Source organism: Heterodontus francisci, chromosome 5 (genome assembly GCF_036365525.1).
Source record: "Heterodontus francisci isolate sHetFra1 chromosome 5, sHetFra1.hap1, whole genome shotgun sequence".
Classification (NCBI taxonomy): domain Eukaryota; kingdom Metazoa; phylum Chordata; class Chondrichthyes; order Heterodontiformes; family Heterodontidae; genus Heterodontus; species Heterodontus francisci.
The window spans coordinates 10,356,004-10,644,361 of NC_090375.1; the positions used below are offsets into that span (position 1 = coordinate 10,356,004).

At 46.1% G+C, this 288,358-nt stretch overlaps 1 protein-coding gene across 3 annotated transcripts; it reads left to right on the forward strand.

Annotated features, from left to right (window-relative positions):
- The first annotated feature begins 15,398 nt into the window (after window positions 1-15,398).
- Window positions 15,399-124,971, forward strand: impact (impact RWD domain protein). 3 transcript variants are annotated; one of them, XM_068030770.1, is made up of 12 exons: window positions 15,399-15,609; window positions 22,220-22,296; window positions 29,658-29,786; window positions 30,664-30,716; window positions 32,784-32,846; window positions 34,489-34,574; window positions 38,131-38,253; window positions 51,495-51,589; window positions 96,311-96,384; window positions 120,442-120,532; window positions 121,341-121,475; window positions 124,765-124,971. In XM_068030770.1, the coding sequence occupies exons 1-12, from the start codon at window positions 15,513-15,515 to the stop codon at window positions 124,822-124,824; spliced, it is 1,083 nt and encodes a 360-aa protein (XP_067886871.1). In that variant the 5' UTR covers window positions 15,399-15,512; the 3' UTR covers window positions 124,825-124,971. The 3 variants fall into 3 exon arrangements, with proteins under 3 accessions (XP_067886871.1, XP_067886873.1, XP_067886872.1); XM_068030772.1 differs by having other exon boundaries at window positions 15,399-15,560; XM_068030771.1 differs by lacking the exon at window positions 22,220-22,296 and having other exon boundaries at window positions 15,400-15,560.
- Window positions 124,972-288,358: the final 163,387 nt, after the last annotated feature.

Below are 288,358 nucleotides of genomic sequence, written 5' to 3' on the forward strand. Positions count from 1 at the left end.
TAGGGCCCAGGCAGCTGAAGGCACGGTCACCAATGGTGGAGCGATTAAAATTGAGGATGCACAAGAGGACAAAATTAGAGGAGCGCAGAGATCTCGGAAGAGATTACAGAGATAGGGAGGGGCCATGAGAGATTTGAAAACAAGGATGACACTTTTAAATTTGAACATAAGAAATATAAGCAGGAGCAGACCATAAAGCCCCTTGAGACTGCTCCGCCATTCAATACGATCATGGCTGATCTTGGGCTTCAATTCCACTTTCCCGCCTTCTCCCCATATCCCTTGATTCCCTGAGAGACCAAAAATCTGTCTGTCCCCGCCTTAAATATATTCAATGATGGAGCATCCACAACCCTCTGGAGTAGACAATGCCAAAGATTCACAAGAAGAAATTTCTCCTCATCTCAGTCCTAATGAATTGATCCCTTATCCTTAGACTGTGTCCCCCGTGTTCCAGATTCCCCAGTCAGGGGAAACAACCTCTCAGTGTCTACCCTGTCAAGCCCCTTCAAAATATTGTATGTTTCATGAGATCACCTCTCATTCTTCTAAACTCCAGAGTTATAGACCCAATTTACTCAGCCTCTCATCCTAGTGAACCTTCACTGTACTACCTTCAAGGCCTTCCTTAAATATGGAGACCAAAACTGCACACAGTACTCCAGGTGAGAGTATGGAGAATATATATTCACTATGGAGAAGGACGATGTAGGTGTAGCGATCAGGGAGGGGGATTGTGATATACTTGAACATATTAGCATTGAAAGGGAGGAGGTATTCGCGGTTTTAACGGGATTAAAAGTGGATAAATACCCACACCCACATGAGATGTATCTCAGGCAGTTAAGTGAGGCAAGGGAGGAGATAGCAGGGGCTCTGACACAAATTTTCAAATCCTCTCTGGCCACAGGAGAGGTGCCAGAGGACTGGAGGACAGTGAATGTGGTACCATTATTCAAGAAGGGTAGCAGGGACAAACCAGGTAATTACAGGCCAGTGAGTCTAACATCAGTGGTAGGAAACTATTGGAAAAAATTCTGAAGGACAGGATTAATTTTCACTTGGAGAGGCAGTGATTAATCAAGGATAGTCAGCATGGCTTTGTCAGGGGGAGATCATGTCAAACCAATTTGATTGAATTTTTCGAGGAGGTGACTTGGTGTGTTGATGAGGGTAAAGTGGTTGATGTAGTCTATATGGACTTCAGTAAAGCTTTTGATAAGGTCCCACATGGGAGATTGGTTAAGAAGGTAAGAGCCCATGGGATCCAGGGCAATTTGGCAAATTGGATCCAAAATTTGCATAGTGGCACAAGGCAGAGGGTGATGGTCGAGGGCTGTTGTTGCGATTGGAAGCCTGTGACCAGTGGTGTACCACAGGAATCAGTGCTGGTACCCTTGCTGTTTGTGCTGTACATTAATGATTTAGATGTGAATATAGGAGGTATGATCAGTAAGTTTGCAGATGACATGAAAATTGGTGATGTAGATAGTGAGGAGGAAAGCCTTGGATAACAGGATGATATAGATGGACTGGTAAGATGGGCGGAGCAGTGGCAAATGGAATTTAATCCTGCGAAATGTGAGGTGATGCAATTTGGGAGGACAAACAAGGCAAGGGAATATGCAATGGATGGTAGCACCCTAGGAAGTACAGAAGGTCAGAGGGACCTTGGTGTACTTGTCCATAGATCACTGAAGGCAGCAGCACAAGTAGATAAGGTGGTTAGGAAGGCATATGGGATACTTGCCTTTATCAGCTGAGGCATAGAATATAAGAGCAGGGAGGTTATGATGGAGCTGTATAAAACACTAGTTAGGCCACAGATGGAGTACTGTGTACAGTTCTGGGCACCACACTATAGGAAGGTTGTGATTGCACTGGAGAGGGTGCAGAGGAGATTCACCAGGACGTTCCCTGGGCTGGAGCATTTCAGCTATGAAGAGAGACTGAAAAGACTAGGGTTGTTTTACTTAGAGCAGAGAAGGCTGAGGAGGGACCTGATTGAGGTGTACAAAATTATGAGGGGCACAGATAGGGTAGATAGGAAGAAACTTTTTCCCTTAGCGGAGGTGTCAATAACCAGGGGGCATAGATTTAAGATAAGGGTCAGGAGGTTTAGAGGGGATTTCAGGAAAAAAAATGTCACCCAGAGGGTAGTTGGAATCTGGAATACACTACCTGAAGGGGTGGTAGAGGCAGGAACCCTCACAACATTTAAGAAGTATTTAGATGAGCACTTGAAACGCCATAGCATACAAGGCTATGGGCCAAGTGCTGGGATTAGAATAGATAGGCTTGATAGCCACCGCGGACACGGTGGGCTGAAGGGCCTGTTATGTGCTGTATAACTCTATGATTGTACTCATGTGGCCATTAGAGCTCCCTGGGACCAGTCTGGGTCTTTGTGAATTGCAAATTCGTCCACTCTTTAAACATGCAACTGGTTTGCGACCACAGGAGAAGAATCATGCATGTTTGCACACGTTTCCCAGGCAGCTGTCATGACTCCCACATTTTGAGGAACTCCCAGCTGCCAGCAGTTTTCGAGGAACCAGCTGAAGTGGACGGTTGGATCCTGGGTGACAAGGGTTACCCACTTTGAACATGGTTTTAGATTAGATTAGAATAGATTAGAACATTACAGCGCAGTACAGGCCCTTCGGCCCTCGATGTTGCGCCGACCTGTGAAACCATCTGACCTACACTATTCCATTTTCATCCATATGTCTATCCAATGACCATTTAAATGCCCTGCCCAAATGGTTGATGACACCAGTATGCTATCCCCAAAACGCTGCTGAAGAGAGGTACAATGCTGCTCACACATCCACCAGAGCCATCATTGAACACACCATTGGCATGCTGAAAATGTGAATCCGTTGCCTTGACTGGTCTGGAGGGGCTCTTCAGTACGTGTCACAGAGGGTGTCACAAATAATCATTGTCTGCTGTGCATTGCACAACATTGCAATTAGATGCAGGGGGAGGAACAGGAGGAATACCGGTCCGTCTCAGAGGAAGATAACAATGAAGAGGGTGAGGAGGACGATAACAATGACAATGATGCCATCATATTGATATGAGGCCATGAAGAGTCATGCAAGAGACATCAGCGAGAATCTCATCTACGCACATTTCAGCCAACAAGGAACATTGGGAAGACAAACATAACAATTCCCCACCGAAATTCCCTTTTGCCTGAGGTCTTATTCAGCTCTGCAATCTTAACAAAGTGTTGCTGCACTTTCACATGATTGGCATTTGAAATCATCCATGGGCTACAATGAATGCGACTACCCACCACTGCAAGGAGCATTCAGTTATGACCATAGAAAATAAAAGTAAGGCATGACATATTGGAAAAAGTTATTAATCATCAATAGGAAAACAACCATCATTGAAGAGGGAAGGCTCAAATTCAAATGAAATATGGACACTGGTCATTTCCAGAGATTTTTTTGCAAACATCATTACATTCCTGCCATAGGCCTCCAATGAAATTCATTGTATCCATCTGAAAACAAGCAAAACATTATTGAGTGAATCAAATTTTAAGTGAAATAAAAATGTATTGAAAAATCTTTTATATTATCACAATATGTACATCATCCCGTGCCACCTTCATGCTCAAAACTTCTCTTACTACGTCTAAGTGCTACCCCGACATTAGCAGCTGAGGTGGAGACAATTTGCTCAGTGCGCTGCCCAGGTGCTGTGTATGACTGTGGCAGGCGTCCTCTGGAGTAACAGGGCCTTGATGGCTCCACCATATTGGGGGTCTATAGCAATGGTGCTTGAGTATCCCCCATGTGCTCACTTGCTGGAAGTAAGGGGGAGGGGCGCCAATGGCCGGGGGGAAGATGAGGCGCTGCTTACCCTGGGGGTATCCTGAGAGGAAGGCCCCGGGGCAGCTCCTCGTCAACCTGTGTGGATGATGGCACCTACCTGTATCCCTGAGGTGAAGGAGCACCTAGAGGGAGGTCCAGGTTCCTCATCACCCACTTGCTTAGACTCTGCTACCTGGAGCCCACAGCAACAGCGATGGAGTGCAGGTCAGATCACCTATGGCTCAAGTGGTCAACCTGTGACATGGAAGGCTCCATGGCTTGCATGGACTCCTCCGTGGCACGCTCAAAGCCACGCATGACCTCAGGCACTCCGACATTTTCCACATGGCTTTGCTGCACATCCAGCAGGCTTCTCGTAGCAACAAACAGGATCATCATAAGCGTGGGACTGAACAGGGGCCTGGTCCCCAGCAGTCCTCTGATTGTCAGGGGACCTGGCTGATACATGCTCCCTCAGATGCTGAGTCATGTCTGTGCTGTGCACACCAGCCTGTGACCCAGATTCTAATCATAAACCACCCCCGCTGACTGTGTGGATGTATCTGTGCTGGCGGAGGTAGAAGAGGCAGGTGACAGTGCACCTTCTGAGGCATTGGCTTCATCTTCCTCCCCAGAGGAGGAATCTTGGGCCATGCGGTGTTCTGTGATTCGAGTGCGGGCACCTGGAATGGAGACACAAACAAAGGCACTTTAATCATTAACTTCACATGAGTTCACACAATTTCCTTCAGTTTCCACAGATGGCAAATGATGCATCACAACCATTGCATACATGCATCAACATCTCTCATTCTGCATTGGCTTTCGCACGGCACGTTCCAATCACATAAACAATGCCGATCTTCATCTTGGCATAACATCATTTAGTAAATGGCACCGAGGTTGCTCATGCATTCTACTGCATTTCTTGTGTACCCACTGCCTTAAAAACAGGGAGCCATGAAAGAAAACGATGGATCAGCCTTGCCACACTAATATAAATACAAAATCACGTGGGAAACAGAAAGTGTGGCGGAAGCGGAACTTGTGACAACTCCCGGTCCTGTGTCAGGAACGCCACGGCATTCATAAAATTCCACCCCGATTCATCCTTTCAGCCCCCAGACCCAGGACAGCCTCTTGAATATATCCAGATCAAAAGTCAATAGTTGTCTGCGTTTGACAATTGTCAGAGACCATAATTCTGACCCTAGCACAAGCACCTGGACCTTCCTTTGTTTCCAGGTGTTAAAAAGTGTTAAAAATCCTAAAATCTGCATTTTAGAGCCCTTTTTAAATTCGTTCATAGTTGTGGGCATCACTGGCTAAGCCAGCATTTATTGCCCATCCCTAATTGTCCTTGAGAAGGTGGTGGTGAGCTGCCTTCTTGAGCCACTGTGGTCCATCTCGTGTAGATACACCCACAGTGCTGTTAGGAAGGGAGTTCCAGGATTTTGACCCAGCGACAGTGAAGGAACGGCGATATAGTTCCAAGTCAGGATGGTGTGTGGCTTGGAGGGGAACTTGCAGGTGGTGGTGTTCCCATGTGTCTGCTTCCCTTGTCCTTCAAGTTGGAACAGGTTGTGGGTTAGGCTTCCTGTTTACAATCTGAGAGTCTGGGAGAGCGAAACCCATTGTCATTTCCAGTGTTACAACCTTGCACCTTGCTTTCAAAATGATCTCTGATCTGGATTCCTTGTTTTCATGGCAACTAGGATCCCTGGCTTGTCTCTGGGCAGATTTTGTATGGTTTCACATGTTTTCTCCAAATGTCCATTTTACTCTGCATTAAAGATCACTGTTTTTAAAACATAACCATACTACAAAATCCAGCATTCATAGCATGATATTAATTACCTTAATTTCCTTACTCTCATTAGCTCATAGGTTACCCACTATTTGTGGTATGGACCATATGTCTTCTACTGTGAAGACGGACACAAAATATTTGTTCAATGTCTCTGCCATTTCCTTATTCCCCACGATAATTGCTCCTGTCTCTCCTTTTAGGGGACTTTAGCTACTTTCCTTTTAAAGTTTACTTTAGTTACTCTCCTCCTTTTCATATACTTGTAAAAGCACTTACAAACTTTTTTTATATTCCTGGCTAGTTTGCTCTCATTCTGTTTTTCCCTTTTTATCAACCTTTAGCAGTTGCTGTATCCGGGGTAGGGAATGTAGGTTAGCGAGCACAGGGGAGATAGGCAAATGGGATGGGGGGCTGAATTTTCCTGATCCATTGGAGACAAGCTGGGGGACAGGAGGGCTGGCAATATGGCAGGGGGGAATGTGTCAGGAGAGGAGCCCAATGTCTTCCTGCCTCTATGGCACCAGTGGTGGACACCTACCGGCAGCCAATTGAGCCACTTAAGGTTCGAAGTAAGGTCCAATTCCAGCCGTGGACATTTTCCTGTATAGAGAGGACCTGCTCCTGTGTGGGGAAGCCACCAGGTAAAGCCTGGTGGTCTCCCAGTGGAGTCACGGAAAGGCCCTCCTTTATGGGCACTTCATGGTCCAAGGAGGAGCCCCTGGTGGCAATAGCTGCCCTCACAGCAAAAGCACCGCTGGTGTACCATGACTCCCATCCCGCCAATCACTGGGGCCTGTCTGCTTGACCCTGGCTTTCCCACCAAAACCTGCCTGCTCTTCAAGGATACCTCGACATTGAGGTGCCCTCATCCTGAAGCTGCAGCCTCAGCAATGGCCACTGTTAACGGAGGCGCTACTGAGAAGGCCGGCAGCTCTTGGGGGTGGGTTGAGGTCCTCATTTGGACGGTGGCCCCATTAGTGGCCTGTTACTTGGTCACTGCTGGCAAAATATCGACCCAGGTTCCCGCCACCCACTGGAGCGGGTTTGGCTCCTGCTTTCAACCCCGGCTGTGGCACTCCAGCCTCCCCTGCAAAATTCAGCCCTTAGTGTGAGTTAGGACACGGACAGTCTTGGCTGAGCTGAGGTTTACAACCAAAAAGGTGTCACTCATCTTATTGAAGAGGGTGTGTGCAGTATTTTTACATCCACAGTTCAAGTGGTTGTTCAACCCTTGATCCAGTGTATTCAAAATAGCAAAGATCAGAGATGCAGATTTTTAATCAGACTGTTTTATGCAGTGTCTGTTTGAAAACCAGAGTTTAGCAGTAGAAACAAAGAGGCTTAAAACCAGAAACACACATGGGCCAAATCTTCCATTCCTTGCACTCAAAGTTTCCAGGAACAGTGGAATCTAATGCAATACAATTTGCTTTAATCACATGTTTTTTTGTATTCGTTCATAGGATGTGGGCATCGCTGGCTAGGCCAGCATTTATTTCCTATCTCTAATTTCCCTTGACAAGGTGGTGGTAAGTCACCTTATTGAACCACTGCAACCCATGTGCTTTTTATCTGTAGCGGTTTGAAAAAACTGAATGGCTTGCTCAGCCATCTCAAAGGATAGTTAAGAGTTAACCACATTGCTGTGGATCTGGAGACACATGTAGGCCTGACCAGGTAAGGACAGCAGATGTCCAACCCTAAAGGACATTAGTGAACCAGATGAATTTTTACAACAATCTGGTTGTTTCATCATCATTATTAATGAGGCTAGCATTTTATTCTAGATTTATCAATTAATTGAATTTTTAAATTCCCCCAGCTGCCAAGATGGGATTTGAACCCATATCCCCGCAGCATTAGTCCAGGCCTCTGGATTACTCATCCAGTCACATTACCAGTATGCCACCCTCCCCTTGCGCACATATTGCAATCTTACATTTTACTTTGTGGGTAGAAATGTAAAAGATAAGTGATGGTTAAGAATGTGATATTGATATTCTCAGTTTAAACAGCCACATAACTCATAAATAGCAAAATATGTAATGGTCAATCTCATAGTTGCAAAAGCATCACATCACATATGACATGTGATATGAGAGATAACAGCTTGCAAAGCCATTAATACATATAAAATCATAGAAAGATAGAGCAGAGGAGGAGGCCATTCAGCCCATTGTGCATGTGCCAGCTCTTTGAAAGAGATATCCAATTAATCCCACACCCCCCTGCTCTTTATGCATAGCCCTGCAAATATTTTCCCTGTCATATATTTATCCAATTCCCTTTTGAAAGTTACTATTGAATCTGCTTCCACCACCCTTTCAGGTATCGCATTCCAGATCACAACAATTCGCCGCATTAAGTAATTTCCTCTCATCTTCCCCTCTGCTTCTTTTTGTCAATTACCTTAAATCTGTGTCCTCTGGTTACTGACCCACAAGCCAGTGGAAACAGTTTCTCCTTATTTACCCTATCAAAATTATTTATTTTGAATGCCGATGTAGCATCTATAATAAAGTAGGAATTCTCTTGCTGGTCTTGGACAACATCAAGTATCATGGTTTAAAATGAAAGCTGTTTCTTTTTACTAGGTAGCAAATGGTGGACTGGAGACACTCCATCTGTGCGAATCAGGAAGATTTATTATCAATGGATTAACTTTTATTGTATGTGAGAGTCACGTGAGTTGCCTTCTTGAACCGCTGCAGTCCATGTGGTGTACGTACACCCACAGTGCTGCCCTTGCCCTTCTAGGTGGTAGAGGTCATGAGTTTGGAACATGCTGTCGAAGGAGTTGCTGCAGTGCATCTTGTAGATGGTACGCACTGCTGCCACTGTGTGTCAGTGATGAAGAGAGTGAATGTTTCATGTAGTGCATGGAGTGCCAATCAAACAGGCTATTGAGCTTGAGTGTTGTTGGAGCTGCACTCATTCAGGCAAGTGGAGAGTATTCCATCACACTCCTGACTTGTGCCTTGTAAACAGTGGACAGACTTTATGGAGTCAGGAGGTGAGTTACTCACCTAGAATTCCCAGTCACAGTATTTATATGGCTGGTCTAGTTAAGTTTCTGGTCAATGGTAACCCCCTAGGATGTTGATAGTGGGGGACTCAGCGATTGCAATGTCGTAAAATGTTAAGGGGAGATGGTTAGATTCTCTCTTGTTGGAGGTGGTTATTGCCTGGCATTTGTGTGGCACAAATGTTACTTGCCATTTTTCAGCCCAAGCCTGAATGTTGTCCAGGTCTTGCTGCAACTGATAAAGGATTACCTTTGATGGGGGTGGGCCATGTAAGAAAGCCTTGCATTTCTATAGCGCCTTTAATGACCTCATGTCCCAAAGCACTTGACAGTCAATTAAGCACTTTTGAAATGTAGTCATTGTGTAATGTGCAAAATGCAGTAGCCAATTTGTGCACAGCAAGATCCCACAAACAGCAATGTAATAATGACCATATAATCTGTTTTTATTGATGGTGGTTGACTGATAAATATTGGCCAGGACACCACAGAGAACTCCCCTGCTCTTCTTCAAAGGAATGCCATGGGATATTTTACATTCACCTGAGAGGGCAGATGTCTCACTTGAAAGATGGCACCTCTGACAATGCTGCACTCCCTCAGTACTAGCAGTGGGAGTCAGTCTGGGATTACGTGCTCAAGTCTTTGTCCATTTGTAGTAATGGTATTTGATAATGATGATATAGTCAATGAAAATAAGGAAATGGGCAAGTACTGTAATTGGCAGGATGTGAATCGCGTATCCATTGTCTCTCGAGATAAGGAGGCCCAAAAGAAAAGAAAGAAAGAAGAATCGTGGTGCCCCACAAGGATCTGTGCCTCAACTATTCACCATAATTATTAATGACTTAGATGATGGGCTAGAAAGCCACATATACAAATTTGCTGATGACAAAAGGACAAGCAGCATCATAAGCCATGTAGATGGAAGTGTAATATCAAAAATAGATATTGATAGTTTTAGTGATTGGGCAAAACTGTGGCAAACAGATTTCAATGTGGCAAATGTGGGGTCATCCACTTTGGATCTAAAAAGGATCAGACAGGGTACCTTCTAAATGGTGCAAAGCTGGAAACAGTGGAGATCCAAAGGGACTTGGGGGTCCATGTACATAGATCATTAGAATGTTAAGAATAATCAAAAGAGGCTAATAGAATGGTGGCCTTTATATCTAGAGGACTGAATGTTACGACTGACTGCTCAAGTCAAAGCCCCCAATCAAAGTTTACGATTCTGATTATGGTGGGAGAAATGCACCATTGATTCAGTCCCATCCCTCCATAGATCGCCTAACATATCATTTTAAGCTTTCCAAATTAAAGAAAGAGCCAGCCAAATTGTACCATCTATTAACCCCCGAATGAGGCTAAGGTGTCTTTAGATCAACAAATTAACTGTTTAATTAGGAAAACTAAATTCTTAAACACTACTAAGATATAAACAATATTTAAAATGGAAAAAATTAGTGTCCTTGCAGATTTACGCTCCTGCCGAAGTGAAATCTTCCAAAGTGGAATAGTCCAAGGTTGCTTGAAGTCATCACAGCCGTCCGGTGGGGGAAAAGGTTCTTCAATAGTAGAACACTCTGTAGTCTAATTCAATAGTTGAATTAATGTTCTTCTTTTCCAGCGATTAATTTCAACAATTACAGTTCAGTTGTTAAAGGAATTTGTTATTTTCTTTTAAGAAATGAATCTAGCTTGACATTAGAATTCTGAGAGTATCATAAATAAGGTTTAAATAAACCAAGAGAGAGCTCTCATTTCCTTCAGTACATGCTGGTCCAGCTGTCTGTGTCTCAAAAGCCAGTTTCAAATAGTTTCAAATGTCAATCGGCAACAATGTATCTCGTGTCCTTGTTCTCTGAATGGCTGTATCCCGGCAACGAGAATGCATTCTTTGACTCAGTCTCTGGAGCTTGTTGCCTTAAAGCAGTACTGCTCCTTTTCTAGCTTTAAAGGCACACCACATTCTTCCCAGAAAAAAAAACTACAGGATCATAACATGAAATACAACGCGGTAGGAGTTATGCTTCAGCTATAAAATCCCTGGTTAGAGCACACCTCATCTAATCAGTCTGAAATGTTGCACTATTGTGATCTCAATTTAGAAAAATACAATTGGCATAAAGAAGTTATTTCCCCTTTAAATTTTTACTGAGGATAGAAAATGTTTGCTGCCCTCTAATGGATTAAATTGGTTCTGTTTTTAACCAAAAGATCATTTTGTTGCAACTGCCTGAGAATAGATGGTAACTTCAAAGGCCTTGGCAAACTTGATATACCACCACGAATCTGTCAAGAATCAGTTAGAATGTATACAGTGCATCCAGTGTTCATACAAAACAGTTTGTTCAAGAATTTAGTATACACTAACTGCAGTCTTGTGCTTCTGGCAATAATGCAATATTCATACTTTTTCAGATAAGCTCTATTTCTAAATAAGAATAATTTCAAAACCAATTGTACAAGTGGTGGTGTGCTTCATAAAATTAAAATATTAAAACAAAACTGGGAGTACAACTTTTATTTTCATTCTCAGGATGTGGGCATTGCTGTCAAGGTCAACATTTATTGCCCGTCCCTAATTGCCTTCTTGAAATATTGCAGCTCAAGTAGTGTAAATACACTCACAGTGACAGTGAAGGAATGGCAATATAGTTCCAAGTCAGGATGGTGAGGGGCTTGGAGGGGAACTTGCAGGTGGTGGTGTCCCCATGCATCTGCTGCCCTTGTTCTAGGTGGTAGAGCTCGCGGGTTTGGAAGGTGCTGTCGAAGGAGCCTTGGTGCGTTGCTACAGTGCAGCTTGTAGATGGTACACACTGCTGCCACTGTGAGTCGGTGGGGGATGGGCCCTATGGCAATCCCTTCTCAAAACATATTTTAATAGTGAATTGATGCTTAAAAATTCAATTTATAAAATGAAATCACTGAGGTTATTGAACGATGGACACAATGAAATAATAAACTGATTTGATTTCCAAATGTAGTGAAATTAACATCTGGCATTTTTGTCATCTTATCCTATTTTTAGCCCCATTTTTCCAAAGGAACAATTACTGTCAGAAGACTCTAATCTTTTCTAGTTGGTCTTTCGGGTGATTTAGGACCTGGAATGCAGGAGAGCGAGTTGACAACTCTCTTCCTAAGGTTTAACAAGAGGATTTTTCTGCTTATTCAAGACAAACAATCTGACAACACAGCAACAGTGAATGGCCCAGGTGAGGCAATGGAGAGGTAGAGCTGGGTGTCCTCAGTGTACAAAGGAAGCTGACCCCATAACTGCAAATGGTGTCACCAAGGGACAGCACCTAGATGAGGAAGAGGGTCAGGATAGATCCATGTGAGAATCGAGAGGTAACAGTATGGGATGGAAAGAGACGCCATTGCTGGAAATACTCTGGCTGCGATCAGTTATGTATGAGTAGAATCAAGTAAGAGCAGTCCCACTCTGCTGGAGAATGGACGGGAGATGTTGGAGGAGGAGGGCATGGTCGACAGTGTCGCATTTTTTAATTTGTCAATTCAAGGTGACCCCTTTGGAGCAGGATTCAGGGGAAGTCGTAGGAATTTGCTATAATGAAGTGTTTATTTACAGGCAATATTTTCACAATACCATATGGCACTAGTAATCTCATGGAATCATACAGCACAGAAGGAGGCCATTTGGCTCATTGGGTGGAATTTTGTGCTGGTGGCAGGGGAGACTGATGCCGAGATTCCCGTGTCAGCTCTTGTATGGAAGGTCTGCTGAATTTATCGCCGATCAGGCACTTAACTGGACAGCGGCGGGCCTTCTGTACGATTTAGGACCCTGTCATCTGAAGCCCCAGCCTTGCAGAGCTGCCAACCAATCAGAGGCTAGCAGCTGCAGCGACCAGATACCGAGGAGCAGCACTGGAACCAGGTTCAAGGTAGGTCAGGGCGGGGAGGAGTCTCTCCTAGGGTGGGTGTCATGGGGGGATTGGGAGGGGAGTCAGCAGCAAGGACAGAGGGTGGCTCGTCTCCCCCCTTCCCGATGCTGGGGCCCATGTTCAGGCACTAATTGCCTTTTAACGAAGAGACTCTTGCCCCCTGCCCCGCATCTGGGAAGCAGTATTCACAGTTTTTCACGCTGTGCTTCCCGTGCAGCAACAAGGCCACCTGATGTATGGGTAATTCTGGGAAGTGGGAAGAGGCCCTTAATTAGTGGTTAATTAGTGGTTAATTAAGGGCCTCAATTGGTGGCAGGGCGGGAAGGCCGTTCACAGGCCTTCTCGCCCCAGATTAAATTTCTGCAGAGGCAGTTTGGTGACAGAGTCCCCCTTCCTCCCCCCGCCACCATCCCACCTGATTTTATGCTCTCCCTGTCTCCAAACCCGCCACAGGGGAGAGCATAAAATTCCTCCCATTGCGCTGGATTTATAGATGCCTCAACGTCGAGATCCGTCGTGGGGGGATTTGAAAATTGCCCCAGATGAGGCCTGCCATGGACCTTGATGCCAGAAGGGCCCTTCCCAATGTTGCCGATGGCGAGGAGGCCTCAAGGCGGCGCCCCCCCCCCACCCCCCACACCGTCACTCGGCGATGGGACCTTAATTTAAATATTCAAATAAATTTACTTACTCACATTAATCACTTTCCTGTCGCCTCCTGAAGTACCACCGCACTATTCATTCTGGAGGTGGTCTCTGCCATGCCTTTGGATCCCCGTCCGGGAAAACAAGGTGCAACAATGGTGGGGGCGGGGGAGGAGTTAAGTTTCTCAGTGTGGGTGGGAGGAGGTTGGGGAAGTGGGGTCAAATGAACATCATGGGTGTAGGGAATGGTGGATAGGGTTATAGTTGAGAGTTTGTGCAGTTTGCGGGAGGAAGGTCAGATTGTGAAGCTAAGTGTTTTGGGGGGGGGAAGGGTAAATCATTAATTTAATTGATATGGGGGTGTGTGAGGGGCACAAGAAATGTATTAATTTTCTTTCATTTAATGTTTCTTTAAATATCTAAACTGACCGGTAGGTGTCAGCGCCTGCGCATAGGCAGCTGGTTCCATTGCTGAGACGGACAACCCGCCCCCTCTATGTGATCAGTGGGGGCTGCCCCAGCTATTTAAATGAGCCATCGTATTTGGAATCGCAGCGGCTCTTTGGCGTGCACCCGCACAATCGGGCCACCATTGTTTATGAAATTCAGCCCCTTGTGTCTGTGCTGGCTATTTGAAAGCGATCCAATTAGTTCCACTCCCTGCTTTTTCCCCATAGACTTGCAAAATTTTCCTTTTCAAGTATATATCCAATCCATTTTGGACCAAAAATGATAGAACTAATTATTTTTTCAATGGTGAAAAGCTACGAACAGTGATGGTCCAAAAAGATTTAGGGGTCCATGAACAAAGATTACTAAAATGTAGGAGTCCAGTACAAAACATAATCAAAAAGGCTAATGAAAGGTTAGGATTTATAACTAGAGTGCTAGAATATAAAGGGGAGGAAATTTTTCTACAACCATACTAAGTCCTGGTTAAAGATAAAAGAAAAGACTTACATTTCTATAGTGCCTTTCACAACCTCTGGTTGTCCCAACGTATTTTACAGCCAATTGGGTACTTTTGAAGTTTAGTTGTTGTTGTAATGTAGGTTAGATCACATCTGGAGCCCTGGGTACAGTTCTGTGCACCATACATTAGGAATGATATATTGGTCTTGGAAGGAATGCAGCACAGATTCACCAGAATAATACAAGCGTTCCAAGGGCTAGGTTATGAGGAGATATTACATAAGCCCAGCTTGTATTCCACGGAATATAGAAGGATAAAGGGTGATTTGATTGAGGTTTTTAGAATTTTGAAAGGATTGATAGAGCAAATTTTTTCAGTTGATGGGAGAGTCTAGGATAAACTTAAAATCAGCACCCGGCCATTCAGGAGAACTTCTTCACACAAAACATGGTAGAAGTTAAGAACTCTCTTCCACAAAAAAAACTGTAGGTGCTGGGCTCAATTAATAATTTTAAATCTGAGTTGGATAGATTTTTGCTCGACAAGGGTATAAAAGGATATCGAGACAAGGTGGGTGGATGGAGTTTGGTCACAGATCAGCCATGACCTCATTGAATGGCAGAACAGACTTGAAGGGCTGAATGGCCTCCTCCTGTTCCCATGTTCCTAATTCCTTTTGAAAGTTGATATTGAATCTGCTTCCGCCACCCTTTCAGGCAGCACATTCTAGATCATTCCAACACTCTGTGTCAAAAAATTCTCCTCCGCTCCATTCTGGTTTCTTCCAATTTCTCAAGTCGGTGTCCTCTGCTGTTAATTTTTCCCCTAAGGCTCAACCAACATTCAATCCCTAATGCAATAATTAGACAACCATTTGCCCTCAGATTCAAGCAGGAATTTTTTGTACAAACTTTTGCCGAACATCAGAAAACAAACTATTTCCGTTTTATAACATCTGAGCAATTTATACTAAACTGATTGATTTATATTGATACAATTTGTATTGATACGATTAATATTGTATAAGTCTTTGATTTTCTTCGACTGGCAGCTAAAAAAATCCATAGTCAATCGGAGAAATCATGGATCGGTAAGTAGTTTGGTGTTAGAATTGAAGTACATTTGCTGGTGAGAGCAGAAGGCGCTGTATCAGTTTGGTGAATTGGCGGAAGTGTTCAAACGGAAGCTGTCAGACGGTAGGGTTGTGACCTATGACGTATTGTGAATACGCTCTATTAACTGAGGGTGAAGGGGCGGGGCCTCCTCGCACATGTGCAGTAGCTGCGGAAGAGGCTCTGCTGTGCTGGCCCAGCTGAGCAGTTGTAACAGAAGTTGTTGCAAAACTACTTCAGTGAAGGCAGCAACAAATTCATGAATGAATGAATGGATGGCTGAGTCTGAGGAAGAAAACCTTCAGAAACAAGTGAGTAATTCACACCGCGACAGACACTGGGGAACAGGGATCTTAAAAGGTAAGACTTGCATTTCTGTAGCGCCTTTCGCAACCTCAGGACATCTCCAAGCGCGTTACAGCTAGTGAAGTACTTTTTGAAGTGCAGTCGCTGTTGTAATGCAGGAAATGTGCGCACAGCAAGCTCCCAGAAACAGCAATGCAAAAATACAAATTAAGAACAAGAGTAGAAGTAGGCCCTTCGGCCCTTCGAACCTGCCCCGCTATTTGCTGAGATCATGGCTGATCTGATTATGGCCTCAGCTGTACTTTCTTGTCTACCTGCTATAACTTTTGACTCCCCGATCAATCCAGAATCTATCTAACTCAGCCTTAACAATATTCAATGACCCTGCCTGCACTGCTTTCTGGGGAAGAGAATTCCACAGACTGACAACCCTCTGAAAGAAAACAATTCTCATTTCCATCTTAACTGGGAGACCCCTAATTTTTAAACTGTGTGCCCTGGTTCTAGTCTATCCTACAGAGGGAAACATCCTCTCAGCATCCACCCTGTCAAGTTTTTAAAAATTCTTTCATGGGATGTGGGTGTCCCTGGCAAGACCAGCATTTGTTGCCCTTTAAACTGAGTGGATTGCTAGGCCATTTCAGAGGGCAGTTAAGAGTCAACCACATTGTTGTGGGTCTGGAGTCACATGTAGGCCAGACCAGGTAAGGACAGCAGATTTCCTTCCCTAAAGGCCATTAGTGAACCAGATGGGTTTTTACAACAATTGACAATGGCTTCATGGTCATCATTAGCCAAGCTTTTAATTCCAGATTTATTAATTGAATTCAAATGTCACCATCTGGCATGGTGGGATTCAAACCCATGTCCCCAGAGCATTAGCCTAGGTTTTTGGATTACTAGTCCAGTGACTAGTCCATTACCACTATGCCACTGCCTCCCCCTGAGTTCCTTCAGGATGTTATATGTTTCAATAAGATCACTTCTCATTCTTCTAAACTCCAATGGATACAGGCCCAACCTGTTCAAACTTTCATCATACGATAGCGCCTTTATCCCAGGAAGTAGTCGAGTGAACCTTTTCTGAACTGCTTCTAATGCAGTGATAACCTTGTCATCTGATAACAACCAGATAATCTGTTGTTAGTGATGTTGGGGAGTAAATCTTGACCAGGACACTGGGGATATCACCGCTGCTCTTTTTCAAGATAGTGGCCATGGGATCTTCCACCTGAGAGGACAGACATGGCATTATCAAAGACACCCAAAGACAGCACCTTCAACAGTGCAGCACTCCTATAATGTACTGGAGTGTCAGCTGAGATTTTTGTGCTCACGTCTCTGAGTGCGACTTGACCACACAACCTTCTAACTCAGAGGCAAGAGTGCTACCCACTGAACCACATTATGTGGTGAGGAAGACATTCCCATGAATTACAATTTAAAAAAAAAATTCATTCATGGATGTGAGCATTGCTGACAAGGCCAGCATTTGTTGCCCATCCCTTATTGGTCTTGAGAAGGTGGTGGTGAGCTGCCTTCTTGAACCGCTGAAGTCCTTGCGGTGTAGGTACACTGTTAGGGAAGGAGTTCCAGGATTTTGACCTCAACAGTGGAGGAATCGCAATATAGTTCCAAGTCAGGATGGTGTGTGATTTGCAGGGGAACTTGCAGGTGGTGGTGGTCCCATGTATCTGCTGCCCTTGTCCTTCTAGATGGTAGAGGTTGCGGGTTTGGAAGGTGCTGTTGAAGGAGCCTTTGTGAGTTGCTGCAGTGCATCTTGTAGATGGTACTAATGCTGCCAATGTGTGCTGGTGGTGGAGGGAGTGAATGTTGAAGGTGGTGAATGAGGTGCCAATCAAGCGGGCTGCTTTGTCCTGGATAATGTTGAGCTTCTTGAATGTTGTTGGAACTGCACCCATCCAAGCAAGTGGAGAGTGTTCCATCACACTCCTGACTTGTGCCTTGTAGATGGTGGACAGGTTTTGGGGAGTCAGGAGGTGAGTTACTTGCCACAGAATTCCCAATGTTTGATCTGTTCTTTGTAGCCATAGTAATTTTATGGCTGGTCCAGTTCAGTTTCTGGTCAATGGTAAACCCCAGGATGTTGATGGTGGGAAGGTGGAAGGAAGAGAGGAAATTGGTGAAATTACAGTCACCAGGGAAGCGGTACTGATGGACTTCATCCTAGGGTCTTAAAAGAGGTAGATGTGTTGGTGTTAATGCTTCAAAATTTGCTAGATCCTGGAAAGGTTCCATCAGACTGGAGAGTAGCAAATATAACCCCTCTATTCAAGAAGTGGGGGAGGCAGAAAACAGGTAACTATAGGCCAGTTAGCTTGACGTCTGTTGTGGGGAAGGTGTTAGAATCGATCATTAAGGAGGCTATAGCAGGGCACTTAGAAAAGCTCAAGGTAATCGGGAATAGTCAGCATGGTATTGTGAAAGGAAAAATATGTTTAACCAATTTATTGGAGTTTTTTGAAGGATTAACATGCTCTGTGGATAAAAGGGAGCCCGTTGACGGACTGTACTTGGATTTCCAGAAGGCATTTGATAAGGTGCGACATAAAAGGTTATTGCACAAAGTAGGTGCTCATGGTGTAGGGAGTAACATCTGCCATGGTGGGATTTGAACCCATGTCCCCAGAGCATTAGCCTGGGCTCTGGATTACTAGTCCAGTGACATTACCACTACGCCACTGCCTCCCCACAAGTGTGCTGGGACCTCAACATTTTACAATTTATATCAATGATTTAGATGAGGGGAGCGATGGCATGGCAGCTAAATTTGCAGATGACACAAAGATAGGTTGGAAAGTATGTTGTGAAGAGGACATAAGGAGGTTGCAGACTGATATAGATAGGTTGAGTGAGTGGGCAAAAATCTGATAGATGGTCTATAATGTGGGAAAATGTGAAGTTGTTCACTTTGGCAGGAAGAATAAAAAAGCAGAGTATTACTTAAACGGAGAACGACTGCAGAATTTCGAGGTGCAGAGGGATCTAGATGTTCAAGTGCATGAGTCACAAAAAGTTAATATGCAGGTACAGCAAGTAATAAAGAAAGCTAATGGAATGCTATCTTTATTATGGAGAAGAATAGAAAATAAAAGTAAGGATGTTATGCTTCACTTATACAGGGCATTGGTGAGACCACATCTCAAATACTGTGTGCAGTTTTGGTTTCCTTATTTAAGGAAGGATGTAACTGTGTTGGAGGATTGAGGTTCAGAGGAGATTTACTAGACTGATAACTGGAATGAGTGGGTTGTCTTGTGAGGAAAGGTTGGACAGACTGGGCTTATTTTCACTGGAGTTTAGAAGAGTGAGGGGAGACTTGAGTGAAGTTTATAAGATCCTGAACGGTCTTGACAAGGTGGATGTGGAAAGGATGTTTCCTCTTGTGGGTGAGTCCAGAAGTAGGGGGCACTGATTTAAAATTAGGGGACGCCCTTTTAGGACAGAGCTGAGGAGAATTTTTTTCTCTGAGGGTTGTACGACTTTGGAACTCTTTGCCTCAGAAGGTGGTGGAGGCGGGGTCATTGAATATTTTTAAGGTGTGGATAGATAAATTCTAAAATAAAAGCAAATAAAGGGTTCCGAAGAAGGGTCACTGACCCAAAACATTAACTCTGCTTCTCTTTCCACAGATGCTGCCAGACCTGCTGAGTGGTTCCAGCATTTCTTGTAGATAGATTCTAGTTAGGCAAGGGAATCGAAGGTTATCTGGGGGTAGATGGGAGTGTGGAATTCGAGACACAAACAGATCAGCCATGATCTTATTGAATGATGGAGTAGGCTCGAGGGGATGAATGGCTACTTCTGCTCCTAATTCATATGTTTATAGGTATGTTCTTATGATTCAGCAATGGTAACACCATTGAACATCAAGGGAAAATGGTTGGATTCCCTTTTGTTTGAGATGGTCATTGCCTGGCACTTAGGTGGCAAGTAACATTCATGCCACACATCAGCCCAAGCCTGAATGTTGTCCAGGTTTTCTGCATGTGGGCAAAGATTGCTTGAGTAACTGAGGAGTCGCAAATGGTGCTGAACATTGTGCAATCATCAGTGAACGTCTCCAATTCTGACTTTATAATGAAGGGAAGGACATTAATGAAGCAGCTGAAGATGGTTGGGCCTAGGACACTACCCTGAGGAACTCCTGCAGCAATATTCTGGGGCTGAGATCATTGACTTCCAACAACGACAGCCATCTTCCTTTGTGCTAAGTATGACTCCAACCAGAGGAAAGTTATCTCCTGATTTCCATTGACTCCAGTTTTGTGAGGGCCCCTTGATGCCATACTCAGTTAAATGCTGCCTTGATGTCAAGGGCAGTCACTCTCACCTTACCGCTTGAGTTCAGCTCTTTTGTCCATGTTTGAACCAAGGCTATAATGAGGTCAGGAGCTGAGTGGCCCTGGCAGAACCCAAACTGATCGTCACTGAGCAGGTTATTGCTGAGCAAGTGCTGCTTGATAGCACTGTCGATGACCCCTTCCATCATTTTACTGAGGATCGAGAGTAGACTGATAGGATGGTAATTGTCTGGGTTGGATTTGTCCTGCTTTTTGTGTACAGGACATACAGGGGCAATTTTATTTATTGCCAGGTAGATGCCAGTTGTAGCTGTACTGGTACAGCTTGGTTAGGGACATGACAATTTCTAGAGCACAGTACTATTGCTGGGATGTTGTCACGGCCCGTAGCCTTTGCAGTTTCCAGTGCCTTCAGACGTTTCTTGATACCACGGGGAGTGAATTGGATTGGCTGAAGAATGGCATCTGTGATACTGGGACCTCCGGAGGAGGCCAAGATGGATCATCCACTCGGCATTTCTGGCTGAAGATTGTTGCAAATGCTTCAGCCTTGTCTTTTGCACCGATGTGCTGGGCTCCCCCATCGTTGAGGATGGGGATATTTGTGGAGTCTCCTTCTCCTGTCAGCTGTTTAATTGTCCACACCATTCACGACTGGATGTGGCAGGACTGCAGAGCTTAGATCTGATCTGTGGTTTGTGGGATTGCTTAGCTCTGCCTTTCGCATGCTGCTTACGTTGTTTGGTATGCAGATAGTCTTGTGTTATAGCTTCACCAGACTGACACCTCATTTTGAGGTATTCCTGGTACTGCTCCTGGTATGCTCTCCTGCACGCCTCATTGAACCAGGGTTGGTCCCCCGGCTTGATGATAATGGTAAAGTGAGAGATATGCTGGGCCATAAGGTTACAGGTTGTGGTTGAATACAATTCTGCTGCTGCTGATGGCCCAGAGTGCCTCATGGATGCCCAGTTTTCATCTGCTACATCTGTTCTGTATCTATCCCATTTAATATGGTATCCTTAGTGTGAAGATGGAACTTTATGTCCACAAGGACTTTGGCGGTAGATTAGTGAGGGTGAGGTCAAGTAGGTTTTTCCCCCTTGTTGGTTCCCTTACCACCTGCCGTAGATCCAGTCTGGCAGATACGTCCTTTAGGACTCGGCCAGTTTGGTCAGTAGTGGTGCTACCGAGCCACTGTTGGTGATGGATATTTAAGTGCCCCACCCAGAGTACATTCTGATTCCTTGCCACGCTCAGTGCTTTTCCAAGTGGTGTTCAACATGAAGGAGTACTGATTCATCAGCTGAGGGAGGGTGGTACGTAGTAATTAGGAGGTTTCCTTGCCCATGTTTGACCTGATGCTGGGAGACTTTGTGGGGTCTGGAGTCAATGTTAAGGAATCCCGGGGCCACTCCCTCCTGACTGTATATCACTGTGCCGCCACCTCTGATGGCGGTGTCTGGAGCATTGTCTGTAAGGTATGATTCAGTGAGAATGACTGTCAGGATGTCCTCGACTAGTCTGTGGGACAGCTCTCCCAAACTTTGCACAAATCCCCAGATGTTAATGAGGAGTACTTTGAGGGTCAACTGGGTAGTGTGTGCCCTTTTCACGTCCAATGCCTGGGTCAATGGTGAGTCGTCCATCCTTTTTTATTTAGAATTTTCTGCAGTGGTTTGTAACAGCTGAGTGGTTTGCTGGGCTATTTCAGAGGGCAGTTTAAGAGTTGACCACATTGCCAAAGCAATAAGTCAACCAAATCACTACAAGTTGCTGAGTATTTGCTTCGCTCCACTGTTATCTTCATGGAAACAGCAGCTCACACTCAAACTCCCTGTGAGTTTCATGACGTTCTTGGATTTTCGCATTAATTGCCCATTAAACTCATCACAGAAATTTAAGTCTAGTAATAAACAGTGTAAGTACCCATTTAATGGTGTGATAATTGTGAATGACTGTTAATCAACCTCTCTGGCCCAGAAAATTAATAAGAAGCTCATTCCTTCAGCTAGTGACTTGTTGGAGATTTTAAGAATATCAAATTTAAATTTAATGGCTTTTCTTACTTTTCCATTCTGTCTCTTCTCTCTCTCCCAATTTTTCCTTCTCTTTATTTCTCTTTCTGTGCCTGATTTGCTTCTAATTCATCTGATTTCCTCTCTGTTGTTCCTCTGTTTCTTTCTCAATCCTTAAATCTCATTGGTTAAAGGGATAGACTGTTAGCCTCCTTGTGGAACAATGAGACCATAAAGGGATATAGATGGGTTAAGTGAGTGAGCAAAGATCTGACAAATGGAATATAATGTGGGAAAATGTGCAATTGTCCATTTTGGCAGGAAGAACAAAAAATAAGTATCTAAATGGTGAGAGGATGCAGAGGGATCTGGGTGTCCAAGAGCATGAATTGCAAAAGGTTAGTATGCAGGTACAGCACGTAATTAGGAAAGCTAATAGAATGTTATCATTTATTGTGAGGGGAATTGAATACAAAAGTAGGGAGGTTATGCTTCAGTTATACAGGGCACTGGTGAGACCACATCTGGAGTTACTGTGTACAGTATTGGTCTCCTTATTTAAGGAAGGAAGTAAATGCGTTGGAAGCAGTTCAGAGAAGGTTTACTGGACTAATACCTGGAATTGGCGGGCTGTCTTACGAGGAAAGATTGGACAGGCTAGGTTTGTATCCGCTGGAATTTAGAAGAGTAAGAGGCGACTTGATTGAAACATATAAGATCCTGAAGGGTCTTGACAGGGTGGATGTGGAAAAGATGTTTCCCCTTCTGGGATCCCATTAAAACAAAAACACAAAGAATCCATTGTGGCTCTGCCCCGGAGCCCAGTGGGTTAATTTGTCCACTTATATCTGTTCTCAGCTGTGTCACTTTACGTAACCTTTTTTTTCTGATCGAAAAGAACTACTCCATTTAAAACTTTTTTCAATCCTTTTGGTATCCTTAGGGTTTGAAAACAACAAAATCATTAGTAACGTATCAACTTCAAAGGAAAGCATCTCCATCAGGAAAGACAGCATTTTAGATCAAACTGCAATTGTTTTCAATTTTTTAGCATCTTTTGTAAGAGGTTTCTAATGCCAGGATTTTTTTACAACAAAGATGCTTCCAAATTCCAATTCACTGCAATAAATATTTAAAAATCAAAACTGCCAATGTTATATGAACGAGTCTTGTGTCCGGAACTGAAGACTCCTCCAAAACATGACATAATAAACTTGAAAGTTCATTGTGGCCACAAATGAAATTTCCAGTTTTTCAACTTAACAGGTCAATTAACCTTAATAGTATACTTAACTCAGACTTATTAACTTATAATACTTAGAATTAGAATTAGAATATTACAGCGCAGTACAGGCCCTTCGGCCCTCGATGTTGCGCCGATCATCTGACCTACACTATTCCATTTACATCCATATGTCTATCCAATGACCACTTAAATGCCCTTAAAGTTGCGAGTCTACTACTGTTGCAGGCAGGGCGTTCCACGCCCCTACTACTCTCTGCGTAAAGAAACTACCTCTGACATCTGTCCTATATCTTTCACCCCTCAACTTAAAGCTATGTCCCCTCGTGTTTGCCATCCTCATCCGAGGAAAAAGACTCTCACTATCCACCCTATCTAACCCTCTGATTATCTTATATGTCTCTATTAAGTCACCTCTCCTCCTCCTTCTCTCTAACGAAAACAACCCCAAGTCCCTCAGCCTTTCCTCGTAAGACCTTCCTTCCATACCAGGCAACATCCTAGTAAATCTCCTCTGCACCCTTTCCAAAGCTTCGACATCCTTCCTATAATGCGGTGACCAGAACTGCACGCAATACTCCAGGTGCGGCCTCACCAGAGTTTTGTACAGCTGCATCATGACCCCGTGGCTCTGAAACTCGATCCCCCTACTAATAAAGGCTAACACACCATATGCCTTCTTAACAGCCCTATTAACCTGGGTAGCAACTTTCAGGGATTTATGTACCTGGATACCAAGATCTCTCTGCTCATCTACACTACCAAGAATCTTCCCATTAGCCCAGTACTCTGCATTGCTGTTACTCCTTCCAAAGTGAATCACCTCACACTTCTCCGCATTAAACTCCATTTGCCATCTCTCAGCCCAGCTCTGCAGCCTATCTATGTCCCTCTGTACCCTACAACACCCTTCGACACTATCCACAACTCCACCGACCTTCGTGTCATCCGCAAATTTACTAACCCACCCTTCTACACCCTCATCCAGGTCGTTTATAAAAATGACAAACAGCAGTGGCCCCAAAACAGAACCTTGCGGTACACCACTAGTAACTAAACTCCAGGATGAACGTTTGCCATCAACCACCACCCTCTGTCTTCTTTCAGCTAGCCAATTTCTGATCCAAAGCTCTAAATCACCTTCAACCCCATACTTCCGTATTTTCTGCAATAGCCTACCGTGGGGAACCTTATCAAACGCCTTACTGAAATCCATATACACCACATCCACGGCTTTACCCTCATCCACCTGTTTGGTCACCTTCTCGAAAAACTCAATAAGGTTTGTGAGGCACGACCTACCTTTCACAAAACCGTGCTGACTATCGCAAATGAACTTATTCTTTTCAAGATGATTATAAATCCTGTCTCTTATAACCTTTTCCAACATTTTACCCACAACCGAAGTAAGGCTCACAGGTTATAATTACCAGGGCTGTCTCTACTCCCCTTCTTGAACAAGGGGACAACATTTGCTATCCTCCAGTCCTCCGGCACTACTCCTGTCGACAATGACGACTTAAAGATCAACAACAACGGCTCTGCAATCTCCTCCCTGGCTTCCCAGAGAATCCTAGGATAAATCCCATCTGGCCCAGGGGACTTATCTATTTTCACTCTTTCCAAAATTGCTAACACCTCCTCCTTGTGAATCTCAATCCCCTCTAGCCTAGTAGGCTGTATCTCAGTAATCTCCTCGGCAACATTTTCTTTCTCTACTGTAAATACTGACGAAAAATATTCATTTAACGCTTCCCCTATCTCCTCTGATTCCGCACACAACTTCCCACTACTATCCTTGATTGGCCCTGTTCTAACTCTTATCATTCGTTTATTCCTGATATACCTATAGAAAGCCTTAGGGTTTTCTTTGATCCTATCCGCCAATGACTTCTCGTGTCCTCTCCTTGCTCTTCTTAGCCCTCCCTTTAGATCCTTCCTGGCTAGCTTGTAACTCTCGAGCGCCCTAACTGAGCCTTCACGTCTCATCCTAACATAAGCCGCCCTCTTCCTCTTGACAAGCGCTTCAACTTCTTGAGTAAACCACGGCTCCCTCGCTCGACAACTTCCTCCCTGCCTGACAGGTACATACTTATCAAGGACACGCATAGCTGCTCCTTGAATAAGCTCCACATTTCGTTTGTGCCCATCCCCTGCAGTTTCCTTCCCCATCCTACACATCCTAAATCTTGCCTAATCACGTCATAATTTCCTTTCCCCCAGCTATAATTCTTGCCCTGCGGTATATACCTGTCCCTGCCCATCGCTAAGGTAAACCTAACCGAATTGTGATCACTATCGCCAAAGTGCTCACCTACATCTAAATCGAACACCTGGCCGGGTTCATTACCCAGTACCAAATCCAATGTGGCATCGCCCCTGGTTGGCCTGTCCACATACTGTGTCAGAAAACCCTCCTGCACACACTGGACAAAAACAGACCCATCTAAAGTACTTGAACTATAGTATTTCCAGTCAATATTTGGAAAGTTAAAGTCCCCCATAACCACTACCCTGTTACTCTCGCTCCTGTCGAGAATCATCTTCGCTATCCTTTCCTCTACATCTCTGGAACTATTCGGAGGTCTATAGAAAACTCCCAACAGGGTGACCTCTCCTCTCCTGTTTCTAACCTCGGCCCATACTACCTCAGTAGACGAGTCCTCAAACGTCCTTTCTGCCGCTGTAATACTTTCCTTGATTAACAATGCCACACCCTCCCTCTTTTACCATCTTCTCTGTTCTTTCTGAAACATCTAAATCCCGGAACCTGCAACATCCATTCCTGCCCCTGCTCTACCCATGTCTCCGAAATGGCCACAACATCAGGATCCCAGGTACCAACCCATGCTGCAAGCTCACCCACCTTATTCCGGATGCTCCTGGCGTTGAAGTAGACACACTTTAAACCAAGTTCTTGCTTGCCAGTGCCCTCTTGCGTCCCTGTAACCTTATCCCCTACCTCACTACTCTCAACAGCCTGTACACTGGAACTACAATTTAGGTTCCCATTCCCCTGCTGATTTAGTTTAAACCCCCCCGAAGAGCACTAACAAATCTCCCCCCCAGGATATTGGTACCCCTCTGGTTCAGGTGAAGACCATCCTGTTTGTAGAGGTCCCACCTACCCCAGAAAGAGCCCCAATTATCCAGGAAACCAAAACCCTCCCTCCTACACCATCCCTGCAGCCACGTGTTCAACTCCTCTCTCTCCCTATTCCTCTCTTCGCTAGCACGTGGCACAGGCAACAAACCAGAGATAACAACTCTCGTTGTTCTCGCTCTAAGCTTCCACCCTAGCTCCCTGAATTTCTGCCTTAAATCCCCATCTCTCTTCCTACCTATGTCGTTGGTGCCTATGTGGACCACGACTTGGGGGTGCTCCCCCTCCCCCTTAAGGATCCCAAAAACACGATCGGAGACATCACGTACCCTGGCACCTGGGAGGCAACACACCAACCGTGAGTCTCTCTCGTTCCCACAGAACCTCCTATCTGTTCCCCTAACTATGGAGTCCCCAATGACTAATGCTCTGCTCCTCTTCCCTTTTCCCTTCTGAGCAACAGGGACAGACTCTGTGCCAGAGACCTGCACCCCATTGCTTACCCCTGGTAAGTCGTCCCCCCCAACAGTATCCAAAACGGTATACCTGTTGTTGAGGGAAACGGCCACAGGGGATTCCTGCACTGCCTGCTGGTTCCCTTTCCTTCCCCTGACGGTAACCCATCTACCTCCTTCTTTTACCTGAGGTGTGACTGCCTCCCTATAACTCCTGTCAATAATCCCCTCCGCCTCCCGAATGATCCGAAGTTCATCCAGCTCCAGTTCCCTAACGCGGTCTGCGAGGAGCTGGAGTTGGGTGCACTTCCCGCAGATGCAGTCAGCAGGGACACTCTTGGCGACCCCTACCTCCCACATTCTGCAGGAGGAACATACAACTGCCTTTACCTCCATTCCCACTATTCTAGATTCCCAATAAATCTACTGAAAAACCAAACGAAAAAAAAAAAAGTCAAAACTTGTTCGCTCAGCTGAAAGTCCGCTCCGCACCCCGTTCTATCAAGGCTGCTCCTCGCAAAAGACAAAGATTTTAAAACTGCCCAAATAAATAGTTTTCCCCTACCCAGCAGTCCCCGGTCCTCCGAAACAAAAAAGGGATTAACTTGTAACTTACTGAAATTGACCGCTCAGCTGAAAGTCCGCTCCGCACCCCGTTCTATCAAGGCTGCTCCTCGCAAAAGACAAAGATTTTAAAACTGCCCAAATAAATAGTTTTCCCCTGCCCAGCAGTCCCCGGTCCTCCGAAACAAAAAAGGGATTAACTTGTAACTTACTGAAATTGACCGCTCAGCTGAAAGTCCGCTCCGCACCCCGTTCTATCAAGGCTGCTCCTCGCAAAAGACTATTAACTACTTCTTCTTCTTTGGCCTCCTTATCTCGAGAGACAATGGATACGCGCCTGGAGGTGGTCAGTGGTGTGTGGAGCAGCGCCTGGAGTGGCTATAAAGGCCAATTCTAGAGTGACAGGCTCTTTCACAAGTGCTGCAGAAAAATTTGTTTGTCGGGGCTGTTACACAGTTGGTTCTCCCCTTGCGCTTCTGTCTTTTTTCCTGCCAACTGCTAAGTCTCTTCGACTCGCCACACTTTAGCCCCGCCTTTATGGCTGTCCGCCAGCTCTGGCGAACACTGGCAACTGACTCCCACGACTTGTGATCAATGTCACAGGACTTCATGTCGCGTTTTCAGACGTCTTTGAAGCGGAGACATGGACGGCCGGTGGGTCTGATACCAGTGACGAGCTCGCTGTACAATGTGTCTTTGGGGATCCTGCCATCTTCCATGCGGCTCACATTGCCAAGCCATCTCAAGTGCCGCTGACTCAGTAGTGTGTATAAGCTGGGGATGTTGGCCACCTCGAGGACTTCTGTGTTGGAGATACGGTCCTGCCACCTGATGCCAAGTATTCTCCGAAGGCAGCGAAGATGGAATGAATTGAGACATCGCTCTTGGCTGGCATACGTTGTCCAGGCCTCGCTGCCATAGAGCAAGGTACTGAGGACACAGGCCTGATACACTCGGACCTTTGTGTTCCGTGTCAGTGCGCCATTTTCCCACACTCTCTTGGCCAGTCTGGACATAGCAGTGGAAGCCTTACCCATGCGCTTGTTGATTTCTGCATCTAGAGACAGGTTACTGGTGATAGTTGAGCCTAGGTAGGTGAACTCTTGAACCACTTCCAGAGCGTGGTCGCCAATATTGATGGATGGAGCATTTCTGACATCCTGCCCCATGATGTTCGTTTTTTTGAGGCTGATGGTTAGGCCAAATTCATTGCAGGCAGCCGCAAACCTGTCGATGAGACTCTGCAGGCACTCTTCAGTGTGAGATGTTAAAGCAGCATCGTCAGCAAAGAGGAGTTCTCTGATGAGGACTTTCCGTACTTTGGACTTCGCTCTTAGACGGGCAAGGTTGAACAACCTGCCCCCTGATCTTGTGTGGAGGAAAATTCCTTCTTCAGAGGATTTGAACGCATGTGAAAGCAGCAGGGAGAAGAAAATCCCAAAAAGTGTGGGTGCGAGAACACAGCCCTGTTTCACGCCACTCAGGATAGGAACGGGCTCTGATGAGGAGCCACCATGTTGAATTGTGCCTTTCATATTGTCATGGAATGAGGTGATGATACTTAGTAGCTTTGGTGGACATCCGATCTTTTCTAGTAGTCTGAAGAGACCACGTCTGCTGACAAGGTCAAAGGCTTTGGTGAGATCAATGAAAGCAATGTAGAGGGGCATCTGTTGTTCACGGCATTTCTCCTGTATCTGGCGAAGGGAGAACAGCATGTCAACGGTCGATCTCTCTGCACGAAAGCCACACTGTGCCTCAGGGTAGACGCGCTCGGCCAGCTTCTGGAGCCTGTTCAGAGCGACTCGAGCAAAGACTTTCCCCACTATGCTGAGCAGGGAGATTCCACGGTAGTTGTTGCAGTCACCGCGGTCACCTTTGTTTTTATAGAGGGTGATGATATTGGCATCGCGCATGTCCTGGGGTACTGCTCCCTCGTCCCAGCCCAGGCATAGCAGTTCATGTAGATGGATAGATTTCTACATATTAAAAACATCAAGCGTTACAGGGATAGTGTAGGAAGCTGGTGTTGAACTAGATCGGTCATGATCTCATTGAATGGCGGAGTGGGCTCGAAGGGCTGAATGGCCTACTCCTGCTCCTATGTCTTATGTTCTGTTCACTGAGCTCCCCAATGCTCCTTGCCGCGCCAATACCAGCTCACACTGCAGACAAAATAATTTCAAATCTGAAATGTGCACAAGCATGTATAACTCCAGCAAAATCAGGGGCAATATTTCCTGCTCTGAATATTCCAGATTTGTATTCATAAGAAGAATGGTTAGAAATTTTAGCCTACGCTGTTCAGTGAATCCAGATGTACATTGCAGCAGAAAAAATTTGTGTTGAAGTCACATTGCAGTTGTTTATGATGCAATTCTTTTCCCACTTCAGATTGATGAGATCGAAGCACTGTCATCAATCTACCAAGATGAATGGTGTGTTATTGATGAGGCTTCAAGAATATTTTGTATTCGGATTGTGGATGAATTAGAAAACCCCAAATGGACTGTCTGCTTACAGGTACAATACTCATTCAGAATACTGCCTCCCCCTTCTCTGCCCCATAAAACAAAGGCAAAACTCTGAGGTGAACCAGATATCCCATTACTACCAAGAACAACAACTTACATTTATATAGCATCCTTAACATAATAAAGTACATCTCAAGGTGCTTCACAGGAGCGATTGCAAAGCAGAATTTGACACAGAGCTACATAAGATATTAGGGGCAGGTGACCAAAAGCTTGGTCAAAGAGGTAGGTTTTCAGGAGCATCTTAAAGGAGGAGAGGGAGGCAGTTCCAGAGCTTATGGCCCAGGCACATGAAGGTATGGCCACAAATGGTGGAGCAATTAAAATGAGGGATATACAAATTATGAGAGGCACAGATAGGGTAGATAGCCAGAGTCTCTTTCCCATGGTAGGGGTGACTAAAACTAGAGGGCATAGATTTAAGGTGAGAGAGGGGAAGTTTAAAGGGGATCAAAGGGGTACATTTTTCACAGAATAGTGGGTATCTGGAATGAGCTGCCTGAGGAGGTGGTGGAGGCAGGAACAGTAGCAACATTTAAGAGGCATCTGGACAGGTACTTGAATGAGCAAGGCATAGAGGGATATGGAATTGATGCAGGCAGGTGGGATTAGTATAGATAGGCATTATGGTCGGCATGGACATGGTGGGCCGAAGGGCCTGTTTCTATGCTGTATGACTCTATGACAAGAGGCTATAATTGGAGTGGTGCAGATATCTTGGAGTTGCTGGAGGAGATTAGAGAGATAGGGAGGGGCAAAGTCATGGAGGGATTTGGAAACTAAAGACGATTACTTCCATATGATGTGCTCTGTAACACAGTATACCCTCAAACATATCATCACCGTTTACATTCTTTGCTGTCTAGGTGATGCTTCCTCCTGAATACCCGACTGCTGCTCCACCTATCTATCAGTTAAAGTAAGCATTGAACTTTCCTTTGTGCATTTATAATCCCATTTTAACCCAAGTTATTGTATCTTTGCAACCTCGACTGAGGACAGTGACTCGTGCTGTTTGCGGGATTTAAGACATGTGATGTTTTCAAACGCGCACACGGTTCCAGCCTAGAAACAACAGCAAATGCTGGAATTGCACAGCACCTGAAAAGAGACAAGACCCTTTTCTAGAATTTGCAAATGGAAGATAATTGAGACTCTTTTAATAGGACTGAACACAACGAAAGGCCAGAATGGGAGAGAATAACTGGTTAGAACAGTTAGCAGAATTAATGAAGAAAAAATATTTACATTTCTGTAGCACCTTTCCTGTTTTCAGGGTGTCCCAATGTGCTTTACAGCCAATGAAGTCCTTTTTGAAGTGTACTCACTGTTATAATGCAGAATTCGCAGCCGCCAATTTGTGCAAAAATTGTGATCCCACAAAGAACGGTATGTTAATGACCAAATAATCTATTTTAATGATGTTGATTGAGAGATAAATATTGGCCAGGACACTGGGGAGAACTTCCCTGTTTTTCTTCTAAATAATGGCACGGGATCTTTTACATCCAGCTGGGAGGGCAGACTGGGCCACTGTTTAATGTCTCATACAAAGGACGGCACCTCCGACAGTGCAGCACTCCCTCGGTACTGACCCTCCGACAGTGCAGCGTTCCCTCGGTCCTGCCCCTCCGACAATGCAGCGCTCCCTCGGTACTGGCCTCCTCCGACAATGCAGCCCTCCCTCGGTACTGGCCCTCCTCCGACAGTGCAGCCCTCCCTCGGTACTGGCCCTCCTCCGACAGTGCAGCCCTCCCTCGGTACTGGCCCTCCTCCGACAGTGCAGCCCTCCCTCGGTACTGGCCCTCCTCCGACAGTGCAGCCCTCCCTCGGTACTGGCCCTCCTCCGACAGTGCAGCCCTCCCTCGGTACTGGCCCTCCTCCGACAGTGCAGCCCTCCCTCGGTACTGGCCCTCCTCCGACAGTGCAGCCCTCCCTCGGTACTGGCCCTCCGACAGTGCGACGCTCCCTCGGTACTGGCCCTCCTCCGACAGTGCAGCACTCCCTCGGTCCTGGCTCTCCGACAGTGCAGCACTCCCTCGGTCCTGGCTCTCCGACAGTGCGACGCTCCCTCGGTACTGAAAGAAGTTAGCTCAGGTCTGAAGTTACCAACGTTAATATTCAGATCAGCGGGATGCTGAGTGCCCAGGTGATAGGTGAGGGATTCTGGGCACATAGTGATCAACACATCTGAATGGGTGAAATTGGCAGCAATGCGCCATGAAAACGTTGGGGGTGTGGGGGGGACGGCAGTTTTGTGGGGAGGGCAGTTTTGTGGGCGGGGCTGCTTCTGGTGAATGGACTTTTCAACCAGTGTAAAAACTCATTGATACTCAGGCGTGAAGTGATTATGGGCGCAACTCACTTGTGTTAAAATATACACCATCCTTGAGCACTGTTTGATACAATTCTGCCCAGATTCCACTGGTACCTGGACGGAAATCACGTGGAAACTCCCCGCCTTGAAGCCTGTCTATTTAAAGTTGCCTCTGCTCAGGTTGCCAAATCCGTTTGGACGTTAGGAGGAGGAATATGTCCAGCCATTGGTCACTCATCATGTCCATCCTCGCAGTGTCCTGCCTTCCCACTGGTAAATGGAAAGCAAACAGACTTTTCATTACCTGATTGCATCATTCTTGACTGACTTGCTTTTTCCAACTCCAATTTTTTAAAAGATAAATAATGAGCTAAAGTCTTCAAAGAAGTGTGTGAGGTTAACCTTTAATTCCTGGAGAATACGGGACAATCCTGGAAGGTTGCTTTCCAGTAACGTTTGAAATACAGTGCCCCAACGTCAGACCGTCTTTATTTTAATGGATTAACGTAGAAATTAGAGCACAGAAACACGCCATTTGCTTTTCTAATTGCTTGCTCCACTTGCAAAGAGAGGATCCACCATTTTGAGAGCTTTGTTACATTGAATTTAAGAAAAAATTCTCATATTTTTGGCGCATTAAAATTTTGATTGATTTTTGTTTGGTTTTAGTGCTGCTTGGCTGGGAGGTCAGGAACGAATAGCTTTATCGAACAGCTTGGAGGAAATCTATCTGTAAGTTAATCTGATTATTTCAAGGCAAATATAAATGCAAATGAATGCTCTCATGCCTACAACTACAGGAACAAAGGAAGACTTGCATTTATGTCGAACCTTTCACAACCTCAGGATGTCCCAAAGCACTTTACAGTCAACAAAGTACTTTTTGAAGTGTAATCACTATTATAGGAAACATGGCAGTCAATCTGCGCACAGCAAGCTCTCACTAACGGCAATGACCAGATAATCTTTTTATTTCTTGATGTTGATTTGTTAAATTCCAGAAAGCTTGTTACAGAAGGATAATGCTGGAGCCTATATTTACTCAGTTTCGCATTTGTTGTGCAGAGTAAAAGGATTACAAACACGTAGCTCCTCACTCAAAACCTCTCCCAGTCCCAGTGAGTGTCTGCTTATAAGTGCTCAACTAAAACCCCTATGAACACCCTTCACCTGCATATAATCAAACCATTGATGCACAATTAACAGATTGAGGGATAAATATCGGCCAGGAAATGGGGGAGAAGTTCCCCTGCTTTTCTTTGAAATAGTTTCATGCGATCTTTTATGTCTACCTGAGAGGGTAGATGGGGCCTCGGTTTAAAGTGTGAAGCATAAGTACCATCATAGACTGGGAGTGTCAGCCTAGATTCTGTGCACTGATCTCTTGTGTGGGACTTGTACCCAGAGGTGAGAATAATACCCACTGAGCCATGGCTGCCACCTCTTGGAGCATTTGTACTAAAGGCCTGCTACCCGACCCGAACCCGATGGGACCTGACGACATGTGTCGGGGTCGGGTTGGGGACACACTGTAAGTATTGCATTTTGCTCTGCTGGTAAGTGTCAAAAGTTGAAAAACCTACCTGAGCTGGGAGTCCGGAATGTCAAGGAGGGAAACTCTTGAGTCTGCGTGGTGAGTGTCTCTATGACATCACCACGCTCATGCTGCAGCTTCCTGCACATTCGGAATGGGAAGGTAGGTGAAGTGAACATTCCAGTGGTCGGGTCAGGTCGGGCGTGGGGAAAAAATGGAGGGACTCGGGCCAGGTCGGGCTCGGGTCCGATGTGGTTCTGTCGGGTTTGGGTCGGGTTTTTTTTATAGTGATCTGAACAGGCCTTTAATTTGTACCCTTTTCTTTTATAAATTGAAACTTTTCAGCCAGTGGTACTGATGCCTAGTTTTATATTCTGATTCCCTAATGTCCTCAGGGAAGGAAATCGGCCTATATGTGACTCCAGACTCAGACCCTTAACTGCCCTCTGAAATGGCCTAGCAAGCCACTCAGTTGTCAAGGGCAATTAGGGATGGGCAATACATGCTGGCCTTGCAAGTGACACTCACATCCCATGAATGAATAATAAAGAAAAGAGCTGTTAGGATTTGGAATGCGCTGTCTGATAGGGTGACGGATATAAATTCAATAGTAGCTTTCAAAAGGGAATTGGAGCAAAAAATTGCAGGGGATTTGGGAGAGAGCAGAGGGAGTGGGACAAACTGGATTGCTGCATGAAAGTGCTGGTGCAGACTCAATGGGCCGAATGGCCGCCTCTGGTGCTGCACTGTTGTATGATTCTACTCTAGACTGCAGGTTTGATATTGTGCGATTGATGTCATGCCTGGGATGACTGTTTTGATTTGGTCAATCTGTTTCAGGCAGAATTCGGGAGATTGCATTCTGTTCCTTTGGGTGGTAACGATTCGAGATTTTCTCTTGGTGAAATCACAATCAGCTGATGCAGGTAATTCCGACATTCTATTCCATGTCGTTACTGATGTGTCGTGACTGTACTTGCACGTGTGCTTTAGAACGTCCAAGTCAACCATCTTTAGTTTTTATTAATCACCAGGCAGTAATCAAAGTGGTTTTAATCATCTTCCTCCTTCCCCGACCTACATGAGTTATTACTATACAATGAGAGGAGGCCGTGATAATATAAAGAAGTTGGGAGTCATAAGAAACCTCCTGGAACTCGGAGCAGTTGACCTGTTCCCATCACTGAGCTGCTAGAAAATTAGTCCTGACATGATATATATGTTCCGGTGTGTGAAAATATCCTTTAAGATATGTCTGATATTTTGATGAGTAATATATTTATATATGTCCCAAAAACATGCTAAGTCAAAGGATGACTTTTTAATCCACCGGCTGGAAACCTAAATATTAAACTGGTGGAGATAAACCACTTAAACCTTGCAAACTTCGAACTCTGTCTGCTGATCATGAGAACTGAAGCATATTCACTGCTGCAGACTGCAGCATTCAGTGCTTTAATTGATCTTTGTTTGATTGTGTTAGTCTTTTTTCATTCATGGTAAGTGGGCATCACTGGCCAGGCCAGCATTTATTGCCCATCCCTAATTGCCCTTGAGAAGGTGGTGGTGAGCTGCCTTCTTGAACTGCTGCAGTCCATGTGGGGTAGGTACACCCACAGTGCTGTTAGGAAGAGAGTTCCAGGATTTTGACCCAGGGACAGTGAAGGAACAGCGATCTAGTTCCAAGTCAGGATTGTGTGTGGCTTGGAGGGGAACTTGCAGGTGGTGGTGTTCCCATGTATTTGCTGCCCTTGTCCTTCTAGGTGGTAGAGGTCGTGGGTTTGGAAGGTGCTGTCGAAGGGGCATTGGTGAGTTGCTGCAGTGCATCTTGTAGATGTTACACACTGCTGCCACTGTGCTTTGGTGGTAAAGGGAGTGAATGTTTGTGGATGGGGTGCCAATCAAGCAGGTTGCTTTGTCCTGGTGTTGAGCTTCTTGAGTGTTGTTGGAGCTGCACCCATCCAGGCAAGTGGAGAGTATTCCATCACACTCCTGACTTGTGCCTTGTAGATGATGGACAGGCTTTGGGGAGTCAGGAGGTGAGTTACTCGCGGCAGAATTCCTAGTCTCTGACCTGCTTTTGGAGCCACAATATTTATGAGGCTACTCCAGTTCAATTTCAGCAAAGTGATGTTTTCTTCATTTCTCCATAGTTGCTGTTCTTTAAGGAGTCACCAGAATGTCTAAAAGGGTTAAATTATAAGGATAGATTGTATAGACTAGGCTTGTATTCCTTGTGTGTAAAAGATGAAGGGGCAATCTAATTGAGCAGTTGAAGATGATTAAAGGAATTGATAGTGTTAATTGTATATTAATTGTGTTTATTGTATGCAGGTGGTGGGCATTAACTGGGGATTCACTTGAGCCTCTATAAATAGACACAGACCAAATCTGTGGTTGGTGTAGGAGGTGCATGCTTATAAAGTGTAACTCTGTAAATAAATGCTTATGAAAGTGTGTAAAGATTGACTCCAATTCTTATCCTTCACCAACTGGCTTTCTAGAATATGACAGAGAGGGTCAATAGAGAAAACGTCCCTCTGGTGGGGGGAATCCAGTACAAGAGGACATAACCTTAAAATTCGAGCCAGGCTGTTCGGGGGTGATGCCAGGAAGCACTTTTCCACACTAAAGGTAGTGGAAATCTGGAACTCCCTCCTCCAAAAAGTTGAGGCTGGGGTCACTGAAAATGTCAAAACTGAGATTGCTAGATTTTTGTTGGGTAAGAGTGTTAAGGATCATGTAACCAAAACTGGTAGATGGAGTTAAGATACAGAACAGCCATGATCTAATTGAATGGTGAGACTCGAGGGGCTGAATGGCCTTCTCCTGTTTCTTTGATTGTATAATCCTCCAGCTGCACCTGAATTCTTATAGAAGGCTGTCCGATCATTCAGTCTTAAAATGCTACAACCTAACTGTAAATTAGACTTAACAACTCAGATTTAATAGAGGTGTTCAAAATTATGAAAGAGAAATTGTTTCCAGTGCAGGAGGGTCAGTCAGCAGAGGACACAGATTTAAGATAATTGACAAAAGAACCAGAGGGGGAGATGAGAATATTTTTTACACAGTGAGTTGCTGTGATCTGGAACGCGCTGCCTGAAAGGGCGGTGGAAGCAGATTCAATAATAACTTTCAGGAGGGAATTGGATAAATACTGTTATGAAAGTGCTTCTGTTTTTTGTTAAAAATATTTTTTGAGGAATTCATAGTCAAACTGAAGGAATGTTGGAACAGTTTTCTTTTTCAAGAGGGTCATTTAGAGGACACTGAAAGAACTGGTTTGGCAACAACGTTAACTAGTTGTCACATGACGCGCGTTAAAAATAGAACAGAAACCCTGGTAACTGAGGAATGTGTGCAGAAAAGTGACAGTTGTGCATCCTGTGACAGGAAAAGCCTGGGAGCAGCAGAACACGCCTGAGAGACCAGAAAATTCGCACGCTTTTGGTTGTAGTGTCAGTGTTTACCTTCTGAAATGAGATAAAGATAGAGCCTGCCGCTGAAGAAGTGTCAGGGAGGAAGAGACCGGATTCTTGCTGAATGTTTAAAGAAAAGCCTGCTAAATTAGTTCTCAATGCTGCCTGAAAAGAACTGTTCTAAAAGATCTCTGTGACCCGTCTAAATGTACTCATATTACAGACTCTGTGCCAGTTTTTGAATATATCTCATCATCTGTTTCCTTTAAAACTGAGCAAATATTCAGTCGTGTTTTTTTTTGTCTGTAACAGAGCTCTGAATAAAAATCGCTTGTGTGTGTAAGATAAAAAGAGAACTTTAATATTTCAATCTGTGTGTTTATGCTTTACTTCATTACTGGTTAAGACTTGTTTCATAATAAACTGATAACTTTGTTGTTTGCTAAAGAAAATAGTGTGTTTTATTCTGGGAAAAATAGAGTATATGTTTGACCGTTATTGGTAAATGGGGAAATTTAAATATATGTTGTCACCTGTGGACAAGTGGAACTAGGATAAACAATGCACTCCTTCAAACTCGGTCATAACAATACTTGTAGGGGAAACATTTGCAGAGCTATGGGAAAAAGAGCAGGGGCAGTGGAACTAATGGGATAGCTCTTTCATAGAGCCAGTACAGGCACATTGGGCCAAATGGCCTCCTCGTGTGCTGTAAGATGCTAGATGTTTTGATAAGTAGATTTACAGTACTAGACTTGTCCTATGATAAGAATGGCAAAGCATCATAGGAAATTTAAGGCATTTGGATAAAGCAGCAAAATGTGACTGGTATTGGATGATAAGAGCCCAAAAGGGGAAGATTGTCTGGTGGTGTAGGAATATGTGAACGTTTGCACAAAAATGTTTAGATTTAATTGGAAATAAAGGCCTACATTTTGTGCTTGAAATTAATGATGAGGTTATCAGCGCTTGCTGTTATTGAAGAATAAATCGGACAGAAACATTTTGAAGTGTAGATTTTGTTTCACTGATTCTGACATCTGTGTATTACATATGACAGTTCCAGAAATACAGAAGACAACAGAAGAGGTTGAAGTGAATTATCAAGATGATAATTTCATTGCCTGTCAGCCACCTGCTCAGCAAGTTACAGCGAAAGTAGTTTTTCCTGAAAGCTCCGAAGGTAAGCTATGCAGAGACCTCTTTTCTCTCCAACTGAGTGGAGATTGAATTCTGTACAATTTGCATTTATATTAGCACCTGTAATCTACAAAAATATCCCAAGGCGCTTCATAGGAGCATTATCAAACAAAATTTGACACCTGTAAGACTCTTAAAAAGGGGGTCTCATTTCCCTCTAAGGTCCTGACGCTGTACTCCGTCATAGAGTCATAGCGTTATACAGCACAGAAACAGGTTTTGGATACACTTTCCACTTTATGGGAACACCTTTTTTAACTCACTAAGCAATAGTATAGATTACAACCCCAGTTGCTCAGTAGGCCTCCATACAGAAGCTCATTCCCAGGTGGTCAGGTCCACTGAACGACTTTTTCCCCACGACTTCCTGTGATTGACCAAGTCACACTTCCTGGCTGCAGCAACAATGGTCCTTGTGAGCTGTGGCTTGATACCCCTTTTATACCCAGGTGTAATACCTACCCATTTACCTCCTCCTCACTATCCAAGGCCCCAAACACTCTTTTCAGGTGAAGCAGCGATTTACTTGTACTTCTTTCAATTTAGTATACAGTATTCGCTGCTCACAATGTGGTCTCCTCTACACTGGGGAGACCAAACGCAGATTGGGTGACTGCTTTGCTGAACACCTCTGCTCAGTCCGTAAGCATGACCCCGAGCTTCCGGTTGCTTGCCATTTCAACACACCCCTGTTCTCATGCCAACATCTCCGTCTTCGGCCTACTCCAGTGTTGCAGTAAAGGAGCAGCACCTGATCTTTTGATTAGGCACTCTGCAGCCTTGTGGACTGAACATTGAGTTCATTAATTTCAGAACATGACTGGCCTTTTTAAAAATTTATTTTTTAACCATGTGCCTGCTTTTCGTGTAGTCAGAACTGCTCATTAGTCCTGAGAGAGTGTTAATAGTGGAATAATGCTTTGTCTTTCACCACAAGCATTAGCACATGCTTTGCCTTTGTCCCAGGACAGCTTTGTTATTTAATCTCCCTCTGTCCCACTCCCCTCCCCTTCACTTGCTTAAAACCTAATTCTTTTCTAACCTTTGCCAGTTCTGATGAAAGGTCACGGACCTGAAATGTTTCTCTCTCCACAGATGCTGTCAGACCTGCTGAGTATTTCCAGCATTTTTAGTTTTGTTACCCCTTTCTGACCCTGGTCTCTCGACATATAAGGCAATGTTTTAAACTGGGTCATCAGATTGAGTTTCAGTGCCTTATCAATCCCACCCTGGCTAGGCAAGACCACCTGTATGTGGTCATATCCTGCTCTCAGCAAGGTGGGTGGAGGGGGGGGGGGGGGGGGGGGGGAGATCTTTGATGCATACCAACCGTGGATGTTAAAACTGCATCTTAATAAGGCAAGAAGGAAACCATTCACACATACTTCAAAAGGACATTGTCCATGAGAGTGGTTGTAGACAGGCTGTCTGCGGTGGGAACAGCCCAGGCTACCACATCAGTGGCGTGTCCTGACGTGCGTGCGCGCGTGTGCCTCTCCGTCTCTCCTTAGTGTGGTGTGAATGTTATTTGCCACTTATCAGCCCAAGCCTGGATATTGTCCAGGTCTCACAGAATTTCAAAATGGACTGCTTCCAGAGATGCTAGGTCCAAACTATACACCAGTGAGGTCCCAGTATTAAAGACGGTAGCTGTGTCATTGACCAGCTTTTGCCTCCTCCTTCGGCTTGCCCCCTTTGTTACACCTGTCTCCAGAGACCAGGCCCATCACTGCTGCTCCTTACTCCATGTACCAACATGTTGTCCAATAACTTGGCAGACAGGCTGTGCTTCGTTCTCCCACGTCACCTGGGCAACCCTATCTCTGTCAAATTCCACATCAACCTGTGCCACCTCATGGTGCACATCATGATATAACATTTTCCCAGTACGTATCAAAACCAAACCATTCTTTGGGCCTGGGGTCTGTTAGAGGCCCCTCACAGTACTATCTGTGCGTTTAAAGGTTGGGGCTTCCTCGGTAATGTCACCCGGATGCCCCTGCTACTTGAGTAGCGTATTCCTGATCTTTATTCTTGCTCACATGGATACCTACCCCTTGAGGTGGAAATTGCTCCCCACATGTCTTATTGTCTCCCCGGGTGTCACCAACCATACCCACCCTTTCATAGTCTAACAGTCTCCATATCCCTGACTCTATTACTCACAGCTTTATGGACATTTTCCCTCTTTTTTTTCTTTTCTGGAATTTGCATTACTTGGATTGATCCTTTCTGTTCAACACTAGTTCCTGCACCTGTCGATCACTTAACATTAAGATCAATTTATTTAATTCTCTTCAAATAAAACTGTAAATTTTTATTTATCCATAATGTTGGACACTGTTTTGAGTTTTGCAAGCATGGGCTGGTTGGGTACAGCCTGTATCTTGCCCTTTGCGAACAGCAGAAGGGACATGTTGTTTGATACAATCCTCCAGTCTTTGGGACGTACGGCCTATATACCTAGCATCACACTAGCATTGAAATTCATATCTTACATTACTCATATGTGTGTTAGTCAGGACGCCTTTTTGGCTTGATGGCAGCATCCTGTTAGTGGTGAATACGTGTGTTGCTCCTGCATAATAGCAGCGTGAAACAGCTAGCTTTACCTGTTGCTCAAATTTTTGGGATGCATTACCCTTCCAGTGTAGCTTGAGGTAGACTGGGCAATTTTCAGGGCTGCAAATGACGACCTTAGGCCCATTCATAAGTTTGCGCAATATACAGTGAGAAATGATGTGATCAGGGTAGCCATGGTCACGCAGGATGTCTTTGATTCACCCTATTGCAGCATCAAGCTTGCATGGTGAGCAAATGGCTCAGACCCTTTCTACGAGGTTGCTATTTGCCACATTTGCTAAATAACCCTCAGTGTGCTAAGAATTACGCCGACAACCAATTTCAGATTGTCAGTAGGGGACGCAGTGTGGTGCATTTGCGCGTACTGGAAGCTACATACATTAATACACAGGGCCTGTTCTTTACAGATAGAAAGAGCATGTACACAAACAAAGCTTGTTTCAGCTAAACAAAATAAGTAACAGCCATTTGCTGGTTCATTCCTCAGGGCAATGCCTTGACCAATCACAGTCAAGCTGCCTGGTTTCAGTTTCAAACAAATCTTGGCAGTTAACTGTCAGTCACCATAAACTGATGTATTCTCCATGGCAACGCTTCTACCAATCAGAGTTCACTTGTCAACCAATCAGCACTCCCTTCTCATACAGTATAAAGTTGTTGTTTTTCCTTACATTGGTATTCTTGCAGATTGTCCTGATGAGTGCAATATGAACATTTTCAACAACATCTCTCTATTTTCAGCAATACTCAAGTTCTCTACTACCAAATGACTGTGTGAATTCGTATCTGGATTAGAATCCCCACATGTTTCATAAACCCGATTCAAGTTGGGATCCTGGCCAGCAATCCAACCTTGAATCTCATAACTTAAAACAACTATTTCAGTTAACACTTCCCTTCCAATCCATCTCACAATTTTACTGTGAGTTTTCAAACTTAAAGTGCTGAAACTACTACCACAAAACCACAATTTCAGGAAGAAAAAACACTGAAGTTTGAAGCACACAAAACATCATCCACACAAAAAATTAATTTATTCCACACACAAGCAGAGAAAAATAGCATGTGCTTTTAAAAAAAAAACAAATTACATTAGTTATCGTCTTTCATTAAACTTCTGAAGTGCCTGTAATTAAAACTCCAAACCGGTTTAATTCCCAAGAAACACCTGAAACTGTTTAGTCCAAAATAAAAGGAAGCTTGTAAGTCTTACAGCCTTTGCAGCATATGCTCACGGTTTCTTAAAGGTACAAAAAAACTAGAGCTACTTACATTTCACTGCACCTCTTTTACCTGGGAGATATAATAACACAATAAACTCCCAACACTAATTGCTTCCCATAGATCCACAACTTAACTTCACAGAACATTAAGTTGACACAACGCACTCAATAATCACATGCACACTTTCATATCTCTATGCACCCAAATGAATTCCGATAATGAGTTATAAACTCAAAGTGCCACAGAACACATTAAAACTCTCACGCGTACATTATTATCGGAAGCTTCCTTTGCATTCTTCATTCTTACAACATTTGTCTTGACAACTTGAAACTTAAGTCAGAACTCAAACAGAAGCAAGCAAGATAAATAAATTACATTGTTGGTTTTGACTCCACTTTCCTCCAACTGCTTTTACTTTCTTTTTACAGCAACCCCTGACCCCCTTTTCCAGGGCTTCCCCGTCCTGTCTGGCTGCCCGTAGGGGTGCGACAGGTGGAGGATGACACTTATCCTATTCATCCTTATCGTCAGGGGGTTCTGGCTTTCTCTCTCCCTCCAGCTGCATTATTAACCCCTTCACAAACACTTCACAATCACTAAGCTTCTTGTCTCTCTTCTCAAGCTCTGGATTGAGTTTTACTACCTCGGCCTCATACCTCCTACTCTGCTGCTGAAGTGCCATTAGCCAAACTGCTGTTTCCAAGGCACGCCTACAAGTGGATCCCTGTGTCCTCTTTTCAGCTCCGTGTACTGATTCAGCCCCCTCCAGGATGACCTGTACCCACCCCTGCTTCAGAGGCAATTTCCCTGCCACGCATTTTGTCACAAGCCCATCCAAAGTACAAATTGCCATTTCTTTGCCTTTCGGGGTCCCTGATCATGGTCGCTAGAGTCTTAAAAAGGGGGTCTCACTTCCCTCTAAGGTCCTGACCCCATACTGAGTATCAATCACATGGAATAGACTTTGGATACAATTTCCACTTTATGTGGAACACCTTTATTAACTCTCCAAGCAATAGTATATACTTACAACACCAGTTGCTTAGTAGGCCGTGTACAGAAGCTCATTCCCAGGTGGTCAGGTCCACTGAATGACTTCTTTTGCATGACTTCATGTGCCTGACAAAGTCACACTTCCCAGCTGCAGCAACAATATCCTTGTGAGCTGTGGCTTTATACCCCTTTCTGACCCTGGCCCCTTAACAGACAAGGTAATGTTTTGAACTGGGTCATCCGATTGAGTTTCAGTGCCTTATCAATCCCACCCTGGCTATGCAAGACCACCTGTATGTGGTCATATCCTGCTCTCAGCAGCGAGGGGTCTTGGATGTATGCCACCCATGGATGTGATATCTGCATCTTGATAAGGCAAGAAGAAAACCATTCACACATATTTCAATAGGCCGTTGTCCATGAGAGTGGTTGTAGACAGACTGTCTGTAACAGTTCAGGCATGTCCTGACTTGTCTGTCTGCGAGTGTGTAGTGGAGGTCCTTGTTCGGTTACATTAGAACATTACAGCGCAGTACAGGCCCTTCGGCCCTTGATGTTGCGCCGACCTGTGAAACCATCTGACCTACACTATTCCACTTTCATCCATATGTCTATCCAATGACCACTTAAATGCCCTTAAAGTTGGCGAGTCTACTACTGTTGCAGGCAGGGCGTTCCACGCCCCTACTACTCTCTGAGTAAAGAAACTACCTCTAACATCTGTCCTATATCTATCACCCCTCAACTTAAAGCTATGTCCCCTCGTGTTTGCCATCACCATCCAAGGAAAAAGACTCTCACTATCCACCCTATCTAACCCTCTGATTATCTTATATGTCTCTATTAAGTCACCTCTCCTCCTCCTTATCTCCAACGAAAACAACCTCAAGTCCCTCAGCCTTTCCTCGTAAGACCTTCCCTCCATACCAGGCAACATCCTCGTAAATCTCCTCTGCACCCTTTCCAAAGCTTCCACATCCTTCCTATAATGCGGTGACCAGAACTGCACGCAATACTCCAGGTGCGGCCTCACCAGAGTTTTGTACAGCTGCATCATGACCTCGTGGCTCCGAAACTCGATCCCCCTACTAATAAAAGCTAACACACCATATGCCTTCTTAACAGCCCTATTAACCTGGGTAGCAACCTTCAGGGATTTATGTACCTGGACACCAAGATCTCTCTGTTCATCGACACTACCAAGAATCTTCCCATTAGCCCAGTACTCTGCATTCCTGTTACTCCTTCCAAAGTGAATCACCTCACACTTTTCCGCATTAAACTCCATTTGCCATCTCTCAGCCCAGCTCTGTAGCCTATCTATGTCCCTCTGTACCCCACAACATCCTTCGGCACTATCCACAACTCCACCGACCTTCGTGTCATCCGCAAATTTACTAACCCACCCTTCTACACCCTCTTCCAGGTCATTTATAAAAATGACAAACAGCAGTGGCCCCAAAACAGATCCTTGCGGTACACCACTAGTAACTAAACTCCAGGATGAACATTTGCCATCAACCACCACCCTCTGTCTTCTTTCAGCTAGCCAATTTCTGATCCAAAGCTCTAAATCACCTTCAACCCCATACTTCCGTATTTTCTGCAATAGCCTACCGTGGGGAACCTTATCAAACGCCTTACTGAAATCCATATACACCACATCCACTGCTTTACCCTCATCCACCTGTTTGGTCACCTTCTCGAAAAACTCAATAAGGTTTGTGAGGCACGACCTACCCTTCACAAAACCGTGCTGACTATCGCTAATGAACTTATTCTTTTCAAGATGATTATAAATCCTGTCTCTTCCCTGGCTTCCCAGAGAATCCTAGGATAAATCCCATCTGGCCCAGGGGACTTATCTATTTTCACACTTTCCAAAATTGCTAACACCTCCTCGTAAACCTCAATCCCATCTAGCCTAGTAGTCTGAATCTCAGTATTCTCCTCGACAACATTTTCTTTCTCTCCTGTAAATACTGACAAAAAATATTCATTTAACACTTCCCCTATCTCCTCTGATTCCACACACAACTTCCCACTACTATCCTTGATTGGCCCTAATCTAACTCTAGTCATTCTTTTATTCCTGATATACCTATAGAAAGCCTTAGGGTTTTCCTTGATCCTATCCGCCAATGACTTCTCGTGTCCTCTCCTTGCTCTTCTTAGCTCTCCCTTTAGATCCTTCCTGGCTAGCTTGTAACTCTCAAGCGCCCTAACTGAGCCTTCACGTCTCATCCTAACATAAGCCTTCTTCTTCCTCTTGACAAGCGCTTCAACTTCTTTAGTAAACCATGGCTCCCTCGCTCGACAACTTCCTCCCTGCCTGACAAGTACATACTTATCAAGGACACGCAGTAGCTGCTCCTTGAATAAGCTCCACATTTCGATTGTGCCCATCCCCTGCAGTTTCCTTCCCCATCCTACGCATCCTAAATCTTGCCTAATCGCATCATAATTCCCTTTCCCCCAGCTATAATTCTTGCCCTGTGGTATATACCTGTCCCTGCCCATCGCTAAGGTAAACCTAACCGAATTGTGATCACTATCACCAAAGTGCTCACCTACATCTAAATCTAACACCTGGCCGGGTTCATTACCCAGTACCAAATCCAATGTGGCATCGCCCCTGGTTGGCCTGTCTACATACTGTGTCAGAAAACCCTCCTGCACGCACTGGACAAAAACTGACCCATCTAAAGTACTCGAACTATAGTATTTCCAGTCAATATTTGGAAAGTTAAAGTCCCCCATAACAACTACCCTGTTACTCTCGCTCCTGTCGAGAATCATCTTCGCTATCCTTTCCTCTACATCTCTGGAACTATTCGGAGGTCTATAGAAAACTCCCAACAGGGTGACCTCTCCTCTCCTGTTTCTAACCTCGGCCCATACTACCTCAGTAGACGAGTCCTCAAACGTCCTTTCTGCCGCTGTAATACTCTCCTTGATTAACAATGCCACACACCCCCCTCTTTTACCATCTTCTCTGTTCTTACTGAAACATCTAAATCCCGGAACCCGCAACATCCATTCCTGCCCCTGCTCTACCCATGTCTCCGAAATGGCCACAACATCGAGATCCCAGGTACCAACCCATGCTGCAAGCTCACCCACCTTATTCCGGATGCTCCTGGCGTTGAAGTAGACACACTTTAAACCAAGTTCTTGCTTGCCAGTGCACTGTCTTTTATTTTTAATAAGTCCAATACGAACCTCAGTGATGTCTTCGGTCAGAAATCTTCTCCCTTTCTCCCAATGTCCTCCGCCTCCATATTTTTACCACCCAGTCAGTCCCACACACTGGTCCACACCACAACTGGTTACATTTTATTTATGAACAGAAATGCGAGGGATATTAACAAATGCCTCAAGCATAACAAAAATACAAGAGATATTCAAATGCCTTACACAACGAGCCACATAAGATATCAGGATAGATTGGTCAAAAGATGTTTTTAGGAGCATCTAAAAGGAGGAGAGACAGGCAGAGAGCCTCTGTCTCTGTTTATCTGCTGCTGAAACTCTCATCCATGCCTTTGTTCCCTCAGGACTTGACTATTCCAATACTCTCTTGGTCGGCCTCCCATCTTCAACTCCTCATAAACTTGAGCTCATCCAAAACTCCACTGTGTTTTTTTAAAATTCATTCATGGGATGTGGGCGTCGCTAGCCAGGCCAGCATTTATTGCTCATTCCCAATTGCCCTTGAGAAGGTGGTGGTGAGCTGCCTTCTTGAACTGCTGCAGTCCATGTGGGGTAGGTATACCCAGAGTGCTAGTAGGAAGGGAGTTTCAGAATTTTGACCCAGTGCCAGTGAAGGAACAGCGATATAGTTCCAAGTCAGGATGGTGTGTGACTTGGAGGGGAACTTGCAGGTGGTGGTGTTCCCATGCATTTGCTGCCCTTGTCCTTCTAGGTGGTAGAGGTCGTGGGTTTGGAAGTTGCTGTCCAAGGAGCCTTGGTGAGTTGCTGCAGTGCATCTTGTAGATGGTACACACTGCTGCCACTGTGCGTCGGTGGTGGAGGGAGTGAATGTTTGTAGATGGGGTGCCAATCAAGCGGGCTGCTTTGTCCTGGATGGTGTCGAGCTTCTTGAGTGCTGTTGGAGCTGCACCCATCCAGGCAAGTGGAGAGTGTTCCATCACACTCCTGACTTGTGCCTTGTAGATGGTGGACAGGCTTTGGGGAGTCAGGAGGTGAGTTACTTGTCGCAGGATTCCTAGCCTCTGACCTGCTCTTGTATCCATGGTATTTATATGGCTACTCCAGTTCAGTTTCTGGTCAATGTTAGCCCCTAGGATGTTGATCGTGGGGCATTCAGCGATGGTAATGCCATTGAATGTCATGGGGAGATGGTTAGATTCTCTCTTGTTGGAGATGGTCATTGCCTGGCACTTGAGTAACTCAAATGTTACTTGCCACTGATCAGCCCAAGTCTGGATATTGTCCAAGTCTTGCTGTATTTCTCCACGGACTGCTTCAGTATCTGAGGAGTCACGAATGGTGCTGAACATTGGTCAAATGCTGCCTTGATGTCAAGGGCAGTTACTCTCACCTCACCTTTTGAGTTCAGCCCTTTTGTCCATGTTTGAACCAAGGCTGTAATGAAGTCAGGAGCTGAGTGGTCCTGGCAGAACCCAAACTGAGCGTCAGTGAGCAGATTATTGCTGAGCAAGTGCCGCTTGGTAGCACTGTCTACGACACCTTCCATCCCTTTACTGATGATTGAGAGTAGACTGAAAGGGCGTTAATTGGCCGGGTTGAACTTGTCCTACTTTATGTGTGCAGGACATACCTGGGCAATTTTCCCCATTTCCGGATAGATGTCTGTGTTGTAGCTGTACTGGAACAGCGTAGCTGGAAACGCGGCAAGTATTGGAGCACAGGTCTTCGGTACAATTGCCGGAATGTTGTGGGGGCCCATGGCCTTTTCAGTATCCAGTGCCTTGATATCATGTGGATCGAATTGAATTGGCTGAAGTCTGGCATCTGTGATGCTGGGGACTTCAGGAGGAGGCCGAGATGGATCATCCACTCGGCACATCTGCCTGAAGATTGTTGCGAATGCTTCAGCCTTATTTTTTGCACTGATGTGCTGGGCTCCACCATCATTGAGGATGGGGATATTAGTGGAGCCACCTCCTCCTGTAAGCTGTTTAATTGTCCAATACCATTCTATATCCTAACTGTTACCAAGTCCCATTCATCCGTCATCATTGTGCTCACTGATCTACGTTGTCTCACGTCTCAATTTTAAAATTCTCATCCTTGTTTTTAAATCCCTCCCGTGCCTCGCCCCTCCCTATCTCTGTAATCTCCTCCAGCCCCACAACCCTGCGAAATCTCTGCGTTCCTTCAGTTCTGGCTGCTTGAGCATCCCCGATTTCCATTGCTCCTTCATTGTTGGCTGTGCCTTCAGCTGCCTCAGTCCTAAGTTCTGGAATTCCCTCCCAAAACCTCACTGCCTCTCTCTCGTTTAAAATGCTTCTTAAACTGAGCTCTTTGACCACACTTTTGGTCACCTGAGCGAATATCTCCTTATGTGGCTCCGGGTCAAATTTTGTTTGATAATGTTCCTGTGAAATGCCTTAAAGAAAGAAAGACTTGCATTTATATAGCACCTTTCACGATGACTGGACATCTCAAAGCACTTTACAAGTCACTGCTGTAATGCAGGAAACGCGACAGGCAGTATCTTCACAGCAAGCGCCCTCAAACAGCGATGTGATAATGACCAGATAATCTGTTTTAGTGATGTTGGTTGAGGGATAAATATTGGCCAGGACACCGGGGAGAACTCCCTTGTTCTACTTCGCAAAAGTGCCATGGGATCTTTAACTGCCACCTGAGCAAGCAGGTTACACGTCTCATGATGATTTACGACATTAGAGGAGCTATATAAATGCAGCCTGCTGCTGTGAGACCTATATTCCTGAGTGCTAAAACCACCATGAACTCTCAACAAATGCTTAGCTGATATTGCACAGCCGTGTAGTATTAATCATTTGCATGCCTTAAAATGGCACATATGTTTTAAACTAATAACCTGTTTTCATTTCAGTGCTCTGTACAGGGCTCTAATTGTTGTTAGCACCATTCATGTTGATGTGGGTAGCACCATAAAATCCATCATAGATACTTGCAAATGTACAGCACAGCAGGAGGCCATCGGCTTTTTAAAAAAAAAAATGCTTTCATGGGATATGGGCGCCGCTGGCAAAACCAGCATTTGTTGCTCATCTCAATTGCCCTTGACAACTGAGTGGCTTGCAAGGCCATTTCAGAGGGCAGTTAAGAATCGGCCACATTACTGTGGGTTTGGAGTCACATGTAGGCCAGACCAGGTAAGGACGGCAGATTTCCCTCCCTGAAGGTCATTAGTGAACCAGATGGGTTTTTATGACCATGAATGATTAGTTTCATGGCACTATTACTGACACAAGCTTTCAATTCCAGATTTTAAAACATAATTAATTTGATTTAATTGAATTTAAATTCCACCGGCTGCCGTAGTGAGATTTAAACCCGTGTCCCCGGGGCAATAGCCTGGGCCTCTGGATTAGTAGTTTAGTGACATTACCACCATGACACCGCTTTGTCCCCCCCCCCCCCCCACAATAAATAGAAACCAAGCAGGGCTCTTCCAGGATTTGAACCCGGGACCCCTCTCATTTCAATCAATGGCAAACCTGAAGCGAGAATACCCCGAGAGTTACGAGCCACTCATGCCATCTCTTGGAAAGCACAATCCAATTCGTACCACTTCCCTGCTCTTTCCCCATAGCCCTGTAAATTTCTCCTTTCCAAGTATTTATCCAATTCTCATCTGAAAGTTACGATTGAATCTGCTTCCACCGCCCTTTCAGGCAGCGCACCTTCCTCTGGCTTTTTGGCCAATTACCTTAAATCTGTAGGCACTACTTACTAACCCTCCTGCTAGAAGAAAGAGTTTCTCTTGTTTATCAAAACCCCTCATTATTTTAAAGTGAGCTTTAACTCTAAATGCATTTTAAAATATAATATCTAATTCATGGCATGGTTAGGAGCCAAGGAATCTTGAAATGTGAGTAGGGCCCAGTGCCAGATTATGACTCAATATTTAAAATAAGCAAATTCAGAATAATGAGGGGAGAAAACTTAGAGGGCTATTGGAAAAGAGCAGGGGAGTGGGGCTAAATGGATAGCTCTTTCTTTCAAAGAGATGGCATCGGCACGATGGGTGAATGGCCTCCTGCTGTGCTGTATAATGCCATGAAATTTCTGTAAGAACATAAGAAGCAGGAGCAGGGATAGGCCATATGTCCCCTTGAGCCTGCTCCACCATTCAGCAGGATTATAGCTGAACTTTTCTATCAACTCTACTTTCCCGTACTATCCCCATATCCATTCGAATCCAAAAACTTTTCATCTCAGTCTTGAATGTACTTAAACGACTGAGCATCCACAGCCCCCTGGGGTAGAGAATTCCAAAGATTCACAACCCTTTGAGTAAAGAAAATTCTCCTCATCTCAGCCCTGAATGGTCATCCCCTATCCCAAGACGATGGCCAAGATTTTCTTGACCTCTGGGTGGCAGGCTGGGAGCGGGGTGGGGGGAGGGGGCGGGGGGGGGAGTCGCCGGTAAAATATTGGAGTGCTGGGTTGGGAGGGCTCCCCAGCGCATCCCTGCCGCCGGTGCCATTTTACCAGCGGTGGGACCTGCAGCAGCTTGGCCGCCCAGCAACCAGAGGCGAGTGGCCAATGAAAGGCCATTTACCCAGTCTGCTGGTATTTTGCTGGCAGTGGGGAGGCCACCAGCTGCATAGAGGTGATTTCCTGGGGTTGTGGGGGGGTGCTGTGCCATCGCATCTGGAGGTTCCATGGCCCAAGGAGGAGGGCCCTCAGCAGCCCCGACACCGCTGCTGGAGGGGTAACCTCTCCGGTCACTGGGGCCTGGCCCCGGCAGAGACAAAAATTTCTAAACACCCTGCGAGGGCGTCTCAAAATTGAGACGCTCTCTGGTTCTCCTTACAGCCTCTGCAGCGGCCAACTCTCTCTCGGAGGTGGTGCCAAGGCAGCAGAGCTGTCGGCCCTCTGATTGGGTCAGTACAGTGGAGAGCCAGGCTGCTGTCCTTAGTTGATGGCGGGCCTAGCGGCGGCCAATTAAGGTGCCACCACCAGGAAGATTGCCGCTCGGGTCCCACTGCCCGCCCATGTGGGTTTGAGACCCGCATTTGGTCCTCACATCAGGACCTTTTCCCCTCTGAGAAAATCCCAGCCTGTGACTCTTTAGTTCTAGTCATTCCAGCCAGGTGGATCCTCCCAGCATCTACGCTGTCAAGCCCTCTAACAGTAACTGCAATAGCACGATGCAGGCAATGAAAATACTATTGTACAAGTGATTCAACCCGTGATTCTTCCATCAACTTCCAGATGAACAGCTTCCACCGATGACCCACGGGGAGCCAATCACAGATCGGAGGAGTACGTTTCAGGCACACCTTGCTCCTGTAGTGACTCCGAACCAGGTTTGTGCTGGTGGAAATTGGTGAGGTTTATTTCCATAAAAGGGAGAAGGAAGTTTTAGGAATTCAGAAAATCTATTTTGTTTAACTCGGCTCGTTGATTTACAAAAAAAAATTGCAAACAATGTTGGATATGCTCTTGAAAAGGAAAAATTTGCAGAGTCAGTAACCAGAGGGGACAGATTTAAGATAATTGGCAAAAGAAGCAGAGGGGAGAGGTGGTGAATTTTTTTACACAGTGAGTTGTTGTGATCTGGAATGCGGTGGAAGCCGATTCAATAGTAACTTTCTCAGAGGAATTTTAAAAGTTATTACTGAATCTGCTTTCACTGCCCTTTCAGGCAGTGCATTCCAGATCACAATAACTCGCTATGTTTAAAAAAAAACAAATTAGGCTGATGTTCCCTTTACATCCAGTGACATAATTTTAAAGTATAGTCGTCATTACGTAGACAAGTACAACAGCCTATTTTTTTGCACAGCAAGATCCCATGAGTAGCAAATGAATGAACAGTTTGAGGAAGAGAAATGTTTTGGTTTGGTGGTAGTTGCGGGGAGAATATTGGCCCGCACACCAGGAGAATTCTAAACGAGATTTTGTTATCACCCCTTAACCTCCAGCTGTCTCACCGTTATTGGAGAATATTTGAGCGTTTAACTTATTTCTCAGGCTGCAATGCAGAATTGCCATCGCAGCCTCAAAAGCATTACTCTCAGAAGGATTTTCACAGACAATCAGAATCTCGCAAGCAGCCACCAGAGACACGCACACCGCAGGTAACATGAAGCTTTCCTCTGCCACCTCCTCTGTATATCTCTAACCATCAGGGAAATCTAAAGCCCAGCATCTTTTTTGACACTCCAGATTTATTGAGATTTTCCTCCTCAGTCTTGTGGGAGACTGGGGAAGATTTTTTTTATATAGTTGTTTAAAGTTCATTGTTCCATTAGGCTGCTCTATGTGGTATATTAGTGCATTGTGTTTGTTTGAAAGTTAAGGCACTGTTTACAGAATCATCGAATCTTGCAGCAGAGAAGGAGACAATTCGGGCCATCAAGCCTGTGCTGGTTCTTTGCCGACTCATTAATTAGTGCCATTCTCCCCTGATTTTCCCACAGCCCTGCAAATTTCTCTGTTCATAGATCCAATTCCCTTTGAAAGTCACCATTGAATCTGCTTTCATCACCCTTTCGGACAGCACATTCTAGATCACAACAACTCACTGTGTAGAAAAAGTGTTCTCCTCATCTCTGCTTTGACTCTTTCCCCAATTACCTTAAATCTGTGTCCTCTGGTTACTGACCCACCTACCAGTGGAAACCGTTTCCCTTATTTACTCTATTAAAACCCTTCATATCACAGAATCACAGAATTTTTTTTTTCATGGGATGTGGGCGTCACTGGCCAGGCCAGCATTTATTGCCCTTGAGAAGGTGGTGGTGAGCTGCCTTCTTGAACTGCTGCAGTCCATTTGGGGTAGGTACACCCACAGTGCTGTTAGGAAGGGAGATCCAGGATTTTGACCCAGCGACAGTGAAGGAACGGCGATGTAGTTCCAAGTCAGGATGGTGTGTGACTTGGAGGGGACCTTGCAGTTGGTGGTGTTCCCATGCATTTGCTGCCCTTGTCCTTCTAGTTGGTAGAGGTCGTGGGTTTGGAAGGTGCAGTTTAAGGAGCCTTGGTGCATTGCTGCAGTGCATCTTGTAGATGGTACACACTGCTGCCACTGTGCTTTGGTGGTGGAGGGAGTGAATGTTTGTGGATGGGGTGCCAATCAAGAGGCTGCTTTGTCCTGGATGGTGTCGAGCTTCTTGAGTGTTGTTGGAGCTGCACCTATCCAGGCAAGTGGAGAGTATTCCATCACACTCCTGACTTGTGCCTTGTAGATGGTGGACAGGCTTTGGGGAGTCAGGAGGTAAGTTACTCGCCGCAGGATTCCTAGCCTCTGACCTGCTCTTGTAGCTACGGTATTTATATGGCTACTCCAGTTCAGTTTCTGGTCTCCCTTAGGATGTTGATAGTGGGGGATTCAGCGATGGTAATGCCATTGAATGTCAAGGGGAGATGGTTAGATTCTCTGTTGTTGGAGATGGTCATTGCCTGGCACTTGTGTGGCACGAATGTTACTTGCCACTTATCAGCCCAAGTCTGGATATTGTCCAAGTCTTGCTGCATTTCTACACGGACTGCTTCAGTATCTGAGGAGTCATGAATGGTGCTGAACATTGTGTAATCATCAGCGTACATCCGGTGAGGTGAGAGTGACTGTCCTTGACATCAAGGCAGCATTTGACCGAGTACGGCATCAAGGGGCCCTAGCAAAACTGGAGTCAATGGGAATCGGGGGAAAACTCTCTGCTGGTTGGAGTCGTACCTAGCGCAAAGGAAGATGGTTGTGGTTGATGGAGGTCAATCATCTGAGTTCCAGGATATCACTGCAGGAGTTCTTCAGGGTAATGTCCTAGGCCCAACCATCTTCAGCTGCTTCATCAATCACTGTCACCTCACCTCTTGAGTTCAGCTGTTTTGTCCATGTTTGAACCAAGGCTGTAATGAGGTCAGGAGCTGAGTGGCCCTGGCGGAACCCAAACTGAGCGTTACTGAGCAGGTTATTGTTAAGCAAGTGCTGCTTGATGGCACTGTTGATGACCCCTTCCATCACTTGACTGATGATTGAGAGTAGGTTGATGGGGCGGTAATTGGCTGGGTTGGGCTTGTCCTGCTTTTTGTGTACAGGACATACCTGGGCAATTTTCCACATTGCAGTGTAGATGCCAGTGTTGTAGCTGTACTGGAACAGCTTGGCTAGGGGTGTGGCAAGTTCTGGAGCACAGGTCTTCAGTACTATTGCCGGAATATTAGCCGGGCCCATAGCCTTTGCAGTGTCCAGTGCCTTCAGTCGTTTCTTGATATCACACGGAGTGAATCGAATTGGCTGAAGTCTGGCATCTGTGATGCTGGTGACTTCAGGAGGAGGCCCAGATGGATCATCAACTTGGCACATCTGGCTGAAGATAGTTGCAAATGTTTCAGCCTTATCTTTTGCACTGATGTGCTGGGTTCCCCCATCATTGAGGATGGCAGCATCTTTCCACAGATGCTGCCAGACCTGCTGAGTGGTTCCAGTATTTCTTGTTTTTATTTCAGATTTCCAGCATCCGCAGTATTTTGCTTTTATTGAGGATGGGGATATTTGTGGAGCCACCTGCTCCAGTTAGTTGTTTAATTGTCCACCACCATTCACGGCTGGATGTGGCAGGACTGTAGAGCTTAGATCTGATCCGTTGGTTATGGGATCGCTTAGCTCTGTCTATCGCATGCTGCTTACGCAGTTTGGCACGCAGATAGTCCTGTGTTGTAGCTTCACCAGGTTGACACCTCATTCATTGGTATGGCTGGTGCTGCTCCTGGCATGCCTTCCTACACTCTTCATTGAACCAGGATTGGTCTTCTGGCTTGATGGTAATGGTAGAGTGGGGGATATGCTGGGCCATGAGGTTACAGATTGTGGTTGAGTACAATTCTGCTGCTGCTGATGGCCCACAGCGCCTCGTGGATGCCCAGTTTTGCATTGCTAGATCTGTTTGAAATCAATCCCATTTAGCACGGTGGTAGTGCCACACAACACAATGAAGGGTATCCTCAATGTGAAGGTGGGACTTCTTCTCCACAACGACTGTGCGATGGTCACTCCTACCAATACTGTCATGGACAGATGCATCTGCAGCAGGCAGATTGGTGAGGATGAGTTCAAGTATGTTTTTCCCTCTTGTTGGTTCCTTCACCACCTGCCGCATACACAGTCTAGCAGCTATGTCCTTTAGGACTTGGCCAGCTCGGTCAGTAGTGGTGCTACCGAACCAATCTTGGTGATGGACATTGAAGCCGTTGTACATTCTGTGCCCTTGCCACCCTCAGTGCTTCCTCCAAGTGCTGTTCAACATGGACAAGTACTGACATCAGCTGAGGGAGGGCGGTAGGTGGTAATCAGCAGGAGGTTTCCTTGTCCATGTTTGACCTGATGTCATGAGACTTCATGGAGTCCAAAGTCGATGTTGAGGGCTCCCAGGGCAACTCCTTCCCTACTGCATACCACTGTGCCACCACCTCTGCTGGGTCTGTCCTACCGGTGGGACAGGACATACCCAGGGATGGTGATGGCAGTGTCTGGGACATTGTCTGTCAGGTATGATTCCGTGAGTATGACTATGTCAGGCTGTTGCTTGACTAGTCTGTGGGACTCTCCCAACTTTGGCACAAGCCCCCAGATGTTAGTAAGGAGGACTTTGCAGGGTCGACAGGGCTGGGTTTGCCATTGTCATTTCCGGTGCCTAGGTCGATGCCAGGTGGTCTGTCCGGTTTCATTCCTTTTTATTGACTTCGTAGCGGTTCGACACAACTGAGTGGCTTGCTAGGCCATTTCAGAGGGCATGTAAAAGTCAAGCACATTGCTGTGGGTCTGGAGTCACATGTAGGCCAGACCAGGTAAGGACAGCAGATTTCTTTCCCTAAAGGACATTAGTGAACCAGATGGGTTTTTACAACAATTAACAATGGTTCCATGGCCATCATTAAACTAGCTTTTTAAATCCAGATTTATTAATTGAATTCAAATTTCACGATCTGCTGTGGTGGGATTTGAACCCATGTCCCTAGTGCAATACCCTGGGTCTCTGGGCTACTCGTCCTGTGACAGTACCACTACGTCACCATCTCCCCTTGTTACAGCGCAGAAGGAGGCTATTCAACCCATCGTTACTGTACCGGCTCTCCGAACAAGCAATTCACTTAGTCCATTGCCCAGCCTTCTCCCCATAACTTTGCACATTCTTCCTTTTCAGCTAACTATCTAATTCTCTTTTGAAAGCCACAGTTGATCCTGCCTGTCAGGCAGCGAATGCCAGATCCTAACCACTCGCTGCGTGAAAAAGTTTTTCCTCATGTCACTTTTGCTTCTCTTACCAAATACTTTAAATCTGTGCCCTCTCGTTCTCAATCCTTTCACGAGTGGGAACAGTTTCTCTCTATCTACTCTGTCCAGACCTCTCATGATTATGAATACCTCTATCAAATCATCTCTCAGCCTTCTCTTTTCCAAGGAAAACAGTCCCAACTTCTCCAATCTGTCTTCATAACTGAAATTCCTCATCCTTGGAACCATTCCCGTGAGTTTTTTCTGCACTCTCTCTAATGGCTTCACATATTCCTTGAAGTGCAGCGCCCAGAACAGGACACAATACTCCAGCTGAGGCCGAACTAGTGTCTTATACAAGTTCAACATAACTTCCTTGTTCTTCTTTAAAAGCAAAATACTGCAGGTGCTGGAAATCTGAAATAAAAACAAAAAATGCTGGAAATACTCAGCGGGTCTGGCAGCATCTGTGGTGAGAGAAGCAAAGTTAACTTTTCAGGTCGATGAACCTTCATTAAAACTGACAAAGGTTAGAAATGTAATAAGTTTTAACCAAATAAAGTGGGGGTGGGGCAAGAGATAACAAAAGTGAAGGTGTTGATAGGATAGGGTCACAGAGAATAACTGACAGGAAGGTCATGGAGCAAAGGAAAACTGTATGTTAATGGTGTGTTGAAAGACAAAGCGTTAGTGCAGAAAGGGTGTTAATGGACAGAAAAATGAACAGCCCTGGCCCAAAGCACAAACATGAACAAAACAGTGGGCAGGCACATGTTAAGTAAAATGAAAGATGAAACAAACTAAAATAAAATAAAAAGAAAAAAGAGTTGTTGGGCTTATAATGAATATTCGTAGACAGCCTAACCCCAGAGAAGGAGACCGAGAAATTGAGGGAGGGAAGTGTCGGCGATGGATCGTGTAAAGGTTGAGAAAAGGGTGGAAATTGGAAGCAAATGTGATGACTTTTTCCAGTTCGGGGTGGGAGCAGGAAACTGCACCGATTATAGTCATCAATGTACTGGAAAAAGAGTTGGGGGAGAGGGCCTGAGCAGAACTGGAACAAGGCATGTTCGACATATCCTGTCTTTTTGTGGGATATGTAAGCCCACCGACTCCCACAGCTACCTCGGCTACACTTCTTCACACCCTGCCTCCTGTAAGGACTCCATTCCATTCTCCCAGTTTCTCCGTCTCCGGCTCTGATGATGCAACCTTCTACGACAGTGCTTCTGATACGTCTTCCTTTTTCCTTAACCGAGGATTCCCCCCACACTGTTGTTGACAGGGTCCTCAACCGTGTCTGGCCCATTTCCTGCACCTCTACCCTCATCCCTTCCCCTCCCTCCCTCCCTCCCAGAACTGTGACTGGGTTCCCCTTGTCCTCACTTTCCACCCCATCAACCTCCATATCCAAAGGATCATCCTCCGCCATTTCTGCCATGTCCAGCATGATGCCACTACCAAACACATCTTCCCCTCCCCTCCCCTCCCCTGTCAGCATTTCGAAGGGATTGTTCCCTCCATAACACCCTGGTCCACTCCTCCATTACCCACAGCACTTTCCCATGCAATCGCAGGAGGTGTAATACCTGCACTTTTACCTCATCTCTCCTCACTATCCAAGGCCCCAAACACTCCTTTCAGGTGAAGCAGCGATTTACTTGTACTTCTTTCAATGTAGTCTACAGTATTCGCTGCTCATAATGGTCTCCACAACGTAGAGGTGACAACAAACGCAGACTGGGTGACCGCTTTGTGGAACACCTCTGCTCTGTCCAGAAGCATGACCCTGAGCTTCCGGTTGCTTGCCATTTCAACACTTCCCCCCCTGCTCTCATGCCCACATCTCTGTCGTGGGCTTGTTGCAGTGTTCCAGTGAACATCAACGCAAGCTCGAGGAACAGCATCTCATTTACCGATTAGGCACACTACAGCCTGCCGGACTGAACATTGAGTTCAGTAATTTCAGAGCATGACAGGCCCCCCTTTTTATTTTCAGTTCTTTTTTTCTTATTATTTTATTTTAGTTTGCTTCATCATTCATTTTTCTTACCATGTGCCTGCCCACTGTTTTTTTTCATGTTTGTGCATTGACCAGGGCTGTTCATTTTTCTGTCCATTAACACCCTCTCTGCACTAACGCTTTGTCTTTCAACACACCATTATCATACCGTTTGCCTTTGCTCCATGACGTTCTGGTCAGTTATTCTCTGTGACCTTGTCCTATCAACACCTTCACTTTTGTTAACTCTTGCCCCACCCCCACTTTATTTGCTTAAAATCTATTTCTAACCTTTGTCAGTTCTGATGAAAGGTCAGTGACCTGAAACGTTAACTTTGCTTTCACTCCACAGATGCTGCCAGACCTGCTGAGTATTTCCAGCATTTCCTGTTTTTATTACTTGCTCTTGTACTTTATGCCTCGAGTAATGAAGGCCAGGATACTGTATGCTTTATTAACTGCTCTCTCCACGTGTCTTGCCACCTTCAATAACTTATGTACATATACACCCAGGTCCCTCTGTTCCTGCACCCCCTTTAGAGTTGTACCCTTTATTTTATATTGTCTCTCCATGTTCTTCCGACCAAAATGAATCACTTCACCTTTCTCTGCATTGAACCTCATCTGCCACTTGTCTGCCCATTCTGCCAACTTGTCCACATCCTTTGAAGTTCTGTACTATCATCAGTTCACAATGCATATCATCTGCAAATTTTGAAATTGTGCCCTGTACACCAAGGTCTAGATCATTAATATAGAACAGGAAGAGCAAGGGTCCCAACACTGAGCCCCAGGGAATTCCACTACAAACCTTCCTCCAGCCCGAAAACCATGCATTAATCACTACTCACTGGTTGATGTGCCAGTGGGGAAGCACTTTGGGACCAGTGACCTTATCTCTATTCGCTTCAAGATAGTTATGGAAAAGGATAGGACTGGTCCTCAAGTTGAAGTCCTAAATTGGGGGAAGGCTAATTTCGATGGCATCAGACAGGAACTCTCAAAAGTTGAATGGGAGAGGCTGTTTACAGGTAAAGGGACGTCTGGCAAGTGGGAGGCTTTTTAAAAGTGAGATAGGAAGAGTTCAGGGCCAGCATGTTCCTGTTAGATGGAAGGGCAAGGCTGGCGAGTTTAGGGAACCTTGGTTGACGAGGGATATTGAGGGTCTGGTCAGGATAAAGAAGGAGGCATATGTCAGGTATAGGCAGCTGGGATCAAGCGAGTCCCTCGAGGTGTGTAGGGGATGTAGGAGTACACTTAAGAAGGAAATTAGGAGGGTGCAAAGGGGCCATGAGATTTCCCTGGCAGATAAGATAAAGGAGAAACCTAAAAGATTCTATAAGTATATTAAGAGTAAAAGGGTAGCTAGGGAGAGTTTAGGTTCCCTTTAGGATCAGTGTGGCAATCTATGTGTGGAGTCACAGGAAATGGGCGAGGTCTTAAATGAATATTTCTCGTCCATATTTACCGTGGAGAAGGTCATGGAAGCTAATGAGTTCAAGGGAGGGAACACCGATATCCTGGAGCATTTCAACATGACAAAGGAGGAGGTGTTGGAGGTTTTGAAGCACATTAAGGACTTGACCAGGTGTATCCTAGGATGCTTTGGGAAGTAAGGGAGGAGATTGCTGGGGCCCTGGCAGAGACTTTTGTATCATCGTTAGCCACGGGTGAGGTACCGGAAGACTGGAGGATAGCTAATGTGCCTTTATTTAAGAAGGGCAGCAGGGATAAACCAGGGAACTACAGGCCGGTGAGCCTTGCATCAGTGGTGGGAAAGTTATTGGAAGGGATTCTGAGAGACAGGATTTATATGTATTTGGAAAGGCATGGTCTGATTAGGGATAGTCAGCATGGCTTTGTGCGTGGGAAATCATACCTCACGAATTTGATTGAGTTTTTTGAGGAGGTGACCAAGAGGATTGACGAGGGCAGGGCGATGGACGTTGTCTACATGGACTTTAGCAAGGCCTTTGACAAGGTCCCGCAGGGTAGGCTGGTCCAAAAGGTTCGAACACACGGGATCCAGGGTGAGCTAACCAATTGGATACAAAATTGACTTGGTGATAGGAGGCAGAGGGTGGTAGTGGAGGGTTGTTTTACAGATTGGAGGCCGGTGACCAGTGGTGTGCCGCAGGGATCGGTGCTGGGCCCTCTGTTGTTTGTCATATACATTAATGACTTGGATGTGAATGTAGGGGGCATGATTAGTAATTTTGCAGATGATACCAAAATTGGTGGTATAGTGGACAGTGAAGAAGGTTGTCTAAGGTTACAACAGGATATAGATCAACCGGGAAAGTGGGCAAAGGAGTGGCAAATGGAATTTAATGCAGACAAGTGTGAAGTGATGCATTTTGGGAAGTTAAACCAGGGCAGGACATATACAGTGAATGGCAGGGCCCTGGGGAGTGTTGTTGAGCAGAGAGACCTTGGGGTGCAAGTCCATAGTTCCCTAAAAGTAGCAACACAGGTAGACAGGGTGGCGAAGAAGGCGTATGGCATGCTTGCCTTCATCGGCCGAGACACTGAGTACAAGAGTTGGGACATCATGTTAGAGTTTTACATAACGTTGGTTAGGCCGCACTTGGGAGTACTGTGTGCAGTTCTGGTTGCCGCACTACAGGAAAGCTGTGATTAAGCTCGAGACGGTGCAGAAAAGATTCACAAGGATGTTGCCTGGTTTTCAGGGCTTGAGTTATAAAGAGAGATTGGATAGGCTGGGTCTGTTTTCCCTGGAGCGAAGGAGGCTGAGAGGGGACATTTTAGAGGTATATAAAATTATGAGAGGCATAGATAGGGTAGATAGCCAGAGTCTGTTTCCCATGGTAGGGTGACTAAAACTAGAGGGCATAGATTTAAGGTGAGAGGGAGGAGGTTTAAAGGGGATCAAAGGGGTAAATTTTTCACACAAAGAATAGTGGGTATCTGGAATGAACTGCCAGAGGAGGTGGTGGAGGCAGGAACAGTAGCAACATTTAAGAGGCATCTGGACAGATAGTTGAATGAGCAAGGCATAGAGGGATATAGATAATGCAGGCAAGTGGGATTAGTATAGATCGGCATTATGATCGGCATGGACGTGTTGGGCCAATGGGCCTGTTTCTATGCTGCACGACTCTGTTTCTTGTCACTCAGCCAATTTCGTATCTGTAATGTTACTGTCCCTTTTATTCCATTAGCTGTGACTTTGCTCACAAGTCTGTTGCGTGACACTGTATCAAACGCCTTTTGGAAGTCCATGCACGCCACATCAACAGCATTGCTATCATCAACCCTCTCAGTTATCTCTTCAAAAAACTCCAGCAAATTAGATAAACATTATTTTCCCTAACAAATCTATGCTGGCTTTCCTTACTTAACCCGCATTTGTCCACGTGATTATTAATTTTGTCCCGAATTATTCTTTCTAGAAGTTTCCCCACCACCCAGGTTATATTGACTGGCCTGTAGTTGCTGGGGGTATCTTTATATCCGTTTTTGCACAAGTTTGTGACATTTGCAATTTTCTAGTCCTCTGGCACCACCCCTGAGTCTAAGGAATACTGGAAAATTATGGCCAGTGCTTCCACAATATCCACGCTCAGTTCCCTCAGTATCCTTGGAAGCATCTCATCTGGCCCTGGTGTTTTATCAACTTTAAGTATAGACAACCTATCTAATACCTCCTCCTTATCAATTTTAAATCCTTCTCATGTATTAATTACCACCTCTTTCTCTGTGGTCTGGGTAGCATCATCTTCCTTGGTAAAGACAGATGCAAAGTATACATTTAATACTTTTGCCTCCATGTGTAAATTCCCCTTTTGGTCCCTAATCAGCTCGATTCCACATTTTACCACTCTTTTAGTATTTATATGCCTATTACATTTGGATTCCCTTTTATGTTAGTTGCCAGTTTCTTTTCATACTTCCTCTTTATAGACTCATAGAGTTATACAGCACCGAAACAGGCCCTTCGGCCCATCGTGTCTGTGCCAGCCGTCAAGCACCTAACTATTGTAATCCCATTTTCCAGCACTTGGCCTGTAGCCTTGTATGCTATGGCGTTTCAAGTGCTCATCTAAATACATAAATGTTGTGAGGGTTCCTGCCTCTACCACCTCTTGAGGCAGTACGTTCCAGATTCCAACCACCCTCTGGGTGAAAAAAATCTTCCTCAAATCCCCTCTAAACCTCCTGCACCTTACCTTAAATCTATGCCTCCTGGTTCTTGACCCCTCTGCTAAGGGAAAAAGTTTCTTCCCATCTAACCTATCAATGTCCCTCATAATTTTGTATACCTCAATCAGATCTCCCCTCAGCCTTCTCTGCTCTAAGGTAAACAACCCTAGCCTGTCCAGTCTATCTTCATAGCTGCTATGCTCCAGCCCAGGCAACATCCTGGTGAATCTCCTCTGCACCCTCTCCAGTGCAATTACATCCTTCCTATAGTGTGGTGACCAAAACTGTACACAATACTCCAGCTGTGGCCTAACTAGCGTTTTATACAGCTCCATCATAACCTCCCTGCTCTTATATTCTGTGCCTCGGCTAATAAAGGCAAGTATCCCATATGCTTTCCTAACCACCTTATCTACCTGTGCTGCTGCCTGCAGTGATCTATGGACAAGTACACCAACGTCCCTCTGACCTTCTGTACTTCCTCGAATCCTACCGTCCATTGTGTATTCCCTTGCCTTGTTAGTCCTCCCAAAATGCATCACCTCACACTTCTCAGGATTAAATTCCATTTGCCACTGCTCTGCCCATCTTATCAGCTCATCTATATCGTCCTGTAATCTAAGACTTGCCTCCTCACTATTTACGACACCACTAATTTCATGTCATCTGTGAACTTACTGATCATCCCTCCTATATTCACGTCTAAATCATTAATGTATACTCCAAACAGCAAGGGTCCCAACACTGATCCCTGCCGTACACCACTGGTCACTGCTTCCAATCGCAAAAACAAACCTCGACCATTACCCTTTGCTTCCTGCCACTAAGCCAATTTTGGATCCAATTTGCCAAATTGCCCTGGATCCCGTGGGCTCTTACCTTCTTAACCAATCTCCCATGCGGGACCTTATCAAAAGCCTTACTGAAGTCCATGTAGACTACATCAACTGCTTTACCCTCATCTACACATCTAGTTACCGCCTCAAAAAATTCAATCAAGTTAGTCAGACACAATCTTCCCCGATAAAGCCATGCTGACTATCCCTAATTAATCCCTGCCTCTCCAAGTGGAGATTAATCCTGTCCCTCTGAGTTTTTTCCAATATTTTCCCGAACACTGATGTTAGGCTCACCGGCCTGTAATTACCTGGTTTATCCCTGCTACCCTTCTTGAATAATGGCACCACATTCGCTGTCCTCCAGTCCTCTGGTACCTCTCCTGTGGCCAGAGAGGATTTGAAAATTTGCGTTAGGGGCCCTGCAATCTCCTCCCTTGCCTCACATAACAGCCTGGGATACATCTCATCTGGGCCTGGCGATCTGTCCACTTTTAAGCCTGCTCAAACAGCTAATACTGTCTCTCAGAATCCCTTCCAATAACTTTCCCACCACTGATGTAAGGCTCACCGCCTGTAGTTCCCTGGCTTATCCCTGCTGCCCTTCTTAAATAGAGACACAACATTAGCTATCCTCCAGTCTTCTGATACCTCACCCGTGGCTAACGATGATACAAAAATCTCTGCCAGGGCTCCAGCAATCTCCTCCCTTGCTTCCCATAGCATCCTAGGATACACCTGCTCAGGCCCTGGGGATTTATCCACCTTAATGCGCTTCAAAACCTCCAACACCACCTCCTTTGTAATGTTGAAATGCTCCAGGATATCGTTGTTCCCTCCCTTGAACTCACTAGCTTCCATGACCTTCTCCACGGTACATACAGATGAGAAATATTCATTTAAGACCTCGCCCATTTCCCGTGGCTCCACACATAGATTACCACACTGATCCTTAAGGGGACCTACTGTCTCCCTAGTTACGCTTTTACTCTTAATATACTTATAGAATCTTTTAGGATTCTCCTTTATCTTATCTGCCAGAGAAATCTCATGGCCCCTTTTCGCCCTCCTAATTTCCTTCTTAAGTGTACTCCTACATCCCCTATACTCCTCGAGGGACTCGCTTGATCCCAGCTGCCTATACCTGACATATGCCTCCATCTTTGTCCTGACCAGACCCTCAATATCCCTCGTCAACCAAGGTTCCCTAAACATGCCAGCCTTGCCCTTCAATCGAACATGAACATGCCGGCCCTGAACTCTTCCTATCTCACTTTTAAAAGCCTCCCACTTGCCAGACGTCCCTTTACCTGTAAACAGCCTCTCCCATTCAACTTTTGAGAGTTCCTGTCTGATGCCATTGAAACTTCTGTCTGACTTCAACCTGAGGACTAGTCCGAACCTTTTCCATAACTATCGTGAAGCTAATAGAGTTATGGTCACTGATCCCAAAGTGCTCCCCCATTGACACATAAACCACCTGCGCATCCTCATTTCCAAAGAGCAGGTTGAGTGTAGCCCCTTCTCTAGTAGGGCCATCCACATACTGCTTCAGAAAACTATCCTGGACACACTTAACAAATTCTTCCCCATCTGATCCCTCAGCACTAAGACAGTCCCAGTCAATATTAGGGAAGTTAAAATCACCTACTATTACAACCCTATAATTCCTACACCTATCTGTGATTTCCCTACATATATGCTTCTCTGCTCCAGGGAGAACAATCCCAGCTTCTCCAGTGTCTCCACATAACTGACGTCCCTCATCCCTGGAACCATTCTGGTAAATCTCCCCTGCACCTTCTCCAAAGCCTTGACATCCTTCCTAACCTGGTCCCGGAATTGGACACAATACTCCAGCTCGGGTCTACTCAGAGAGTTACAACAATTTAGCATAACCTTCCTTATATTACTTTTACAAATACATATACAACAACCACTTGTATTTATGTAGCCCCTTTAATGTAGTAAAACATCCCAAGCTGCTTCACGGGAGCATATTCAAACAAAATATGATACCGAGACACATATTGAGATATTAGGATAAGTGACCAAAAGCTTGAACAAAGAGGTAGGTTTTAAGGAGCATCTTAAAGGAGGAAAGAGAGGCAGTGAGGTTTAGGGAGGGTATTCCAGAGCTTGGGGCCCAGGGCGCTGAAGGCACTCCGACAGCACCAGTAGTGTGCCCATGTATAAACCTTCTTTCATTAACCGGGTTCTTTTGCCGTTGAGGCCTTGGCTCATCAAGTAGAAAGCAATTGGCCAAGAATGATTGTGGTAGAATGGAATGTTGGAATGATAGTCTGGATTACCCTATCAGATCAGACAGAAATTTCCTAAGACTTGATTTCCATGGCAGTTTTATCTTCTCACATTAACCTTAATAATTAGCAAGCAGTCTTACCCGATTTTTGAAAGCAGCATGAGTGACCTTTCCCAAATGGCCTTGTTTTGTACTATACACCTTTTGTGCTTTTGACGTCTTGCAACCACATGCTGAATGGATTTTCAGTTTTTGTTTGAAGGTGTGCGGATATTTTATTTTCCAAAGTGTCACCTGTGTCTCGGTGGGTAGCACGCAGGCCTCGGAGTCAGAAGGCTCAGGGTTCAAGTCCCACTCCAGAGATGGAACACAAAAGTCAGGGCTGATGCTCCAGTGCAGTACTGAGGGAGTGACTCGGGGGGGGAAGGGAAAGGGAAAACGACAGGAAGTATGATGATAAATAAAAAGGGAAGCAGCAGGCTAACATGTGTGCAGGAGGGTTTAAGTTCAAGGCAGACTATGAAAGAAGCAGAAAGGAAGGATAACTCAGGAGTTATTATTAGAGATGTTGGGAATCATGAGGGTAAGAAAGCTAGCATAAAGGCACTTTACCTGAATGCTCGTAGCATTCGTAACAAGGTTGATGAGTTAACGACACAAATCATCGCGAATGAATATGATTTGGTAGCCATTACGGAGACATGGTTACAGGTTGGTCACGACTGGGAGTTAAATATCCAGGGGTACCAGACTATTCGGAAGGACAGACAGGAAGGTAAGGGAGGTGGTGTAGCTCTGATATTCAAGGACGACATCAGGGTGGTGCTGAGAGATGATATAGGTTCTATGGAGAATGAGGTTGAATCCATTTGGGTGGAAATTAGAAACTCTAAGAAGAAAAAGTCACTGACAGGCGTAGTCTATAGGCCACCAAATAATAACATCACATTGGGGCGGGCAATAAACAAAGAAATAACTAATGCCTGTAAAAATGGTACGGCAATTATCATGGGGGATTTTAATCCACATGTTGATTGGTCGAACCAGCTCAGTCAAGGTAGCCTTGAGGAGGAGTTCGTTGAGTGTATCCGTGATAGTTTTCTTGAACAGTATGTAGATTAGATTAGATTAGATTAGAGATACAGCACTGAAACAGGCCCTTCGGCCCACCGAGTCTGTGCCGACCGTCAACCACCCATTTATACTAATCCTACACTAATCCCATATTCCTACCAAACATCCCCACCTGTCCCTATATTTCCCTACCACCTACCTATACTAGTGACAATTTATAATGGCCAATTTACCTACCAACCTGCAAGTCTTTTGGCTTGTGGGAGGAAACCGGAGCACCCGGAGAAAACCCACGCAGACACAGGGAGAACTTGCAAACTCCACACAGGCAGTACCCAGGATCGAACCCGGGTCCCTGCAGCTGTGAGGCTGCAGTGCTAACCACTGTGCCACTGTGCCGCCCATGTAATGGAACCGACGAGGGAGCAAGCTATCCTAGATCTAGTCCTGTGTAATGAGACAGGAATAACTAATGACCTCATAGTTAGGGATCCTCTCGGAAGGAGTGATCACAGTATGGTTGAATTTAGAATACAGATGACGAGTGTGAAGATAAAATCCAATACCAGGGTCCTGCGCTTGAACAAGGGGGACTACAATAGAATGAGGGAGGACTTGGCTAAAGTAGACTGCAAACAAAGATTTTACGGTGGGACAGTTGACGAGCAGTGGAGGACTTTCAAAGCAATTTTTCAAAGTGTTCAGCAAAAGTATATTCTAGTGAAAAGGAAGGACTGCAAGAAAAGGGGTAATCTGCCATGGGTGTCTAAGGAAATCAGGGAACTATCAAATTGAAAGAGAAGGCATACAAAGTGGCCAAAAACAGCATGAAACTAGAAAATTGGGAAAACTTTAAAGGTCAACAGAAAGCTATAAAAAGAGCTATAAAGAAAAGTAAGATAGAACATGAGAAAAAACTAGCACAGAATATAAAGACAGATAGCAAAAGTTTCTATAAATATATAAAACGAAAAAGAGTGGCTAAAGTAAACGTTGGTCCTTTAGAGGATGAGAAAGGGAATTTAGTTATGGGATATGATGAAATGGCCAAGGCATTGAACAGGTATTTTGTTATCGGTCTTCTCAGTGGAGGACATTAATAACATGCCAGTAATTGACAAAGAGACGAATGTAGGTGAGGACCTGGAAACTATCATTATTACGGAAGAGGTAGTGTTGGGCAAGCTAATGGAGCTAAGGATTGAGAAATCTCCTGGCCCTGGTGGAATGCATCCCAGGGTACTAAAAGAGATGGCGGGAGAAATAGCAGGTGCACTGACGGTAATTTTCCTAAATTCGCTGGAGTCTGGGGTAGTCCCAGCAGATTGGAAAACAGCAGATGTGACGCCACTGTTTAAAAAGGGAGGTAGACAAAAGATGGGGAATTATAGACCGATTAGCTTAACTCTGTAGTGGGGAAGATGCTTGAGTCTATTATCAAGGAAGAAATAGCAGGGCATCTCGATAGAAATTGTCCCGCTGGGCAGACGCAGCATGGGTTCATGAAGGGCAGGTCATGCTTGACAAATCTTTTGGAATTCTATGATGACATTACGAGCAAGGTGGACAATGGGGACCCAGTGGATGTGGTGTACCTAGATTTCCAAAAGGCCTTCGACAAGGTGCCGCACAAGAGGCTGCTGCATAAGATAAGGATGCATGGCGTTAGGGGTAAAGTATTAGCATGGATAGAGGATTGGTTGACTAACAGGAAGCAGAGAGTGGGGATAAATGAGTGCTATTCTGGTTGGCAATCAGTCACTAGTGGTGTGCCTCAGGGATCGGTGTTGAGACCGCAATTATTTACAATTTATATAGATGATTTGGAGTTGGGGACCACGTGTAGGGTGTCAAAGTTTGCAAATGACACTAAGATGAGTGGCAGAGCAAAGTGTGCAGATGACTGTGCAACTTTGCAGAGGAACATAGATACATTGAGTGAGTGGGCAAAGGTCTGGCAGATGGAATACAATGTTAATAAATGTGAAGTCATTCATTTCAGTAGGAGTAACAGTAAAAAGGATTATTGCTTGAATGGTAAAAAGTTGCAGCATGCTGCTATGCAGAGGGACCTGGGTGTCCTTGTGCATGAATCGCAGAAGGTTGGTCTGCAGATACAGCAAGTAATTAGGAAGGCAAATGGAATTTTGTCCTTCATTGCTAAAGGGATTGAGTTTAAAAGCAGAGAGGTTATGTTGCAGCTGTATAAGGTACTGGTGAGGCCGCAGCTGGAGTACTGTGTGCAGTTTTGGTCTCCTTACTTGAGAAAGGATATACTGGCACTGGAGAGGGTGCAGAGGAGGTTCACTAGGTTGATTCCGGAGTTGAGGGGGTTGGCTGATGAGGAGAGACTGAGTAGATTGGGATTATATTCATTAGAATTCAGAAGAATGAGGGGGGATCTTATAGAAACATATAAAATTATGAAGGGAATAAATAAGATACAAGTAGAGAGGATGTTTCCACTGGCAGGTGAAGCTAGGACAAGAGGGCATAGCCTCAAGATTAGAGGGAGCAGATTTAGGACTGAATTAAGAAGGAACTTCTTCACCCAGAGGGTTGTTAATCTATGGAATTCCTTGCCCAGTGAAGTAGTTGACGCTACTTCAGTAAACGTTTTTAAAGCTAAGGTAGATATCTTTTTGAACAATAAAGGAATTAAGGGATGCGGTGAGAGCGCGGGTAAGTGGATCTGAGTCCACGAAAAGATCAGCCATGATCTTATTGAATGGCGGAGCAGGATCGAGGGGCCAGACGGCCTACTCCTGCTCCCAGTTCTGATGATCTTATGATCCTGAGGGTACCATCTTTTGGTTGTGACATTAAACTGAGACCCTGTCTGCCCTCTCAGATGGACATAAAAGATCACATGGCACTATTCCAATGAAGATCAGGGGAGTCCTCCCCAGTGTCCTGTCTCTCCATCAACATCACATAAACAGATTATCTTGGAATTATCCCATTGCTGTTTGTGGGAGCTTGCTATGCACAAAATGGTTGCTACATTTCCTACATTACAATAAAGACCACACCTAAAATGTATTTATTTATTTAGAGATACAGCACTGAAACAGGCCCTTCGGCCCATCAAGTCTGTGCCAACCATCAACCACCCATTTATATTTTTTATACTTTTTTATTCATCCATGGGATGTGGGCGCTGTTGGCCAGGCCAGCATTTATTGCCCATCCCTAATTGCACTTGAGAAGGTGGTGGTGAGCTGCCTTCTTGAACCGCTGCAGTCCATGCGAGGTAGCTACACCCACAGTGCTTTCAGGAAGGGAGTTCCAGAATTTTGACCCAGTGACAGTGAAGGAATGGCGATATAGTTCCCAGTCAGGATGGTGTGTGGCTTGGAGGGGTACTTGCAGGTGGTGGTGTTCCCAATCATCATCTGCCCTTGTTCTAGGTGGTAGAGGTCATGGGTTTGGAAGGTGCTGTCGAAGGAGCCTTGGTGCGTTGCTGCAGTGCATCTTGTAGATGGTACACACTGCTGCCATTTTTTTTTAAAGAGATACAGCACTGAAACAGGCCCTTCGGCCCACCGAGTCTGTGCCAACCAACAACCACCCATTTATACTAACCCTGCAGTAATCCCATATTCCCTACCACCTACCTATACTAGGGACAATTTACAATGGCCAATTTACCTATCAACCTGCAAGTCTTTGACTGTGGGAGGAAACCGGAGCACCTGGCGAAAACCCACACAATCACAGGGAGAACTTGCAAACTCCGCACAGGCAGTACCCAGAATCGAACCCGGGTCTCTGGAGCTGTGAGGCTGCGGTGCTAACCACTGCGCCACTGTGCTGTCGCCATTGTGCTTTGGTGGTGGAGGGAGTGAATGTTTGTGGGTGGGGTGCCAATCAAGCGGGCTGCTTTGTCCTGGATGGTGTCGAGCTTCTTGAGTGTTGTTGGAGCTGCACTCATCCAGACAAGTGGAGAGTATTCCATCATACTCCTGACTTACACCTTGTAGATGGTGGATAGGCTTTGGGAAGTCAGGAGGTGAGTTACTCGCCGCAGGATTTCTAGCCTCTGACCTGCTCTTGTAGCCACGGTATTTATATGGCTACTCCATTTCAGTTTCTGGTCAATGGTAACCCCCAGGATGTTGTTAGTGGGGGATTCAGCGTTCATAATGGCATTGAATGTCTAGGGGAGATGGTTAGATTCTCTGTTGTTGGAGATGGTCATTGCCTGGCACTTGTGTGGTGCGAATGTTACTTGCCACTTATCAGCCCAAGCCTGGATATTGTCCAGGTCTTGCCACATTTCTGCACTGACTGCTTCAGTATCTGAGGAGTCACAAATGGTGCTGAACATTGTGCAATCATCAGCGAACATCCCCACTTCTGACCTTCTGATTGAAGGAAGGTCATTGATGCAGCTGAAGATGGTTGGGCCTTGGACACTGCCCTGAGGAACTCCTGCAGTGATGTCCTGGAGCTCAGATGATTGACCTCCAACAACCACAACCATTTTCCTTTGCACTAGGTATGACTCTAACCAGCGGAATGTTTTCCCCAATTCCCATTGATGCCATACTCGGTCAAATGCTGCCTTGATGTCAAGGGCAGTCACTCTCACCTCACCTCTGGTGTTCAGCTCTTTTGTCCATGTTTGAACCAAAGCTGAGCGGCCCTGGTGGAACACAAACTGAGCGTCACTGAGCAGGTTATTACTAAGCAAGTGCCGCTTGATAGCACTGTCAATGATACCTTCTATCACTTTACTGATTGTCGAGAGTAGACTGATGGGGCAGCTATTGGCCGGGTTGGATTTGTCCTGCTTTTTGTGTACAGGACATACCTGGGCAATATTCCACATTGCCGGGTAGTTGCCAGTGTTGTAGCTGTACTGGAACAGCTTGGCTAGGGGAGCGGCAAGTTCTGGAACACAGGTCTTCAGTACTATTGCTGGAATGTTGTCATTGGCTGTTAAAGTGCTTTGGGACTTCCTGTGGTTGGGAAAGGCGCTGTAGAAATGCAGGTCTTTCATTCTTTCTCATTTTCAATCAAATACCAGAGACTCGGTAGATAATTGGCAAAACTGGGAAGATGAGAATTTTTTTTCAATAAGTGAGTTGTTGTGATCTGGGTTCCCCTGCCTGAAAGGGTGGTGGAAGAAGATTCAGAACAGACTTTCAAGAGGGAATTGGATAAATAGGTGGAGGAGAAAAATTTGCAGGGCTATGGGGAAAGAGCAGGGTGAGTGGGACTAATTTTTAATTCATTCATGGGTTGTGGGCATCACTGACTAGGCCAACATTTATTGCCCATCGCGAATTGCTCTTGAACTGAGTGGCTTGTTAGGCCATTTCAGAGGGCAGTTAAGAGTCAACCAGGTAAGGACAGCAGGTAAGGTTTCGTGGTTGACATTAGACTAGCTTTTAATTCCAGATTTTTATTAATTGAGTTCAAATTTCACCATCTGCCTTAGTGGGATTTGAACCCTTTACCCCAGAGCATTTGCCTGGGGGTCTGGATTACTCGTCCAGTGACATACCACATTGGATAGCTCTTTCAAGGAGCCAACACATGCACAATGGGCTAAATGGCCTTTAGAGTGTCGTCCTATGATTTGGGAGTGCACCTGTGGAAACTTTGGACATTTGATATTTCAACAAACTCATCAAAAGTATTTAATCAGTCGAATAAATGTTTCGTTGATGAGTTTAATAATGAGTTAAGAGTTGATGATAAAAATGTTATAATGATGAGGAAGGCCTTTGTTTATAAAACACATCTCCAAAGAGAATTTAATTGAAATTTTATGAGCTCTTTAAGAACTTTTTGATTTGAGAAGAGATTTTAATTTCTCCTCGCTTAGTGTAACCCATACTACATTAACTTGGCATTTGCATCCTTGCCTCTGCATTAATTCATAATGATGGTAAGAGATCAAATTAGGCCAGTGAAATCAAAGGAGAAAAGAGTTGATTAAAGCTGATTTGATGCTTCATGAATACTTTGATGTCCGTTTAGAATTGGAACCTTTGTATAATTTATGAAGTTGTAACAAAATGCATCAGAAAGTGAGGGAGGAAAGCAGCCAATTATGGGCCTAATGAAAAGTCTGCTTATCTCAGAGAATTAAGAGCTGACCAGACAAAATACATCATTAAGTATTCAGGTTAATTTATTTGCATTAATTGTAGATTTATAGAAATACCAAAACAAATTTCTTTTGAGAATTTGCTTAATTTTAGATTGGCTTTGCAAATTGTTAGCAGCTTTTATACAGAATTATATAGAATTTACAGCTTGATGCAACTGGTCCGAGCTCCACACGAGCCTCCTCCCACCCCTCTTCATCTCACCCCCATCAACACATCCTTCTATTCCTTTCTGCCTCATGTGTTTATCCAGCTTCCTCTTAAATGCATCTATACTATTGACCTCAACTTCTCTCTGTAGTAGCAAGTTCCACATTCTAACACTCTCTGATTAAGAAGTTTCTCCTGAATTCCCCATTGGATTTATTAGTGACTACCTTATAATTATGACCCCTAATTTTGGTCTCTCCCACATGTGCAGCTTTGCCAAGACTACCCTATCAAACTATTTGATCATTTTTAAGACCTCTATTCGGCTACCCCTCTGTATTCTCTTTACGAGAGAAAAGGTACAGACACGATGGGCCTATTGGCCTCCTTATTTGCTGTAAATTTCTATGGAAAGAACCCCAGCCTGCTCAACCTTTGCTGACGGGTGTAACCGCTTCCTTATTTCAGAGGAGAGATTGAACCGAGGTCCCGTCTGCCCCCTTACAGGATCCCAAGGCACTTTCAAAGAAGAGCAGGGGATTTCTCCCTGGTGTCCGGGCGTTAATATTTATCACTCAACCGACGTCACTAAAAACAGATCATCTGGTCATTATCAAATTGCTGTTTGTGGGATCTTGCTGTGTGCAAATTGCCTGCCTCATTTCCGACATTACAATAGTGACTACACTTCAAAAAGTGCTTCATTGGCTGTAAAGTCAGGTCATCAAAGGCGCTGTATAAATACGAGTTTGTTCTGCTTGCAGTTATGCAATCATCCTTGTAAATCTTATTTTTTGCCCTTCTCCAGTGTCAAACTCCAGAAAGTTTGTTATGGAAGGATAATGCTGGAGCCTATATTTACTCACTTTCACATTTATTGTGCAGAATAAAAGGATTACAAACATGTAGCTCCTCACTCAAAACCCATCAGTCTCAGTAAGTGTCTGCTTATAAGTGCTCAAGTAAGACCCCAATTAACACCCTTCACTTGCATATAATCAAACATTTGATATACAATTAATAGATAAACATCCAGTATCTCGATATTCCTTTTACAATACACAGACCAGAAGTGTGTTTTGAAGTTTAATTGTGTGGAACAGTTTAATTTTTCAGCACCAGATTAACTAAACTGAGAAACTGGTAGCGAGATTAACATTGGTGTACATACTATAGCTGTATTAAATCTGGAAATAATTGGAAATAACAATATTCAAATAAATGGAAGAGTGCATCCTTAAAATTTCATATTTCTGCAGGTAAATTGTAGTAGGTGGCAATCTTGCGGTTGGACCATCCATTATTAGTGTGCCCACATCAGAACGTAAGAAATAGGAGCAGGATTAGGCCATTCAGCCCCTTGAGCCTGCTCTGCCATTCAATAAGATCATGGCCGATCTTCTACCTCAACTCCACTTTCCCCACCCAATCCCCTTATCCCTTGATTCCCAAAAATCTATCTATCTCAGTCCTGAATATACTCAGTGACTGAGTATCCACAGTCCTCTGGGGGAGAGAATTCCAAAGATTCACCACCCTCTGCACCACATTACTTTGCATCGGTATTCACCGAGGAGAGGGACATGACGGATGTTGAGGTTAGGGACAGATGTTTGATTACTCTCGGTCAAGTCGGCATAAGGAGGGAGGAAGTGTTGGGTATTCTAAAGGGCATTAAGGTGGACAAGTCCCCAGGTCCGGATGGGATCTATCCCAGGTTACTGTGGGAAGCGAGAGAGGAAATAGCTGGGGCCTTAACAGATATCTTTGCAGCATCCTTAAACACGGGTGAGGTCCCGGAGGACTGGAGAATTGCTAATGTTGTCCCCTTGTTTAAGAAGGGTAGCAGGGAAAATCCTGGTAATTATAGACCGGTGAGCCTGACGTCAGTGGTAGGGAAGCTGCTGGAGAAGATACTGAGGGATAGGATCTATTCCCATCTGGAAGAAAATGGGCTTATCAGTGATAGGCAACATGGTTTTGTGCAGGGAAGGTCATGTCTTACCAACTTAATAGAATTCTTTGAGGAAGTGACAAAGTTGATTGATGAGGGAAGGGCTGTAGATGTCATATACATGGACTTCAGTAAGGCGTTTGATAAGGTTCCCCATGGTAGGCTGATGGAGAAAGTGAAGTCGCATGGGGTCCAGGGTGTACTAGCTAGATGGATAAAGAACTGGCTGGGCAACAGGAGACAGAGAGTAGTAGTGGAAGGGAGTTTCTCAAAATGGAGACGTGTGACCAGTGGTGTTCCACAGGGCAAATGAGAGGTGATGCATTTGGGAAGATCCAATTCAAGAGTGAACTATACAGTAAATGGAAAAGTCCTGGGGAAAATTGATGTACAGAGAGATTTGGGTGTTCAGGTCCATTGTTCCCTGAAGGTGGCAACGCAGGTCAATAGAGTGGTCAAGAAGGCATACGGCATGCTTTCCTTCATCGGACGGGGTATTGAGGACAAGAGTTGGCAGGTCATGTTACAGTTGTATAGGACTTTGGTTCGGCCACATTTGGAATACTGCGTGCAGTTCTGGTCGCCACATTACCAAAAGGATGTGGATGCTTTGGAGAGGGTGCAGAGGAGGTTCACCAGGATGTTGCCTGGTATGGAGGGCGCTAGCTATGAAGAGAGGTTGAGTAGATTAGGATTATTTTCATTAGAAAGACGGAGGTTGAGGGGGGACCTGATTGAGGTGTACAAAATCATGAGAGGTATAGACAGGGTGGATAGCAAGAAGCTTTTTCCCAGAGTGGGGGATTCAATTACAAGGGGACACGAGTTCAAAGTGAAAGGGGAAAAGTTTAGGGGGGATATGCGTGGAAAGTTCTTTACGCAGAGGGTGGTGGGTGCATGGAACGCATTACCAGCGGAGGTGGTAGACGCGGGCACGATAGCGTCTTTTAAGATGTATCTAGACAGATACATGAATGGGCAGGAAGTAAAGCGATACAGACCCTTAGAAAATGGGCGACAGGTTTAGATAGAGGATTTGGATCGGCGTAGGCTTGGAGGGCCGAAGGGCCTGTTCCTGTGCTGTAATTTTCTTTGTTCTTTGTTCTTTGTTCTCTGAGTGAAGAAATTTCTCCTCATCTCAGTCCTCACTGCCGACACCTTACTCTGACTCTGTGACCCCTAATTCTACACTCCGCAGCCAGGGGAAACAACCGCTCAGCAACGAGTGAACTGAACTATGATAGCTAAATTTATATGGATACATGTACAGAATTGGAGAAGGTGACAACAGCCGATCTGGCTGGTTCAAAGTTCAAAATATACCGTAATCAACCACTTTTATTAAATTTAAAAGCCCAGTCAGCCAGTTTGCACACAGCAAGGTCACACAAATAGCAATGAGATAATATTCAGATAATCTGTTCTAGGGGTGTTGATTGAGGGATAAATATTGCCCAGGACACTGGGGAGAACTCCCCCACTCCTCTTCTAATAGTGGCTGTGGGATCTCTTATGTCCACATGAGGGACAGATGGGGGCTTGGTTTAGGGTCTCCGACAGTGCGGCGCTCCCTCAGCACTGACCCTCCGACAGTGCAGCGCTCCCTCAGCACTGACCCTCCGACAGTGCGGCGCTCCCTCAGCACTGACCCTCCGACAGTGCGGCGCTCCCTCAGCACTGACCCTCCGACAGTGCGGCGCTCCTTCAGCACTGACCCTCCGACAGTGCGGCGTTCCCTCAGCACTGACCCTCCGACAGTGCGGCGTTCCCTCAGCACTGACCCTCCGACAGTGCGGCGTTCCCTCAGCACTGACCCTCCGACAGTGCGGCGTTCCCTCAGCACTGACCCTCCGACAGTGCGGCGTTCCCTCAGCACTGACCCTCCGACAGTGCGGCGTTCCCTCAGCACTGACCCTCCGTCAGTGCGGCGTTCCCTCAGCACTGACCCTCCGACAGTGCGGCGTTCCCTCAGCACTGACCCTCCGACAGTGCGGCGTTCCCTCAGCACTGACCCTCCGACAGTGCGGCGTTCCCTCAGCACTGACCCTCCGACAGTGCGGCGCTCCCTCAGCACTGCCGCTCCGCAGTGACAGTGCGGCGCTCCCTCAGCACTGCCGCTCCGACAGTGCGGCGCTCCCTCAGCACTGCCGCTCCGCAGTGACAGTGCGGCGCTCCCTCAGTACTGCTGCTCCGACAGTGCGGCGCTCCCTCAGTACTGGCGGTGGGAATGTCAGCCTGGATATTTGTGCTCAAGGCTTTGGAGCAGAAAATGTGTTCATCACCTTCTGACACAGAGGCGAGAGCGCTCCCCCACTGAATCACGGCTGAAATTGGAATGGAAAACGGTAACCTATTTTACCAGCGCTCAACGAGAGATTCAGGTGCTGTCACTGTTATCAGATCAGCCATGATCATATTGAATGGCAGAGCAGGTTTGAGGGGCAGAATGGCCTACTCCTATTTCTTTTGTTCCTAAGTTCTTATATAGCGACACGAGACAGAGCTAAATGAATAGAGCAGGAGCAATCTGCTGCATTGGTTGTCTATAACACAGCATGGATTCACTGAATAAATAGGCCCACAGGCTCACAATAAGGAGGCTGAGTTGCTATTTACTAATTAGTGAATATCGCTTCTTTCTGCTGTCGTGGTGCATCAGGGAATTGCTCTAAAACACTGTACAGTTGTTGCCTCTTCTCCCACTCTAGAGACTCGAACACTCCAGCTGGACTGACACTCCCAGTGCCAGTACTGAAGGAGCACTCCACCATCGGAGGTGCCTTCCTCCGGTCGAGGTGTTTAACTGAGACTCTGCCTGCCTCTCGGGTGGACGATAAAGATCCCATGGCTACTAATTCAACGAAGAGCTGGGAAACTCACTCAAGCTTTGCCAAACCAATAGATTATCTGGTCATTAATCTCATTGCTGTTCGTTGGATCTTTCTGTGCGCAAATTAGTTGCTGCGTTTCCTACATTGCAACAGTGATTGCACTGCAAGTGTACTTGATTGGCTGTGACGAAAAGGAATGACTTGCATTTATATAGTGCCTTTCATGACCTCGGAATGCCCCAAAGCTTTTCGCAGCCAGTGAAGTACTTTTTGAAGTGTTGTGAATGTTGTAACGTAGGCAACACAGCAATCAATCTGCGCACAGCAAGCTCCCACAAATAACAATGTGATAATGACCAGATCATCTGTTTTAATGATGTTGGTTGAGAGATAAATATTGGCCTAGGACACTGGGGAGAACTCCCCTGCTCCTTTTCGAAATAGTAGCCATGGGCTGTTTTATGCCCACCTGAGAGGTTAGACTGATCCGAAAGACAGCACCTGCAACAGTGCAGCATCCCCTAGCCTGGATATTTGTGTTTCAGCCTTTGGAGTGGGACTTGAACCCACACCTTCAAATTAAGGGCTGGAGTTTTATCAGGTGGCGGAGGCCCCGCACACCGGCTTAAAAGTCGGGGGAGAGCCTGCTTCTGCTGGACCAGGAAGCCACGCATACATTTTGCCTGGCCCAGCCTCTTTAATGGCTGCAATCGGAGCTTCCACCCAACTGAGGCCGGAAGTCCCGCCTCCAGGGGCTGCCAGCCAATCAGAGGACCAGCAGCTCCTCAGTCCCAGCGGCACCACTGGGAGCGGTGGCCACTTCTGGGACTGCTACTAGACTGAGGAGCAGCATGGGTGCTAGCCCTGAATGAGGTAAGTGGGGTATTGGGCCTCGTCGGGGACAATCGGTTGGTCCCCGGCGAGGGGATGGGGGTCAATCAGGAGGGTGGGGGGAAGTGTTCCTGTGGGGGTGGCTTGTGCTGCTGTAGGGGGCTTCAGGAGGCCTCCCTCCCTTACAGGGCCCACAAGGAAGCCGCCTGGTATTACTTGGTCATAAGGTATAAATGTTGATTTATTTCTTATTCTCAAAGTGCAGTCATCTTACTAAAAGTGTACACCTGTTCTGCTGCAGTAGAAATATATAATACAGGTGAGACAATATTCAACATCCCGACCCTCTGCCACAAGGTGTTTTTTGCCCTTCTTAATTCAGACTTTGCCTGTACTGCCACCTTTCCTTGAATGAGAAGATATTTGGGCAAACCCCTCCCATTACTGTTTCCATGTAAATTATTCATTTCAGTTTGGATGTGGCTCAGTGCTGGCTGTTGATACGTTAATGACCCAAATGTGTAGTGGGCAAGATTGTTTCACTTTTTAATGAGGCCATCAAGTGTGGCATATCAAGCATGAAAGGAAATGAGGGCCTGCGTATCACTGAACAACAAATGCTCTTCCACAAGAGATTAGTCAGGAGATTGGTTACCATAACATCCCCAGGATATGAAAGGGTCCTCTTGCTCTCAGTGCACATCAGCACAATTACGCAATTCTAGAGGGGCACTTTAGCAATGGGAAAGCTGCCAAAATGAAACATTGGGTTTTTTTTTTTTTGCAAAGCTGTCATATATCTTACTCATCACAGCCTTGTCAGATGTCAGTCACATCTGATTTCCCCTCGAAGCAAGTTTTACAAACTCTTAAATCAGGTTTCCGCCCCAGTACCTGATCAGTGACCAATGACGTCCTATGTGACTGTGACAAAAGAAAATGTTCCCTCCTCGTCCTTCTCGATCTGTCTGGCTGACCGCACCATCCTCCTCCAACGCCTTTCCACAGTCGTCCAGCTGGGTGGTACTGCTCTCAGCTGGGTCCATTTTTATTTAGCCAGAGTAGGCTTGCAATGGCTTCTCTTGCTGTTCCCGCACCATTACCTCTGGTATCTCCCAAGGACCTATCCTTGTTCCCCTCTGAGTCCTCATCTACATGCTGCCCCTCAGCAATCTCATCTGAAAGCTCACTATTAGTTTTCACGTATACACTGATGACACCAGCTCTACCTCACCACCACCTCTCTCGACTCCTCCACTGTCTCTAAATGATCAGACTGCTATCCAACATCCAGTAACGGATGAGCAGAAATTTCCTTCAGTTAAATATTGGGAAGACTGAAGCTTTTTGTTTCATAGTTTTTGGTTCCCGCTCCAAACTCCATTCCCTAGCTACTGACTCTATTCCTCTCCCTGGTAACGGTCTGCGATTAAGCCAGTTTGTTAACAACCTCGGTGTCACACTTGACCCCAAGATGAGCTTTGGACCACAGATTTGCACCATCAGTAAGATCGCCTATTTCCACCTCTGTAACATCGTCCAACTTCTCCCTTTCTCAGCTCATCTGCTGCTGAAACCATCATTCATGGCTCTGTAACCTCTACACTTGACTATTCCGATGCACTCCTGGCTGGTCTCCCACATTCTACCCTCTGGTCATCCAAATCTCTGCTGCCTGTGTCCTAACTCACACCAAGTCCCATTTCCCTATCCCCCCTGTGCTCGCTGACCTACACTGGCTCCCAGTTAAGCGATGTCTTGATTTTATCATTCTCATCCTTGTTTTCAAATCCCTCCCTGGTCTCGCCCCTCCCAATCTCTAAATCTCCTCCAGCCCCACAACCCTCTAATTCTGGCCTCTTGTGCAAACCCGATTTTAACTCGCTCCTCCATTGCTGGTCACGCCTTCAGTTGCCTAGGCCCCAGGGTTTTCTGGTTTTGATTGGCATCCTTCCATCTATGAAAGATGGTGGACACGCAGCAAACAATCCATTTAGGTGGGGTGTCTTCTCTTGATGCACCTTTGCTGATGGCTGTGAAGGCCAGTCCTTGAGAGGCACGTTCTTCCTCAAGTGCCGCACATAAAGCTGCCAAGTGACGCTGTGAGTTGGTGTTTTTGACGTTGGTACCTGTTGCCAAGCTGCCGTAGCAACTGGTCATCATGGTAGTGCACACCAGTTCACATGATGTGTCGCCATTTCCCTCTTTCGCCAGCTAGTGACCCCCAGGTGCGATAGTTGTCATTTAGTGTCTTCATGTCACACTTGTAAGCATCCTTGAAGCAGAGCTTTGGGCGCCCCACTGGTCATCTGGCCTTGGCTACCTCACCATGCAGAAGATCCTTGGGTATGCGACTGTCTTCCATCCTGCGGATGTGTCTGATCCACTGAAGCCGCCTCTGTTTGATTAGTGCCAACACACTTGGGAGCTCTGCCTTTGTGAGGACTGCTACATTTGTGATTTTGTCCTGCCAGGATATACCCATAATGTGCAGCAGACAGCGAAGACGGAAATTATTGAGCTTCTTTTCCTGGTACCTGTAAATCACCCATGTTTCACAGTCATACAGCAAGGTACTGAGAACACAGGCCTTATAAACCATCAGCTTGGTCCTAAGGGTCAGCTTGGTGTTATCCCGTGTGCGTTTCACAAGTCGGCCAAAGGTGGTAGCTGCTTTCCCTATGTGTGTATCGAGCTCTACATCAAGGGACAGATTGTCTATCACCGTGGACACAAGGTAGAAGAATTTGCCAACCATTTCCAGTGGGCTGTTAGTTAGTGTGACCCATGACCATGGTTTTCTTGACGCTTATAGTGAAGGAGAACAAGTTACAGGCACGGGAGAGACAGTCCATGAGTCTTTATAGCGGAGTTTCCATGTGAGCGACTAGCGCAGCATCATCAGTGCAGAGGAGTTCTCTGATCGGGACGTTATGTGTTTTTGTCTTCGCTTTCAGCCTTGATAGATTGTAGAGCTTGCTGTCTGACCTAGTGTGCTGGTAGATTCCTTCCATATCTGCAGGGAAGGCAAAGGTCAGGAGCATGGAGAAGATACCAAACAGATTGGGGTCTGGGACACAGCCCTACATTCTTCAGTCCGAAACTGTAGGAAGTGGAGCCGTCAAACTGTACAGTGCAGTGCATGTTGTCATGGAAGGAGTGGGTGAGACTGAGGAACTTCGGTGGACAGCCAATTTTGTGGAGCCCTGCTCTGCTGACGGTGTCAAATGCCTTTGTGAAATCTACACCAGTAAGATAAAGAGGTACACTCTTCCATACACTGCTTTTGTCGGTGGCATATGGAGAAGATCATATCCACATTAGATCTGCCAGCACGGAAATTGCACTGTGCCTCCAGGTGCGCTCGGTCTGCAAGTAGTAGTCTTTTAAGTATGACGCTACCAAAGGCCTTCCCTGTGATGCTAAGGAGCTTGGAAGCTGGAAGGTGAGGACTGTGTATCCTGGAATGAACAGCGACCCACGCTCCACAGCTAGTATATGCAAGACAGCCCTGATTGACCGTGAGCTACACAAGCTTGGTATTGACATTGTCACTCTACAAGAAACCAGATTAGCCCACACAGGCTCTATTCGAGAGGCTAATTACACCTTCTACTGCCATGGAAATAGCACTGAAGACACCGTGACCATGGTGTCGGCTTCGAAATGAACAACCGGCTGACCCAGTCAATTCAGCCACCAGTAGCAACTTTGGAGCGCCTCATCTCCCTGCCGTTATCGTCCGATGGAGGCACAGTCAACATCATATGCGTCTACGCACCAACTCTATACGCCAGCATCTCAGATAAAGAACATTTCTACGACTCCCTAGGTGATGTTCTGAGGAACGTTCCTAATGCCGAGAGGCTATTCATCCTGGGTGACTTCACACACACGTGTTGGAGTAGATTGTGATTCATGGCCAACGTGCTTCGGTCGTCATGGGGTGGGCAAGATCAACGATAATGGACAACAGCTTCTTGAGCTCTGTGCCCTGAATGAACTCTATACCACCAACACCTCCTTCCAGGGCAGACATCGCCCCAAGGTATCATGGCATCACCCAAGGTCTGGACATTGGCACCTATTAGACCTAGTGATCACGAGGAGGTGCAGTCTTCCCAGTGTTCTTCACACCCGCATCTACCATAGCGCAGACTGCGATACCAACCACTCCCTTAGCAGCAGCAGAGTGAAGGTGCACCCCTGAAAATTCCATAGCTCCAAACGTGATGGCCCACCATGTATCAGCATCCCTTGCACAAGCAATGATGCCAAATACCAGCACTTTACAGTGTCACTGGAACACTTGCTTCCCACCCAAATCCTTAACGAGAAGCATCGATGTCTGCATTGATGAAGCTTGGAAGTCACCAAGCTCAATCATCTATGAAACAGCAGAAATATCATCTGGTAAAGGAGGAAACTGCAATAAGGACTGGTTTGAGACCTACTCAGCTGAGGTGATATCTGTCATTGTTGCAAAAAAACAAAGCCTATATGATGCACAACATAAACCCAACAGCTAAGATACTGCATGACCTGAAAGTAGTCAAGACAGCTGTGCAAAAGACAGGGAGACACTGTGCAAACAAACACTGGATCATCTTATGTCAAGAAATCCAAACTGCATGTGACAAAAGAAATCTACGAGCTATGTACGAAGAGATCAAGAGGGCGTTTGGCCTGGCCATCACCAGAGTTGCTCCCCTGAAGTTGGCAGATGGTGAATTACTCACCAACAGTATTAAACAGATGTCCCGCTGGGCTGAACACGACTGTAAGCTTTACTCCCATGAGTCGGACATCTCCCAATCTAGGCTTGACGCTCTCCCGCAACTTCCTCTCATGGATGAGTTAGATGAAGAACCCTCATCACTGGAGCCCGAGAAGGCCGTAGACTGCCTAGCGAACAGAAGGGCACCGGGCAAGGACGGAATCCCAGGCGAACTGCTCAAGCACAGAAAGTCCCATCTTATCACACTTTTACGACATTCTCCTTCTCTGCTGGAAAGTAGGCTCTGTTCCACAGGAGGTGCACGATGCCAAAATCATCACACTATACAGAACAAAAGCAACAGAGGAGATTGCAATAAATACAGGGGCATTGCCTAGGTCCCAAGCTCTGGAATTCCCTCCCTAATCCTCTCCGCCTCACTACCTCTCTTTCTTCCTTTAAGACACTCCTTAAAACCTACCTCTTTGATCAAACTTTTTATCAGCTGACTTAATATCCCTTATGTCAGTCAGTGTCATATTTTGTTTTATAATACTCCTGTGAAGCACCTTGGGATATTTCACTATGTTAGAGGTGCTATATAAATATAAGTTGTTGTTGTCATTGATCCCAAAATACAGACAGTTGGCATGTGTGTAATCGCTTCTTTCTGCTTTTGGTTTGTGCCCTCTGACCACTTCTGAACTGATAATGCCAAGTGTTTATTCAGATGCAAAAGGTTTTAATAATTGTGTTAATAGGTGAAGATTCCATCATCCACATGAAAGTGAATCGTGCTAACCAGATGTTTCAATCATTATAGCCGATCATTATGCTATTTCTTGCAATCAACTCGAGATTGTTTCTTTGAACAACTTGCAGTGAAAGTAAAAATGCATTCCTGGGAGCGATTTCATGTCCAGATTCAGCTGCTGTCGTAACTTGCTGAAGCTCTACTTTTGCAGTTTATGATGTGCTTTGAGCTCCATGATGATATTAGTGCTTTGTAATCACTCTGAAGTATCCGTTATTCTCTGCTTAATTTGACATATTAGAACATAACCCACTGAAAAGGACTTGTAATATCGACTGGTGAGATTGACTTCACATGGTCTCCCAACAAATTTTCATGTTTTGTCTCATTAAAATGGTTAGCACTGATGATGAGCATATATCACAGGTAGGGGATCTTCGAGCTCAGGTTAGTGCCCGGCGAGTGTTAAAATAAACAGCAATTAATACCTCGGAATCATTGCAAAACTAGCATCAGCTATCATTGCAGATACTAATGGCTCCTACGTGTCATATAGTTTATGTACAGCACATCCACAATGAGGGGTGTTAACAGTTGTGATGTAATTATAGAAGTAAACAAACAGGTGAAAGCCATTCAGCCCTTCAAACCTGTTCCGCTATTCAGTTAGATCTTGGGTGATCCGTATCTTTGCCTTTGTCAGTGGGAGAGGTCATCGTATCTCACTGGGCAGCTACCACCCACCTCAAACCGGGCAGCCCCTGGTCAGTAAGGTTCTGTCCTGCCACAGTCCACCTGCTTCAATGGGTGTTTGGAGCTCAGGGTCATTGCCCGACAAGTGGACTGTAATACCACACCAAACAGCACGACAAAAAAAGGAAAGAAGGTACCAGCCCTTCATTTTGCAAGCTGGAACGTCAGAACTATGTGTCCTGGCCTGTTGGAAGACCTTACACAAACCAACAATTCTCGGAAGACCCCCATCATTAACAACGAACTCAGTAGACACAATGTGGACATTGCAGCACTTCAGGAGACACGCCTCCCTGCGAGCGGATCTCTAAGAGAGCAAGACTACACCTTCTACTGACAGGGTAGGGATCCTGAAGAACCAAGACAGCATGGAGTGGGCTTCGCCATCAGAAACTCCTTGCTTAGCATGATGGAGCCACCTTCAAATTGTTCGGAACGCATACTGTCCATCTGACTGCTCACCGCCTCTGGTCCAGTGCACCTACTCAGCATCTATACTCCAACACTCTGCTCCCCACCTGAAGTTAAAGACTAGTTCTACAAGGAACTGCATAATATCATTAGTAGCATTCCCAATACCGAACATTTGTTCCTGTTGGACTTTTATGCCAGGGTTGGGGCCGACCATGACTCATGGCCCTCCTGCCTTGGGCACTATGGCATTGGAAGGATGAATGAGAATGGACAGAGACCGCTGGAGTTGTGTACCTATCACAACCTCTGCATCACCAACTCATTCTTTCAAACTAAACCCTGTCACCAGGTTTCATGGAGGCACCCAAGATCACATTGGCACCAGCTGGACTTCATCGTCACAAGACGAGCCTCTATAAACAGCGTCCAAATCACACGCAGCTTTCACAGTGCGGGCTGCGACACCGACCACTCCCTGGTGTGCAGCAAAGTTAGACTCAAACCAAAGAAGCTACATCACTCCAAGCAGAAGGGCCGCCCGCGCATCAACACGAGCAGAATTTCTTATCCACAGCTGTTACATAAGTTTCTAAATTCACCTGAAAAAGACCTTCAAAACACTCCCACAGGGGATGCAGAGACTAAGTGGGCCCACATCAGAGACGCCATCTATGACTCAGCAATGACCACTTATGGTAAACGTGAGAAGCAGAATGCAGACTGGTTTCAATCTCACTTTGAAGAACTGGAACCTGTCATAGCCGCTAAGCGCATTGCACTGTTGAACTACAAGAAAGCCCCCAGCGAATTAACATCCATAGCACTTAAAGCAGCCAGAAGTGCTGCACAAAGAACAGCCAGGCGCTATGTAAATGACTACTGGCAACACCTATGCAGTCATATTCAGTTGGCCTCTGACACCGGAATTATCAGAGGAATGTATGATGGCATTAAGAGAGCGTTTGGGCCAACCATCAAGAAGATTACCCCCCTCTAATCTAAATCAGGGGACACGATCACAGACCAACGCTCTGGGACCGCTGGGTGGAACACTACCTAGAACTGTACTCCAGGGAAAATGTCACCGAGACCACCCTCAATGCAGCCCAGTCTCTGCCAGTCATGGATGAGCTGGACGAACAGCCAACAAAATCGGAACTCAGTGATGCCATTGATTCTCTAGCCAGTGGAAAGTCCCCTGGAAAGGACGGCATTACCCCTGAAATAATCAAGAGTGCCAAGCCTGCTCTACTCTCAGCACTCCATGAACTGCTTTGCCTGTGCTGGGATGAGGGAGCAGTATCACAGGACATGCGCGATGCCAATATCATCACCCTCTATAAGAACAAAGGTGACCGCGGTGACTGCAACAACTACTGTGGAATCTCCCTGCTCAGCATAGTGGGGAAAGTCTTCACTCGAGTCATTTTAAACAGACTCTGGAAGCTGGCTGAGCGTGTCTACCCTGAGGCACAGTGTGGCTTTCGAGCAGAGAGATCCACCATTGACATGCTGTTCTCCCTTTGACAGATACAGGAGAAATGCCGTGAACAACAGATGCCCCTCTACGTTGCTTTCATAGATCTCATCAAAGCCTTTGACCTCGTCAGCAGACGTGGTCTCTTCAGACTATTGGCAAAGATCGGATGTCCACCAAAGCTATTAAGTATCATCACCTCATTCCATGACAATATGAAATGCACAATTCAGCATAGCGGCGCCTCATCAGACCCCTTTCCTATCCTGTGTGGCGTGAAACAGGACTGTGTTCTCGTACCTACACTGTTTGGGATCTTCTTCTCCCTGCTGCTCTCACATGCGTTCAAGTCGTCAGAAGAAGGAATTTTCCTCCACACAAGATCAGGTGGCAGGTTGTTCGACCTTGCCCGTCTTAGAGCGAAGACCAAAGTACGGAAAGTCCTCATCAGGGAAATCCTCTTTGCTGATGATGCTGCATTAACATCTCACACTGAAGAGTGTCTGCAGAGACTTATCGACAGGATTGCGGCTGCCTGCAACAAATTTGGCCTAACCATCAGCCTCAAGAAAATGAACATCATGGGACAGGACGTCAGAAATGCTCCATCCATCAATATTGGCGACCATGCTCTGAAAGTGGTTCAAGAGTTCACCTACCTAGGCTCAACTATCACCAGTAACCTGTCTCTCGATGCAGAAATCAACAAACGCGTGGGAAAGGCTTCCACTGCTATGTCCAGACTGGCCAAGAGAGTGTGGGAAAATGGCGCACTGACATGGAACACAAAAGTCCGAGTGTATCAAGCCTTTGTCCTCAGACCCTTGCTCTACGGCAGTGAGGCCTGGGCAACTTATGTCAGCCAAGAGCGACGTCTCAATTCATTCCATCTTCACTGCCTCCGGAGAATTCTTGGCATCAGGTGGCAGGACCCTATCTCCAACGCAGAAGTCCTCGAGGCAGCCAACATCCCCAGCATATACACGCTACTGAGCCTGCGGCGCTTGAGATGGCTTGGCCATGTGAGCCACATGGAAGATGGCAGGATCCCCAAGGACACATTGTACAGCGAGCTCGTCACTGGTATCAGACCCACCGGCCGTCCATGTCTCCACTTTAAAGATGTCTGCAAACGTGACATGACGTCCTGTGACATTGATCACAAGTCGTGGGAGTCAGTTGCCAGTGATCGCCAGAGCTGGCGGACAGCCATAAAGGCGGGGCTAAAAAATGGCGAGTCGAAGAGACTTAGCTGTTGGCAGGAAAAAAGACAGAAGCACAAGGAGAGAGCCAACTGTGTAACAGCCCCGACAACCAATTTTATTTGCAGCGCTTGTGGAAGAGTCTGTTACTCTAGAATTGGCCTTTATAGCCAATCCAGGCACTGCTTCACAAGCCACTGACCACCTCCAGGCGCTTACCCATTGTCTCTCAAGACAAGGAGGCCAAAGAAGAAAAAATGATCTGTACCTTAACTCCATCGACCCATCTTGGTTTCATATCCTTTTGGTTAGCAAAAATCTGTCAATCTCAGATTTAAAATTGATCAACTGAGCCCCATCATTGACTGCTGTGTTGTGGAAGAGAGTTCCACACTTCTTCCAGCCTTTGCATGAAGAAGTCTTTCCTAACTTCTCTGCTTGTCCTGGACACCCCCACCAATGGTGAACGCTTCTCTCGGTCTATCCTATCAATTCCTTTCAATATGCTGAAAACCTCAATCAGTCCTTAACCTTCTATAATCCAGAGAATGCAAGCCTAGATTGTGTAATCCCTCTTTATAACCTAAGCCTTTGAGCCTGTAACATTCTGGTGAACCTGCACTCCACTCCTTCCTAGATGAGTATATCCTTTCTAAGGTGCAGTGCCCAGAAATGTACACCGTACTCCAGATGTGGTCTACCCAGGGCTTTGTACAGCTCTACCAAAACGTCCTCCCCTTTCTATTCTAGCCTTCTAGTTATACAGGCTGACTATCCAATCGCCTTTTTGACTGATGATCCACATCGACAGCACCTTCCAAACCTGTGACCTCTACCACCTAGAAGGACAAGGGCGGCAGATCACAGAATCACAGAATAATACAGTGCAGAAGAGGCCCTTCGGCCCATCGAGTCTGCACCGATGCATTAATGACACCTGACCTGTCTACCTAATCTCATTTGCCAGCACTTGGCCCATAGCCTTGAATGTTATGACGTGCCAAGTGCTCATCTAGGTACTTTTTAAAGGATGTGAGGCAACCCGTCTCTACCACCCTCCCAGGCAGGGCATTCCAGACTGTCACCACCCTCTGGGTAAAAAGGTTCTTCCTCAAATCCCCCTTAAACCTCCCGCCCCTCACCTTAAACTTGTGACCCCTCGTAACTGACCCTTCAACTGAGGGGAACAGCTGCTCCCTATCCACCCTGTCCATGCCCCTCATAATCTTGTCCACCTCGATCAGGTCACACCTCAGTCTTCTCTGCTCCAGCGAAAACAACCCAAGCCTATCCAACCTCTCTTCATAGCTTAAATGTACCATCCCAGGCAACATTTAAAAAAAAATTCATTCAGGGATGTGGGCGTCGCTGGCTAGGCCAGCAATTATTGCCCATCCCTAATTGCCCTTGAGAAGGTGGTGGTGAGCCTCCTGGTGAATCGCCTCTGCACCCCCTCCAATGCAATCACATCCTTCCTATAATGTGGCGACCAGAATTGCACACAGTACTCCAGCTGTGGCCTTACCAAAGTTCTGTACACTCCAACATGACCTCCCTGCTTTTGTAATCTATGCCTCGATTGATAAAAGCAAGTGTCCCATATGCCTTTTTCACCACCCTATTGACCTGCCCTTCTGCCTTCAGAGATCTATGGACAAACACGACAAGGTCCCTTTGTTCCTCAGAACTTCCCAGTGTCAGGGATGCATGGGAACACCACCACCTGCAAGTTCCCCTCCAAGCCACACACCATCTTGACTTGGAACTATATCGCCGTTCCTTCACTGTCGCTGGGTCAAAATCCTGGAACTCCCTTCCTAACAGCACTGTGGGTATACCTTCCCCAAATGGACTGCAGCGGTTCAAGAAGGCAGCTCACCACCACCTTCTCAAGGGCAATTAGGGATAGGCAATAAATGCTGGCCTAGCCAGTGACACCCAGATCCCTGAACGAATAAAAAAAATCCATTTGCAAGGATAGCACAGTCTGTGAACATCTATATGCATGTATGGAAGTTAATTGGTTTTCTTTTAGAACATTACAGCGCAGTACAGGCCCTTCGGCCCTCGATGTTGCGCCGACCTGTGAAACCATCTGACCTACACTATTCCATTTTCATCCATATGTCTATCCAATGACCACTTAAATGCCCTTAAAGTTGGCGAGTCTACTACTGCTGCAGGCAGGGCGTTCCATGCCCCTACTACTACTCTGAGTAAAGAAACTACCTCTGACATCTGTCCTATATCCATCACCCCTCAACTTAAAGCTATGTCCCCTCGTGTTTGCCATCACCATCCGAGGAAAAAGACTCTCACTATCCACCCTATCTAACCCTCTGATTATCTTATATGTCTCTATTAAGTCACCTCTCCTCCTCCTTCTCTCCAACGAAAACAACCTCAAGTCCCTCAGCCTTTTCTCGTAAGACCTTCCCTCCATACCAGGCAACATCCTAGTAAATCTCCTCTGCACCCTTTCCAAAGCTTCCACATCCTTCCTATAATGCGGTGACCAGAACTGCACGCAATACTCCAGGTGCGGCCTCACCAGAGTTTTGTACAGCTGCAGCATGACCTCGTGGCTCCGAAACCCGATCCCCCTACTAATAAAAGCTAACACACCATATGCCTTCTTAACAGCCCTATTAACCTGGGTAGCAACCTTCAGGGATTTATCTACCTGGACACCAAGGTCTCTTTGTTCATCTACACTACCAACAATCTTCCATTAGCCCAGTACTCTGCATTCCTGTTACTCCTTCCAAAGTGAATCACCTCACACTTTTCCGCATTAAACTCCATTTGCCATCTCTCAGCCCAGCTCTGCAGCCTATCTATGTCCCTCTGTAACCTACAACATCCTTCGGCACTATCCACAACTCCACCGACCTTCGTGTCATCCGCAAATTTACTAACCCACCCTTCTACACCCTCTTCCAGGTCATTTATAAAAATGACAAACAGCAGTGGCCCAAAACAGATCCTTGTGGTACACCACTATGTACTTTTATGTCAGCGGTTATTCCAATTACCTAGGAAGTACAGAAAGGTTCAACAGTCTTATCACCCATTTGTCTTTGTTATAAAGAATGTTACTGCAAAATGTAAGGATAGACCTCATTAGTAATTCCAGTTATGATCTAAATGTTAGTTTTAATTTTTTAATTTTAACATACATTTCTATACTGCCTTTCATGACCTCAAGATGTCCCAAAGTGATTTACAGCCAATGAAGTACTTTTGAAGTCAAAGCAGAAAATGCTGGATACACATAGATCTGGCAGCATCTGTGGAGAGAGGAACAGAGTTAACATTTCAGCTCCATGACCTTTCAGCAGAACAGGAAGACGTTAGAGATTTACCAGTTTATAAGCAAGGACTGACACTCCCAGTGCAGAACTGAGGAAGTGCTGCACTGTCAGAGGTGCTGTCTTTTGGATGAGACATAAAACCAGGCCCCATTTGCCCGCAGGTGGATGTAAAAGATCGCACAGCACTACTTTGACGAAGAGCAGTGGAGCTCTCCCCTGCGTCCGAGCCGATATTTATCCCTCAATCAACATCGCTTAAAAAAGAAATAAAAACAGAAAATGCTGGAAACACCCAGCAGGTCAGGCAGCATCTGTGGAGAGTGAAACACAGTTAATGCGCTAAATTTTACGCTGCCCCAGCGGGCCAGTTGGTGGCGTGGGGCGGCATCCAATCGAACGGAAGGCTCCGGGCCCACTCCCACCTCTGGCCAACTTTACAACGGTCGGGCAGGGGATGGGAGGGGGGTGGGGGAACCGCCCGCCCCCCCTGCCCGAGGCCAATCAAGGCCCTTAAGAAAGGTTGAGGCAGCTAGGGCTTTTCTCATTGGAGCCAAGGATGAGAGGTGACTTGATAGAGGTGTACTTAAGGGCCATCGCCCGCCTCCACGGGTATTTTACCTGAGGCAAGCGGGTGTGTTGGGGACATGAAAGGCCGCCCAGCAATAGCTGTCGGCCTTTCCGCACACCGCTGGGGGGGGTGCCATGGCAGTCAGGCACAGGGTGCCCGATTGAGGGCCACCCCGCCTCCCAACCCATCCCCGGGACGCAAGACCCCTGCTCCCAGTGGCGCTGCTGGGACCAATCAGCGGGCCGGCAGCTCACTGAGGCGGGACTTCCACCCGCTTGGGACAATTTAAGCTCGGGGACCTGTAAAATCCGGGGCGGATCCCCGGGCTAGGCGGAAGCGGGTTCCCCACCGACTTTTACGTTGGTGGCGAATTCCCATCCGCCTAAGATAAAATCCAGCCCAATGTTTCAATTCTGTAACCTTTCATCAGAACTTCTTAAAAAAAAAAGGAAACAGATTATCCGATAATTACCCGATTAATAAATACGGAGCTTGCCGTATGCAAATTTGGCTGCCATGTTTCCCACATTACTACAGTCATTGGCTTTGAAGTGTTTTGGGGGGATTCCAAGGTTTGAGAGGTGCTATATAAATGCATGATCTTTCTTTGTACTTACTCTGATCTAAATCCACTGACAGCCCCATGCAGTAATACCGCGAAATGCAAACAGCCCCTGTGAAATCAGCTGTGGAATCAGTAATGGAAATGTATCCGCTATTTTCCATTGGTTGCCTTTTATTTCTGCAGATGATTTGTGTAACAAAATCACAGAATTGTTAGAGCACAGAATGAGGCTATTCGGCCCATCTTGTCTGCACCGGCTCTCCGAGTGAGCAAGTTCACTTAGCGCCATTCCCCCGCCTTCTCCCCGTAACCCTGCACATTCTTCCTTTTCAGGTAACAGTCTAATTCCCTTTTGAATGCCTCGATTGAACCTGTCCCCACTGCACTGTCTGGCAGCACATTCCAGACTTTAACCACTCGCTGCGTGAAAAAGTTTTTCCTCATGTCATCATTGCTTCTTTTTGCCAATTACTTTAAATCTGTGCCCTCTCGTTCTTGATCCTTTCACGAGTGGGAACGGTTTCTCTCTATCTACTCAGTCCAGACCCCTCATGTTTTTGAATAACTCTATCAAATCACCTCTCTGCCTTCTCCTCTCCAAGGAAAACAGTCCTAAATTCTTCGATCTATCTTCATAATTGGAATTCCTCATCACTGGAACCATTTTCTTGAACCATTTCTGCACTCTCTCCAATGCCCTCATATCTTTCCTTAAATATGGGGTTGAGAACTGGATGCAGTACTCCAGCTGAGGCCAAACTAGTGTCTTATAGAAGTTCAACATAACCTCTAAAATAAAATTAAAATACTGCAGATGCTGGAAATCTGAAATAAAAACAGTAAGTGCTGGAAATACTCAGCAGGTCAGGCAGCATCTGTGGAGAGAGAAGCAGAGTTAACGTTTCAGGTCAGTGACCCTTCATCAGAGCTGGAATTCATGGAAGTCCATGTCCACCACATCAACAGCATTGCCCTCAATAACCCTCTCAGTTACCCTTTCAAAAAACTTCACGTTAGTTAAACACGATTTTCCCTTCACAACTCCATGCTGGCTTTCCTTAATTAACCTGCCTTTGTCCATGTGACTATTAATTTTGTCCGGAATTATTGTTTCTAGAAGTTTCCCCACAACCAAAGTTAAACTGACTGGCCTGTAGTTGCTGGGCTTATCTTTACACTTTTTTAAACAAGGGTGTAATATTGACAATTCTCCAGTCCTCTGGCAACACCCCTGAGTCTAAGGAATACTAGAAAATTATGGCCGGTGCCTCTACAATTTCCACTCTCACTTCCCTCAGTATCCTTGGATGCATCTCATCCAGTCCTGATACTTTATCCACTTTAAGTATTGACAGCCTATCTAATACCTCTTCCTTATCAATTTTAAATCCTTCTAGTGTATTAATTGCTTCCTCTTTCACTGTGGCCTGGGTTGCATCTTCTTCCTTGGTAAAGACAGATGCAAATTATTCATTTACTACCTCAGCTACTCCCCCTGCCTCCATGTGTCAATCCCCTTTTTGGTCCCTAATCAGCCCTACTCCACATTTTAATGCCTTTTTACGATTTATATGCCGATAGAAGACTTAGGGATTCCCTTTCATGTTAGCTGCCAGTCTCTTTTTATACTCTCTCTTTGCTTCTCTTATTTGCTTCTACTTCCCTTCTGAACCTTCTATATTCAGCCTGGTTCTCCATTTTATTATCTACCTGACATCTGTCATAAGCACACTTTTTGTCCTTCATCTTCATCTCTATCTCTTTTGTCATTCAGGGAGCTCTGGATTTGTTTGTCCTACCTTGACTGTGCCTCAACTTTCTCCTCTTTGAAGGTAGCCATTGTTCAGCTACCATTTTTCCTGCCAACCGTTGAGTCCAATTTATTCAGCCCAGATCCATTCTTACCCCATTGAATTTGGCTTTCCCGCAGTTAATTATTCTCTAGATTGTTCTTTGTCTCTTCCCATAACCAACCTAAACCTTATGATACAATGATCACTGTCCCCTAAATGTTCTTCGACTGATATTCAATCAACTTGGCCCACCTCATTCCCAAGAACCAGGTCCAGCAGTGCCTCCTTTCTCATTGGACAGGAGACATATTGCTGTCGAAAATTTTCCTGAACACACTCTAGGAACTCTTGTAATAAAAACAAGAAATGCTGGAAATCCTCAGCAGGTCTGGCAGCATCTGTGGAGAGAGAAGCAGAGTTAATGTTTCAGGTCAGTGACCATCAGAATTGGCAAATATTGGAAATGTGAAAGGTTTTAAGCAAGTAAAGCGGGGGTGGGGCAAGAGATTACAAAGGAGAAGGTGTAGATAGGACGAGGTCACAGAATAGCTGACCAGAAGGTCATGGAGCAAAGGCAAACCATATGTTAATGGTGTGTTGAAAGACAAAGCATTAGTACGGAGAGGGTGTTAATGGACTAAAAGTTGAACAGCAGCAAGTACAAACATGAAAAAAAACAGTGGGTAAGCAAACTGAACAAACTAAGATGAAATAAAATAAAATAAACACAAAATTTTTTTTAAAAAAAGCAAAGTAAAATGGGGGGGCCGTCATGCTCTGAGTATTGCGTGCAGTTCTGGTCACCGCATTATAGGAAGGATGTGGAAGCTTTGGAAAGGGTGCAGAGGAGATTTACTAGGATGTTGCCTGGTATGGAGGGAAGGTCTTACGAGGAAAGGCTGAGGGACTTGAGGTTGTTTTCGTTGGAGAGAAGGAGGAGAAGAGGTGACTTAATAGAGACATATAAGATAATCAGAGGGTTAGATAAGGTGGATAGTGAGAGTCTTTTTCCTCGGATGGTGATGGCAAACACGAGGGGACATAGCTTTAAGTTGAGGGGTGATAGATATAGGACAGATGTCAGAGGTAGTTTCTTTACTCAGAGAGTAGTAGGGGCGTGGAACGCCCTGCCTGCAACAGTAGTAGACTCGCCAACTTTAAGGGCATTTAAGTGGTCATTGGATAGACATATGGATGAAAATGGAATAGTGTAGGCCAGATGGTTTCACAGGTCGGCGCAACATCGAGGGCCGAAGGGCCTGTACTGCGCTGTAATGTTCTAATTCTAATTCTGAAATGATTGAACTCAATGTTCAGTCCGGCAGGCTGTAGTGTGCCTAATCGGTAGATGAGATGCTGTTCCTCGAGCTTGCGTTGATGTTCACTGGAACACTGCAGCGATCCCAGGACAGAGATGTGAGCATGAAAGCAGGGGGTAGTGTTGAAATGGCAAGCAACCGGAAGCTCAGGGTCCTGCTTGCGGACTGAGCGGAGATGTTCTACAAAGTGGTCACCCAGTCTGTGTTTGGTCTACCACAGGAACTCTTGTCCCTGTCTACCCTTTACTACTATTCCAGTCTATATTCAGATAATTAAAGTTCCCCATTATAACTGCTCTATAATTCTTACATCTCTCTGTAATTTCGTTACAGCTTAGTCCCTCTACACCTTTCCGTTAGTTGGTGGCCTATAGACTACACTGAGATTTGTAACTGCACCTTTTTTGTTCCTTAGCTCGAGCCAAAAGATTCCGTCCTTGACCTCTCTGGGATATCCTCTCTCTGAAGCACTGTAATACTCTCCTTAATCAATACTGCCATTCCTCCCCCTTTTCTTCCTTTCCTATCTTTCCAGGAATATTTAACACCCAGTCCTGCCCTTCTATGGGCCAGGTCTCTCTCATAGCCACAACATCATATTCCCACATGTCAATCTGCGCCTGTAACTCACCAATCTTATTAACTACACCCCATTAACCTGTGGAAATCAGTGGTTTAGGCTTTTGTCTGTTTTTGTTTCCTCTTTAGGTGAAACTGCTTCTCCAGGAACTGTATCGGAACAAAAAGATTGCCAACGCCACACACAACATCTACGCTTACAGGTACAGGAAAGGCTGTTGTTTAATCATTTTAGAATCATATAACAATTAAATAATGGTCAAAATAGGATAGAAACTGAATTGAGAAGATCAGTTAAAAAGATTAATTCCTCTAAACCATAGAATTGTACAGTACATTCAACAACAACTTATATTTATATAGCACCTTTAATGCAATAAAACGTCCCAAGGCGCTTCACAGAAGCGTTATAAAACCGAGTATGATACTGAGCCACATAAGGAGATATTAGGTCAGGTGACCAAAAGCTTGTCGAAGGGGTAGGTTTTAAGGAGCATCTTAAAGGAGGAAAGAGAGGTGGGGAGGTTTAGGGAGGGGATTCCAGAGCTTAAGATCTGGGCATCTGAAGGCGCAGCTACCAATGATGGAGTGATTAAAATCAGCATGGTACCAGAGATCAGAATTAGAAGAGTGCAGAGATCTCGGAGGGTTTTGGGGCTGGAGGAGATTACAGAGATAGGGAGGGGGCGAGGCCATGAAGTGATTGAAAACCAGGATGAGAATTGTAAAATCAAGACATTCCTTGACCAGGAGCCAATGTAGATCAGCGAGCACAGCGGTGATAGGGAACGGGACTTGCTGTGAGTTAAGACACGGGCAGCAGAGTTTTGGATGACCTCAAATTTACGGAGAGTAGAATGTGGAAACCAGCCAGGAGTGCATTGGAATAGTCAAGTCTAGAAGTAATGAAGGCACGAATGAGGGTTTCAACAGTAGATGAGGTGAGTCAGGGGCGAAGTCAGGCGATGTTACGGAGGTGGAAATAGGCGATCTGAACAATGGCACGAATATGAGGTTGGAAGCTCATCAGGGGCCCATTCGGCCCATCATACCTGTGCCAGCTCCAATTAACCCCACTACCCCCTCCCTGCTCTTTCCTGATAGTCCTGCAAATTTATTTCCCTTCAAATATTTATCCAGTTCCCTTTTGAAAGTTACTACTGAATCTGCTTCCACCGCCCTTTCAGGCAGCGCGTTCCAAATCACAACTGCGTAAAAAAAATTCTCCTCATCTCCCTCTCTGGTTCTTTTGCCAATTATCTTAAATCTGTGTCTTCAGGTTACCTGCCCTCCCACTAGTAAGAACTCTCACAAAACCCGTCTTGATTTTGAACACATCTGTTAAATCTCCCTTTAACCTGCTCTGCTCTAAGGAGAACAAGCCCCTCTTCCCTGGTACCATTTCAGTTTACTATATATTTGTATAGTGCCTTTCACAACCAAATCCCATGAAGACCTTTTGTCCAATGAATTACTTTTTGAAGTGTTGCAATGTAGGAAATGTGGCCACCAATTTATCCACAGCAAGCTCCCATAAGCAACAATGTGATAATGACCAGACAATCTGTTTTAATGTTGATTGAAGGATAAATATTGGCCAGAAGATTGGCGAGAACTCCCCTGCTCTTCAAAACAGTGCTTTGGGATCTTTCATGCCCGCCTGAGACAGAGGGGTCAGGATTCTGGCCCCGGGAATGGAGGCAGGCAGGCCAGTGGGTAGCTTGTTAAGTCGATTAAAAGGCCAATTAAAGTCATTGATCAGAGGCCAACCAGAATTTTCTGATGGCCTGCGTGCCCCCCCACTCAGCATCGGGGCGTGGCAGCTGCCTGGCTGTGACCTCCTGGTAGCAGGCCAAGGGAGGAGCAATGCTCCAGGATCACCTTGAGGACCCTCCCCCACCTACTAGGTCACAGCTGCAGTCATAAGTTGCCGTGTGAAGGGGTTTCCCCTCCACAGTGTCAATCAACCATGGCTATCAAAGGAAGTTACGGGTTGTATAAGATTAAATGAAAAGGCCAATAAAGTTGCCAGAAATTGTTGTAAATCTGAGGATTGGGAATACAGCAAAGGAGAACCAAGAAACTGATAAAGAAGGGGAGAACAGAATATGAATGTAAGCTAACAAAAAATATAAAAACAGACTGTAAAAGCTTCTATAGGTACGTAAAAAGGAAACGTTTGACTAAGACAAATGTGGGTCCATTACAGGTAGAGTCAGGAGAATTTATAATGGGAAATAGAGAAATGGCAGAGAAGTTGAGTGATTATAAAAGCAAAATACTGCAGATGCTGGAAATCTGAAATAAAAACAAAGTACTGGAAATACTCAGCAGGCCAGTTCTGATGAAAGGTCACAGACCTGAAACGTTAACTCCGCTTCTCTCTCCAGAGATGCTGCCAGACCTGCTGAGGATTTCCAGAACTTTCTGTTTTTATTTAAGCTGAATGATTACTTTGTGTCTGTCTTCACTGAGGAAGATATAAGAAATCCCCCAGAATTAGAGATCCAAGGGACTAGGGAGAATGAGGAATTGAAGGAAATTCATATTAGTAAGAAGGTTGTATTGGAGAAATTAATGGGGCTGAAGGTTGATAAGGCTCCAGGACCTGATATTCGACATCCCAGAGTGTTGAAAGAGGTAGCTATGGAGATAGTGGATGCATTGGTGATCATCTTCCAAAATTCGATAGCTGCTGGAGAAGTTCCTGCAGATTGGAAGGTAGCCCCACTATTTAAGAAGGGAGAAAGAGAGAAAATAAGGCACTACAGGCCTGTTAGCCTTACATCAGTAGTAGGGAAAATGTTAGAATCTATTCTAAAGGATGTGATAAATGGACACTTGGATAATAATGATCTGATGGGACATAGCCAACGTGGATTTATGAATGGGAAATCATGTTTGACTAACCTGTTGGATTTTTGAGAATGTTACAAACAGAATTGATAAAGTGGATGTGGTATACTTGGATCTTCAAAAGGCTTTTGATAAAGTCCCCCACAGGAGGTTGGTTAGCAAAATTAAAGCACATGGGATAGGAGGTAATATACTGGCACGGATTAAGGGTTGGTTAACAGACAGAAAACAGAGAGTAGGAATAAATGGGTCATTCTCGCGTTGGCAGGCTGTGACTAGTGGGATACTGCAGGGATCAGTACTTAGGCCGCAGCTGTTCATAATATATATCAATGATTTGGATGTGGGGACCAAATGTAATATTTCCAAGTTTGCAGATGACACAACTAGGTGGGAATGTGTGTTGTGAGGAAGATGCAAAGTGGCTTCAAGAGGTTTTGGACAGACGAAGTGAGTGGGCAAGGACATGGTAAATGGAATATAATGTGGAAAAATGTGAGGTTATCCACTTTGGTAGGAGGAATAGATGTGCAGAGTATTTCTTAAATGGTAAGCGATTAGAAAGTGTAGATGTACAAAGGAACCTGGGTGTCCTTGTCAATAAGTCACTGAAAGCTAACATGCAGGTGCAACAAGCAATTAAGAAGGCTAATGGTATGTTAGCCTTTATCACAAGAGGATTTGTGTACAGGAGTAGTGAAGTCTTGCTTCAATTGTATAGAACCTTGGTTAGACTGCACCTGGAGTACTGTGTGCAGTTTTGGTCTCCTTACCGTAGGAAGGATATTATTGCCACAGAGGGAGTGCAACGAAGGTTCACCAGACTTGTTCCCAGGATGGCGGGACTGTACTATGAAGAGAGATTGGGGAAACTGGGCCTGTATTCTCCAGAGTTTCGAAGAATGAAAGGTGATCTCATTGAAACTTTAAAAAAATACTTAAAGGGATAGACAGGGTAGATGCAGCTAAGATGTTTTCCCTGGTTGGGGAGTCTAGAACCAGGGGACACAATTTCAAAATAAGGGGGAAGCCACTTAGTACAGAGATGAGGAGAAATTTCTTTACTCAGAGGGTTGTGAATCTTTGGAATTCTCTACCCCAGAGGGCTGTGGAAGCTCAGTCATTGAGTATGTTTAAAGTAGAGATTGACAGATTTCTAAATACCAATGACATAAGAGGATATGATGATAGTGTGGGGAAAAGGCATTGAAGTGGGTGATCAGCCATGATCGCATTGACTGATGGGGCAGGCTCGATGGGCTGAATGGCCTACTCCTGCTCCTCTGTTCATAGAATCATTGAATCACAGAAAGTTTAAGGCCCAGAAAGAAACCACGTGGCCCATCATGTCTGTGCTGGCCGAAAAACGACCCACCCATTCTAATCCCACCTTCCAGCATTTGGTCCGTAGCCCTGCAGCTTACGGCACTTGACGTGCATATCCAGACTCCTTTTGAATAAGTTGAGGGTCTCTGCCTCAATTACCAGTGGTGTTCCACAGGGATCCGTGCTGGGACCACTGTTGTTTGTGATATACATAAATGATTTGGAGGAAAGTATAGGTGGTCTGATTAGCAAGTTTGCAGACGACACTAAGATTGGTGGAGTAGCAGACAGTGAAGGGGACTGTCAGAGAATACAGCAGAATATAGATAGATTGGAGAGTTGGGCAGAGAAATGGCAGATGGAGTTCAATCAGGGCAAATGCGAGGTGATGCATTTTGGAAGATCCAATTCAAGAGTGAACTATACAGTAAATGGAAACGTCCTGGGGAAAATTGATGTACAGAGAGATTTGGGTGTTCAGGTCCATTGTTCCCTGAAGGTGGCAACGCAGGTCAATAGAGTGGTCAAGAAGGCATACGGCATGCTTTCCTTCATCGGACGGGGTATTGAGTACAAGAGTTGGCAGGCCATGTTACAGTTGTATAGGACTTTGGTTCGGCCACGTTTGGAATACTGCGTGCAGTTCTGGTTGCCACATGTGGTGATCACAATTCTGTAGCATTCACTGTGGTAATGGAGAGGGATAGGTATGTGCAACAGGGCAAGGTTTACAATTGGGGGAAGGGTAGATATGATGCTGTCAGGCAGGAACTGAGGAGCATAAGTTGGGAGCATATGCTGGCAGGGAAGGGCACGGTCGAAATGTGGAACTTTTTCAAGGAGCAGATAGTAGGGGCCATTGATAAGCATGTCCCTGTCAGACAGGGAAGGGATGGTCATGTGAGGGAACCGTGGTTGACAAGAGAGGTTGAGAGTCTTGTTAGGAAGAAGAAGGATGCGTATATAAAGTTGAGGAAAAAGGGCACAGGCATAGCTCTGGAGGGATACAAGATGGCCAGGAAGGATCTGAAGAAAGGGATTAGGAGAGCTAAGAGAGGGCATGAAAAATGCTTGGCGGGTAGGATAAAAGAAAACCCCAAGGCCTTTTACGCGTATGTCAGAAATATGAGGATGACCAGGGGGACCATAGGTCCGGTCAAGGACAATAGCGGGAGACTGTGTGTTGAGCCGGAAGAGATAAGTGAGGTTTTGAATGAGTACTTCTCTTCGGTATTTACGAATGAGAAGGGGTGTATTACTGAAGAGGACGGTGTGAAACAGACTGGTAAGCTCGAGGAAGTGCTCGTTAGGAGGGAAGATGTGTTGGGGTTTTTGAATAACTTGAAGATAGACAAGTCTCCCGGGCCTGACGGGGTATATCCAAGGATGTTATGGGAAGCAAGGGATGAAATTGCAGAGCCGCTGGCAATGATCTTTTCATCTTCTCTGCTGACGGGGGTGGTACCAGGTGATTGGAGGGTGGCAAATGTTGTGCCCCTGTTCAAGAAAGGGAATAGGAACAACCCTGGGAATTACAGGCCAGTTAGTCTTACTTCGGTGGTAGGCAAGTTGATGGAAAAGGTGCTGAGGGATAGGATTTCTGAGCATCTGGAAAGACACTGCTTGATTCGGGACAGTCAGCACGGTTTTGTGAGGGGTAGGTCTTGCCTCACAAGCCTGATTGAATTCTTTGAGCAGGTGACCAAGCAAGTGGATGAGGGTAAACCAGTGGATGTGGTGTACATGGATTTTAGTAAGGCATTTGATAAGGTCCCCCATGGTAGACTTATGGAGAAAGTCAGGAGGCATGGGATAGTGGGGAATGTGGCCAGTTGGATTAAGAATTGGCTAACTGATAGAAGGCAGAGAGTGGTCTTAGATGGTAAATACTCAGCCTGGAGCCCAGTTACCAGTGGCGTGCCGCAGGGATCAGTTCTGGGTCCTCTCCTGTTTGTGATTTTTATTAACGACTTGGATGAGGAAGTCGAAGGGTGGGTCAGTAAATTTGCAGATGATACAAAGGTTGGTGGAGTTGTGGATACCGAGGAGGGCTATTGTCGTCTGCAAAGGGACTTGGATAGGTTGCAGTGCTGGGCTGAAAAGTGGCAGATGGAGTTTAACCCTGAAAAGTGTGAGGTCGTCCATTTTGGAAGGACAAACATGAATGCAAAATACTGGGTTAACGGTAGGGTTCTTGGGCATGTGGAGGAGCAGAGAGACCTTGGGGTCTATGTGCATAGATCATTGAAAGTTGCAACTCAAGTGGATAGGGCTGTGAAGAAGGCATATGGGGTGTTAGCGTTCATTAGCAGAGGGATTGAATTTAAGAGCCGTGAGGTGATGATGCAGCTGTACAGGACCTTGGTAAGGCCTCATTTGGAGTACTGTGTGCAGTTCTGGTCGCCTCATTTTAGGAAGGATGTGGAAGCCTTGGAGAGGGTGCAGAGGAGATTTACCAGGATGTTGCCTGGAATGGAGAATAAGTCTTACGAGGAAAGGCTGAACATTCTAGGCCTCTTCTCATTAGAAAGGAGAAGGATGAGGGGTGACATGATAGAGGTTTATAAGATGATCAGGGGAATAGATAGGGTAGACAGTCAGAAACTTTTTCCCCGGGTGGAGCAAAGCGTTACAAGGGGTCATAAATTTAAGGTGAAGGGTGGGAGATATAAGGGGGATGTCAGGGGAAGGTTCTTTACCCAGAGAGTGGTCGAGGCATGGAATGCCTTGCCCGGGGAAGTTGTTGAGTCAGAAACTTTAGGGACTTTCAAAAGGCTTTTGGATAGGTATATGAATAAAGGAGAATGATGGGGTATAGATTAAATTGTCCTTGACAGAGGACAAAGGATCGGCACAACATTGTGGGCTGAAGGGCCTGTTCTGTGCTGTATGTTCTATGTTCTATGTTCTATTACCAAATGGATGTGGATGCTTTGGAGAGGGTGCAGAGGAGGTTCACCAGGATGTTGTCTGGTATGGAGGGCGCTAGCTATGAAGAGAGGTTGAGTAGATTAGGATTATTTTCATTAGAAAGACGGAGGTTGAGGGGGGACCTGATTGAGGTGTACAAAATCATGAGAGGTATAGACAGGTTGGATAGCAAGAAGCTTTTTCCCAGAGTGGGGGATTCAATTACTAGGGGACACGAGTTCAAAGTGAAAGGGGAAAAGTTTAGGGGGGATATGCGTGGAAAGTTCTTTACGCAGAGGGTGGTGGGTGCCTGGAACGCGTTGCCAGCGGAGGTGGTAGACGCGGGCACGATAGCGTCTTTTAAGATGTATCTAGACAGATACATGAATGGGCAGGAAGCAAAGAGATACAGACCCTTAGAAAATAGGTGACATGTTTAGATAGAGGATCTGGATCGGCGTAGGCTTGGAGGGCCGAAGGGCCTGTTCCTGTGCTGTAATTTTCTTTGTTCTTTGTACCCTTTCAGGCAGTGAATTCCAGACCATCACCACCCTCTGGGTGAAAAAGTTTTTCCTCATTTCCCCGGTAATTTTTATACCAGTCACTTTAAATCTGTGCATTTACCAGCGACGGCATTACCATCGCTGAATCCCCCACTATCAACATCCTAGGGGCTACCATTGACCAGAAACTGAACTGGAGTAGCCATATAAATACCGTGGCTACAAGAGCAGGTCAGAGGCTAGGAATCCTGAGGCGAGTAACTCACCTCCTGACTCCCCAAAGCCTGTCCACCATCTACAAGGCACAAGTCAGGAGTGTGATGGAATACTCTCCACTTGCCTGGATGGGTGCAGCTCCAACAACACTCAAGAAGCTTGACACCATCCAAGACAAAGCAGCCCGCTTGATTGGCATCCCATCCACAAACATTCACTCCCCCCACCACCGACACACAGTGGCAGCAGTGTGTGCCATCTACAAGATGCACTGCAGCAATGCACCAAGGCTCCTTAGACAGCACCTTCCAAACCCGCAACCTCTACCAACTAGAAGGACAAGGGCAGCAAATATATGGGAACACCAGCACCTGCAAGTTCCCCTCCAAGTCACACACCATCCTGATTTGGAACTATATCGCCGTTCCTTCACTGTCTCTGGGTCAAAATCCTGGAACTCCCTTCCTAACAGCACTGTGGGTCTACCTACCCCAAATGGTCTGCAGCAGTTCAAGAAGGCAGCTCACCACCACCTTCTCAAGGGCAATTAGGGATGGGCAATAAATGCTGGCATAGCCAGTGACGCCCACATCCCATGAATGAATAAAAAAAAATGCCTCCTCGTCACTGTGCTCTCTGCTGAGGTGAATAGCCCCTTCACCTTCACTCTATCCAGGCCCCTCAAAATTTTGTACATTTCAATCAGATCTCCCCTCAGCCTTCCCTGTTCCAAGGAGAACAACCCCAGCCGATCCAGTCTTCCCTCATAGCTGCATTTTTCCAGTCCTGGCAACATCCTCATAAATCCCCTCTGTATTCTCTCCAGTGCATTTACATCCTTTCTGTAATGACCATAACTGCACACAGTACTCAAGTTGTGGCCTAACCAATGAGTTATACATCTCCAGCATAACCTCCTGCTCTTGTAATCTATACCTCGGCTAATAAAGGAAAGGATTCCATGTGCCTTTTTAACCACCTTATCGACCTGTCCTGCTACCTTCAGGGATCTGTGGACATTCACCCCAAGGTCCCTTACTTCCTCTTCACCTCTCAGTACTTTCCCATTAATTGTGTATTCCTTTGCCTTGTTTGACCTCCCCAAATGCATCACCTCACACTTCTCCAAGTTGAATTCCATTTGCCACTTTTCTGTCCATCTGACCAGACCATCAATATATTCCTGCAGCCTACAGCTATCCTCCTCGTTATCTACCACATGTCTGCAAACTTCTTGATCATGCCCCCTACATTTACGTACAAATTGTTAATATACACCACAAAAAGCAGGGGACCCAGAACTGAGCCCTGTGGAACGCCACTGGAAACAGCCCTCAACTCGCTAAAACACCCGTCAACAATTACCCTTTGTTTCCTGCCACTGAGCCAATTTTGTTTCCACCTTGCTGCATTTACCTGGATCCCATGGGATTTTATTTTTGAACCAGTCTGCCATGTGGGACCTGCTAACATCCATGTAGACCACATCAACTGCACTGCCCTCATCTATCTTCCTTGTTACCTCTTCAAAAAATTCGATCCAATTGGTTAAACAAGATCTTCCCTGAACAAATCCATGCTGACTATCCTTGATTAACTTGTGCTTTTCTAAGTGACACTTTATCCTGTCTCTCAGAATAAATTCCAATAATTTGCCCACTAATGAGATCAGACTGACTGGCCTGGAATTATTCAGTCTATCCTTCGCTCCCTTTTTAACAGAGGTACAGCGTTAGCAATTCTCCAATCCTCCAGCACTGCACCTGTATCCAGTGAGGACTGGAAAATGATGGTCAGACCCTCTGCTATTTCCTCTTTGCTTCTTTTAACAGCCTGGGCTACATTTCATCCAGCCTTGGTGATTTATCAACTTTCAAGGATGCTAATCCCATGAATACTTCCTCTCTCCCTATGTTTATCACATCCAATACTTCACACTCTTCCTCCTGAACTACAATATCTGCATCTTCCCCCTCTTTTGTGAAGACAGACACAAAGTATTCATTAAGAACCATACCAATATCTTCTGCTCCTACACATAAGGATACCTTTTTGGTCTTTTACAGGCCCTACTTTCTCCATAGTTATCCTCGTGCTCTTAATGTATTGATAAAACATCTCTGTGTTCACCTTGATTTTACTTGCCAATATTCTTTCATGCCCTCTCTTTGCTTTCCTAATTTCCTTTTTGATTTCACCCCTCCACTTTCTATACTCCTCTCAGCTTTCTGTAGTATTGAGTTCTCAGTGTCGGGACATAAGCTTTCCTTTTCTGCCTTATCTTACCGTGTAGGCTCCTTGCATTCCATAGGGCTGTAGATTTGGCTGCCTCACCGTTTTTCTTTGTGGGAACATGTTTACCCTGAACCCCTTGAATCTCCCCTTTGAATGCCTCCCACTGCTGTGACACTGATTTACCTTCAAGTAGTTGTTTCCAGTCCACTTTCGCTAAATCACTGCTCAGTTTAGTAAAATTGGCCTTGCCCCAATTGAGAACTCTAACTCCTGTTCTATCTCTGTCCTTTTCCATAATTATGTTAAAACTGATTGAATTATCAACCCAAACATCCACGAACGGCCCCCCCGGCCGCAACTTCAAAGCGCCCGCGGGAGATGGCTCGGAGAGCATCTGCAGCGCACTGTCGGCAATGCTGCATGCCTTTATTTAAACCACTGCAGAAAAAAAAAACCCTTAACAAATGTAATCACCTCTAAGTCTGCCAAATGATGCTTCACCTCCCGAAGGACGTGGATGAGCTTTCCGGACGTCGATGGTGGGCACTGAGGAAATGGCTTATTACCTGCACCAGATTCCACCCCCCCTCCCCCCCCTTTACCCCCCTTCCACCCCCCCCCCACCCCCGTCCCCTTCCCTGCTCCACCCTCTCAGCTCACCCCCTCGCACCATCTTCACCCCGCACCCCCTTCCCCTGCACCCCCCCCCACCCCCTCCCTCTACCCCTCCCCCTTGCATCCCCTCCTCCCACCGGCACCATCCTACACCTGTGTAGGGGCCCCAACAACCCCACTGCCTTGTGGGCGTCTCGGGAGAGACCAAGGCTAAGGGAGTAAACCCTAACAGAAAATCCGGAGCGGAACCCCGTAGGCGGTCATGTGTCACCTTTGGCATGTTTCCGGCAGTTCCTGCAGCCATACTGGTGCCAAACGTCGTGTCCTGCACTCCTTTGGACCCCACCAGAAAGGCCGAGAGGGGGGTTTTGACGACTGGGCAACTCTCAACCTCCATAAATTTGCCCAGGCATGCGCCATGGAGAGGTCACTCCATAGTTGCCTCACAGCGACTGAAACAACACGGAAGGCAGCAGTTACGGGTTATAAGTCCAGATAAATTGGCGTAGAAACTGGGCGCCACGGGTTGCCTTTGTCGGTGGGAGAGGTCATTGCACCTCACTGGACAGCTACCGCCCGCCTCAAACCGGGCAGCCCCCGGTCAATAAGGTTCTGTCCCGCCACAGTCTGCCTGCTTCAATGGGTGCTTGGAGCTCAGGGTCATTGCCCGAAAGGTGGACTGATACACCGCACCAAACAACATGAAAAAAGGAAAGAAGGTACCAGCCCTTCGCTTTGCAAGCTGGAACGTCAGAACTATGTGTCCTGGCCTGTCGGAAGACCTTACACAAATCAACGATTCTCGGAAGACCGCCATCATTAACAACGAGCTCAGTAGACTCAATGTGGACATTGCAGCACTTCAGGAGACTCGCCTCCCCGCGAGTGGCTCTCTAGCAGAGCAAGACTACACCTTCTTCTGGCAGGGCAGGGATCCTGAAGAACCAAGACAGCATGGAGTGGGCTTCGCCATCAGAAACTCCTTGCTCAGCATGATAGAGCCTCCCTCAAATGGCTCGGAACGCATACTGTCCATCCGACTGCTCACCACCTCTGGTCCAGTACACCTACTCAGCATCTATGCTCCAACACTCTGTTCCGCACCTGAAGCTAAAGACCAGTTCTATGAACAACTCCATAACATCATTAGCAGCATCCCCAACACCGAACACCTATTCCTGCTGGGGGACTTTAATGCCAGGGTTGGGGCCGACCATGACTCATGGCCCTCCTGCCTTGGGCGCTATGGCGTTGGAAGGATGAATGAGAACGGGCAGAGACTGCTTGAGTTGTGTACCTATCATAACCTCTGCATCACCAACTCGTTCTTTCACACTAAACCCTGTCACCAGGTTTCATGGAGGCACCCAAGATCACGTCGTTGGCACCAGCTAGACCTCATTGTCACAAGGCGAGCCGCCTTAAACAGTGTTCAAATCACACGCAGCTTCCACAGTGCGGACTGCGACACCGACCACTCCCTGGTGTGCAGCAAGGTTAGACTCAGACCAAAGAAGTTGCATCATTCCAAGCAGAAGGGCCACCCGCGCATCAACACGAGCAGAATTTCTCACCCACAGCTGTTACAAAAATTTCTAAATTCACTTGTAACAGCCCTTCAAAACACTCCCACAGGGGATGCTGAGACCAAGTGGGCCCACATCAGAGACGCCATCTATGAGTCAGCTTTGACCACCTACGGCAAAAGTGCGAAGAGAAATGCAGACTGGTTTCAATCTCATAATGAAGAGCTGGAACCTGTCATAGCCGCTAAGCGCATTGCACTTTTGAACTACAAGAAAGCCCCCAGCGATTTAACATCCGCAGCACTTAAAGCAGCCAGAAGTACTGCACAAAGAACAGCTAGGCGTTGCGCAAACGACTACTGGCAACACCTATGCAGTCATATTCAGCTGGCCTCAGACACCGGAAACATCAGAGGAATGTATGATGGCATGAAGAGAGCTCTTGGGCCAACCATCAAGAAGATCACCCCCCTCAAATCTAAATCGGGGGACATAATCACTGACCAACGCAAACAGATGGACCGCTGGGTTGAGCACTACCTAGAACTGTACTCCAGGGAGAATGCTGTCACTGAGACTGCCCTCAATGCAGCCCAGCCTCTACCAGTCATGGATGAGCTGGACATACAGCCAACCAAATCGGAACTCAGTGATGCCATTGATTCCCTAGCCAGCGGAAAAGCCCCTGGGAAGGACAGCATTACCCCTGAAATAATCAAGAGTGCCAAGCCTGCTATACTCTCAGCACTACATGAACTGCTATGCCTGTGCTGGGACGAGGGAGCAGTACCCCAGGACATGCGCGATGCCAACATCATCACCCTCTATAAAAACAAAGGTGACCGCGGTGACTGCAACAACTACCGTGGAATCTCCCTGCTCAGCATAGTGGGGAAAGTCTTTGCTCGAGTCGCTCTGAACAGGCTCCAGAAGCTGGCCGAGCGCGTCTACCCTGAGGCACAGTGTGGCTTTCGTGCAGAGAGATCGACTATTGACATGCTGTTCTCCCTTCGTCAGATACAGGAGAAATGCCGTGAACAACAGATGCCCCTCTACATTGCTTTCATTGATCTCACCAAAGCCTTTGACCTCGTCAGCAGACGTGGTCTCTTCAGACTACTAGAAAAGATCGGATGTCCACCAAAGCTACTAAGTATCATCACCTCATTCCATGACAATATGAAAGGCACAATTCAACATGGTGGCTCCTCATCAGAGCCCTTTCCTATCCTGAGTGGTGTGAAACAGGGCTGTGTTCTCGCACCCACACTTTTTGGGATTTTCTTCTCCCTGCTGCTTTCACATGCGTTCAAATCCTCTGAAGAAGGAATTTTCCTCCACACAAGATCAGGGGGCAGGTTGTTCAACCTTGCCCGTCTAAGAGCGAAGTCCAAAGTACGGAAAGTCCTCATCAGAGAACTCCTCTTTGCTGACGATGCTGCTTTAACATCTCACACTGAAGAATGCCTGCAGAGTCTCATCGACAGGTTTGCGTCTGCCTGCAATGAATTTGGCCTAACCATCAGCCTCAAGAAAACGAACATCATGGGGCAGGATGTCAGAAATGCTCCATCCATCAATATTGGCGACCACGCTCTGGAAGTGGTTCAAGAGTTCACCTACCTAGGCTCAACTATCACCAGTAACCTGTCTCTAGATGCAGAAATCAACAAGCGCATGGGAAAGGCTTCCACTGCTATGTCCAGACTGGCCAAGAGAGTGTGGGAAAATGGCGCACTGACACGGAACACAAAAGTCCGAGTGTATCAGGCCTGTGTCCTCAGTACCTTGCTCTACGGCAGCGAGGCCTGGACAACGTATGCCAGCCAAGAGCGACGTCTCAATTCATTCCATCTTCGCTGCCTTCGGAGAATACTTGGCATCAAGTGGCAGGACTATATCTCCAACACAGAAGTCCTTGAAGCGGCCAACATCCCCAGCTTATACACACTACTGAGTCAGCGGCGCTTGAGATGGCTTGGCCATGTGAGCCGCATGGAAGATGGCAGGATCCCCAAAGACACATTGTACAGCGAGCTCGCCACTGGTATCAGACCCACCGGCCGTCCATGTCTCCGTTATAAAGACGTCTGCAAACGCGACATGAAATCGTGTGACATTGATCACAAGTCGTGGGAGTCAGTTGCCAGCATTCGCCAGAGCTGGCGGGCAGCCATAAAGACAGGGCTAAATTGTGGCGAGTCGAAGAGACTTAGTAGTTGGCAGGAAAAAAGACAGAGGCGCAAGGGGAGAGCCAACTGTGCAACAGCCCCAACAAACAAATTTCTCTGCAGCACCTGTGGAAGAGCCTGTCACTCCAGAATTGGCCTTTATAGCCACTCCAGGCGCTGCTTCACAAACCACTGACCACCTCCAGGCGCGTATCCATTGTCTCTCGAGATAAGGAGGCCCAAAAGATTGAATTACGAACACTACCACCAAAATGCTCTCCCACTGTCACTCCTTCCACCTGCCCATCTTCATTTCCTAAAACCAAGTCTAAAACTGCACCCTCTCTTTTTGAACTTGCTACATACTAGGCAAAAAAGTTCTCCTGGATGCACCTCAAGAATTCTGCTCCCCCAATTCCTTACACCCTAAAACTATCACAGTTAACAGTTGGGTAATTAAAACTGCCCTATTGTTCTTGCACTTCTCAGAGATTTGCCTACGTATCTGCTCTATCTCCCTCTGACTGTTTGGGGGTCTATCGTACACTCCCACCAGTGTGTTACAACCAGGTGAGCAATGTATCTAGGGGTCTTTTGCTGTCATTACCTGGTCTTATTGTAACAGGGTTTAATTTTAAACACACTGTATTTTGAGCTCCCCTTTTTGTGATTCTGTGTTCACAGTTTCCAATTATCAGGCAAATAACTGAGCACTCACAGGCTTTCTTTGGTTTAAAGCAGAAAGAGGAACTTTATTAAAACCTTAAATTTAAACTCTAATACGGTTCTATCTATCTATATATATATATATATATATATATATATATATATGATGCGCTCACTCTAGCATGCACACGTGATATAAACATGCAGATAGGAATGGAAAAGAGCAGAAGAAAAGTTAAATGGAACAGTTTGAGGCAATATCTTGTTACTGTTTCTCGAGCTCGCTGTAGTCCTTGATTGAAGATATGGTCTTGCAATTTGTTGGGGCCCAGTAATTATCTTAAAACTTGGTTCATGTGGCAAACCCTTCTCTCTTTGAGTTTCACATGTTTTCACCAGATTCAGTTCCGTGGGAAGAGATGAAGCAGGCAGACAGGAGAGGAGATGTTGTTGGTTCAGTTTCAGGAGCACATGGCACATCCCTTTATGTGACTAGAACTGGTTTGACCACTTCTGTGTATTGGAGAAGCAGCTGCTAGATCCCCATTGTTTCAACATTGTCTGTTACCATGGAAATGTCTTTCCAGTCAGGGCTTGCAATTTTAAGTTTTAATATTCATGTGGTGAAATGATGTGTGCCTCAGTCCTGGCAGGTGGGGTTTGCCTGACAAGTGTGATTGCCCGTTTTCTGTTCCTTAGCTCAATCCATATGGCCTCATTTGTTGAACCTTCCACCATATCATCCCTCCTCACAGCTGTAATAGTTTCCTTGACCAGAATTGCCTTCCCCCTCCTTTCTTATCCTCCTCCCTATCGCGTCTGACAACCCTGTAACCAGGGACGTTGAGCTGCCATTCCTGTCCCTCCTGAATAGCTATGCTATCATACTGCGACGTGTCTATCTGTGCCCTCAGCTCATCTGCTTTATTTGCTATACTCCTTGCATTGGAATAGATACCCTTGAGCACTGCCAAACTCTTTTTAATTTTTTAATCCTCGTCTCCTTTGTCTTCCAGAATCATCCATTAATTTTCCGCCTTCCATTTTAATTTCGGATTTTGTCTCAGCTGAGTCTACCATCAGGGCCCCATTCCCCTGCCAAACTAGTTTAAACCCTCCCCAACAGCACTACCAAAACATCCTGCAAGGAACTCAGTCCTGGCCCTGTTCAGGTGCGACCTGTCCGGCCTGTATAGGTCCCCATCTCCCCCAGAGCTGGTCTCAATGTTCTGGGAATCTGAAGCCCTCCCTCCTGCACCATCTTTCCAGCCACGCATTCATCTGTCTTATCCTTCTATTTCTATACTCACTTGCACGTGGCGCTGGGAGTAATCCAGAGATTACTACTTTTGAGGTGCTGCTTGCTAATTTCTTATCTAACTCCCTATATTCTGACTGCAGGACCACATCCCTTTTTCTACCTATGTCGTTGGTTCCGATGTGGACCACGATTGCTGGCTGTTCACCCTCCCCCTTCAGGATGCTCCGCAGCCGCTCAGTGACATCCTTGGCCCTGACACCAGGGAGGCAACACACTATCCTGGATTCACATCTGTGGCCACAGAAACGCCTGTCTGTTCCCCTGACTATTGAATCACCTATCACTACGGCTCTTCCACTCTTCCCTGTACCCGCCTGTGCAGCTGAGCCATCCATGGTGCCAAGGACTTGGCTCTGGCTGCACTCCCCAGGGTGAAAGATCACTTTCCTCAGTACTCAGAACTGAATACCTGTTGGAGAGTGAGATGCACTCAGGGATCTCCTGCACTACCTGCCTGATTCTTTTTGACTGGTGGTCATCCATTCCTTCTCTCCCTGCATAATCTTAAGCTGTGGGATGACCACACCTATAAACATGCTATCCATGTAACTCTCATCCTCATGAATGCAGTGCAGTGTCACCAACTGCTGCTCAAGTTCCAAAACCGTGAGCTCAAGCTGCTTCAATTGACAACACTTCCTGCACAAATGGTTCTCCAGGATACGGGAAGCATCCTGGAGCTCCCACACAGCACAGGAGGTGCACTCTCGAGGTTGGAGCATCTCTGCCATTCCTTTATTTATTAGTTGACCCTTTGGTACTGCTAAAATAAAACTTACCAATACTACAACAGCTTAGAATTATTAATAAAACAGTACTAGTACTAATAAATCCTACTAAAAATCAATACAGTTCACGAGTTAAAATAAACATACTCAAAAAAAATCAGCGACGCACTTAGTCCTTATTATTAAGCTATTTACACACGCGCCCTAACAGTAGTGTACTAACCCAGCTATTCACTGATGCTTCCTAACTCACCAACCACTCACCTTGCAGCTTTCCTGTGACGTCATTGCTTACTTTGTTTTCAAACTCTGATGCGCCTGGACTCCTTTCCGCTGCTCTCCCGGAAGGTATGTTCCTATGGTGGTCAAGCAGTTGTGGCCATTTTTCATTTCAAAGATGTTAAAGGTGCTGAGAGGGAGCCTTGAGATGGAGGCGTCCTTTCTCTCTGCTACCTGCAAAGGCAGGCTACAGCCTCCTATTGGCTCTGCAGCTTCAAGAGCCCATCCGCTGTCCTTAATTGGATGGCGAACCCACCCTCTGGTCACTAATTGACCAATCCAGCGAAATCGAAGTCGAGTTACTGAACTTCATTTGATCCCGACCCAAAACAGTAAATCTTGTCCAGACCTCGGGTTAATATCTCATCTGAAAGACAGCAGTTTCTCATCCTACCCCTCTGGTAGTGCGGCTGTTCCTCAGTTCTGCTTCTCTGATGGTGTGGCACTCCCTCAATACTGCCCTTGCAACAGTGCAGCCTTCCCTCAGCACTGACCCTCCGACGGTGCAGCGCTCTCTCAGCACTGACCCTCCGACAGTAGAGCACTCCCTCAGCACTGACCCTCCGACAGTGGAGCGCTCTCTCAGTACTGACCCTCTGACAGTGCAACAGTCTCTCAGCATTGACCCTCTGACGGTGCAGCACTCCCTCAGTACTGACCCTCCGACAGTGCAACACTCTCTCAGCACTGGCCCTCTGACGGTGCAGCACTCCCTCAGTACTGACCCACGGACAGTGCAGCACTGTCTCAGTACTGGCCCTCTGACGGTGCAGCACTCCGTCAGTACTGACCCTGTCACAGTGCAGCACTCCCTCAGTACTGACCCACCGACAGTGCAGCACTCCCTCAGTACTGATCCTCCAACAGTGGAGCTCTCCCTCAGTACTGACCCCCCGACAGTGCGGCACTCCCTCGGTACTGACCCTCTGACAGTGCAGCACTCCCTCGGTACTGACCCTCTGACAGTGGAGTTCTCCCTCAGTACTGACCCCCTGACAGTGCAGCACTCCCTCAGTACTGACCCTCTGACAGTGGAGTTCTCCCTCAGTACTGACCCCCTGACAGTGCGGCACTCCCTCGGTACTGACCCTCTGACAGTGGAGTTCTCCCTCAGTACTGACCCCCCGACAGTGCGGCACTCCCTCGGTACTGACCCTCTGACAGTGCAGCACTCCCTCGGTACTGACCCTCTGACAGTGGAGTTCTCCCTCAGTACTGACCCCCTGACAGTGCAGCACTCCCTCAGTACTGACCCTCTGACAGTGGAGTTCTCCCTCAGTACTGACCCCCTGACAGTGCGGCACTCCCTCGGTACTGACCCTCTGACAGTGGAGTTCTCCCTCAGTACTGACCCCCCGACAGTGCGGCACTCCCTCGGTACTGACCCTCTGACAGTGCAGCACTCCCTCAGTACTGACCCCCTGACAGTGCAGCACTCCCTCAGTACTGACCCTCTGACAGTGGAGTTCTCCCTCAGTACTGACCCCCTGACAGTGCAGCACTCCCTCAGTACTGACCCCCTGACAGTGCAGCACTCCCTCAGTACTGACCCCCTGACAGTGCAGCACTCCCTCAGTACTGACCCTCTGACAGTGGAGTTCTCCCTCAGTACTGACCCCCTGACAGTGCAGCACTCCCTCAGTACTGACCCCCTGACAGTGCAGCACTCCCTCAGTACTGACCCCCTGACAGTGCAGCACTCCCTCAGTACTGACCCTCTGACAGTGGAGTTCTCCCTCAGTACTGACCCCCTGACAGTGCAGCACTCCCTCAGTACTGACCCTCTGACAGTGGAGTTCTCCCTCAGTACTGACCCCCTGACTGTGCAGCACTCCCTCAGTACTAACCCTCTGACAGTGCAGCACTCCCTCAGTACTAACCCTCTGACAGTGGAGTTCTCCCTCAGTAATGCACTTGGAATGTCAGCCTGGATTTTGTGATCAAGTACCTGGAGTGGGAATTGAACCCACAACCTTATGACACTGAGGTGAGAGTGCTACCCACTGAGCCATGGCTAACAACAGACACAAGCTGCCTTAGAGTTTACGGAGCCGGCAGTCTCAGTCTGGTTCACCTCGGAGCCAGTTTAGACATGGACACTGGGTTTACAATCCAGTTTCTATTGGTATGAAGTGGATTTGCCTTTGCACCAATGATAAACATTTTTTGGAGTTTTAACTCACTCTAAAAGTCTCTCCATAACTTCGGAGGGCCTTTGTAAACTTTCTTCACTCAGAGGGTGGTGAATCTTTGGAATTCTCTGCTCCAGAGGGCTGTGGAGGCTCAGTCACTGAGTATATTCAAGACTGCGATCGAATGATTTCTACATATTAAAAACATCCAGGTATACGTGGATAGTGCAGGGAAATGGTGTTGAAGTAGAAGATCAGCCATTGAAAGGTGGAGTAGGCTCGAAGGGCTGAATGGCCTACTCCTGCTCCTATTTCTTATATTCTTAATCTTTTTAATGCTACAAGTAAATGGTCCCTCAGCCATGTTTTCCCAACATTGAAAGTGACCTGCCTGGGATTGGAGCTGTGATTGTATGTGTGTAAAGTTCCAGCCCTGGGGTCAGTGCAAGGTGCAGTCTGCCAACCTGAGCTTTGCACTGTACTACAACAACTTTATATAAGCACCTATCACTTAGTAAAGCATCCAAGTGCACTCTAGACACACCCTGTGAGTCCCTCAGTGCCGTTAGGTAGGGAGTTCTAGGATTTTGACCCAGCAACGATGAAGGAACAGCTGATATGTTTCCAGGTCTTTCTATCTCGAGCACTAGAACACAAGAGGCTAGAAGTCGTGCTTCAGCTTTACAAAGCCCTGGTTAGACCACATCCGGAGTTACTGTGAGCAGTTCTGGACACAACACCTTAGAAAGGATATATTGGCCTTGGAGGGAGTGCAGTGGAGATTTACCAGAATGATACCTGGACTCTCAATGGTTAAGCTATGAGGAGAGACTACACAAACAAGGGTTGTATTACCTGAAATTTCTATTAAGCGGTGATTTAATCAAAGTTGTCGAGGTCCTAAGAGAACCTGACAGGGTCGATTCTGAAAGGGCTTGATAGGGTAGAAGCTGAGAGATTGTTTCCACTGGTCGGGGAATCTAGAACACGGGGACACAGTCTCAGGATAAGGGGCCAATCATTCAGGACTGAGATGAGGAGAAATTAGTACACTCAAAGGGTTGTGAATCTTTGGAATTCTCTACCCCAGAGGGTTGTGGATGCTCCATCATTGAATACATTTAAGGCTGAGATAGATAGATTTTTGGTCTCTCAGGGTATCAAGGGATGGCGAGCAGGCAGGAAAGTGGAATTGAAGCCCAAGATCAGCCATGATTGCATTGAATAGCAGAGCAGGCTCGATGGACCAAATGGTCTACTCCTGCTCCTATTTCTTGTGTTTCTTGTGTAGATGCAGAGAAATTATTTCCACTAGTTGGGGAGTCTAGGACTAGGGGACAAAACCTAAAAATTGGAGCTAGGCCTTTCAGGAATTAAGTTAGGAAATATTTCTACATGCAGAGAGTGGTAGAAGTTTGGAATTCTCCAAAGAGGAGGGGGCATTGCAATATTAGTTAAGAAGTCAGTTACTGCAGTAAGGAGAGATGATATCTTGGAGGGGGCATCAAATGAAGCTTTATGGGCAGAGTTTAGGAATAAAAAGGGACAGCCACATTGCTAGGTGTTTATTATAGACCCCCAGATAGTCAGTGGGAAATTGAGGAGCAAATATGTGCGCAATTTGCAGAGGTGTGTAAAAATAATAGGGTAATTATATTAGGTGATTTCAACTTTCCCAACATTAATTGGGATAGTCATCGTGTTAAGGGCTTAGATGGAGTGGAGTTCTTAAAATGTATACAGGAGAACTTTTTAGCTCAATATGTAGAGGATCCAACAAGGGAGGGTACAGTGCTGGACCTAATTCTGGGGAATGAAGCCGGACAGGTGGTTGATGTGTTGGTTCGGGAGCATTTTGGTGATAGCGACCACAACATGGTACAATTTAATCTTGTCATGGAGAAAGAAATAGACAAGTTGCAAAAAAAGGTTTTGGATTGGGGGAGAGCGAATTTTAGTTAAATAAGGCAGGATCTGGCCAAGGTAGACTGGAAAGAGTTACTTGTCGGGAAATCTACAGAAGAGCAGTGGGGGGCATTCAAAAAGGGAATGGGGAGGGTACAGGCCCAACATGTTCCCTCTAGGGTAATAGGTAGGAGCAACAAGCCCAGAGAACCATGGATGACCAGAAACATTCAGGGTACGATGAGAAGGAAAAGAGGCTTTTAGCAAATACAAGGAGAGAAAATCAATGGAAGCATTAGTGGAGTACAGAAAGTGTTGGATGGAGCTTAAGAAAGCAATTAGGAGAGCAAAGAGGGGATATGAGAAAGCTCTGGCTGGTAAAAGTAGGGAAAATCCCGAGATATTCTATAAGTATATCAATGGGAAGAGGATAACCAGGGAAAGAGTTAGGACCCGTTAGGGACCAAGGGGGAAATTTGTGGGTGGAGCCAGAGGACATTGGTAGGGTGTTGAACGAATACTTCACATCTGTCTTCACCCAAGAGAATGAGGATGTAGATATGGAACTTAGAGAGAGAGACTGTGAGGTTCTTGAGCAAATTTTCATAGGGAGTGACAAGGTATTGGAGGTTTTGGAAGGCTTAAAAGTGGACAAATCTCCAGGTCCGGACGATTTGTGTCCCAGGATGCTGTGGGAGGCGAGGATGGAGATTGCAGGGGCTCTGACCCAAATTTTTTATTCCTCTCTGGCCACGGGGGAGGTGCCAGAGGACTGGAGAACAGCTCATGTGGTCCCACTATTTAAGAAAGGTTGTAGAGATAAGCCAGCGAACTACAGACCAGTGAGTCTCACATCAGTGGTAGAGAAACTATTGGAGAAAATTCTGAAGGAGAGAATCTATCTCCACTTGGAGAGGCAAAATTTGATTAGGAATAGTCAGCATGGCTTTTTCAGAGGGAGGTCATGCCTAACAAATTTGATTGAATTTTTTGAGTATGTGACCAGGTGTGTAGATGAGGGTAGTGCAGTTGATGTAGTTTACATGGATTTCAGCAAAGCCTTTGACAAGGTCCCACATGGGAGACTTATCAAGAAAGCAAATGCACATGGGATACAAGGTAACTTGATAAGGTGGATTCAAAATTGGCTTAGCTGTAGGAGACAGAGAGTGATGACAGACGGCTGTTTTAGTGACTGGAAGCCAGTGTCCAGTGGCGTACCACAGGGATCTGTGCTGGGTCCCCTATTGTTTGTCATTTATATAAACCACATAGATGACTATGTGGGGGGTAGGATCAGTAAGTTCGCGGATGACACAAAGATTGGCCGAGTGGTTAACAGTGAGGTGGAGTGTCTTAGGTTACAGGAAGATATAGATGGGATGGTCAAATGGGCAGAAAAGTGGAAAATGGAATTTAACGCTGAAAAGTGTGAGGTGATACACTTTGGAAGGAGTAATGTGACACGGAAGTATTCAATGAATGGCCTGACACTGGGAAGTTCTGAGGAACAAAGGGACCTTGGCGTGTTTGTCCATAGATCTCTGAAGGCAGAAGGGCAGGTTAATAGGGTGGTGAAAAACGCATATGGGACACTTGCTTTTATCAATCGAGGCATAGATTACAAAAGCAGGGACGTCATGTTGGAGTTGTACAGAACTTTGGTAAGGCCACTGCTGGAGTACTGTGTGCAATTCTGGTCGCCATATTATAGGAAGGATGTGATTGCATTGGAGGGGGTGCAGAGGCGATTCACCAGGATGTTGCCTGGGATGGAACATTTAAGCTATGAAGAGAGGTTGGATGGGCTTGGGTTGTTTTCACTGGAGCAGAGAAGACTGAGGGGTGACCTGATCGAGGTGTACAAGATTATGAGGGGCATGGACAGGGTGGATAGGGAGCAGCTGTTTCCCTTAGTTGAAGGGTCCGTTACTAGGGAACACAAGTTTAAGGTGAGGGGCGGGAGGTTTAAGGGGGATTTGAGGAAGAACTTTTTTACCCAGAGGGTGGTGACGGTCTGGAATGCCCTGCCTGGGAGGGTGGTAGAGGCAGGTTGCCTCACATCCTTTAAAAAGTACCTGGATGAGCACTTGGCACGTCATAACATTCAAGGCTATGGGCCAAGTGCTGGCAAATGGGATTAGGTAGACAGGTCATGTGTCTTTGTTGCAGAGTCGATGGGCCGAAGGGCCTCTGCTGCACTGTATTATTCTGTGGTTCTTCCACAAACAGCAATTGATGCTAATCGTTCACGTTTGAAACAGAGATTGATAACTTTTTGTCATCCAAAGATATTAAGGGATATGGGGCGAAGGCGGGTGTAAAGGGTTAAGTCACACATCAGCCATGATCTTGTTGAATGGTGGACCGGGCTTGAGGGACTAAATGGCCTCGTCCTATTCCTGTATTTCTAAGTCTGGGTGGAGTGTGACTCAAAGGGGAACTTGGAGGTGATGATGTCCCCTTTGCCTGTTGCTCTTGTTTGTCTCGGGTAGAGTCCAGAATCCCAGTGTAAAACAGGGTGCTGTAGTGTAATCCTGCATGATTAAATAAACAACACAGAACTGCTAACAAAAAATTTCAAGAGGATCAGTGTTTTAGTTACAACACCTGTGTGAAGTGCCTTGGGACATTTTTCTGTGTTAAAAGTAATAAATAAATGCAAGTTCTTGCTGTAAATATATCATTAACACTCTTACTGGAGTTGCTAATGTTAAAAAGAAATGTAAGATTTTTTTAAAGATTAAGTCACTGTATTTGCTTTCGCTGCTTCTCTGCTTTAAGTGAGAGCAGTGTAGAAGCTTACCCTTGCAGTTGTACGATGAATGTTCCATAAAAAGGATGACGCGAATGTGAGGATTAATTGTTTAGGATATATTGCGAGGACAAACAGACATTCCTGCAAGACTGTGAAGATGACGGAGAGACAGCAGCTGGTGGACGCCTTCTGCATCTGCTGCAGGTAACAGAATACTTCAGAACATTTAGTAGGAATCACTGGAAACGTAGTCTTTTATTACAATATATTTTTATCATCCAGGGATCAAATTACATTGTTTCAACGTCATGTTAATTTTCACTCAGTAATGATTGAGTCATGGTATCTTACAGCACAGAAGGAGGCCATTCGGCCCAGCATGTCTGTGCCAGCCCTTTGAAAGAGCTATCTAATTAGTTCTACTCCCTCTGCTTTTTCCCCACAGCTTTATAAATATTTTCACTTCAAGTATTTATCCAATTCCCTTTTGAAAGTTACTATTGAATCTGTTTCCACCGCCCTTTAAGGCAGCGCGTTCCAGATCACAACTACGCATTGTGTAAAAAGATAATTTTTTTCATTTCCTCTGTGGTTCGTTTGTCAATTATCTTAAATCTGTGTCCTCTGGTTGCTGCCTGCCATTGGAAACTGTTTCTCCTTATTTATTCTTAAAAAAAAAACCATCATAAATTTGAACACCTCTATTAAATCTCCCCTTAGCCTTCCCTGTTTTAAGGAAAACAATCCCAGCTTCTCCAGTCTCTTCACGTAGCTGAAGGCCGTGATCCCCGGTACCGTTCTAGTAAATCCCCTCTCCAGGACCTTGACATCCTTCCTAATGTGTGGTGCCCAGAACTGGACTCCAGCTGAGGCCTAACCTGTCTTTTATAAAGATTTACTTCAATGAGTTTTTATAAATTGATCTTATCTTTCATTTACAACTCTACCAGCAACAGGATTATCAATAAAGATTGAAGGAGTCCCTTTCTTTTGTGCTGTTTTGCTCAAACAGATTTTAGATGTGCGTAATGTGATGGTGGTAGTTTCACGATGGTATGGCGGTATCTTACTTGGTCCTGATCGCTTCAAACACATCAATAACTGTGCAAGAAACGTACTGGTTGATGAAGGTTACACCGAGTTGGCGGTAAGATCAAATACATAACACAAAATAGCTCTGTAGTGGTAAGTACAGATGCTGCCAGGACTGAGAGAGGTTATAACTGCCAGAAAAGATTAAATAGGCTGGGGCTTTTTTCTCTAGAAACTAGAAGACTGAGGCATGATCTGATAGAGGTCTTCAAAATTATTAAAGGGTTCAAGAGGGTAGACGTGGAGAAAATGACAGGGCAGGATGGGCAAGTGGTATATGGGATCCTGGACCTTATAAATAAAGGCATAGAGTACAAAAGCAAGGAAGTTGTGATGACTCTTGATATAACACTTGTTCAGTCTCAACTGGAGCATTGTGTCCAATTCTGGGCATCACACTTTAAGAAAGGTGCAAAGAAGATTCCCCCGCTCTTTGAAATCGTGCCATGTGATTTTTATGTCCATCTGAGAGGGCAGATGGGATCTCAGTTTAACATCCCATCTGAAAGACTCCAGTAGTGCAGCAGTCCCTCAGTACTGCACTGGAATGTCAGTGTAGGTTTTATGGAACTTCTTAAGGGAGGAGAGAGAGGCGGAGAGGTTTAGGGAGGGAATTCCAGATCTTAGGACCCAGACAGCTGAAGGCACAGCCTCCAATGTTGGAGCGATGGAAATCAGCAATGCTCAAGAGGCCAGAATTGGAGGGCTGGAGATCAGGATGGAGGAGAGTGTGATACTGATGTTGGAGTTATAACATCATTACAGAGGAAGAGTAAAATGAGCTTGACTTTGTCCCTGACCCGAGATGACACTGCTGGCCAAAAGTGGAAATGTGTCATCCATTGCAGAACAAACAGGAATAAGATCAAAAACTAGCCAAGTGTAAGTCAGAAAAAAGGATAAAAGATTTCTCCAAATGTACATATTTTGGGTTGTCTGCATGCTGCTGTGATGTTCAAACCTATTTGAATGTCCAGGCCTGTAACAGTGTAAAATAGAACTGAACGTTTTATTCGCCTGACTATATGTTGCAATTGAAATTGAATTATAAATGTAGATGCTAATTACTCATTGTCCATTTAAATTATCTACTGTCACTCAAAGGCTTTGCAAGTTATTCTTTTTTAATAGGCAAGCATGTTGTGAATTCTAATTTCTTTATGATGTACCTGCTGTGCACGGCTGTTTCATCTGTAGTTATTTAGTAAGGAATGTGAAGGAGTGCACATTTTCGTATTTATTTATAATGCATGTTTGGAATTGTACTTCAGTGATACCTCAGTACGGTAGCACAGTCCTTAAATATTATCATACAATCGTAGAATGGTCACAGCACAGAAGGAGGCCATTCGGCCTATTGTGTCCATCCTGGCTCTCTGCAAGAGCAACTCACCCAGTCCCGCTCCCCTGCCTTTACTCCATAGCCCTGCAATTTTTTCTCTTCCGATCATTATCCAGTTCTCTTTTGAAAGCCACGATTGAATCAGCCTCCACCACACTCTCAGACGGTGCATTCCAGATCCCAACCACTCGCTGGGTAAAAACGTTTTTCCTCATGTCACCATTGCTTCTTTTGCCAATCGCCTTAAATCGGTGTCCTCTGATTCTGGATCTTTTGGCCAATGGGAACAGTTTCTCCCCATCTACTCTGTCCAGACCCCTCATGATTTTGAACCCCTCTATCAAATCTCCTCTTAATCTTCTCTCCTCCAAGGAGGACAGACCCAACTTCTCCAAACCCTGGAATCATTATTGTGGATCTTTTCTGCATCCCCTCTAAAGCCTTCACATCCTTTCTAAAATGTGGTGTCCAGAACTGGACACAATACTCCAGTTGAGGCCGAACCAGTGTTTTCTACAGGTTCATCATAGCTTCCTTGTTCTTGTACTCTATGCCCCTGTTTATAAAGCCCAGGATCCCGTATGCTTTATTAACCACTTTCTCAACCTGCCCTGCAACCTTCAATGATTTGTGCGCATATACTCCCAAGTCCCTCTGCTCCTATACCCTTAAGGTATGAGTTTGCTACACCTTTAGTCAATAGCTCAGTTAAACAGCAGGTTTGTTTTATTTAGAGATACAGCACTGAAACAGGCCCTTCAGCCCACCGAGTCTGTGCCGACCATCAACCACCCATCTGTACTAATCCTACACTAATTCCATATTCCTACCACATCTCCACCTGTCCCTATATTTCCCTACCACCTACCTATACTAGGGGCAATTTATAATGGCCAATTTACCTAACAACCTGCACGTCTTTGGCATGTGGGAGGAAACCCACGCAGACACAGGGAGAACTTGCAAACTCCACACAGGCAGTACCCAGAATTGAACCCGGGTCGCTGGAGCTGTGAGGCTGCAGTGCTAACCACTGCGCCACTGTGCCGCCCATTTGCTGCTCATCAGTGAAGGAGGAGGCCATTCAGCCCCTCAAGCCTGTTGCGCCATTCAATTAGATCATGGCTGATCTGTACGTGATCTCCATCTACTTCCTTGGTTTCTTATCCTTTAATATCCTTACCCAATGAAACTTTATCAATCTCTGTTTTGAAATTTTCAATTGACCTCCAGCCTCAAGTTTTTTTGGGGGAGAGAGTTCCAGATTTCCACCACCCTTTGTGTGAAGAAGTGCTTCCTGACATCACCCCTGAATGGCCTGGCTCGAATTTTAAGGTTATACGCCCTTGTTCGGGACTCCCTCCACCAGAGGAAATAGTTTCTCTCTATCTACCCTTTATTCATTTTAAACACCTCCATTAGATTACCCTTTAATCTTATATATTCAAGGGAATACAAAACCAGTCTGCACAACCAGTCCTCATAATTTAACCCTTTTAGTCCCAGTATCATTCTGGTGAATCTGGGCTGCACCCTCTCCAAGGTCAATATATCCTTCCTGAGGTGCGGGGCCCGGATCTGAACACAGTTGCTCAAGATGTGGCCTAACCAGAGCTTTATACAACTGTGGCATACCTTCCACCCCTTTGTATTCCAGCCCCTTTGGATAAAAGGCTAACATACCATTAGCCTTTTAATTTTTTTTTTTTGGACTTGTCCACTAGCTTTTTTGTTTAATGATTTCTGATCATGGGCTCCTAAATCTTGCTGCTCCTCCGTAGTTCCTGGCTTCTCACCGATTTGAAAATACTCTGATCTATTTTCTTGAATCTAAAGTGGATTATATCACACTTTCATACATTGAAGTGCATCTGCCACGGTTTTGCCCACTCAACTTTCTGCTCTCGCCTCCCACTACTCACTGTGCTACCTAACCTGGGGTAATGAACTGCTTACTTCAGAACGTTTTAATGCTGAGCAAGGCATTTTGTTTTTATTTTAGGGCGAGGGGCCAAGGACATTAATAAAGAGAAAAAAGCAAAAGAGCAAGAAAGGAAAATGACCAGAGGAAACTACACAGATATTTTATAATTAGTGAGCGTGTGCGAGAACAACAAATACTCAGTTTTTATATATGTGGATCAGTCCCATTCATTTCATATCTGAAAACCGAAGACTAACAAGAATAAACATAGCTGAATCCACTCAACTCCTCTGTTTTTTCATATTTCGCAAAAGCAGCTTGTTTCCTCGGTCCTGCCACTCGCTGCATGGTCCCCAAGGATGGTTCAAACCAAGACATTTATTTGCTTTAGGTTTCCCTGGAGCCCCAGATGAAAATATTGAAGTTTTGAGTAAAAAGCCCTTTGCCCGTGAGCATTAATGTTTAAAGAAGGTTTAAATTCATGCAAAATTCATTGCGTGTGTAATATTCAAATACATGTAAATTAATATTTTGAAATGGCTGGTGCATGATGAGCTGTGCATAGATTCCAAACCAAGAGGCAAGACATTAATCACTCAAGGTAGATGTAAAAGGAATCAAGCTTCCACGCATGGACATTGCAGATCTCTGAGAAAAAGGACAAGTTTCTGCAGCAAGTCTACATGCTCTGCTAACCTGGCCCTTAAATCCCAGGTTACTCAGTCACAGCAACTTCAATTTATATAGCACCTTTAACATAATAAAACGTCCCATGGTGCTTCACAGGAGCTTTATAAACCAAAGTAGATATGAGGTCAGATGACCAAAAGCTTGGTCAAAGAGTAGTAGGTTTTAAGTAGAAAACTAGGTAGAGAGGCGGAGAAGTTTAGGGAGGAGGCCAGAGCTTAGGGACCAGGAAACAGAAGGCACAGTCACTAATGGTGGAGCGATTAAAATCAGGGATGCTCAAGAGGTCAGAATTAGATGATTGCAGATACCTCAGAGGGTTGTGAGGCTGGAGCACGTTACAGAGATAGGGAGGGGCAAGGCCATGGAGGGATTTGAAACCAAGAACCAATATAAGTCAGCGTGCACAGGGGTGATGGGGAAACGGAGGTGGCGTGAATTAAGTTACAGGCAGCAGAGTTTTGGATGAGCTGAAGTTTATGGCGAGTAGAATGTGGGAGGCCAACCAGAAGTGCGTTGGAATAGTCAAGTCCAGAGCTAACACAGGTATGAATGAGGGTTTCAACAGCAGTTGGGCTGAGACAGGGGTGAAGTCGGGTGATGTTATGAAGGTGGGAATAAGCGATCGTAGTGATGGTACGAATATATACCACAGAGAGTGGTCATTCAGCCCGTCGTGCTTGTGCTGGCTCTTTGAAAGAGTTATCCAATTAGTACCACTCCCCCTACTCTTTCAAAGTTACTATTGAATCTGCTTCCGCTCGCTGTGTAAAAAGAATGTTCCTTTTGTCAATTATCTTAAATCTGTAACTTCTGGTTACCGACTCTCCTGCCACTGGAAACAGTGCCGAGAATTGGATACAATATTCCAGCTCGGGTTAGCCAGTGTTTGATAAAGATTCAGCATAATATCCTTGCTTTTGCACTCTAGGGGCTAAATTTTATGAGTGTGCCGCAAATCGTGGTTTGCTCGCTCTGATCCCGACAGTCTTCAGGCATGAAACGCCGTCGCTAAGCCCCCGTGATATTTTGCGCGGGGGCTCATTTAAGTGGAGGGTGTGGAGCGGCCACCCTGACGATTTAGAGGGGGTGGTCGCTCCGTCCCCGGGAACGGCGTCCGGTACCACCGCACAGGTGTCAGTGCCATTTTTAAAGGACTTCAAGCCCTTAGAAGAAATTTTAGTTTGTAAAGGGAACAAAGTGTTAAAATTTAAGTTTCACATTACATTACATCTGCATTCTCCTCAACCACACCCCCAAGGAATAATTGAATCATTAATAGGCCATTCCCAGCCCCCCCCCCCCCGCCCAAAAAACTTTGATTCAGATCGCAACCTTCTCCCACACCCCCCCCACCTTTAATACCTTTAACCCTCAACCCCTTCCCACCATTTCCCCCGCCCCCTCACCAATCCAAACAGTTTTCCCTGCTCCTCCACCCTTCCGACCTGAGAATTTCACTCCTCCCCGCTCCCCGCCAGTGCCACGCCTCACAACTCCAAACGGACTTCCGAAGGCGTGCCAGTTCCGGCTGATGGCCAGAATATCAGCGTGGGACAGTCCGTCGTTGCCAGGTAGGTAATTATTCCTTAATTGTAATATGTTTGGCATATTAAGATGATGGCCCCGCCTCTGGGCGCCACACCAAGGCCTTTCCGCCGCCTGTAAAATACGGCAGGGCCGTCTTGTCGTCGGAGGTCGTGGCTGGCCTCTCCCGGAAGAATTTTCTGGGCCCCGCCCACACGACCCCAACACCGGAGGGCTCATAAAATTCAGCCCTATGTCTCCATTTATAAAGCCAAGAATCCCGTATGCTTTTTGAACAGTCTGATCAAATTGTCCAGCCACCTTCCAAGATCTGTGTACGTACGCCCACAGAACCTGTTTTGATCTTCAGAGTTTGGTGTGGAATTTTACAGAAGTTCTCTTTCTTCCCCCTTAATTGCAATTTTTTTTTGCTGCTCAGGGAAACAGTATGGCTGGCGGTGAGCATTGAGAGTCATGAGGTTTAGTTGCTACATGATTGAATGTGATGGTTGGAATCATGTGTCCATATGTTCGTAAGTCAGGTGAGTTGCAAGTCGTCTGAATAGTTTTCAAAGAAAGAAGATGGAAGAACTTGTATTTCTGTAGCGCCTTTCACAACCTCAAGACATTCCAAAGCTCTTTACAGCCAATGAAATACTCTTTGAAGTGTGGTCGCTATTGCAATTTAGAATACGAGGCAGTCGTTTTGTGCACAGCAAGCTCCCACAAGCAGCAATTTGATAATGAGCAGATAATCTGGTCATTGAGAAATGGCCAGTGAGATAGTTGATGTGTTGGTTTAGATTTTCCAAAATTCACTAGGTTCGGGGAAGGTTCCATTAGATTGGAAAATAGCGAATGTAACTCCTTTATTCAAAAATGGAGGGAGACAGAAAGCAGGAAACTCCAGGCTAGTTAGCTTAACATCTGTCATAGAGAAAATGTTAGAACCTATATTTAAAGATGTTATAGCAGGGCACTTCAAAAACTTCAAGGTGATCAGGCAGAATCAACATAGTTTTGTGAAAGGGAAATCATGTAAGCTGATGCATTCTCCATGGCAATGCCTCTACCAATCAGAGTTCACTTGCCAACCAATCAGCACTCTTCTCATACAGTATAAAGTTGTTGTTTTCCCTTACATTGGTATTCGTGTGGATAATCCTGTGGATAAAGGGGAACCAGTGGATGTACTGTACTTAGATTTCCAGAAGGCATTTGATAAGGTACCACATCAAAGGTTATTGCAGAAAATAAAAGCTCATGGCGTAGGGGGTAACATATTGGCATGGATAGAAAATTGACTAGCTAACAGGAAACAGAGAGCAGGCATAAATGGATAATTTTCTGGTTGGCAAGATGTAACGAGTGGTGTGCCACAGGGATCAATGCTGGGGCCTCAACTTTTTACAATTTATATAAATGACTTAGATGAAGGGACCAAAGGTATGGTTGCTAAATTTCCTGATGACACAAAGATAGGTAGGAAAGTAAGTTGTGAAGAGGACATAAGGAGGCCACAAAGTGAGTGGGCAAAGATCTGGCAAATGGAGCATAATGTGGGAAAATGTGAAATTATCCATTTTGCAGGAAGAATAAAAAAGAAGCATATTATCTAAATGGTGAGAGATTGCAGAGCTCTGAGATGCAGAGGGATCTGGGTGTCCCAGTGCATGAATCGCAAAAGGTTAGTATGCAGGTCCAGCAAGTAATTAGGAAAGCTAGCAGAATGTTTATTGCAAGGGTAAATGAATACAAAAGTAGGGAGGCTATGCTTCAGCTATACAGGGCATTGGTGAGACCACATCTGGAGTACTGTGTACAGTATTGGTCTCCTTATTTAAGGAAGGGTGTAAATGCACTGGAAGCAGTTCAGAGAAAGTTTACTAGACTAATACCTGGAATGGGCAGGTTGTCTTATGAGGAAATGTTGAACAGGTTAGGCTTGTATCTGCTGCAGATTATAATCTATCTACCTCTGCCTTAAAACTATTCAAGGACTCTGCTTCCACCTCCTTTTGAGGAAGAGAGTTCCAAAGACACACAACCCTCAGAGAATCTGCTGCAGTTTAGAAGAGTGAGAGGCGACTTGATTGAAACATGTAAGATCCTGAGAGGTCTTGACAGGGTGGGTGTGGAAAGGATGTTTTCTCTTGTGGGAGAATCTAAAACCAGAGGTCACTATTTAGAAATAAGGCTCACCCAATTAAGACAGAGATGAGGAGAAATATTTTCTCAGAGGGTTGTGAGTCTTTGGAACTCTCTTCTTCACAAGGCAGTGGAAGCAGAGTCTTTGAATATCTTTCAAGCAGAGGTAGATAGATTCTTGATAACCAAGGGGGTGAAAGGTTATTGGGGGTAGGCGGGAATGTGGAGTTGAGGTTACAATCAGATCAGCCATGATCTTATTGAATGGCGGAGGAGGCTCAAGGGGCTGAGTGACCTACTCCTGCTCCTAATTCATATGTTCGTATGAATAAATATTGACCAGGATACTGGGGAGAACTCACCTACTCTTCAAAATAGTGCTGTAAAAATAGAGTAGAGGATAAGTTACTCAGACTGGTAAAAAATGGGAAGTGGTGTTCCACAAGGATTGTTGCTGGGAACACTTTTGGTCACCATTAGCATAAAGGATTTTGCTAGGGAATTGGGTGTACGATATTAAAATTTGCAGATGACTCCATCTTGTTGGGGGAGCTGTAGTTCGTACCGGGGAAGGGAATTGGATATATACTTTGTCATGCTAGACCCCCACCTGCCAAGAATGAGGCATATTAATTTTGTCACATGAACATTGATCTTAAACTGTTGCTGGAGCAAGGAAAAGACTTGTTAAACGGATCAGCCTTGGCTGGAAAAAGACATTTGCATACTAACAGACATCGAAGGTGAGGAAGTGCATTCCAGGGCCTGCGAAGGAGGATACAATCCACAAGGGCTAGGACTGGTTAAACCAGCTGGTCACATGACTAACTGGTTGTTCCAGGTTTTTTGAACCAGCCATAGGACTGTTTGAACTGAGCAAGACTGTTTGTTTGCTCCTGGACTGAGAAGATCTCTCCTGTCTGCTCCCATCTCTTTTTCACAAGCCTCTGAATCCACTGAAGATACATGAGCCCCAAGAGAGAAAAATCTTCTACAGCGAACAAGATTTAAGAAGAATACTGGGCCCCAACGAAACACAAGATCTACCTACAATCAAGGACTCTACAGTGAGCTCGAAGAACCATAACAAAAACTCTTCGGATATTGCCTCAAACTTTTCCACTTTATTTTTTTCCTTCTACTCTTTTCTGTCTCTATTTGCATGTGTGTATCGCGTGTGCATGCTAGAGTTGGCACGTCATGTATCCGTAAGCATCAACTGATTTAGAGTTTAAGTTCAGGTTTAATACATTTCAACTTTTCTTCTTTAAACCTAGGAAAACCTGTTTGTGTTGGTTTCTTTGCCTTATAATTGGAAAGTGGTGAACAAGGATTCACCAAGGGGGAGCTAAAAACAGTGTGTTTAAAATTAAACCCTGTTACAGTAAGACCAGGTGAAGGTTGAGAGGGAACCTTAGACACCTTTCTCACCTGGTTGTAACAACTTATAAAGGAAAACATTTGCATGGCTATGAGGAAAAAGCAGCGGAGTGGGACTAATTGGGTAGCTCTTTCAAAGAGCTGACACAGACAGCATGGGCTGAATAGAGCACCTTCTGTACTGTATCGTTCTGCTTAACAGAACGAGGCAATTTGTGATCCACAGCTTGCAATTCTTTTCATTGTATGAAAGCACCTAGCCAGATGTGGATTCTTTTCTTAACCAAGTGCATTTAAAAGGTTCATTATGGTTAAGATCTGGGTAATTATATGACCATAAAAAGTGTGAAAATGGGCTTTTCCCCAGTTGTGCTTTGTTCTCCGTGAGATTCAACCTTGAATAAATCATCCCAAAGTGAGTGATTTCCAATGGTGACTAACCTAAATGAGTGGACGAAAAATGATGAGTGAAATAGCTTAATTGTAACACATGTCAGGGGCTTGTCTTTGGGTGAGGAAATCTCCAGCTTATTATGGTACCCTTCAAATTATTCCTTATTCCTGTAACAATTCCTCATGCTGAAAAGCTTGTACTTTTGTTGATTTAAACAAATTGCCTTTCTCTTGTGAATGTCTCTTTCTGCTGACAATTGTGATTGGGACACTGTCACCTGGCCGGGCACAATTGAAATAAATAATTTGACTTCTTTAGAAAGAAAAAGAAAATGTGAATAAAATAACAAATAAAGAAACATGTATTTCATCTGTGGGTGTGCCTACATCCCAAGGACTGCAGCAGTTCAAAAAGGCAGCTCACCACCACCTTCTCAAGGGTAGTTAAAGATGGGCAATAAATGCTGGTGATGTCAGTGATGCTCACATCCTGTGAACAAATAAAAAAAAAAGTTCCTTAAAGGTATTTTTAATATGAACTATATTCACGTCCTGAATAAAACAGATACAAATTGACATAAAGAACAGAAAATGCTAGAATTACTCAGCAGGTCAGGCAGCAGCTGTAGAGTCAGAGTTAATGTTTCAGGTTGATTACTGTTCATTAGAACCACAGATTTCCACCATGACAGTATTTTGCTTTTGTAAAAATTAACATCTTTATCCACGACCTGTTGTATACATTTATAAAACACAGGAAAATGGGCCATTAGCTGAAAATAATGGCCCAGGTTTTGCTGGAATGGGGCATCTCACAGCATTCCCTGTTAGTTAGACTCTTTTCTGCACCCTTCAGCTGGAATATCATTTACAGAGTAATTTCTTGGCAGTGTGACCTGATAACAGGATGTTGAGGGGCAACTGAGCATCTGAGACCTCCGTGAACATACGAATTAGGAGCAGGAGTAGGCCACTCGGCCCTTCGAGCCTGCTCTGCTATTCAATAAGTTCATGGCTGAACTGATTACTCCACATTTCCACCTACCTCCAAAAACCTTTCGCCCCACCCCCTTGCTTATCAAGAATCTATCTTCCTCTGCCTTAAAAATATTCAAAGACTCTGTTTCCACTGCTTTTTGAGGAAGAGAATTCCAAAGACTCACGACCCTCAGAGAAAATATTTCTCCTCATCTCTGTCTTAAATGGGAAACCCCTTATTTTTAAACAGTGACTCCGAGTTCTAGATTCTCCCACAAGGGGAAACATCCTTTCCACATCCACCCTGTCAAGACCCCTCAGGATCTTATATGCTTCAATCAAGTCGCCTCTTACTCTTCTAAATTCCAGCAGATACAAGCCTAGCCTGTCCAATCTTTCCTCGTAAGCCAGCCTGCCAATTCCAGCTATTAGTCTAGTTAACCTTCTCTGTACTGCCTCCAGCGCATTTACATCCTTCCTTAAATAAGGAGACCAGTACTGTACACAGTACTCCAGGTGTGGTCTCACCAATGCCCTGTATAGCTGAAGCATAACCTCCCTACTTTTCTATTGAATTCCCCTTGTGATAAACAATAACATTCTATTAGCTTTCTTAATTACATGCTGTACCTGCATACTAACCTTTTGCGATTTATGCACTAGGACACTCAGATCCCTCTGCATCTCGGAGCTCTGCAATCTCTCACCATTTAGATAATATGCTTTTTTATTCTTCCTGCCAAAGTGGACAATTTCCCACTTTCCCATAATATACTCCATTTGCCAGGTCTTTGCCCACTCACTTAACCTATCGATATCCCTTTGTAGCCTTCTTATGTCCTCTTCACAAGTTACTTTCCTACCTATCTTTGTGTCATCAGCAAATTTAGCAACCATACCTTCGATCCCTTCATCTAAGTCATTTATATAAATTGTAAAAAGGTGAGGCCCCAGCATTGATCCCTGTGGCACACCACTCGTTACATCTTGCCAACCAGAAAATTACCTATTTATTCCTGCTCTCTGTTTCCTGTTAGCTAACCAATCTTCTACCAATGCCAATATGTTACCCCTATGTTAATGATGGGACCAGCAGTCTGTCTCCTTAACCAGTAGGAGTGAGGCAGAAACAGAGCATGACAGAGAAGGAAATCGGGTGAATTAGAGTCAAATCAGGTGCAGAAAGAGAAATAAAGAGAGGGAACAAAAGATTGGATTAAGAGAGAAAAAAGAAAGGAAAAGTTCAAAAATTTAAAATATAATTCTTTTTTTTTTAAAAATCTCTAACAACAATTTACTATCTGCAGGAATGAGACTGAACGGTTTAAATTGTTCCTTTTCTGGGCCGAAAAGTTTTGATTGGCATTGCATTAACAATTATTACGCCGTTAAATTAGTACTTGTGCTCTTAATCACCAGCCCTAACTTTCTGCGGCGAGTCTAATGGGTAATTCTGGTGCAAATCCAGCAAATTCTTAAAAAATAACCAGGAGGCTGAGGGCAAGATGTCGTTTGTGAGATGCTAACTGGGGAGCAGTGTAAATCCAGCAGTTAATTCCAGAGATTGACAACTCACAATATAGTTCTTCATTCCCTGAACTTGCTAGCTGATTTGTGCATTGATAATGGTCTATGTTGTTCACATAACTGTTAATTTTCCAGCAAGTTTTGGCCCATTATGATTATTTGTGCAAATAACCTACCAGAAGATTACCGTAATAGAAAATTATTATTTGTGTGAATTTTATCGTCTACAGCTTCACAATTAGTTTTCCAGTAGTTAAGGAATAAGCTAATGGTTTGATACTGGAAGTCAAAACCCTCAGGAGATTAAAGAACTGCACTCAGTTCAAATAATGAAGCATAAACAATAGTTTTATTTTCCCTGCAAGGTCCTGCCAATATATGTACAAGTTCCCTCTGTGTTCAATTACACAGCATAGTAATAACTCAACTCATTTTGAACATTCCTTCCGGAAAACAAATCAATGAAAATCTATCGACAAATGAGATACATTTGGAATGGCAGAGGTTTGGGGATTTCAGGAGAGAAAGTTATTTCTGTCAATTCTTTTCAGTAGCAGACCTTGAAAGGAAACTTCATTTTGTAAGTTGAGAAGATGTTTTAGGTTCCCATGCACAGCTTAAATCTGGCATGAACTGGGGCTGCACCACAGAGGAAGGAAAAATAATGAGAAACCGCAGTGCTAATTTGAGCGGAAAACTGCTTGACAAACCTGAGAGTTCTTTGCCGAGGTAAAAGATGAAGGAAGAATTTCTCCAGCGTCTTTCACAACCTCAGGATGTCCCAAAGTGCTTTACAACCAGTGAAGCAATTTTTGAAGTGTATCACTGTGGTAGGAAACACAGCAGCCAATTTATGCACAGCAAGCTCCCACAAACAGCAATGTGATAATGACCAGATTATCTGTTTCTTGGTGAAATCAGTTGAGGGACAAACATAGCCCCAGGACACTAGGGAGAACTCCCCAGCTGTTCTTCCTATTAGTGCCGTGGGATCCTTTACATCTACCTGAGAGGGCAGTTGGGGCCTTGGTTTAATATCTCATCCAAGAGACAGCACCTCTGACAGTGCAGCATTCCCTAAGTGCACCGAAGTGTTAAAGGGAAATTTAATAAAGATGTTTGAAATCATGAAGGGTTTTGATAGAGTAAATTAGGATTAATTGTTTTCACTGGTAGGAGGGTCTGTAACCAGAGGGCACAGATGTTGTGTTCAATTGCTCAATAATTGATTGCTGTGTTTGTAAGACTGCTCACTATGCAGTCAGTCAACCCTGAGGGGCATGGTTCCAAAAGTGAAACTAAGACAGATCCAGGCAGCTATCTGAATAAAGCCTAGACACACACACTTCATGCTTGGGATGCAAAACATAACAATAGATTTTGTTAATTGACAAAAGAACCAGAAGGGGAGATGAGGTGAATTATTTTTAAGCAGTGAGTTGTTGTGATCTGGAACGCGCTGCCTGAAAGGGCGATGGAAGAAGATTCAATAGTAACTTTCAAAAAGGAGCTGAATAAACACTTGAAAATGAAAATTTGCAGGGCTATGGGGAAAGATCAGTACATTGGGACTGATTAGATAGTTCTTTAAAAGAGCCAGTACAAGCACGATGGGCCGAATAGCCTCCTTCTGTGCTGAACCAATCTTTGATTCTGTATTCCTCTGCTGCCAGGATAGGAGACATTATTAAACTTTGGTCAGTCGCAGATTATGTATTTCACAGCAATTCCATTTTCAACTTGCTTCTCATCTGCAATGATCAATCCCTTTGTTTCCTAGACACTGAAGTACAATCATTGAGCAAAGTATGTCACAGAGTGATTCTTCTATTGAGTGCAGAAAATGCCTGGCAATATGTCTGCCTCATTTATTCTGGTCAGATGTTTGCATTGTCTTTAGTCTATTAAATCATTATTAAAGAACATGCAGTGTTTTTTTTCTCTGGTATACTTCTGTAATATGCCATTCAGCAGCTGTTATTCCTTTGTAACTATCTTCAGGAATTAAGAGTTCTGAGAAATTATTTAGAAACCTGCTTTCCATTTCAAAGTTCAAATTTTTTCACAATTTGTTCGTTAACTTGCAGCTTAAAGTAGGAAGCTTTTCTCTTTTGTTAATACTTATTTAATATATTAATAACTAGGAGTCACTAGGAATAACTATCTAGAAGTGAATTATTAAATAAGTATTAATAACTATCTAGGAGTCACTATATCTCAGTATTTAGAGTGAGAGGGATACAGTAGCATTATAACTATGAGGGTAAAGGTACAGAGTGTATTAATTTTACAATAAATACTGAGAACTTCATGAAACTTTAAATGCAGTTTTGGATCACTTCTTTGAGGGACACAGCTGTCACTAGAGACAGACATGGTCACTACAGGTATTTATAGTCAGTGCCATTGTTATTGAGTGCAATGAAATTCACACTGGGATTTTAGCCGGGCAACCGGGGTCTTGACCTCCAGTAGAAGTGCTGGCGAGAACGCCACATTGCCTCTTCTGTAGGTGGCCCAGCAAATCAGGTGCTAATTAGGCAATTAACTGCACAGCTGGGGGCCTTCCGTGGGATCAAGGACCCCAGCGACGGAAGACCTGCCCTCTGGAGGTGCTGGCTGCTGCCAGTGGAACACTCAGGCCTTGGAGCAGCGCTGGACCCAGGCCACAGGTAGGTCAGGGCGGGAGGGGTCTCACAGTGGAGGTGGGTGTAGGGGGGGTCAGCATCAAGTGCAGCGGTAAGTTGGTTAGAAAGGCATTAGCCGAGGCATAGACTACAAGAGCAGGGAGGTTATGATGGAACTGTATAAAACGCTAGTTAGGCCACAGCTGGAGTACTGTGTACAGTTCTGGTCACCACACTATAGGAAGGAAGTGATTGCACTGGAGAGGGTGCAGAGGAGATTCACCAGGATGTTGCCTGGGCTGGAGCATTTCAGCTATGAAGAGAGACTGAAAAGGCTGGGGTTGTTTTCCTTAGAGCAGAGAAGGCTGAGGGGGGACCTGATTGAGGTGTACAAGATTATGAGGGGCATAGATAGGGTAGACAGGAAGAAACTTTTTCCCTTAGCGGAAGTGTCAATAACCAGGGTCATAGTTTTAAGATAAGGGGCAGGAGATTTAAAGGGGATTTGAGGAAGAAATGTTTTACCCAGAGGGTGGTTGGAATTTGGAACACACTGTCTGAAGGGGTGGTAGAGGCAGGAACCCTCACAACATTTAAGAAGTACTTAGATGAGCATCTGAAACGTCATAGCATACAAGGCTATGGGCCAAGTGCTGGAAAATGGGATTAGAATAGATAGGTGCTTGATGGCTGGCATGGACACGATGGGCAGAAGGGCCTGTTTCTGTGCTGTATAACTCTATGACAAACAAACTGTTCAGCCTCAGTTGCTAGGGAAAGCAAATCTACTAGACTTGCTTATCCTCAATGCCATGTTTCATTGGTTTTGGCCAGGTAATTGTGATGCTGCTTATCCAAGAGGCTCCAGTCTGTGGAAAAGTTGACAGCCCTGCTTTTCAAATGAAAGAAAAATGGATAATTACACTTGCACACACTGACATAACCTTGGTAGTACAGAACATGTGTATTGCTGAAAAAAGAGACATGCTGTCAAAGCTTTTCATCTTGTACACATCAGGACAGATACAAGAATGCCAAATTTCAAAGGGAGCAACAATTTATACTGCATGAGAAAAGGGTGCTAATTGGTTGGCAAGTCGACTCTGATTGGTTGAGGCGTTGCCATGGAGAATGCACCAGGGTACTATAGTCCCCCATGCTTTTATTTAATTCAAAAAACGTGCAACAACTGGACATGTTCCTTTTGCCTGCAGAGGACAGGTCCCTGTGTATGAATATATGTAGCCTCCAGCAAGCATAAGTGAGCCACATTGCCAGCCCGACTGATAATCTTAAATTGGTTGTTAATGGGATTCTTGTCATACTCGGGATTGTTCAGTAAGTGCTGTCCAATCACGGAATCACATCTAACGTTAGATATTGTGTTCTGAGTTTTGCAAGTATGGGCTGGTTGAGTCTGGTCAGCTTCAACAGCATGTCTCTTTTTTTCAGCAATACTGATATAGGAAATAGGAGTAGGAGGGGGCCATTCAGTCCCTTGAGCCTGCTCCACCATTTAATAAGATCATAGCTAATCTTTTACCTCAACTTCACTTTCCTGCACTGTCCCATATTACACAGGACTACATAGGATATCCAGCACAGCAACAGGCCATTTGGCCCAACTAGTCCATGCCAGCATTTATGCTCCCCTCAAGCCTCCTCCCATCTTTCCTAATCTAAATCTATTGTTGTAACCCTCTATTCCCTTCTCTCTCGCGCTTATCTAGCTTTCTCTTAAATGCATCTCCCCTATCCACTTCAGCCACTCCCTGTGATAGCGAGTTCTAAATTCTCAACACTCTGTGGGTAAAGAAGATTCTCCTGAATTCCCGATTTGATTTCCTGGTGACTATCTTACATTGACGGTCTTTAGTTTTGCTCTGCCCCAGAAGAGGCGACATTCTCTCTGTATCCACTCTATCAAAACCTTTCATAATTTTAAAGACCTCTATTAGGTCACCTCTCAACCTCCTCTTTTCAAGAGAAAAGAGATCCAGACGGTTCATCCTTTCCTGATAGGCATACCCCCGCATTCCTGGTATCATCCTTGTAAATCCTTTCTGCACCCTTGGTTCCTCTAGAGTTCAAAAATCTATCTCAGCCTTGAATATACTCAGCATTGGAGCATCGACAACTACCTGGGGTAGAGAATCTGATTACCCACACACACAGATGCTTACACACATTCACACGTGGGCACACACACACACATTTGCCTTAATAGATACAAGCTCGGATTAGCTATCAAATTAATCTTTATTGCTGTTCATCATGAATGTTAAAGAAATATGGCAAAACTTGCATAATCAATTATAAACAACGATAAATCATATGTAAGAATCATCTATTAAAATTAGATGAGGTAATATTGTTTAAAATCCAATCCTGTACAAAAATGCAAAAACAGAAATATGAATAAAATATAAATTATAGAATATCAAATACATGGCCTTTGAAAGTCTAATTCATACCCCTATGGAAGACCTTAATAAATTAATTAATTATTATTTTGCTCTTTCATTTAAATTTATGTGCATTCAGTTCTTTTTTATTTGGTTTTAAATTTCTACCTTTAAAAAAGAACTAGAAAAACTCTGACTGACTATTCCTTGCCTTTCCCCAATTGCTTTTCATTTATTTCTGATATTTAAATTGTGCGTAGACTCTCACCTTTGGGAGCCCAGACTTGAAGCAAGTGCAGATGGATTTAATGAAGGTTTGCTCTCTGTGACATCTCTTAAAGGTACTGAGTGAAATCCGTTTCCACAAACTCATTGCTAGTCCCAGTGGACCCAAGTCTGCTGTGCAAAAACTGTCCTTAAGTTGACATTAATTCCGCACTGCTTTGGCAATCTCTCTTAGACACGGCACGAGCGTAGACAATGTCAGAAGTTGAATAATTACACTAATGCTGTAGCAAGGTTTCTCTGGAGATTATATTTTTGGTATGTTGTCTGGTTAGTACAGATAGAGCAATTCATTAGTTGTATCTAATAACATAGCTGCCCTACAACTGCTTCAATTATGTATATGGCAGAGAAATTGTACCATTTTTGAGTCTTATCTCTCTTCAATAAATCACCTTTACCACAAAGTATGGAATTCATTAGCGAGCTGGAAATCCTTGACCGTTCTGGCAGAGGTTAGGGACATTGGAACAGGAGGAGTCCACTCAGCCCCTCGAACCTGTTCCACCACTCGGTTAGCTCATGGCCGATCTGTATCTTAATACATTCCGCCCATCTCAAGTTCATATCCCTTAATCCCCTTGTCCAACAAAAATCTACCAATCTTAGTTTTGGAATTTCGATTGACTCCCAGACTCCACAGTTTTTTTGGGGGGAGAGAATTCCATATTTCCGCTACTCTTTGTATGAAGAAGTGTTTCCTGACAGCACCTTTGAATAGCCTGGCTCTAATCTTTTTAATTCAGTCAGTGTGACGTGGCATTGCTGGCTGGATCAGCATTTACCGTCCATCCCGAATTGCCCTTGAGAAGGGGGCGGTGAGCCGCCTTGAACAAAACTGAATAGTTTGCGAGGCCATTTCAGAGGGCAGTTCAGAGTCAATCACATTGCTGAGTGTCTGGAGTCTCGTGGGCAGATTTTCTTCCCGAATGGGCATGAGTGAACCAGATGGGTTTTTAACAATAATCTCATAGTTTTATGGTCACCATTGCTAATACTAGCCTTTTATTCCATATTTATTTAATTGAATTTAAATTCCCACCTGCCTTGGATTTGAACTCATGCTTCCAGGTTATTAGCTGAGGGCTCTAGATTATTGATCCAATAACATAATCACAGTGCTGTTTCCCCCTTGTTCTGGTATTCCTCCATTAGGAGAACTAGTTTCTCTATCTACCTTATTGAATCCTTTACTCATCTTAAACACCTCAATTAAATCACCCTTTGATCTTATATATTCAAGGGAATACAAGCCTAGTTTTTGCAACCTGTCCTCAGAATTTAACCCTTTTAGTCCCAGTATCATTCTGGTGAATAAAAGCAAAATACTGCAGATGCTGGAAATCCGAAATAAAAACAAGAAATGCTGGGAATACTCAGCAGGTCTGGCAGCATCTGTGGAGAGAGAGAAGCAGAGTTTACGTTTCAGGTCAGCGACCCTTCTTCAGAGCTGATTCAGGACTCATCATTCTGGTGAATCTGTGCTGCACCCACTCCGAGACCAATACAGCCTTCCTGAGGTGCGGTGCCCAGAATTGAATGCAGTGCTGCATATGGGGGCCTAACCAGAGCTTTACATAACTGTAATATAATTCCAGGCCCTTGAGATAAAGGCCAACATCAATTTAGCCTTTTTCAGTTATTACCTGTCCACTAGTTATAGTGATTTCTGTACATTGTCAAGAAAACCTTAGATGCCAAATGAGAAATATTAATTTCATCAGTTGGAAACTTACATTTGACTTTTAATGAAGGAAATCTTGTTAACATTTTAAAAACTAGCAGCCAAGATGGCCACTGCAATTTGTATCTGAAACACTTTTTCATATTCAAAAGATCCACCCAGAGCCAGAGGTTTGAGCAGTATGGACCCAGGACAATGGCTTGCTCGAAGTGATTGAATTACCCAAAATTGCTTCATTAGCACTGCAGTGTAAATTGGCATCCTAGGGCGTGTGGAGCTAATTCCTAACTTTGAATTTCATTAGAAGTTTGCAGAAAACCTGAAGCAGCCATCTGACAGTCTGTCCATCTCGGGGGAATGTTTTTTTCCATCTTTGACAAAAGAGACAAGCTGTAACTCAAACTGTGCAGCAGGTAAAGGCTGCTTGTCTCCCTTTCTCCCAGAAAACATCAAGTTTGAAAACTGGCTGCAGCTGTTAACCCTCCAAGCCTAGAGACTGCTACAGCCGGAGACCAGGGGAAGCGAGCCAGCTACCAGTCTGCTTTCAAGACAACCCTGAGCAAAGCAGGCTAACCACAAAGTGCACTTTGACCAGCCGAGGACATCAAGAATACAGCTTCACCCGGAAGACAACCGGATCATCCACGTCACAAACTGTTCCATTTATTCTGGACTCTAATCCAACCACCAAATCTATTTTTCCCTCTGTAATCTATTTGTGTGTGTGATTCCCATGTGAATGTATGTGTGAATGTATAGCGTCTCGTTTATTATTTTCAAATTGGGGTTAGATTGTTCAGTATAATAAATTTACCTCTTGCTTAAACTCAAGAAAACCTGTCCAATTGGGTCTTTCACAATCACAGTAAAAGTAAAAGGTAAAACATTCACAGAGGTCGTAAGCACAACCACTGTTTAAAAGGATTAAACCGTGTTGCGGTCAAATAAGAGGAAGGGCAGGAGGGGCGAGTGTGACCCCCTCCTCACTTGGCTGTAACAACATGGACCCATAAATCCCTCTGCTCCTCCACAGTTCCTAACTTCTCACCATTTTAGAAAATGTGCTGAGCAATCTTTCTTAGTTATGGCAAAACAACCCAAATGAACAGGGGCCAGGGACCTGGATATGATGGTCAACTCTGGGAGTTGTTGGCTGGCTCTGTAAGGAGGTGGTGGAGCTGCACTGGAGATGGCAGCAGGAGTTTCTGGCAGTGAGGTGTTGGTGAGCACTATAGATGTCTCTGTACCAGGAGGGTAAGGATTACCAACTCTGGTTGGACAGGTTCCTGGAGATGTCATCACGTGACCTCCTCCCCGCCCACCGACCCTGCACTCCTGCCATTGGTCACCTGCCATGTACATCTTCACATTGCCCCACCTTCCCATGGCCAATCAAAAAGCGAGTAAACTCTTCATTCGCTGATTGGATGGTTTTTAACGGTCAGTCAAACAGCTATTTTCTGCCTCCCCCAAGTTCAATATTCTTATAACCAGCAAACAAAGTGTTCGGAGATACATGGGAGGGGAGCAACTTTCACCAAATACTTTCGGCGGTAAAGAGGTGGCTTAAGCCAGATGCCATCTTGGTAATGGAGTTGAAGCCAGTGCTTGGAACAGCTGCCTGGAGCCCTGTTAAACAGTGAATTGTCACTTCAAAACATCTGCTGATGCTCGCTAAAGAGGCTGTGTGGTATTTCAGTGGCTAGCACTTCAAACAATGCCTCCTCCTAACAGCGACCAGTTTATTGGGATTAAATATGGCATTGACGTCAATTTCAAGTGCTATTTAAAGGGATCCTCACCATTTCATGGTTATTGCTGCTGAAGCTGAGAGAATTTCTGGGTTACTTTGTCGGGATGTCACCAACACTGTATCAACAATTTCTTCCAGAAATTCTCTGAGGACATCACCGAACAGGATTAAGTGTTGCATTACTGAACCTTATTGGACACCTTGTGCTCACCAGGAGGAAGGGAGCGATTGGTCATGGACACCGTGCTGCAGGTCCCCCGTGGTCAGCAAGAGAAATGAGAGGAGGGCATAAAGCCAGGCAGAGCAACAGTAGCTGCGGCAGGAGAGAGGGTGGGGAGGACAAGGTGGGTGGTTAGGTGGTATCCCTCCCTCCCTGCGGGTCCAGCACGTAACACAAGAACATAAGAATTAGGAGCAGGAGTAGGCCATTCGGCCCCTCGCGTCTGTTGCACCATTCAGTGAGATCGTGGCTGATCTGATGGTGGTCTTAACTCCACTTTCCTGCCTGCCCCCCACAGAATCCTTTACTCCTCTGCTGGACCACCGCCACTGGGACCTCCGGTGCCATATCCCGGAACCTGTGCCCCGACTCCCTCAGTCCGTAAGCCATCCTGCTCTGTGTCACCGTGTGCCAACCAGATCACTCCACACCTTCAGTGGAAGTGGATGCAAGGAGCCCACATACACTGCTCTAATCAGCACTTGAGTGTTAAACCTGCAGGTGTCTGTTTGAACACCTTCAGGCAAGTTCAGACTGTGTTAATTAGCACCAAAATTACATTTGTTATTAGCACCGCACCAGTTAGTGCCTGTTTGCACCCGTTGGCCAAATAACCCCCACAATTTTTAAACACCCAATCATTTACCTTGCATCAATGTCCTAGAGACGAATCTTTCATTCCTGGAGACTCCAGGGCAGTGCTGGAGGGTTGACAACACTATGGGAGGGGTCCCAGATACACTGTATATTCCAGTATGTACTGGCAGGTCATGACAACCCAGGAAAGTAGCAGGTCATGACCCCAGTATAGCTGACGGGTAGACTAGTGTAATTGGTAGACCATAATTGCAAAGATTTTCAGGTCCCAATTATTTAACATACATTTGCTTTGGTCCAGAGTAAAATGTTAAGAGAAATTGAATTCCAGATGTTCCCGAGAATTCCTGCTCCGTCTCTGGGCAACAATGAGACCTTAAAAAAGCATTAACTTAAAGTGTCAGTCGCAGGTTAGTGGGTGGAAATATTGCCTTAGGTTTAAAGTCCATTGCAGGACTTGAACACAGAAATCAAGGCTGACATCCCTGCACAGTACTGAGGGTGTGCTGCACTGTCAGAGGGGCAGTACTGAGGGAACGCTGCACTGTCAGAGGGGCAGTACTGAGGGAACGCAGCACTGTCAGAGGGGCAGTACTGAGGGAATGCTGCACTGTCGGAGGGTCAGTACTGAGGGAGCACAGCACTGTCAGAGGGGCAGTACTGAGGGAATGCTGCACTGTCGGAGGGGCAGTACTGAGGGAGCGCAGCACTGTCAGAGGGGCAGTACTGAGGGAATGCTGCACTGTCAGAGGGGCAGTACTGAGGGAACGCAGCACTGTCAGAGGGGCAGTACTGAGGGAATGCTGCACTGTCGGAGGGGCAGTACTGAGGGAGCGCAGCACTGTCATAGCGGCAGTACTGAGGGAGCACTGCACTGTCAGAGGGGCAGTACTGAGGGAACGCTGCACTGTCAGAGGGGCAGTACTGAGGGAGCGCAGCACTGTCAGAGGGGCAGTACTGAGGGAATGCTGCACTGTCGGAGGGGCAGTACTGAGGGAACGCAGCACTGTCAGAGGGGCAGTACTGAGGGAATGCTGCACTGTCAGAGGGGCAGTACTGAGGGAACGCAGCACTGTCAGAGGGGCAGTACTGAGGGAATGCTGCACTGTCAGAGGGGCAGTACTGAGGGAACGCAGCACTGTCAGAGGGGCAGTACTGAGGGAATGCTGCACTGTCGGAGGGGCAGTACTGAGGGAGCGCAGCACTGTCATAGCGGCAGTACTGAGGGAGCACTGCACTGTCAGAGGGGCAGTACTGAGGGAACGCAGCACTGTCAGAGGGGCAGTACTGAGGGAATGCTGCACTGTCAGAGGGGCAGTACTGAGGGAACGCAGCACTGTCAGAGGGGCAGTACTGAGGGAATGCTGCACTGTCGGAGGGGCAGTACTGAGGGAGCGCAGCACTGTCATAGCGGCAGTACTGAGGGAGCACTGCACTGTCAGAGGGGCAGTACTGAGGGAACGCTGCACTGTCGAATGGGCAGTACTGAGGGAGCACAGCACTGTCGGAGTGTCAGTACTGAGGGAGGGCTGCACTATCAGGGCGGCACAGTGGCGCAGTGGTTAGCACCGCAGCCTCACAGCTCCAGGGACCCGGGTTCGATTCCGGGTATTGCCTGTGTGGAGTTTGCAAGTTCTCCCTGTGTCTGCGTGGGTTTTCTCCGGGTGCTCCGGTTTCCTCCCACAAGCCAAAAGACTTGCAGGTTGATAGGTAAATTGGCCATTATAAATTGTCATTAGTATAAGTTGGTGGTAGGGAAATATAGGGACAGGTGGGGATGTTTGGTAGAAATATGGGATTAGTGTAGGATTAGTATAAATGGGTGGTTGATGTTCTGCACAGACTCGGTGGGCCGAAGGGCCTGTTTCAGTGCTGTATCTCTAATCTAATCTAATCTATCGGATGGTTAATACTGAGGGAGGGCTGCACTGTCGGAGTGTCAGTACTGAGGGAGTGCTGCACTGTCGGAGTGTCAGTACTGAGGGAGTGATGCACTGTCGGAGTGTCATTACTGAGGGAGTGCTACACTGTTGGAGTGTCAGTACTGAGGGAGCGCTACACTGTTGGAGGGTCAGTACTGAGGGAGTGCTGCACTGTCGGAGTGTCAGTACTGAGGGAGTGCTGCACTGTCGGAGTGTCAGTACTGAGGGAGTGCTGCACTGTCAAAGTGTCAGTACTGAGGGAGTGCTACACTGTCGGAGGGTCAGTACTGAGGGAGGGCTGCACTATCGGAAGGGTAGTACTGAGGGAGCACTGCACTGTCGGCGGTTCTTTACTGGAGGTGTGCTGCATTGTTGTGAAGTGATTCATTTTGGTAGGAAGAAGCAGGAGAGGGGGTGTACAATTCTAAAGGGGGTGCACGTGTAGCTGAACCTGGGATGTATGTGCACAAAGCATTGAAGGTGGAAGGGCAGGTTGAGAATGCAGTTAATGGAGCATACGGCATCCTGGGCTTTATAAATAGGGGCATAGAGTACAGGAATAAGGAAGATATGACAAACCTGTATAAAATGCTGGTTCAGTCTCAACTGGAGTATTGGAAGGATGTGAAGGCATAAGTGAGAGTGCAGAAAAGATTCATGAGAATGGTTCCAGGGATGAGGAACATCAGTTATGTGGGTAGACTGGAGAAGCTGGGGCTGTTTGTCTTGGAGAAGAGAAGGTTGAGAGGTGATTTGATAGAGGGATTCAAAGTCATGAGGGGTCTGGACAGAGTAGATAGAGAGAAACTGTTGCCATTGGTGGAAGGATCCAGAATCAGAGGGCACTGATTTAAGTTGATTGGCAAAAGAAGCAACAGTGAGTGACATGAGTAATCACTTTTTTACGCAGTGAGTGTGTTGGAGCCAGATTCAATTGTAACCTTCAAAAGAGAACTTAGTAATTATCTGAAGAGAAAAAGTTTTCAAGGGAAAAGGCAGGGTCATGGGAGTAAAATAAAAGGTCAAAGTAGGTGAGTTGCTCTGGCAGAGAGCTGGCACAGACATGATGGGCCAAATATCCTCCTTCTGTGCTGTAACCATTCTTGGAATCGATGATAATTTTTCCACCACTGAAGTTGGGCTGACTGGCCTGTAATTATTCAGTATATCCCTGTCTCCCTTTTTAAACAATGGTACAACATTAGCTGTCCTCCAGTCCTCTGGCACCATAACTGGCACTACAGAGGATTGAAAATGATGGTCAGAGCCTCTACTATTTCTTCTCTAGCTTAATGGCCAAGGATACATTTCATCTACTTCAACACCAGGAGCATCCGGAATAAGGTGGGTGAGCTTGCAGCATGGGTTGGTACCTGGGATCTCGATGTTGTGGCCATTTCGGAGACATGGGTAGAGCAGGGACAGGAATGGATGTTGCAGGTTCCGGGATTTAGATGTTTCAGTAAGAACAGAGAAGATGGTAAAAGAGGAGGGGGTGTGGCATTGTTAATCAAGGAGAGTATTACGGCGGCGGAAAGGACGTTTGAGGACTCGTCTACTGAGGTAGTATGGGCCGAGGTTAGAAACAGGAGAGGTGAGGTCACCCTGTTGGGAGTTTTCTATAGACCTCCGAATAGTTCCAGAGATGTAGAGGAAAGGATAGCGAAGATGATTCTCGACAGGAGCGAGAGTAACAGGGTAGTTGTTATGGGGGACTTTAACTTTCCAAATATTGACTGGAAATACTATAGTTTGAGTACTTTAGATGGGTCAGTTTTTGTCCAGTGTGTGCAGGAGGGTTTTCTGACACAGTATGTAGACAGGCCAACCAGGGGCAATGCCACATTGGATTTGGTACTGGGTAATGAACCCGGCCAGGTGTTAGATTTAGATGTAGGTGAGCACTTTGGTGATAGTGATCACAATTCGGTTAGGTTTACCTTAGCGATGGGCAGGGACAGGTATATACCGCAGGGCAAGAATTATAGCTGGGGGAAAGGAAATTATGATGCGATTAGGCAAGATTTAGGATGCATAGGATGGGGAAGGAAACTGCAGGGGATGGGCACAATCGAAATGTGGAGCTTATTCAAGGAGCAGCTACTGCGTGTCCTTGATAAGTATGTACCTGTCAGGCAGGGAGGAAGTTGTTGAGCGAGGGAGCCGTGGTTTACTAAAGAAGTTGAAGCGCTCGTCAAGAGGAAGAAGAAGGCTTATGTTAGGATGAGACGTGAAGGCTCAGTTAGGGCGCTTGAGAGTTACAAGCTAGCCAGGAAGGATCTAAAGGGAGAGCTAAGAAGAGCGAGGAGAGGACACGAGAAGTCATTGGCGGATAGGATCAAGGAAAACCCTAAGGCTTTCTATAGGTATATCAGGAATAAAAGAATGACTAGAGTTAGATTAGGGCCAATCAAGGATAGTAGTGGGAAGTTGTGTGTGGAATCAGAGGAGATAGGGGAAGCGTGAAATGAATATTTTTCGTCAGTATTTACAGTAGAGAAAGAAAATGTTGTCGAGGAGAATACTGAGATACAGACTACTAGGCTAGATGGGATTGAGGTTCACAAGGAGGAGGTGTTAGCAATTTTGGAAAGTGTGAAAATAGATAAGTCCCCTGGGCCAGATGGGATTTATCCTAGGATTCTCTGGGAAGCCAGGGAGGAGATTGCAGAGCCTTTGTCCTTGATCTTTATGTCGTCATTGTCGACAGGAATAGTGCCGGAAGACTGGAGGATAGCAAATGTTGTCCCCTTGTTCAAGAAGGGGAGTAGAGACAGCCCTGGTAATTATAGACCTGTGAGCCTTACTTCGGTTGTGGGTAAAATGTTGGAAAAGGTTATAAGAGATAGGATTTATAATCATCTTGAAAAGAATAAGTTCATTAGCGATAGTCAGCACGGTTTTGTGAAAGGTAGGTCGTGCCTCACAAACCTTATTGAGTTTTTTGAGAAGGTGACCAAGCAGGTGGATGAGGGTAAAGCCGTGGATGTGGTGTATATGGATTTCAGTAAGGCATTTGATAAGGTTCCCCACGGTAGGCTATTGCAGAAAATACGGAAGTATGGGATTGAAGGTGATTTAGTGCTTTGGATCAGAAATTGGCTAGCTGAAAGAAGACAGAGGGTGGTGGTTGATGGCAAATGTTCATCCTGGAGTTTAGTTACTAGTGGTGTACCTCAAGGATCTGTTTTGGGGCCACTGCTGTTTGTCATTTTTATAAATGACCTGGATGAGGGTGTAGAAGGGTGGGTTAGTAAATTTGCGGATGACACGAAGGTCGGTGGAGTTGTGGATAGTGCAGAAGGATGTTGTAGGTTACAGAGGGACATAGATAGGCTGCAGAGCTGGGCTGAGAGATGGCAAATGGAGTTTAATGCGGAAAAGTGTGAGGTGATTCACTTTGGAAGGAGTAACAGGAATGCAGAGTACTGGGCTAATGGGAAGATTCTTGGTAGTGTAGATGAGCAGAGAGATCTTGGTGTCCAGGTACATAAATCCCTGAAAGTTGCCACCCAGGTTAATAGGGCTGTTAAGAAGGCATATGGTGTGTTAGCTTTTATTAGTAGGGGGATCGAGTTTTGGAGCCACGAGGTCATGCTGCAGCTGTACAAAACTCTGGTGCGGCCGCACCTGGAGTATTGCGTGCAGTTCTGGTCCCCGCATTATAGGAAGGATGTGGAAGCTTTGGAAAGGGTGCAGAGGAGATTTACTAGGATGTTGCCTGGTATGGAGGGAAGGTCTTACGAGGAAAGGCTGAGGGACTTGAGGTTGTTTTCGTTGGAGAGAAGGAGGAGGAGAGGTGACTTAATAGAGACATATAAGATAATCAGAGGGTTAGATAGGGTGGATAGTGAGAGTCGTTTTCCTCGGATGGTGATGGCAAGCACGAGGGGACATAGCTTTAAGTTGAGGGGTGATAGATATAGGACAGATGTCAGAGGTAGTTTCTTTACTCAGAGAGTAGTAGGGGCGTGGAACGCCCTGCCTGCAACAGTAGTAGACTCGCCAACTTTAAGGGCATTTAAGTGGTCATTGGATAGACATATGGATGAAAATGGAATAGTTTAGGTCAGATGGTTTCACAGGTCAGCGCAACATCGAGGGCCGAAGGGCCTGTACTGCGCTGTAATGTTCTATGTTCTATGTTCTATCTGGGCCTGGGGAATTATCCATTTTCAAAGATGTTAAACCTAGTAATACTTCCTCTCTCACTATGTTAATTTCATTTAATATTTCACATACCTCCTCCACACTTGCAATGTCTTTATTAAAGAACAAAGAACAAAGAACAGTACAGCACAGGAACAGGCCATTCGGCCCTCCAAGCCTGCGCCGATCTTGCTGCCTGCCTAAATCGTCCCTCTCTTTTCTGAAAATAGATGTAAAGTATTCATTAAGAACCAAACTCTCCGTCTCCACGCACAGCTTCCCCTTATGGTCCCTAATAGTCCGAACTCTTTCTTTAGTTATTCTCTTGCTATTTATGTATTGATAAAAAATCTTTGGGTCTTCCTTGAATTTACTTGCCAATACTTTTTCGTGCCTTCTTTTTTCTTTCCTAATTTCCTTTTTAATTTCACCCCTACACTTTTTATACTCCTGTAGGTTTTCTCCAGTATTGAACTCTCAGTATCTGTCATAAGCTTCTCTTTTTTTCTTTATCCTCTCCTTTAAGCCACTTGACATCCAGGGGGCTCTGAATTTTTTGGTCCCACCCTTTTCTTTAAGGGAACATAGTTGCTCTGAACCCTCACTATCTCTTCCACTGCCTCCCACTGGCACTAATTTACCTTCAAGTCACTGTTTCTAGTCCACTTTAGCTAAATCACATCTCAGCTTATACAATTAGCTTTTCCCCAATTGAGAACTTTTATTCCTGGTCTATCTTTGTCCTATTCCAGAACTACCCTAAATCTAACTGAATTACGGTCATTTCCACTGAAACCCCTTCCACCTGCCCAGATTGATTCCTTAAAACTGTCTGGAACTGCCCCTCTCTTATTGGGCTTGCTATGTACTGGCTAAAAAAGTTCTCCTGAATGCATTTTAAGAATTCTGCTCCCCCTGTGCCTTTCACACTAATTCTATCCTAGTTAATATTGGAATAGTTTTCTCTCTACAGCAGCGAGGCCTGGACAACGTATGTCAGCCATGAGCGACGTCTCAATTCATTCCATCTTCGCTGCCTCCGGAGAATACTTGGCATCAGGTGGCAGGACCGTATTTCCAACACAGAAGTCCTCGAGGCGACCAACATCCCCAGCTTGTGCACACTACTGAGTCAGCGACGCTTGAGATGGCTTGGCCATGTGAGCCGCATGGAAGATGGCAGGATCCCCAAAGACACATTGTACAGCGAGCTGGCCACTGGTATCAGACCCACCGACCGTCCATGTCTCCGCTATAAAGACGTCTGCAAACGCGACATGAAATCCTGTGACATTGATCACAAGTCGTGGGAGTCAGTTGCCAGCGTTCGCCAGAGCTGGCGGGCAGCCATAAAGACGGGGCTAAAGTGTGGCGAGTTGAAGAGACTTAGCAGTTGGCAGGAAAAAAGACAGAGGCGCAAGGGGAGAGCCAACTGTGTAACAGCCCCGACAAACAAATTTCTCTGCAGCACCTGTGGAAGAGCCTGTCACTCTAGAATTGGCCTTTATAGCCACTCCAGGCGCTGCTTCACAAACCACTGACCACCTCCAGGCACTTGCCCATTGTCTCTCGAGATAAGGAGGCCCAAAAGAAAAAAAGAAAAAAGAAGTTTTTTAAAATTCTTCTTTCATGGGATGTGGGCGTCGCTGGCGAGACCAGCATTTGTTGCCCATCCCTAATTGCCCTTGACAACTGAGTGGCTTGCTAGGTCATTTCAGAGGGCAGTTAAGAGTCAACCACATTGCTGTGGGTCTGGAGTCACATGTAGGCCAGACCGGGTAAGGACAGCAGATTTCCTTCCCTTTAGGCCATTAGTGAACCAGATTGGATTTTATAACAATCGACAATGGTTTCATGGTCACGATTAGACTAGCTTTTAATTCCAGATTTATTAATTGAATTCAAATTTCATCATCTGCAATGGTGGGATTTGAACCCATATCCCCAGAGCATTAGCCTGGGTCGTTGGATTACTAGTCCAGTGACATTACCACTACACCACCACCTCCCCCACTATTCCAACCCTATTGTTTTTGCATTTCTCAGAGATTTGCATACATATCTGCTCTTCTATCTCCCTCTGACTGTTTGGGGGAATATAGTACACTCCCAGCAGTGTGACTGCCCCTTTTTTGTTCATCAGTTCAATCCATATTGCCTCATTTGATGATCCTTTTGTCAATAGGGGAGGTGATGGCACAGTGGTATTATCACTGGACTAGTAATGTAGAAACCCAGGGTATTTCTCTGGGAACATGGGCTCAAAACCCAACATGGCAGAAGGTGGAATTTGAATTCAACTGATAAATATGGAATTAAAAAGCTAGTCTAATGATGGCCATGAAACCATTGTCGATTGTTGTATAAACCCATCTGGTTCACTAATGTCCTTTAGGGAAGGAAATCTGCTGTCCTTACCTGGTCTGGCCTACATATGACTCCAGACCCACAGCAATGTGGTTCACTCTTACATGCCCTCTGAAATGGCCTAGCAAGCCACTCTGTTGTATCCAACCGCTACGAGGTCAATTTAAAAAAAATGAAACTGGATGGACCACCTGGCATCGACCTAGGCACCAGAAACGTCAATGGCAAACCCAGCCCTGTCGACCCTGCAAAGTCCTCCTTACTAACATCTGGCGGCTTGTGCCAAAGTTGGGAGAGCTGTCCCACAGACTAGTGAAACAACAGCCTGACATAGTCATACTCACGGAATCATACCTCACAGACAATGTCCCAGACACTGCCATCACCATCCCCAGGTACGTCCTGTCCCACCGGCAGGACAGACCCAGCAGAGGTGGTGGCACAGTGGTATACAGTAGGAAGGGAGTTGCCCTGGGAGTCCTCAACATTGACTCTGGACCCCATGAAGTCTCATGGCATCAGGTCAAACATGGACAAGGAAACCTCCTGCTGATTACCACCTACTGCCCTCCCTCAGCTGATGACTCAGTACTCCTCCATGTTGAACAGCACTTGGAGGAAGCACTGAGGGTGGCAAGGGCACAGAATGTACTTGGGGTGGGGGACTTCAATGTCCATCACCAAGAGTGGCTCGGTAGCACCACTACTGACCGAGCTGGCCTAGTCCTAAAGGACGCCTAAAGGGCGGCACAGTGGCGCAGTGGTTAGCACCGCAGCCTCACAGCTCCAGCGACCCGGGTTCAATTCTGGGTACTGCCTGTGTGGAGTTTGCAAGTTCTCCCTGTGTCTGCGTGGGTTTCCTCCGGGTGCTCCGGTTTCCTCCCACATGCCAAAGACTTGCAGGTTGATAGGTTAATTGGCCATTGTAAATTGCCCCTAGTGTAGGTATGTGGTAGGGAAATATAGGGACAGGTGGGGATGTGGTAGGAATATGGAATTAGTGTAGGATTAGTAAAAATGGGAGGTTGATGGTCGGCACAGACTCGGTGGGCCGAAGGGTCTGTTTCAGTGCTGTATCTCTAAAACTAAAAACTAAAACTAAGACATATCTGCTAGACTGGATATGTGGCAGGTGGTGAGGGAACCAACAAGTGGGGAAAACATACTTGACCTCGTCCTCACTACTCTGCCTGCCGCAGATGCATCTGTCCATGACTGTATTGGTAGGAGTGACCACTGCACAGTCGTTGTGGAGACAAAGTCCCATCTTCACATTGAGGATATCCTCCATTGTGTTGTGTGGCACTACCACCGTGCTAAATGGGATAGATTTTGAACAGATCTAGCAATGCAAAACTGGACATCCATGAGGCGCTGTGAGCCATCAGCAGCAGCAGAATTGTACTCAACCACAATCTGTAACCTCATGGCCCAGCATATCCCCCACTCCACCATTACCATCAAGCCAGGGGACCAACCCTGGTTCAATGAAGAGTGCAGGAGGGCATGCCAGGAGCAGCACCAGGCATATCTCAAAATGAGGCGTCAACCTGGTGAAGTTACAACACAGGACAAACTGCATAAGCAGCATGCGATAGACAGAGCTAAGCAATCCCATAACCAACGGATCAGATCTAAGCTCTGCAGTCCTGCCACATCCAGCCGTGAATTCTGGTGGACAATTAAACAACTAACTGGAGGAGGTGGCTGCACAAATATCCCCATCCTCAATGATGGGGGAGCCCAGCACATCAGTGCGAAAGATAATAATATAAAAGCAAAATAATACGGATGCTGGAAATCTGAAACAAAAACAAGAAATGCTGGATTCACTCAGCAGGTCTGGCAGCAAAAGATAAGGCTGAAGCATTTGCAACAATCTTCATCCAGAAGTGCTGAGTTGATGATCCATCTCGGCCTCTTCACAGATGCCAGACTTCAGCCAATTTGATTCACTTTGCGTGATATCAAGAAATGACTGAAAGCACTGGATACTGCAAAAGCTATGGGCCCTGACAATATTCTGTCAATAGTACTGAAGACCTGTGCTCCAGAACTTGCCGTGCCCCGAGCCAAGCTGTTCCAGTACAGCTACAACACTGGCATCTAACCTGCAATGTGGAATATTGCCCAGGTATGTCCTGCACACAAAAAGCAGGACAAGTTCAGCCCGGCCAATTACCGCCCCATCAGCCTACTCTCTATCATCAGTAAAGTGATGGAAGCTGTCATCAACAATGCCATAAAGCAGCACTTGCTTAGCAATAACCTGCTCAATGACACTCAGTTTGGGTTCCGCCAAGGCCACTCAGCTCCTGACCTCATTACAGCCTTGGTTGAAACATTGGCAAAAGAGCTGAACTCAAGAGGTGAGGTGAGAGTGACTGCCCTTGACATCAAGGCAGCATTTGACCGAGTATGGCATCAAGGAGCCCTAGCAAAACTGAGGTCAATGGGAATCAGGGGAAAACCCTCCGCTGGCTGGAGTCATACCTAGCGCAAAGGAAGATGGTTGTGGTTGTTGGAGGTCAGTCATCTGAGCTCCAGGACATCACTGCAGGAGTTCCTCAGGGTAGCATCCGAGGCCCAACCATCTTCAGCTGCTTCATCAATGACCTTCCTTCAAACATAAGATCAGAAGTGGGGATGTTCGCTGATGATTGCACAATGTTCAGCACCATTCGTGACTCCTCAGATACTGAAGTAGTCCGTGTAGAAATGCAGCAAGACCTGGACAATATCCAGGCTTGGGCTGATAAGTGGCAAGTAACATTTGCGCCACACAAGTGCCAGGCAATGACCATCTCCAACACGGGAGAATCTAACCATCTCCCCTTGACCTTCAATGGCATTATCATCGCTGAATCCCCCACTATCAACATCCTAGAGGCTCCTGACCTCATTACAGCCTTGGTTGAAACATTGGCAAAAGAGCTGAACTCAAGAGGTGAGGTGAGAGTGACTGCCCTTGTCATCAAGACAGCATTTGACCGAGTAAGGCATCAAGGAGCCCAAGCAAAACTGAGGTCAATGGGAATCGGGGTAAAACTATCCGCTGGTTGGAGTCATACCTAACGCAAGTGAGGATGGTTGTGGTTGTTGGAGGTCAATCATCTGAGCTCAAGGACATCACTGCAGGAGTTCCTCAGTGTAGTGTCCTAGGCCCAACCATCTTCAGCTGCTTCATCAATGACCTTCCTTCAATCATAAGGTCAGAAGTGGGGATGTTCGCTGATGATTGCACAATGTTCAGCACCATTCGTAACTCCTCAGATACTGAAACAGTCCAAGTAGAAATGCAGCAAGGCAGGACAATATCCAGGCTTGAGCTGATAAGTGGCAAGGAACACTTGTGCCACACAAGTGCCAAGCAATGACCATCTCCAACAAGAGAGAATCTAACCATCTCCCTTTGACATTCAATGGCATTATGATTGCTGAACCCCTACTATCAACATCCTAGGGGCTACCATTGACCAGAAACTGAACTGGAGTAGCCATATAAATACCGTGGCTACAAGAGCAGGTCAGAGGCTAGGATTCCTGTGGCGAGTAACTCACCTCCTGACTCCCCAAAGCCTGTCCACCATCTACAAGGCACAAGTCACGAGTGTGATGGATCCACTTGCCTGGATGGGTGCAGCTCCACCAACACTCAAGAAGCTCGACACCATCAGGACAAAGCAGCCCGCTTGATTGGCACCCCATCTACAAACATTCACTCCCTCCACCACCGACGCACAGTGGCAGCATTGTGTACCATCTACAAGATGCACTGCAGCAATGCACCACGGCTCCTTGGACAGCACCTTCCAAACCCGTGACCTCTACCAACTAGAAGGACAAGGGCAGAAAATACATGGGAACACCACCACCTGCAAGTTCCCCTCCAAGTCATACACCATCCTGACTTGGAACTATATCGCCGTTCCTTCACTGTCGCTGGGTCAAAATCCTGGAACTCCCTTGCTAACAGCACTGTGGGTGTACCTACCCCAAATGGACTGCAGCGGTTCGAGAAGGCAGCTCACAACCACCTTTTCAAGGGCAATTAGGGATGGGCAATAAATGCTGGCCTAGCCAGTGACGCCCACATCCCATGAATGAATTTAAAAAATCATCCGTCCTCATAAACAATATTGTGACTCCCCACCCTTCTTTATCCCTCTCTCTATCTCACCTGAAAACCCTGTAACCAGGAATGTTGAGCTGCCATTCCTGCTCTTTCAGGCGTGTCTCTTAATAGCTATAGCATCATACTCCCACATCAATCTGTGCTCTCAGCTCATCTGCCTTATTACCTACACTTCTTGCATTGAAGTATATACCATTTAGTACTGCACATGGCTAATCCGGAGATTACTACCTTTGAGCTCCTCCTTTTCAACCTCTCTCCCAGCTCCCTAAACTCTGCCATCAGGGCCTCATCCCTCTTTTTGCCTGTGTGATTGGTGCCGATTTGGACCATGACCACTGGCTATTCACCCTCCCCACTTGGGATGCTCTATTTGCAGCTGCAGAGGCACCTGTCTGTTGCCCTCACTATCGAATCCTCTACCACTATTGCTCTTGCAGTATTCTTCCTCCACCCCTGTGCAGCTGAGCCACCCATGGTGCCATGGTTTTGGCTCTGCCTGCACTCCCCAGAGGAACCTTCACTCTCACCAGTATTCAGAACTGAATGCTAGTTGGAGAGTGAGATGCACTCAGGGGATTCCTGCCCTGCCCTCCTGGTCTTCCTTGACTGCCTGTCAGTCACCCATTTCCTCTCTGCCTTCACTCCGTTAAGCTGCGGAGTGACCACATCCAGAAACTTGCTATCCATGAAGCTTTCAGCCTCACAGATGCCCCATAATGATTCCAACTGCTTCTCAAGCTCTGAAACCCGGAGCTGCAGCTACTCTAGCCAGCGATACTTCCTGCACATGAAGTCATCCAGGCCAAGAGAACCATCCAGGACTTCCCACATGGCACACGATGTTCATTCCATGGGGCTGAGGTGCCCCGCCATGTCTTTCCTTTTTAGCCTATTAACTAGAAACGCTTACCAGCTATTCACCAATTGGCTCCTTCCCTGTTTATGTTGTCACTATAGTTGTTTTGCAGATGTTGTCTTTGCTGTTGGTGATTTTGCTGGAGGCTCACTCCCCCCGCTTTAAACTCCTCGGTCGCTGTGCTCAGTCTCTACCCAGGAGGTGTGCTGCCGCCTCTGCAGTAGATAGAGAAAAACTTTTCTCGCTCGTGGGGGAGTCCAGGACAAGGGGACATAACTATATCATCAGAGCCAGACTGTTCAGGAGAGAACTTTGGAAACTCGTCTTCGCACAAAAGGTGGTAGAAGTGTGCAACTCTCTCCCACCAAAAGCAATAGATGCTGAGACTCAATTAATAATCTTGAATCTGATGGATAGACTTTTGCCAGACAAGCGTATGAAAGGAAAAGAAGCCAAGGTGGGTGGATGGAGTTAGGATACAGACCAGCCAAGATCTCATTGAATGGTGGAACAGGCTCGAGGGGCTGAATGGCCTTCTCCTGTTCCTATGTCCCAATAAGCCTGGATCCTGTTGTATTCCTCGAATGTTATGAACAAGGCTTTGTCGCAACATTCCTGTCAAGGTGAAACTAAATGGAATTCCTGGATGCTGGCTCCCCCAGGTGGTTTTATAATATAATATTACTACAAAAAAACATTTACTAACTGGCAATGTTTACCTTTATCCAAGAACAAAAAATACCCTCAAAATTAAGCAGAGATTTGCACTTGCCTTCTGTATTATGTTGGAAGTGTTGGTGTGTTGGATTTGATTTGATTTGACTGTTGTGCAAATAACTGGGTAGATTAAATCATTAAAAGATTAAATTAACGGTTGGCCATTCCTAGTTCAGATGCTTTGTTGCAGTTTAGCTTTTTGACGAAAACAGCCTGTTGAGTGAGCTTACTCCTTTACAAGAAAGGAGCTTGCTGACAACCTAGCCTGTTTGCTAATTCATAGTCGTTTTTCCACGGATGTTTCATTGTGTGTTTTCTATATGGAATCATGGAATCTTACAAAGATACAGCACAGAAGGAGGCCTTTCGGCCCATCGTGCCTGTGCCAGCTCTTTGAAAGAGCTATCCAATTAATCCTACTCCCCTGCTCTTTCCCCATAGCCCTGCAAATTTTTTTCCTTCAAATATTTGTTCAATTCTCTTTTTTGGAATCTGCTTCCACCGCCCTTTCAGGCAGCGCATTCCAGTTCACAACAACTCACTGTGTAAAAAAAAATACTAATTTGCGCTCTGGTTTTTTTGCTAATTATCTTAAATCTGTGCTCTCCGGTTACTGACCCACCTGCCACTGAAAGTCATTTCTCCTTATTTACTCGATCAAAACCTTTCATGGTTTTAAACACCTCTAAATCTCTAAGACTTCTCTGCTCTAAGAACAATCCCACTTTCCCTAGGTTCTCCACATAACTGGATCTCCCTCATCCCTGGTACCATTCTAGTAAATCTCCTCTGCACCCTTGTGAAGGCTTTGACATCCTTTCTGTAGGGCTGGATTTTAACAAGCCCCTTGCTGTCGTGATCCATGGCAAAGTGGGGCCTGAAGATGGCTCGGAGGTGAGGCCCGCCATGATCCTCGATGCTGGCATGGCCCAGCCCAATCCTCTCGGCGGTGGCGAGGCCCCCCCTCTGTCGCTAGGCGACGGGACCACAATTTAAATATGCAAATTAATAAAATTGTTAAATTTAAATAGACTTACCTCCAACCTTGAGGACGTGCCACAATCTGCGGTGCAGCGGCCTGCATTCCCGTGCCTTCAGGTCCCTGTCTGGGGAAAAGCGGCGCCACACTAGTGGAGATGGGGGAGGAGGTAAGTTTGTTAGTGCGGAGGAAACGGGATCAAATAAACGTAATGGGTGTAGGGGATGGTGGGAAGGGTTGAACCTTAAACTTTGTGCAGTTTGGGGGTAAGGTCAGATGTAAAAGGTAAGTGTTTTGTGGGGGGAAGGGAAAACAGTTATTGTAATTGTTATTGGAGGGTGGGAAAGGGACGTAGAAATTTATTTATTGAATTTTGGGGGCTCTTTCTCCAAAAATTTAAATATGTCAGCAGGACTGGCTGCCCTTTAAAAATGGCACCTGCCGCCTGCACAGGGCAGCTGACGCCATTGCTGGGGATGGACTGCCCGCTCCCTCCACGTGATTGGGGGGGTGGAGGAGGAGGTGGGCCGCCCCGGCTAGTTAAATGAACTGTTGCACTTAAGACCACGGTGGCTGTTCCTGCGCAGGGAAGCCGCCACTTTTTGAGCTTGCCGCCCGATATTGGCGGCAGGCTGTTAAAATCCAGCCCATAGTGTGGTGTTCAGAATTGGACTCAGTAATCTAGCTGAGGCCTAGTCAGTGTTTTATAACGATTTATCGCAACAACTTTCCTTTTGTACTTGATGCCTCTTTTCATAAAGTCATTGATGTCCTGTGCCTTTTTTAATAGCCTTCTCAACTTGGCCTGCCACCTTCAAAGATTTGTGTACAAACACTGTTCCTGCAAATGAGTTGTTGTGATCTGGAACGCGCTGCCCGAAAGGGCGGTGGAAGCAGATTCAATAGTAACTTTCAAAAGGGAATTGGAGAAATACTTGAAACGGAGAAAATTTGCAGGACTGTGGGGAAAGAGCAGGGGGGGTGGGACTAATTGGATAGCTCTTTCAAAGAGCTAGCACAGGCACAATGGGCCAAATGGTCTCCTTCTGTGCTGTAAGATTCTATAATTCTAAGCAAGGCTAGAGTGAGTGGCAGGGGTTGGGAGGATGGGTAGGAAGTGTCTAGTCTTGATGCTCCAGCTGTCATTAGAGTAATGGAGGCCTGATGGATGACTGGCCTTTTCCTACCCGCCAGTTTCGAATGTTCCTAACTGTGCCTAATTCCACACCCAGACATGGAAACCACTTTCAAGACAGAGACACATCCAGCACTAGATGTTACAATAACTCCTGCTTTGAACTTTTGATGCCAGAGAATCCTTCCGATTAGGACGTGCGTCTGTCAGAGCTCCCAGTTTGTGTGGGAGCAGACTGCTGGGTAACAATGGGATCATTCAGCACTCACACTCCTGAGTTTCTTAACCTGATTCCCCAATAGTGGGAATCTAAACAAAGACAACATCGACAACTTGCATTTATATAAAGCCTTTAATGTAATAAAACATTCCAAGCACTTCACAGGGGTGATTATCAAATAAAATTTGACCCAGAGTCACATAAGGAGATGTTAGGGCAGGTATGGTATGATTTAGGGAAGGAATTTCACTGGAACGACGGAGGTGGAGGGGCGACATGATAGAGGTTTACAAAGTTATGAGTGTCATGGACAGAGTGGATAGTCAGAAGCTTTTTCCCAGGATGGAAGAGTCAGTTACTAGGGATATAGGTTTAAGGTGCGAGGGGCAAAGTTTAGAGGGGATGTGCAAAGCAAGGTTTTCACACAGAGGGTGGTGAGTGCCTGGAACTTGCTGCCGGGGGAGGTGGTGGAAGCAGGTACCATAGAGACATTTAAGAGGCATCTTGACAAATACATGAATAGGATGGGAATAGAGGGGTACGGACCCCGGAAGTGCAGAATGTTTTAGTTTAGACAGGCATCAAGATCGGCGCAGGCTTGGTGGGCTGAATGGCCTGTTCCTGTGCTGTACTGTTCTTTGTTCTTTGAATTCCAGAGCTTAGGTCCTTGGCAGTGTAATGCGATCTTTATATTGTCTGATGCAACATTAATGAGATACGTGAAGTCCAGTTCTGTTGAAGCTCTCTAACAGGTTTATTACAGCTAAACTGTTATATATGGTACAGAGCAAACTACTTACAGAACCTTACTCTGGGTGTTCCAGTGGCAGAGTGACTCTGGCTTCGAGTCCATGCTGGCTTTCCTTAATTAACCTGCATTGGTCCATGTGGCTGTTAATTCTGTCCCGAATTATTGTTTCAAGAGGTTTCCTCACCACTGAAGTTAAACTGAATGGCCGGTAGTTGCTGGGCTTATCTTTACATCCTTTTTTGAACAGAGGTGTAACATTTGCAATTCTCCAGTCCTCTGGCACCACCCTGAATCTAAGGAAGGCTGGAAAATTATGGCCAGTGCCTCCGCAATTTCCACTTTTACTTCCCTCAGTATCCTTGGATGCATCTCATCTTATCCTAGTGCTCCCCTGCCCTTCCCCATAGCCCTGCAAATTTTTTCCCCTTCAGGTGCTTATCCAATTTCCTTTTAAAAGCCCCTATTGAATCTGCCTCCACCACTCTCTCAGGTAGTGTATTTCAGATCCGAACCACTCGCTGTGTAAAAAAGTTTTTCCTCATGTTGCCTTTGGTTCTTTTGCCCATCACCTTAAATCAGTGTCCTCTGGTTCTTGACCCGTCCACCAATGGGAACAGTTTCTCCCGATCTACTCTGTCCAGACCCCTCCTGATCTTCAACACCTCTATTAAATCTCCTCTCAACCTTTTCTTCTCTAAGGAGAACAGCCCCAGCTTCTCCAATCTATCCACATGATTGAAGTCCCTTATCCCTGGAACCATTCTCGTATTTCGAAGAGCAGGGAAGTTTTGTCCAGTCACCTGAGGCCAATATTTGTGCTCAAACAGCATCACAAAAAACAGCTGATCTGGCCATTGTCACATTTGTGGGAGCTTGCTGTGCCCAAGTTGGCTGCCGTGTTTCCTACAATACACCAGTGACTACATTCCAAAAGTACTTCAACAAAACAAAATTGAGTTTAACGATTTCAGACCATAATCTCTGCCCAATACGCAATCGCCCCCGCCCTCACCATTTTGTTTTCTTTTTGCATGCTACCATCTTATTCTTGTTTTCTTTTGCTTTGCTTTCAGACGTCAGCTGTTCATTATTCTGCCATTCACACCTCCTCTGGACACTCCCTTTGTCCTTTTACGTGTCCCATTACCACTCCCTTTGGCTCTGCACCACCAGCTCTCTTGTCGTTTAATATCTCCTGTCTTCTGTCCTATCACACACCTTCCTTTTTGTTCTTTTTCTACCCTCCCCATTTAACCAACTTAAAAACCTATTACATTTCTAACTTTTCCCAGTTCTAATGAAGGGTCATTGACCTGTAATATTAACTCTCTTTCCACAGATGCTGCCACACCTGCTGAGTATTTCCAGCATTTTTACTTCAAAAATACCTCAATGACTGTAAAGTGCATTGAGATGCCCTGATGCTGTGAAGGTTGCTTTATAAATGCAAATCAAACTCTTTTTCTTTCTCTCTCTCTTTCTCCCTTCCCTCCTTTCTATCTCATTCCATAATACGTGTCACCACTACCTGCACTATGGGTGCCAGCAATCATATGATCAGCCTTTATGTGGGAAAGCCTGTATCCTGACTTTTAAACCATTGATACAATGGAACATCCTCCAGCTAGTCTATTCAAAGATTGTGAGTTAATGAGCATCGCGATGTGCTGTGAATTCTACCCATCACTAATTGTACCCAATGAAAGACACATCATTGAGACCGAATTATAAACAAAGTGCAAATTCATTTAAAATATCTCCCAAATGCTACAACTATCAGGAAAAACTGAACAGACATGGGTGTGTTTCTCTAGAAAAAAGAAGGCCGAGGGGTGACTTGATAGAGATCTTTAAAATGATGGAGGGGGTTCGACAGGGTAGACATAGAGAAGATGTTCCCACTTGCAGGCAAGATCAGAACTCGGAGCCATAAATATGAGACAGTCACTGATAAATCCAATCGGGAATTCAGGAGAAACTTCTTTACCCAGAGAGTGGTGAGAATGCAGAACGCGCGACCAATGGAGTGGAGTGGATATTTAAATCCCGCTGGGGACAGGAGCGGGGGGTGAGTGCGATTTGAAGATCGCGTTCTTGGAGATTGGCATTGGGTCCCGCCACCTCCAGAACGCAAAACTATTTCTAAAGGGGGCGCCAGGAGGGAGGGAATGGCAACACGGCATGCTTCCAATTTAGTGCCTGTTGAGTTTGTTGAGAAACTCATTAACAGGCCTGTTAGCAGCAGTTTGACATGTCTAAAGGTAGAGAACAGGGTGAACACCATGTGGGGAACATGACAGAGTGTGCAAGTTGTGAACACTGTGGAGGGCCACGAAGGCTATGGGAAGGGCTGTTTAAGATAATGATTAAAATGAAGCTCGGCAGTTTCAAAAGTGCCACAGAGCAGCCATAGCTGGAGCTGTAAGACTTGCTCTTCTCAGTGGTGAGTAGGAGGAATCTGGAGAGGGATGTGAGGCTGCTGGCATCACTTGGGCAGCTGGGATTGGCACGGGAAGGCCTGGTGAATGCACAAAGCCCAGGTGACGGAGTTCAGATGGGAACATCCCTGACAGGATGAGCTGCCGCAGATGCAACCTCCTGGCCAGGAGAAGGTCAGAGGAGCTGAGTGGGGGGGCTTCAAGGGGAAGAAGGCGCTACCCAAAAACATTGGGTCTACCGCCCAAGATTCTGCTACCTGCAAATGACAGCACCAGTGCTGTAGGAGGCTACGCCTATCCAGACAGATGGTCTCGGGTCTGTGTGCTCTGATCCACAATGGCCTGAGGCCTCACGTCCCCCATGACAGTCCCTTACCAGTAGCCATCAAGGTCACTGTTGCCGTGAATTTCTATGCAACCGGCTCATTCCAGGGATCAGCTGTGGACCAAGGTGGCATCTCTCAGTCGGCAGCTCATCACACCGTCAGGCAGGTCACAGATGCCTTATTCAGGAGGGCAGGGTGGGTGGGGGAAGGGAACTACATCCACTTTGGCACAGATGGGCCTGTGCAGGGCATCATTGATTGCACTCATGTGGTCATCAAGGCACTCAGTGACTGGCCAATTAGCATAAAATCATAAGAGATAGGAGCAGGAGTAAGCCATTCATCCCCCCCTGTTCTGCCATTCAATAAGATTTGGACAGGTTGAGTGAGTGGGCAAATACATGGCAGATGCAGTATAATGTGGATAAATGTGAGATTATCCACTTTGGTGGCAAAAACAGGAAGGCAGATTATTATCTGAACGGTGATAGATTGGGAAAGGGGGAGGTGCAGCGAGACCTGGGTGTCCTTGTGCACCAGTCGCTGAAAGTAAGCATGCAGGTGCAGCAGACAGTTAAGAAGGCAAATGGTATGTTGGCCTTCATAGCGAGAGGATTCGAGTACAGGAACAAGGGTGTCTTGCTGCAATTATACATGGCTTGGTGAGACCACATCTGGAGTATTGTGTACAGTTTTGGTCTCCTTATCTGAGGAAGGATGTTCTTGCAATGGAGGGAGTGCAGCAAAGGTTCACCAGACTGATTCCTGGGATGGCAGGACTGACATATGAAGAGAGATTGGGTCAATTAGGCTTGTATTCGCTAGCATTTAGAAGCATGAGAGGGGATCTCATAGAAACCTACAAAATTCTAACAGGACTGGACAGACTAGATGCAGGAAGGATGTTCCCGATGACAGGGGAGTCCAGGACCAGGGGTCACAGTCTAAGGATAAGGGGCTAAGCCATTTAGGACTGAGATGAGGAGGGATTTCTTCACCCAGAGAGTGGTGAACATGTGGAATTCTCTACCACAGAAAGCAGTTGAGGCCAAATCATTAAATATATTCAAGAAAGAGTTAGATATAATTCTTAGGGCTAAAGGGATCAAGGGATACGGGGAGAAAGTGGGAACAGGGTACTGAGTTGGATGATCAACCATGATCGTGTTGAATGGTGATGCAGGCTCGAAGGGCTAAATGGCCTACTCCTGCTCCTATTTTTTCTATGTTTCTAAGACCATGGTTGATCTGATTGTGGCCTTAACTCCACTTTCCTGCCTGTCCTTCATAACCCTAGACCCTCTTGTAGATCAAAATTCGGTCTAACTCAGCCTTGAATGTATTCAATGACCCAGCCTCCACTGCTCACTGGGGAAGAGAATTCCAAAGTTTAATGACCCTCTAAGAGAGGAAATTCCTCCTCATCTCTGTCGTTAATGGGTGACACTTTATTTTGAAACTGTGTCCCCTATTTCTAGATTCCCCCATGAGGGGAAACATCCTCTCAGCATCTACCCTGTTAAGCCCCCCCAGAATCTTATATGTTTCAATACGATCACCTCTCATTCTTCTAAACTCCAATGAGTACAGGCCCAACCTGCTCAACCTTTCCTCATAAGATGACCCCTTGGAATCAGCCTGGTAAACCTTCTCCGAACTGCCTCCAATACAAGTATAGCCCTCCTTAAATAAGGAGACCAAAACCGCACGGAGTACTCTAGGTGCAGTCTCACCAATGCCCTGTACGGTTGTAGCAAGACTTCCCTACTGTTATAATCCATCTCCCTTGCAATAAAGGCCAACATTCTATTTGTCTTCCTAATTACTTGCTGTACCTGCATTCATGTACAAGGACATACAGATCCCTCTGTACCACAGCATTCTACGGTCTGCATTAAAACAATCTGCTTTTCTATTCTTTCTGTAAAGTGAACAACTTCACATTTTCCCACATTAGACTCTATCTGCCAAATTTTTGCCACTCACTTAAGCTATCTATATTCCTTTGCAGACTCTTTGTATCCTCCTCACAACTTGCTTTCCTACCTATCATTGTATCATCAGCAAATTCAACAGGTAGGGCTTCCACTCCCTCACCATCCAACTGGTCTGTGACACAAGAGCTTCCTCCATGTGTACGCTCGCTTTCCAGGCAGCTGCCATGACTCCTTCATCCTCTGCCCATCCATGTTGCCTCTGATCACTCCATCACCCAAAGTGCAGGCATGGATCCAAGGGGCAAGAGAAATCCCTTGAAGAAATGGCTACTGATCCCTTTGTGGGAGCCCCAGACAGAGGTACAGAGACCATAAAACCAATGCCACCTACTCAACAGGACAACCATTGAACAAGCCATCGGGCTTCTGAAGATGCAATCCTGTTGCCTGGATTGGTTGGGTGGTGTCCTCTAACACCCTCCTACAAGGGTCTTGGTCATTGTGGTGGTCTGCTGCACTCTCCGTAACATGGCCCTCCAGATAGGTGTGGATCTTGAGGATACTGAGACTCTTGAAGGAGTCAGCTCATCGGGGGAGGAGCAGGAGGTAAGAGAGGAGAAGGAAAAAGGGGTGGAGGGGAATAACACTGAACAGAAAGGTGCCCCTGCTACACGACAAGGAGGCCTAAGAGGACCTCCCTCCTCTCCCTCATAGCCTCCAGTATTAGATCCAGGTCGGCATCAATGAAGTGAGGGTCTGCTCCGCCCCTAGTGCCAGGCCTTCCGCTCCCCTGTGACATCTCGCTTCCCTCTGGTGCAGTGGAAGGCAGATCTCTCCCTCAGGACAACCTACAACTTCAGTGATGGCTGTCATGGGGAGTCTGCATGAGACCCACACTTGATCTGACCCACCTCTTTCCCACCCCCACTGTCTCTAAGTGGACAAGAAACCCGCCTCCATACCAATTAAGGACTTCCCCATTTGAAAATTGCAATCCGAGTCAGTTTCCCACTGGAGGTGGGTTTCGGCCCAAAACCTGACCTGTTTCCTGCCTCTGTAACAAAAATCCAGCCCACGGAGTGGTTGAGGTGAATAGTATAGAGATATTTCAGGGAAAGTGAGATAGGTACTTGAGGGAGAAAGGAATAGAAGTTTATGCTGATAGGATGAGATGAAGTAGGGGAGGAGGAGGCTCATGTGGAGCAAAACACCAGCATGGAGCAGTTGGGAAGAGTGATCTGTCTTTGCTATAACTACTATGTAGTTCGATGTAAAGTGTAAGATTTCATATGTAGGATTCCGATGTGTTAATATATTGCAGGGAGAGAGCTGGTTGACAGGCAATGCTGGCGCAATAAGATTTGGTTTCTAAAATTACAATCTCTCTTATTAAATATTGGGGTAATTATATATTTTCAAAGTTTGTTAAAATACCAATACGTTACACATTTAGTGTGGGGAATTGGAGGCATTCTAATAAAGCAAGAATGAAGCTTTTTTTTCCAAATACAGCTTTTGTAGCAAATATCAAAAGAAAATTAACAAAAAAGCCATCTCATTTTGAATAAAATATTGATTGAAGTCCGAGCCTTTTGGGAGGAAAATCATTGCAGAGAGAAAGCAGATAAAAACAACCTCGAGAAATGCTTGAGAGAGTCAGCAGAGTGCCGTGATATATTATGATCAATTCTTCAGAAAGGTAATTACTTTTCTGTTGAAGGGAATGGCTTCGGAAAACAGTTATTACCACAAATACCAAAAGATAGAAGCAGCGGTATTGCAGATGCCTCAGGCTAAGAATATATAGCGAATGTGCGACGTGCAGAGGTGGCTTACAATAACAAAAAGAAGCCTTTCAGAAAGGCAGGTAGCTCACAGGAGCTGAAAGATTGAGTGGGTTTTTTAATGTATTTATTAAAAATTACTAAACAGAGCAGCCAGTGGCTGAAACCAGTGGAGAGGACAGTGAAGTTCTGTTTGATGACAACAGTGACCTGCCAAGGTTCTGGGATGTCCTGAGATCTGTCTGTCTTTCCGATGTTACACTGCTCAAGGCAAGGTTCATTATATTCCAAGGTATCACTTTCCACAAGTCCAGCGCTCTGGGAAGCTTTTACATTCCTGCAATATAATTCCTCCTGCCAATGACATACCCACCCCCCAAAATAATTGACTTATTAGCTGTGTCTCAGTGGGTAGCACTCTTGAGTCTTCAAGTCGAGGATAAGTCCCAATCCAAAATCTTCAACACATAATCCAGACTGACAAACCCAGTGCAGAACTGAGGGAGGGCTGCATTGTCAGAGGGTCAGTACTGAGGGAGTGCTGCACTGTCGGAGGGTCAGTACTGAGGGAGCGCTGCACTGTTGGAGGGTCAGTACTGAGAGAGTGCTGTACTGTTGGAGGGTCGTACTGAGGGAGCGCTGCACTGTCGGAGGGTCAGTACTGAGGGAGCTCTGCACTGTTGGAGGGACAGTGCTGAGGGAGTACTGCACAGTTGCAGGGGCACTATTGAAGGAGTGCTGCACTGTCAGAGGGTCAGTACTGAGGGAGCGCTGCACTGTCGGAGGGTCAGTACTGAGGGAGTGCTGCACTGTCAGAGAGTCAGTACTGAGGGAGCGCTGCACTGTCGGAGGGTCAGTACTGAGGGAGCTCTGCACTGTTGGAGGGACAGTGCTGAGGGAGTACTGCACAGTTGCAGGGGCACTATTGAAGGAGTGCTGCACTGTCGGAGGGACAGTACTGAGGGAGTGCTGCGCTGTCAGAGAGTCAGTTCTGAGGGAGCGCTGCACAGTTGCAGGGGCAGTATTGAAGGAGTGCTGCACTGTCAGAGGGGCAGTACTGCTGCTATTGTTTGGGACAGCAGCTATTGGTGATGATTCTGCTGTTGCCATTTACACCTCCTTTTGCCGAGCACCATCATCCTTTTAGTCATTTAATCTCTCATGTCTTCCAATCTATCACAGACCTTCCGTTCTGATCTTCCCTCCCCTCCCCCCCTTTCCCTGCCTCTGCACTTGTTTAAAATCTGTTACATCTCTAACCTTTTCCGGTTCTGATGAAGGGTCACTGACCTGAAACGTTAACTCTGTTTCTCTCTACGCAGATGCTGCCAGATCTGCTGAGTATTTCCAGCACTTTCTGTCTTTCTGGACTAGTTGTTCAGTAAGATTTTCAGATCAGTGTTTTAAGATTAATGTTCCAGGGATGAATCGATTGCAATATTAGGTGCAGCTTTGTTGCAATAAGAATCCTCCTCCTTGTAGTGAAATCCCTCCGTGGCCTCGCACCCTTCCTCCCTATCTCTGTTATCTCCTCCAGCCCTACAACCCTAAGCACATCCCTGATTTTAATCGCTGCAAATTATGTCCGATAACGCATGTGTGAAGCATATTGGGACATTTTATTATGTTAAAGGCGCTATACCAATGGAAGTTGTAGTTGTTGTATGGATATGAGGATTTTGGAATTGTCATCTTAATCTGATGGAAAAGGCCTTCAAAGCAGGAGCCTATTCTTGAGAAGGATTATAAGCTTAAATAAAAGATGTACATTTTCTGTGTTAGTAGTTTGCTGTGGGATTTCTTGCAAAGTGTTTTTTGTGTATTTCCTTCTGAAACTCAGTTCCTCTCAAGTTAGGAACACAGGAACAGGAGGAGGCCATTCAGCCCCTCGGGTCTGCTCCTCCATTCAGTGAGAACATGGTTGATCTGTAGTTCTGTTAGAAAAATGTCAAAAGGGCTTGTCTGATTAGTTTGACTTGCTCTCTCATACTATACAGAGATATTTATTATCTCACCGAAAATGCTTGCATTTCATAAAATCATAGAATGGTTACAGCACAGAAAGAGGCTTTTTTTTTAATTCATTCATGGGATGTGGGCGTCACTGGCCAGACCAGCATTTATTGTCCGTCCCTAATTGCCTTTGAGAAGGTGGTGGTGAACTGCCTTCTTGAACCGCTGTAGTCCATGTGAGGTAGGTACACCCACAGTGCTGTTAGGAAGGGAGTTCCAGGATTTTGACCCAGTGACAGTGAAGGAACGACGATATAGTTCCAAGTCAGGATGGTGTGTGACTTGGAGGGGAACTTGCAGGTGGTGGTGTTCCCATGTATTTTCTGCCCTTGTCCTTCTAGTTGGTAGAGGTCGCGGGTTTGGAAGGTGCTGTCGAAGGAGCCTTGGTGCGTTGTTGCAGTGCATCTTGTAGATGGTACACACTGCTGCCACTGTGCCTCAGTGGTAGACGGAGTGAATGTTTGTAGATGGGGTGTCTATCAAGCGGGCTGCTTTGTCCTGGATGGTGTCGAGCTTCTTGAGTGTTGTTGGAGCTGCACCCATCCAGGCAAGTGGAGAGTATTCCATCACACTCCTGACTTGTGCCTTGTAGATAGTGGACAGGCTGTGGGGAGTCAGAAGGTGAGTTACTTGCCACAGGATTCCTAGCCTCTGACCTTCTCTTATAGCCATGGTATTTATATGGCTACTCCAGTTCAGTTTCTGGTCAATGGTACCCCCTAGGACGTTGACAGTGGGGGATTCAGTGATGGTAATGCCGTTTAATGTCAAGGGGAGATGGTTAGATTCTCTCTTGTTGGAGATGGTCATTGCCTGGCACTTGTGTGGCGCGAATGTTACTTGCCATTTATCAGTCCAAGTCTGGATATTGTCCAAGTCTTGCTGCATTTCTACACAGACTGCCTCAGTATCTGAAGAGTCATGAATGGTGCTGAACATTGTGCAACCATCAGCGAACATCCCCACTTCTGACCTTATAATTGAAGGAAGGTCATTGATGAAGCAGCTGAAGATGGTTGGACCTAGGACACTACCCTGAGGAACTCCTGCAGTGATGTCCTTGAGCTCAGATGATTGACCTCCAACAACCACAACCATCTTCCTCTGCGCTAGGTATGACTCCAACCAATGGAGAGTTTTCCCCCTGATTCCCATTGACTCCAGTTTTGCTAGGGCTCCTTGATGCCATACCCGGTCAAATGCTGCCTTGATGTCAAGGGCAGTCACTCTCACCTCACCTCTTGAGTTCACCTCTTTTGTCCATGTTTGAACCAAGGCTGTAATGAGGTCAGGAGCTGAGTGACCCTGGTGGAACCCAAACTGATCGTCACTGAGCAGGTTATTGCTGAGCAAGTGCCGCTTGATAGCACTGCTGATGACACCCTCCATCACTTTACTGATGATTGAGAGTAGACTGATGGGGCGGTAATCGGCCGGGTTGGACTTGTCCTGCTTTTTGTGTACAGGACATACCTGGGCAATTTTCCACATTGCAGGGTAGATGCCAACATTGTAGCTGTACTGGAACAGCTTGGCTAGGGGCGCGGCAAGTTCTGGAGCACAGGTCTTCAGTACCATTGCTGGAATATTGTTAGGGCCCCATAGCCTTTGCAGTATCCAGTGCCTTCAGTCGTTTCTGATATCACGCGGAGCGAATCGAATTGGCTGAAGTCTGGCATCTGTGATGCTGGGGATTTCAGGAGGAGGCCGAGATGGATCATCAACTCGGCACTTCTGACTGAAGATTGTTACAAATGCTTCAGCCTTATCTTTCGCACGGATGTGCTGGGCTCCCCCCTCATTGAGGATGGGGATATTTGTGGAGCCACCTCCTCCAGTTAGTTGTTTAAATGTCCACCACCATTCACAGCTGGTTATGGCAGGACTGCAGAGCTTAGATCTGATCTTTTGGTTATGGGATTGCTTCGCTCTGTCTATCGCATGCTGCTTACGCAGTTTGGCACGCAGATAGTCCGGTGTTGTAGCTTCACCAGGTTGACACCTCATTTTGAGGTATGCCTGGTGCTGCTTCTGGCATGCCCTCCTGCACTCATCATTGAACCTGGGTTGGTCTCCTGGCTTGATGGTAATGGTAGAGTGGAGGATATGCCGGGCCATGAGGTTACAGATTGTGGTTGAGTACAATTCTGCTGCTGCTGATGGCCCACAGCGCCTCATGGATGCCCAGTTTTGCATTGCTAGATCTGTTCGAAATCTATCCCATTTAGCACGGTGATAGTGCCACACAACACGATGTACGGTATCCTCAATGTGAAGGCAGGACGTCGTCTCCAAAAGGACTGTGTGGTGGTCACTCCTACCAATACTGTCATGGACAGATGAATCTGCGGCAGGCAGATTGCTGAGGACGAGGTCAAATATGTTTTTCCCTCTTGTTGGTTCCCTCACCACCTGCCCATCATTCAGCCCATCATGCCCCTGCTGGTTCTCTGTAAGAGTTATTCAGCTAGTCTCACTCTCCTGCCTGTTACCCATCGCCCTGCAATTTTTTTCTTCAGATAATTATCCAATTCCCTTTTGAAAGCCATGATTGAATCTGCCTCCACCACACTCTCAGGCAGTGCATTCCAGATCCTAACCACTCACTGTGTAAAAAAGGTTTTTCCTTACGGCACCATTGGTTCTTTTGTCAATCACCTTAAATCTGCGGCCTCTGGTTTTCAATTCTTCGGCCAATGGGCACTGTTTCTCTCTATCTACTCTGTCCAGCCCCCTCCTGATTTTGAACACCTCTATCAAAACTCCTCTCAACTATCCCTTCTCCAAGGAGAACAGCCCCAGCTTCTCCAATGTATCCACATAACTGAAGTCCGCATCCCTCAATTTTCATAAGTCTTTTCTGCACCCTCTCCAAAGTCTTCACATTCTTCCTAAAGTGTGGTCTCCAGAAATGGACACAATACTATAGTTGTGGCTGAACATCTGCTCAGGGTTGGGAAGGAACTTACAGTGGGAGGGGGACGATCCAGTCGTCGTGGTCCATGTCGGTACCAATGACATAGGCAGGACAAGGAAAGAGGTTCTGCGTAGTCAGTATGAGGAATTAGGCACTAAATTAAGAAACAGAGCCTCAAAGGTAATAATCTTCAAATTATTACCTCAGCCACGTGCAAATTGGCATAGGGCAAATAAGATTAGAGAAATTAATGCGTGGCTCAAAGGCTGGTGTTGTAGCAGTGGGTTCATGGGGCACTGGCACCAGTACTGGGGAAAGTGATGGCTGTACCGTTGGAACGATTTACACCTGAACCGTGCTGGGGTCGGTATTCTAGCGAGCCGCATAACTAGGGAAGCAGAGAGGGTTTTAAACTGAATAGTGGTGGCAATGGAATCAAATTTGGGAAGATATGGTAAATCAAGGAGTAGAGACAAGGGAAAAAAGAAAGGTATTAATATGGGAAATGATAAACAGACTGTGACAGGAAGGGACAGAGCATACAAATCTAAGAGTAAATCAACAGATAAGGCTAGAGGTTACAATAATAATAAAAGTACAAAACTAAAGGTTCTGTATCTGAATGCACATAGCATTTGAAACAAAACAGATGAACTGAAAGTGCAAATAGAAATAAAATAAGTATGATCTGATACCCATTACAGAGCCATGGCTGCAGGATGACGTGGATTGGGACCTGAATATTGAAGGGTATATGGCATTTAGGAAAGAAGCTAGGAAAAGGTGGAGGGGTAGCTCTGTTAATTAATAATGGTATTAGCGCAATAGAGAGGGATGACCTAAGTTCAGGAAACCAGGATGTAGAAGCAGTTTGGGTAGAGATGAGAAATCATAAAGGCAAGAAGTCACTTGTCGGAGTGTTTTAGAGGCCACCTAACATTAACCACATTGTAGGGTGGGGTATAAAGGAAGAAATAATGGGTGCTTGTCAGAAAGGTCTGGCGATAATCATGGGGGATTTTAACCTACATAGAGACTGGAATAATCAGATGGGCAGAGGTAGCCTAGATGAGGAGCACATAGAATGTTTTTGGGATAATTTCTTGGAACAGTACATTCCGGAGCCAACCAGAGAGCAGGCTATACTAGACCTGGTATTGTGCAATGATAGTTAAGTCTCTAGGTAGCAGCAATCATAACATGATTGAATTTTACATTCAGTTTGAGGGAGAGAAAAGTGGGTCCAAGTATTTTAAACGTAAATAAGGGCAATTATGAAGGCATGAAAGCAGAGCTAGCTAAAGTAAACTGGCAAATTAGGTTAAGGGATAGGTCAGTAGAGATGCAGTGGCAGACATTTAAGGGGATATTTCAGAATACACGGAATAGATACATTTCAACGAAAAAGAAAAATTCCAAGTGGAGGACCCACCATCCGTGGTTAACTAAAACAGTTAAAGATAATATCAAACTTAAAGAAAAAGCCTATAATTGCGCAAAGCTGGGCAGCAGGTCAGAAAATTGGACAGAAAATAAAAACAGGTAAGATTGACTAAAAGATTGATAAGGAAGGTCAAATTAGAGACACGAGAAAGCTAGCTAGAAATCTTCTTTCTTCTTCTTTGGCCTCCTTGTCTCAAGAGACAATGGGTAAGCGCCTAGGAGTGGTCAGTGGTTTGTGGAGCAGCGCCTGGAGTGGCTATAAAAGCCAATTCTAGAGTGACAGACTCTTCCACAGGCACTGCAGATAAAATTGGTTGTCGGGGCTGTTACACAGTTGGCTCTTCCCTTGCACTTCTGTCTTTATTCCTGCCAACTGCTAAGTCTCTTTGACTCACCACTCTTTAGCCCCACCTTTATGGCTGTCCGCCAGCTCTGGCGATCACTGGCAACTGACTCCCACGACTTGTGGTTAATGTCACAGGACTTCATGTCGCATTTGCAGACGTCTTTAAAGTTGAGACATGGACGGCCGGTGGGTCTGATACCAGTGATGAGCTTGCTGTACAATGTGTCCTTGGGGATCCTGCCATCTTCCATGCGACTCACATGGCCAAGCCATCTCAAGCGCCGCTGGCTCAGTAGGGTGTGTATGCTGGGGATGTTGGCCGCCTCGAGGACTTCTGCATTTGAGATACAGTCCTGCCACCTGATGCCAAGGATTCTCCGGAGGCAGCGAAGATGGAATGAGTTGAGATGTCGTTCTTGGCTGGCATACGTTGTCCAGGCCTCGCTGCTGTACAGCAAGGTACTGAGGACACAGGCTTGATACACTCAGACCTTTGTGTTCCGTGTCAGTGCGCCATTTTCCCACACTCTCTTGGCCAGACTGGACGCAGCAGCGGATGCCTTTCCCATGCGCTTGTTGATTTCTGCATCGAGAGACAGGTTACTGGTGATAGTTGAGCCTAGGTAGATGAACTCTTGAACCACTTCCAGAGCATGGTCGCCGATATTGATGGATGGAGCATTTCTGACATCTGGTCCCATGATGTTCGTTTTCTTGAGGCTGATGGTTAGGCCAAATTCGTTGCAGGCAGTCGCAATCCTTTCGATGAGTCTCTGCAGACACTGTTCTGTGTGGGATGTTAATGCAGCATTGTCAGCAAAGAGGAGTTCCCTGATGAGGACTTTCTGTACTTTGGTCTTCGCTCTAAGATCATGTGTAAAATATAAAGACAGATAGTAAGAGTTACTGTAGATCTTTAAAAAAAGAAAAGAGTTAACAAAGTGAACGTTGGTCCAATAGAAAGTGAGTCTGGGAAATTAGAAATGGATAATAAGGAGATGGCAGATGAATTGAACAGGTATTTTGCATCGGCCTTCACTATTGAGGATACAAGTAACATTCCAGTATTAGCTTTAAGTCAGGAATTGGAAGGGAGGGAGGAACTCAAGAAAATTACAATCACCAGGAAAGTGGTACTGAACAAATTGTTGGAGCTGCGGGCTGACAAGTCCCAGGTTCCTGATGTGCTTCATCCTAGGGTGTGAAAAGAAGTGGCTAGTGAGATAGTTGACGCGTTAGTTTTAATTTGCCAAAATTCCCTAGATTCAGGGAAGGTTCTGTTAGATTGGAAAATAGCGAATATGACTCCTTTATTCAAAAAGGGATGGAGACAGAAGCAGGAAACTACAGGCCAGTTAGCTTAAACTCTGTCTTAGGGAAAATGTTGGAAGCTATTATTAAAGACACTATAGCAGAGCATTTCGAAAAATTGAAGGTAGTCAGGCAGAGTCAACATGGTTTTGTGCAGCAGCTTTTTCGGGAGCAGCGTGTGAGCGAGTGAGCAGCTGGGAAAGTCAGTTTGAAAGTAAATTTAATTTCCTTTTGTTTTTCGGCGGAGGCCAGGGGGCTGCTGGGTAAGTAAAACACTATATATTTGGGCGGTTTAAAATAACTTTCCTTTCAGTGCAGCAGCTTTTTCGGGAGCAGCGTGTGAGCGAGTGAGCAGCTGGGAAAGTCAGTTTGAAAGTAAATTTAATTTCCTTTTGTTTTTCGGCGGAGGCCAGGGGGCTGCTGGGTAAGTAAAACACTATATATTTGGGCGGTTTAAAATAACTTTCCTTTCAGTGCAGCAGCTTTTTCGGGAGCAGCGTGTGAGCGAGTGAGCAGCTGGGAAAGTCAGTTTGAAAGTAAATTTAATTTCCTTTTGTTTTTCGGCGGAGGCCAGGGGGCTGCTGGGTAAGTAAAACACTATATATTTGGGCGGTTTAAAATAACTTTCCTTTCAGTGCAGCAGCTTTTTCGGGAGCAGCGTGTGAGCGAGTGAGCAGCTGGGAAAGTCAGTTTGAAAGTAAATTTAATTTCCTTTTGTTTTTCGGCGGAGGCCAGGGGGCTGCTGGGTAAGTAAAACACTATATATTTGGGCGGTTTAAAATAACTTTCCTTTCAGTGCAGCAGCTTTTTCGGGAGCAGCGTGTGAGCGAGTGAGCAGCTGGGAAAGTCAGTTTGAAAGTAAATTTAATTTCCTTTTGTTTTTCGGCGGAGGCCAGGGGGCTGCTGGGTAAGTAAAACACTATATATTTGGGCGGTTTAAAATAACTTTCCTTTCAGTGCAGCAGCTTTTTCGGGAGCAGCGTGTGAGCGAGTGAGCAGCTGGGAAAGTCCGTTTGAAAGTAAATTTAATTTCCTTTTGTTTTTCGGTGGAGGCCAGGGGGCTGCTGGGTAAGTAAAACACTATATATTTGGGCGGTTTCTGAACCCGAGACACCACACTTGTAGTGTCTCCCACCCGCCCTCCTCCTCTAACCAAAAAAAAGGACTCGGTGGGATGTTTATAAGGTAAGGCTTTTTCGATTTCTCTGGTTTTATTGTGATTGGTAAAAACTTTTCGTTCCTTTTTCATTTAACTAAGTTTAAACTTAAGATTAAAAATGGCAGGAGATCTCAGACCCGTATCATGCTCCTCTTGCTCAATGTGGGAGCTCAGGGACATGGCTGATGACCCTGACTCCTTCACGTGCAGGAAGTGTGTCCAGCTGCAGCTCTTGTTAGACCGCATGACGGCTCTCGAGCTGCGGATGGACTCACTTTGGAGCATGCGCGATGCTGAGGAGGTCGTGGATAGCACGTTTAGTGAATTGGTCACACCGCAGATTAGGATTGCTGAGGGAGAAAGGGAATGGGTGACCAAAAGGCAGAGAAAGAGCAGGAAGGCAGCGCAGGAGTCCCCTGCGGTCATCTCCCTCCAAAACAAGTATACCGTTTTGGATACTGTTGAGGGAGATGGCTCACCAGGGGAAGGCAGCAGTAGCCAGGTCCATGGCACCGTGGCTGGCTCTGCTGTTCCGAAGGGCGGGAAAAAGAGTGGAAGGGCTATAGTCGTAGGGGATTCGATTGTAAGGGGAGTAGATAGGCGGTTCTGTGGTCGAAAACGAGGCTCCCGAATGGTATGTTGCCTCCCAGGTGCACGGGTCAGGGACGTCTCAGATCGGCTGCAGAACATTCTAAAGGGGGAGGGTGAACAGCCAGTTGTCATTGTGCACATAGGCACTAATGATATAGGTAAAAAACGGGATGAGGTCCTACATGCAGAGTTTAGGGAGTTAGGAGCCAAGTTAAAAAGTAGGACCTCAAAGGTAGTAATCTCAGGATTACTACCAGTGCCACGTGATAGTCAGAGTAAAAATGAAAGAATAGTCAGGATGAATGCGTGGCTTGAGAGATGGTGCAGGAAGGAGGGGTTCAGATTTTTGGGACATTGGGACCGGTTCTGGGGGAGGTGGGACTATTACAAATTGGACGGTCTACACCTGGGCCGGACTGGAACCAATGTCCTTGGAGGTGCTTTTGCTAACGCTGTTGGGGAGGGTTTAAACTAATGTGGCAGGGGGATGGGAACCAATTGAGGTCAGTTGACAGTAAGGAGGTAGTAACAAAAGCCTGTAAGGAACTAGATAATGAAGTCAGTGTGACTAAGGGGAAGAGCAGGCAGGGAGCAGATGATGAATATAAAGGGACTGGTGGTCTGAGGTGCATTTGTTTTAATGCAAGAAGTGTAGTAGGTAAGGCAGATGAACTTAGGGCTTGGATTAGTACCTGGGAGTATGATGTTATTGCTATTACTGAGACTTGGTTGAGGGAAGGGCATGATTGGTAACTAAATATCCCAGGATATCGATGCTTCAGGCGGGATAGAGAGGGAGGTAAAAGGGGTGGAGGAGTTGCATTACTGGTCAAAGAGGATATCACAGCTGTGCTGAAGGAGGGCACTATGGAGGACTCGAGCAGTGAGGCAATATGGACAGAACTCAGAAATAGGAAGGGTGCGGTAACAATGTTGGGGCTGTACTACAGGCCTCCCAACAGCGAGCGTGAGATAGAGGTACAAATATGTAAACAGATTATGGAAAGATGTAGGAGCAACAGGGTGGTGGTGATAGGAGATTTTAATTTTCCCAACATTGACTGGGATTCGCTTCGTGTTAGAGGTCCAGATGGAGCAGAATTTGTAAGGAGCATCCAGGAGGGTTTTCTAGAGCAGTATGTAAATAGTCCAACTCGGGAAGGGGCCATACTGGACCTGGTGGGGAATGAGCCCGGCCAGGTTGTTGAAGTTTCAGTAGGGGACTACTTTGGGAATAGTGATCACAATTCCGTAAGCTTTAAAATACTCATGGACAAAGACGAGAGTGGTCCAAAAGGAAGAGTGCTAAATTGGGGGAAGGCCAACTACACCAAAATTCGGCAGGAGCTGGGAAATGTAGATTGGGAGCAGCTGTTTGAAGGTAAATCCACATGTGATATGTGGGAGGCTTTTAAAGAGAGGTTGATTAGCGTGCAGGAGAGACATGTTCCTGTGAAAATGAGGGATAGAAATGGCAAGATTAGGGAACCATGGATGACAGGTGAAATTGTGAGACTAGCTAAGAGGAAAAAGGAAGCATACATAAGGTGTAGGCGGCTGATGAAAGACGAAGCTTTGAAAGAATATCGGGAATGTAGGACCAATCTGAAACGAGGAATTAAGAGGGCTAAAAGGGGTCATGAAATATCTTTAGCAAACAGGGTTAAGGAAAATCCCAAAGCCTTTTATTCATATATAAGGAGAAAGAGGGTAACTAGAGAAAGGATTGGCCCACTAAAGGACAAAGGAGGAATGTTATGCTTGGACTCAGAGAAAATGGGTGAGATTCTAAACGAGTACTTTGCATCGGTATTCACCGAGGAGAGGGACATGACGGATGTTGAGGTTAGGAACAGATGTTTGATTACTCTAGGTCAAGTCGGCATAAGGAGGGAGGAAGTGTTGGGTATTCTAAAGGGCATTAAGGTGGACAAGTCCCCAGGTCCGGATGGGATCTATCCCAGGTTACTGAGGGAAGCGAGAGAGGAAATAGCTGGGGCCTTAACAGATATCTTTGCAGCATCCTTAAACACGGGTGAGGTCCCGGAGGACTGGAGAATTGCTAATGTTGTTCCCTTGTTTAAGAAGGGTAGCAGGGATAATCCAGGTAATTATAGACCGGTGAGCCTGACGTCAGTGGTAGGGAAGCTGCTGGAGAAGATACTGAGGGATAGGATCTATTCCCATTTGGAAGAAAATGGGCTCATCAGTGATAGGCAACATGGTTTTGTGCAGGGAAGGTCATGTCTTACCAACTTAATAGAATTCTTTGAGGAAGTGACAAAGTTGATTGATGAGGGAAGGGCTGTCGATGTCATATACATGGACTTCAGTAAGGCGTTTGATAAGGTTCCCCATGGCAGGCTGATGGAGAAAGTGAAGGCGCTTGGGGTCCAAGGTGTACTAGCTAGATGGATAAAGAACTGGCTGGGCAACAGGAGACAGAGAGTAGCAGTAGAAGGGAGTTTCTCAAAATGGAGACGTGTGACCAGTGGTGTTCCACAGGGATCTGTGCTGGGACCACTGTTGTTTGTGATATACATTAATGATTTGGAGGAAAGTATAGGTGGACTGATTAGCAAATTTGCAGACGACACTAAGATTGGTGGAGTAGCAGATAGTGAAGGGGACTGTCAGAGAATACAGCAGAATATAGATAGATTGGAGAGTTGGGCAGAGAAATGGCAGATGGAGTTCAATCAGGGCAAATGCGAGGTGATGCATTTTGGAAGATCCAATTCAAGAGTGAACTATACAGTAAATGGAAAAGTCCTGGGGAAAATTGATGTCCAGAGAGATTTGGGTGTTCAGGTCCACTGTTCCCTGAAGGTGGCAACGCAGGTAAATAGAGTGGTCAAGAAGGCATACGGCATGCTTTCCTTCATCGGACGGGGCATTGAGTACAAGAGTTGGCAGGTCATGTTACAGTTGTATAGGACTTTGGTTCGGCCACATTTGGAATACTGCGTACAGTTCTGGTCGCCACATTATCAAAAGGATGTAGATGCTTTGGAGAGGGTGCAGAGGAGGTTCATCAGGATGTTGCCTGGTATGGAGGGCGCTAGCTATGAAGAGAGGTTGAGCAGATTAGGATTATTTTCATTAGAAAGACGGAGGTTGAGGGGGGACCTGATTGAGGTGTACAAAATCATGAGAGGTATAGACAGGGTGGATAGCAAGAGGCTTTTTCCCAGAGTGGGGGTTTCAATTACTAGAGGACACGAGTTCAAAGTGAAAGGGGAAAAGTTTAGGGGGGATATGCGTGGAAAGTTCTTTACGCAGAGGGTGGTGGGCACCTGGAACGCATTGCCAGCGGAGGTGGTAGATGCGGGCACGATGGAGTCTTTTAAGATGTATCTAGACAGATACATGAATGGGCAGGAAGAAAAGAGATACAGAACCTTAGAAAATAGGCGACATGTTTAGAGAGAGGATCTGGATCGGCGCAGGCTTGGAGGGCCGAAGGGCCTGTTCCTGTGCTGTAATTATCTTTGTTCTTTGTTCTTTGTTAAAGGGAAATCATGTTTAACCAATTTATTGATTTATTGGAGTTCTTTGAGGGAGTTACGTGCTGTGGATAAAGGGGACCGGTGGATGAACTGTACTTAGATTTCCAGAAGGCATTTGATAAGGTGCCGCATCAAAGGTTATTGCAAAGAAATAAAGAGCTCATGGTGTAGGGGTAACATATTCTCATGGATAGAGATTGGCTAGCTAACAGAAAACAGAGAGTAGGCATAAATGGACCATTTTCTGGTTGGCAAGATGTAACGAGTGGTGTGCCACAGGGATCTGTGCTGGGGCCTCAACTTTTTATAATTTATACAAATGACTTAGCTGAAGGGACCGAAGGTATGGTTGCTAAATTTGCTGATAGCTCAAAGATAGGTAGGAAATTAACTTGTGAAGAGGACATAAGGAGGCTACAAAGGGATATAGATAGGTTAAGTGAATGGACAAAAATCTGGCAGATGGAGTCTAATGTGGGAAAATGCGAAGTTGTCCATTTTGGCAGAAAGAATAACAAAGAAGCATTTTATCTAAATGGTGAGAGATTGCAGAGTTCTGAGATGCAGAGGGATCTGGGTGTCCGAGTCCATGAATCTCAAAAGGTTAGTATGCAGGTACAGCACGTAATTAGGAAAGCTAATTTGGGCGGCACAGTGGCGCAGTGGTTAGCACCGCAGCCTCACAGCTTCAGCGACCCGGGTTCAATTCTGGGTACTGCCTGTGTGGAGTTTGCAAGTTCTCCCTGTGTCTGCGTGGGTTTCCTCCGGGTGCTCCGGTTTCCTCCCACATGCCAAAGACTTGCAGGTTGATAGGTAAATTGGCCATTAGCAATTACCCCTAGTATAGGTAGGTGGTAGGGAAATATAGGGACAGGTGGGGATGTGGTAGGAATATGGAATTAGTGTAGGATTAGTATAAATGGGTGGTTGATGGTCGGCACAGACTCGGTGGGCCGAAGGGCCTGTTTCAGTGCTGTATCTCTAAACTAAACTAATAGAATGTTATTGTTTATTGCGAGGGGAATTGAATACAAAAGTAGGGAGGTTATGCTTCAACAAAACAGGGCATTGGAGTACTGTGTACAGTATTGGTTTCCTTATTTGAGGAAGGATGTGAATGCGTTGGAAGCAGTTCAAAGAAGGTTTACTAGACGAATACCTGGAATGGGCAGGCTATCTTACGAGGAAAGATTGGACAGGCTAGGCTTGTATCTGCTGGTATTTAGAAGAGTAAGAGGTGACTTGATTGAAACACATAAGATGACAGACAGCTGTTTTAGTGACTGGAAGCCAGTGTCCAGTGGCGTACCACAGGGATCTGTGCTGGGTCCCCTATTGTTTGTCATTTATATAAACCACATAGATGACTATGTGGGGGGTAGGATCAGTAAGTTCACAGATGACACAAAGATTGGCCGAGTGGTTAACAGTGAGGTAGAGTGTCTTAGGTTACAGGAAGATATAAACGGGATGGTCATATAGGCAGAAAGGTGGCAGGTGGAAATTAACACTGAAAGTGTGAGGTGATACACTTTGGAAGGAGTAATGTGACACAGAAGTATTCAATGAATGGCCTGACACTGGGAAGTTCCGAGGAACAAAGGGACCTTGGCGTGTTTGTCCATAGATCTCTGAAGGCAGGTTAATAGGGTGGTGAAAAAGGCATATGGGACACTTGCCTTTATCAATCGAGGCATAGATTACAAAAGCAGGGAGGTCAAGTTGGAGTTGTATAGAACTTTGGTAAGGCCACAGCTGGAGTACTGTGTGCAATTCTGGTCGCCTCATTATAGGAAGGATGTGATTGCATTGGAGGGGGGGTGCAGAGGCGATTCACCAGGATGTTGCCTGGGATGGAACATTTAAGCTATGAAGAGAGGTTGGATAGGCTTGGGTTGTTTTCACTGGAGCAGCGAAGACTGAGGGGTGACCTGATCGAGGTGTACAAGATTCTGAGGGGCATGGACAGGGTGGATAGGGAGCAGCTGTTCCCCTTAGTTGAAGGGTCAGTTACGAGGGGTCACAAGTTTAAGGTGAGGGGCAGGAGGTTTAAGGGGGATTTGAGGAAGAACTTTTTTACCCAGAGGGTGGTGACGGTCTGGAATGCCCTGCCTGGGAGGGTGGTAGATGCAGGTTGCCTCACATCCTTTAAAAAGTACCTGGATGAGCACTTGGCACGTCATAACATTCAAGGCTATGGGTCAAGTGCTGGCAAATGGGATTAGGTAGACAGGTCAGGTGTCTTTGTTGCATCAGTGCAGACTCGATGGGCCGAAGGGCCTCTTCTGCACTGTATTATTCTGTGATTCTGTGAAATCACTCCTCAGTTTAGTAAAATTGGCCTTGCCCCAATTGAGAACTCTAACTCCTGTTCTATCTCTGGTCTTTTCCATAAATATGTTATAACTGACTGAATTATGATCACTATCACCGAAATGCTCTCCCACTGCCACTCCCTCCACCTCATCTTCATTTCCTAAAACTAAGTCTAAATCTGCTCCCTCTCTTGTTGAACTTGCTACATACTGGGCAAAAAAGTTCCCCTGAATACACCTCAAGAATTCTGCTCCCTCAATTCCTTTCACACTAAAACTACCCCAGTTAATATTGGGGTAGTTAAAATCCCCTAGTATTAGTCATAAAGAGGTACAGCACTGAAACAGGCCCTTTGGCCCACCGAGTCTGTGCCAACCAACAACCACCCATTTATACTAATCCTACATTAATCCCATATTCCCTACCACATCCCCACCATTCTCCTACCACCTACTTACACTAGGGGCAATTTACAATGGCCAATTTGCCTATCAACCTGCAAGTCTTTGGCTGTGGGAGGAAACCGGAGCACCCGGCGGAAACCCACGCGGTCACAGGGAGTACTTGCAAACTCCGCACAGGCAGTACCCAGAACTGAAGCCAGGTCGCTGGAGTTGTGAGGCTGCTGTGCCATCCTGCACTATTACTGCACTATTGTTCTGGCACTTCTCAGAGATTTGCCTACATATCTGCCCTTCCACCTCCCTCTGACTGTTTGGGGGTCTGTTGTACACTCCCAGCAGTGTGATTCCCCCTTTTTTTCCCTTAGCTCAATCTATACGGCCTCATTTGATGAACCTTCCAACATATCATCCCTCCTCACAGATGCAATAGTTTCCTTGACCAAAATTGCCTCCTTTTTGTCATCTGCAAATTTTGAAACTGTGCCCTGTACAGCCAGGTCTAGGTCATTAATATAGATCAAGAAAAGCAATGGTCCTAATACTGACTCCTGGAGAATCCCACCATATAACTTCCTCCAATCCGAAACGCAATCATTCACCACGGCTCTCTGTTTCCTGTCACTCAGCCAATTTCGTACCAATGATGCCACTTTCCCTTTATTCCATGGGCTCTAACATTACTGACAAGCCTGTTATGTGGTGCTTTATCAAACGCCTTTTGGAAGTCCATGTACACCACATCAACCGCATTACCCTCATCAACCCTCTCTGTTACCGCATTAAAAAACTCAAGCAAATTAATTAACCACAATTTGCCTTAACAAACCTGTGCTGGCTTTCCTTAACTAATCCACATTTGTCCAAGTGACTGTTAATTTTGCCCTGGATTATTGCTTCTAAAAGCTTTCCCACCACTGAGGTTAAACTGACCGGCCTGTAGTTGCTGGATTTATTCTTACACCTTTTTTTGAACTGATTTTTTGTAACTAACTGTGATTGTGAATGCGGTTGCTTGAGAGCCTGGCCCATTACAAATTGTGTCTTCCACACTTAAATGCAGTGGAATTATATGTACTGTTTAGAGGATGGGGATGCATAAGTGGCCAGAGGACTGTGGGGCTGGAGGAGGTTACAGAGCTAGGGAAGGGTGAGGCAATGGAGGGATTTATTATCCAACAAAAATTCGGCATAAAGCCACATAAGAAGATACTAAGGCAGGTGACCGAAAGCTTAGTCAATGGGGTAGATTTTAAGGAGTGTCTTAATGGAGGAGTGTGAGGCGGAGTAGGTTAAGGAGGGAATTTAGAACTTATAGGGCCCAGGCAGCTGAAGACATGGTCACCAATGGTGGAGTGATTAAAATCAGGGGATACACAAGGGGCCTGAGTTGGATGGGAGCGGAGATCGCGGAGGATCGTAGGGATAGATTGGAAAAGCCGAGGCCACAGTGGAATTTGTAGGTGAGGGTGTTAATTTTAAACTGTGGTGTGATCTAGAGCAAAAACAAGGAGAAGAAAATGTCCCCAAATGATTTCCTCAAATGGTTACTCACTTTAATTCCAGGAGACTGCAGGACAATCCAAGAGGATTGGTCACCCCCAAAAGATAGATTTATGTTTCAGATCACTGACATACGTAAGGCTCCATTGGGAAAAGAAGAAATTGTTAGATTGAAAGAACTCCACTTCTTTGCAAAAGCTGGCTACCTCTTCCTAGCATGGGGGATTGCCTCAGTGCATTCACACTGAAACGCAGTGACCACAGAGCTTTCTCTCCCATAGTAAACAATGAGGAGGACAGTAACAGATGAAATGGAAAGACTTGTGGCAGACGAAATTTAACGCAGAGAAGCATGAGGTGATAGATTTTGGTAGGAAGAATGAGGAGAGGCAATATAAACTAACTGGTACAATTTTAAAGTGGGTGTAGAAGCAGAGAGACCTGGGCTTATATGTACACAAGTATTGTGAGGGTGGTAGGACAAGTTGAGAAGGCTGTTAAAAAAGCGTATGGGATTCTTGGCTTTTTAAATTGAGGCATAGAATACAAAAGCCAAGAGGTTCTGTCAAACCTTTATAAAACACTGGTTGGGCGATTGTGTCCAGTTCCGGGTACCACACATTAGGAAGGGCTTGCCATCTAACCTAGTGTACAGATATGGAAGGAGTCTACCAGCACACTAGGTCAGACAACGAGCTCTACAATCGATCAAGGCTGAAAGCGAAGACAAAAACACATTGCTTCCCGATCAGAGAACTCCTCTACACTAATGATGCTGCGCTAGTCGCTCACACGGAAACTCAGCTACAAAATCTCCTGGACTGTCTCTCCTGTGCCTGTAACTTGTTCTCCTTGACTATAAGCATCAAGAAAACCGTGCTCATGGGACAAGGTGTTGCATCTCCACCCCTGATCACACAAAATAACACCCCACTGGAAGTGGTTAGCAAATTCTGCTACCTTGGGTCCACAGTGACAGATAACCTGTCCTTTGATGTAGAGCTCGATACACATATAGGGAAAGCAGCTACCACCTTTGGCCAACTTGCGAAACATGCATAGGATAACACCAAGCTGACCCTTAGGACCAAGCTGATGGTTTATAAGGCCTGTGTTCTCAGCACCTTGCTGTATGGCTGTGAAACATGGGTGATTTACAGGTACCAGGAAAAGAAGCTCAATAATTTCCGTCTTCGCTGTCTGCGGCGCATTGTGGGTATGTCCTGGCAGGACAAAATCACAAATGCAGCAGTCCTCACAAAGGCAGAGCGCCCAATCATGTTGGCACTAATCAAACAGAGGCGTCTTCGGTGGATCGACACGTCCGCAGGATGGAAGATGGTCGCATACCCAAGGACCTTCTGTATGGTGAGGTAGCCGGGGTCAGATGACCAGTGGGGTGCCCAAAGCTCCACCTCTATTAAATCTCCCCTTAACCTTCTCTGCTCCAAGGAGAACAATTCCTGCTTCTCCAGTCTCTCCACATTAACTCACGCTTGCAAGTGTGACATGAAGGCCCTAAATGTTGACCATCACACTTGGGAGTCACTAGCTGGCAAAAGAGGGAAATGGCGACACATCCTGTGGACTGGTGTGCAGTACCACGATGACCAGTTGCTACGGCAGCTTGGCAACAGGCGCCGACATCAAAAACAACAACTCACTGCATCTCTTGGCATCTTCACATGCGGCACTTGTGGCAGAACCTGCCTCTCGCGGACTGGCCTTCACAGCCATCAGCAAAGGTACACTAAGAGAAGACACCCCACCTAAATGGATTATTTGCTGCGTGTTCATCATCTTTCATAGATGGAAGGATGCGAACCAACTTTAGGAAGGATGTCAAGGAGAGGGTGCAGAGGAGGTTTACCAGAATGGTACCAGGGATGAGGGACTTGAGTTAATGTGGAGAGACTGGAAAAGCAGGGATTGTTCTCCTTAGAGCAGAGAAGGTTAAGGGGAGATTTAATAGAGGTGTTCGCAATCATGAAGACTTTTGATAGAATAAGGAGAAACTGTTTCCAGTGGCAGGAGGGTTGGGAATTAGAGGACACAGATTTAAGAGGGAAGGGAATTTCTGCTCGTTTCTCCCCTCTGGTTCATGAAGGTGGCTTCATGTCTCATTTATCATGGGAACAATGTTCTTGACCAAAGTGCAGCAGATCTCAACTCCCGTTAGTTTGCATCATGGCTTTTGTAATTTTCACGTGATATTCCTCTGCTCCAATCTCACTCCAGCATCATACTTCCTGCAGAGAACATTAATCTATCTCACCCAATGCTGATTGGAGAGCAGTAGGATTATTTCTCGGACTGCAGTAAGTTGTTTTATTTTATTGGGCTATCCTTGTCAAATATTAAATTTAATTGAACAGCTTAAATGGCTCAACACTAAAGCATACTAAGACCAGGAAGATTCCAGATCTAATACCTCATCTGTGCCAAGGCCGCATTAGAATCATAGAACCTTACAGCCCTGAAGAAGGCCATTTGGCCCGTTTTGCCTCTCCTGGCATTTTCCCCGTAACCCTGCAAATTAGATCTCTTCAAGTACATGTCCAATTGCCTTTTGAAAGCTCCTATGGAATCTAATTCCACCAAGTCATCAGGCAGTGCATTCTAAATCCTAGCCACTCATAGCTTCGTAGAGTCATAACGGTACAGAAGGATGCCATTCGACCCATCAAGCCCATGCTAACTCTCTATAGAACATTCCAATCAGTCCCATTCGCCTGCTGTATCCCCATAGACCTGCAAGTTTATTTCCTTCAAGTGCCCATCCAATTTGCTTTTTGAAATCATTCATCGTCTCCACTCCCACCACCCTCCTAGGCAGCGAGTTCCAGGTCATTATCACTCGCTGCTTAACAAAGTCTTTCCCCATGTCTCCTGCGGTTCTTTTGCCAAGCACCTTAAATCTGTGCTCTATGGTTACTGACCTTTCAGCCAACGGGAACAGTTTCTTCCTATTTACTCCATCTAAACCCTTCATGATTTTAAATACCCATATCAAATCTTCTCTTCAAAAATAACTGAACTTAATACATTCACATCAAAAGAGCTTCAGTTGCAGCAGCACCTTTCATGACCCAGGATGTCCCAAAGCACTTACTGGAGTGTTGTCACTACTGTAATATGTAACTATGCAGCAGTCAACTTGCACACAGCAAGATCCCAGGAACCATGTTGTGATAATGAACAGATAATCTGTTTATTTCAGTAATGTTGATTGAGGGGTAAATATTGGCACTGGGGAGAGCTCCCCTACTCTTTGTCAAATGGTGCCATAAGGTTCATTTATGTCCAAATGGCAGAGCAAGCTTCAGGTTAACATCTCACCTGAAGGATGGCACCTATGATAGTGTAGCACTCCCTCAGTACTGCACTGGATTTATTTATGCTGGAGTGGGACTTGAACCCACAACCTTCTGAGGCAGAAGCAAAGAGCCATGTCTGAAATCTCTTTTGATTTTGCAGCTCCCCCCACCACACAAAATAAACCTCATGCAACAAAACTTTATTCAGCTGAGTTTAATAACTATTATTAATAAAGAAACAGTAATTACAGAATCTATTCATCACAGTCAGTTAGTAATATCATGCACACATCTCCCAAAAGGGCACAAAAATTATAATTTAATTTCGGAAGGTAAGCCGTTAAGATGCTTTTTTTTTAGTCAGAGAAAGTCTGGACTTTTATGACAAGTGTCTGGTTTAACTTTTACTATTTGTGCCTGTTTTGCATACAGAGTTTATAGCATAATTGGGAAGTGCTGTTTCTGGAAGGTCCAGGTACAGTCATAAAAGGGCATAGAAATTGGCAGGGTCTGAGGTTTGACAATGCTATCCAGTTGGATCGTGTTATTTACTATGTACCATGGTTTCTTAACCTCTTAGCTTCCAAACTCAGAGTAAATGTTAGGTTTAGTTTTTTGGAATCATTTCGGGTGAGCACTTTAAGTTGAAGAACTTTTCATGGTGTCACAAAGCAGTGGAGATGAATCATTCACAATCAAGACCAGACAAGTTGGCTGGGATTTAAAAATGGCCAGAATTATCCTTTCTCTAATACTTGCTTCAAATTTTGGGAAATAACTGTGAGTTAGCCCTGTGGACCCATTCTTTCTTTATCATTCATTCATGGGATGTGGGCATCACTGACAAGGCCTGCATTTGTTGCCCATCCCTAATTGCCCTTGAGAAGGTGGTGGTGAGCTGTCTTCTTGAACCACTGCAGTCCTTGGGATGTAGGTACACCCACAGTGCTGTTAAGAAGGGAGTTCCAGAATTTTGGCTCAGTGACAGTGAAGGAACAGTGATATAGTTCCAAGTCAGGATGGTGTGTGGCTTGGAGGGGAACTTGCAGGTGGTGGTGTTCCCATGCATCTGCTGCACTTGTCCTTTGAGGTGGTAGAGGTCGCGGGTTTGGAAGGTGCTATCGAAGGAGCCTTGGTGCGTTGCTGCAGTGCATCTTGTAGATGGTACACACTGCTGCCACTGTGCGTCGGTGGTGGAAGGAGTGAATGTTGAAGTTGGTGGCTGGGGGGCCAATCAAGTGGGCTGCTTTGCTCTGGATTGTTGAGCTATTAATGTGGTATTTTCCACAATCTTGGCATGATAATTTAGTGCAACAATAAATTAAGTCATCAAATTAAAGCATAGTTTCAGTAATTTAATCTAACAAGCTGGGAGTTAAGATTACAATCCCTAAGTGTAGTGATGACTTTCCATTGTGGAAGGTGGCAACTTTTACAAAGACAAACATGTTAGCAAGATATTTAGCGTGGGCAGTTTGATTGACTATGAACGAGGCACTGAGGAGATTGGACTTCATATTTGAGACCACCATCAATTTTCAAATCTTAGTTTTTAAAGAGCAGCCTCCAGGAAGAGTGTGAAATTTCTCACAATATCAGAACTTGGCAGAAAATCACTCAGCACCCCGTGCTCGCTGACCTACATTAACTCCTGATCCCATAATGTCTGAATTTTAATTCTCATCCTTGTTTTCAAATCCTCCCTATTTCTGTAATCTCCTCTAATGCTACAGCGCTCCTCCAATTCTGGCCTCTTGTTCATCCCTGATTTCCTTCACTCCACCATTGGCGGCCGTGCCTTCAGCTGCCTGGGTCCTAAGCTCTGGAATTCCCTCCCTAAACCTCTCCGCCCCTCTCTTCTCCTTTAAGCTTCTCATTAAAACCTACCTCTTTGACCAAGCTTTTGGTCATTTGACCTAATATTGCTTTACATGGCTTGTCAGATTTTGTTTGATAACACTCCTGTGAAGCACCTTGGGAGGGTTTACTACATTAGGGGCACTATATAAATGCAAGTTCTTGTCAGAATTGGTCAGAATTCCAAAGTGTCCGGTTGGCATGCTCATACTAACAGCATGTATACTACTGGGGATAGAGCGGGGCAGTGCGACTGACTGAATAGCTCCGCGGAGAGCCAGCATGGACTTGTTGGGCCGAATGGCCTCCTCCTGTGCCGTAAAAGACTCTATGGCCTGATGTCACACTGAAGGTAACTGAAAAAGTCAGATTTAATGGGCAACAGGAGACAGAGAGTAGTAGTGGAAGGGAGTTTCTCAAAATGGAGACGTGTGACCAGTGGTGTTCCACAGGGATCCGTGCTGGGACCACTGTTGTTTGTGATATACATAAATGATTTGGAGGAAAGTATAGGTGGTCTGATTAGCAAGTTTGCAGACGACACTAAGATTGGTGGAGTAGCAGATAGTGAAGGGGACTGTCAGAGAATACAGCAGAATACAGATGGATTGGAGAGTTGGGCAGAGAAATGGCAGATGGAGTTCAATCAGGGCAAATGCGAGGTGATGCATTTTGGAAGATCCAATTCAAGAGTGAACTATACAGTAAATGGAAAAGTCCTGGGGAAAATTGATGTACAGAGAGATATGGGTGTTCAGGTCCATTGTTCCCTGAAGATGGCAACGCAGGTCAATAGAGTGGTCAAGAAGGCATACGGCATGCTTTCCTTCATCGGACGGGGTATTGAGTACAAGAGTTGGCAGGTCATGTTACAGTTGTATAAGACTTTGGTTCGGCCACATTTGGAATACTGCGTGCAGTTCTGGTCGCCACATTACCAAAAGGATGTAGATGCTTTGGAGAGGGTGCAAAGGAGGTTCACCAGGATGTTGCCTGGTATGGAGGGTGCTAGCTATGAAGAGAGGTTGAGTAGATTAGGATTATTTTCATTAGAAAGACAGAGGTTGAGGGGGGACCTGATTGAGGTGTACAAAATCATGAGAGGTATAGACAGGGTGGATAGCAAGAAGCTTTTTCCCAGAGTGGGGGATTCAATTACAAGGGGACACGAGTTCAAAGTGAGAGGGGAAAGGTTTAGGGGGGATATGCGTGGAAATTTCTTTACGCAGAGGGTGGTGGGTGCCTGGAACGCGTTGCCAGCAGAGGTGGTAGACGTGGGCACGATAGCGTCTTTTAAGATGTATCTAGACAGATACATGAATGGGCAGGAAGCAAAGAGATACAGACCCTTAGAAAATAGGCGACAGGTTTAGACAGAGGATCTGGATCGGCGCAGACTTGGAGGGCTGAAGGGCCTGTTCCTGTGCTGTAATTTTCTTTGTTCTTTGTTCTTTGATCTTATTGTCTGACAGAGATAGACCTGGTGAATGCTACAACAGGTTTATCACCAAGATAGACCAGCTCCTACATGCAGGTCAAACCAGGATCTTCCAACAGTTGCATAAGAACAGAAGAAATAGGAGAAGGAGTAGGCCATTCGGCCCCTCAGGCCTGTTCTGCCATTCAATAAGATCATGGCTGATCTGATTGTGGCCTTAACTCCACTTTCCTGCCTGCCCCATATAATCCTTGACTCCCTTGTAGATCAAAAATCTGTCCAACTCAAGATCCCTCAGAATCTTATATGTTTCAATTACCATGCTGTGAAATCTTTCCTTTTTCCATCTTTTCCAAACTAGTCATCCCCTGAATGGGTTTACCGCAGAGACCAGAAAGATGTCCCCACATGCTACCACTTGCATTTCTATAGAACCTTCCACAACCTCAAGACACGCTAAAGTGCTTAACAGTCAATGAAGTACATTTTTGAAGTGCAGACGCTGTTGTAACGTAGAAAGCACAGCAGCTAATTTATGCATAGCAAGATCCCACACAACAGTAATGTGATGATGATTTTGTTTTGGTGATGTAGTGTGAGGGATAAACATCCTTGCTCTTCTGAATAGTGCAGTGGATTCCTTTATGTCCGTCTGAGACAGCACATGGGTCTCGTTTTAACATCTCATCTAAAAGCCAGCACCTCTGACAGTGCAGCACTCCCCCAGGGCTGCCCCATCACATCAGGCTAGATTTTGAATTCTATGCCCTGGGATGTGAACCCACAACCCCCTGAATTTAAAGTGCGAGTGTTATTTAATGAGCCGCAGCAGATGCTGCACAACCTTTTTGTGAAACTGTTCCTACGCTCAGCATTGTGCTTTCATGCTGCCCATGGACAGATAAAATATCAGACAGAGACACCTACTGACTCAACAGCTACTGAAAATCATAGAATAATACAGAACAGAGGAGGCCATTCAGCCCGTCGTGCCTGTGCCAGCCCTTTGAACGAGCTATCCAATGAGTCCCACTCCTCCTCCTCTTTCCCCAAGATCCTGCAAATGTTTTCCTTTCAAAATATCTATCTAATTCCCCTTTGAAAGTTACTATTGAATCTGTTTCCACCGCCCTTTCAGGCAGCGCATTCCAGATCACAACAACTCACTATGTTAAAAAACATTCTCCTCATCTCCCCCTCTGGTTCTTTTGCCAATTAACTTAAATCTTTTTCCTCTTCTTACTGACCTTTCTGCCAATGGAAGCAGTTCCTCCTTACGCTTATCAAAACCCTTCATAATTTTGAACCGCTATTAAGTTTCCTCTTAATCTTCTCTGCTCTAAGGAGAACAATCCCAGCTTCTTCGGTCCCTTCACATTAACTGAATTCCCTCATCTCTGGTACCGTTCTAGTAAATCTCCTCTGCAGCAAAATTGAAGTCAATGGGAATCAGGGGGAAAACTCCTCACTGCTTGGTGTCATATCTAGCACAAAGGAAGATGGTTGTGGTTGTTGGAGGGTGAACATCTGAGCTCCAGGACATCACTGCAGGAGTTCCTCAGGGTAGTGTCCTAGGCCCAACCATCTTCAGCTGCTTCATCAATGACCTTCCTTCAATCTTAAGGTCAGAAGTGGGGATGTTCGCTGATGATTACACAATGTTCAGCACCATTCGTGACTCCTCAGATACTGAAGCAGTCCGTGTAGAAATGCAGCAAGACCTGGGCAATATCCAGGTTTGGGCTGATAAGTGGCAAGTAACATTCACGCCACACAAGTGTAGGCAAAAGAGAATCTAACCATCTCGCCTTGCAAATCAGTGGCATTACTATGGCTGAATTCCCACCATAAAAATCCTGGGTTTACCATTGACCAGAACCTGAACTGAAATAGCCACATAAATACTGTGGCTACGAGAGCAGGTCAGAGGCTGGGAATTCTGCAGCAAGTAACTCACCTCCTGCCTCCCCAAAGCCTGTCCACCATCTAGAAGGCACAAATCAGGAGTGTGATGGAATACTCTCCACTTGCCTGGATGGGTGCAGCTCCAACAACACTCAAGAAGCTCAACACCATCCAGGAAAAGCAGCCCACTTGATTGGCACTCCCTCCATCACTGGTGCACAGTGACAGCAGTGTGTACCATTTATAAGATGCACGTTCCTTCACTGTCACTGGGTCAAAATCCTGGAACCTACCCCACATGTTTTGCAGCGGTTCAAGAAGGCAGCTCACCACCATCTTCTCAAGGGCAATTAGGGATGGGCAATAAATGCGGGCCTTGCCAGTGATGCCCACATCCCATAAAAAAAGCCCTCTCCAAGGCCTTGATATCCTTCCTAAAGTGTGATGCCGACTTATGTCTGCTTCTAGGATGTCTCAGGGTTTGACCACATTTTGAGTACTCCTAGTTGCCATATTATAAAAAAGATATAGAGGCACTGGTGAAGGTGCAAAAAGGATTTACAACGATGATACCAGGGGCATATATCTATCAGGAGAGGATGAACATGAGAAGGCTGAGGGGTGACCATAGAGGTCTTTAAAATTATAAAAGGTTTTGATAGAGTGGATACAGAGAGAATGTTGCCTGTCCTGGGGAACAGCAAAACTAAAAACCATCAATATAAGACAGTCACCAGGAAATCAAATGGGGAATTCAGGAGAATGGTCTATACCCACAGAGTGGTGAGAATATAGAACTCGCTATCACAGGGAGTAGATGAAGTGAATAGCCTGAATGCATTTCAGGGGAAGCTAGATAAACACAAGGGAGAAGGGAACAGAGGATTATGTTGATGGAGTGAGATGAGGAAAGGCAGAAGGAGGCTCGGGTGGAGCATCAACTCCAACATGGACTGTTTGGGCTGAATGGCCTGTTTCGATGCTGGATATCCTATGTATGATAACCCTGTGTCACATTGACCTAGGGTTACCAACTCTGGTTGGGCATATTCTTGGAGGTTTCATCACATGACCTCTTGTTTCCTGTCACTCCTCCTGGTCAAACATCCCTTTTGCCCTCTCAATTGCCTATGTGTTCTTCAGAAGTTAGACAGGAAAGTCTTCAAAGAAAATCTTAAAAACGCAGACACTTTTTTTTCAACGCTGCATGTTTTTTTTTTAAACCAGCGATTGTTTGATGAAGATTAATCTTTAATTCCTGGGAGTTCCAGGACCAACCCGGAGGGTTCGCGATCCTCATTCTACCTGTGAAAGCAGTGCGAAAGCAGAATTGCAGCTTTAATGTGTGTTTCACAACTGGTGCCGGATGAAGTAATGCACCAATGGTTAGGCAAGAGAATACTTTTTTGTTTTTGGACAAAAAACAAAATCCACCCAGACACTTCTTATTTTTAGGTTTGAAGTCAAAGTAACAGCTAATGAAGCTGCTGGCGTTTTTAAGAGGTGGCAGAATTTCTGATGATCAGTCAGTGATGGGACCTAGTCAAGGTGAAACAGCCGAAAGCAATTAGTAAATTGAGTGTGGTAGAGAGTTATGCTTAATGGCCTTTAACCGCATCGCTTAATTTTTCAGAGTAATGTATGTCGAAATACATGGGAGTTACAAAACAGAAATACCCCTTTGGGCCCAACCAATCTAACCAATCTATGTTAAAGAAAGACTTGCATTTCTACATGACCTCAGGATGGTTCCAAGAACTTTCCAACCAATGAAGTACTTTTGATGTGTAGTCACAGTTGAAATATAGGAAATGTGGCAGCCAATTTGTGCACAGCAAGCTTCCACAAATGTGATAATGACCAGATCATGTGTCTTTTTTTAGTGATGTTGGTTGAGGGATAAATATTGGCCCCAGGACACTGGCAGAACTCCCCTTGTCTTTGAAATAGCGGCTGTGGGATCTTGCACAGAGGGCAGACAGGAGCTCGGTTTAATGTCTCATCCACAAGACAGGGTCTAACATTGTTCTAATTACATTGAGCCATAACCCTTCAACCACCTCTCCTTCATCTACCCATCCAACCTAATCTTGAATGGTCACATTGTTTTTACCTCAACGACGAACACTGGAAGCAAATCCCATCGTCTCTGAACCCTCTTTGTCTGGAGGTTACTCTCTGTTCTTGAACATTCTTAATTTTTAGCACCTCACTATTGATGGCTGTGCCTTCAGCTGCCTGAGCCCTAAGCTCTGGAATTCTCTCCCTAAACATCTCCGTCTCTCTTGCCTCCTCCAAGGCACAACTTAAAAACCTACCTCTTTGACCAAGCTTTTGGTCACCTGTCCGAAGATCTCCAACAGCAAGACAGCCTACTTCCATCTCCACAACATCACCCAATTCTGCCCCTGTGGCTCGGTGCTAAATTCTGTTTGATAGTGCATGTGTGAAGCACCTTGAGACATTTTATTATGTTAAAGGCGCTATATAAATGAAAGTTGTAGTTGTTATATAGATATGAGGATTTTGGAATTGTCATCTTAATCTGATGGAAAAGGCCTTCAAAGCAGGAGCCTATTCTTGAGAAGGATTATAAGCTTAAATAAAAGATGTACATTTTCTGTGTTAGTAGTTTGCTGTGGGATTTCTTGCAAAGTGTTTTTTGTGTATTTCCTTCTGAAACTCAGTTCCTCTCAAGTTAGGAACACAGGAACAGGAGGAGGCCATTCAGCCCCTCGGGTCTGCTCCTCCATTCAGTGAGAACATGGTTGATCTGTAGTTCATTAGAAGCATTTCAAAAGGACTTGTCTGATTGGTTTAACTTGATTAACTCTCTGGAATCTTATGTCTTTTTCCTCGTGCCTTATAAAAATGTTCAACATCTCACCGAACATGCTTACTTTTGCAATTAATTCTGGTTGTGAATGTGCTTGTTTGATTGGCCAGTTTTACTATGTTAAAGGTTCTATATAAATGCAGGTTATTTCTGTTCTATATCTCTTACATTTAATGTGTATCTTTGGTCCCATCGTTCCTAACGCCTCAACTATTGGAAACATTCTATTCTTGGCAGTGACCCACATTTGGCTGGAGTCAACAGCAATTGCAGATGCTAATTGATTGTTGTTGGCTGTAATTTGGCCAGACAGCCTGGTTTATAAACCAGACAGAACAGCCTGATAAAAAAATCTTGTTCATTCCCTGTGAGCAACTCCACCCTACACCAGATTTGTAGTCAGTTGATACTGTCTCTGCAGTAAGCAATGGTTGAAGGTATTTCATTCAATGCAAAATAGCTGCCAGGTTTCTAACATAAATGACACTCGAGCGTAAAATAGTAAATTGCATTTAACATGGTAAAATGTCCCAATGGGACCACGGTTTAACGCCTCATCCAAAATAGAGCAACTCTGACAGTACAGCACTCCCTCAGTACTGTCCCTCCGGCAGTGCGGCACTCTCTCAATACTGACCCTCCGACAGTGCGGTACTCCCTCAGTATTGACCCTTCGACAGTGTAGCACACCCTGAGTACTGCACCGGAGCATCAGCCTTGATTTATTTTGTGCTCAAGTCCTACAGTGGGACTTGAACCCACAGATCATCTAAAGCTTGATCCAAGAGCAGGTTTTAAGGAGCTTCCTAGAATAGGAGGGAAATGTAGAGAGTCAGAGAGGCTTAAAGAGGGCATGGCCACCAATGATGGAGCAATGAAAATTGTGAATGCACTAGAGGCCAGAATTGTAGGACAATCGAGATCTCGGGGGGTTGTAGGGCTGGAGGAAGTTACAGGGATCGAGGGGGTGTGGGAGCTGGAGGAGGTTACAGGGATAGGGAGGAAGTGAGACCATGTGGGAACTCAAAAACTAGAAAGAGAATTTTAAAACTGAGATTAGATTAGATTAGATTAGAGATACAGCACTGAAACAGGCCCTTCGGCCCACCGAGTCTGTGCCGACCATCGACCACCCATTTATACTAATCCTACACTAATCCCATATTCCTACCAAACATCCCCACCTGTCCCTATATTTTCCCTACCACCTACCTATACTAGTGACAATTTATAATGGTCAATGTACCTACCAACCTGCAAGTCTTTTGGCTTGTGGGAGGAAACCGGAGCACCCGGAGGAAACCCACGCAGACACAGGGAGAACTTGCAAACTCCACACAGGCAGTACCCAGAATCGAACCCGGGTCCCTGGAGCTGTGAGGCTGCAGTGCTAACCACTGCGCCACTGTGCCGCCCTAATGGTGGCAGACTGGGTGCCAATGTCGGTCAAGTGAAATGAAACTTGGTGCCACTTCGGAGACGGACAGCAGAGTTTTGGATTAACTCAAGTTCATGGAAGGTGGAAACAGGCAAGGACAGTGTTGGAATAGTCGAGTTTCGAGATAACAAAGACATGTTGGATATGTGGTCAGAAGCCTATTTAAAATATTCCGAAGGGGTCTTATTTGCCAGTGCATTGTACTCGTGACAGTTAGACTCAACACCATTCAATCTCTTTCAAAATTCAAAGGACACAAGAGTAAAAATGATCATTATCTATGAAAGCTTCCCATGAAGAAAAGATGCTTGGAAAGATTGAAACTTTCAAAGTTTGGTTGTGTTGTCTTATTTTTGGATTATCAGATGGTACTTGGAAACCTCTAACAGATAGCTGGTAAATCTTTCAAACCTGTATTCAGCAGACAGATTCCTCACAAGGAAGCAATAACCTTAATTAAGTGCACATATGTTTCTTCAAATGTATTTCAATATTACAATACACTTTGCTTTCTTTGGGATTTATTTTTGGATGTTCTCCAATCTCAGTATTTGCAAAGCCAGTTCTTGAGGATGCAAGAATCTAATCTTGATATCACAGGGGGGAACACAATCTCCACTGGTAGATCAGCTGAACACATCTGCACCTTTTCCATAAGCCAAGATACCGAATTAGACTCCCAGTATGTGATATATTGAGCTGATCCCAGCAAGGGGGTACACCACACTTAGCTTTAGCTCTCCTGCATCTCTGTCTCTGCCTCAGCTCATCTGCCGCTGAAACCCTCATCCATCCCTTTGTTACCTCCAGTCTCCACTATTCCAATGCTCTCCAGAGACCTAGGTGTCCTTGTTCCTGAGTCAATGGAAGCAGGTGCAGCCAGCAATTAAGAAGGCAAATGTTATGTTGGCCTTCATCGCAAGGGGTTTTGAGTACAGGAATAAAGAAGTCTTGCTGCAATTGTATAGAATCTTGGTGAGACTGCACCTAGAGTATTGTGTACAGTTTTGGTCTCCTAACCTAAGGAAGGATATACTTTCCATGGAAGGAGTGCAACGGAGGTTCACCAGGCTGATCCCTGGGATGGCGGGATTGTCTTATGAGGAGAGATTGAGGAGACTGGGCCTGTATTCTCTAGAGTTTCGAAGAATGAGAGGTGATCTCATTGAAACTTACAAAATTCTTACTGGGTATGACAGGGTAGATGTGGGTAGGATGCTTCCTCTGGCTGATGGGACCGAGGACATAGTCTCAGAATAAAGGCCATTTAAGACTGGGATGAGGAGGAATTTCTTCACTCAGAGGGTGGTGAATCTTTGGAATTCTCTACCCCAGAGGGCTGTGGAAGCTCAGTCATTGAGTATGTTCAAGACATAAATCGATAGATATCTGGATACTAATGACATCAAGGGATATGGGACAGTGGGGAAAATTGGTGTAGAGGTAGATGATCAGCCATGATCTGTTTGAATGGTGGGAGCAGGCTTGACTTGCCGAATGGCCTACTCCTGCTCCAATTTCCTATGATCCTATGATTCTCCTGGCCGTTCTCCCAGCTTCTGCCCTCTGTAAACTTCAGTTCATCTTAAACTCTGCTGCCCCTGTGTCTTAACTCACATCAAGTCCCATTCACCTGTTACCCTTGTGTTCGCTGACCTACATTGGCTCCCGATCCAGCAACACCTTGATTTTACCATTTTCATCCTTATTTTTAAATCCCCCCATGGCCTTGCCCCTCCCTATCTCTGTAATCTCTTCCAGTCCTGCCCTCCTTGACGCTTCTTCAATTCTGGCCTCTTGAGCATCCTCGAATTCCATCGCTCCACCATTGGTGGCCATGCCTTCAGCTACCTGGGTCCTAAGCTTTGGAATTTCCTTCCTAAACCTCTCTACCTCTCTCTCCTCCTTTAAGACGCCCCTTAAAACCCACCTGTTTGACCAAGCTTTTGGTCACCTGTCTTAATATCTCCTCATGTGGCTCGATGTCAAATTTTGTTTGATAATTGCCCGAGAAGCATCTTGGGATGTTTTATACGTTATAGGCACTTTATAAATGCAAGTGTTGTTGTTGCTTGGGTTTCACAGAATCACAGAATCGTTACAATGCAGAAGGAGGCCATTCGGCCCACCGTGGCTGCACTGGCTCTCAGAATGAGCAATTCACTTAGTGCCATTCTCCCGCCTTCTCCCTGTAATCCTGCACATTCTTCCTTTTCATATAACTGTCTCATTCCCTTTTCAATGTTTCAATTGAACCTGCCTCCACTACACTCTCAGGCAGTGCATTCCAGACCTTAACCACTCGCTGCGTGAAAAAGTTTTTCCTCATGTCGCTTTTGCTTCTCTTACCAAATACTTTAAATCTGTGCCCTCTCGTTCTCGATCCTTTCATGAATGGGAACAATTTCTCTCTATCTACTCTGTCCAGACCCCTCATGATTTTGAATACCTCTATTAAATCGCCTCTCAGCCTTCTCTTCAAGGAAAACTGTCCCAACTTCTCCAATCTATCTTCATGACTGAAATTCCTCATCCCTGGAACCATTTGCGCGAATTTTTTCTGCACTCTCTCTAACGCCTTCACATCCCTCTTAAAGTGCGGTGCCCAGAACTGGATGCAATCCTCCAGCTGAGGCCAAACTAGTGTCTTATACAAGTAAGTGGAACATTATCTTTGGTCCCATTCCTGATTACACTGTTGCAGATTTGGCTGGAAGTGCCCAAGGTGGATGAATACAGTATCTGGTTTGGAAGTGATGCCCCTGCAGTTGAATATCCCATTGTATTCACTGTCAAGATATGCAGAAGACATGGGAAATTCATTGGCGGATCATACTGAAGGTTGGTGTTTGTTTGTCCCGAAAGCATTTTATAAAGTACTTTTGGGGTTGGGTCAAGACAGCATGTTCACCCATTTCATTAGATCATGGCTGATCTGTATCTTAACTCCATCTGCCCACCTTGGCTCCACAACCCTTCATACTCTTACCCAAGAAAAATCTATCACTCTCAGTTTTGAAAATTTCATTTGAACCCCCACTCCCCCGGCCTCCAGCCTCAACCGTTTTTAGGGGAGAGAGTTCCAGATTTCCATGACCCTTTGTGTGAAGAAGTGCTTCCTGACATCACCCCTAAACGGCCTGGCTCGAATTTTAAGGTTATTACCCCCCACTGTTCTGGATTGCCCCCACCAGAGGAAATATTTTGCCTCTCTTTACCTCACCAAATCCTTTCTAAAACCATAGAGTCATTGAATGATATGGCACAGAATGAGGCCATTCAGCCCATCACGCCTAGTTTGTAGAGCTATCAAATTAATTCCATTCCCCTGCTCTTTCCCTAATCATCTTGAACACCTCAATTAAACCACTTATTTTCTAAACTCAAAGGAACATAAACCTACTCTATGCAACCTGTCCTCATTATTTAACCCTTTTATCCCAGGTATCATTCTGGTGGATCTGCACGGCACCCCCTTCCAAGGATGATATATCTTTCCTGAAGTGCAGTGCCCAGAACTGAAAGCAGTTTAACTGGAGTTCTCGTCAGCTGTAACATGACTTCAATCCCTTCTGTGCTGTAACAATTCTGTGCGAGTGGTTAGGATCTGGAATGCACTGCCTAACAGTGTGGTGGAGACAGGTTCAATCAAGGCTTTCAAGAGGGTTACGGGGAGAAGTGGCATTAGGTAAATTGCTCTTTCAGAGAGCCAGCACGGACATGATAGGCCAAATGGCCTCCTTCTGTGCTGACCCCCACATTTTTCTCCTACTTTTTAGCCACCCTGTTCAAAGGACGAGCTTAACATTATAGATATGAATTACACAATGGGAATATCTTTTAGTCTTTCAGTAATACAGAATTTGAGTAATGCTGAAAATAGAGACATGTTGTCGAAGCTTTACGTCTTGCACTCATCAGGACAATCCTCAAGAATACCAATATAAGGGGAAACAACAACTTTATACTGCATGAGAAGAGAGTGCTGATTGGTTGGCAAGTGAACTCTGATTGGTAGAGACGTTGCCATGGAGAATGCCCCAGTTTACGGTGACTGACAGTTAACTGACGAGCTTTGTTTGAAATTTAAACCAGGCAGCTTGACTTGGATTGTTCAAGGCATTACCCTGAGGAATGAACCAGCGAATGGCTGTCACTTATTTTGTTTAGCTGAAACAAGTGCAATGTTTGTATATGTTCTTTCTGTCTGCAAAGAACAGGGCCCTGTGTATTAATATATGTAGCTTCCAGTACGTGCAAATCCGCCACACTGCGAACCCTACTGACAGTCTTAAATTGGTTGTCAGCGTAATTCTTAGCACATTAAGGATTATTTAGCAAATGTTGTCCAGTCACGGAATCACATCTAATGTTGGACACTGTGTTTTGAGTTTTGAAAGCATGGGCTGGTTGGGTACAGCCTGTACCTTGCCCGTTGCGAACAGCAAAAGGGACATGTTGTTTGATACGATCCACCAGTCTTTGGGATGTACGGCCTATATACCTAGCATCACACTGGCATTGAAATTCATACATCACAATACTCATATGTGTGATAGGCAGGACGTCTTTTTGGTTTGACGACAGCATCCTGTTAGTGGCGAACACCACACATGTTGCTACTGCATAGTAGCAGCGTGAAACAGCTAGGATTGTCCTGATGAGTGTAAGATGAAAAGCTTCGACAGCATGTCTCTATTTCCGGCAATACCTTTATTGTTGTATTATGAAGAGGAGGATGATGACAATTTACAAGAGGCCAGAGGTCTTGAACCCACAATTTTCTGCCCTAGAGGCTCTAGTATCAACCACTGAGCCACAACTGATGCCTTGAAGTAAAGAGTGAGCACTACCCACTTCTATTGGCATGTGGCTTTCCACATGTGTAGGGAACCATTGAGAGACTGCCTGTCCCACTCAAAACTCTTCATGGAAATCTCCCCTATTTTATGAACAAAAAGAGTTTCCATTCCCTAATTGCATAGCTGGTGAGGGAAGCCAATCACCTTTTTATATTCATAGAAACATAGAAAATAGGAGCAGGAGTAGGCCATTCGGCCCTTCGAGCCTGCATCACCATTCAATACTATCATGGTTGATCATCCAAACTCAGTGCCCTGTTCCCCATATCCCTTGATTCCTTTAGCTCTAAGAACTATATCTAACTCTTACTTGAATATATTTAATGATTTGTGCTCAACTGCTTTCTGTGGTAGAGAATTCCACAGATTCACCACCCTCTCGCTGAAGAAATCCCTCCTCATCTCAGTCCTAAATGGCTTATCCCTTATCCTTAGATTGTGACCCCTCATCCTGGACTCCCCCGCCATCGGGAACATCCTTCCTGCATCTAGTCTGTCCAGTCCTGTTAGAATCTTGTAGGTTTCTATGAGATCCCCTCTCATTCTTCTAAACTCTAGCGAATATAAGCCTAATCGACCCAATCTCTCTTCATACGTCAGTCCTGCCATCCCAGGAATCAGTCTGGTGAACCTTCGCTGCACTCCCTCCATAGCAAGAACACCCTTCCTCAGATAAGGAGACCAAAGCAACACACAATGCTCCAGGTGTGTTCTCACCAAGGCCTTGTATAATTGCAGCAAGACATCCTTTCTCCTGTACTCGAATCCTCTCGCGATGAAGGCCAACATACCATTTGCCTTCTTAACTGCCTGCTGCACCTGCATGCTTACTTTCAGTGACTGGTGTACAAGAACACCCAGGTCTCGCTGAACCTCCCCCTTTCCCAATCTATTGCCGTTCAGATAATAATCTGCCTTCCTGTTTTTGCCACCAAAGTGGATAACCTCACATTTATCCACATTTTACTGCATCTGCTATGTATTTGTCCACTCAATCAACCTTTCCAAATCACACTGGAGCTTCTCTGCATCCTCCTCACAGCTCACACTCCCACCCAGCTTTGTGTTGTCTGCAAACTTGGATATATTACATTTAATTCCCTCATCTATATCATTAATATATATTGTGAATAGCTGGGGTCCTAGCACTGATCCTGCAGTACCCCACTAGTCACTGCCTGCCATTTGGAAAAAGACCCGTTTATTCCTACTCTTTGTTTCCTGTCTGCCAACTAGTTCTCTATCCACATCAGTACCCAATCCCATGTGCTTTAATTTTGCACGCTAATCTCTTATGTGGGACCTTATTGAAAGCCTTCTGAAAGTCCAAATACATCACATCCACTGGTTCTCCCTTATCTATTCTACTAGTTACATCCTCAAAAAATTCCAGAAATACATGGGATGTGGACATCGCTGGCATTTATTGCCCATCCCTAATTGCCCTTGAGAAGGTGGTGGTGAGCTGCCTTCTTGAACTGCTGCAGTCCATGTGGGGTAGGTACACCCACAGTGCTGTTAGGAAGGGAGTTCTAGGATTTTGACCCCGCAACAGTGAAGGAATGGCGATATAGTTCCAAGTCAGGATGGTGTGCGGCTTGGAGGGGAACTTGCAGGTGATGATGTTCCCATGCATCTGCTGCCCTTGTCCTTCTAGGTGGTAGAGGTCGCGGGTTTGGAAGGTGCTGTCTAAGAAGCCTTGGTGCATTGCTGCAGTGCATCTTGTAGATGGTACACACTGCTGCCACTATGCATCGGTGGTGAAGGGAGTGAATGTTCATGGATGGGGTGCCAATCAATCGGGCTGCTTTGTCCTGGATGGTGTTGAGTGTTGTTGAAGCTGCGCCCCTCCAGGCAAGTGGAGAGTATTCCATCACACTCCTGACTTGTGCCTTGTAGATGGTGGACAGGCTTTAGGGAGTCAGGAAGTGAGTTACTCGCCTCAGGATTCCTAGCCTCTGACCTGCTCTTGTAGCCACGGTATTTATATGGCTGGTCCAGTTCAGTTTCTGGTCAATGGTAACTCCCCAGGATTTTAATAGTGAGGGATTCAGCAATCGTAATGCCATTGAACGTCAATGGGAGGTGGTTAGATTCTCTCTTGTTTGAGCTGGTCATTGTCTGGCACTTGTGTGGCATGAATGATACTTGCCACTTATCAGCTGAAGCCTGGATATTGTCCAGGTCTGCATTTCTGCACGGACTAATTCAGTATCTGAGGAGTCGTGAATGGTGCTGAACATTGTGCAATCATCAGCGAACATCGTCACTTCTGACCTTATGATGGAGGGATGGTCATTGATGAAGCAGCTGAAGATGGTTGGGCCTAGGACACTACCCTGAAGAACTCCTGCAGTGATGTCCTGGAGCTCAGATGATTGACCTCCAACAACCACGCCCATCTTCCTTTGCGCTAGGTATGACTCCAGCCAGCGGAGTGTTTTCCCCCTGATTCCCATTGACTCCAGTTTTGCTAGGGCTCCTTGATGCCATACTCGGTCAAATGCTGCCTTGATATTTCGGGTAGTCACTCTCACCTCACCTGTTGCTCTTTGTCAATACCCAAGGACCTGCCAGGGCTGTATCATTATGCCACAATCCAGATCTGATGACTGAGATAGTTAAATGGTGACCAGGCTCTTCCTTCACTTAGAAGATCCATGGCACTGCCAGAGATGCCATCTTTCCAATGAGCTGATAGTCTGATGCCCTATCTGTTCTCTCAGGTGGACATGAAAGATTCCACAGCCACTATTTTGATGACGAGTATGGGAGTTCTCCCCAGTGTCGTGGGCAATATTCATCCCTCCACCAACATCGCTAAGTAACCATATATCTCCAAACTGTTTGTGGGATCTTGCTGTGTGCCATATGGGTGCTGTGTTTCCCAACAGTACAACAGTGACTCATGCCAGTGAGGCTTCTAGAGATGGATGGGAGATCAGACGTAATGAGGCCAAAGTAACCACAAGGAATGTTCTTGAAAAGACCATCGGCATTCCAAAATCCCATTGTAGAGACTGGGAATAAACCCTTGGAGCACTGCAGGACCTCCCAGGCAGTGTCACATGAACATACATGTGAACTAAGAGCAGGATAGGCCATTCGGCCCCTCAATCCTGCTCTACCATTTGACAAGATTATGGCTGATCTGTTTGTGGCCTCAACACCACTTTTCTGTCTATCTGCTATGACCTTTGACTTCCTTGTCAATCAAAAATCTATCTAACTCAGCCTTAAAAATATTCAATGTCCCAGTTTCCACTGCTCTCTGGGGAAGAGAATTCCACAAACTCCGGGATGACTGCAACATGTTGCATTCTGCATAACATTCCCATGAGGAAGGTGTGCTGTTTCCCAAACCTGATGGTCGATGATGATGATGGGGTCATAACCTTAAAATTAGAGCCAGGCCGTTCAAGGGTGATGTCAGGAAGCACTTCTTCACACAAAGGGTAGTGGAAATCTGGAACTCTCTCCCCAATAAAGCTGTTGAGGCTGGGGGTCAGTTGAAAATTTCCGAACTGAGATCGATAGATTTTTGTTGGTTAAGGGTTATGGAACCAAGGCAGGTGAATTGAGTTAAAACCCAGATCAGCCATGATCCCATTGAAGGGCAGAACAGGCTAAAGGGGCTGAATGGCCTCCTCTTGTTCCTCTGTCCTTCCCTGTGATAACAAGGAGGAGGAAACAGTTGTAGTCTCTATAGTACAGGACGGACATACAGGAAGCAGAGGAATCGGAAGAGGAGAGCCAGCTGCCAGGGTACCATTCATAGACCAGTGTTCCCAAAAGGATTATAGCTTGACCCACCAAAATAAAGCCACTTCACACCTGCCTGTTCTTCATCCTCTTGACTCTCACAAAGGCCCCGCTCTCCGAAATTTCTGGCCCACGACCAGCATAAGACCAAAGTTGCAATTACCCTCTTGCATTATCCAAGTCCCAGAATTGAAAGCATGCACTGAAATAAACTCCCAATTATAATCTGGTTAAAGCTCGGTTTAATTTAAGCCAGATCGCTGTTAATGTGGAGATTCCCCATTGTGCCAACTGGTTTACTTTTTCTTTAGCTCCCAGTCGACCACTTAGATTTACTGGAATGGTGACAGGGATGAGGGACTTCAATGATCGTCTCCGCTTCCACCACCCTCAAAGGCAGTGAGTTCCAGGTCATTATCACTTGCTGTGTAACAAAGTTCTTTCTCACATTCCCCCCACATCTCTCGCCCAGAACCTTTAATCTGTGTTCCCTAGTCCTTGTACCATCAACTAATCGGAAGAAATTAGGTGGCGTGTATTCACAAATCTTTGAAGGTGGCAGAGCAAGTTGTGTAGTTGGTTAAGAAAGTGTGTGGGATACTTCGCTTTGTAACTCAGGGCATTGAACACACAAACAAGGAAGTCATGCTAAATCTTTACGATCTCTAGTTAGACCACTGGAGTATTGTGTACAATTCTGCGCACAGCTCTGCCTGTGTTGTAACTCGCAAAAAGTTCTGTTCACCCAACACCCCTGTGCTCACTGATCTCCGTTGGCACCCGGTTAAGCCACACCTCAATTTTAAAATTCTCATCCTTATTTTCAAATCCCTCCATGACCTCACCCTCCCTATCTCTGTAATCTCCTCCAACCCCACACCTTCCGAGATCTCTGCGTTCCCCCAATTCTGGCCTCTCGAGCATCTCGAATTTAATTGCTCCGCCATTGGTGGCTGTGCCTTTAGCTGCCGAGACCCGAAGCTCTGAAATTCCCTCCCTACCTCTCTTTCCTCCTTTAATACGCTCCTTAAAACCTACCTCTTTGACCAAACCTTGTCATCTGCCCTAACAACTCCTTATGTGGCTCATTTTCATAATTTGTTCAATAATACTCTTGTGAAGCACCTTGGGAGGTTTTATTACGTTAAAGCAAAGCAAGTTATTGTTGTCATGGCCTTTGCGAGGACACAGAGGAGGTTTAAACCAGGATGATACCAGGGATGAGGAATTTCATATATGTAGAGAGACTGGAGAAACCGGGGTTGTTCTCCTTAGAGCAGAGAAGGTTATGAGGACATCTAGGAGGTGTTCAAAATTATGAGAGGTTTTGACAGTTTAGGGAAGTTTAGGGAGTTAGGTAGAAAGTTAAAAGACAGGACCTCTAGGGTTGTAATCTTGGGATTACTCCCTGTGCCATGTGCCAGTGAGGCTAGAAATAGGAAGATAGTGCAGCTAAACATGTGGCTGAACAGCTGGTGTAGAAGGGAGGGTTTCAGATATCTGGATCATTGGGATCTCTTCAGGGACAGATGGGACCTGTACAAGAAGGATGGGTTGCATCTAAACTGGAGGGGCACAAATATCCTGGCTGCGAGGTTTGCAGGCATCACTCGGGAGGTTTTAAACTAGTGTGGCAGGGGGGTAGGAACCAGAGCAGTAGGACAACAAGTGAAATAAATGAGGGGGAACTAGTAAATAAGGCCAGTAAGACTAAGAGGAAGAGCAGGCAGGGAGATATTGCGGAGAACAGCGGGACTGGTGATCTGAAGTGCATTTGTTTCAATGCAAGAAGTATAACAGGTAAGGCAGATGAACTTAGAGCTTGGATTAGTACTTGGAACTATGATGTTGTTGCCATTACAGAGACTTGGTTGAGGGAAGGACAGGATTGGCAGCGAAATGTTCCAGGATTTAGAAGCTTCAGGCGGGATAGAGGGGGATGTAAAAGGGGTGGGGGAGTTGCATTACTAGTTAAGGAGAATATCACAGCTGTACTGCAGGAGGACACCTCGGAGGGAGGAATAGGAAGGGTGCAGTCATGATGTTGGGGGTTTACTACAGGCCTCCCAACAGCCAGCGGTTGGTAGAGGAGCAGATATGTAGACAGATATTGGAAAGATGTAAAGGTAACAGGGTTGTAGTGGTGGGTGGTTTTAACTTCCCCTATATTGACTGGGACTCACTTAGTGCTAGGGGCTTGGATGGGGCAGAATTTGTGAGGAGCATCCAGGAGGGCTTCTTGAAACAATATGTAGATAGTCCAACTAGGGATGGGGCCATTCTGGACCTGGTATTGGGGAATGAGCCCAGCAGAATGAGGTCGCAGATTCAGTAGGCCAGTGAGCCTTACGTCAGTGGTAGGGTAATTATTAGAGAGGATTCTTCGGGACAGGATTTACTCCCATTTGGAGACAAACAAACTTATTAGCGAGAGGCAGCATTGGTTTGTGAAGGGGAGGTCGTGTCTTACTAATTTGATTGAGTTTTTTGAGGAAGTGACAAAGATGATTGATGAAGGAAGGGCAGTGGATGTTATCTATATGGACTTCAGTAAAGCCTTTGACAAGGTCCCTCATGGCAGACTGATACAAAAGGTGAAGTCACATGGGATCAGAGGGGAGCTGGCAAGATGGATACAGAACTGGCTCGGTCATAGAAGACAGAGGGTAACAGTGGATGGGTGCTTTTCTGAATGGAGGGCTGTGACTAGTGGTGTTCCGCAGGGATCAGTGCTGGGACCTTTGCTGTTTGTAGTATATATAAATGATTTGGAGGAAAATGTAGCTGGTCTGATTAGTAAGTTTGCGGAAGACACAAAGGTTGGTGGAGTTGCGGATAGTGATGAGGATTGTCAGAGGATACAGCAGGATATAGATCAGTTGGAGACTTGGGCAGAGAAATGGCAGATGGAGTTTAATCCGGACAAATGTGAGGTAAGGCATTTTGGAAGGTCTAATGCAGGTGGGAGGTATACAGTAAATGGCAGAACCCTTAGGAGTATTGACAGGCAGAGAGATCTGGGCATACAGGTCCACAGGTCACTGAAAGTGGCAACGCAGGTAGATAAGGTAGTCAAGAAGGCATACGGCATGCTTGCCTTCATCGGTCGGGGCATAGAGTATAAAAATTGGCAAGTCATGCTGCAGCTGTACAGAACATTAGTTAGGCCACACTTAGAATATTGCGTGCAATTCTGGTTGCCACACTACCAGAAGGATGTGGAGGCTTTGGAGAGGGTACAGAGGAGGTTTACCAGGATGTTGCCTGGTCTGGAGGGCATTAGCTATGAGGAGAGGTTGGATAAACTCGGATTGTTTTCACTGGAACGACGGAGATGGAGGGGCGACATGATAGAGGTTTGCAAAGTTATGAGCGGCTTGGACAGAGTGGATAGTCAGAAGCTTTTTCCCAGGGTGGAAGAGTCAGTTACTAGGGGACATAGGTTTAAGGTGTGAGGGGCAAAGTTTAGAGGGGTTGTGCGACGCAAGTTCTTTACACAGAGGGTGGTGAGTGCCTGGAACTTGCTGCCGGGGGAGGTGGTGGAAGCAGGTACGATAGTGACGTTTAAAAGGCATCTTGACAAATACATGAATAGGATGGGAATAGAGGGATATGGGCCCCGGAAGTGCAGAAGGTTTTAGTTTAGGCAGGCATCAAGATCGGCGCAGGCTTGGAGGGCTGAATGGCCTGTTCCTGTGCTGTACTGTTCTTTGTTCTTTTGTTCTTTGACAGAGTAAATAAGAAGAAACTGTTTCTTGTGACAATTGGTTCATAACCTGAGGTCATAGATTTAAAATAATTGGCAAAAGCCCCAGAGGTGAAAGAGGAGAAATGTCGTCACACAGAGAGTTATTATGATCTGAATGCAGTACCTGAACGGGTGGTAGAATCAGATTCCATAGGAACTTTCAGAGGCAATTGGACATGTGCGTGAAGAGGACTAATTGGCTGGGTTATGGAGAGAAAGCTGACGTGTGGGACTAAATTGAACAGCTCTTTCAAAGAGCCAGCACAGGTGAATTCTATTGTTCTTCTATTTCTGATGAAAGGTCAGTGATCTGAAACGTTAACTCTGTTTCTGTCTCCACAGATGCCTCTATACCTGTTGAGCATTTCCAGCAATTTTCTGTTCTTATCTGCAGTACTTTGCTGTTGTTCGAATGTTCTGTTGCTCCTGCGCTCCACTTTCGTTCTTTGATGTCTTTCTTTACCTCTTCTTCTGCATTTCCCAGACAATATCGCAACCGCCCCCCCCCCCCCACCCCACCACATCCCAGTTCCCAATATTCTGGTGGTGCCCCTCTCTACGCCGCTACATTCCCTGAAATCATTTTCCGCTTCTGCCATCTGAAATGTTTCATCTCTCCTCCCACATTTTGAACTATTCTGTTTCCCCTCTCCCCATTCCTATTTGTTTGGGTGATCCTCTCCTCTCATTCACTGGCCTTAATCCCTCCTCCATTGGCGGCCGTGCCTTCAGCTGCCTGGGCCCGAAGCTGTGGAATTCCATCCCTAAACCTCTCCGCCTCTCTCTCCTCCTTTAAGATGCTCCTTAAAACCTACCTCTTTGGCCAAGCTTTTATTCCATTGTCCTAATATCGCCTGATGTGGCTCGGTGTCAAATTTTGTCTGATAACACTCCTAGGAAGTGCCTCAGGACACTTTAATACATTAAAGGTGCTATATAAATGCAAGTTGTTGTTATTGACAGACCAGGAGCAATGCCAGATGTAACTAAGACTGATCTTGCTGTGATACTAAACCTTCAGCATTCTTTTACATTCTTTTATAACAAAATCAGAAAGTGCTGGAAATACTGAGCAGGTCAGACATCATCCGCGGAAAGAGAGAGAGAGAGACAGCATTAACGTTTCAGGCAATTACGAGCTCTGATGAAGGGCCTTAGACCTTCGGATGAGATGTTAAACTGAAGCCTCATCTGTCGCCCAGGTGAACGTTAAAGATTCCACAGTGTTATTCCGAAGAAGAGTAGGGGAGTTTTCCCCAGGGTCCCGCCCAATAGTTACCCCTCCATTAACATCCACAAAACAGATTTATCTGGTCATTGTCACATTGCTGTTTGTGGGCGCTTGCTGTGCACAACTTGGCTGCTCCGTTTCCTGCATTACAATAGCGACCACACTTAAAAAGTACCTGATTGGCTGTAAAACATTTTGGGATGTCCTGAGGTCGAGAAAGGTACTATGGAAATGAATGTCTTCCTTTCCTTCTTGCTGCCTGACCCGCTGAGTGTTTTCAGCATTTTCTGTTTATTCCTGTTTCTGACTTTGAGCATCTGTGGTATTTTGTATCCTTTTATCTTCATTTTGACAAGCTCAGAGCAGAGACATTTAAGAGGAGATTCGATGGAAGTATTTTTAATTGTGTCCATTGCTGGGCACCGCAATTTAGGAAGGATGTTAAGCAATTGGAAAGTGTGCAGAAGAGATTTACTAGAATGGTACCAGGGATGAGAATGTGGAAAGACTGGAGAAGCTGGGGTTGTTCTTCTTAGAGCAGAGAAGGTTAACGGGAGATTGAATAGAGGAATTCAAAATTACACAGTGTTTTGATAGAGTAAATAAGGAGAAACTGTTTCCACTGGCAGGAGGGTTGCTAACCAGAGGGAACAGATTAAAGGTGATTGGCAAAAGAACCAGAGGCGACATGAGGAAACATTTCTTTACATAGCGAGTCGTTGTGATGTGTAAAAGGGCAGTAAAATCAGATTCAATAACAACTTTCAAAAGGTTATCAGGTAAATTCTTTAAGGGCTATGGGAAAAGAGCAGGGGAGGCAGTGGACATGAATCACAAAAAGTTAGAATGCAGGTACAGCAAGTAATTAGGAAGACAAATAGAATGTTGGCCTTTATTGCAAGGGAGATGGATTATAACAGTAGGGAAGTCTTGCTACAACCGTACAGGGCATTAGTGAGACTGCACCGAGAGTACTCCGTGCAGTTTGGTCTCCTTATTTAAGGAGGGATGTACTTGTATTGGAGGCAGTTCGGAGAAGGTTTACCAGGCTGATTCCAGGGATGAAGGGGTCATCTTATGAGGAAAGGTTGAGCAGGTTGGGCCTGTACTCATTGGAGTTTAGAAGAATGAGAGGTGATCGTATTGAAACATATAAGATTCTGAGGGGGCTTAACAGGGTAGATGCTGAGAGGATGTTTCCCTTCATGGGGGAATCTGGAACTAGGGGGCACAGTTTCAAAATAAAGGGTCTCTTAATTAAGACGGAGATGAGGAGGAATTTCTTCACTCAGAGGATGGTTAATCTTTGGAATTCTCTTCCCCAGAGAGCAGTGGAGGCTGGGTCATTGAATATATTCAAGGCTGAGTTGAACAGATTGTTGATCTACAAAGGATAAAGCGTTATGGGGGGGGGTGGGTGGCAGGCAGGAAAGTGGAGTTAAGGCCACAGTCAGATCAGCCATGATCTTATTGAATGGTGCAGCAAGCTCGAGGGGCTGAATGGCCTACTCCTGCTCCTGTTTCTTGAGTCCTTGAACCTATAATTGGAATATCATCATGCAAGAGTGAGAATGTCTTTTGCATGGGATTATTTTACAGGTGAATTTGTATCGTGGTTTAATGTATTCTCTCACTGGTCAGACTCAAAGCCATTGTCCATCATCTTTCTTGGCTCTATTTGGCTCCTCCACTTGTTTTCAGTGTCCAAGTCCTTCTTTAAGAAACTGAGCTGAATGGCTAAAGCCCATCATCCACCATTCATCAGCAAGGTTGGGAAGAGTTACAACAGCCAGGAAGCAAATCAAAAAGTAGGGAATAGTTGAGGTCAAGTAAAGAAAGAAAGATTTATACTTGTTGTGCATGGCCCTATTGAAGGCCTATTCATTGGAACATCGGGTATTCATGAAAATTGTGGGAGGAATATAAGACTTTCCTACACTATCAACATCCTAGGGGCTACCATTGACCAGAAACTGAACTGGAGTAGCCATATAAATACTGTGGCGACAAGAGCAGATCAGAGGCTAGGAATTCTGCAGTGAGTAACTCACCTCCTGACCCCCCAAAGCCTGTCCACCATCTACAAGGCACAAGTCAGGAGTGTGATGGAATACTCTCCACTTGCCTGGATGGGTGCAGCTCCAACAACACTCAAGAAGCTCGACACCATCCAGGACAGAGCAGCCTGTTTGATTGGCACCCCATCTACAAACATTCACTCCCTCCACCACCGACACACAGTAACAGCAGTTTGTCCCATCAACAAGATGCACTGCAGCAATGCACCAAGGCTCCTTAGACAGCACCTTCCAAACCTGCGACCTCTACCAACTAGAAGGACAAGGGCAGCAAATGCATGGGAACACCACCACCTGCAAGTTCCCCTCCAAGTCACACACCATCCTGACTTGGAACTATATCGCCGTTCCTTCACTGTCGCTGGGTCAAAATCCTGGAACTCCCTTTCTAACAGCACTGTGGGTGTACCTACCCCAAATAGACTGCAGCGGTTCAAGAAGGCAGCTCACCACCACCTTCTCAAGGGCAATTAGGGATGGGCAATAAATGCTGGCCTGGCCTGCGACGCCCACATCCCATGAATGAATTTTTAAAAAATTCATTTATATAGCACCTTTCACGACATCAGGATGTCCTAAAGCCCTTTTTATATCCACTTTTTGTACCCTTTGTTGTTTTCTTTACACTGTTGTAGGAAAAGTGGGAGCTGATTTGCCCACAGCAAGATCCCACAAATAGGAACGTGATAATGGCCAGATAATCTCCTTTTTATTGATGTTGATTGAGGAATAAATATTGGCCAGGACACCAGGGAGAACTGCCCTGCTCTGTTCAAAATAGCACCATGGGATCTTTTACACCCAGGAGGGCAGACGGGGACCGAGGTTTAACATCTCCTCTGAAAGACGGCACCTCCGACAATGCAGCACTCCCTCAGTACTGGCATCGGGGGCATCATGGGCTGATGTGTCTGGAGTAAAGCCTGCAGGTTGTGTTAGGAGAGGAAGATGAAGGTTTGGAAGGAGTCTCATCATTTTCAAATCTGAATCAGAGTACAAGACAGTGCAATGGATCCCGATTTCAAAGCTCTCTTGCTACTTGTGTCCTTTTCCGCTTGCTCCTTAGATTTCAACATGATTAATAAAATAAATGAACAATTTTGTCTGCTAAACAATGATCGTGGGAGAATCGCAGGAGTGTTAAAGTCTCTTTTCAGAATTTATTTTTTGATTGAATACTCAGTTTTTTTCCAACGCAGCACTTGAATCCATGTCAGAGATCCCACATGCCAAACAAATGCTATCCCAAGTGTGACTGAATAAGGAAAGTAAAACATTCAATCAAAGAATTAATTGCAGGAAAGAGACATAAAGTCTCTCGTAATTGTTTCACAATCATTGATCTGTGCATGAAGCAGGTTTTTTTTAAATTAGATCCCATTAAAATAGGGTTAGCCTATAAAAGTCATGTAACTTACTTACAAAACAGTTTCCATCATAATACTGGTTGGATGGTTTCCAACACTTTATTTCTGTTGTTGGAAAAGGTGGGTTTTATTTAGATTTATTTTCTTATTTTTTTCAGTTACTTTTGTCAAATTTCTACATTCAGGGCTCTCTAGCTTGGGAATTTTCTTTTAGTCAGTTCATGGGATGTGGGCGTTGGTGGCGAGGCCTGCATTTATTGCCCATCCCTAATTGCCCTTGAGAAGGTGGTGGTGAGCTGCCTTCTTGAACTGCTGCAGTCCATGTGGTGTAGATACACCCACAGTGCTGTTAGGAAGGGAGTTCTAGGATTTTGACCCAGCGACAGTGAAGTAACGGCGATATAGTTCCAAGTCAGGATGGTGTGTGACTTGGAGGGGAACTTGCAGGTGGTGGTATTCCCATGCATCTGCTGCCCTTATCCTTCTAGATGGTAGAGGTCGCAGGTTTGGAAGGTGCTGTCTAAGGAGCCTTGGTGCATTGCTGCAGTGCATCTTGTAGATGGTACACACTGCTGCCACTGTGCGTCGGTGATGGAGGGAGTGAATGTTTGTAGATGGGGTGCCAATCAAGCGGGCTGCTTCGTCCTGGATGGTGTCGAGCTTCTTGTGTGTTGTTGGAGCTGCACCCATCCAGGCAAGTGGAGAGTATTCCATCACATTCCTGACTTGTGCCTTGTAGATGGTGGACAGGTTTTGGGGAGTTTGGGGATTTTTGCTGCAGATTTCCCAGCCGCTGACCTGCTCTTTTAGCCACGTGAACATGTTTCTTCTATTTTTGATGGGCTCTGAAGAATAATAGCAAGCATTCTGAACTTAGCTGGAACTTGGGCCATCACAAGGTATAGAGGATGGAAATTAGTTTGGGTATGGCCATCTTTCAGGTATAAAGCATTACAATTGTGCAGCAGGACAGTCTGTGACAATTTGCACAGGCCCTGGTCATGCTGTGAATGCTTTGCAAAGTATCTGTGTTTGTTTAGGCTCCTTAGGCAAGCCAACATCTCTTTTTTTAATTTAATATAATGTTATATTTTATAATATTATTTGTTCTGGGATGTGGGCATTGCTGGCAAGGCCAACATTTGTTGCCCATTCCTAATTGTCCGTGACAACTGAGTGTCTTGTTAAACCATTTCAGAGAGCAGTTAAGAGTCAATCAGATTGCAGTGAAGCCGGAATCACATGTAGGACAGACCAAGAAAAGGTGGCAGATTACCTGCCCGAAAGAATATTAGTAAACTAGATGGGTTTTCCACCAGTTGTTTCTTGATTATTATGAAGACGGGCATTTAACTTATTAAAAGCTGAATTTAAATTTCCGAGCTGCTGCAGTGGGATTTAAACTTATTGCTCCAGAGAATTAAGCCAAGCCCCTTGATTAGTAAACTAGCAACATTACCACAATGCTACCATCCCCCCAAGCTGTTTGAGGACCCCCCAATGTGAGGTGCAGATGCTGATATAGCTGGATAGGAAATGGTGAAACAAACTTCACAAGTGTCGGTGGGTATTACACTGTACGGCAATGGGTGCGAGGTTGACAATCCTAGTTCCAGTACTGAGGGAGTACCGCACTATCAGAGTGTCAGTACTGAGGGACCATAGCACTGTTGGAGGGTCAGTACTGAGGGAGCATAGCACTGTTGGAGGGTCAGTACTGAGGGAGCATACCACTGTTGGAGGGTCAGTACTGAGGGACCATAGCACTGTTGGAGGGTCAGTACTGAGGGACCATAGCACTGTTGGAGGGTCAGTACTGAGGGAGCATAGCACTGTTGAAGGGTCAGTACTGAGGGAGCACCGCACTATCAGAGTGTCAGTACTGAGGGAGCACCGCACTGTTGGAGGGTCAGTACTGAGGGAGCATAGCACTGTTGAAGGGTCAGTACTGAGGGAGACAGCACAGTCAGAGGGCCAGTACTGAGGGAGCGCTGCATTGTCAGAGGGTCAGTGCTGAGGGAGCACTGCACTGTCGGAGAGTCAGTACTGAGGGAGTGCAGTGCTGTGGAGGGTCAGTACTGTGGAAGTGCTGCACTGTAGGAGGGTCAGTACCGAGGAAGTGCTGCACTATCAGAGGGTCAATACTGAGGGAGCGCTGCATTGTTAGAGTGTCAGTACTGAGGGAGTGCTGCACTGTTGGAAGATCAGTACTGCGGAAGCGCTGCACCGTCAGAGGGTCAGTACTAAGGGAGTGCTGCACTGTTGGAGGATCAGTACTGAGGGAGCACTGCGCTGTTGAAGTGTCAGTACTGAGGAATTGCTGCACCGTCAGAGGGTCAGTACTGAGGGAGCGCTGCATTGTCAGAGGGTCAGTACTAAGGGAGTGCTGCACTGTTGGAGGATCAGTACTGAGGGAGCACTGCGCTGTTGGAGTGTCAGTACTGAGGAAGTGCTGCACTGTTGGAGTGTCAGTACTGAGGAAGTGCGGCACTGTCAGAGGGTCGTATTGAGGGAGCGCTGCATTGTCAGAGGGTCGTATTGAGGGAGTTATTTTTTATTCATTCATGGGATGTGGGCGATGCTGGCCAGGCCAGCATTTATTGCCTATCCCTAATTGCCCTTGAGAAGGTGGTGGTGAGCTGCCTTCTTGAACCGCTGCAGTCCATGTGGGGTAGGTATACCCACAGTGCTGTTAGGAAGGGAGTTCCAGGATTTTGACCCAGCGACAGTGAAGGAACGGCGATATAGTTCCAAGTCAGGATGGTGTGTGGCTTGGAGGGGAACTTGCAGGTGGTGGTGTTCCCATGAGTCTGCATCCCTTATCCTTCTAGTTGGTAGAGGTCGCGGGTTTGGAAGGTGCTGTCCAAGGAGCCTTGGAGCATTGCTGCAGTGCATCTTGTAGATGGTACACACTGCTGCCACTGTGTGTCGGTGATGAAGGGAGTGAATGTTTGTAGATGGGGTGCCAATCAAGCGGGCTGCTTTGTTCTGGATGGTGTCGAGCTTCTGGAGTGTTGTTGGAGCTGCACCCATCCAGGCAAGTGAAGCGTATTCCATCACACTCCTGACTTGTGCCTTGTAGATGGTGGACAGGCTTTGGGGAGTCAGGAGGTGATTTACTCGCCTCAGGATTCCTAGCCTCTGACCTGCTCTTGTAGCCACGGTATTTATATGGCTACTCCAGTTCAGTTTCTGGTCAATGGTAGCCCCTAGGATGTTGATAGTGGGGGATTCAGCGATGGTAATACCATTGAATGTCAAGAGGAGATAGTTAGATTCTCTCTTGTTGGAGATGGTCATTGCCTGGCACTTGTGTGGCGCGAATGTTACTTGCCACTTATCAGCCCAAGCCTGGATATTGTCCAAGTCTTGCTGCATTTCTACACAGACTGCTTCAGTATCTGAGGAGTCATGAATGGTGCTGAACATTGTGTAATCATCAGCGTACATCCCCACTTCTGACCTTATGTTTGAAGGAAGGTCATTGATGAAGCAGCTGAAGATGGTTGGGCCTAGGACACTACCCTGAGGAACTCCTGCAGTGATGTCCTTGAGCTCAGATGATTGACCTTCAACAACCACAACCATCTTCCTTTGCGCTAGGTATGACTCCAGCCAGCGGAGAGTTTTCCCCCTGATTCCCATTGACCTCAGTTTTGCTCGGGCTCCTTGATGCCATACTCACTCAAATGCTGTCTTGATGTCAAGGGCAGTCACTCTCACCTCACCTCTTGATTTCAGCTCTTTTGTCCATGCTTGAACCAAGGCTGTAATGACGTCAGGAGCTGAATGGCCCTGGCAGAACCCAAACTGAGTGTCTCTGAGCAGGTTATTGCTAAGCAAGTGCTGCTTGATGGCACTGTTGATGACACCTTCCATCACTTTACTGATGATTGAGAGTAGTCTGATGGGGCGGTAATTGGCCGGGTTGGACTTGTCCTGCCTTTTGTGTACTGGACATACCTGGGCAATTTTCCATATTGCAGGGTAGATGCCAGTGTTGTAGCTGTACTGGAACAGCTTGGTGAGGGGCGCGGCAAGTTCTGGAGCACAGGTCTTCAGGAATATTGTCAGGGCCCATAGCTTTTGCAGTATCCAGTGCCTTCAGTTGTTTCTTGATATCACGCGGAGTGAATCGAATCGGTTGAAGTCTGGCATCTGTGATGCTGGGGACTTCAGGAGGAGGCTGAGATGGATCATCAACTCGGCACTTCTGGCTGAAGATTGTTGCAAATGCTTCAGCCTTATCTTTCGCACTGATGTGCTGGGCTCCCCTATCATTGAGGATGGGGATATTTGTGGAGCCACCTCCTCCAGTTAGTTGTTTAATTGTCCACCACCATTCACAGCTGGATGTGGCAGGACTGCAGAGCTTAGATCTGATCTGTTGGTTATGGGACCGCTTAGCTCTGTCTATCGCATGCTGCTTACGCAGTTTGGCATGCAAGTAGTCCTGGGTTGTAGCTTCACCAGGTTGACACCTCATTTTGAGGTATGCCTGGTGCTGCTCCTGGTCTGCCCTCCTGCACTCTTCATTGAACCAGGGTTGGTCTCCTGGCTTGATGGTAATGTTAGAGTGGGGGATATGCCGGGCCATGAGGTTACAGATTGTGGTTGAGTACAATTCTGCTGCTGCTGATGGCCCACAGCGCCTCATGGATGCCCAGTTTTGCATTGCTAGATCTGTTCGAAATCTATCCTATTCAGCACTGTGATAGTGCAACACAACACAATGTGGACGGTATCCTCAATGTGAAGGCGGGACTTCGTCTCCACAAGGACTGTGTGGTGGTCACTCCTATCAATACAGTCATGGACAGATGCATCTGCGGCAGGCAGATTGGTGAGGACGAGGTCAAGTATGTTTTTCCCTCTTGTTGGTTCCCCCACCACCTGCCGCAGACCCAGTCTAGCAGCCTATGTCCTTTAGGACTCGGCCAGCTCGGTCAGTAGTGGTGCTACCGAGCCACTCTTGGTGACGGACATTGAAGTCCCCCACCCAGAGTAGATTTGTGCCCTTGCCACCCTCAGTGCTTCCTCCAAGTGGTGTTCAACATGGAGGAGTACTGATTCATCAGCTGAGAGAGGGCGGTAGGTGGTAATCAGCAAGAGGTTTCCTTGTCCATGTTTGATCTGATGCCATGAGACTTCATGGGGTTCAGAGTCGATGTTGAGGACTTCCAGGGCAACTCCCTCCCTACTGTATACCACTGTGCTGCACTGTTGGAGGGTTAGTACTGAGGGAGAGCTGCGTTGTGAGAGGGTCAATAATGAGGGATCGCTACACTGTCAGAGGGTCAGTGCTGAGGAAGCACTGCACTGTCGGAGGGCCAGTACTGAGGGAGTCCTGCACTGTCGGAGGGTCAGTACTAACGGAGTGCAGCACTGTTGGAGGGTCAGTACTGAGGAAGCACTGCACTGTTGGAGGGTCAGTACTGAGGGAGTGCAGCACTGTTGGAGGGTCAGTATTGAGGGAGCGCTGCACTGTCGGAGGGTCAGTACTGAGGGATCGCTGCACTGTTGGAGGGTCAGTATTGAGGGAGCGCTGCACTGTCGGAGGGCCAGTACTGAGGGATCGCTGCACTGTCGGAGGGCCAGTACTGAGGGAGCGCTGCACTGTCGGAGGGTCAGTACTGAGGGAGCGCTGCACTGTCGGAGGGTCAGTACTGAGGGAGCGCTGCACTGTCGGAGGGTCAGTACTGAGGGAGCGCTGCACTGTCGGAGGGTCAGTACTGAGGGATCGCTGCACTGTCAGAGGTGCTCATCTGCCATCTCAGGTGAATGTAAACGATCCCTGCAGCCAGTATTAGAAAGGGAGCATGGAATTTCTCCTCAGTGTCCTGACCAATATTTATCCTCGAACCAACATCACTTTGAAAAAACAGATTACCTGTCCATTATCACATTACTGATTGTGGGATCTTGCTGTGTGTAAATTGGCTGCCAAATTTCCTACATTACAACAGTGACCACAGTTCAAAAAGTACTTCATTGGCTGTAAAGTGCTTTCGGACACCCTGAAAGACGCTATACAGATACAGGCTTTTCTTTTTTTTAAAATATAGGACACCAGAAGCTTGCAGAGTGAAATGATACTTCCATCACATGAAACAGATTGAGTTCAAACCAGGTCCCAGAGGTATACAAGCTGTATGTGGAGCCAATGTTTCACACTGTCTGCCTCATTGTAATTTGCAAATAATCGACATGCAAAATAATTGGAACAGTTTCTACATTCAGGTCTTCAAGCAGAGAACGTTTGGCCCACTGATCGATCTTCGCAGCCGAGACTTATGTCCTTCATTTCTGGATTTCTTTTTGGTTGTAATTGAGAATTTTCAGTCACTGGATAGGGCAGTTAATTTTTTTTTCAAGCGAGGCTGTTTCATTGTGAAGTGGGTATACTCGACTTTAGAACAACCTTTGTTATAACTCAGCTTTGGATGATTCTCCTGCCCAATGTTATGTTTTTAAGTTAGCAAATTTTGAGTGTCAACCATGTGTGCCCAATTAATAGGTTGCCTTATATTACAAACGAGAACTTTGGGCTCAAAGAAATTCGGTGATATTAGCAATGTATGGTTCTCATTAAAATATTCCAATTCCTCATTAAATAACTTAGAATTATATTTATTTTTATATTTTTTCATGGGATGTGGGCATCACTGGCCAGGCCAGCATTCATTGCCCATCCCTAATTGCCCTCAAGAAGGTGGTGGTGAGCTGCCTTCTTGAATTGCTGCAGTCCATGTGGGGTAGGTACACCCACAGTGCTGTTAGGAAGGGAGTTCCAGGATTTTGACCCAGCGACAGTGAAGGAACGGCGATGTAGTTCCAAGTCAGGATGGTGTGTGACTTGGAGGGGAACTTGCAGGTGGTGGTGTTCCCATGTATTTGCTGCCCTTGTCCTTCTACGTGGTTGAGGTCGTGGGTTTGGAAGGTGCTGTCTAAGGATCCTTGGTGCATTGCTGCAGTGCATCTTGTAGATGGTACACACTGCTGCCACTGTGCATCGGTGATGGGAGGAATGAATGTTTGTAGATGGGGTGCCAATCAAGTGGGCTGCTTTGTCCTGGATGGTGTTGAGCTTCTTGAGTGTTGTTGGAGCTGCACCCATCCAGGCAAGTGGAGAGTATTCCATCACACTCCTGACTTGTGCCTTGTAGATGGTGGACAGGCTTTGGGGAGTCAGAAGGTGAGTTACTCGCCTCAGGATTCCTAGCCTCTGACCTGCTCTTGTAGCCACGGTATTTATATGGCTACTCCAGTTCAGTTTCTGATCAACGGTAAACCCCAGGATGTTGATAGTGGGGGACCCAGCGATCGTAATGCCGTTGAATGTCAAGGGGAGATGGTTAGATTCTCTCATGTTTGAGATGGTCATTGCCTGGCACTTGTGTGCCACGAATGTTACTTGCCACTTATCAGCCCAAGCCTGAATGTTGTCCAGTTCTTGCTGCATATGGACACGGACTGCTTCTGTATCTGAGGAGTTGCGAATGGTGCTGAACATTGTGCAATCATCAGCGAACATCCCCACTTCTGACCTTATGTTGGAGGGAAGGTCATTGATGAAGCAGCTGAAGATGGTTGGGCCTAGGACTCAACCTTCAGGAACTCCTGCAGTGATATCCTGGAGCTCAGATGATTGACCTCCAACAACCACAACCATCTTCCTTTGTGCTAGGTATGACTCCAGCCAGCGGAGAGTTTTCCCCGATTCCCATTGACCTCAGTTTTGCTTGGGCTCCTTGATGCCATACTCTGTCAAATGCTGCCTTGATGTCAAGGGCAGTCACTCTCAGCTCATTTCTGGAGTTCATCTCTTATGTCCATATTTGAGCCAAGGCTGTAATGAGGTCAGGAGCTGAGTGGCCCTGGTGGAACCCAAACTGAGCGTCACTGAGCAGGTTATTGCTGCGTGAATGCTGCTTTTTAGCACTGTTGATGACACCTTCCACCACTTTGCTGATAGGGTGGGAATTGGCGTGATTGGATATGTCCTGCTTTTTGTGGACAGAACGTACCTGGGCAATTTTCCACATTGCCGGGTAGATGCCAGTGTTACAGCTGTACTGGAACAGCTTGGCTAGGGGCGTGGCAAGTTCTGGAGCACTGCAACCGAGATATTGTCAGGACTCATAGCCTTTGCAGTATCCAGTGCCTTCAGCCGTTTCCTGATATCACATGCCCTTGAGAAGGTGGTGGTGAGCCGCGTTCTTGAACCGCTACTAAACATGTGGGGTAGGTACACCCACAGTGCTGTTAGGGAGGGAGTTCCAGGATTTGACCCAGTGACAGTGAAGGAACGGTGATATAGTTCCAAGTCAGGAATGTGTGAGGCTTGGAGGGGAACTTGCAGGTGGTGGTGTTCCCATGTGTCTCCTGCCCTTGTCCTTCTAAGTGGTAGAGGTCGTGGGTTTTGGAAGGTGCTGTCTAAGGAGTCTTGGTGAGTTGCTGCAGTGCCTCTTGTCGATGGTACACACTGCTGCCACTGAGCATCGGTGGTGGAGGGGGTGAATGTTTAACTTAATATTTAATACCTTACTGATACTGATACCTTGAGCTATTCAATTCCTCCCACTACTCTCCTATTCCCTTCCTTACAGCCCTTTAAATTTATTTTGCCTTCAAATATTTATCCAGTTCCCTTTTGAAAGTTACTATTGAATCTGCTTCCACTGCCCTTTCAGGCAGCGTGTTCCCAGATCACAACAACTCGCTGCGTAAAAACAAATTCTCCTCATCTCCTCTCTGGTTCTTTTACCAATCACCTTAAATCTGTGTCCTCTGGTTACTGACCCTCCTGCTTACTCTCTCAAAATTCCTCATGATTTTGAACACCTTTATTAAATCTCCCTTTAACCTTCTCTGCTCTAAGGAGAACAATCCCAGTTTCTCCAGTCTCTCCACATAACTGAAGTCCCTCATCCCTGCTACCATTCTAGTCAATCTGCCCCGCACCCTCTCCAAGGCCTTGACATCCTTCCTAAAGTGCGGTGCCCAGAATTGAACACAATACTGCAGCTGGGGCCTAACCTGTGATTTATAAAGAGTTAGCAGAACTTACTGGCTTTTAAACTCTATATAAAGCCCAGGATCTGGTATGATCATGAGAGGACAGCCTCTCTCAAGTTGGCCTGCCACCGACAGAAGATCTGTGTACATACACCCTCATGTCTATCTGTTCCCGCACCCCTTTAAAATTCCACTCTTCCTATTCCTCGTTCTTCCCCCCAAAATGTATCACCTCACATTTCTCTGCGTTAAATTTCATCTGCCATAGTCTGCCCATTTCATCAGTCCGTCGACACCATCTTGACATCTGTTGCTATCCTCCTCACTGTTTACTGCATTTCTGAGTTTTGTCAACAGCAAACTTTGACATTATGCCCTTTAAACCCGGTTCCAGGCCAACATATAATCAAACAGAATAGTGATCCCAATATCGACCATGGGGACACATGACTGGACATCAGTGTCGTATCCAAGCTGCCATTGCCACTTTAATCTCATGCGTTTTTATTTTGCTAACAAACCTGCTACGCAGTAGAGGGAGAGGTGATGGTGCAGTGATAATGTCACCACAGCAGCTGGTGGAATTTAAATTCAATTATTAATAAATTCAATCAATTAATAAATAAAAAAGAAAACTGTAACTGAAAGCTAATCTCAGTACTGGTGCCATGAAACTATCATTAATTATTGTAAAATGCCATTTGATTCACTCATGTCGGTCAGGGAAAGGGGAAATCTGCCGTCCTTACCCGGTCTGGCCTACATGTGACTCCAGACCCACAGCAATGTGGTTGACTCCTAACTGCCCTCTGAAATGGCCGAGCAAGCCACTCAGTTGTCAAGGGCAGTTAGGGATGGGCAACAAATGCTGGTCTTGCCAGCGATGCCCACATCCCATGAAAGAAAAAAAAACAATAGTTTTGTGAGCACCGACACTATTGACCAAATGGTCTCCTTCTGTTCTCTAATCATAGATAGAATCAGAGAAAGTTATGGCACAGAAGGAGGCTATTCTCTAAAACAAACCCAGGCAACTACAGTGATGTAGCTTAAACAGCTATTATAGCAACTCAGCGACAACACTGGCATCTACCCTGCAATGTGAAAAATTGCCCAGGTTTGTCCTGTACACAAAAAGCAGGACAAATGCAACCCGGCCAATTACTGCCCCATCAGTCTACTCTCAATCATCAGTAAAGTGATGGAAGGTGTCTTTCACAGTGCCATCAAGCGGCACTGGCTTAGCAATAACCTGCTCAGTGATACTCAGTTTGGGTTCCGCCAGGGCCACTCAGCTCCTGACCTCATTACAGTCTTGGTCCAAACATGGACAAAAGAGCTGAAGTCAAGAGGTGAGGTGAGAGTGACTGCCCTTGACATCAAGGCAGCATTTGACTGAATATGGCATCAAGGAGCCCAAGCAAAACTGGAGTCAATGGGAATCAGGGGGAAAACTCCAATGGTTGGAGTCGTACCTATAAGATGGTTGTGATTGCTGGAGGTCAATCACCTCAGCTCCAGGACATCACTGTCGGAGTTCCTCAGGGTAGTGTCCTAGGCCCAACCATCTTCAGCTGCTTCATCAATGACCTTCCTTCAATCATGAAGTCAGAAGTGGGGATGTTCGCTGATGATTGCACAATGTTCAGCACCATTCGTGACTCCTCAGATACTGAAGCAGTCCGTGTAGAAATGCAGCAAGACCTGGACAATATCCAGGCTTGGGCTGATAAGTGACAAGTAACATTCACGCCACACAAGTGCCAGGCAATGACCATCTCCAACAAGAGAGAATCTAACCATCTCCCCTTGACATTCAATGGTATTACCATCGCTGAATCCCCCACTATCAACATCCTAGGGGCTACCATTGACCAGAAACTGAACTGGAGTAGCCATATAAATACCATGGCTACAAGAGCAGGTCAGAGGCTAGGAATCCTGCGGCGAGTAACTCACCTCCTGACTCCCCAAAGCCTGTCCACCATCTACAAGGCACAAGTCAGGAGTGTGATGGAATACTCTCCACTTGCCTGGATGGATGCAGCTCCAACAACACTCAAGAAGCTCGACACCATCCAGGACAAAGCAGCCCACTTGATTGGCACTCCATACACAAACATTCACTCCCTCCACCACCGACGCACAGTGGCAGCAGTGTGTACCATCTACAAGATGCACTGCAACAATGCACGAAAGCTCCTTAGACAGCACCTTCCAAACCCGCGACGTCTACCACCTAGAAGGACAAGGGCAGCAGATGCATGGGAACACCACCACCTGCAAGTTCCCCTCTAAGTCACACACCATTCTGATTTGGAACGAAATCGCCGTTCCTTCATTGTCGCTGGGTCAAAATTCTGGAACTTCCTTCCTAACAGCACTGTGGGTGTACCTACCCCACATGGACTGCAGCGGTTCAAGAAGGCAGCTCACCACCACCTTCTCAAGGGAAATTAGGGATGGGCAATAAATGCTGGCCTGGCCAGCGACGCCTACATCCCAGGAACGAATTAAATAAAGTCTTGATGATTGATAAAATAATGGAATCTATTACAAGAGAGATGCATTTTTCATACAGTGCCTTTCGAAATCACAAACATGAATTAGGAGCAGGAGTAGGCCATTCAGCCCATCAAGCCTGCTCTGCCGTTCAATTAGATCATGGTTGAACTGATTGTAACCTTGAATCCACATTCCCGCTTCCACCAGATAACCTTTCACCCCCTGCTTTCACAATCTCAGGATGTCTCAAAGCGTTTATGGACAATTAAGTACTTTCTAAGTGTTACCACTGTTGTAATATAAGAAAGGTGACAGTCAATTTGCTCACAACAAGAACCAACAAACAACAATGTGATAATGGCCAGATAATCTGTTTTTTGTGATGTTGTTTGAGGGATAATTATTGTTCAGGACACCAGGGAGAACTCCCAGTGTTCTTCAAAATAGTGCCATACGATCTTTCACAATCACCTGAGAGGGCAGATGGGAACTCAGTTTAATGTCTTACTTGGAAGACGGACCTCTGACAGTGCAGCACTCCCTCAGTACTCACCCTCCAACAGTGCAGCACTCCCTCAGAACTGACCCTCCGACAGTGCAGCACTCCTTCAATACTGCCTCTCCGTCAGTGCAACACTCCCTGAGTACTGACCCTCCGACAGTGCAGCACTCCCTCAATACTGCCCCTCCATCAGTGCAGCGCTCCCTCGGTACTGATCCTCTGACAACGCAGCTCTCCCTCATTACCTTGGCCCCTAGCCAAGCTGTTCCAGTACAGCTACAACACTGGCATCTACCGGCAATGTGGAAATTGCCCAGGTATGTCCTGTACACAAAAAGCAGGACAAGTCCAACCTGACCAATTACCGCCCCATCAGCCTACTTTCAATCATCAGTAAAGTGATGGAAGGTGTCATCAATAATGCATCAAGAGGCACTTGCTTAGCAATAACCTGCTCAGTGACGCACAGTTTGGGTTCCGCCAGGGCCACTCAGCTCCTGACCTCATTACAGCCTTGGTTCAAACATGGACAAAAGAGCTGAACTCAGCATTTGACAGAGTATGGCATCAAGGAGCCTGAGCAAAACTGAAGTCGATGGAAATCAGGGGGAACACCCTCCGCTGGCTGGAGTCATACCTAGCGCAAAGGAAGATGCTTGTGGTTGTTGGAGGTCAATCGTCTCAGCTTCAGGACATCACTGTCGGAGTTCCTCAGGGTAGTGTCCAAGGCCCAACCATCTTCAGCTGCTTCATCAATGACCTTCCTTCAATCATAAGGTCAGAAGTGGGGATGTTCGCTGATGATTGCACAATGTTCAGCACCATTCGTGACTCCTTAGATACTGAAACAGTCCGTGTAGAAATGCAGCAAGACTTGGACAATATCCAGACTTGGGCTGATAAGTGGCAAGTAACATTCACGCCACACAAGTGCCAGGCAATGACCATCTCCAACAAGAGAGAATCGAACCATCTCCCCTTGACATTCAATGGCATTACCATCGCTGAATCCCACACTATCAACATCTGAGGGTCTACCATTGACCAGAAACTGAACTGGAGTAGCCATATAAATACCGTGGCTACAAGAGCAGGTCAGAGGCTAGGAATTCTGCAGCAGGTAACTCACCTCCTGACTCCCCAAAGCCTGTCCACCATCTACAAGGCACAAGTCAGGAGTGTGATGGAATACTCTCCACTTGCCTGGATGGGTGCAGCTCCAACAACACTCAAGAAGCTTGACACCATCCAGGATAAAGCAGCCTGCTTGATTGGCACCCCATCTACAAACATTCACTCCCTCCGCCACTGATGCACAGTGGCAGCAGTGTGTACCATCTACAAGATGCACTGCAGCAATGCACCAAGGCTCCTTCCACAGCACCTTCCAAACCCGCGACCTCTACCACCTAGAAGGACAAGGGCAGCAGATGCATGGGAACACCACCACCTGCAAGTTCCCCTCTAAGTCACACACCATCCTGACTTGGAACTATATCGCCGTTCCTTCACTGTCGCTGGGTCAAAATCCTGGAACTCACTCCCTAACAGCACTATGGGTGTACCTACCCCACATGGACTGCAGCGGTTCAAGAAGGCAGCTCACCACCACCTTCTCAAGTGCAATTAAGGATGGGCAATAAATGCTGGCCTAGCCAGTGATGCCCGCATCCCATAAACGAATAAAGAAATATTACTGACCCTCCGACAGTGCAGCACTCTCTCAGTACTGACCCTCCGACAGTACAGTGGTCCATCAGTACTGACCCTCTGACTGTACAGTGGTCCATCAGTACTGCCCCTCTGACAGTGCAGCACTCCCCCAAGGCTGCACTGGGAGTATTAGCCGAGAATTTTATGTGCAAATCTGAGGAGTGGGCAACGACCCTATTTTTTTAATCGTTCATGGGATCTGGACGTCGCTGGCTAGGCCTGCATTTATTGCCATTTATGACATTCTGAATCAGAGATGGGAGTGCCATCAACTGAACCACTGCTGACAGTCCGGTACAGTGCGTACAGACAGAAATGAGACCAAAATAGAGGAACAGGCAATTTCCATTTGAGAGTGTTTTCTGCAATGCTCATACAGTCCAGCAGGTGTCAGCAGAATGCTTTTCATTTGTGGACAATCTATTTGGGACAAAGTAACTGCTTGACATGTTCCTCACAGTTACACTCTCCACATCCAATACTAAATTAAAATTACTTTACATAATTATTTTTATACTGATGTACATCATATCAGCCGTATACATGACGGAAACATGACCGAACTCAAGAGAAATTAAATTTACTTGCATTTCTATAGTGACTTTCACGACTGCCAAACATCTGAAAATATTTCACAGCCAATTAGGTACTTTCTATGAGTGTAATCACTGGTGTAATACAGGAAACACGCCAGCCAATTTGTGCACAGCAAGATCCCACAAGCACAATGTGGTGATTACGAGATAACCTGTTTTTTAGTAATACTTGTTGAGGGATAAACATTAGCCAGGACCAGGGAATCATTTACATCCACCTGAGAGGGAAGACGAGGCTTCAGTTTAATGAATCATCTAAAAGACGGCACCTCTGACAGTGCGGGCTTCCCTCAGTACTGACCCTCCGACAATGCAGCATTCCCTCAGTACTGACCCTCCGACAGTGCAGCAATCCCTCAGTACTGACCCTCCGACAATGCAGCACTCCCTCAGTACTAACCCTCCGACAGTGCAGCAATCCCTCAGTACTGACTCTCCAACAGTGCGGCACTCCCTCAGTACTGACCCTCCGACAGTGTGGCCCTCCCTCAGTACTGACCCTCCGACAATGTGGCTCTCCCTCAGTACTGACCCTCCGACAGTGCAGCACTCCCTCAGTATTGACCCTCCGACAGTGCGGCATTCCCTCAGTATTGACCCTCCGACAGTGCAGCACTCCCTCAGTACTGACCCTCCGACGGTGCGGCGCTCCTTCAATACTGTCCCTCTGAGTACTGACCCTCCGACAGTGCGGCACTCCCTCAATACTGACCCTCCAACAGTGCAGCGCTCCCTCAGTACTGACCCTCCGACAGTGCAGCACTCCCTCAGTACTGACCCTCCGACAATGCAGCGCTCCCTCAGTATTGACTCTCTGACAGTGCGGCGGTCCCTCAGTACTGACCCCCCAACAGTGTAGCACTCCCTCAGTACTGACTCTCCGACAATGCAGCACTCCCTCAATATTGACCCCCTGACAGTGCAGCACTCCCTCAGTACTGACCCTCCGACAATGCAGCACTCCCTCAATATTGACCCCCTGACAGTGCAGCACTCCCTCAGTACTGACCCTCCGACAGTGCAGCACTCCCTCAGTACTGACCCTCCGACAGTGCAGCACTCCCTCAGTACTGACCCTCCAAGAGTGCAGCACTCCCTCAGTACTGACCCTCTGACAGTGTGGCCTTCCCTCAGTACTGACCCTCCGACAGTGCGGCACTCCCTCTGTACTGACCCTCCGACAGTGCAGCACTCCCTCAGTACTGACCCTCATACAGTGCGGCACTCCCTCTGTACTGACCCTCCGACAGTGTTGCCCTCCCTCAGTACTGACCCTCCGACAGTGCGGCACTCCCTCTGTACTGACCCTCCGACAGTGTGGCCTTCCCTCAGTACTGACCCTCCGACAGTGCGGCACTCCCTCTGTATTGACCCTCCGACACTGTGGTCCTCCCTCAGTACTGACCCTCTGACAGTGCAGCACTCCCTCAGTATTGACGCTCTGACAGTGCGGCACTCCCTCAGTACTGACCCTCCGACTGTGTGGCCTTCCCTCAGTACTGACCCTCCGACAGTGCGGCACTCCCTCAGTACTGACCCTCCGACTGTGTGGCCTTCCCTCAGTACTGACCCTCCGACAGTGCGGCACTCCCTTGGTACTGACCCTCCGACAGTGTGGCCCTCCCTCAATACTGACCCTCCGACAGTGCGGCACTCCCTTGGTACTGACCCTCCGACAGTGTGGCCCTCCCTCAGTACTGACCCTCCGACAGTGCAGCACTCCCTCAGTATTGACCTTCCGACAGTGCGGCGTTCCCTCAGTACTGACCCTCCGACACTGCAGCACTCCCTCAGTACTGACCCTCCGACAGTGCGGCGCTCCCTCTGTACTGACCCTCCGACAGTGTGGCCCTCCCTCAGTACTGACACTCTGACAGTGCAGCACTCCCTCAGTATTGACGCTCTGACAGTGCGGCACTCCCTCAGTACTGACCCTCCGACTGTGTGGCCTTCCCTCAGTACTGACCCTCCGACAGTGCAGCACTCCCTCAGTACTGACCCTCCGACAGTGTGGCCCTCCCTCAGTACTGACCCTCCGACAGTGCGGCACTGCCTCAGTACTGACCCTCCGACAGTGTGGTCCTCCCTCAGTACTGACCCTCCGACAGTGCAGCACTCCCTCAGTATTAACTCTCCGACAGTGCAGCACTCCCTCAGAACTGACCCTCCGACAGTGCGGCGCTCCCTCAGTACTGACCCTCTGACAGTTTGGCCCTCCCTCAGTACTGACCCTCCGACAGTGCGGCCCTCCCTCAGTACTGACCCTCCGACAGTGCAGCACTCCCTCAGTATTGACCCTCCGACAGTGAGGCGCTCCCTCAGTATTGACCCTCCGACAGTGTGGCCCTCCCTCAGTTCTGACCCTCCGACAGTGCGGCACCCCCTCAGATCTGACCCTCCGACAGTGCAGCCCTCCCTCTGTATTGATCCTCCGACAGTGTGGCGCTCCCTCTGTATTGATCCTCCGACAGTTTGGCCCTCCCTCAGTACTGACCCTCCAACAGTGCAGCACTCCCTCAGTATTGACCCTCCGACAGTGCGGCACTCCCTCCGTATTGATCCTCCGACAGTGTGGCGCTCCCTCGGTACTGACCCTCCGACAATGCGGCGCTCCCTCAGTACTGACCCTCCGACAGTGCAGCACTCCCTCAGTATTGACCCTCCGACAGTGCGGCACTCCCTCTGTATTGATCCTCCGACAGTGTGGCGCTCCCTCTGTATTGATCCTCTGACAGTTTGGCCCTCCCTCAGTACTGACCCTCCGACAGTGCAGCACTCCCTCAGTATTGACCCTCCGACAGTGCGGCACTCCCTCAGTACTGATCCTTCGACAGTGCGGCACTCCCTCAGTACTGACCCTCCGACAGTGCGGCACTCCCTTGGTACTGACCCTCCGACAGTGTGGCCCTCCCTCAATACTGACCCTCCGACAGTGCGGCACTCCCTTGGTACTGACCCTCCGACAGTGTGGCCCTCCCTCAGTACTGACCCTCCGACAGTGCAGCACTCCCTCAGTATTGACCCTCCGACAGTGCGGCGTTCCCTCAGTACTGACCCTCCGACACTGCAGCACTCCCTCAGTACTGACCCTCCGACAGTGCGGCGCTCCCTCTGTACTGACCCTCCGACAGTGTGGCCCTCCCTCAGTACTGACACTCTGACAGTGCAGCACTCCCTCAGTATTGACGCTCTGACAGTGCGGCACTCCCTCAGTACTGACCCTCCGACTGTGTGGCCTTCCCTCAGTACTGACCCTCCGACAGTGCAGCACTCCCTCAGTACTGACCCTCCGACAGTGTGGCCCTCCCTCAGTACTGACCCTCCGACAGTGCGGCACTGCCTCAGTACTGACCCTCCGACAGTGTGGTCCTCCCTCAGTACTGACCCTCCGACAGTGCAGCACTCCCTCAGTATTAACTCTCCGACAGTGCAGCACTCCCTCAGAACTGACCCTCCGACAGTGCGGCGCTCCCTCAGTACTGACCCTCTGACAGTTTGGCCCTCCCTCAGTACTGACCCTCCGACAGTGCGGCCCTCCCTCAGTACTGACCCTCCGACAGTGCAGCACTCCCTCAGTATTGACCCTCCGACAGTGAGGCGCTCCCTCAGTATTGACCCTCCGACAGTGTGGCCCTCCCTCAGTTCTGACCCTCCGACAGTGCGGCACCCCCTCAGAACTGACCCTCCGACAGTGCAGCCCTCCCTCTGTATTGATCCTCCGACAGTGTGGCGCTCCCTCTGTATTGATCCTCTGACAGTTTGGCCCTCCCTCAGTACTGACCCTCCAACAGTGCAGCACTCCCTCAGTATTGACCCTCCGACAGTGCGGCACTCCCTCCGTATTGATCCTCCGACAGTGTGGCGCTCCCTCGGTACTGACCCTCCGACAATGCGGCGCTCCCTCAGTACTGACCCTCCGACAGTGCAGCACTCCCTCAGTATTGACCCTCCGACAGTGCGGCACTCCCTCTGTATTGATCCTCCGACAGTGTGGCGCTCCCTCTGTATTGATCCTCTGACGGTTTGGCCCTCCCTCAGTACTGACCCTCCGACAGTGCAGCACTCCCTCAGTATTGACCCTCCGACAGTGCGGCACTCCCTCAGTACTGATCCTTCGACAGTGCGGCACTCCCTCAGTATTGACCCTCCGACAGTGCGGCGCTCCCTCGGTACTGACCCTCCGACAATGCGGCGCTCCCTCAGTACTGATCCTTCGACAGTGCAGCACTCCCTCAGTACTGCATTGGGAATATCAGCCCGGATTTTGTGCTCTAGTCTCTGGGCTGGGTTTTGAACCGGCAGATTTCTGACTCGGAGGTGAATGTGTTACCCCGGGAGACACAGTTTAAAAAGAAATGTAATTCTGGTATAAAACAAATAAAATGTGAGCTGCTGGAATTTTAAACATCAGGGGGTAACAAACTTTTTATTTAACTTGAACTTTTAACTGTAAATTGTGCTGTGCTTTTCTATAAAGTAAAATGTTTAAAAAAGTGACTGTGAATCGTTTGAAACACTAAAGCTGTAAATCCTCTTTACAACCCTCCGCAGACTGCACTGCAGGACTGGGGTTTAAGCGAAGTGTTTAAATTCACAGTGTCCCAACACTGGAGCCTTTTGTTTTCGTATCTGCTAACAATTCCATCCCAGACACCTGGTGTTTGGGGGCACGAGAGGGAGCTGGTGTAGTGGAGGGGGGGGGAGGGGAGCGGAGGGGGGAGTGGGTGGTGGGCGAGGGGTGAGAGGGTGGTGGGTGAGAGGGGGTTGGAAGTGTAGGTTTCCTGGTTCCTTGTCTTCTTTTTTCACCTTTGTCCATCCCTTGTGCTCATTTGCAAAGTAAAAATGTCCTCAGTTTAATCTTATTGTCGACTGTTTCAATAAAATCATTGTAATAAATCAGCATTTGCAAAACTGGAGAGCAGAAGTGCGACGGAAAATGCAAAATGTGGGGAAGTCTAGTCCATTGACACTGGGCATTAAACTGTGGAATTCCCTCTCTGAAACTCTCCGCCTCTCTGTCTCTCTATCCTCCTTTAAGATGCTCCTTAAAACCTAATTCTTTGACCAAGCTTTTTGTCACCTGGCTTCATGCTTATTTAGGTGACTCCATGTCACATTTTGTTTGATAATCGCTCGTGTGAAGCCCCTTGGGCTGTTTTGTAACAGCAACAACAACTTATATTTAAATAGCGCCTTTAACCTAATGATGTTTCACAGGAGCATTATGAAACAAAATTCGACGCCGCGCTGCGTTAGGACAGGTGACCAAAAACTTAGTCAAAGAGGTAGATTTTCAGGAGCATCTTAAAGGAGGAGTGGGAGGTGGAGAGGTTTAGGGAGGGAATTCTGAAGCTTAGGGCCTAATTAACTATGTTGAAGGCACTATATAAATGCAATATGGTGTTAAATGGTTGATTCCATTGGTGGGAGAAAAGTACTTTCCAATGGATGGAAATCTGACATAAAAGGACCAATTTGTCCAAATTAGATGTCAACAGGATGGAAGCAAAGATTTGCATGGCTACAGGGGAGAGAGCAGGGGCGTGGGATTAATTGAGTAGTTCTTTCAAAGACCCAGCACAGGCATGATGGGCCAAATGGCCTGTTTTTTTTTCCCACAACTCTTGTGTCTATCTCTGTCAAATGATCTCTGGTAGCTGAAAAAAAATCATTTTCAAGTATAAACAGAAAATTCTGGAAATGCACAGTCAGGCCACCAACATCTGGAACGAGAGATGAGACTGGTTAATGTTTCATTACGAGGTCCTTTGTTAAGGCTCAGGGAGTAAAAGGGGTCAACCCCACCTCTGGGACTGCTCACGATAAAGGGAGCAAGGGGGAAGAACACAACAACAACTTGCAATCGTATAGCACATTTCTAGCGGTTAAATATCCCAAGGCTCTTCACGGGAGCCATTATCAAATAAAATTTGACCCCGAGCCACATCAGGCGATATTAGGACAGGTGACTAAAAGCTTGGTCAAAGAGGTAGGTTTTAAGGAGCATCTTAAAGGAGGAGAGAGAGGTGGGGAGGTTTAGGGAGGGAATTCCAGAGCTTGGGGCCCAGGCAGCTGAAGGCATGGCCGCCAATGGTGAAGCAAATGAAATGAGGATGTACATTACTTGGCTATACTTGGAGGAGCACAGTGATCTCTGAGGGTTGTAGGACTGAAGGAGATTACAGGGAAACGGAGGAGGCGAGGTCATGGAGAGAATTGGAAACAAGGTTGAGAATAACGCACAGCGAGGTCATGTGCCCCATTGCGTCTCTTCCAGCCCTGGCTCTTCACAACTGGAGCCGAGTACTCTAATGTTGCTTCCCCATATCCTTTTATATTTATCCTTTTCAAGCAGCTGCCCAGTTCCTTTCTTATATGTTGTTTTTGAGCCACCTCAGGCTGCGGTACATGTTAAAAAAATAATTCACTGTCTGTGAAGTGGCTTGGAACGTTCTGAGGATGTGATTGGATGTGAACAGCAAGTTCTGATGAAAGGTCATCGACCTGAAACGTTAGCCCTCAGTCTCTCTCTCGGCAGGTGCTAGCTGACCCACTGAGCATTTTCAGCAATTTCTGTCTTTATTTTATGAAATGAAAACTGCTGGATGAAATATAAAGGTAGTTTCCTTTGGTCTGTGAGTAAGTATTAGGAAAGCTGGATGGAACTGTCCTAAAATATAAATGATTGCAGTAGAAAAGGCAAGAGCAAAGAGTTGGCAGCCCATGTCTAAAGTTGTTGAAACCAGTGCTTAGCTTAGGGATCTGTTAGAATTCGCAACGTGAAAGTAATGTAAATATTCCTCCAGAGATTTGTGTTGAACTTGTTTGAAGCAGCACATAGAAACATGGAAAATTTGCAGCAAGAAGGAGGCCATTCGGCCCATCATGTTAGTGCTGGCCGACAAAGAGCCATTCAGCCTAATCCCACTTTCCAGCTCTTGGTTACAGCTCTTCAAGTGCATCCATGTTTCTTAAATGAGGTTTCCTGCCTCTACCACTCTTTCAGGCAGTCAGTCCCAGAATCCCACGACCCGCTGGGAAAAGAAAATTCTCCTTAACTCCCCTCTAATCCTTCTACCAATTACTTTAAACCTATGCCTCTGGTTATTGATCTCTCTGCTAATGGAAATAGGTCTTTCCTATCCACTCTCTCTAGGCCCCTCGTGATTTTATATACCTCAATTAAATCTCCTCTCAGCTTCCTCTGTTCCAAAGAAAACAAACCCAGCCTCTCCAACCGTTCCTCATAACTAAAATTCTCCATTTCTCTCAACATGCTCGTAAATCTCCTCTGTATCCTCTCCAGCGTGATCACATCCTTCCTGTAATGCGGTCACCAGAACTGTACGCAGTTCTCTAGCTGCAGTCTAACTAGCATTTTATGCAGTTCTAGCATAACTGCACTGCTCTTAAATGCAGTGAGTGGGCAAAGATCTGGCAAATGGAGTATAATGTGGAAAAATGTGCAATTGTTTATTTTGGCAGGAAGAATAAAAAAGAAGCATATTATCTAAATGGTGAGAGCCTGCGGAGCTGTGTGATGCAGAGGGATCTGGGTGTCCGAGTGCATGAATCGCAAAAGGTTAGTATGCAGGTACAGCAAGTAATTAGGAAAGTTAATAGAATGTTATCGTTTATTGCGAGGGGAATTGAATACAAAAGTAGGGAGGTTATGCTTCAGATATACAGGGCATTGGTGAGACCACATCTGGAGTACTGTGTACAGTACTGGTCTCCTTATTTAAGGAAGGATGTAAATGCGTTGGAAGCAGTTCAGAGGAGCATTAATAGACTAATACCTGGAATGGGCGAGTCGTCTTATGAGGAAAGATTAGGCTTGTATCCGCTGGAATTTAGAAGAGTAAGAGGTGACTTGATTGAAACATATTAAGATCCTGAGGGGTCTTGACAGGGTGGATGTGGAAAGGATGTTTCCCATTGTGGGAGAATCTTGAACTAAGGGTCACTGTTTAAAAATAAGGGGTCGCCCATTTAAGACAGAGATGAGGAGAAATTGTTTCTCTCAGAGGGTCGTGAGTCTTTGGAATTCTCTTCCTCAAAAGGCAGTGGAAGCAGAGTCTTTGAATATTTTTCAGGTAGAGGTAGATAAATTCTTGATAAACAAGGAGGTGAAAGGTTATTGGGGGTAGGTGGAAATGTGGAGTTGAGATTACAATCAGATCAGCCATGAACTTGCTGAATGGTGGAGCAGGCCCGAGGGGCCGAGTGACCTACTCCTGCTCCTGTTTAAGGCTTCATTCATGCTGCCCATCCTTCAGTTTGTTCCTAAAGGATGAGGCCTCACATGTCCAAGCAATTTTGGTGCAAAGTCTCCTGAGAATGTTGTTTTCCAAGTTTGTACCTCCACCTGTTCTGTGAGAAACTGGACTGAAACTGACCAAAGTATCCAATGAAAAATAATTGAAAGATTCCCAATTGTTCACAATGGGCTTTGTCATGTTCCTTGAAATTCACAAATTCTCAATTGCAGATTTTTTGTAGACGAGGGTGGTAAGGAATATGGAGCCAAGACGGGTAAATGGAGCTCAGACACAGATCAGCCATGATCTGGTTGACTAATGTCCTTTTGGGAAGGAAATCTGCTGTCCTTACCTGGTCTGGCCTACATGCAATGTGGTTGACTCTGAACTGTCCTCTGAAATGCAAGCAACTCAGCAATTGGGGATGGGCAATAAATGCTGGCCTTGCCAGTGACACCCGCATCCCATGTAAAGAATAATAAAGGCAGAACAGACTCGAGGGGTGGAATGGTCTCCTCCTGTTCCTAAGTTACATGACGCAATAGTATAATAGCTAAGCAGTATTTTTGAGGCAGAAGCTGGTGTATCATCATATTGTATTGAGGACTGAGTTGTTTCCAAATACTTGGTATTATCTGTGTTCTGTGTAGCTTGGAGTCCAACCTCTAGATATAGCATTGCCATCTCTACAGGATTGAGTGCACTGTGTTCTTCATGTGCTGGTGAGATCACACCTGGTGTACTGTGTGCAGTTTTAGTCTCTTTACCTATGGAAGGATATACTTGTCCTAGAGGGAGTGCAATGAAGGTTCATTAGGCTGGATCCTGGGATGAGGGGATTGTCCAATGAGGAGAGATTGAGTAGACTAAGTCTATATTCCATGGAGTTTCGGAAATTGAGAGGTGATCTCATTGAAACATATAAAATTCTGAAAGGGCTTGACAGGGTAGATACTGAGAGACTGTTACCCCCTGGCTGGGGAATCTAGGACACGGGGTCACAGTCTCAGGATCAGGGTTCGACCATTTTGGAGTGAGATGAGAAATTTCTTCACTCAGAAGGTTGTGAATCTTTGGAATTCTCTAACCCAGGGAGCTGTGGATGCTCAGTCATGGAATATGTTCGAGACAGAGGTCGATAGATTTTTGGATACTAGGGGAATTAAGGAATATGGGGATAGTGCAGGAAGGTGAAGTTAAGGTAGAAGATCAGCCATGATCTTGTTGTATGGAGAAGCAGGCTCGAAGGGCTGAATGGCCTACTGCTGCTCCTATTTCGTATCTTATTATAGGTGGGGTCTTCACTGGTGCTATTCATACAGCAGCAGATTGGCATGACATGAGAGCATGGCTTTAAACTTTATACCTGGGGATTACCCCCACTCAAATCCACTCCCTGCCCCAATGTGTGAACCACCTCTGAGCTAGAAGACTGTGGGTTCAAGTCCCACTCCAGCAACTTGAGTTCACAGTCTAGGCCGACACTCCCAGTGCAGCATGTGAGGGAGTGCTGCACTGTTGGGAGGAGCTATCTTTCAGATGAAATGTTAAACCGAGGCCCTATCTGCCCTCCCAAGGGGATGTCAAAGATCTCATAGCCACTATTTCGAAGAAGAGCAGTGGAGTTTTCCCTGGTGTCCTGGGCTAATATTTATCTCTCAGTTAACATCTCTAAAAACAGATCATCTATTAAGAAGGGAGGGAGAGAGAAAACAGGCAACTACAGACCTGTTAGCCTTACATCAGTAATAGGGAAAATGGTAGAATCTATTCGAAAGGAAGACGGGGCTAAAATGTGGCGAGTCGAAGAGACTTAGTAGTTGGCAGGAAAAAAGACAGAGGTGCAAGGGGAGAGCCAACTGTGTAACAGCCCCGACAAACAAATTTCTCTGCAGCACCTGTGGAAAAGCCTGTCACTCTAGAATTGGCCTTTATAGCCACTCCAGGCGCTGCTTCACAAACCACTGACCACCTCCAGGCGCGTATCCATTGTCTCTCGAGATAAGGAGGCCCAAAGAAGAAGAAAGAAGATTCTAAAGGATGTGATAAATGGTCACTTGGATAATAATGATCTGATTGGGCATAGTCAACATGGATTTATCAATGGGAAATCATGTTAGACGAACCTGTTGGAGTTTTTTGAGGATGTAACAAACAGAATTAATAAAAGGGAGTCGGTGGACGTGGTATACTTGTATTTTCAGAAGGCTTTTGATAAAGTTCCCCACAGGAGGTTGGTTAGCAAAATTAAAGCACATGGGATAGGAGGTAATATACTGGCTTGGATTAAGGGATTGGTTAACAGACAGAAAACAGAGTAGGAATAAACTGGTCATTCTCGTGTTGGCAGGCTGTGACAAATGGGATACTGCAGGGATCAGTGCTTGGGCCCCAGCTGTTCACAATATGTAATATTTCCAAGTTTTGGGTGACAAAACTAGGTGGGAATGTGTGTTGTGAGGAAGATGCAAAATGTCTTCAAGGGGATTTGGACAGACAAAGTGAGTGGGCAAGAATGTAGCAGATGGAATATAATGTGGAAAAATGTGAGGTTATCCATTTTGGTAGGAGGAATAGATGTGCAGAGTATTTCTTAAATGGTAAGAGATTAGAAAGTGTAGATGTACAAAGGGACCTGGGTGTCCTTGCCAATAAGTCACTGAAAGCTAACATGCAGGTGCAGCAAGCAATTAGGAAGGCTAATGGTATGTTAGCCTTTATTACAAGAGGATTTGAGTACAGGAGTAGTAAAGTCTTGCTTCAATTGTATAGAGCCTTGGTTAGATTGCACCTGGAATACTGCGTGCAGTTTTGGTCCCCTCACCTTAGGAAGGGTATTATTGCCATAGAGAGAGTGCAATAAAGGTTCACCAGACTTGTTCCCGGGATGGCAGGACTGTCCTATGAAGAGAGATTGGGGAAACTGGGCCTGTATTCTCAAGAGTGTCGAAGAATGAGAAGTGATCTCATTGAAACCTACAAAATATTTAAAGAGATAGACAGGGTAGATGCAGGTAAGATGTTTCCCCTGGTTGGGGAATCTAGAACCAGGGGACACAATTTCAAAATATAGGGGAAATCACTTGGGACAAAGATGAGGAGACATTTCTTTACTCAGAGGGTTGTGAAACTTTGGAATTCTTTACCCCAGAGGGCTGTGGAAGCTCAGTTATTGAGTATGTTTAAAACAGAGACTGACAGATTTCTAAATACCAATGACATTAAGAGCTGTGGGGATAGTGTGGGAAAAAGGCATTGACGTGGATGATCAGCCATAGTCATATTGAATGGTGGAGCAGGCTCAATGGGCTGAATGGCCTACTCCTGCTCCTATGGGCAATATCTCATTGCAGTTTGTTGGAGCTTGCTGTGCAGAAATTGGCTGCCATGTTTGCTACATTACAACAGTAACTATACTTAAGTGGCTGTAAATCACTCAGAGAAGTTGTGAAAGAAACCATATAAATGCAAGTCTTTCTCTCTTGCTCCAGGGATTTTCCTAACCTCACACTATTCATTTTAACCTGATGCGATCCGCTCGTCACTAATTCCCCAACAAGCGACAATAGTCATTCCCTATCAAAGTCTTTCCTCATTGTAATTAAGTGGGATTGAAATTCTCAAACTACCATGTGAATATGGTCTATCCAGCCCCATGTGGGACTTGCACTCATGGCTGACTCATAACTGATCTGGATTTTTCATACAGGCCTCTGGGTTAATAGTCCAGTAACACAAGCACTAAATTAATGTATCCAAAGCATCTGAAAATGTAGACTTTCTGACAAGGCTCTAATCAAAGTCATTAATAACTAATTTTACACAGCAAGAGTCCAACACTGACTCTTGGGGTAATCTACTGGTCCGAACTGCCCAATTCGGATTACTATCATTGATAACTGCTCTCTATTCTTATGGCTTGGACAATTAATAATCCAATTTACAATTTTACCATGGACCCATGAGTTTTGATGCTAACTCTTAAAGTCTCATGCGAGGGACCTTATCAACTGCTTCCTGAAAGTCAGGATGTGTAAAGTCAGCTGCATAATTTCCTTCCACAAGTTCTGTTTATATGAACAAGTCAAATAAACACATTAACAAAGACCAGTTTTTTTATGAATCCATATTAGATTGGTTTCATTGCTTGTACTCTGTTGAAGCTTTTCAGTCATAGAAAATGTATGGCACAGATGGAGGCCATTCAGCCCATCGTGTCTGTGCCGACCGAGAGTTATCCAGCTTAATCCCACCTTTCAGCCCTGTAGGTTACAGCACTTCAAGTGTACATCCAAGTGGTTTTTAAATGTGATGAGGGTCTCTGCCTATCCATCTCTTTCAGGCATTGAGCTCCAGACCCCCACCACCCTCTAGGTGAAAAACATTACTCCTCAACTCTCCTCTAATCCTTCCACCGATTACTTTATAGTGCACTTCAAAAATTTTCACCACTGTATGTATGAACCAAACGTAATTCCCATGGCAATCCCATACTATATGCAGTGTACACTCTGTCCTGGGAGACAGCTGCTTCATCTATGTCCCTGGTCTCTAGCATCTACACTTTGCAGACAGCCACCACAAGATACCTCAGGATGACCTACTTCGTATTAAATGTTCTTACTTTGGTTCCTGATCCATTTGCATGCACTGTCTACCTTCAGAGAGAGATTAATTCCACTCTCGGACTGCCAACTAAGGAGTGTTGGACTGCAGAGTATTGCTTATAGAGTCACAGAGATATACAGCACAGAGACAGGCCCTTCGGCCCATCGTGTCTGTGCCGGCCATCAAACACCTATTCTAATCCCATTTTCCCTGCACTTGGCCTGTAGCCTTGTATGCAATGGCGTTTCAAGTGCTCATCTAAATACTTCTTAAATGTTGTGAGGGTTCCTGCCTCTACCACCCCGTCAGGCAGTGCGTTCCAGATTCCAACCACCCTCTGGGTGAAAAGATCTTATCCTCAAATCCCCTCTAAACCTCCTTCCCCTTACCTTAAATCTATGTCCCCTGGTTATTGACCCCTCCGATAAGTGAAAAAGTTTCTTCCTATCTAACCTATCTATGCCCCTCATACTTTTGTATACCTCAATCATGTCCCCCCTCAGCCTTCACTGCACCAAGGAAAACAACCCTAGCCTTTTCAGTCTCTCTTCATAGCTGAAATGCTCCAGCCCAGGCAACATCCTGGTGAATCTCCTCTGCACTCTCTCCAGTGCAATCACATCCTTCCTATAGTGTGGTGGCCAGAACTGTACACAGTACTCCAGCTGTGCCCTAACTAGCATTTTATACAGCTCCATCATAACCTCCGTGCTCTTATATTCTATGCCTCGGCTAATAAAGGCAAGTATCCCATATGCCTTACTAAGCACCTTATCTACCTGTGCTGCTGCCTTCAGTGATCTATGGACAAGTACACCAAGGCCCCTCTGACCCTCTGTACTTCCTAGGGTCCTACCATCCATTGTAAATTCCCTTGCCTTGATAGTCCTCCCAAAATGCATCACCTCTCACCTCTCAGGATTAAATTCCATTTGCCACTGCTCCGCTCATCTTACCAGCCCATCTATATCGTCCAGTAATCTAAGGCTTTCCTCCTCACTATTTACAACACCACCAATTTTTATCATCTGCAAACTTACTGATCATACCTCCTATATTCACATCTAAATCATTAATGTACACTACAAACAGCAAGGGTCCCAGCACCGATCCCTGTGGTACACCACTGGTCACAGGCTTCCAATCACAGAAACAACCCTTGTCCATTACCCTCTGCCTCCCTCTGCCTCCTACCACTAAGCCTATTTTGGATCCAATTTGCCAAATTTATTTATTTAGAGATACAGCTCTGAAACAGGCCCTTCGGCCCACCAAGTCTGTGCCAACCAACAACCACCCATTTATACTAACCCCATATTCCCTACCACCTACCTATACTAGGGGCAATTGCTAATGGCCAATTTACCTATCAACCTGCAAGTCTTTAGCATGTGGGAGGAAACCGGAGCACCCGGCAGAAACCCACGCAGTCACAGGGAGAACTTGCAAACTCCACACAGGCAGTACCCAGAATCGAACCCGGGTCCCTGGAGCTGTGAGGCTGTGGTGCTAACCACTGCGCCACTGTGCTGCCCTTTTGTGCTGGATCCCATGGGCTCTTACCTTCTTAAACAATCTCCCATGTGGGACCTTATCAAAAGCCTTTCTGAAGTCCATGTAGACTACATCAACTGCTTTACCTTCATCTCCACTTCTAGTCACCTCCTCGAAAAATTCAATCAAGTTAGTTATACACGATCTCCCCCTGACAAAGACAGCTATTGGTTGATCTTCAACTCAAAAGTGTTGGATGTTAGTCTACATTTGTATAAAGTTCTGGTTAGCACCCCCCCCATCTGGGACACAGTTCTGGAAGGACAGATTGTTCTTAGATGGGATCCAGTGCAGATTCACCAGAATGATACTGGGCTAAAAGGATTAAATTATGAGGACAAGTTGAATAGACTAGGCTTGTATTCTCTTTAGTGTAGAAGATTAAGGGTGATCTAAATGAAGGATTTAAAATGAATAAAAGGTAGATAGAGAAACGATTTCCTCTCAATGGGGGTGGGGTGGGGGGTTGCAGAATCCAGAACGAGGGGCAGAAAGTTAAAATTGGAGCCAGGTTGTTCAGGGGTGACATCAGTAAGCATTTCTTTACACAAAGGGGAGTGGAATTCTGGATCTTTCTCCCAAAAATCTCTTGAGACTGGGGGTCAATTGAAAATTTCAGTAACATTAATGTCACATGAGTGCCGGGCAATGACCATCTCCACCAAAAGAGTTTCTAACCATCTCCCCTTGACATTACCATTACTGAATCCTCCACTATCAACATCCTGAGGGTTACTATTGACCAGAAACTGAACTGAGCGAGCCACATAAATACTGTGGCTGCAAGAACAGGTCAGAGGCTGGGAATTCTGAGGCGAGTAACTCACCTCCTGACTCCCCAAAGCCTGTCCACCATCCACAAGGCACAAGTCAGGAGTGTGATGGAATACTCTCCACTTGCCTGGATGGGTGCAGCTCCAACAACACTCAAGAAGCTCGACACCATCCAGGACAAAGCAGCCCACTTGCTTGGCATCCCATCCATCACCTTAAACATTCACTCACCTCACCACTGTGCACAGTGACAGCAGTGTGTACCATCTACAAGATGCACCGCAACAACTCACCAAGGCTCCTTCAACAGCACCTTCCAAACCCGAGACCTCTACCAACTAGAAGGACAAGGGCAGCAGATGCATGGGAACACTACCACCTGCAAGTTCTCCTCCAAGCCACACACCATCCTGACTTGGAACTATATCACCATTCCTTCACTGTCACTGGATCAAAATCCTGGAACTCCCTTCCTAACAGCACTGTGGGTGTACCTACCCCACATGGACTGCAGCGGTTCAAGAAGGCAGCTCACCACCACTTCTCAAGGGCATTTAGGGATGGGCAATAAATCCTGATCTGGCCAGCGACACTCACATCTCTTGAACAAATAAAATAAATCTGAGATTGATAGATTTTTGTTGGGTAAGGTTATTGAGGCTTACAGAACCAAAGTGGGTAGATGGAGTTAAAATACAGGTCAGCCATGATCTAATTGAATTGTGGTACAGGTTCAAGGGGCTGAATGGCCTCCTCCTGTTCCTATGTTCTTATCCTGTTATACCATGGTGCAGAACATAGATCGATGCATTTTTATTTATTTTATTTTTTATTTATTTAGAGTTACAGCACTGAAACAGGCCCTTCGGCCCACCAAATCTGTGCCAACCAACAACCACGCATTTAGACTAATCCTACATTAATCCCATGTTCCCACCATTCTCCTACCACCTACCTACACTAGGGGCAATTTACAATGGCCAATTTACCTATCAACCTGCAAGTCTTTGGCTGTGGGAGGAAACCAGAGCACCCGGCGGAAACCCACGCGGTCACAGGGAGAACCTGCAAACTCCACACAGGCAGTACCCAGAACTGACCCCGGGTCGCTGGAGCTGTGAGGCTGCGGTGCTAACCACTGCACCACTGTGCCGGCCTTGAACCCACAATCTTCTGATCCAGACACAAGAGTGTCTGACAGATGATGAAGGGAATAACCTTAACTTACAATAGAGAAAATAGTCATAATAGATGGGAGTTAATGCAACAGAGGCATTGGTGGGAACCACTCGGTACCCAAAGTATCAATCTCAATGGGAAAATATGTGAGACATCAAGGGAAACATCGCAGAGGACAGCCAGGGAAACGATTTAAGACTTTGTTTTGATGGGAGAAGGAAGGCCAAAGGGATAAATTGGCTAAATTTATTATTGGTGATCAGGAAGTGATGAAGTATCAATGGACTGCAGGACGAGAGGCAAACATCAGTGCGAGTAAATGGGACTAAGTAATCAATAACACAAGAAACATAGAAAGATTTATGACATAGAAGGAGGCCATTCAGCCCATTGTGCCTGTGCTGGCGAAAAAGAACAATCCAGCTGAATCCCACCTTGAGATCTTGGTCCGTGACCCTATAGGTTATGTTGTGTCCTCTTACTTTACATAAACACACCAATCACACAGACAAGAGTGGTGAATCTAAAAGGTGTGTTCTTTTATTGAAGATGCTAACTTATATACAGCAATCCGAGGAAGGTAGGGTAACAGATCTTATCTCTGGAGCTGCTTCCAACCTAGAGATCACACGGGTCTGTACGTCACATCCTGTCTGGTGATGGACAGCTGTTTTAGATACACCCCTGAAAGTAATACCATAACAGGTTACAGCACCTCCAGTGCATAGCCAAGTGTTATTTAAATGTGATGAGGGTTTCTGCCTCTCCCATTCTTTCAGACAGTGAGTTCCAGATCCCCACCATCCTCTGGGTAAAATATGGAAGTTGGCAAAGAATCATAGAGCACAGAAGGAGGCTATTCAGTCCATTGTGCCTGTGCTAGCTCTTTGAAAGAGCTATCTGATTAGTAGCCTCTGCTATCTGACCCTCCTGCCACTGGAAATGGTTTCCCCTTATTTACTCTATCAAAACCCCCAACAAGGACCTTCAATGTAAAAGTGGAAAAATATATATCCACAAGGCTTCTAAGCCAGGTGGGATATATGATAGAATTCTGAAGGAATTAAAGGGAAAATTATTGATGCTTTGATGGATTTTTCAAGGGCCCATAAATACTGAAATTGCACATGAGGAATAGACGATAACAAATGCAGTCCTAATTTCTATATAAGGAGTAAAGCAGGAATCTGGCAATTATAGGTCGGTTAACCTAATGCCCAGTAGGGAAAATGCTAGAAGGCACCCTGCAGGATATGATAAAGAGCATATAGAAAGCACAGGAGTCATAGGGAGCAGTCAGCATGGATTTCAAAGTAATAGGTCATGTCTCAAAAAACCTATTTGAATTCTTTTCAGATCTAGCTTAGCATGTGGTGGAGAGTAATTCAGTAAAAGCAGTTTCCTTAGATTCTCAAAAAATGCATTTGAGAAAGATTCATGTGTGAGACAAGAAGAAGAGATTCTTGCCGATGGAATGGTGGATAGATTTTCCAGGTGGATCCAGAATTGGCTTTCAACAGAAAATAGGCAGGAGGGAGAAAGAGAACTGGCTCTGACTGGTAAAAGGTAACCAGTGGTAACATCACAGGGATGTGTTCTGGGGCTCCAGCTGTTCACAATATTGGTGAATGATAGAGAGGTCAATATAGTAAAATCACTGAACATGCTGATGACTGAAGCCTTTGTGATTTTGAACAACTAGAAGAGAATCATAGAATGGTTCTGGGACAGAAGAAGGGCATCAGCCCCATTGAGTCCTTGCCGCCTCTCTGCAAGAGTAATTCAGCTAGTCCTACTTCCCCGTTCGTTCCCGTAGCCCTGTAAATATTTTCCCTACAGATAATTATCCAATTTCCTTTTGAAAGCCATGATTGAATCTGCCTCCACCACGTTGTCCATGACAGTATTGGTAGGAGTGACCACTGCACAGTCCTAGTGGAGACCAAGTCCCACCTTCACATTGAGGATACCTTCCATTGTGTATGCAGCACTACCACTGTACTAAATGGGATAGATTTCGAATACAACTAGCAATGCAAAACTGGGCATCCATGAGGCACTGTGGGCCATCGGCAGCAGCAGAAATGTATTCAACCACAATCTGCAACCTCATGGCCCGGCATATCCCCCACTCTACCATTACCATCAAGCCAGGAGACCAACCCTGGTTCAATGAAGAGTGCAGGAGGGCATGCCAGGAGCAGCACCAGGCATACCTCAAAATGAGATGTCAACCTGCTGAAGCTACAACACAGGACTACTTGTGTGCCAAACTGCGTAAGCAGCATGCGATAGAGCTAAGCGATCCCATATCCAACAGATCAGAACTAGGCTCTGCAGTCCTGCCACATCCAGCCGTGAATTGTGGTGGACAAGTAAACAACTAACTGGAGGAGGTGGCTCCACAAATATCCCCATCCTCAATGATGAAGGAGCCCAGCACATCAGTGCGAAAGATAAGGCTGAAGCATTTACAAAAATCTTCAGCCAGAAGTGCTGAGTTGATGATCCATCTCGGCCTCCTCCTGAAGTCCCGAGCATCACAGATGCCAGACTTCAGCCAATTCAATTCACTCCCCGTAATATCAAGAAATGACTGAAGGCACTGGATACTGCAAAAGCTATGGGCCCTGACAATATTCTGGCAATAGCACTGAAGACCTGTGCTCCAGAACTTGCCGCGCCCCTAGCCAAGTTGTTCCAGTACAGTTACAACACTGGCATCTACCCTGCAATGTGGAAAGTTGTCCAGGAATGTCCTGTACACAAAAAGCAGGATATGTCCAACCATTTAATTCCTGCCCCATCAGCCTACTCTCAATCATCAGTAAAGTGATGGAAGGTGTCGTCGACAGTGCTATCAAGCAGCACTTGCTTAGCAATAACCAGCTCAGTGACGCTCAGTTTGGGTTCAGCCAGGGCCACTCAGCTCCTGACCTCATTACAGCCTTGTTTCAAACTTGGACAAAAGAGCTGAACTCAAGAGGTGAGGTGAGAGTGACTGTCCTTGACATCAAGGCAGCATTTGACCGAGTAAGGCATCAAGGGGCCCTAGAAAAACTGAGGTCAATGGGAATCAGGGGGAAAACCCTCCGCTGGTTGGAGTCATACCTAGCGTAAAGGAAGATGGCTGTGGTTGTTGGAGGTCAATTATCTGAGCTCCAGGTCATCACTGCAGGAGTACCTCAGGGTAGTGTTCGGCCCAACCACCCTCAGCTGCTTCATCAATGACCTTCCTGCCATCATAAGGTCAGAAGTGGGGATGTTCGCTGGTGATTGCACAATGTTCAGCACCATTCATGACTCCTCAGATACTGAAGCAGTCTGTGTAAAAGTGCTGCAAGACCTGGACAATATCCAGGCTTGGGCTGATAAGTGGCAATTAACATTCACGCCACACAAGTGCCAGGCAATGACCATCTCCAACAAGAGAGAATCTAACCATCTCCCCTTGACATTCAAAGGCATTACTATCACTGAATACCCTACTATCAACATCCTGGGGGTTACCATTGACCAGAAACTGAACTGGAGTAGTCTGCTTGATTGACATCCCAATGACAGTCACTCCCTGCACCACCGACACACAGTGTAGCCACAGTATTTATGGGGCAATCATCAGCGAACATCCCCACTTCTGATCGTATGTTGGAGGGGAGGTCAATGATAATGCAGCTGAAGATGGTTGGGCCTTCGACACTACCCCGAGGAACTCCTGCAGTGATGTCCTGGAGCTGAGATGATTGACTTCCAACAACCACAACCATCTTCCTTTGCTCTAGGTACTCCAACCAGACGAGAGTTTTCCCCATGATTCCCATTGTTAAGTTCCAGGTCAATGGTGACCCCCAGGATGTTGATAGTGGAGGATTCAGTGATGGCAATGCCATTGAAAGTCAAGGGGAGATGGTTAGATTCTCTCTTTTTTGAGATGGTCATTGCCTGGGACTTGTGTGGCATGAATGTTCCTTGCCACCTCTCAGCCCAAGTCTGGATGTTGTCCAGGTCTTGCTGCATATGGACATGGACTGCTTCAATATCTGAGGAGTCGCAAACATTGTGCAATCATCTGCAAATATCGCCACTTCTGACTGTATGTTGGAGGGAAGGTCATTGATGAAGCAGCTGAAGATGGTTGGGCCTAGGACACTACCCTGAGGAACTCCTGCAGTGATGTCCTGGGACTGAGATGATTGGCCTCCAACAACCACAACCATCTTCCTTTGTGATAGGTGTTACTCCAACCAATGGAGTTTTCTCCCCCCAATTCCCATTGACTCCAGTTTTGCTAGGGCTCCTTGATGCCATACTCGGTCAAATGCTGCATTGATGTCAAGGGCAGTCACTCTCACTTCACTGGGCTGCGTCTACTGAGGTCTTCATCGGTATGGCAGATGGTGCATTTCTTAACATCTGGACTTGCCTCCCTCAACCTCTCTACCTCTCTCTCCTTCTTTAAGATGCTTCTTTAAAGCTACACTTTGACCAAGCTTTTGGTCACCTGTCCTAACGGCTTCTTATGTGGAATGGTTTCATTTTCTTTTCTGATAATCGCTCCTGTGAAGCACCTTGGGACATTTTACAATGTTAAAGACACTATATAAATGTAGATTGTTGTTCTGCTTGGGAGGTGTGCATGCACACTGCCTGCCATATTGGATTATTAATCACCTGTTTCACGCCTGTAAATCCGGAGTGGCCTGCAGTGTGTCTTACTGATTTCCTGCTTACTTTGTCGTACATGGTTGAAACGCTGCCTATTTTACTGTCAGTTGTGGCTCGGTTGGTCGTACTCTGGTGTCTCTAAGGTTCTGGGTTCAAGTCCCACTCTAAGATTTGAACAGAATAATCAAGGTTGATGCTCTGGTGTAATACTGAGGGAGTGCTGCACTGCCAGAGGTGCTGTCTTTCAGATGTACTGCCAAACTGAGGCCCCATCTGTTGTCACTGATGGGTGTAAGAAAATCCCCTGGTGTTATTTTGAAGACGAGCAGGGGAGTTCTCCTCAGCCAATATTTATTTCTCAACAAACATCACGAAAACAGATTATCTGCTCATTATCACATTGCTGTTTGTGGGAGCTTGCTGTGTGAAAATTGTCTGCCGTATTTCCTACGTTACAACAGTGACTACACTTCAAAAGTACTGCATTGGCTAGAAAGCGCTTTGGGATGTTTGGGATGAAAGGCGCTATAGAAATGCAAGTCTTTCGTTTTCCAATCCTGGATTTGTTTTGTTTAAAGCTGCACTGTGCTCATTACAAACTGCATTTGGCAAACTTTTTTTAGTTTGGGGTAAAGATCATCTTCAGCTGTAACCTTCTCTCTTTGTCACGATGACTTCACCAGCATGTGACCCAGTTTACATCAGCTGCATCATTACACCCTGTTTATGTGAACCAATAGCACAAGATCTACCAAATGCTTTTTTCTTCACCTTTGCGAAGCTTCTTTAAATCTCACACTTTGGATAAGCAACGATTCCCGTAGTTTGCTGCTTTTGTTTTATTCTTTTGTACAATCTCACCATTGCTCTTAAAAAAACTTGAATGACTAAAACATGATCTCGTCAATATGTGTGCTGTGTTAGATACACATCGCTTCCCCTGGGTCAGTCTCGCTGATTCCACCCACATCCACATCGCTTCCCCTGGGTCAGTCTCGCTGATTCCACCCGCATTTATATTAATCCCACAGGCCAAAAATTCCTGAGCAGAGTTGATCAGCAGTGTTGCCCATGGTAACAGAATGCCTCGCAGTATTGTGCTGTCTGCAGTCTGCAAGTTGCATTTGTTTTGGGTTTTTTTTTGGCCTGTTATTTTGGAAAGTGTACTGCTAGCCAAGTGGTTTAAAGACCACAGATTCATCGAATAATACAGCACAGAAGGAGGCCATTCAGCCCATCGTGCCTGTGCTGACTCTTTGAAAGAGTTATCCAATTAGTCCCACTCCCCCATGCTTTTACCCTGTAGCCCTGCAAATCTTTCCTTTTCAATTATTTATCCAATTCCCTTTTGAAAGTTACTATCGAATTTGCTTTCAGGCAATGCATTTCAGATCATAACAACTTGATGTGCAAGAAAAATATATAATAGAAGTGTAGTCACTGTTATAAAGTTGGAAACACAAAAGCAAATTTACACACAGCAAGGTCCCAGAAACGACAATGTGATCGACGAGGAACTCCATCATATCATTAGTAGCATCCCCAATACCGAACATTTGTTCCTGCTGGGGGACTTTAACACCAGGGTTGGGGCCGACCATGACTCATGGCTCTCCTGCCTTGGGCGTTATGGCATTGGAAGGATGAATGAGAATGGACAGAGACTGCTTGAGTTGTGTACCTATCACAACCTCTGCATCACCAACTCGTTCTTTCACAATAAACCCTGTCACTAGGTTTCTTGGAGTCACCCAAGATCACGTTGGCACCAGCTGGACTTCATCGTCACAAGACGAACCTCTAAAAACAAGCGTTCAAATCACACGCAGCTTCCACAGTGCGGACTGCAACACCGACCACTCCCTGGTGTGCAGCAAAGTTAGACTCAAACCAAAGAAGCTACATCACTCAGGGCAGAAGGGCCGCCCGCGCATCAACACGAGCAGAATTTCTGAACCACAGCTGTTACATAAGTTTCTAAATTCACTTGAAAAAGCCCTTCAAAACACTTCTACAGGGCGTGTAGAGACTAAGTGGGCCCACATCAGAGACGCCATCTATGACTCAGCAATGACCAACGTGGTAAGCTTGTGAAGCAGAATGCAGACTGGTTTCAAACTCACTTTGAAGAGCTGGAACCTGTCATAGCCGCTAAGCGCATTGCACTAAACTACAAGAAAGCCCCCAGCGAGTTAACATCCATAGCACTTAAAACAGCCAGAAGCACTGCACAAAGAACAGCCAGGTGCTGTGCAAATGACTACTGGCAACACCTATGCAGTCATATTCAGCTGGCCTCCGACACCGGAAACATCAGAGGAATGTATGAGGGCATTAAGAGAGCTTTTGGGCCAACCATCAAGAAGCTCGCCCCCCTCAAATCTAAATCAGGGGACACAATCACTGACCAACACAAGCAAATGGACCGCTGGATTGAGCACTAGCTAGAACCGTACTCCAGGGAAAATGTTGTCACTGAGTCCGCCTTCAATCCAGCCCAACCTCTACCAGTTATGGATGCACAGCCAACAAAATCAGAACTCAGTGATGCCATTGATTCTCTAGCCAGCGGAAAAGCCCCTGGGAAGGATGGCATTACCCCTGAAATAATCAAGAGTGCCAAGCCTGCTATACTCTCAGCACTACATGAACTGCTATGCCTGTGCTGGGACGAGGGAGCAGTACCCCAGGACATGCACGATGCCAATACCATCACCCTCTATAAAAACAAAGGTGACCGCGGTGACTGAAACAACTACCGTGGAATCTCACTGCTCAGCATAGTGGGGAAAGTCTTTGCTCGAGTCGCTTTAAACAGGCTCCAGAAGCTGGCCGAGCGTGTCTACCCTGAGGCACAGTGTGGCTTTCGAGCAGAGAGATCGACCGTTGACATGCTGTTCTCCCTTTGACAGATACAGGAGAAATGCCGCGAACAACAGATGCCCCTCTACATTGCTTTCATTGATGTCACCAAAGCCTTTGACCTTGTCAGCAGACGTGGTCTCTTCAGACTACTGGCAAAGATCGGATGTCCACCAAAGCTACTAAGTATCATCACCTCATTCCATGACAATATGAAAGGCACAATTCAGCATAGCGGCGCCTCATCAGACCCCTTTCCTATCCTGAGTGGCGTGAAACAGGGCTGTTTTCTCGCACCCACACTGTTTGGGATCTTCTTCTCACTGCTGCTCTCACATGTGTTCAAGCCTTCAGAAGAAAGAATTTTCCTCCACACAAGATCAGGTGGCAGGTTGTTCAACCTTGCCCGTCTTAGAGCGAAGACCAAAGTACGGAAAGTCCTCATCAGGGAACTCCTCTTTGCTGATGATGCTGCATTAACATCCCACACGGAAGAGTGTCTGCAGAGAGTCATCGACAGGATTGAGGCTGCCTGCAATGAATTTGGCCTAACCATCAGCCTCAAGAAAATGAACATCATGAGACAGGACGTCAGAAATGCTCCATCCATCAATATTGGCGACCACGCTCTGGAAGTGGTTCAAGAGTTCACCTACCTAGGCTCAACTATCACCAGTAACCTGTCTCTCGATGCAGAAATCAACAAGCGCATGGGAAAGGCTTCCACTGCTATGTCCAGACTGGCCAAGAGAGTGTGGGAAAATGGCGCACTGACACGGAACACTAAAGTCCGAGTGTATCAGGCCTGTGTCCTCAGTACCTTGCTCTACGGCAGCAAGGCCTGGACAACGTATGTCAGCCAAGAGCGACGTCTCAATTTATTCCATCTTCGCTGCCTCCGGAGAATCCTTGGCATCAGGTGGCAGGACCGTATCTCCAACACAGAAGTCCTCGAGGCAGCCAACATCCCCAGCATTTCCACCCAACTGAGCCAGCGGCGCCTGAGATGGCTTGGCCATGTGAGCCGCATGGAAGATGGCAGGATGCCCAAAGACACATTGTACAGCGAGCTCGTAACTGGTATCAGACCCATCGGCGGTCCATGTCTCTGCTTTAAAGACGTCTGCAAACGCGACATGAAGTCCTGTGACATTGATCACAAGTCGTGGGAGTCAGTTGCCAGTGATCGTCAGAGCTGTCGGGCAGCCATAAAGGCGGGGCTAAAGAGTGGCGAGTCGAAGAGACTTAGCTGTTGGCAGGTAAAAAGACAGCATCGCAAGGAGAGAGCCAACTGTGTAACAGCCCCGACAACTAATTTTATCTGCAGCACCTGTGGAAGAGTCTGTCACTCTAGAATTGGCCTTTATAGCCACTCCAGGCGCTGCTTCACAAACCACTGACCACCTCCAGGCGCTTACCCATTGTGTCTCGAGACAAGGAGGGCAAAGAAAAAGAAGTCACTAGAAACACAAAATCAAATTTACACACAGTAATGGCAATCTCAGTAATCCCAAAAATGGCAATGTGATAATGACCAGCTATTCTGCTTTAGTGATGTGGATTGTCTGAAAAATATTGAGCAGAAAATTGGGGACAAGTCCTTTGCATGTCTCCAAAATAGGGCAATGTGATCATTGCCATCCATCTGAGAGGGCAGAAGGAGCTTTGCGTTAATGTCTCATCTAAAAGATGACACCTCAACAGTGCAGCACTCCTTCAGCACTGCCCCTCTGACAGTACAGCATTCCTTCAGCACTGCCCCTCTGACAGTGCAGCACTCCCTCAGTACTGCCCCTCTAACGGTGCAGCACTCCTTCAGTACTGCCCCTCTGACACTACAGCACTCCTTCAGTACTGCCCCTCTGACAGTACAGCATTCCTTCAGTACTGCCCCTCTGACAGTGCAGCACTCCTTCAGTACTGACCCTCCGACAGTGCAGCACTCCCTCAGTACTCACCCTCTAACAGTGCAGCACTCCCTCAGTACTGACCCTGTAACAGTGCAGCACACACTCAGTACTGACCCTCCGACAGTGCAGCACACCCTCAGTACTGACCCTCTAACAGTGCAGCACTCCCTTAGTACTGACCCTCCAACAGTGCAGCACTCCCTCAGTACTGACCGGTAACAGCGCAGCACTCCCTCAGTACTGACCCTGTAACAGTGCAGCATTCCCTCAGTACTCACCCTCTAACAGCGCAGCACTCCCTCAATACTGACCCTCCAACAGTGCAGCACTCCCTCAGTACTGACCCTGTAACAGCGCAGCACTCCCTCAGGACTGACCCTGTAACAGTGCAGCACTCCCTCAGTACTGACTCTCCAACAGGGCAGCACTCCCTCAGTACTGACCCTCCAACAGTGCAGCACTCCCTCAGCACTGACCCTGTAACAGTGCAGCGCTCCCTCAGTACTGAACCTCCGACAGTGCAGCACTCCCTCAGTACTCACCCTCTGACAGTGCAGCACTCCTTCAGTACTCACCCTCTGACAGTGCAGCATTCCCTCAGTACTGACCCTGTAACAGTGCAGCGCTCCCTCAGTACTGACCCTGTAACAGTGCAGCATTCCCTCAGTACTGACCCACCGACAGTGCAGCATTCCCTCAGTACTCACCCTCTGACAGTGCAGCACTCCTTCAGTACTCACCCTCTGACAGTGCAGCATTCCCTCAGTACTCACCCTCACAGTGCAGCACTCCCTCAGTACTGACCCTGTAACAGTGCAGCATTCCCTCAGTACTGACCCTCCAATAGTGCAGCACTCCCTCAGTACTGACCCTGTAACAGTGCAGCATTCCCTCAGTACTGACCCACCGACAGTGCTGCATTCCCTCAGTACTCACCCTCCAACAGTGCAGCACTCCCTCAGTACTCACCCTCTGACAGTGCAGCACTCCTTCAGTACTTACCCTCTGACAGTGCAGCACTCCTTCAGCACTGCCCCTCTAACGGTGCAGCACTCCTTCATTACTGCCCGTCTGACAGTGCAGCACTCCTTCAGTACTGCCCCTCTGACAGTGCAGCACTCCTTCAGTACTGCCCATCTGACACTGCAGCACTCCTTCAATACTGCCCCTCTGACAGTACAGCATTCCTTCAGTACTGACCCTGTAACAGTGCAGCACTCCCTTAGTACTGACCCTCCAACAGTGCAGCACTCCCTCAGTACTGACCCTGTAACAGTGCAGCATTCCCTCAGTACTCACCCTCTAACAGCGCAGCACTCCCTCAATACTGACCCTCCAACAGTGCAGCACTCCCTCAGTACTGACCCTGTAACAGCGCAGCACTCCCTCGGCACTGACCCTGTAACAGTGCAGCGCTCCCTCAGTACTGAACCTCCGACAGTGCAGCACTCCCTCAGTACTCACCCTCTGACAGTGCAGCACTCCTTCAGTACTCACCCTCTAACGGTGCAGCACTCCTTCAGTACTGCCCCTCTGACAGTGCAGCACTCCTTCAGCACTGCCCCTCTAACGGTGCAGCACTCCTTCAGTACTGCCCCTCTGACAGTGCAGCACTCCTTCAGTACTGCCCCTCTGACAGTGCAGCACTCCTTCAGTACTGCCCATCTGACACTGCAGCACTCCTTCAATACTGCCCCTCTGACAGTACAGCATTCCTTCAGTACTGACCCTGTAACAGTGCAGCACTCCCTCAGTACTGACCCTCCAACAGTGTAGCACTCCCTCAGTACTCACCCTCTAACAGTGCAGCACTCCCTCAGTACTCACCCTCTAACAGTGCAGCATTCCCTCAGTACTGCCCCTCTGACAGTGCAGCACTCCTTCAGTACTGCCCCTCCGACAGTGCAGCACTCCTTCAGTACTGCCCCACCGACAGTGCAGCACTCCCTCAGTAGAGATCCTCGGACGGTGCAGCACTCCCTCAGTACTGACCCTGTAACAGTGCAGCACTCCCTCAGTACTGACCCTCCAACAGTGCACCACTCCCTCAGTACTGACCCTGTAACAGTGCAGCACACACTCAGTACTGACCCTGTAACAGTGCAGCACTCCCTCAGTACTGACCCTATAACAGTGCAGCACTCCCTCAGTACTGACCCTCCAACAGTGCACCACTCCCTCAGTACTGACCCTGTAACAGTGCAGCACTCCCTCAGTACTGACCCTCCAACAGTGCAGCACTCCCTCAGTACTGACCCTGTAACAGTGCAGCACTCCCTCAGTAATGACCAAGTAACAGTGCAGCACTCCCTCAGTACTGACCCTCCAACAGTGCAGCACTCCCTCAGTACTGACCCTGTAACAGTGCAGCACACACTCAGTACTGACCCTGTAACAGTGCAGCACTCCCTCAGTACTCACCCTCTAACAGTGCAGCCCTCCCTCAGTACTGACCCTCCAACAGTGCAGCACTCCCTCAGTACTGACCCTGTAACAGTGCAGCACACACTCAGTACTGACCCTGTAACAGTGCAGCACTCCCTCAGTACTGACCCTGTCACAGTGCAGCACTCCCTCAGTACTGACCCTCCAATAGTGCAGCACTCCCTCAGTACTCACCCTGTAACAGTGCAGCCCTCCCTCAGTACTGACCCTGTAACAGTGCAGCACTCCCTCAGTACTGACCCTCCAATAGTGCAGCACTCCCTCAGTACTGACCCTGTAACAGTGCAGCACTCCCTCAGTACTGACCCTCCAATAGTGCAGCACTCCCTCAGTACTGACCCTCCGACAGTGCAGCACTCCCTCAGTACTGACCCTGTAACAGTGCAGCACTCCTTCAGTACTGACCCTCTGACAGTCCTGCATTCCCTCAGTACTCACCCTCTAACAGTGCAGCACTCCCTCAGGACTGACCCACCGACAGTGCTGCATTCCCTCAGTACTCACCCTCTAACAGTGCAGCACTCCCTCAGTACTGACCCACCGACAGTCCTGCATTCCCTCAGTACTCACCCTCTGACAGTGCAGCATTCCTTCAGTACTGCCCCTCTAACAGTGCAGCATTCCTTCAGTACTGACCCTCCGACAGTGCAGCACTCCCTCAGTACTGACCCTCTGACAGTACAGCACTCCCTCAGTACTGACCCTCCGACAGTGCAGCACTCCCTCAGCACTCACCCTCTAACAGTGCAGCACTCCCTCAGTACTGACCCACCGACAGTGCTGCATTCCCTCAGTACTCACCCTCTAACAGTGCAGCACTCCCTCAGTACTGACCCACCGACAGTCCTGCATTCCCTCAGTACTCACCCTCTGACAGTGCAGCACTCCCTCAGTACTGCCCCTCTGACAGTGCAGCATTCCCCACAATACTGCCCCTCTGACAGTGCAGCACTCCTTCAGTACTGCCCCTCTGACAGTGCAGCACTCCCTCAGTACTGACCCTCCAACAGTGCAGCACTCCCTCAGTACTCACCCTGTAACAGTGCAGCACTCCCTCAGTACTGACCCTCCGACAGTGCAGCACTCCCTCAGTACTGACCCTCCAACAGTGCAGCACTCCCTCAGTACTGACCCTGTAACAGTGCAGCACTCCTTCAGTACTCACCCTCTGACAGTGCAGCACTCCCTCAGTACTGACCCTCCGACAGTGCAGCACTCCCTCAGTACTGACCCTGTAACAGTGCAGCACTCCCTCAGTACTGACCCTCCAACAGTGCAGCACTCCTTCAGTACTCACCCTCTGACAGTGCAGCATTCCCTCAGTACGGCCCCTCTGACAGTGCAGCATTCCCTCAGTACTGAGCCACCGACGGTGCAGCATTCCCTCAGTACTGCCCCTCTGACAGTGCAGCATTCCTTCAGTACTGACCCTGGAACAGTGCAGCACTCCTTCAGTACTGCCCCTCTAACAGTGCAACATTCCCTCAGTACTGACCCTCCGACAGTGCAGTATTCCCTCAGTACTGCCCCTCCGACAGTGCAGCACTCCTTCAGTACTGCCCCTCCGACAGTGCAGCACTCCTTCAGTACTGACCCTCTGACAGTGCAGCACTCCCTCAGTACTCACCCTCTAACAGTGCAGCATTCCCTCAGTACTGACCCTCCGACAGTGCAGCATTCCCTCAGTACTCACCCTCTAACAGTGCAGCATTCCCTCAGTACTGACCCTCCGACAGTGCAGCATTCCCTCAGTACTCACCCTCTAACAGTGCAGCACTCCCTCAGTACTGACCCTGTAACAGTGCAGCACTCCCTCAGTACTGACCCTCCGACAGTGCAGCACTCCCTCAGTACTGACCCTCCAACAGTGCAGCATTCCCTCAGTACTGACCCTGTAACAGTGCAGCACTCCCTCAGTACTGACCCTCCAACAGTACAGCACTCCCTCAGTACTGACCCTCCGACAGTGCAGCACTCCCTCAGTACTCAGCCTCTAACAGTGCAGCATTCCCTCAGTACTGACCCACCAACAGTGCAGCATTCCCTCAGTACTCACCCTCTAACAGTGCATCACTCCCTCAGTACTGACCCACCAACAGTGCAGCATTCCCTCAGTACTGACCCTCCGACAGTGCAGCATTCCCTCAGGACTCACCCTCTAACAGTGTTGCACTCCCTCAGTACTCACCCTCTGACAGTGCAGCATTCCCTCAGTACTGCACTTGATGCCCCAGCCTTGATTTTTGGCCCAGGTCATATGAATGTATGAATATGCAGCAGGAGTAGGCCACTCGGCCCCTTAAAAAGATTATGGCTGATCTGTTTGTAACCTCAACTCCACATTCCTTCCCCCCATAACCTTTCACCCTCTTGCATATCGAGAATCTATCTGCCTCTGCCGTAAAAATATTTAAAGACTCTGCTTCCACTGCCTTTTGAGGAAGAGAGTTCCAAAGACTCACAATCCTCAGAGATAAAAAATTTCTCCTCATAATCTGTGTCTTAAATAGGCGACCCCTTATTTTTAAATAGCAACAAGGGGAAACATCCTTTCCACATCCACCTTGTGGATATCATATGTTTCAATCAATCACCTCTTACCCTCCTAAACTCCAGCAGATACAAGCCTAGTTCGTCCAACCTTTCCTTATAAGGCAGCCCACCCATTCCAGGTATCAGTCTCATAAACCTTCTCTTTCATTCGTTTGTGGGATGTGGCCATCGGTGGCTTGGCCAGCATTTGTTGACCATCCCTAATTGCCCTTGAACTGAGTGGCTTGCTTGGCCATTTCAGAGTCAACCACATTGCTGTGGGTCTGGAGTCACATGTAGGTCAAACCAGGTAAGGACAGCAGATTTCCTTCCCTAAAGGGCGTTAGTGAACCAGATGGGTTTTGTACAATAATTGACAGTGGTTATCACTAGACTACCTTATTAAATTCCAGATTTATTAACTGAATTCAAATTTCACCCACTGCTGTGGTGGGATTTGAACCCACGTCTCCAGAGTACTGGGCCTCTGAATTACTAGTCCAGTGACATTACCACTATGCCACCACCTCCCATCTGAACTGCTTCCAATGCATTTACTTCCTTCCTTAAATAAGGAGACCAATACTGTACTCAGTACTCCAGATGTAGTCTCACCAATGCCCTGATAACTGAAGCATAACATCCCTACTTTTGTATTCGATTCCCCTCACAATAAACAATAACATTCTATTAACTTTCCTAATTACTTGCTGTACCTGCATGCTAACCTTTTGCCATTCATGCAGGAGGACACCCAGATCCCACTGCATCTCAGAACTCTGCAATCTCTCACCATTTAGATAATATGCTTCTTTTTAATTCTTCCTGCCAAAATGGACAATTTCACTTTCCCACATTATATTACATTTGCCAGATATTTGCTCACTCACTTAGCCTATCTATATCCCTTTGGCCTTTATAGCCACTCCAGGCGCTGCTCCACAAACCACTGACCACCTCCAGGTGCTTACCCATTGTCTCTCGAGACAAGGAGGCCAAAGAAGAAGAAGAAGAAGAAGATCCCTTTGTAGCCTCCATATATCCTCTTCACAACTTACTTTCCTACCTATCTTTGTGTCATTGTGTCAGTAAATTTAGCAACCATACCTTTGGTTCCTTCATCTAAGCCATTTGTATAAATCGTAAAAAGTTGAGGCCCCAGCACAGATCCCTGTGGCACACCACTTGTTACATCTTGCTAACCAGAAAATGACCCATTTATGCCTACTCTCTGTTTCCTGTTAGCTAGCCAATCTTCTATCCATGCCAATATGTTACCCCTACACTATGAGCTGTTATTTTCCGCAATAACCTTTGATGTGGCACCTTGTCAAATGCCTTCTGGAAATCTAAGTACAGTACATCCACCAGTTTCCCTTTATCCACAGCACATGTTATTTCTTTTAAAAACTCCAATAAGTTGGTTAAACATGATTTCCCTTTCACAAAACCATGTTGACTCTGCCTGATTACATTAAAGTTTTCTTACTGACTTGCTATACCGTCTTTAATAATGGCTTCTAACAGTTTCCCGAAGATAGATGTTAAGCTAACTGGCCTGTAGATTCCTGCTTTCTCTCTCCCTCCCTTTTTGAATAGAGGAGTTACATTTGCTACTTTCCAATTGAATGGAACCTTCCCCGAATCTAGGGAATTTTGGAAAATTAAAACTAATGCATCAACTAGCTCACTAGCCACTTCTTTAAGACTCAAGGATGAAGTCCATCAGGACCTGGGGACTTGTCAGCACGCAGCTCCAACAATTTGTTCAGGATCACTTCCCTGATGATTGTAATTTTCTTGAGTTCCTCCCTCCCTTCCATTTCCTGATTTACAGCTATTTCTGGGATGTTACTTGTATCCTCAATAGTGAAGACCAATGCAAAATACCTGTTCAATTCATCTGCCATCTCCTTATTTCCCCTTATTAATTCCCCAGACTCACCTTCTACAGGACCAACGCTCACTTTGTTAACTCTTCTTTTTTAAATATCTATCAAAACTCTTAATATCTGTTTTTATATTTCTATTTTTATGTTTTCTCTTGTACTCTAATTTTTCCCTCCTTATTAATTTTTTAGTCATTCATTGCGGTTTTTATATTCTGTCCAATCTTCTGACCTGCCTTCCATCTTCGCGCAATTATATGCTTTTTCTTTAAGTTTGATATGACCTTTAACTTATTTAGTGAACTCGGATAGTGACTACTCCCCTTGGAATTTTTCTCTCTTGTTGGAATATATCTACATTTTCGTTGGAATCTATCCTAACAGCACTTTGGGTGTACCTTGCCCACGTGGACTGTAACAGTTCAAGAAGGCAGCTCACCACCACCTTCTCAAGGGCAATTAGGGATGGGCAATAAAGGCTGGCTTAGCCAGTAATGCCCACATCCCATGAATGAATAAAAAAAATCTATTCTGTGTATTCTGAAATATCCCCTTAAATGTCTGCCACTGCATCTCTACTGACCTATCCCTTAACCTAATTTGCCAGTTTACTTTAGCTAGCTCTGCTTTCATGCCTTCATAATTGCCCTTATTTACGTTTAAAATACTTGGACCCACTCTTCTCTCCCTCAAACTGAATGTAAAATTCAATCATATTATGATTGCTGCTACCTAGGGGCACCTTCACTATGAGGTCATCAATTAACCCTATCTCATTGCATAATGGCAGGTCTAGTGTGGCCTGCTTTCTGGTTGGCTCCAGAATGTGCTGTTCTAAGGAAATATCCTGAAAATCTTCCATGAACTCCTCAAGTAGGCTACCTTTGCCCATCTGATTTTTCCAGTCTATATGTAGATTAAAATCCCCCATGATTATCACCAAATGTGGAGGTCAGTGGACAGTAAGGAGGTAGTAACTAAAGCCTGTAAGGAACTAGATAATGAAGTCAGCGTGACTAAGGGGAAGAGTAGGCAGGGAGCAGATGATGAATGCAAAGGGACTGGTGGTCTGAGGTGCATTTGTTTTAATGCAAGAAGTGTAGTAGGTAAGGCAGATGAACTTAGGGCTTGGATTAGTACCTGGGAGTATGATGTTATTGCTATTACTGAGACTTGGTTGAGGGAAGGGCATGATTGGCAACTAAATATCCCAGGATATCAATGCTTCAGGCGGGATAGAGAGGGAGGTAAAAGGGGTGGAGGAGTTGCATTACTGGTCAAAGAGGATATCACAGCTGTGCTGAAGGAGGGCACTATGGAGGACTCGAGCAGTGAGGCAATATGGGCAGAACTCAGAAATAGGAAGGGTGCGGTAACAATGCTGGGGCTGTACTACAGGCCTCCCAACAGCGAGCGTGAGATAGAGGTGCAAATATGTAAACAGATTATGGAAAGATGTAGGAGCAACAGGGTGGTGGTGATAGGAGATTTTAATTTTCCCAACATTGACTGGGATTCACTTAGTGTTAGAGGTCTAGATGGAGCAGAATTTGTAAGGAGCATCCAGGAGGGTTTTCTAGAGCAGTATGTAAATAGTCCAACTCTGGAAGGGGCCATACTGGACCTGGTGTTGGGGAATGAGCCCGGCCAGGTGGTTGAAGTTTCAGTAGGGGACTACTTTGGGAATAGTGATCACAATTCCGTAAATTTTAGAATACTCATGGACAAAGACGAGAGTGGTCCGAAAGGAAGAGTGCTGAATTGGGGGAAGGCCAACTATACCAAAATTCGGCAGGAGCTGGGGAATGTAGATTGGGAGCAGCTGTTTGAAGATAAATCCACATTTGATATGTGGGAGGCTTTTAAAGAGAGGTTGATTAGCGTGCAGGAGAGACATGTTCCTGTGAAAATGAAGGATAGAAATGGCAAGATTAGGGAACCATGGATGACAGGTGAAATTGTGAAACTAGCTAAGAGGAAAAAGGAAGCATACATAAGGTCTAGGCGGCTGAAGAAAGACGAAGCTTTGAAAGAATATCGGGAATGTAGGACCAATCTGAAACGAGGAATTAAGAGGACTAAAAGGGGTCATGAAATATCTTTAGCAAACAGGGTTAAGGAAAATCCCAAAGCCTTTTATTCATATATAAGGAGCAAGAGGGTAACTAGGGAAAGGATTGGCCCACTCAAGGACAAAGGAGGAAAGTCATGCGTGGAGTCAGAGAAAATGGGTGAGATTCTAAACGAGTTCTTTGCATCGGTATTCACCAAGGAGAGGGACATGATGGATGTTGAGGTTAGGGATAGATGTTTGATTACTCTAGGTCAAGTCGGCATAAGGAGGGAGGAAGTGTTGGGTATTCTAAAAGGCATTAAGGTGGACATGTCCCCAGCTCCGGATGGGATCTATCCCAGGTTACTGAGGGAAGTGAGAGAGGAAATAGCTGGGGCCTTAACAGATATCTTTGCAGCATCCTTAAACACGGGTGAGGTCCCGGAGGACTGGAGAATTGCTAATGTTGTCCCTTTGTTTAAGAAGGGTGGCAGGGATAATCCAGGTAATTATAGACCGGTGAGCCTGACGTCAGTGGTAGGGAAGCTGCTGGAGAAGATACTGAGGGATAGGATCTATTCCCATTTGGAAGAAAATGGGCTTATCAGTGATAGGCAACATGGTTTTGTGCAGGGAAGGTCATGTCTTACCAACTTAATAGAATTCTTTGAGGAAGTGACAAAGTTGATTGATGAGGGAAGGGCTGTAGATGTCATATACATGGACTTCAGTAAGGCGTTTGATAAGGTTCCCCATGGTAGGCTGATGAAGAAAGTGAAGTCGCATGGGGTCCAGGGTGTACTAGCTAGATGGATAAAGAACTGGCTGGGCAACAGGAGACAGAGAGTAGTAGTGGAAGGGAGTTTCTCAAAATGGAGACGTGTGGCCAGTGGTGTTCCACAGGGATCCGTGCTGGGACCACTGTTGTTTGTGATATACATAAATGATTTGGAAGAAAGTATAGGTGGTCTGATTAGCAAGTTTGCAGACGACACTAAGATTGGTGGAGTAGCAGATAGTGAAGGGGACTGTCAGAGAATACAGCAGAATATAGATAGATTGGAGAGTTGGGCAGAGAAATGGCAGATGGAGTTCAATCAGGGCAAATGCGAGGTGATGCAATTTGGAAGATCCAATTCAAGAGTGAACTATACAATAAATGGAAAAGTCCTGGGGAAAATTGATGTACAGAGAGATTTGGGTGTTCAGGTCCATTGTTCCCTGAAGGTGGCAACGCAGGTCAATAGAGTGGTCAAGAAGGCATACGGCATGCTTTCCTTCATCGGACGGGGTATTGAGTATAAGAGTTGGCAGGTCATGTTACAGTTGTATAAGACTTTGGTTCAGCCACATTTGGAATACTGCGTGCAGTTCTGGTCGCCACATTACCAAAAGGATGTAGATGCTTTGGAGAGGGTGCAGAGGAGGTTCACCAGGATGTTGCCTGATATGGAGGGCGCAAGCTATGAAGAGAGGTTGAGTAGATTAGGATTATTTTCATTAGAAAGACGGAGGTTGAGGGGGGACCTGATTGAGGTGTACAAAATCATGAGAGGTATAGACAGGGTGGATAGCAAGAAGCTTTTTCCCAGAGTGGGGGATTCAATTACAAGGGGTCACGAGTTCAAAGTGAGAGGGGAAAAGTTTAGGGGGGATATGCGTGGAAAGTTCTTTACGCAGAGGGTGGTGGGTGCCTGGAACGCGTTGCCAGCGGAGGTGGTAGACGCGGGCACGATAGCGTCTTTTAAGATGTATCTGGACAGATACATGAATGGGCAGGAAGCAAAGAGATACAGACCCTTAGAAAATAGGCGACAGGTTTAGATAGAGGATCTGGATCGGCGCAGGCTTGGAGGGCCGATGGGCTGTAATCCTGTGCTGTAATTTTCTTTGTTCTTTGTTCTTTGTCTACCTTTCTGACAAGCTCCCATTATTTCTTCATTTATACCCCATCCTACTGTGTAGCTATTGTTAGGGGCCTTTACACCACTCCCACGAGTGACTTCTTGCCTTTATCATTTCTCATCTCTACCCAAACTGTTTCTATATCCTGGTCTCCTGTACTTAGGTCATCCCTCTCTATTATCATTAATTAACGGAGCCACCCCACCACCTTTTCCTAGCTTCCTGTCCTTCCTAAATGTCATGTACTCTTCAATATTCAGATCCTAAACTATGTCATCCTGCAGCTATGTCTCTGTAAGCCTCTGGAGTGGGATTTGAACCTGACGCAGAGGAGAGTGCTACCCACTGAGAAACGGCTGACACTTAACTCTACTCCTAAAAGTAATGTCGAGAAATGTATTCAACTATCCTGTCAATGCTTTTAGTCCATTGAGAAATAAATTAGACTGTTCACAGAACTGTCACCTACCTAATGGATCCACATAGACCAAACTGGCTGATAGTATATCATTGCTACTTACCTGCAACTCAGGCATAGAAATTCAAGCTAAGGAGACATCAGTTGCTACTAGCAATGCTGTACTTTAAAAACAGTTTTATTCCTCCTTGGGATGTAGGCATCGCTGGCCAGGCCAGCATTTATTGCCTATCCCTATTTACCCTTGAGAAGGTGGTGGTGAGCTGCCTTCTTGAACCGCTGCAGTCCATTTGGGGTAGGTACACCCACAGTGCTGTTAGGAAGGGAGTTCCAGGATTTTGACCCAGTGACAGTGAAGGAACGGTGATATAGTTCCAAGTCAGGATGCTGTGTGACTTGGAGGGGAACTTGCAGGTGATGGTGTTCCCATGCATCTGCTGCCCTTGTCCTTGTTTGGAAGGTGCTGTCTAAGGAGCCTTGGTGCATTACTGCAGTGCATCTTGTAGATGGTACACACTGCTGCCACTGTGCGTCGGTGGTGGAGGGAGTGAATGTTAGTGGATGGGGTGCTAATCAAGCGGGCTGCTTTGGCCTGGATGGTGTTGAGCTTCTTGCGTGTTATTGGAGCTGCACCCATCCAGGCAAGTGGAGAGTATTCCATCACACTCCTGACTTGTGCCTTGTAGATAGTGGACAGGTTTTGGGGAGTCAAGGGAGTGAGGGATTGTCACTGTTGTGAGCCACTTGCATTAATATTGATGTTAGTGTCTAACAGATCTGCCCTCAGTCTTCAGTCTCATTCAGCGTACCTTTACTCACCTGCGACACAGTCACTCAGTATGTCTGGGTACTTCTCCCTGGGTTGGACTGTGACCCTTTGGGTTCTGTGTCACCTTATCTGATGGGCAAAGCTTAATGTTGCCAACTCTCCAGCATTGTCTGGGAATCTTCAGGAATCAAAAAGTAATCTCTTGGACACTGCTGGAAGCAAAAGCACTCTGAGGAAAAAATTGTGCATTTTTCCTTTCCTTCAAGCACATTTTGTTTTTTAGCTGAAAAGTGATTGGGGTTTGTGGGTGTGGGAGCACTAAGAAAGGGATTTGATCAAACAGGGTGGCTGTTGTGATGAATCTTCAAGGACATGTACAACCCGAGCGGCGTAGACCAGGCTTCTATTCCCTCGAATACAGAAGATTAAGGGGTGATCTAATTGACATGTTTAAGATGATTAAAGGAGTTGATAGAGTAGATAGAGAGAAACTATTTCCTCTGGTGGGGGGACTGGCAGAACAAGGGGGCACAACTTTAAAATTCGAGCCAGGTCATTCAGCGGTGATGTCAGGAAGCACTAGGGTAGTGGAAATCTGGGACTCTCTCCTCCAAAAAACTTAGGCTGAGGGAGCATCAGGGGGTTGGGGGTGGGGTATTTCAACCCCGATTGATAGGTTTTTGTTGGGTAAGGGGATTCAGTGATATGGAAATGGAATTGAAATACAGATCAGCCATGATCCAAATGAATGGCAGAGCAGATTCAAGGGGCTGAATGGCCTCCTCCTGTTCCTATATTCCCAACAGTTGGCCAGTCTATCTAACTTCTGCTGTTATTGACCAGAAAGTGAACTGGACCAGCCACATAAATGCTATGGCTACAAGAGCAGGTCAGGTGCTGGGAATCCTGCGGCAAGTAACTCACCTCCTGACTCCCCAAAATCTGTCCACCATCTACAAGGCACAAGTCAGGAGGGTGATGGAATACTCTCCACTTGCCTGGATGGGTGCAGCTCCAACATCACTCAAGAAGCTCAACACCATCCAGGACAAAGCAGCCCGCTTGATTGTCACCCCATCCACAAACATTCACTCCCTTCATCACCGACGCACAGTGGCAGCAGTGTGTACCATCTACAAGATGCACTGCAGCAACGCACCAAGACTCCTTCGACAGCACCTTCCAAACCCGTGGTCTCTCCCACCTAGAAGGACAAGGGCAGCAGATGCATGGGAACACCACCACCTGCAAGTTCCCCTCCAAGTCACATGCGACTGCAATGGTTCAAGAAGGTGTCTCTCCACCATCTTCTCAAGGGAAATCAGGGACGCCCACATCCCATGAATGAATAAGAAAAATGTTGAATGGGTGCATCGTCAAAGAGGTAGCTCACTTGGCCTGTTGATTTTCTACGAGTAGAGATAAGCTGTCTGCCGCCTTTTGTTTCACCAGTGATTATAAATCAGCAGACTTAACACACCACATGTGAGAAGTTAGAGCATCACAAAATTGTGCGAGCTGGATTTAAATAGCAATTATAGTGGCATTAACAAGCTGAAGGGTGCAACAAAACAGATTCAGCAGTAAAACTCTGGCCCGCCACTTTGTACATAACTACTTTAGCAACATATGATATAAGCAGGAAAAATGTACATGTTGTAGAACTAATGGAAATCATTCAACCCTAACCCCAAAGCTGCCCCTATTAACAGCAATGGAAACTAAACTGTAGAAAATTAACTCTTGATACTTGAGTGCCTTTATTACTAAAATACTACATAATTATTATATCACAGAATCACACAGCACATAATTAGGCCGTTCAATCCATCGTGCCTGTGCTGGTTCTTTGAACGAGCTATCCAATTAGTCCCGCTCCCCCTGCTCTTTCCTGATAGCTCTGTGAATTTTCCTTTTCAAGTATTCTTTTATTCGTTCCTGGGATGTGGACGTCGCTGACTATGCCAGCATTTATTGCCCATCCCTAATTGATCTTGAGAAGGTGGTGGTGAGCTGCCTTCTTGAACTGCTGCAGTCCATGTGGTGTAGGTACACCCACAGTACTTTTAGGAAGGGAGTTCTGGGGTTTTGACCCAGCGACAGTGAAGGAACGGCGATATAGTTCCAAGTCAGGATGATGTGTGGCTTGGAGGGGAACTTGTAGGTGGTGGTGTTCCCATGCATCTGCTATCCTTGTCCTTCGAAGTGGTAGAGGTTGCGGGTTTGGAAGGTGCTGTCGAAGGAGCCTTGGCAAGTTGCTGCAGTGCATCTTGTAGATGGTACACACTGCTGCCACTGTGTGTCATTGGTGGAGGGAGGGAATGTTTGTGGATGGGATGCCAATCAAGTGGGCTGCTTTGTCCTGGATGGTGTCGAGCTTCTTGAGTGTTATTGGAGCTGCACCCATCCAGGCAAGTAGAGAGTATTCCATCACACTCCTGGCTCCTTGATGCCATACTCGGTCAAATGCTGCCTTGATGTCAAGGGCAGTCACTCTCACCTCACCTCTGGAGTTCAGATCTTCTGTTCATGTTTGAACCAAGGCTGTAATGAGGTCAGGAGCTGAGTGGCCCTGGCAGAACCCAAACTGAGCGTCTTTGAGCAGGTTATTGCTGAGCAAGTGCCGCTTGATCGCACTGTCGACGACACCTTCCATCAGTTTACTGATGATTCCCTTTTGAAAGTTACTACTGAATCTGCTTCCACCAGAGCTTTCAGGCAGAGTTTGTGTCAGCTGTGGCTCAGTGGTTCGCAATCTTTCACCTGAGTCAGAAGGGTGTGAGTGTAAGTCCTACACTGGTGACAACAAGCTAGGCTGACACTCCATTGCAGTACTGAGAGAGTGCTGCATTGTCGGAGGAGGGTCTTTCAGATGAGACGTTAAACCATCTATTGCAGAGAAGTGCAAAAACTATGCAGTCGTGATTAATGGCGACATTAATTATCCTAATATAGACTGGGTTATTAATAGTGTAACGGGCAGAGAGGGGGAAGAGTTTATGAAGTGTGTTCAGGAGAATTTTCTACGTCAGTATGTTTCCAATCTACTGAGGAAGGAGGCATTGCTGGATCTGGTTCTGGGGAATGAGGTGGGTCAAGTGGATCAAGTGTCAGTGGAGGGACATAAGGGGACAGTGATCATGGTAGCATAAGGTTTAGGTTAGCTATGGAAAAGGTCAAAGAGCAATCCAGAGGAAAAATAATTAATTGGGGGAGGACCAATTTCAATTGGGTGAGAATTAATCTGGCCCAGGTAAGTTGGAAACAGGTTGCCAGGCAAAACAGTAACAGAATGATGGGCTGCTTTTCAGAGGAGATACATTGGGTGCAGTCCACGAGGGGGAAAGGCAGGACAAACAAAATCTGAGCTGCCTGGATGAGGAAAGAGATAGAGAGTAAGATGAAGCAGAAAAAGGCTGCATATGACAGATGTCAGTTTGAAAATAAAAGTGAGAATCAGTCTGAATATAGAAAGGAAGTGAAAAAACAAATAAGAGAAGCAAAAAGAGAGCATGAGAAAAGACTGGCAGCTAACATAAAAGGGCATCCAAAAGTTTTCTACAGGCATATAAATAGTTAAAGGGTAGTAAAAGGAGGAGTGGGGCCAATTAGAGACCAAGAAGAGGATTTACGCATAGAGGCAGAGGATCTGGCTGAGGTACTAAATGAGTACTTTGCATCCAAGGAAGAAGATGCTGCACAAGTCATGGTGAAAGAAGAGGTAGTTAGGTACTGGATGGGCTAAAATTTGATAAAGTGGAGGTATTAGAAAGGCTGGCTTAATGTTGATAAGTCATCAGGACCAAATGAGATGCAGCTGAAGATAATGAGGGAAGTAAGTGTGGAAATTTCGGAGGCACTGGCCATAATCTTTCAATTCTCTTTAGATACAGGGGTTGTGCCAGAGGACTGGAGAACTGCGAACGTTACACCTTTGTTCAAAAAATGGTGTAAGGATAAACCCAGCAACTACAGGCCAGTCAGTTTAACCTCGGTTGTGGGAATAAGGAAGTTATGATAAACCCTGTATAAAACACTGGTTTGGCCTCAATAGGAGTACTGTGTTCAGTTCTGGGCACCACACTTTAGGAAGCATATGAATGCATTAGCAATGGCACATAAAAGATTTACAAGAATGATCTGGTGACAGTTTGTGCATTAATTGTATCCCATGATTTGATGACGAAACCACACAAAATATCAAGCAGGGCAACGTACATATTTCCACTCTTTATGAAGGTTTTTTCTCCATTAATCGATAACCTATTCCGTTTGGTGCAAGCATGATCCTTGCATGGCTTGTTGAGGCAGACATCCAAAGGTTAAACTACAGATGTTAGACCCCCCGGTATAGCTGCAATGTCGGTGTTATTTCTTCGCAGCCACCTCTTGATCTCCTCGGTTATATGGGATCTGAACATGTCCCACACTAACAAGCTGCATTATTTAGGGTAGGCAGTGGCGTAGTGGTAATGTCACCAGACTAGTAACCCAAAGCCTCAGACTAATGCTCTGGGGACATAGGTTCAAATCCTACCACAGCAGATGGTGAAATTTGAATTCAATTAATAAATCTGGAATTAAAAGCTAGTCTACTGGTGACCATGAAACCATTGCCAATTGTTGTAAAAACCCATCTGGTTCGCTAATGTCCTTGAGGGAAGGAAATCTGCCGTCCTTACCTGGTCTGGCCTACATGTGAATCCAGACCCACAGCAAAGTGGTTGACTCTTAAATGCCCTCTGAAATGGCCGAGCAAACCACTCAGTACACAAGGGCAATTAGAGATGGGTAATAAATGCTGGCCTTGTCAGCAACACCCACATCCCACGAATGAATTAAAAAAAAATTATTACAAAGGCCTATTCCACATATTATTGATCCATAACTTCTCTTCATCCTCATCCATCCAACAGTTGTCATGAACATGGGAAAAAACTCCTGCAGGGAACTTGATGTTCAGCATGGTTTTAGGTTCGAAAGTTACCATAGCCTTTAATTTCGTTCTATTGGCCATGCCGTCTGGTATCACCATGAATCTTACCTTCTCATGTCCTGTAGTTTTCATTAGAACAGTTTTCGAACCTTTCCACTCCACAGTTTGGTTGCTGGGCATATCGAAATTCATGGACGTTTCATCCATGTTGCCAATGTGACATAATGGGTACTCATGTTTTCTGCCGCTATCTGATGATGAATCGCTGGCAACTGGTAACTTTAATATTGAGATCTTTCGGTAGTCTGTGAGCAATCTTGGTCTTCTGCCGCAACACAAGCCATTTTCGATGCATAAAGTGGCTACGCCATCTAGCTGGTGCTGTGACATTTCTGCTGGACTCAGGCTTTGATCTGGCCCACTTAAGTGTGTCATTAGGCATTGCGTTTCTGATGATGATGTAACCGTTCTGACATTTTCAAGGACCCCATTCCGATACATGCTGCTCAAGATCAGGCCAGTGATTGGTCCCTCTTCTCATGGTGCATTTTGTCTTGGGCATCTTCTTCAGAACGGATTCCTTCTTCTGCCATTCTCACACCAGTTTTTCACTAACACCGAATTCCCTCGCTACAGCACAGTTATTTGACAAGTTAGCAAATGTTACGACTTTTACCTTGAAACCAGTTTCATACGTCATTCGTTTTGCTGGAGGACCCGTTTCTCTTCGTTCGCCGTGCGGGTCTGCTCTGTGTGAGCGTGTCTTGAATTCCTGAGCATTTTTGCAACACAGCCCGTCTAACCTACTTGATCCCTTACACCCAGTTCTAAGCTAAGTAGAGCATTTTTGGAACAAGAAATTGAGGCTGTCTACTAATATGAGTATAGCATGTCATGGCTGAAAAGGGGGCTGACCTATATGCCGAGTATGTGCAAAAACATGACTTTTGGGGCCAGAAACCTGGGTTGTCTTATAAACTGGGTCAACTATCACATTGCTGTTTGTGGGATCTTCCTGTGTGCAAATTAGCAGCCATGTTTCCGACATTAAAACAGTGACTACAGTTCAAAAATACTTCAGTGGCTTTGAGATATCCGGAGGTTGTGAAAGTTGCTATAGAAATGTATGCTTGATTTTTTTCTTTCCTTCACTGGTAATTGGTTGGCATCCTTCCATCTACGAAAGATGATGGACACGCAGCAAACAATCCATTTAGGTGGGGTGTCTTCTCTTGGTGCACCTTTGCTGATGGCTATGAAGGCCAATCCTTGAGAGGCAGGTTCTGCCACAAGTGCTGCACGTGAAGCTGCCAAGTGACCCTGTGAGTTGTTGTTTTTGACGTTGGCGCCCGTTGCCAAGCTGCTGTAGCAGTTGGTCATCGTGGTGGTGTACACCAGTCCAAAGGATGTGTCGCCATTTCCCTCTTTCGCCAGCTAATAACTCCCAGGTGCGATAGTCAACATTTCGGGCCATCATGTCAGCTTGCAAGCATCCTTGAAGCGGAGCTTTGGGAGACCCACTGGTCATCTGGTCCCAGCTACCTCAACATACAGAAGGTCCTTGGGTATGTGACTGTCTTCCATCCTGCGGCCATGTCTGATCCACTGAATCCACCTCATAATTTACATATATTACCTAGAATGTACAGCACAGAAACAGATCATTGAGCCCAACAGATCTATGCCGGTGTTTATGCTGTACTGAGCCTCCTCACTTCATCTCACCACCCCCCCCCCCCCCCCCCCCTTCAACATATCCTTCTATTCATTTCTCCTGTATGTACTTAGTCACCTGTGGTAGGGAGTTTCACATTCTAACCCACTCTCTGGGTAAGGAAGTTTCTCCTGAATTCCCAATTTGATTTATCACTGATTATCTTACATTTATGGGCCCCAGTTTTCGACTCCCCCATAAGTGGAACAATCTTCTCTATGTTTGCCCTGTCAAATCCTTTCATTACGTTAAAGACCTCTATCAGGTCACTTCTCAGCCTTCTGCTTTCTACAGAGAAGAGCCTCAGTCTTTTCAATCTTTCCTGATAGGTGTAACCTCTCAGTTCTCGTATCATCCTTTGAAATTATTTTTGCTCCTTCTCAATATATTGAAGCTATATTAGAATAAACATTGTCCTGTACAGGGTTTGGGTCCCTCTTATTGCTAGATTGCAGCTTTCTTCCTGGTAGTAACTGGCCCGTAACAATAGAAAACACAGGATAAGTGCTCCAATAGACTTGTAGAAGTCAAGATTTCCCACTTTTAGCAAAATCCCTTACAATCAAAGATGGTAAAATTCTACAAGGGCATATAACGGAATTTTCAGCACCAAAACAAGCCATTCGGCCCACTGCTCCATGCTGGCTTTGTGCTCCACATGAGTCTCCTCCCATCCTATTAGATTACTTGTGCTAATCATGCTTAGTTCCTGCTTGGGAATGGAGTTACATTAAGAAACTGGAGCCACTCTTTCATTATTGATTTCATGTAATGATAACACTCCAACTTCTCAAAGCCTTCCGGCTGCCTTTCAAAGGTAAGGGAAATGATTTTTGAAGCAAAGATATTTGTATTGTTGGCAACAAAATTTTTGATTGCTTTTTATTTGTTTTCCCAAAGTTTCCCAATTCTCCTCCCACAGGGAAGAAGAAGGATGACCTACAGTTTTTAGTCAAGGGCATCCAACAGCAATATCAATTTGCATTTATCCAGCATTGTTAATATAGTAACACAATCCCAAGACACTTTGTAGAAGGGATCATCAAACCTAGTTTGACACCGGCCACTTAAGGAGACATTAGGACAAGTGTCTAAAAGCTTGGTCAAAGGAGATAGGTTCTAAGGAGCATCTTAAAGAAGGAGAGAGAGGTAGAGAGCAGGAGAGGTTTAGGAAGGGAATTCCAGAGCACTTTGCAAAGGAATATAATGTGGAAAAATGTGAAATTGTCCATTTTGGCGGGAAGAATAAAAAAGAAGCATATTATCTAAATGGTGAGAGACTGCAGAGCTGTGTGATGCAGAGGGATCTGGGTGTCCGAGTGCATGAATCGCAAAAGGTTAGTATGCAGGTACAGCAAGTAATTAGGAAAGCTAATAGAATGTTATTGTTTATCGTGAGGGGAATTGAATACAAAAGTGGGGAGGTTATACTTCAGCTATACAGGGCATTGATGAGACCACATCTGGAGTACTGTGTACAGTATATGGTCTCCTTATTTCAGGAAGGATGTAAATGCTTTGGAAGCAGTTCAGAGAAGGTTTACTAGACTAATACCTGCAATGGCTGGGTTGTCTTATGAGGAAAGGTTGGACAGGCTAGCCTTGTATCCGCTGGACTTCAGAATAGTAAGAAGTGACTTGATTGAAACATCTAAGATCCTGAGGGGTCTTGACAGGGTGAATGTGAAAAGGATATTTCCTCTTGTGAGAGAATCTAGAACTGGGGGCCACTATTTAAAAATAAGGGATTTCCCATTTAAGACAGAGATGAGGAGAAATTTTTTTGTCTCAGAGGGTCGTGAGTCTTTGGAACTCTCTTCCTTAAAAGGCAGTGGAAGCAGAGTCTTTGAATATATTTAAGGCAGAGGTAGATAGATTCTTGATGAGCAAGGGGGTGAAAGGTTATAGGGGATAGTTGAGAATGTGAAGTTGAGGTTACAATCAGATCATCCACGATCTTGTTGAATGAAGGAGCAGGCTCGAAGGGCCGAGTGGCCTATTCCTGTTCCTAATTCGTATGTTAGTTAGCTTAAAGAGGGCTGCACTATCAGGCTACACCACTGTCCCGGCCAGATTGGAGATGCTGAAATAGTCTTTATGAGAGAAATAGTCTTTGATGTTTAAAGGCAATTGTAAACCAGAGAATATTCATTTCCCTATTGGGAGAAGCAACAGAAAAGTGATTGAACCTTCTAACTCAGTGGCAGAGAGGTGCTTATCTATCTCGCAAGCCAGTAACGTTCACACCACACAAGTGCCAGGCAATGGCCATTTCCAACGAGAGAGAATCTAAACATCTCCTCTTGACATTACCATTGCTGAATCCCCCACCATCAACATCTTGGGTGTACCAACACCACATGGACTGAAGCAGTTCAAGAAGTTGGCTCACCATCACCTTCTCAAGGGCAATTAGAGATGGGCAGTTACCATGACAGTGGCACCTACTATGATATAACTTTAAGGGGCGTGTCTAAAACTGCTGTCTATTACCAGACAGGATATGATGTATGTACTCATGTAATCATCGAGCAGAAGTTAGAAGTAGTCAGAGACATAGTTTGATATCTTCAAATAAAGAACCCATTTATTTTAGTTACCAATCCTCCTCGTGTGTTTGGTGTGTTTGTGTTAAAGAAAGAGAAACACAATATGGTAGCAGCTGGTGGTGTTTGAAGATTTGATTTGAAGATTTTGCAGGATCTGCAACAATGAAGTCTACCACATGATATAGAATTCCAGTGTGTGAAAGTGTGAAGACGTTACAAGTACATCTGCAGTCCTTGCAGCAGTGTGGAAGTCTCTGTGTGAGTAGTTCTGCAACAGTGTAGGCGTCTATTACACAGCAGGGTCACGCAGTCCCAGTTAAACAACCGCAGATTATGGCAGCATTACTCTGAGTCCAACTGCTGATACAGCTTGCACAGAAAAAACATTTTATATATGCAAAGTGTGACACTGGGCATTGGGAGTACCAGAGGGCTGACCAACTGTTAGTGACAAGGCCAGAAAATAAAAAATAGTAAGTCCTTCGAACGGCAGCCTCCAACAGCTTTGAGGAGGCTGAAAAAGACCATCATCACCATTGAAACTTGGCTCCAAAACTCAGCTTTGTGGCCGTGGGCTAGCAAAAGAGCTAGACTGCAGCAACAGCGCCATAAATCCCAATTAGATGTGGCCATCCAGGGTACTACAAGTCCGTGGAGCCACAGAACTTAACCCCCTTAAGGGATGTGCATGTTTAAATCTGTATTCATGCCACTTGTACTGTTCAAGACAAAACGACCATGAAGTTTCCATCCCTAAACTGGAAGGCAGCAGACCTCCTCACTGAATTTAAATTACTCAGGCAGAGAACGGAATTGTGTTTTCTTGACCTGGCTGTCTCGAAAAAAAGAAAGACAAGCCATAAAGGTGAAAACTGCTATTGGGAATGAAGGCCTCCATAGATTAAACACATCCGAACTTTCTGATGTTGACCTAAAAGACCCACGTAAGAGAATGGTCTACAGTGGGAGACCAGTTGGAAGTCAAAACTTGACTTCCAAATACACCGTCTTGAATTTATGTCGTTCAGAGACGATAGATCAGTTTGTTAGCTGCTGTCGAGATAAGGGGAGAGATGGCGACTTTTCAGAGGCTGAGCTAGCTAACAGAACTATTGAGCCTGTGATAGCTTCTATCCCTATCGAAGTGTTCCAAAAGGAGCTTCTCGACCAACCCAAAGGCTACAGCATGGAAGCTTTGCTTAAAAGTGGCTGCAAGTTCGAAGCAATCCTTATGGGTAGGCAGAGTTTACAAGCTCTGTGCACAGTTGCCACAGCAACCAAACCCGGTAAACCTTGTAGGAGGTGCGGCCTCATACATTCAGCCAAAAATTGTTCATCTTTCCGTGACCTATGCAAGGCAGTGGCACCAGAGGACACTGGAAGCACCAATGCAGGAACCCAAAGCCAGACCAGGTGGCTTGACACCAGGACGAGCCACAGTCAGAACAAGAGAAGTACAGCATTACAGCAAACAAAGGGAACATACTGGATATCGCAAGCAGCAAATCCATGAAATGACCAGCCAGCTGACAAAGTTGGATGATAAGGATGACCAGAACATTGACACACACAGCGAGCAGGCATTCCATTACAGACAGCATCACCGAACATGTTGACGCAGAATGACAGAATCATTACAGTGCAAAAGGAGGCCATTCGGCCCATCGTGTCTGCACTGGCTCTCCAAATGAACAGTTCACTCAGTTCCATTCCCCTGCCTTCTCTCCCTGTGACCCTGCACAGTCTTCATTTTCATATAACTGCCTAATTCCCTTTTGAATGCTTCAGTTGAACCTGCCTCCACCACACTCTCAGACAGTGCATTTCAGACCTTAACCATACACTGTGTGAAAATGTTTTCCTTGTGTCACTTTTGCTTCTCTTACCAAATACTTTAAATCTGTGCCCTCTCGTTCTCGATCCTTTCATGAGTGGGAACCATTTCTCGCTATCTCCTCTGTCCAGACCCCTCATGATTTTGAAAACCTCTATCAAATCACCTTTCAGCCTTCTCTTCTCCGAGGAAAACAGTCCTAACTTCTCCAATCTGTCTTCACAACTGAAGTTCTTCATCCCTGGAACCATTCTCGTGAATCTTTTCTGTACTCTCCCCAATGCCCTCACATCTTGAAGTCGCCCCGACACTGAAGTTAAACTGACTGGCCTGTAGTTGCTTGGTTTATCTTTACACCATTTTTTGAACAAGGGTGTGATGTTTGCAATTCTCCAGTCCTCTGGCACCACTCCCAAGTCTAAGGAAGACTGAAAAATTATGGCCAGTGCCTCCGCGATTACCACCCTCACTTCCCTTCGTATCCTTGAATGCAACTCATCTGGTCCTGGTGCTTTATCCATTTTAAGTACAGACAGCCTATCTAATATTTCCTCTTTATCAATTTTAAACTCCTCTAGTGTCTGACTTACCTCCTCTTTCAACATTGCCTGGGTTGCTTTTTCTTCCTTGGTAAAGACAGATGCAAATATTCATTTAATACCTCAGCTATGCCCTCTGCCTCCATGTGTAAATCCCCTTTATGAACCCTAATCGGCCCCACTCCTTCTTTTACCATCCTTTTACTATTTATATGTCTACAGAAAATTTTGGGATTCCCTTTAACATTAGCTGCCAGTCTCTTCTCATGCTCTCTCTTGGTATCATCAGAAGCCTTTGCCATTATTCATATTGTAAGCCCCCAGAAGCCTGCTATACATACACTGCGGAGAAAAATCGACACAGGTGCGAGTGCAAATGTTCTCCTTCACATTCTGAAAAGCATGTACGAAAAGACATGGAAAGTGATGGCTCAACTCACCACTGCCAGGCTCAAATTGTACAAAGGCTCTGATGTTCCGTCACTGGGATCCATTGCACTTGAATGTAACTAGATAACTCAACATGGTCAGCCCAGATATTCTATAATGTGGACACCACAGGGTCCAGCGATTGCAGGCCTACTGGCAGGCAGAGACCTGACCTTGGTTACCTTTCATAGTGTCAACACAATAATGGTGAAGACAACAGACCATAAGGACAACTGCAGACCATCTGTGATAAGCAAGAGCAGCCATTGCAGGAGCTGAGCTACAAACTCAGAGAGTCAAATTTCAAAATCAAGACAATCAAAGACACCAACAAGGCATTGCAAGGTCCAACTGGAAACTGATCTGAAGAGCGAGCAGGAGTGGATACGGGCGCTACAGAATGCCCTTCAGAGGGAGAAGGACACCAGCTCAGAACTGAGATCACAAAGACAGCAAAGACGGGGCTAAGCAATCCCACAACCAATGGATCACACCTAAGCTCTGCAGTCCTGCCACATCCAGTTGTGGACAATTAAACAACTGACAGAAGGAGGATGCTCCACAAATATCCCCATCCTCAATGATGGGGTAGCCCAGCACATCAATGCAAAAGACAAGGCTGAAATATTTGCATCCATCTTCAGCCAGCAGTGCTGGGTGGATGATCCATCTCAGCCTCCTCCTGAGGTTCCCAGCATCACATATCAATCCAATTCACTCCACATGATACAAAGAACAAAAGAACAGTACAGCACAGGAACAGGCCATTTGGCCCTCCAAGCCTGCGCCGATCTTGATGCCTGTCTAAACTAAAACCTTCTGCACTTCCGGGGTCCATATCCCTCTATTCCCATCCTATTCATGTATTTGTCAAGATGCCTCTTAAATGTCGCTATCGTACCTGCTTCCACCACCTGCCCCGGCAACAAGTTCCAGGCACTCACCACCCTCTGTGTAAAAAACTTGCCTCGCACATCCCCTCGAAACTTTGCCCCTTGCACCTTAAACTTATGTCCCCTAGTAACTGACTCTTCCACCCTGGAAAAAGCTTCTGACTATCCACTCTGTCCATGCCGCTCATAACTTTGTAAACCTCTATCATGTCGCCCCTCCACCTCCGTCGTTCCAGTGAAAACAATCCGAGTTTATCCAACCTCTCCTCATAGCTAATGCCCTCCAGACCAGGCAACATCCTGGTAAACCTCTTCTGTACCCTCTCCAAAGCCTCCACGTCCTTCTGGTGGCGACTAGAATTGCACGCAATATTCTAAGCGTGGCCTAACTAAAGCTCTGTACAGCTGCAGCATGACTTGCCAATTTTTATACTCTATGCCCCGACCGATGAAGGCAAGCATGCCGTATGCCTTCTTGACTACCTTATCCACCTGCGTTGCCACTTTCAGTGACCTGTGGACCTGTACGCCCAGATCTCTCTGCCTGTCAATACTCCTGAGGGTTCTGCCATTTACTGTATACCTCCCACCTGCATTAGACCTTCCAAAATGCATTACCTCACATTTGTCCGAATTAAACTCCATCTGCCATTTCTCCGCCCAAGTCTCCAAACGATCCATATCCTGCTGTATCCTCTGACAATCCTCATTACTATCCGCAACTCCACCAACCTTTGTGTCGTCCGCAAACTTACTAATCAGACCAGCTACATTTTCCTCCAAATCATTTATATATAATACAAACAGCAAAGGTCCCAGCACTGATCCCTGCGGAACAGCACGAGTCACAGCCCTCCATTCAGAAAGGCACCCTTCCACTGCTACCCTCTGTCTTCTATGACCGAGCTAGTTATATTGAGAAATGGCTGAAGGCATTGGATACTGCAAAGCCTATGGGCCCTGACAACATGCCAGCAATAGTACTGAAGACTAATGCTCCAGAACTAGCTGCACCCCTAGCCAAGCTACAACACTGGCATCTACCCAGCACTGTGGAAAATTGTCCAGGTATGTCCAAAAAGCAGGACAAATCCAACCTGGCCACTTACTTATCAGTCTACTCCCGATCATCAGCAAAGTAATGGAAGGGGTCATCGACAGTGCTACCAAGTGGCACTTGCTCAGCAATTACCTGCTCAATGATGCTCACCTCATGACCTCATTACGGCCTTGGTCCAAACATGGACAAAAGAGCAGAACTCCAGGAGTGAGGTGACATCAAGGATCAAGGCAGCATTTGACAGAGTATGGCATCAAGGAGCCCTAGCAAAACTGGAGTCAATGGAGATCAGGGGGAAACTCTTCGCTCTTTGTTGCTTGGAGTCATACCTAAAGCAAAGGAAGATGGTTGTGGTTCTTGGAGGTCAATCATCTCAGTCCCAGGATATCACTGCAGGAGTTCCTCAGGGTAGTGTCCTAAGCCCAACCATCTTCAGCTGCTTTTTTTTAATTCATTCATGGGATGTGGGCGTCACTGGCCAGGCCAGCATTTATTGCCCATCCCTAATTGCCCTTGAGAAGGTGGTGGTGAGCTGCCTTCTTGAAGCGCTGCAGTCCATGTGGGGTAGGTACAGTTAGGAAGGGAGTTCCAGGATTTTGACCCAGCGACAGTGAAGGAACGGCGATATAGTTCCAAGTCAGGATGGTGTGTGATGTGGAGGGGAACTTGCAGGTGGTGGTGTTCCCATGTATCTACTGTCCATGTCCTTCTAGTTGGTAGAGGTGGCGGGTTTGTCCTGCCCTCCATCATAATGACCTGCCCTCCATCATAAGGTCAGAAGTGGGGATGTTCGCTGATGATAGCACAATGTTCAGCACCATTTGCGACTCCTCAGATACTGAAGCAGTCTGTGTAGAAATGCAGCAAGACCTGGAAATAAATTCAGGCTTGGGCTGATAAGTGGCAAGTAACATTCGCGCTACACAAGTGCCAGGCAATCAGCATCTCAAAGAAGACAGAATCTAACCATCTCCCCTTGACTTTCAATGGCATTACCATCGCTGAATCCCCCACTATCAACATCCTCGGGTTTACCACTGTCCAGAAACTGAACTAGATCAGCCACATAAATGCTGTGGCTACAAGAGCAGGTCAGAGACTGGGAATTCTGCGGCCAGTAACTCACCTCCTGACTCCCCAAAGCATGGCTACCATCTACACGACACAAGTCAGGAGTGTGATGGAATACTCTCCACTTGCCTGGATGGGTGCAGCTCCAACAACACTCAAGAAGTTCCACACCATCCAGGACAATTGATTGGCACCCCATCCACCAGCTTCACATTCACTCCCTCCACCACAGATGCACAGTGGCAGTATTGTGTACGATCCACAAGATGCACTGCAGCAACTCATTAAGGCTCCTTTGACAGCATCTTCCAAACCCGCGACCTCTACCACCTAGAAGGACAAGTACAGCAGTCGCATGGGAACACCGCCACCTACAAGTTCCCCTCTAAGTCACATACCATCCTGACTTGGAACAATATCGGCATTCCTTCGCTGTCACTGGGTCAAAATCCTGGAACTCCCTTCCTAACAGCACTGTGGGTCTACCTAGCCCACACGGACTGCAGCGGTTCAAGGCAGCAGCTCACCACCACCTTCTCTTGGGTAATTAGGGATGGACAATAGCCAGCGACATCCCCCACATGCCCGGACAAATAAATAAACTCAGCACGCTGAAGAAGGAATTCCTTCGATTACAAGAAGTTACCGGACAAAAGGTACGAGTACAACACCCAACTGATTGAACGTGGAATCCAGCAGAAATCTTAAGTATTTGTCCAAGAACAAATACCCAATGGCATGACACCGCGATGAATTCGATGCCAAATCAGGGAAGTACCAGACCAAGAAACACCAAGTAACCTAATCTCAAGCTGAACACAATCATACAGTCATAGAGTTATACAGCACAGAAACAGGCCCTTCGGCCCATTGTGTCTGTGCTGGCCATCAAGCACCTATCTATTCTAATCCCATTTTTCAGCACTTGGCCCGTAGCCTTGCATGCTTTGGCGTTTCAAGTGCTCATCTAAATACTTATTAAATGTTGTGAGGGCTCCTGTCTCTACCACCCCTTCAAGCAGTGTGTTCCAGATTCCAACCACCCTCTGGGTGAAAACATTTTTCCTCAAATCCCCTCTAAACCTCCTGCCCCTTACCTTAAATCTATGCTCCCTGGTTATTGACCCCTCTGCTAAGGGAAAAGGTTTCCTCCTTTCTAACCTATCAATGCCCCTCATAATTTTGTATACCTCAATCAGGTCCCCCCTCAGTCTTCTCTGCTCCAAGGAAAACAACCCCAGCCTTTTCAGTCTCTCTTCCTAGCTGAAATGCTCCAGCCCAGGCAACATCCTGGTGAATCTCCTCTGCACCCTCTCAAGTGCAATCACATCCTTCCTATGGTGTGGTGACCAGAACTGTACATAGTACTCCAGCTGTGGCCTAACCTGCATTTTACACATCTCCATCATAACCTCCCTGCTCTTATATTCTATGCCTCGACTAATAAAGGCAAGTATCCCATATGCCTTCCCAAGCACTTTATCTACCTGTGCTGCTGCCTTCAGTGATCTCTGGACATGTACACCAAGGTCCCTCTGACCCTCTGTACTTCCTAGGGTCCTACCATCCATTGTATATTCTCTTGCCTGTTAGTCCTCCCAAAATGCATCACCTCACACTTCTCAGGATTAAATTCCATTTGCCACTGCTCTGCCCATCTTACCAGCCCATCTATATCGTCCTGTAATCTAAAGTTTTCCTCCTCAATATTTACGACACCACCAATTTTTGTGTCATCTGCGAACTTACTGATCATACCTCCTATATTCACGTCTAAATCATTAATGTACACAACAAACAACAAGGGTCCCAGCACCAATCCCTGCGGTACATCACTGGTCACAGGCTTCCACTCGCAAAAACATCCCTCAACCATCACCCTCTGTTTCTTGCCACTAAGCCAATTTTGGATCTAATTTGCCAAATTGCCCTGGATCCCATGGGCTCTTACCTTCTTAACCAATCTCCCATGCAGGACCTTATCAAAAGCCTTTCTGAAGTCCATATAGACTACATCAACTGCTTTACCCTCATCTACACATCTAGTCACCGCCTTGAAAAATTCAATCAGGTTTGTTAGACATGATCCCCCCCTGCCAAAGCCATGCTGACTATCCCTGATTAATCTAAAAGCAAAATACTGCGGATGCTGGAAATCTGAAACAAAAACAAGAAATGCTGGATTCACTCAGCAGGTCTGGCAGCATCTGTGGAAAGAGAAGCAGAGTTAACGTTTCGGGTCAGTGACCCTTCAGAAGGGTCACTGACCCGAAACGTTAACTCTGCTTCTCTTTCCACAGATGCTGCCAGACCTGCTGAGTGAATCCAGCATTTCTTGTTTTTGTCCCTGATTAATCCCTGCCTCTCCAATTGGAGATTAATCCTGTCCCTCAGACTTTTTCCAATAGTTTCCAAACCACTGATGTTAGACTCACCGGCCTGTAATTACCTGGTTTATCCCTGCTACCCTTCTTGAATAATGGTACCACATTCACAGTCCTTCAGTCCTCTGGTACCTCTCCTGTTGAAGACACAATCCAAGCACACCACTCATATGGACAACCAGAGTTGTGAGAACATACGGTGATCTCAAACTAACTTCACAGTAACCAAGTCTGAGCGTATCAATAAACTACCATTATGCTTCAGAGACTTTGGGTTGGATTTTACATTGCCGCTGCTGAGTATGGCGGCGGCCTTAAAAGATGGCAGCCTGCACGCGCGGGTTTTAGTCAGTGGAGCGGCTGCGATCTTATTCGAGGCAGCTCATTAACATGGCCAGGTTGGACTAGGCCCCTCAATGACGTGGCGGATGCGGGCGAGCCATCCCCGGAAACAGCGCCAGCGCCATTTTTAAAGGCTTCAAGCCCTTTGAATAAATTTTAATTTTTAAAGGGACCGAAGTGTTAAAATTTAACTTACACATTACATTGTTACAAGCTCACAGGACAACAGTCTGGTGTGTACTGAGTCTTTAATGAAACTGCTGCGACGGCTGCCTGCAGTCAGAGTGCCTCATGGCAGAGGTTACATGACTACGGCAAGCCAGGAGGCACATTGTACAATATTGCATTTCTATCCCAAACATCCACCTTTTCATACAAAAAAAATGCATGCATTACCATTGACACTGTGAGTTGCCCAAGTTACCCACTATGCACACAACTGTTTTCATACATTAGTAGTTTGTTATTCTTGTCAGTCTCTGCACATGTATTGCACACATAGTCATTAAATCATGCCGGTCTCTAAATGGTTCGCATGCGCGTTGTCTTTCATTGTTCATCTGGTTGATTTTCCTTCTCTGGCGAGTGTCATTCCCTTGTCACTTGTTGCCGCGGAGCTGTTGTTGTTGGGGTTGTTGGGTGCTGTGGACTCCTGGGGCTGATGGTTGTTCAGTTGTCTGTGCAGTTGGTAAGTTCACATCTTCCTGATTGGCCGCCTGCTGTGAAGGAACAGCTTCTCCAGTTGTGCGTGTGTGCCTGTAGTTGTGACGGTATCTCTGGTCCTTCACTGCCACCACATACGATCGAGGTGACAACTGCTCTATGCAGGTCCCAGGTTGCCACTTGGGCTGACTCTTGTCGAGCGTGTTGAAGGTTTGTGCCCTGACTGACTCTCCAATGCTCAATTCTAGCAATGGTACGGCAGTTTTGTCAAAATGAAATTTGGCTTTCTATGATTTCACCTTGATTTTGTCTGCCCGCTCTGCGGAATCCGAGCGCTCCTTCCCCACATCCTCTACCTTGGGCGCCTGAGCAGACATCTGCCAGATCCTCCTGGGCTCCTGAGCAGACGTCTGTCAGATCCTCCCGGGCTCCTGAGCAGACGTCTACCTGATCTTACCGGGCGCCTGAGCAGACGTCTGCCAGAACTTCCCAGGCGCCTGAGCAGACGTCTGCCACATCTTCCCGGGCTCCTGAGCAGACATCTGCCTGATCTTCCCGGGCGCCTGAGCAGACGTCTGCCAGAACTTCCCAGGCACCTGAGCAGACGTCTGCCACATCTTCCCGGGCTCCTGAGCAGACGTCTGCCAGATCTTCCCGGGCTCCTGAGCAGACGTCTGCCAGATCTTCCCGGGCTCCTGAGCAGACGTCTGCCCGATCTTCCCGGACACCTGAGCAGACGTCTGCCAGATCCTCCCAGGCTCCTGAGCAGACGTCTGCCAGAACTTCCTAGGCTCCTGAGCAGACATCTGCCAGATCCTCCGGGCTCCTGAGCAGACATCTGCCTGATCTTCCCGGGCTCCTGAGCAGACGTCTGCCAGAACTTCCCGGGCGCCTGAGCAGACATCTGCCACATCCTCCGGGCTCCTGAGCAGACGTCTGCCTGATCTTCCCAGACACCTGAGCAGACATCTGCCCGATCTTCCCGGGCGCCTGAGCAGATGACTGCCAGATCGTCCTCTTCCTCACCGCCTGTATGACTCGCGTCACCTTGCGACCGGCAAAGGCGTTGTCATTCCAGTGCCAGTGCCCGCTCCTGTAGGTCATCTCCAGGGTTTTCTCTTTTTGCACGCTGGGGGTGTTTACCAGTCCAAGCTTTAGACTTGATTCTGCTGAGTTGAGTAGCTTTTGCTTTCCCGTCTATGATTTGGAACTCCAGATCTTCGTTCTTGTCATTGCAATGGGCTCTCAGAGCAACTTGTCCCCTCGGCATGAGTGTGGTAAAATCATATAACCTCAAGCTTACTTTCGTAGGCTTCATTTTTGGATCTCCATGTTGAGCCACTTTGCACAGGTCTGTGAAGGTCATGATGTTGCATGATGCACTGGTGTCCATCTGACAACGAAGAACAAAGAACAGTACAGCACAGGAACAGGCCATTCGGCCCTCCAAGCCTGCGCCGATCTTGATGCCTGCCTAAACTAACACCTTCTGCACTTCCAGGGCCCATATCCCTCTATTCCCTTCCTATTCATGTATTTGTCAAGATGTCTCTTAAACGTCGCTGTCGTATCTGCTTCCACCACCTCCCCTGGCAGCAAGTTCCAGGCACTCACCACCCTCTGTGGAAAAAACTTGCCTCGCACATCCCCTCTAAACTTTGCCCCTCGCACCTTAAACCTATGTCCCCTAGTAACTGACTCTTCCACCCTGGGAAAAAGCTTCTGACTATCCACTCTGTCCATGCCGCTCATAACTTTGTAAACCTCTATCATGTCGCCCCTCCACCTCCGTCGTTCCAGTGAAAACAATCCAAGTTTTTCCAACCTCTCCTCATAGCTAATGCCCTCCAGACCAGGCAACATCCTGGTAAACCTCCTCTGTACCCTCTCCAAAGCCTCCACGTCCTTCTGGTAGTGTGGCGACCAGAATTGCACGCAATATTCTAAGTGTGGCCTAACTAAGGTTCTGTACAGCTGCAACATGACTTGCCAATTTTTATACTCTCTGCCCCGACCGATGAAGGCAAGCATGCCGTATGCCTTCTTGACTACCTTATCCACCTGCGTTGCCACTTTCAGTGACCTGTGGACCTGTACGCCCAGATCTCTCTGTCTGTCAATACTCCTAAAGGTTCTGCCATTTACTGTATACCTCCCACCTGCATTAGACCTTCCAAAATGCATTACCTCACATTTGTCCGGATTAAACTCCATCTGCCATTTCTCCGCCCAAGTCTCCAACCGATCTATATCCTGCTGTATCCTCTGACAATCCTCATCATTATCCGCAACTCCACCAACCTTTGTGTCGTCCACAAACTTACTCATCAGACCAGCTACATTTTCCTCCAAATCATTTATATATACTACAAACAGCAAAGGTCCCAGCACTGATCCCTGTGGAACACCACTAGTCACATCCCTCCATTCAGAAAAACACCCATCCACTGATACCCTCTGTCTTCTATGACCGAGCCAGTTCTGTATCCATCTTGCCAGCTCACCTCTGATCCCGTGTAACTTCACCTTTTGTATCAGTCTGCCATGCGGGACCTTGTCAAAGGCTTTTCTAAAGTCCATACAGATAACATCCACTGCCCTTCCTTCATCAATCATCTTCGTCACTTCCTCAAAAAACTCAATCAAATTAGTAAGACACGACCTCCCCTTCACAAAACAATGCTGTCTCTCGCTAATAAGTTCGTTTGTTTCCAAATGGGAGTAAATCCTGTCCCGAAGAATCCTCTCTAATAGTTTCCCTACCACTGACGTAAGGCTCACCGGCCTATAATTTCCTGGATTATCCTTGCCACCCTTCTTAAACAAAAGCACAACATTGGCTATTCTCCAGTCCTCTGGGACCTCACCTGTAGCCAATGCAAAGATTTCTGTCAAGGCCCCAACAATTTCCTCCCTTGCCTCCCTCAGTATTCTAGGGTAGATCCCATCAGGCCCTGGGGACTTATCTACCTTAATGCTTTGCAAGACACCCAACACCTCCTCCTTTTGATAATGAGATGACTGAGACTATCTGCACTCCCTTCCCTAGGCTCATCACCCACCAAGTCCTTATCTTTGGTGAATACTGATGCAAAGTACTCATTTTGCACCTCGCCCATTTCCTCTGGCTCCACACATAGATTCCCATCTCTGTCCTTGAGTGGGCCAACCCTTTCCCTGGTTATCCTCTTGCTCTTTATATATGTATAAAAAGCCTTGGTATTTTCCTTAATCCTGTTTGCCAATGACTTTTAATGACCTCTTTTAGCCCTCCTAACTCCTTGCTTAAGTTCCTTCCTGCTGTCTTTATATTCCTCAAGTGCTTCGTCTGTTCCTCACCTTCCAGCCCTTACAAATGCTTCCTTTTTCTTTTTAACAAGGCTCACAATATCCCGCGTTATCCAAGCTTCCCGAAACTTGCCAAACTTGTCTTTCTTCCTCACAGGAACATGCTGGTCCTGGATTCTAATCAGCTGACGTTTGAAAGACTCCCACATGTCAGATGTTGATTTACCCTCAAACAGCCGTCCCCAATCTAAATTCTTCAGTTCCTGCCTAATATTGTTATAATTAGCCTTCCCCCAATTTAGCACCTTCACCCGAGGACTTCTCTTATCCTTATCCACAAGTACCTTCAAACTTATGGAATTATGGTCACTGCTCCCGAAATGCTCCCCCACTGAAACTTCGACCACCTGGCTGGGCTCATTCCCCAATACCAGGTCCAGAATGGCCCCATCCCTAGTTGGACTATCTACATACTGTTTCAAGAAGCCCTCCTGGATGCTCCTCACAAATTCTGCCCCATCCAAGCCCCTAGCA

What these genes read in the sequence shown, in the direction of transcription:
- impact (XM_068030770.1), top strand. Translation starts at nt 15,513, where the DNA reads ATGAATGAATGGATGGCTGAGTCTGAGGAAGAAAACCTTCAGAAACAA. An exon ending in AAGAGCATGAATTGCAAAAG is followed by an intron (nt 22,297 to 29,657) that starts GTTAGTATGCAG and finishes TTCCCACTTCAG; the next exon opens with ATTGATGAGATCGAAGCACT. An exon ending in CACAACATCTACGCTTACAG is followed by an intron (nt 96,385 to 120,441) that starts GTACAGGAAAGG and finishes TTAATTGTTTAG; the next exon opens with GATATATTGCGAGGACAAAC.